Here is a 277,949-nt window from a genome sequence, read left to right as displayed (position 1 = left end):
AGTTATGTCCAAAACACTGCAATACACTGGTTCTAAAAGAGCATCTATAGTTCTCTTTGACAATGAAACCTTAAGAACATGTCCTTTGAATTTACTAATTGTTTTCATTACATTGACAACTTCTGGAACATCTGCATCAGGATGGTTCAATACGACAACTGGCTGATTCCTCCGAGGACATTTTACAAGTTGCTTAGAACTAAAAGGAAGTAGTTTTAAAGTTCTCACAGTTTCTTTTGATGCCCTTGGTCTGTGTGGGCCACCTGATTCAGTAATAACTTGAGTCCGATTCTTTTCCTTACATTTCCTGTGCAACATTATTTTTTTTCTAGGGGGCTCTTGAAAATCATCTTTCGTTTTTCGTTTGAAATTCTTTCTTTGTGAAACCACTGCTTCAGAACAAGCTTGTTTTAACCGAGTTTTGACTTTTGAAATTGTGTTTCTGGTGTTCCACGTGGACTTTTGACTGTCAAAACCATTCCCTTTGTTAGCACTTACACTTTGTCTACAATTAACTGAACATCTCTGCGACCGTGCCCCCGTAGGCTTAGTGGAATGTACAGGTTCTGCAGGAAGTACAGAATAAGTTGAATTAGAGCTTGCCAAAGAGGCATTTGCTGGCATCAATCTACCTGGTAAGAATAAGGCATCGCTAGAAGAAAGAAGAGTTTGTCTCTGTGCTAGTGCAGGATTTTTATGGGACTGCGTGCTCTCCAATTGTAGCGAGGGCACCGATTTGCTGGTTGACTGACTTATACCAGCCATTACATTAGAAGTTTTTATTTTCAGCAAAAGCTTTTGTTGCATGGCTCCAGTTGTTTTCTTTGGTTGACAGTTTTGATTATAAGCATTATCTTGAAAAACATCACATACTGCAGGATTGTTTGGTGTCATACATTTTAGAAAAACTGCTTGTCGTCCATCGGGCAATAGTGCATAGACTGGTTGTTCCTCTTGGTTCCCCTTTTTCACTGACTCAAAGGAACCAAACACAGCATCTTTATGTTCTGGTAACATTTTTACAGAAGAAAATCTTTTCATAGATGAATCAGGTGAATTTGTAATGACAAGAGGCTCTCTGAATGGCATACTATTTGATGAACCATTTACTACCCCATCAGGTGCACCGCTAACGCTACAGGAATTCCGAAGGTTTCTAAAACTATTATTTTTTGCATCCGTCTTTGAAGATGGTGTTATTTTACTATACTCTTTAGATGCAACTCTCTCCAAAACCTGAGAACTATCACCGGCGACATTTGCAACTGCTCCAAATTTCCCACTAAATGTCAGTATCATTCCAGGTCCTTTATTTAAAACGAAGGATGCAGGTATACCTTTATTTGTTTGAATATCAGATGAACTGGTTGACGGAAGAGCTTTTCCTGAAACAACTTGTAATCCTGGCTGGTTAGCAAGATGCAAAGGTACAAAATATCCTGTTGGAGGTGACTGAACCAAAAGCGTTTTCTTCTGTTCTGGAAGAATTGATGAAAAGCTGCTAGGATTTTGGGCTGTAGACCTCAATCTGTCTTTTATCAACTGTCTTGTTATGATTGCGTCTGTGTGATTTTTTAGCAACGCATCAACACCAACAATTCTAGATAAGTTATCTATTTCTTCTGTATTAATCACTGGTGTCCTCCCCTTACCTTCATTTCTTATGCTACTTCTCACGTTCAGCTCTCTTTCTGCATTAGCTGGAAGACTGGGTAAACTACATGCACTTACTGAGTCTTTTAAGTGTGTAAATGTTTTAGTACCCAGCTGATGACTTGACAATGACTGGTCACAATGAGGTTTAATGAACTTATTTAACTTATTGTGAGATTCTTGCTGAGTAGTTGTTTTTACTTTTAACACATCTTGTAATAACTGGTTTACTTCAGGGGACAAATAATTAGATGCCTGCTTACTTTGTAATGAGAAAACCGATGTGATCTTAGGCATGAGAGATGAATTAATACAGTCTGAAACATGTTCTGCCTTAGATCTCTCAGCTATGTTTTCTACCTCTGGATTTAAGTGAGTGTCCAAATACTGTTTGTCACCACTGTACTGTTTTTCCATAAAACACTGTCTACCATTAACGCATTCAGACTCATTTTTTGAAGGTAGAGAATTATTCTTAGTGTTTGCATATCCATAAATTCTATCAATATTTGACTGGGATGACACATTTTTTTCCCAATTTAAGCCCTTTACCAGCTGTGAAAATGAAGATACAGATTCACTTCTCAAGCTGTTTTGCAAAGCAAGTGTTTTGCCATATGCGACTTCTTGAGATTTTTCATCTGTTGACATCCAAATATTTGCAGGATTGTCTGATATGTTCATTTTAGAGTAATTATGAAAAGGCGGTAATCCTTGGTTAGAAGAATCAACTGACGAACAGTAAAGATGATTAGTTCCACTGTTACTGTGCATGCCACCATTCTGTATTTTAAACTCATTAGGGAAGGGCATTTTCATGGGGTCATAGTGAAGTGTATTTGTAATCGTGGGAGACAATACCTGAGGATGACTGTGAGCAATGCAATTCCCCCAGGATAGAACATTATTTCTAGTTCCAACTTTTGTCTTCAAGTCACAGGGAGGTGCAGCTGAACCCAGCTTCATTGGCAATTGAGCTGAACTTCTTCCCACTACTACTTCAGGAGGTACTACAATCTGAGAACTATTCCTACCATATGATAAAGAGTTATTTTGTTTTTCTGTTCTCTGTTTCCCTGAATGAGAGGCAGGAACTGAAAGTGGAAAGGAGGTTAATGTGTGAACAGAATTATTCTTTGGGGTTGGCTGATCAGTCACATATGATGTAGTACTTGAAGACAAGCCAAAAGCATCAGTAGTCTGTAGTAAAGAATCAGATGAGCCATCTTTAACCCCATCAGATTTTTGTGGCAATGAACACAGGTTCTGTTTGTTTGTTGGTAATAGTTTTATTACAATATGTTGTTTTCCATCCACCATCTTAAATCCCATGAACTTAGCACTGTAGTTTGCTGGAACGGATATTTTATTGTTTTTCACCATCAGCACCGTAGGTCCATGAACAGCGTTTTTCAATAATCCCAAACTAAAACTTGATCTGTCTTCTATTTTACTATATTGTGCAGTGGTAGGAGACAACGTTCCACTTTGGAAATTATGCTTTTCATTAAGTATAACATGATCCTTTTCTTCACTCACGTGCAGATCTTTTACATACTGGATTGCCTCTTCAGAGTTGGGTTGAATTTTGTTCATATTTCTAAGCACTTGCAGGTTTCTCTCCCCAGTATTGTCACGTCCATGGTTAATTTTCTTCCGTCTCCAGAGCGCCTTCTTTGATGCTCCTGTTTTGTACCGTTTCAAAACAAGTTTTAGCCCTGTTGGAGTTTTTACAATTCCCTTTTCACATTTATCCTTTTCCAGTTTATCTCTTGCATATAAGTGATCTCTATGCAAGGCTATGACATGTTTTAAAAGGCAATCCTTTCGTGATGCACTGTAGTTGCAATACTGACAACTGTAAGGAAATGAACCAGTATGAACAAGAAGATGCTTCTGGAACTCCCCTTTTGTACAACTTACATGATGGCATTTACCACATTTAAACTGAACTTCATTATGTCTATGAATGTGCTGAACAAATGTCCCCACATCTTGGGTAGAAAATCCACATGTTTCACATTGAAAGTGACCATTTACACAATGCTTTGATGTGAAGTGTTTTGTCAAATCCAACAAGGTATACATTTGCTCATCATTACAAATCTCACATTTTACTAAAGTGCTGCGATGGGTCCGTCGATGTTGTTTAAATGACTGAAAGTCACTAGCTGAAAAATTACACATTTCACAAGGATATGAAGGCAACTCTCCATGATGTAACAGTTGAAAGTGTTTCTGCAGATCATTTGGGCTATACTTAATGTTGTCTCTACATTTTGAACAGGTGAAATTCAGTATTTTTGCTGTAGTTTTCAACCCCTCTTCTTCAAATTGTACTTCTGGTTTCCTTTGCAAGTTGTTACCCTCTGAACAATTTAAGTTACTTCCATTTACTGTTTCTTGACTTAAAGACTTTCTTGCAGTTTGCTGTTTATGCTGAAACAGTTTTCTATATCGATCAACTTCATGTTTCAATACTACTTCATTTGGAATGTTCACTTTGGGTAAATCAATTTTCACATTTTTCAGTTTGTAAGAATAACTGACATCTAAAATTGCTGGTTCAGGCATTATGTTTAAAGTATCATTCACTAGTGCTTTTTCCACAGCATTTTTTCCAGAAAGTTCCTTTGCAGCATCATCTGTTAGCAGAGTTGTTTTTGTACCACAAAAAAAAAGGTCTTTTTCGGATGGCATTGTTTTAAAACATCCCTTTTTCTGTTTTAGGTAGGTTGAGAGATTATTCTTAATTTATGCAGCAGACAAGACTATTGTGCCGAAACCTCTTCAGATTTCTACGAATTTCCCCATTTTAAAAATTACCCTGAAATAAAAAAAAACAAAACAGCATAATGCATTAATCAGTTTTTAAAAAGCAATGACAACATGCTCTTCATCAAATTATTGAAAAAATACACACAGATCAACACATATTTATTTTTATTGCATTAAGTCTTAAAAGTTACCCATACCAGGCCAAAAGAAAACAAACAAACAAAAAACCTATAAAACAATTTTTTTCTGAAACTTCTCATTAGGTGTATAAGTATTTCAGTATATTAAAAGAAAATCACTACACTGAAAAAAAGGCAGCAAAATACTTTGGTAATTCGTAACTAGAAAAAAGGCAGAGAAAGGCAGCGCCTCAGACCAATTCATTCAGAAAGGCATGAGCTAGGCTACAATCTAGGTTGTCAAATATGTTTGTATATTCCTTGTAACAAAGCTTTTGTAAATAGAAGTGGACATTGTATAAGATTCAGAATGTCTCAGAATGCTGCTTAGATACATTCAGATTGTACACATTACTCAAGAAACGATTAACTCTGGATTCTATCCATAAACAAGAAACAAAAACCCCACAATATTTCTCCTATGAAATGGGTACCGATGATTTTATAAATACTAAAACTAGTTCAGTGAAATTTGACTCGAAGTGAAAATTATCAGCTTCTGTTATGTGTCCACCTCTCATAGTAGTTGCCAAGTATTATGCTTAGAAAGTGAGAACATTTGATCTTAGTGTGTACATGGATTTACGTATGACTATATAGATGGATTTGAAGGCATATATTTATGGCAAAACAAAACTACCCCTTACAAAGCCAGTCTCATAACCAAGCTTCCTCCTAATCCATTCCCCCTACACTCTTTGGAATCTTTTTCTCAGTACTCCTGAACTACTCATTTCAAGACACGGAAGGTCTTCACACAAGATCAGATGGGAAACTCTTCAACCTGTCACAACTTAAAGCAAAGACTAAAGTTCGAAAGCTGCTTGCTTATCAAGGAGCTTCTATTTGCTGATGATGCTGCTCCTGTAGTAGGTGTTTGTCGTGGGCTATAAGAAATCATGGATCACCTTCCAATAGCTTGCCAGGCATTTGCTCTATCAGCATAAAGAAAATAGTTGTGCTAGAACAGGGAGTTCCACAAGATCCAGTCACCCTTAATAAGAACCAGGTAGAAGTAGTCCAAAAGTTAAGTTACCTAGGTTCTACAATAACCACAAACCTCATTGAAGAACTTAATGTTCACATCAGAAATTCTGCTGAAGGTGGTGGCAGCCTAACTAAAAGAGCATAGAACAACTCAAAGCTTACCATGAAGACCAAAATGCTACTGTGCAAAGCTTGCGTACTCAGCACTCGTGTATGCTGGGGAAACATGGACAACTTATGCACATCAAGAGAAAAGGTCCAGCTTCCACCTGCACTGTTTACGCCGCATACTCAACATCAAATGTCAAGATAAATTTACCAACACAAAGGTTCTTCAAAGGGCAAAATTTATCAAGTGTGACAGCCTAACCCAGACAGAGATGACTGCACTGGCTAGGCCATCTGAGCAGATCAGAAGATGGATGTATACCCATGGACATGCTATAGGGGGAACTATCAGAGGGAACAAGGACAACAGGATATCCCAAGCTTCGCTACAAAAATACATGCAAGCAAGATATGAAGACATTTGGAATTGATCCTGACTAATGGGAAATGCTGACAACCAACTGGAACAAGTGGCAACAGTCTCCACCAGGGTATTAGAGTCCACAACAGGAATTCATTCCAAAGGCTTGAAGAAAGAAGAGTCCACAGGAAGTAAGCAGCTCACAAGGCATCCAATCATGACGCATACACTTTTAACCACTGCCACAGATCATGCAAATCTCAGCTTGAACTATTCAGTCGCATGACACATTGCAAGCCATCTACGCTACAGGCTGCAATATCCACCATCTCTTGCAGATGAGAGGATGCCAATCATTGGTGTCTCATAACCAAGGCTCCTCCTAAATAAAAAGTTCTTGACATTGGCTATGTCCATGAACATATTTCTCTGGATTAGCAAACTGTAAACTCAGATAGATATGACTAGCATAATGACCTGTTCTACAAAGGCTCTGCATAGGTGCTTCCACAACAAGCTTCAGTAAAAGTATTAAAACAGAAACAAGTTATGGAAGCTCAAGTCCATGCCAAAACATAAGACCTTCCACATGGCAGCATAGTATCTGTTGGGATGGCCTGTCACTGAACATCATTTTCTGTTCTTGAAAGCAAACTGGCAAAGCAAGCAAGTCTGCACCTAACTCTTCCATAACCTATGAAGCTCTTTCTTGCACAGACCTCCTTATGATTATTTCCCCACATTCTCACTTCCCTCCTACCTAGCAAAACTTGAGAGATCTGGAATGGAAGTATCACAAGATGCTGTAATCTGAGCTGCCATTCCCCCCGCCCCCCCAAGAACTACAAGAGCTTAAGTTACCAACTCTTATAACATCATTATTGGGGGCCTTCAAATATTTTGCCCACAGTCTGGAGAAAAAGGATCTTGTATTAAATGAAGAAGAAAGAAGCTAGAGGTTGCTAACTTTCAATATATTACAGGAAGAAAAAAATTTCTTAAAATATGCTTATACAAAAACGTTCTTAAGAACGTCTAAACAAGTGTTTGCAATGACAGACAGCAACACTTTCTAGTACTTTATACAGCAATAATTTGGACTGGATAATTAAAATTTAACTAACAGTAGCCCTAAGTTAATTAAACCACAGAGTTTAAAAATTAAGAAACAGGAATTTTACCCTTTGAAAACCAGTTAAACATGTCCTGTTTATTGACAAATGTTCAATGAGTCCATTCTGTATTACTCTACTTCATATGCTACTTTGTAACCTTTGAAAGACACACATGCACAAGTTGTTAACAAATATCGTTACATAAAATATATATTCTCTTGTCAATAGTAAAATCCACTGATCTAGAAAAGCAGTGACTCTAGTTTCTGTAGAAAGCATTAGTGACCAAAGCATGACAATTCTGCTGGACATCATCTTCAAAAGACATGCAGCCCATTACGATTAGAGGTCCCATCATGCAATATTTAATTTTGATGCTACCGGTTGGCTCCTCAGCTCGAGATAGAACATTGTACTGAATGGGAAAGTCTACAGTATCTACAGGCTGCATCTTCACTACACAAACTGCAAGTTAACATCTTACGCTAATATAGGAATTGTATATTAGCATTTTTTTCTTAAGAACATCTCTCACACGGTAAATCAACACCATTCTCTACTTACAAAATAAGTCTAATAAATGCATCCCTGTCTAAAAATAGGCAAATAAAACTTACGTATTAAAACAAGATTAGGTTTCATTCTTCAATGGCCTTCTCAACATCTTTCATGTGGAAGAAAAAAGGGTGCTTATACAACGCTTGGAATTGGCCACAGTGAGGACAAATACTGGACTGAAGGATCTGGAAATATAGATTAAAAAAAGATTTTAAACTGCTGTAAAACATAAGGAGATCTTAAAAAGTAAATGAACACATGTTCTTCGCAATCTGATGCTGTGTATGTTTTTTAATAAAATGGGGGAGGAAAAACTATTGTGGGATAAGGCAGCTGTCAAGAGCAAAATCAAATTGCTTCTCGGTCTCTTGAAGGCTCAGATTAAGTGAACTATTAAAAAAAAAATCAATTAGAACCTAATTGGGATTCGGCAAAACAAAAAATAGAAATGAAACACACAACGTGCACCCTCGCACACCAAAATGTACCTTATCTCAGTTCCTTCGGTATTTCTAACTGTGCTATCCACATGCCCCGCTGGCCAGAAGCAGCAGATACTGTTACACGGAGCAGCCTTGGGTCCCTTTCCCACCAGCTCCCAAACCTCAAGAATCAAAAGTCAAACTATGGGAAAAGCTATAAAACGATTCCCAAACTGAAAAGTGCTTTATTAAAAAACAAAAACAAGGGAAGGGGGGAGGGGGGGGCACTGAAGTAAAGACCTGCTCTTGCCCCCGGAGGGGACGGTATTTGGTCGCGGACCCCCGAGGGCCTCCGCCCGCTCCGGCAGCCCCTTCACGCCCCGCGCGGAGCACTCCTGCTGCCCCGGCCTCGCTCCCCGCGGGCCCGGCTCCCACCTACTCCGTGGACCCCGCGCCACGCGCCCCCACCGGCCGAGACAAGGGCAAAGCGGCGGGAAACCCGCCTCGGCCGCGCAGCCGCAGGCGCTTGGCCGGGAGCCGCCAGCCCGGCGCCGCGGGGGCTCCCCAGCGCGGGGCACCGCGGGGCGGCGGAGGGATACCGCGCCCCCCCACGGGCCGCGCCGCCAACTTTCCGCGGCGACAGGGGCCGGGACTACTTAACGCCCCAGCCCGACCCGAGCGCGGATCCTGCTCCCTGCGGGCGACCCCCTCCCACTCTCCTCCCCCCGCTTCGCGGCCCGGTGGGGCGCAGCCCAGCCGCCGCCCCTCTGCGCCGCCCAGCAGCCCTCCGCGGCGCCCCCCCACCTCGCCCGTCTCCGCAGCCCGGCGAGTCACTGTTGGCGGCCATCACAGTTTCCATCCGGGCACTGGGGCGGCCGAGCCCAGCGAGGGGTGGGGGCCGCGGCGGAGGGATACGCGCTTCACCTGAGGCGGAGGGACGGTGGCCGACGAGGCCCACGCGACGGAGCGACACCCCGGCCCCCCCCCCGGGGGCAGCAGGGGCCCGACCCGCGCCGCCCCCACCCCGGCCAGGACGCTCCTGGAGGGCGCCCCGGGCTCGGGCCGTCTTCAAATGTCTTCCAGAGTCGGGCACCACTCAACAGCGGCCATTTGCACCGCCCCTGATGAAGGGAAGTTGGGTTCCCCACAGCTCAGTGCTTCGCAGTCTGTGAAGGAGGTCTCTGCCCTGCCAGACGAACAGGAACAACTAACGTCCTCCCTCAGGCTGGCCCCTGCCCGCGTTGCTCGCAGGGCAGCACAAACCCAGCCGGGAGGCTCATCACACTATGCCTTGGGCCTCCGGGGCGGGTGGCACAGCTATGCCGGTCCCCCGAGATGCTTGGCGAGGGGCCACGCAGCATTAGGACTGTTGGGTCTGCGAACAGGGTTCATGGGATCAACGCGGAGACTTCAAATTGTTTTTCAGTCCCGGGACTTCCTTTCTGACCTTTTGTCCTCAGACTTATTGGCAACGCAAGAATTGCTCTGTTGTGTTTCTGTATCAAAAAAACAACAAAAACAAAACAGAGTGACAACTTAAGGGCTGGCATTTTTAGAGGGATGCCTCGAGTCTAAAAAGGTTGAGAGCTACCAGTTCAGGGACTAGGTGAAAAGGACCACCTTAGTACTTTGGAGAGACGTTAACAAGGTGTTAGTGGTAATAAATACCCTTCCCCTACTACAGGGATGATGAGTGCACTTGATTAGATCAAATAGGTGCTGAGTACAATGAAGAAACCCGTAGTAATCAAGGTTGAAAGGCAACATTGAAAAAAGAAATCTTTCCCACCCTGGCCGTGGTGTTGTTCCTCTAGTTTAACAAGCTTTCCCGTTTAAGAGGGATACAACTGTAGCCACCACTTCCATATGTCATTGTTTGTTAAGTATGTGTAAACATTAGTTGAAGTGTTAGCAGTTAGTAGCTTTTTGGGGGAGGGTTGTTTCTTCTTAACAATATGTAGAGCTGTTTGTTAAGTATGTGCAAATGCATTAGAAGGCATCAAGAGGGAGGTCCCTACTCAAACAATTTACAGTCTCATTCAGATTCATGCAATGCAGAAGGTTAGAGAGTAAAGCAACCAACAATCAGGTTACTGAGGAAATGAGCACAGGAAAGATTTGACATTACCATGAAGTATGCAATAGAGACAGATTTGAAGGAAGAGAAGGCAGGTGAAGAGGAGGCCTGTTCCAAGGATATGGGGTGATATGAGAGAAGTGCAGTAATCCTTTAGACTCCTTACTCTTGACAATCCTGTACTCCAATTGGACAATTCCCTGCTGATTTACAAGAACAATTAGCTGAAGTCTTCTCCAGACCCAATATCATGTTGCTTGGCAATGTTCGTAGTCTATCTATTTGGAGCTAAAGGGGTTATATAGTGTGCATGCATACATAAGGGCAGGGAACTGTTTAGAAATTCCCAAATTTAAAAATCTGCCCCATTCAAGTTATTAGACATTGTCCTTGCGACTCTTCCTGTAGAAGCCATTTTGAGTTTTTTTGCCAACTTAACACTTCCAAAGAGTGAATGTTCCTACAAATTCCACAAATTTGACATCTCATACATATGCCATATAAATCACATCAGGTAAAACCAGAAGCAGGTCCATTTATCACTGTAGTATTTTTTGTTATCTTGATCCCATACACTTTTACATATATGTCTTCACCAAGTGTGGATCTTCAAACAAAGAACCAGTCTTTCGTGATATGTTTGATATACTGGTTCCTTGCATTGCTTAAGGTCCCACTCTGAAGGATCTAGTTTCTCTTCCTGTATATTACACCCAGATGAAATAACTAAATGCAAAGCATAAAAGTTTCCTAATTATGCACTGATCAAATCATTAAAAACCCTATAGAATACTGTATCATTGTATATCAAAATATAAAAGGGTAAGTGGGTAAAACAATTGTCAACTTCTTTGTCAGATTAATTAAGACACCATGATAAACTAAATTATCCCCAAATAATTTTCATAGGTGGTAAGGAATGATTAATGTTTGAGTTGCACCTACAGTACTTGAGACCAGAAAACAAACTCCATGATACACTTTGATGAAAAGATTACCATGCAAGACATCAGTCCGGTTTACATTCACAGTGGTGTTGGACATTTTTCTTGGTACTTTGGGCCTGAATAGATAAGATGCATCAAATATGTTCCCAACAGATTCTACAAAATATTAATTTTAAAATGTAGATGTAAATATTGAGCATTTATAGTTCAAATCTAGAGTGAATAAGTATCTTATGAAAGGGAAGTAAGAAAGACTATGAATAAAAAGGCAAATTCTAGAAAAGAAAAAAAAAGCATGAACAGCTGCTATATAATCTATCCATTAGCCATATACAGTACAAAAGCAAGACAAAAACATATTGCACAAGAGTACACTGAAAACCATCTTAAGATTGGATTCAAGATTCATACAAGAACGTATATATAAAAAGAGGGATGACTTTTAGTCTTAATAATTTGATCATTTTTTCCCCCAAAATACCCATTAAAGAGGGTGATGTTGTTATTTTATCATTGTTCTTATCTAAATATATTATTAAAAAACCCTTATGGCACTTGAGTCATTATCCTAAAGTTCTCTCTCAGATTTTGCAGGTGACATCTACAGGGTCCACAGAGGTGCCAGGGACACCTCCTAGACTGTACAACAAAGGGTGCCAAAAAAGGCTATTTGAACCAAAATGAATACTTTAATCACTGTTTGTTGCTAAGAAGAGATGACCAATGAATGCAATCAGTCCAGTCATACAATGTTGATATCTGAAACTAAAACTTAAAGGGAATCAAGAAAATTCAGATGTTCCACTGAACCTTCTTAATGACCAATTGTCTTGGGTCAGGGTCACCACGGGTGGCTGAGATGCCCCTGGCAGCTCTGCAACTATGCCAGCTCTGCCCCAAGAGCACCCTCTTGTCTCACCTGCCATCATGGGTGACTGGTGCCACCTTAGTCAGCGACTGGGGGGGGAAAGGGGTGTCCACCGCAGCTGATCCTGCCAGCTAGGAAGGTGGGGGGGGCAGGGGGGATTCTACCACGGCCAATCTCGAGACAGCTGATCGCTGCAGCCATTTTCGGGAGCGCAACAGCACTCCACTTCCCAGCTGGTGCTTCCAAGGGAGACACCAGCGCTCCCACCTGCCCCTGCCTGCCTATCACCTAAACAGTGAGCACGGCCAATCAGGGGTTGCACCAGTGCTCTCAGGGGGTGCATGTGCCTGCCATGTCTTGTTGATAAAATAAAATCAGGAGGCTGCCCACAGGCCTGTGTGTGGCCCTAGTCTGCTAAACCTCACTAGAACTCACTGGTCCTTGAGCACTTCACCAGACCTCTCTCCAGTACTGCACCACACGGGACACCTCCAGCCTTATGGGCCAATTGCTTGGCTCCTAAACCTCCCTTATACCATACCTCATGCCTCCTCAGTGTTACACAGATGTTGCTCCCTCTGCTTGCTTGGCCCCCATCCTTTAATCTGGCTAGGTCTTCTAGCCCAAGCCCGCTGTGTCAGACCTGGCTCTGAGGCACTGGCTCCAATCAGTTTGTTCCAGTCACCAGGCCCCCATCTGACTGCACCTGTCTGGCACCAAGCCTTTGGACCCTGTGCAGCTGTGCCCTCTGACCTCTGTCTGCTGGGCCCTTGGCCTCTCAAGTAGTTGTGTCCCTCTGGCCTTGGAACTTCTATAGCTGCACCCCTCTGGCACTGGGCCCCGTTGTCACCGGTCCAGTTGCACCCCACTGGGCACTAATGCGGCCTCCATACTTCCATTTGCAGCTTCATCCCAAACCTCCAGTACAAACACCACCACAAACAGAAGCCCCTAGGCTGTAACCGTTCAATAACAATGAAGACCATGTTCTGCCCCTTTAGAAAGATAGCCTTCCACCCTTCAGACAGCATGTCTCCTAGCCCTGGGTACCTTGTGGATTCCTACAGCCTTACTGCTTTTGTAGGCAGCAAAGCAGGCAACCAAACATCTCCAGGTAGCTGACTTGGGCAGGGGCTCCTTCCTTTTGTAATCACCAGAGAGAGACAATAGCCTATAGTAGCCCCAGCCCTGAGCTTATATGTTCCCAGGGCCCTACCTCCTTCCAGTTAGCTGACTGCCTGCAGGTGCCAGCTAATTACCTTGTTAGCCTATTGCTCAGGCAACCTGCAGCTGTGGAGCTCTGCCTAGCCTTCAGGGCTCCCTAGCTAGGCTGCTTCTGCCCTTAAATGAGCATGTACATCTTACTGCCCTGTGACACCAACATCCCGAGTATTAGGGCTGAATGCACAGAGCTAAAATTCATACAGATTTCCAATTATGTCAAAGTAAACTTCAGGATATGATGGGTCAGATGTGGCAACAATGCCAGTGAATGTTACATTTGAAGCAGAACCACTTTATGTTCTTCTGTCCTAAGACTGAGAATACATACAATACATCTGAAGAATCAAAAGAGCTGGGCACCATACTGGGCACAGACACAAGTTCAGCTTCCCAATGTAACTCATGGTGCTTTACAGGAAGCACTATGTGTTATAGCAGGGGCGGGCAATTATTTCAGGTGGAGGGCTGCTTACTGAGTTTTGGCATGCCATTGAGGGCCACATGGCAGGCAGCCAGGGGCAGATAAATATTAATTTTCTAAATTTTTTAGGGGCCCCATGGGCCGGATAGAATGGCCTGGCGGGCTGCATCTGGCCCACAGGCCACATTTTGCCTGCCCCTGAGATACAGTGATCCCCCAGATCCAACAGACATTTGCTCTTGGGTCCCGAGGGTTGGGGGATCCAGCTGCAATTTGGAGCATCTATGAATCTGCAGCCACTCTCTCCTAACCTCACCCTTCTCCCCTCCCAGCTCTGGCATTGTCTTCAGAATGGGAGAGAGGAAGGGAAAGCAGGGACCTTGGTCTGGAGCACGGGAGGTTGGGTCAGGTGGACTGGAGCCATTTGGGTAAACCCCAGACAGAGCTCCCTCTGCTCCCTTCCCCCAATTCCATTCCGAAGACAGCACCAGGAGCAGGGCTGGGCTGTATCAGCCCAGCCCTGTTCCTGGTGTGTGCTGACAGAAGTTAATGAAGATGGTCCCTTTCTATAATGAGGGTTCAGATTGTCACAGGATCAGGCCCTTTAAAAACACTCTGCAGCTGTGCACTTCTGTCAGGACATGCCTGTAGAGCACTTTCAACAGGTCAACCGTGTTACAAACATGACTTCTGTCTCTGCCTGCTTTCCACATTGTTACTGGCCAATATTTCCTCTCTTCCAGTGTTATAGCATATTCTGTATTCTGGCTGGTTGTTGTCTTGATTTCCACAGGTGATATGGAACATATATAGCTTATACAGTATATTGGCATCTTTTCAATCCTTAACCAGTGACTTGTGGTTAACACTCCAACATTGGTTCTAGCCACTGGCAATTTTGCTTTCCTCTGATACATGTTTCTTTGGGCTGAGGTGGAGAGCAAAAGATTAAGTTGCCCATAGTGCACTACTGGCTCAGCACTGTTGTCCATGAACCAGTTCAGGTTAAGGACCATTGTTTTTTAGATAAAGGTACTACATACATTAAATATATCATACAGTGTTTTTGAAATACCAAACAATTGTACAAGCTCACATTACAAAGACAGCTAGCATCTAAAGTCTTTTATATTGTTATTTAGTAGGGCATCTCAGCACAAAATAGCTGAAGCAAATCTTTGTAACCACACATCAGGAAAGGTTTCCATAAGCAAAAACAATAATAATTTAAAAAAAACCCCAATTCTTCCCAGTTCAACAGAGAACTCAGAACCTGATTAGAAACCTTGCCATATTACAGAGTTAACCCTATGCTTATTGGGGGCTGGTTATTACTTGTCACAAGGATACCATTTCTAATTAAACATTTGGTGAATTGCGTGTGTGTGTTGTTTAAATTAACTATTTAACTAGTTAACCTTTTCTGCTGGAATATCCATTCAGTCTTCAAGTAGCTGAATTTTTCTTTTTTTTTAATTTGAAAGTCAGTTTTATGTTGATACACATGCAGGTTACCTCACTGATTTCAATGAATAAGTAGGCTCTTAATTTATTTTTAATTTTGAAATATTTTGGGTCATATTACCAAGTAATCCACTAGCCCATTCGCACATTTATATATTAGTCCCTATGTTCACATCATGCAAAATTAAGTCTAAAAGCAACAGTCAGCAATTGGCTTAATGATTGCCTCAGAAACACCCTGAAAGGAGAACATCTGATTATAAGGTCCATGTCACACAAATCACAATGGGAACTGTTAAACTCTACATTTTCATTTAGAAGCCACTTCTCCCTGTCAATGACCATGCCTACAAATTTTCCTGAAACATTTCCCAGGTTTGAGAAAGCTTCTTTTTGAGGAGGAAACCTTTAAAATATGCATTACTGTTGTTGACACATGCTCCGTACTTGAATTAGTAAGTGAAAGTGTCTGGCTCACAATTATATATTATAAACGTTATCAGTTTAATTTATGTTCAGCTGTGCTTTCACCCCACAGCTAAATATATTATTGATACTTTAAGCATGTTGTATTTCTTCATGACCATTGTTTGTAATATTGTATCTGGAATTAATTTATGGTGCCATGTTAACTGAGAATAAATCCAATGTCAGGACTTGAAATAGAGGGAGATTTTGATAGATTATTTAATGACCTGATCTTAGAAACATGCTTATATAGAAGGCAAAAAAATTACTCATGTGAGTAATACGAAGGTGTGTATTAGGAGCAGTGTGTATTAGTAGGATCAGGCCTCAATAAATGTATCTTTTAATCCATGTTTTAGGGATTTATTTGATAGCCAACATGGCTACTAAATACAAACCTGAAACATAAAAGATACCATATCTTAGCCAATTTTGGAATTATAAACTTCATTGCTAAACAAGAATAAAAATGTCTACACCTCCCTGCCTTTCTGCCGTCTACCACCACCAGGGAAAAATCTGCACATGAAGGAGCAATTTACACAAAGGAACCCAGAGGAACAGACATCCACCTTCAGCTTCCTCCCTGCAAAATGAACTTTATTTTCTACCTAAGGGGGCTTTTATCATCTTTACTTTTCCCTAATCCTGAAGAAGGATGTGTGTGCCCAAAAGCTTGCAAAGAAAGATAATTTGTTTGTGATTTCTTAGTTGATCTAATAAAAGGTATCATCTCTGAACCAAGAGTTTTAGAGTTCTGCATTGCTTTTAATCCACTGTTTTTCCTGCTTTTGGTTGTATCTCTAGTGTGTTGTTTAGTCGAACATAATTTTAAATTCAGCTGTCTACAAAAGTGACAATATTATGTTCACCGTCTTTAGTGCTGCAAATCATTGCCTATATTTATTCGTCACTGTATTTGAATTTGGTTTGCATGTGTCTAATACCAATGGATACCATGAAAACTGTAAAGAAAGCTAATATATCAGTCACTTCTGATATTACATTGACACTGTAGGACATGGGTGGGTAAAACCAGTCTGAGAATTCAATATTTTCAATGGCATCTTTGGATATCAGCATTAATAGTGGTATATTTAAAATATAACTAACCAGTGTGGTAGAATGCTATTGCCATCTAATTTTGGCATGCTACTCTTATAACTGCAGAGGCAAAGCGGAGGCATTTATCAAGAATAAATATAGAGGGAAAGCCAAGATGTTTATTTTTACATCAGTGTCAGTTGCTCACTGCGCCATTGTACATTCCAGTTGGCTCAAACACAGTGTACTCAGCCAATCAGAAAGCAGTTTCTTCATAAACAGGCAGTTTTCTTACTTTTATGAATAATCTGATTTCTTGACTGCACTATCTGTGTGCTTTTGTTCATCTTGGAGAATTTATTTAAATATTTCTGATAATCATAGAGTGGTTTATCCACAAATATACAGTTAAAGGTACATTGTACTTCATACCAAAACCAACTACTCCAGCAGGGTGGTGTTTATTTGTTTGTTTGAATTAATAGCCTTCATAGGGGTTGTCTGTAAACAAGGCAATTTTGAAATCAGCAGATAACTGCTCAGAAAACCCTGCTGAAAGGTTTTAGTAGAACGATCAAACCACATTTTATGATAAGGAAGAAGAAGAATTTAGCATCTAAGATACAAACAGGTACAAACGTCAAGAGGAGTAGGATGTGTGGATTTGCCTTGAACCCTGTATAAAATATTGTCTCTGTACAATACAATATGGCATAATATTACACTTTTTATACAAAATACATTTAAAAAGTGGAATCAGCCATTTAGCAGTCAGAATACTTAGCACAGATTCCACAAAAACAATCTCTAACGTTTTGGAACCACCTTTACACATTTATATATAGAACCTGTATATATAAGTATATAGCGGGCACATCTACACGAGACACTGACTCTGCAGTAGCCTGATACTACTAAACAGTAGGGTTGCATGGCAAAAAACATGCTGAGATGCTACTGCAAAGTAGTATTAGGCTCCTGTGAAGTAGTGTCACTTAAAAGACATTCACCAGCACTACTGCACAGTATCTCCAGTTACCACACATTTATTTAGTACCTGCTTATACAAGTACTAAATAAATTTGCAGTAGTGTCTCATGTGGACGCACCCAGCAATTCTATATTACATCAAGGTGTGGCTAAATATATAAATATGCATATACTCTCACTATATTTTAGATAAAAGCTGTTATTAAAACTTTCTATTAGCCATTTTATAGCATAATGAGTTGTGTCTGTGTGTGCGTGGACATTCAAATTTGTGCGTGTGTGTGTAAAGAATTTTCTGCCTGCCTCTTTTTGGTAATACTCAGTAATTCACAATACTTTGTATTGCCAAACAGCGCACAAGAATGTGTTTTAAAATTCAATTATTTTTTCAGCACGTTTTTATGCTGCTGAAACAGACAAATATATGAACTGTTACTAAAGGCGGAAGATTTATTCCAAATTGCATTCACTGTAAATAAGGGTTGATTTGTTCCATATAATTTGAAAGCATTTTTAATGTTATATTACAAGACCTAAAAATGTTTTCTTAACATATACACGCGTGCCTTTTCATAGGTCCTGTTGCAACTGAATATCCTACATAACTCTGATGCTCAGAATAACTCTTTGAAATAACATTTCTGACAATTGCATGCAAGAATTCTGCAATGGGAAGCAATGCTGCTTTCAGGGATGAAAAGTGCTTGGAATGTTGGGGAGTTTCCCTGAGACTGGTGGGAATGTCTCTCTGCCTTTGCATTTCAAAAATAAAAATGTTCAAGAAGGCTAAGAACAGACTAGAAAATCATAGATGTTGGTATGACATTTAAGATAAATTCAAAACATTTTTCATCACCTGTTTGGCACTACAGTATGTAATCCTCATGTTAAGTAACTACAGATAAAAAATTCACCCCATACGAGGTTGTAATTGTAATTTCAATATGGTCTGTTTTCATTAGTATTCCCTGAACCTATAGAGCCATACCCTTCCCATACTAACCTAATGAAAGATGATGTTGCTGAATGGAATGACTGAGCAACCAGTATACTCAGTATAAAACTGTTCAAAATGTATGTATATCTAGATCGGATGATGTCATAATTTAGATGTATTCTAGTTGCACTGGAAACATTAAAATTCATCAAATTATCTGGCATTTTAGGACAAATTGACACCATTGTTAGAGCCAAGCACCTTCCAGATACTACGCAGCATTTATAAAAGTCTGGTGTACATGTTTATTAATAATGTTTTTCATATGTTGTAAGAAGTATGAGGAAACAATAAAAGCAAAATACTCCATGGGATCAATAGTAGATATGTTCTATGCTTCTATGTATCAGATAGGGCTCTGTGCTTCAATCATGAAATACTGACTCTACTGAAATCAATATCAGAATTTATACCGAGTCAGTGGAGCCAACTGAAAAGTCTAATTTTAGGAAGTCCAGTGTATACACTCCATATATGTTTCACGTTTCATCTCAGGATAGTATTTTGTACGTTCAACAAAAGTGTGTTCATGAAGACTCTGTGAGTATGTAAGTAAAAAAAAAAACAAAACAAAAAAAAACAACTTATTTTTAAACCAACAACACAAGTAGTGGTCTTTCACATGAACAATTACTGCATACAGGACAAACCTTGGTGCCCACATCTTCTCACCCCCAACAGGTTTGTTCAAACACTATCAGTTAAATATTCTATAAATGGCCATAGTAACAAAAATCTTTAAAACCCAGATGGATGCACAGACAGTTCCAATTGATCTACTCTGCATGGAGATTCCTAGGCAATAGGAAGACCTACAAGCCATCCTCCCCGAGATGAGGATTTACCCTTAACAGACCAAATAAAAAGAAACCACACAGTATTGGGAAACATCTTCCTGATACAAAATTTCAAAATACATCCTGAGCATTAGGTTTTTTTCTCTTTTGCAAGGCTGGTAATAGTTCTCCCCTCTAGAACTAACAGGAGTAGAATTACATGCATACAAATAAGATATTTTAAAATCAGCAGGTTATTTTAAATTCTAACTGGTGGAATTATGAAACTTCATGTAGCTTTCATCAATAAGAATGTATAATTTGAGCTTGAGTAGCGTTTCTGGTTTTGCTAACAGTTGTATTCCAATGTTTACCTCTATAGAAACTCTCTGATAGGCCATCTTGAAAGATTTCTTTCAAGTTCTTTCACTACCACCTACTTTCATTAAATCACTACCCCCTGGGTGCATTTACAGGAGACACTTTACTGTGTGGTAGAGCAAATTACTACATAGTAAGTGGCATCATCTACACGTGCAGATGCTTACTGTGTGGTAATTTGCTCTACTCATGAGGTAATTTGCTACCTAGTGGTGGTGGAGGTTGCAAGGTAGGCTTGCCCTCCACACTGTTGAAGCTCAGGGTCCCACGCCAGGTTTGCACGTGAAGCATGGCAATCACCAGCGGCACAGCACAGCGAGTCAGGCACCCTCAGTCTGCGCAAAAAGCTCTTTGCAGCATGCCTGGGATACTCTCAGCAGGGGCATGTCTGAGACACAGAGCCGGGGGGGGGGACTGGCCCCAGGGTGCCTCTCTGGCGAGGACCCATGTGGGGAGGGCAGGAGCACCACCAGCTCCACATCCCAGGGCTGGGAGCCCTTTAACCCCCTTCTCCAGTTGTCATGGGCTTGGGGGCAGGACAGGAGACAGGCTGGCCTGCAGGACAAGAAGGAGAGGAGTGGCTCTGGAGCTGCAGCAGCAGGTGCTGCCAGGAGCCAGGCCTGTCCCTGGCTCCTGGCAACAGGGGGCAAAGGAGGCAAACTGCCCTCAGCCAGCACCCAGCAGCCCACCTACCCCTGTGGAGCTAGCAGTGACAGGAGGCTCAGCCAGCACCCACCTGTGCCAGGGGCTGCCCAGCTGACTTACTATGGTCTGTGGGCACCCATGCATACACAGCCCCCAATCTGAGGCCGGACAGCACACAGACCCCTGGTATTGAGCATCTGATCTCAGAAATATTGCAAACTCTCACAAACAACTTCTTTCTCCTGGCTCTATAGGACCTGCAGCTGCACGCGATGGAGAGCCACCAGTTGGCAGCCAAGATGCACCATCAGGGTCACTGCCAGCCTCTTCCAGTGTCTTGCATATGCACAACCTCCAGCAGCACAGCACTGAAGACCAGATTCCGCTGCTGGAGCAGCAGGTCATGGTGGCTGAGGAGCGACTGGTGGACTTGTGGGCCTGGCGCATGAAGGACATCATCTGCAAGCAGGAGAGGGACCGAGAGAGAGACTTGTCAGGGGCAGACCAGGAGTTCAGGGACAGGTTCCTGGCCCTGGAGGAGATGCACCTGGGGGCCCAGGAGTGGCATGTTGCCCTAGTGGCCAGGGCAGTGGAGACCACAGAGGAGGACTGCTGGGTCCTGAACACTGTCTTGACCCTGGTGGTCGCCTCTGTGCCACCCACTGCCCTGCCCTAGAGTGCCCTGCCCTGCCCTAGAGTACCAGTGCACCCCCTGACTTGCAGCACTCACCACTTAGGCGATGGGCACGTAGGAGCGCTGGTTCCCCCGCTTCAAGCGCCGTCCGATTGCTGCAGCCGCTCCCAGAAGTGGCTGCAGCAATCGGCCGCAGGGGGAACCATTCCCGTTGGCAGGACTGATCACAGGGGGGGCACATGCTGCCCCTGACTAAGGCAGCACCAGTCTCCCATGGCCACAGGTGCTGGCCCCAGCCTTCAGCTCTCCCTGACTGAAGAACTGGAAGGAGCTGGGCAAGGGTGATTTGCCCATTGCAGGACAATTTGTGCCTCAACAAAGTGCACATGCAGGGGTATGCACTGCAGCACAAAGTAGCAGCACAAATTTATACTGCTACTATTTGTATCACTGGAAGCGCACGCCTCTGCTCATCTGGGTGTGGCCTGAATGGCCAAGTCCTTATTTACAGCTGGGTCATTTGGGGGCACCTTTCAGCCCAAATCCAAACCAAGGCTCAACCTCATGCCTTAACAGCTGTAAGGAAGTGTTTTCACTACTCTACCACCACACCTCTACTAGAACATACTCCAACCATTTTTCCCCTCACACATTGTAGTATCTCTCCTGACTTTTTATCATCATATAACATTGACTCCCTCCTTGATTTGGAGTGACCACTCTCAAAGCTGAGTTTCGTTTCCATGCCTATTCACTGTATGGCATCTCTGCTGAGACTATTCATATCAACTGTGATGATGGTGATCTCTTTGATGAAGAGGACACTCATGCACAAGGAACTTAAGACCAGGATGCTGAAAAGTCAATTGTTTGCAATTTCCAGTTATTATCAAACTCGGTTAAATTTGAAGTAGGAACCTAGAGAGAGAAAACCTGTGTACCCCTTACCCATTCTCTAAGGAGCTGTACAGTCCCCCTATTAGTTATTTTAAAAAATATATTTGAGATAGCAGGTGCCAGGTTGCTTGTTAATTGTGCCCCCAGGCTTTAGACTTCACTGACTAATGACAGGAGATCAGTTACACTGTGTTGCTTTAATTTAACAACAGCCTAAATACAGACATTTTTGTTTTGCAAGCTCTTTAATCAATCAGATATGTGTTAGCTATTAGTTCAGTTCTGTGCCCCAGGAGGCTTCCTATGTAGTGCTCCAGACATGCGTATTCTTTTAGTTCCTGTTTACTAAATCTGAGTTGATGAATAGGACATTAACTTGTTTGTTGTTTTTTTAATGAAGTAAATTTGTGGGGGGGGAGAATAAACTTATAATTAAAACCAACTGGTACTACAAACTGCCTCATACTCCACATTACTGCAGATATTTTCAGTTAAAGACATGGGAGTGAGGGAAATCAGGGAAATTCCCTTTTAACCAAAAACTTTATAGCTGATGTTTCTTTCAAAGATGAAAGACTCAATCACGTAAAGGAGATCAGTAGAAAAAACTAAACTGTAAAAATCATAGACAGCACTCCTGGAGTTATTTCAAAGAGATTTTTACATAAGGACAAATAATTGCCAGATGACAGCCACCTTGTTAAGACTCTTCTGTGCATAGTCAGCCAGCCAATTTCTTTGAGAAAATAAATTAATGTAAACAACAAATAGTTCATATCAGGCTTCTCATACAACAGCATGTGTACTGGGAAGTTGCAGAGAAGTATATGATACCACAGAAATAAGTCAATGCTTCCTACATTTGGTGAGGCACTTCATTGTCATTAATAGGATAGTCCCTGTGTTTCTTAATTGCTTTTGCTTTCATTTACAGGTTAGTTTGCCATTTTACAACATGCCTGGTTGTGAAACACGTCTACCAGGTTCAAGCTAGGTTTAGCACATAATGATTAGGTCTGATTTTACAAAAATGAACCTGTTACACAGTTGTAGAAAGAGACAACAGTATGTAATAGGGCAAAAGATTAGGAGCAAGAAGAATCAGGGTTCTAATCCCAGCTGAGCCACTTATGGTATAACCTTGGGGAAGTTACTTGACCTTCCTGTTGTTACTTAGTAAACTCAGTTGGAAATTCAATACCAACCAAGCCTAAGAGAATATCATATGCTTCTGCTCAGCTTCTCAGAATTAATAAATTACAATGAAAATAGTGATTTATAAGATTTAATTGTGCTAGTGCAATGAAATGCACATAAATTAAATGTTATATATAAAAGAAATCCTATCTTTTCCTGGCAGGGCTTAAAATGAAGTTAATAGGTAGAATGTGTACTATACTTTGTAACCCAAAATAAATGAGATAAATCAAAAGATTTGGCTAAATTATGATAGAAAATAGTACCACCCAGGGGTAAATAAATTCAAGACACATTCCAACTATTCCTTTTACTCTCATGTTCTTATATTCTTCTAACAAGGGCATTTATCAGATTATCTGATTAGTTGATCAGATTTATATGGCCAGATTCTCAGCAGTTCCTAGTATGAGCTACTGATAGGGGCACAACAAAAAAGCTGATTATAGTGCCCTGATCCTGGAGTCCTATGGATCCCGTAGTCCTTTCCTGTGCAGACTGGAAAGGACCAGTTCCCCAGCTGAGGGGGTGAAGTAATGCTCTAGCTGAATCCATGCCCAGCCCCCAAGACATTGAAGCAGAAGCTGGTACCTACTGCAGCATATAACTCCCTCATATCAGGGACATCTCTAGCCAGGGTCTAGCTGCTTTCAAGCCCCTCTTCCTTGCCAGAATGCTCTTCTGAATTAGGGCCTAAAATGTCTTGAAGTGCTTTCTATATACATTCATTGTGCTCTTTATTATAACAAACAAGAGTGGAAAGTAAGGGTGGAAGGTACCAAGGCTTAATGATATTAGCAATAACTTTATATGATCCCAGTTAGTTTGTGAATCACTAAGGGGAATGCATCAGGAGACAGAATGAGTTTACACATTTATTGTTGTTATGGTTTGGCTGTAGACAGTTGATTCAAGGCTGGATAAAAGCATCAGCAACGTAACACTGATGTGGTTGTATTTTCACCAACCTAAAATGTACAAACCAATATTTTTCAAATGAGGTCTATCTAGATATATCTAATCATACTTTTAGAATATACAGGTTATGAAGAAGACATATGCCGTAGACTAAAATTTTGTTCATGTCTTTGTTTCTGTGTTGATCTTGATGGGGGACAGTATCTTTTTGGAGTGTTGTGCTTCAATACTGTGCTTTTCAGTAGGAAGTATACACCCTCATTTGTACAAAACGTCCCTCCTATGCCCTAAGAGTAGAAGTCCATGGTGGGTGAGAATGTTCCGAGGTACCAAGCAAATTTAGGTTCTGAGAAGTAAAAGAATCTTAGCAGCTAACCCTAAGGATGCTCCGAAGCTAATTTTGATTGCTTAGAACTTAAGCATTTTCCAACAAACCTATTTTTCAACCTTAGTGATAAGTGGGTAGGAAAAGCCTTGGTTTTCTTTCCTTGCTTCATTCCATGGGTTGGCCTCCCAAGATAACGTGGAGGGCATCAAAATTTACTGCTGTTGTTATACAGCTGAAAATACTACCATCCTAGGGTAGGAACTGTGTCTCAGAAGTTTGCACCAAGGCACATTATCCATAGGATAGCCCATAGCATGTTCCAAAGTTCAACCTGTACCTCGTTAGCCAGAAGAGGTGTGACAATCATTTATTACTGTGTCAAAGGTATGTATTTTACAGCCACACAGAGCTTGATGGCTGAATGGATCCCTAATAACTTTCACCTTTGAACACAGATCTAGGATTAAAATACAAGTAAAAAATAAGTCTTTTAGAAAGTTCTGAATAAATGAAAATAGGGAGTTATAGATGAAAATGCTTTGACTTAAATTATTGCACAATATGTGGTAAAAGTCACTTCTATTTCCTTGTGGAATATTGGCACTACATAAGGAGGTATAAAACTATGGCATACAAGTTCCAATAATGTATAACCTTGAGTAGTTACATAGATATATAAAGATTAAACAGACATTTTAAATCGTACAGAAAGCCAGAAGCAGAATTAAATATGGTTAACACCTAATGCTTTTGAATGTAGTCACTAAAAGCAAAGTGTCAGTACCTCTGATTCGAAGAACACCCCTTTTTTCTTCTACTTACAGTTGTCTCTGTATTCGGGGAAGTGAATCTTGGAAAGATCCTGGGCCACCTTGAAAATAATAGATGCCCCTGATTAAAACTGGGAGAATCTAAACCTTTGGATATACAGCAGAATAAATAAAACATATAAAGTGAATCTTGACCACACTGAATTTAATGACAAATAGACAGGATTTCACCATTTACGGGATTTAAAAGAATCTCAACATGTCATTTTGTAACATACTAAATATTTTCATAATTTTGTCACGTGCATTTACTGGTGCTAACCGGTTTGCCCATGTGCCATCCCCACAAAGGAAGAAAGGGACTGGAACTGGGTATAGGGAAAGGGAAAGACTGGGAGATGAGGAACCAGTAAGTCCAAAGGGAGATACCATGACTGGGTAAATGAGGAGACTGGAACTGAGATAAGAAGTTAGAGGAGTAAAAGCTGAGGCAGGATAGGAAAGGAGAGTAGGAATGAGACGGAAGCCAGGGATGCAAAAAAGACGGGACTGTGACAGAGACAAATTGTACAGGATGCAAAAAAATGCCAGGTTCTAGGAGAATTAGCAAAGGGTCATTATAGACCCACCAGAACACACTCCTCGCCAGGAACTAGGAAGAAAAATAAAATCTCATCATTCTTTTGTTGTGAGCAAACAAATTGGCAAAGTCTTTGTCTTATGCCCCCTAGCTGTCATCCAGAAAGAAGATAGCAATCTACTATTGCTCTTAATTACTCTGTTAGCTCAGGGAGCAGAGAGAGGACGGAGAATGGTTTCTCAAACAGCATTCTCGACCCATGAGTTGCGACACAGAAGTGGGTTACAAGAATATAGGAAAGGGTCATGAAACAAACTTGAAAAATGGATTCTCCTTTGAAGGAGAAAAACGTAGGAAGCTGTGGCTTTTCCCTTGCAGGCTGACAGAGTTCCAGCCTGCAAGGGGCTGCCTGGGGGGCCTCCATGCCCCACATACACCCCCTGCCCCATACACCCCCCACCTGCCCCACACACTGTGGGGCTGGGGCTTGGGGTCAGCAGATCGGAAGTGAGAGTCAGGACTGGCCACTGATGTTTACAAATGGATCCTGGTACAAAAAAAGTTGAGAATCACTGGTCTAAAGGTTCCAACCCTGCTAATGATCCATGTAGGTGAAAATACGATGCCACATGAAGGAATTTCTACGTTGCCCTTTTAAAACCAGAAAATTACACAACATACACACAAACACCTATACAAAAAGGACATTATCAAAAGGTTGCTAAGTATTCTGTTTTTCTGAAATGCCACATCACAGAAGTCTATGCAACCTTAATGTCAGCCCCATTGTGCATACAACTTAAGGTACAGTCTATAATTACCTGGTCATATATTGTTATTTTTACAGGACTCCTTGCCTCATTTCTTGCACAGGATAAACCTGCTATGGGAGGTGTGAGGTGAAGGAGGCAGTTGTCTATGTGACAGAAGTTGGAAGGTGTGAAAGAAATGAGGTGGGGAGTATAAAAAAGAGAAAAAAAGAGGTAGTTGAATTTTGTCCCTGCTTCTGCTGTAGCTTCTTTTAATTACAATCAAGTCATTTAAATCGCTGATTTGTCTGTCTTGTTTTCTGGCTCCCCAAATTGGTTTAAATACATAAATCTACATAGGTATATAAATGCTAAACAATCAAGTTCTAGGCGTCTCCAGCTGGGTACTCAAAATTAGTGGAGATTTTTAAATGTAATCTCTTTAGGTTTCAGTACCCCTACTGTAAAATACCAAAGAGGTGTGGGAATATTAAAGTGCTTGGGAAACTCAGACCAGCAGCAGAGAAAAGCTTAGGAAGAAATTAATAATTACATCATCAGAGCCAAGTTTTAATAGTGTTCAATATATAAAGCAGAAGGGTGCACACTGAACAATGAGAATAAACAGCTATTCAGTATTTCATTTAGGTTTGCATCATCTATCCTATCACTGAGTGACATAGTTATCCTGTGGAAAAACAGTGGAGATAATGCAATTAAATACTGTATCATAATGCCTAAACATAAGGGAGATCAATTTAAGATTATACTGGAAAGCTTAATTCTGCCTTTTCTTAATTTTTTAATGTTTGACTTCGTAACCTCAATAACTGTTTAATATAAATATACATGTATGTACGTACACAGTCCTTTTCCTGCAAATAGGGCCAAAATTTGCCCCAAAGATTTACCATGCTTCTGGTTCCTGTTTATACTCCACAACTGAAGGGCTGGAGCCTAAAGATTAGAGCTAAAGATTTCAGGGACAGGCTCTTACTCCTCCTCTGGAGGGAGGGGGCAGTAAATTTTAACTCAATAAGGAGTTCAGGGTCAGGGCTCTTCCTGGCTTTCTTCACTCCTCTTTTCAAACATGTCTTTGCTCTCTCCCATATGTCCTTTCTGCAAAATTCCCCTCCCACAGCCAACTTCTTTTGTCTTTTGTTTCATTATTTCCTATTTGTTTACGTATTTTGTTTTCTGGGATTTTTTTTTTTACCTCCTCTCTCTCTCTCTCTCTCTCTCTCCTCCTCCTTTTTTTTTTTGCTTTACTATAGTTCTTGAATTTTTGTGTTTTGTTTCTGTATTTTCTTCTACACTTTCTACAGTTCTCTTGCTCAGTTCAGCCACCTTCTTTCTTGACCTCTCTGTCCCACTTGCCTCATTCATTTTTCCCCATTTCTTGCTTTCTGTAGTACTATGCTTTTGATACTGAAGTAGGGAAAGAATGGTAACTGTGCTAAGCTGTGTCCAGACATAAAATGATGGTCCCTGCCCCAGAATTCTTACAAACTAAGTCTATACCAAGAGTAAGTAATGACAAAAATGAGAATACAATGAACAGTGACATTATTTCAAGCTACAGTCACAGAATGGCAGTTGCTGAGTGCTTGATAGGCACTATAAGGAGATTTGAAGAACAATGTGGTAGGCTTTGTGGATTTTTATGGGAAGTCCCATGCATGCACAATGGAGGAGCATGGGTGAGAGCATGAAGGTACTTAGAGGAAAATGTGATCAATGAACAATAAAGACTAGCAACATTACTAAAGCAAAAGCAGGAAATGATGGCTTGTTACTGTAGGGTGGGGATAAACCATGCAGAGCCATAAAAGGTAAGGCAAGCAGCTTATGCTTCACACTGTGTGAAAGGGGAGCCAGTGGAGGGATATAGCAGAACCAAAGCAAGAAAAATGAGCCAGGGAGATGACTTTTCTTCTGCTCTCTAATGCCAACTGCTTCCCACTATACTGTTTCTCCAGTACTGGAAGGACCACATTAGAAAAGCAAGCAGTAAGAGGCCCAACATATTTTCACAATAACAACATCAGGTGGCACAAAATAATCAAAAAGCTGACTTAACCAGCTAACCAGGAATTCCAATTTCATAAGAGGAATCCTTGGAGGTTCTGATTTGACACATTGGCAAGGTGGCATGATTGGGAAGGGGAATGATCTCCTGCTGCACTCTGAACCCAGCTGCTTGAACAGCCCTTTAGTCATCTCAGTGTTAGAGGCTGGACTGGTTTAATCTTGGCCTAAATGTTGCTTGACCAGACCTGGGAATCAGGCCCCTTATCTGATGTATGCTGGAGTCTGGTTCACCTGTCTCACCCAGGAAGCTCTGAACACTGATTTCAAAGTCTTTATCAAAAGCTAAAATTTTTAGGAGACATAAGCAAAGTGAGGGACTTGCAGGCACCAGATGGAAAAAAAGCTCAAGAGCAATGGAAATGGTTGCAGGACCAGCAGGAAGCATCAAACAAATTTAACTTCCTCTGTGGAAAATATATTTGCAGTGACTTATTCTAGCTTTGCAAAGAAGAGGCAAACTCAAATCCATTGCTGATGGGGAGTTCTCCCTTTTGCTTGCCAATGATGCTTCTAAGTACTCTAACAAAAAATACGAAAATCAGTGGTACTAAGCAGGACTACCACAATGGAGGATTTTGTAACCTATAAACTCTTTGAGGCTGGAAACATCATCTGGTCCTGTTCTCATGCAGTGGCTGTCACAGTGGAATCTAAGTTCATGGCTAGTGCTCGTAGATACTGCCATAATATAAATACAAGTAAAAGGTCGTGTGTAGACAAAATGAGAGGCATGTTCAAGGAGTTTTAGTTTGCTGCCCCTACAGCCGCAGAGCGAAGCACCAGGCTCCGTGCAGCTCAGGGTCTCTGCAGGAAGCCCTGTAGGCAGTCTGGCAGCAGCCTGGGAAAGCAGCTCTGCCCAAGAAAAGTGGCAAGCCCGATTCCACCTCCCTACCACCCCCAAGCCTGCCTGACTGCCTGAGCTGCACGGGGAGCCGGTGCTTTCCTCCATGGCTGCAGTGCCCCCTGGGACCACCCAAGCCAGGTGTCTGCAGGCGTGTGCTGCCAAGGGGGAGGGCACCACTGCCATAGACAGAAGCACCAGCCCTCCCCCTCTCCACCCTGCAGGCACTGCTCCACCCAGGGACTGCTCCACCCGCTGGCAGCTCACCCTCACCTCCCCACCAGAGAGGCAGGTAAGTCAGTGGGGTGTGTACACAACACAGGGGTTTAATGAGCCCTAAACTGAAGCGGTGTTTTTTAAAACCCACCGCTTCAATTTAGGGCCCCCGTTTTGTCTACACATGCCCAAAGATGCTAGTGGATCCATCTGAAAACTGAATTGAAATTAAGGGTGAAACTTTCAAAAGCCCTTTAAGTTACTTCAAAGTCTAAGTCCTATTTTCAAAAGTTATTATGGCACTTAGGATCCCAAGTCCTGAGGCCCAGATCCTAAGGTATTTAGGCACTGTAAGCAGTGGCTTCTGCCTGTAGAAGCTCACAGGTGGCCTTTGCTCCCTGAAGAGCTCCTCAGCTGCCCACACACACACACACACACACACACACACACACACACACACACACACACAATTGAAACAGTCTTTAAATAAACAAAATCCGGTCATCCTGTACCAGACACTGAGGGGTCCCCTGGGGCTCTGGCACTACCACAGCAGTTTGGACTCCATGCAGTAAGCAGTTCAGCCCACCCCTTTGTAGCAAAACCCACAGTTTTTCTTTTTTATTTATTTTTAAATGCATTCCCTCCCCTTCCCCAACCATTTCTGACTTTTTCTCTCCCTCTCTATTCCCTATAGATAAGTATAAGTAAGCTAAGATGTAGGATAAGCTTTAACATTTTATTTTAGGTAGTAAGTTTTATTTTTCTCTCCCCTCTTTACAAATAAGTTCCCTGCTATTTTGATATCGATACCCACTGTTTTATAAGTGATAATTATTGTTTGTACTGCTTTTCTATTGTGTGATTAATGGTTTAGGCCTATATATGTAAGTTAGCGTAAGTCATGTCAAGTTTCCATTTTGTATGTCAAACCTCCATCTTGTGTCCTCTGCCCAGGCATCCCCTATGTTGCAACTGCATGATTCATGTACCCCTCCCATGTAAATTGGTTCCCGGATGAATGAGAGTGATTGGGAATGATTGAAATACAATGGCAGCAGGCCTCTACTGAATGGCCTGTAATGACTGGGCCATCACCTCACATTGATTCATCCAGGAACCACGAACCTCACCCAGGAACAGAGACAAGACCCCAGCATTTGAAAGACAAAAGACCCTGCAGAACCAGCAACTCTACCATTGTACCCCACCATTACAGACACCCGAAACTGCACATCCCTGCATGGAGCACACATGCTCAGTACGCCACAGGGCTGACCCTTGCCTGGGCATGCCTCCTGTCACTAGGGTCACACAAGGTCTGCCCCTATAAAAAGGGGCAGTGAAGACAGACCCAGAGGGATGCCCTCTCCATCTGGATCAGCACCATGCCACACCACCTATCCACCCAGACGCCCTGCCGGCAACCCCCCTCTGGACAACACCTACTGGACCAGGACCCCTTTCCAGCATGGATACGTAGCTATCACCCTCCACCCCCTCTTCAACCAAGGACTTGGACTCTGCTTCTCTTCCCTACCTGGACTCCAGCCCTTTTGCTGAGTCTCCTTCTCCTGCTGCCAGTGTGTGTGTGTGTGTGTGTGTGTGTGTGTGTGTGTGTGTGTGTGTGTGTGTGTGTCTGTGCGTGAGAACCAATAATTTCATGGGGCTGTGTAGTGTGTTGTCTGTTTAATAAAACTGTTATTTGGACCCCTAAGTTGGGTTTTGCATTAGTATGGTTTGGCCCTGCTCCAATCTCTGCTCCTTGGTCCTCTAACTTCCGTCTCATTTCTCCCTCTCCTGCTTCTGGCTCACTGCCACCTCCAACACCTGTCCTGAGGTCCTCTTTGCATCCAAACCCCCTGTTTCTTTGCCACTTTCTTATCCCCACTGCCTTTTCCTTTTCCCCTGAGCAACCAGGTTTCTTCCTCAGTTTCTTTCCTGGCTGTCTCCCTCTTGCCACCACTTATCTGCTCCCTCCCAATATCTCAGCTGTCTGCCTCAGTTTCCAGCCCCAGCCTACTTTAAGTAAACTCAAGCCTCAATTCCTCAGCCAACTTCTCTTTAGTCCACCGGTTCTAATCCCAGTTCTGGCAACCTTCACTCCCTACACTTTAACTCTCTCTCTCACCCTAACCTTCCCCCAAGTATCCCAGGTACGCCAAGCACACACACACACACACTGTGCCATCCAAGTTAGGAACTTACCTGTGTGTATGTGTAGGTGGGTTGTGTGTGTGTGAACTGGTGAGTGTGTGTGTGTGTGTGTGTATATATGTCATTGTGTGCATGATATACAAATTAGTGATCTGTGTCTAACTTTTGGGGTGTATAGTGTACGTGACTGAATTGGTGATAGGTATGCATGTGCTTAGGCTGGTTTGGATGTGTATGTGCCTGAGCTGATAGATAGAGAGAGAGAGAAAGAGAGAGAGAGAGAGAGAGAGTGTGTGTGTGTGCATACCTAAGTGATTTGTGTGTTTGTATATGTGCAATTGTGTCACACCCTCCTAACAGCGCAATATTGAGATCCTGAGAGTTGGCCTGACCCCACAGGGCAACACCTTGTCTTGGGCTCACAACTGTCCTATCACCGTTCGCTGCCCTACTGCTCTTCTCTCTGAGGGTTTTCAGTTCCTAGTGAGCCACTCCCCTATCAGCAGCATCTACTCAACAGGGCTGGCTACCCCCTCTTACGAGGACAAGCCATCCTGTTCCAGGCACCTGACTCATATGATTTCAGTGTGAGAAAGTACCTAATGTCAAAGGACTAGGGCAGTGGTTCTCAACCTTTTTAGACTCAAAGCACCCCTCATTTTTTAACTCTCACTCATTTTTTGACTATAGAAAAAATAATAGAGCAATTTTTCTGTTGCAAAGAACTCAGGAATGTGTAGTGTCAAAATCATTCTGACCTACTATACCTCTTCTGCTTGACATCATTGGGTTTTATTTTGTGAATCATGTATATGGGTATTTGCACACCTTCCCTTTTAAATGTCTTTGTGACAAGGTATTTACCAGAATTAGCAGATTTGTTAGAATCTGACAGGGCTGCATCATGAGCACTTTTTCTGTGGCCTTGAACTTGCGACTTGTCAACTGTGCACCTTAATTTGGCAGGAACTTGCACCTGTCAAATGTTCCCCCTGCGGCAGATCACACAGACCGGGAGAGGGTGGGGGAGGTCCCCCCACAGCAGATCGTGCTGACCGGGAGTGGAGGGGGTCCCCCCCCACAGCAAATCATGCCGACCCAGAAGTGGTACTCCGGATGGACGCAGTCAGCCACAGGGGGACCATGGGGATCCCTTCTCCTGGTGCCGCCACTCCCTGGCCGGTACTTAAGGGGGTGCACATGCACCCCTGTACACATCGCCACTGTGCATCAGCACTGAGAAAATGGCAGTAGCGCACTTTTGAACTAAAACAAATCAAAGGTGTTTTAGTTCAAAAGCACACCGCTGCTATTTACTGTGCGCTGACATGCATTTCACAGTTTACAAATGTAGGTGATGCAGTGCCAGGTGCGTCAGCTTGCGTGCTCTGCAGAATCAATTAATTGAGTCTCAGACGTGCTGGATTTCTGGTGCGTCAGAATAGACAGAGGTACATGTATAAATGCCCCTTGATTCCAGGGAAAAAAAAGTTTCAGTAAAGCCCAGAGATGATGTATTTCTGATCAAGAGAAATGCAGTTGAATGTTTCAAATTCTTCTCTGAGAGACAGAGAACTTTGTACATATGCGAAAAAAATAAAATCAATGTAAAGGATTTTTTTCTAAGGATATGAGGTTACATTTTAGGATCCTTCTCTTCATAATTTCTTTCTGAACTAAAATCTCACCTCCTGACAGTGGCTAATTGCAAAACTAAAGAGTACAAAATGCACAATTTAAAACACACTTGAGTGAAAATACATGAATGTTTTAGCTTAACTAAATATTATCAGTCCTAAGGGCTCTCACCTTTGCAAAAAATTTTGAATATAATCTTAAATAAGGGACTGGTTTGCATTGCAGGGTACCAGACATCCTGAGCTAAATTAATCCCCATCACAAGTAAAGTAACAGATACATACAGTGAAGAATTTTTGGTTCAGTGACATTTGTACACTGAGGTGTTACATGAAGTAAAAAGCAATGGAAAAATCAGGACCAAGGGAATACCTTTTAAGACAATGGAGAATTACAAGTGATGAGCAGGGATCCTGGTTTTCTCCGATTAAAAATTGCAAATTCTCTGATTAAAAACCCCAAATCCATTATAAAAATTAAAGGCCCCCCACAGCACCCCCCGCAGCGCTGCTGGTGCCCGCGCTCCCCCCCCCCCCCCACAATCTCAACAGCTCTCCTGATGCCCCTCACAACAGCTCCCCAGATACGCAGGCACAGACATGCAGACACAGACACTGACACCCACCTCAGCAGGTAAGTGTGAGTGGGGGGAAGGGGCAGGGCAGGGTGGGGGAAAGGGAAGGTGCTGGGGGGGTAGATCAAGAACGGGGAGAGTGTGCCCCTGTGTCCAATCCCAGGAGCAGGGACAGGGGGTGAGGGCAGGGGTTCCACTCTGTGGGCCACACACATGCCGGCTGGCCTGCCAGGAGGTTCACACACGGAGGCCACCACTGCAACTCTGCCACTGCACCCTGCGCTACCATCCCAAGGCCACCTGCACGACTTTGTGGAAAAGTGGTGCAGGGCACAGCAGCAGCAGTGCAGTGGCAACCACCATGTGCGAGCCACATGCATGCAGCCCAGCCTGGGGGTGAAATGGAGGGCCTGCATGCAGTGGCATGCCCCGCAACTGGCTGCACGGCTCCGTGGCGGTGTGGGGTGGGGTGGCAGCTGCATGTAGGCTGGGGAGATTTGTGGGCAAGCTCTGCTACCACAGAGCCATGCCCTTCACCCCTGGAGCATAGAGGTATGTGGGGCTGTGGGGCAGGGCTGGGCTGCGGAAGATGGTTGGGGGCTGAGGAAGCAGGGTGTGCTGCCGACCCCAGATGGCATACTGCAGCTGGAAGCAGGGCCAGCGGGTGAGGGCAGGGGTGCCCCTCTGCGGGAGGACTTTGTGGACAAGCACTGTGGGGGCACAGTGTCATGGTGCCTGCCACGTGCAGGCCGTACACATGCCGCCCGGCCGTCTGCCCGGAGGAGGGGGAGGCTAGCATGCAGCTGGAGCACAGCTCCATGGCTGACTCTGCAGCCACAGCAAGGGATGGGGAGATGGGGCGGGGCGGGAGCTTGCACGTGGCAGCCGCTGCCACTTATCTGGAGGGCGGTGACGGCTGCTGCCTACAAAACCTCCCACTGCTGCCGTGGAGCCATGCTCGGAGCTGTGTGGCTGGCGGCAGCAGCACAGGGTGTTGGTGGGGTGGCTGCGTGCCACCTGGCCACCACCACGCTGCCACTGCCGCCCGGCAGCTGCAGAGTCAGCCATGGAGCTGTGCTGTGCTCCAGCCGCAAGCCCGCTTCCCTCTCCCCCTCCCCTGGGCAGGGGGCTGGGCAGCATGTGTGCGGCCCGCACATAGCAAAAACAACTGCGCCCCACAAAGGCCCCCCGCAGAGGGGCACCCCTGCCCTCACCCCCTGGCCCTCCTCCCAGCTGCGGTGTGCAGCACCCCCCACTCCCTCAGCCTCCAAACTCCTTCCCCAGCCCTGCCCCACAGCCCCACTTACCTCTATGCTCCAGGGACGAAGGGTGAGTTCTAGCCCGAGCCCAACCTTCAGAGGCTCAGGCCCCGACCTCCCCCTCCAGCCAGGGCTGGGGGTTTCCCGCCCTTTTTGTAACTGGCTTTTGCAGGCTTGAGCTGTGCCAGCCTGCAAGAGCTCTTTGCAAAAGTGGAAAATCCACAGATTTCTCTGCTAAAAAGGGAAATCCACGTTTTCTCCAATAAAAACAGAGAATCCGTGATTTTCTCCGTTTTTCTATGGGAAACGGAAAACCCAGATCCCTGGTGATGAGTTTGGTTTAGAGAGTCTTAAATAAATGACCGTCAGAATTAAGAAGGCCACACCTATAAATACAATGAAAAGTTTTGTTTTCTAGTATTGCATCCAGAAAGTTCTCTAGACCAGTGTTTCTCAAACTATCTGATGTGGTGGACCGGCAATTTTTTTTCCAATGGGCCAGGGACCGGTATCCAGTTCAGCCAGTGGCAGCAACTGTGTGTAACAGCGCTACACAACTGCGCGACCAGCTGTTTCTTTCTCTTTCCTCACCTCGCACGACGTGACTTCACCTGGAGTGTTGGAACGTACGAACTGTGGCACTATGACATTTCAATGTTATGCTTCTGGAAATATATTTCTCTCTTTCCTGGCAACTTGCTGCGGACCAGGGAATATATTTCTTTCTTTCCTGGCTACTCGCTGCAGACCAGAGACCGGTGGCTCACAGACCGGCACCGGTACGCGGACCACCACTTTGAGAAGCACTGCTCTAGGCTATACATACTGCTCAAGGAAGGACAACCTTGCTTAAGCACTGAACTAAGTTGCATTCTGACAGGTTTCCTTTGCGACTGTGGGATAGCCATTTAGTGTTCCTCTGTTCAGGAGTGTTGTGAGTTTAACATTTGGAGGTAATCAGACATAAAGATTACTGTGACCATATGAATCATCATGGAGCCTGGAATTATATTGAGAAGACAGCAGAAAGTTAAGTCTCAGAGTACAGGCCTGGACTGATGTAGAAGTGGGTCTCTGCGGTAGGAAACAAGTATACCTAACCACTGAATTCAAGTGTAAACAGCACAAAGGGCTGCTGCTTCTTCCGTCCTTGTCATAAACTAGATGCTTTTCCAGAATCATGCACAAGCGGTGACTCTTTCCATTGCTGCTGTGAGGTCCTCCTTGATACCGGTCTCACCAATTAGTTGGCACTTCACCATGACCTGCACTTCACCACATTCGCATATATTTGTGTCGTTAGAGTAGCCCCATTTGATCATGTTTGTTTTTGATCTACCAGTTTGCATGCGCAGGCAGTTCAGGCATCAACATGTTAGCTAATCTAGATCCACCCCTCTTAAAAGATCCTCCTGGGATTCCAGATCCATTTCAGAGCACCTGCCTGCATGTAATCTTTCTTGTCATAACCTCAGTTGTGCCCTCAGCCATTGTGTCCAATGGTGCAACATTGGTCACAAAACGCATTCATGGTTTAAACCATTTAGTTACTTCTTCATGACCACATAGTGAATGCCTGAGGTCTTCCATCTGCCATGATCTTTTTTTTTGGCTCACTACCTTTCTTCTAATTGCGCGGGCCGGGAGCGGTCTGAGGCTTTCGGAGGCGTGCAGCGGACTGTGGCCAGCAGCCCTGGCACATGGGTCGGGGAATTTGGCACGGCGGACTAGAATTAGGCACGGACGCGTAGAGGTTGATTAAAGATTATTTTACTTACACCGTAGATGGTCGCGGTGCAGGCAGGAAAACTTGCTTGCGTTGCAGTTACAGATAGAAAAGAAGAAGAGCGGACAAGAGTTCTAACCGCGAACTCTGGTCCAAAGCCGGCTGAGAGCTCTAGAACCGCGAGCCCGTCGAATCAACCGGACAAAATAAACCGAGAAGAGCTCTGGATACCACGATGAGAGTCCAAAAGGTGACTCTCCACAAAAGCGCGCAGGGAAGGGTACATTGAGGGATCAGGCGGCGATGGAGAGGGGCTAGAGGTTGATCAGGCCCCTATATTCTTCTTAAGGCACACGCTGGGTTCGTTAAGCTCCACAGCACGCTTAGAGTTCTTCACGAGATGTGAAGTCCTCCTTTTCCTCCTCCAACTTGGGCGGAAACCGCTCAAGCCTCTTATACGGCTAGCAAGCCAATCGCTAGCCGCCATGTGGGAATAATTTAGAAACAGCCAATAGTGGGACACAAATTTGCACGTGAATGGCGGGAACTCCTTTGCACCGGGGTTTTCTCTATGCAACTGAGAATTGCACCGTGCAAAGAAAGCTCCTCGTGGCGGGAAATAATTCTGCAGTGCCAAAGCACACACAAAATCATACCCTTTGGGTCATGACACTAATATCAGGTGGTGCAATGCCAGCCAGTAAGCACAGGCTATCCTTTGGTGTTGGCTTTAAGCATCCTTTTATTTCACGACACTGTGGTTTAATACTGGGTCTATTTTCTTGACACAAATTGATCATTCCTATACTAGGCATGCATACTCTGCAGTGGAGCAACACAAGGCATTGTAGTACTCAGTCTGAATAGCTGAGTGAGGCACTAGGCAGACCCACCATGGGGAAGTGAATGGGCAGGAATACTTCCCACAGACCATAGACCAGCCACAATGCAGGGCAAATGATCAGAGGAACTATGCAGTGAGAAGTGGCCAGCTCACTCTCCTTCCCTCCTCAGTCAATTCACCTTTGTCCTTCTATACCCACACTGAACACACCACCACATAGGGAGCCTCATAGAGTTAGAATCCACTCATGCACCACCCCATACCCTACATGACATCCCCAAAGATTGCCCACATCTTGCAAAGTGAAAAAAGCTAGAAAAAATCACAGTAATAATGAACATTCAGTGCACTTTCCATCCCTATGTTTCCAAGGACTTTGCAAGGAGTGTCCCTACGTTTCCCAATATTTTGCAGAGAGTGTTATTACAATTCCCAAGTATCACTACCCCCAACTGAAATATCAGTTGTTTAAATGCTGAGATACAGATATTAATCTTGTGCATTAAATAATCGAGTCGGAATGTTGTCCTGTGTGATTTTCCCAAAGTCTCTGAAAAGCCAGGAACAGAATCCAGGTCTTGTTAGTCCAGGTCCACAGGGTTATTCTGTGCTTAGTTTCTATTTTCAGTATTGTGCTCTTGAAGGAGTCCCCTGAAATGAGCTTCCTTCTATGGGAAGGGTAGTTTTACTGGAACAGAGGGCTACAGCAGGATCTATATTGATAGCTGCTTTTGCCTTATCAGCAGGAAGTTTGTAGTATTCAGCTGATTTAGCAGGAATGGCAAACTTCGTATCAGGAGCGAACCACATTTTGCTAATGAATGTTAACTGTTCAGCAAGAGCTGCCTAAAGTAATAGCTAAGGTGAGCGTACTGCCTATACACAGAAAAGGCCAGCTCGGTAAATCATGAGAAGAATCTGATGATTCTCTGAGACAGAACTATTAGCAGGTGCAAGGTTCACTTCTGAGGAAAAACGTGAGGATCTGGTATACAAACTCTACTTGATGGCAACTAGCACATAACAAAATTAATCCAGAAGATTACCACTATCCTTATCAGAAGCTGCATGAATAATGGAAGCAGATCTGACCTTGGGCACTGATGTAACAATGGAGGCCTTCTTTCCTATAGTAACAGGTTTTCTTATCTGAGGAGAGGGAGGGAGGTTTGTAGATCTAGCTTGTATTCTAACTTTAAGAAATACTATAGCAGGCAAGGAAATTAAGTCAAGCCTAAAGGAGACAAGACAATAACCACTACTAGAAGACAGTCATACAGATTAGTCATTCCCAACTCCTCTGAAGATTTCTGTCCATCCAAAACAAAGTCAATAGACTTGCTGGAAGTCTACGTGAAATGGGTATGTTTTGGTGGTTTGGAATCCTAAGAATCAGCAAGGGAAAATTAGCCTCCCTGTGGGGTTTTGCAGAGCTTTACCACAAGAGGCACACTTAATGGTCATCTGTTTTTCTGACATTATACTCTCTCACCCATGTTACGTAAATGTCTTTGATGTTCTTCACTCACAAAAGGAGCTGGTATGCTATTGTGACTTACCCTGATCTTGAGACAGAATCAGACAAGGGAATTTAGGAGTTGGAGGGTGGGACCTAAATTCCCGAGTGCCAAATAGTTGTCTTTCCTTCACGTGTTGATACTGCCCATCACCCTCATGACACCACAGATTACTCCAGCATTCCTTCCTGACAGGAAGTGCAGAAAGTGAATATTAAAAAGATTTGTGCCATGTTACCTGAAAAATTACAAGTCAGAATCCCATTAAATTAGAGAGTGTTAAACTGCACCAGGCATTTGGTCCAATAAAAGATATCACCCTAAGAAATCTTTATCTTTATTTTAAACAACAAAATTCAGAACAACCAAAAGGTGTGTTGTACAGCAGTGATGATAAAGCATCTCTCTCTGGGGTTACATACATGATAGCTGCTAGTAGCCTTCACTGTAGTGATCCTTCCTTAAGTGAGTAAAGGTTTGCTTGAGTTGCTGTTCAAGAATGCACATAGCAAAGCCATTGTATTGTAATGGAAATGTTAATCTTCTATGGCAGCACAGCAGGCCATTTAAACACCTTTGATCATAAGCAACTGGTACAGGCGCATGTGAGGTTGAGTATATGCCTCCCTGACAGGGTTGTTCCCACCGCTGATGCCACCGGCAGCATCTGTGGATGCTCACCAGCTCCGATGGCGGCATCTGCAGATGCTCACCAGCTCTGACAGTGCCTGCAGGTGCTTGCCAGCTCTGTCCCTGCTGCCAACACCACCAGCACCTTCTGTGGGTGCCTCCCAGACTCAGGAGTCACCAGTCTCCCATGCCTTTGATGTACATACTATAGTGATATGCTGGAGTTAGGCAATCAGTTAAAACTTCTGGATTTATAAAGCCACCTGTATAGCCATCTTCCATTCCAGCAAAATGAGGAAAGTTTAAACATCCCTTTGTTTAGCAATAGCTGAAATAATATGAAAAACCCCCAATGCCCAATAAAAGGTAGTGGCTAAGTCATGTAGGGGGATCATATTATTTTGAAAAAATCCAGGACAGAGTAAGGAAATCTGGGATGGGGGCCACCACAGGCGCATACACATACACCCCAAACTCTTCCAACCCTGCAGCTCCAAGGAGCCCTGATGGCAGAGCGAGGCAGAGAGGAACAGCATGGAGACCCATGGTCAGGCTCCATCACTGTGCACAGAGGCTGGACACAGCTGGGAGTGGCCTCCATGCGGCGCCCCCCAGGCTGTACCAGCCCACATTGCATGGTCACATGGAGCTTTTCCCCCCCGCTACCCGCATTGCCAGCATCTTCCCAGAGCTGCTACACACAACCCCAGGCCCCAGCAGCAGCTGCAGCACCAAAGCACAAGCCTGCCCCTGGCAGGTAGCCATCTCTGCTCACCCTGCATATGTGCCCAAGCACCAGCCCCAGCCTGCCCTGGACAATCTCTGTCCCAGGCAGGAAGAGCAGTGCTTAGCCCAGCCCAACCCAGCCCAGCCCAGCCCCTCAGCCTCCAGCTGCCATTCAGGAGGAGCCGGCTGGGCATACGCAGACGGGGTGGCACCACCAATCCAGAACTTTTGCTTCAATTTTAGCCAACTGGCTAGGATGCCAGGACAGCCTATGAAATCTGGGACTGTCCCAGCCAAACCAGAACAGAAAGTCTGGTCACCCTTGTGAAGTCCTATGTGTTTCCACTGTCTTTGATAGGGTGGCCATCATAGAGGACTGTCCGGTTGTCCTCTGTCCTCTGTTGATACAAAACCGGATGCCTTTATGTCCTCTATTCTTCTCTTGAAGAGAAAAATAGAGGACATAAATGTGTTGGATTTCATATCAATAGAGGACAGCATGGCAGAAAACCAGAATGTCCTGTATGATGGCCACCCTAGTCTTTTACGGTAGATGCAGAAGTGGGGAGAGATTGATTTGATTTCACCTGTGTGTGTGAAAGAGTGACTGGAGAACCACCAGAGAATCACACAGAGAAAACCAGTAAAGAAGACTCGGGGACAGCCAGGAGGGCACTTGCAGAGAGACCCTGAGGCAAAAACTAAGAGAAGCTTCTGGAAAGCACGTTAGCTAGAAAGATTTGAAACTGAGTAAAGAAAAGCAACTGTCCCCCAATGCTCGATTGCAACTATGTTCAGGGACACGTTATTTTGTAAACATTATTTGTAAACAATAAGTATTCATCAAAGAAATACTTGTTTCTATCATTTATTTCTTTTCTTAAGAAAAACAATTTGAAAGACTGTATAGGTCAGCCGCTCAGTCCAGAAGAGGCAACATTGGTCTCAGGGGCATAAAGTAGTTTCCCCAGGAAGAAAACTGTGTTCCTGCTGAATTGAGCCAGAATCAATAATACAGTTACTCCAGAAACCAAAAGTGTCCAAAAGGAATTAAAACAAAATCTAAAGCAGAGGCTTAATTTTAATAGAAGGAATTCAAAATAGCTTTCGGGTGTTTCTCAGAAAGTGCTGAGTGAGATCAATTTTTTGCTGAGGCAGCAACCACAGAGTGCCCGGTCTGATTGGGAAGCCAAGCTCCATCACCTGTTTGGACTAGTAAGGTAGGTACATGAGGTGGTCAGTAACCCGACTTCCATGGACCAGAAGCTTTTCCTAGAAAAACAGGAATCCAGAGAAGCACTAAGCCACCTTGGAACTTGAGAAGAGATGAGCAGCTCCAATATTAAAGAGCTTGGAAATAAGCTTCATGGATCTGAAATTAGACCAGCCAGAGGACATTGAGAGAAATCTTCATTTAGATGGGCTTTCTACCCTCTTTATACTCCAGAGGCCCAGCAGAGGGAGGTCAGATTGCCCCAAATAATACAATGGCCCCATGTCTTCAAAGGGGCAAATATCCTACAAGGCTTATTTTGCTCAGGTCAACTCCAGAACCCAAATAAATGGCTGGGAGGATAGATAAAAAGGAAAGTTATGCAGCCAACATGTATGGTCCATTACTGATGGTATGGCAGAATCAGTGGCATAACTAAGGCAGGGCAAACAGAGGAACTACCCAGGCACCAGCTTGAGGGCTGGGGCAAGAAAAAGCAGCTGCTATTGGCAGAAGTCACCAGTGCCCTTGTGCCCCTGGCACCCACCTGTGTCCCTATGCTATTGATCATCCCCATAAAAAAAGAATGAGTTACCCAGATCTGCAACAAGCCTGGTTTAAAGCCAAGCATCACTCTGAGCTGGCCAGGAAACAGCTAAAAGCTAGAATGAAAGGAGAAGAGAAAGAGACTCCATCTGAACTAGTGAAGGACCTGTGGAGATGCTTTCCTGGCACATCCAAGGCTGTATTTGGACTTGCAGCCTTTAACAACTGAAAGGAGTGTCAAACCCACTCTGAACAGAGGAAATAACTGGAACTTGCCATGAAACCCAAATCTTCTCTCACAGCCATGAGCTATAAGAGCCTACTAGTGAGGGAAATGAAAAGAAGTTCGCCAAGAGAAAAAAATTGTGGAAATAAATACTCTTTTCTGTAAAAAGCAACAAGAATGAACTTCTAATACAAAAGGATAAAGTGCAGCAGGCTTTCAATGTGCTTTAATACATGTCTGACCTTTTGAAATATGTGCAAGACCCTTGAGCCCTCTCCCTCAAAATGTGTGTGCCTTATCCCACAATTTAAGTTATCTGCTACCGGGGAAGTCTCGAGTGCTCTTTAATCACCTGTATGCCATTCTGTCCACATTTTCTTAAGTGTCATAACCTCCTTAATGTGGTTTTCTAACTGCATGTAAGTAGATATGCTGAATGGTCTTTATCAACTCTGAAGAGCTTGTTAAAGTAAGACTGCTACTATTTACTGTTATGAATTAGGATTCCCTTTTCCATTTTCTCTACAGAGTACTCAAATCTATATTTAATTTATGATTTATAAAAGGACTATTAAACTCATGATAAAAAAAACAGTAACAGCCAGATGTTTAATGCATGCATCTGTGTTAGAATTTACTTGATCCCCTGAAAACATGAAAGTTTTTAACTTGGAAGTGGAATCCTCCATTCAAAATAATCACTGAACAAGGTTTTCAACCATCAATCTTTGCCATTAAGCAGTATAGACTGCTTGTGTGCTCAGCATCTTTTGCAAACCTAATGAGAGGAAAATGGAAAGGAGACATAATAACTGCATTGTTACTTTGGAATTAGACAACAGAAGAACAAAGTGACTGATCTGAAAGAGCAATAGAGTACAGGAATAAATCAGGCCATTAGTGACTGTAGGCTGCAGCCTTGGAAAGACTCTCTGACCCAGGAAAGACTGCCACTATGTCTAAAGTCTGTTTGTAATAGGCATCACCCTTGTTGTCTTCCCCCTCTTCAGTCTCAGCTGGGAGCTGGCTGACCAGTCAGATGTAGGACTGCAGTGAGGATGACTTTCAATGGAATGTAGTTGACCAATCAACATAATTTTTTCCCCTATTATTACAATAGCATTTATAGTCCTCAAAAAATCAGAGCCTAATTGGGTTTGGATCTACTCACAGAGAAAGAGAGTTATTACTGCATTCACTATATGGAATGGAATGGAATGGAATGGAATGGAATGGAATGGAGGGATAGGGAGTTTAAAATAATTTGCCCAAGGTCATACAGAAAGTGTAGGGACCAAGCCAAGATCATATGTGTACCAGGCCAGTACCTTAAACAGGGGGCTGTCCTTCCTCTCCACTCCAAGTTGACCAGCCCTGAGAACACAGAGTTCTGGTATTAGGAAGCCAGAACATCTAAGGTCTCTTTCCTCCCTCCGTGTTACATACCTGTCTGTTGCTAAGACACTGTGGGACAGGACATCGCTATAAGATGTTTCAGGTATACATTTTAGTATGAGTTGAAGCTACATAAATATATCCAGCCAGAACATTACACATAAAAAGAAAAAGTTAGAGTTGTCCAGTCACCTACAGACACAATAGCTATGAAACTAAGTCATGCACCATTTGCAGGTGTGGGAGCTCTGAACTGAGGGGGAAAGAATAAGTTTCCCAGATCATACCTTAACTTGAGCATTTACATTGGTACTCAGTACATTAATACAGATTTTTTTAAACATTTCCCCAGTTTGGAGCATAGAACCAATTTCTAAGTTTACATTTTTGGGGGGGGGGGGGTTTAATAAACATGGAATGTTTGAAACCAGAGAGGAAGATGAAAATGCAGCTGAAGCCTTCTACTCTGAGTGAAGAAAAAAAAATCAGGAACTTGAAAAAGATACACTAGGCTAGGAATAGGAGGAGACTGTGCAGTCTTTGCTTTACACAGAAGTGCTGAAGGAGGAGTTCAGACTAGTTTTGAGATAAATCAAGGTCTGCAGTTTCCTTTTATTTTCATGTTGAACATGAAGCAAGTCACTTATTTTTCAACAAAAAAGTCACATTCTTCAGCCCAGACTATGACATTGGAAACAAAACAAATACGGTCCCACATCTTGGTACAGGGGCAAAGCTGCAGGAACTACAGAAGCAGGTGCAGGTACTCAACATCCCAAAGAGTAGTTCTGCGAGGGCTATTGATCTGTCCTGGCTCTGAGGGAGGGGCAGGCTACAGGGGAGTATGGCTGTTTAATCTGCAAGTACAGACAGTAAATGATAATATGCAAACCCACTGACCAGCCCATGCCCTTCACAGTGTGTTAGTGGAGCTGAGAAGGCTACTGCAGTAGCCACCGAAGAGTCATCTGAGGAAGGGTTTTTGTCTCTCCTCTGTGCACAGCCCACTTAATCAAGCTAAGCAGAGGGAGCACGGTTTGCCTAGAGTGTACAATGCAGCATACAATCGCAAAGACATTTCCATTCAAGTCTTTGCTTGCTGCTCCCTTTCACTGTAATATTTTAGCTCAGCACCAAATTTGTTTTAAGTGACAGAAGTGATTTTGTGAGCCAGACACACTGAGGTCTCCACAGACCAGATAAAAACCAAGGCAGTTAGCATGAGAGTTTTCCTACACATGCCAAATAACAGTGCCTCATCTCTGGTCCTGGTGGTCCCTCTAGAGGTGAGAAAATATTTCATTTTGCAAACCATTCAGTCCTAGGCTTCCCTGCTGATTAATACTATGTAAAGAGGATGGAGTTTGTATGTGGGCATGTGCCCAGCAGGACCTAGACTAAAACCACTGCCACAGGCCAGTGCACAGCCCTCGGGCAGTGATAGTTTACACAAGATTTCCAGCAGTCAGCCAGGAGTGTCTAGTATTCAGCACCAAACTTAGTTCTATAACTTAATCCCAACCCCTAAGCTCCTAGTGAGTGGGGTTTCTATTTTTAAGAATGCTAAGAATAAATGAAAAAGGTCTCTCTCCACATTGCCCTCATGTTTCACTTTCAAGTACTTAAACGAAAAACCAAATCCTTCACTGGAGCTTTATTAAATTAGACAGTATCAAGGCTTTCTTTTCTATTTTATCCTACCTAATTTACTATAACGTGCACTTCCACAGTGCCTAATTGCTAGTAACCCCAAAGCAATTACTAGGAACATGAGATTTCCAGTAAAATTCCTTTCCTTTGGCAATTGTACATACACCATTCTACAATCCTGACAGCTTTTTGCTTGATCTCATTCTTGCAGATTGGCAGCATTAATTGCCTGGTTTAATCAAAACCACAATACATTTACCTTCTCTGCAGGATTGTGCACAAGGGTGTGGAACCCAGGGAAGCCCAGACGCAGGATACACACTATGCTCAGGACCCAATCACAGAGTACTATGCCTCAAGATGGAGGACAGAAGTGGGGGATGCCTCCAGGGCGCACACACCACTGTCTTTCCAGGTTTCAGTATGCTGGGCAGATGAAGAAATTGCTGGGCAAGGCTTATTCCTCACAGCAGCTTCAAAAGCAGCACAGAGCCATTGTAGAACAGCCCTGTTTGTATTCTAGACTTTCGAGAGTACACCCTTCCAACCTATAGACTAGGATTCCACTTAGCTCAAGGAAAACATTTCACCTGTGCCATGGAGGCTCCTTCAGCGGGACCCCAGAGGAGACTTGAGAGTTATGCAAAGGTTTGGAGTAACACCAGCCTTTTCATTACAAGACATCTTTGATCAGTTAGCAGGAATAAGGGCTCAGGGCTATTGGGTTAAAATAATAAGAAAAGTTCTAATGTGCAACTCTCACCTAATCAGTCATCTGCCCCTCACCAGGAGGGAAGGATCAGTTTTTGTCCTGCCTTAAATACAGGCAGCACAACTGCAAAAAGCCTCCCTGGCTCTGCCTTACAGTCCCTCTTGAAATATCATCTTCCAGTGGAACAGCACAGTCCCCAACCAGCCGTGTCCTTTGACTCATGTCCCAGTTACACCGTCTCCATGTGTACTGTTCCCATTCCTAGGTTCAGGTAGGTGATGGGTTATGGTCAGACTGGTAATCACACATCCATATTCCAAATCTTTCCTTTACAAGTAATTATTAAAAGTTACTGGCCTGGCTGTTGGCCCCAATGTAGAGGGCAATGACCAGGGTAGAGCCATGTGTATGTTAGCAATTCCTGCTAGTTCATCTGTGTGACCCACATCTAGTCCAAGGCTTATGCAAGCTTCTCTGAAAGGAAGTTAAACACTTAAAACAAAAAAAAGGAAGCAATGACAAATTTGACTGGGTAAATAGAGTCATTCAACATTTTCATTTCTCACATTCTCACCAACCTATATTTTAACCTGGCTCAGATACCAGTTCCTCCTGTGATGTTAGGCAAATCTCCTCACCACCCTATAAAGGGCAATTAATAATCTGTCACCACATCCCAGGGGGAAAAAAAAAGAGATTTGTTGATATTTGTAAAGTAGTTGAACATGAAAAGTGTTCTAGATGGACTAGTTATTAATTGATATTAAAAGATTAATAATGGGTACCACTTTCAAGACTATCCATGTCAAACATGCCTTTAAGAACAAGCTGGGCAACTCATACAGAGTTCCCATGGTACAGTACAATGCTGTCAGCTTCCAAGTAATAAGATAAACTAAGTAGAAATCAAGGACATTTCAACATAGGCTGAAAAAAATGTCAAAAAGATAAATACTTCATGCACATGCTACAGAAATTCATAGAAAATAAAATGTTTGGCAGTGTAGTTCAGCGCAATATTCAGAATGTATTGCAAGACATTGTCATTTCAGGCATTTCAAAACTTCTGTGGCCTTCAGTGTAAACAAAACAATTGCAGGATTGCGCTTTTATTTAATACCAATTAACTGTAAAGCCTCACCTTTTTAAAACATATTCTATTTATCTGCTTACTATGAATTTCTCTGCATCTGGTTCTAATACTGAGAATTTGCTTCAGAGACTTTTCTACATAGACTTCTTTAATATATATATTTTGAATGTTACACACATGCAAAAAGTGGAGAAAGGGTTTATCAGCAATTTCTGCCAAGAATATCCCATGCCATCTTCTCAGTTCATGGAAAATGGTAATGGTTTGGTCATAAAATAATCGCATACATAACGTGAGACCATGAAATTTTTATTTAGACACAAATCATGATCTGCAATTCATGCTCAATGGGTCTTTCTTGGTAGGGGTGTGTCTCTAGCCACATAATGATGAAGTATATAATATTATCCTCTCTCTGCCTGGATACAGAGACCATTTCCAGCCATCCCTTTAAGTTTGGCTCCTATGAACACAACTGCTGTGTTGTAGGAGTCTTTGGGAAGGGTATGGTGTCTATGAAGATGGTCCTGTTTCCCTTACGAAGCTCCTAAGACCTGTATCGTCCCCTGATGAATCACCCAAGACTGCCAGGATGGACCAATCCACTCTATGGTCCTGTTCTGTGGAACAAGATTGCCCTCCCCACTCTATTTCCTTCCCAGCAAGACAGTTTGGGAAAAATTCAGCCAAGTGGAACAAGTGAGCTTCTGTATGTTCAGTATTACTTTTGTTCAGATTAGTAGAATGTGTTATTGTGTACTTTTACCAATAACCACAAATAATATAATTTTATTATGTGTATTTTATTGTTTTAGCAAAAGCTGCCCATAAACTACTACTAAATAAGAAACTTCCTTCTATTTAAAAATTCAATGTCAACCAGAGCACTGGTGAAATAGTGACATGATAACAATTAAGATAGTAAAGCAGAGGATAGGTATCAAGGTGCCAGACTGACACCCCTAGAAAACGACATGTAGTAGAAGTCACAGTAGTTCCCTTTAAATACCATTTAGTCATTGGCTTCCAATCAAATGGCCACCATACCCACTAGTGTCAAAGGGCAGTGAGTTTTAATTATAATGTAGATAGCTGCACTCTGGGATTTTAGATACTCTGGTAAGAGGACTGTTACAGTAAGCTGTTATTTTGGGATGTGCAAAATTTTGGCAGCTGTTTCATTTCAGAGGTGTTTTGGGCCATTTTGGTGCCCAAAACACTGAATCTGAATCAAAACAGAAGGCTCAGAAACAACTCCAAAATGAAACAAACCATCTGAAGCATTCTGAAAACGTTGCAGAAAATTTGGAGTTTCAGAGCCGGACTTGTAGGGAAACAGCTGTGCACCGCTGCCCTGCTGCGCTACTCAGCTCCGCAGGGAGCAGAGATCCACGCTGGGGGTCTTTTTGCCACGCACTGCCTGCCCTGCATTGTCCCGGCAACATGGGGCTGCGTGGGCAGACAGCAGTGCCGAGGAGACCCCTGGCATGGATCCCTGCTCCCTGCAGAGCCAGGTCACGCGGCAGGACAGTGCTGGTTCCTGCCGTGCGACCTGGCTCTGCAGGGAGCAGAGATCCAGGGCAGCGCAGGGTGGGCACTGGTGACAAGGAGACCCCCAGTGCAGATCTCTGCTCCCTGCAGAGCTGAGTCGCATGGCAAGGACCAGCAGGCTTGCTGGCCACTCTGTGCTGCTTCCCTGCCCCATGACCCGACGTGACAGGGATCAGAGATCCGCGCGGGGGGTCTCCTTGCCTGCACAGAGGACAGCAGCCCTCCCCCAGACAAGCCACCCACAGCCCTGTCCTGCTCCCCACTGGGGCGACCCTGCAGCCCCTGGCTCCAAGCCCCACCCAGCTGGATAGGGCTGTGTGAAGCTTGCAGTCCATTCAAAACAGATTTCGAGGAGATTCAGCAGAGCCAAATCTCCAAAACAGATTTGGCCAAAATGAAACAAAAAAGTGATCTAAAACACTGAAATAAGTCACTGTCCTCCGAAACGGCCAAATCCAAAACCAAATTGAAGCACAGTCATTTTGCACAGCCCTACTGCTCTGGTTTCTGATGCATTTGTTAGTGTAAATAATATTCTTCACTTAAAGTTGGATAGACTCTGTTATTGTCACTAAGGAACACTAAACTTTCTGACCTAATCAACATCAAAATGCTGATGAATTCAATGTTAGCCAAACTGTGAAGAACTAATTACTGACAAAAGGGCCCCTAACATTTATTTTGTTAATCATTTAAGACCTCCCAAGGAAAAAGGATGGTCACCACAGAGTTCCATTAATCCAGTTTCAAATGCTGGGTAGATGCCTGGCTTGGTTTGTTGATGAATTGTCCAAGAACCACGGACACAGTACTAAAAGATAAAGAAATGTTATTATTAAGGTACTGAACACAATTATACAAAAAATAGGAGGAGAAAAAAGACAGACAGTTGATGAGGGAGGGTGCTATTTTACCAATAAAAAGTAGACTCTGAAGGGAGAAATCCTCCTTGGGGCGATCACCTTCTCTGCCAGCCATGGCGCACTGAAGCTCACTCACGCTGTCAATGTCCCTTTCACCGTCACAGAACACGACAGACTAACCAATAAAAGACAAGGGCAACTCAAACAGTGGACTCTCAGACTTACAATTCTAGTCACACTCATAGATCATAGGAATCAGAGATGGGAGAACGAGAGAGAGCAAGAGCGCACCTCCTCACTCAAGCTCTCCTCCACCATCAAGTCTCTCGGGAGCTAGAGACCTTCAACGACGGACACCAAGCACACTCATGAATCTGCCCCACTGACAGAGAGGTGGTCAGCACCTTTTATCCTAACCAATCACCCCACTCGTTCCAACCAATCAGTATTTTCTCATGCTGTCAATCATCCCATCAATCATACACTTGATATATTTTCCATCCCTTCCTCCAATTACCTCCCAGCATACCTCAGCAATGTATCTGCCACTCACATGACACTTTCCCACCAATCATAATAGGAAAGTGTGCATGCTCCATGTTGAGTTACTAGGCAAGTTTCACCCAAGAGTCAAAAGTTCACCTTATTTTAGTAACATCAAAATAACTGCACATGCATGCCATATTAAGCCTAACCGTGAATGCATAAAATCTTCTTTAATAAAAAATAACAATAAGAACTGAAAACCAGGAGCCTACAAACTTGGCCGTTATAATAATTGAGATTAGGTTTATAGGTCTGGGTTACTGTAGCACTGAATTAAGCCATAATGATGGCATACTTATGACATGCTTAAAAGATATCACTGATATGTTAATGCAGATTTTGAATTCCTTGCTAGCTTCACCCAACAACATGGCCATCCTCCAGTACATTGGAAGCAGGTTGCACTTGAGCAGCTTTTTCAGGGTGGGGCCAGGAAAGAGATGAGTAATTATCACAGGAGCTTGCTTCTAACTAACCTTTCTAAACTACTTGAAAAATAATTCACATCTGGCATTCTGTTTCCCAAATTGATAGTCTCGCTCTATAACATGCTACCTGCATGTTGACCACCATAATATATTTTTGTTTTTAAGAAAATGTCCAACTCAGAATGTATTCTTTTGTTTCCCTCCCTCTTTATGGGGCTACAAACACTCACAATATTTGTCCAATTAATTTAGCTGCCAATGATGATGCCATTTAGTAAACTGGTATTTCTTCTCTTCTCCAATCAGTCTCAAGAAAACTTTGCTCACATACCAAGGGGTGAAAGAACCAATACCTGACATCACTCCGGAGGATAAATCTCTTGATGTCATTAACAGTTTTTGCTACCTGGGTTCTACAATCAGCAGGAATCTTGACCTTCAGGCTGAACTAACAGAATCAGAAAAGCAGCTAAGAATTTGGGGCTATTACAGAAACATGCATTGAATAACAGCAGACTATCAGCTAAGGTGAAGATATGAACCTATGAGGCTTGTGTGCTGTCATCCCTGCTTTATGGTTCAGAAATGTGGACTACATATGTTAGGCATTTCAAGAGATTGAACAGCTTCCACATGAGATGCCTGCATAAGATCCTGAAAATAAAGCAGGAAGACAAAATACCAAACACAGAGGTACTGGAGCGTGCAGAACCGACACATTTAGAAACCACTATCAAGAAGAAAAAGTTGCAGTGGATTGGCCATACCAGGAGAAAGGGAGAAGACCGTATCCCCAAGAATGTTTTGTATAGTGAGATTTGAGATGGCTCCAGAAAGTGGGGTTACCCTCTATGTTAGTACCACAATGTGTGCAAAAATGACATGAAGCCATTCAACATTAATGTAAAAAGCTAGAAGACATGCATAGAATCCTGTCCAATCTGGAGGGAACATTTTTGGCACTGGGTGCAGCTCAACATGAAGCAGCCTTTGATCCAAAGTATAGGAGCAAAGCAAGACAAAATGAAAGCAGCATCTGTAAATTTGGATTTCAATTAAGCCAACGTATGGGTCTGTGAAACGTCACAAGCTGTGTTGCTCTTGAATTTTGGAAAGGGGGGGGGGTGTCAGCCACAAACAGATTCATCAGGCATCTGAGTAGACCTCTTATATGTACAGCATGAACCAGAGGATTGCTGATTGCCTACTATTTCTTCTCTACCAATATAAAATTCAGTTCTAGGCACTAAGGGTGCAGACAAAAGTGCAGCTCCCATCTGTAACTCAGAACAATTTTTGCAAACCATTCTGAGCTACAACGTTACCCTGACCAAACAGAAGTTCACTGTTTGTTCCAGGAGGCAGAGGAATCTATCTATCTGCCTGCTGGCGCCTGCAGCCAGGTTCCCATAGCAACGGCCAGGCTCTCTGTCTGTGTTTTTGCTGTTTTCATAAAGGGGGGGGGGAAGGCACTGGAGGGAGCTCGTTCTTGGGGCTCCCCAGCTGGTGTTGAAGTGTGGGGTGGGTGATTTGGAGCCCCTCCACCTCAGGGAAGGGCTGCAGTACACCACCCCACCCCTCCAGGGCAGGGTTAAACCCACCTGAGATTGAACTCCCTCTGTTCCCTTCCCCACCCTCCCATTTTGAAAACAGGAGCAGGCTGGGAGCTGGGCAGACAAAAGTTACAAAAGACGCTACATTTTGAAACATCTTTATCTGATGCCTCATGCAATGTGGGATCAGATTTCCACCCAATCAGCTATTTTTTAAACTGTTTGCAGCCGTGCACTTGTGTTTGGTCACAGCTAAAAACTGCTTTCTGTGGCCAGATCAGGCAAAAATTATCACTTCTGTCTTCACCCTTCTATTTATTTTATGTTTAAATAAGTCAAAACTGAATACACTGGCTGGGGCACGGTAGAGTTATACATTTCCCAACCCTGTTTTGATCCACGGACCATCAGTTATCCATGAAGAATTAGCTGGTCATTGTCACTGGCTCTCCTTGTTTTCTACTGCTAACACACTTTCAAAGAATCTAAATATACAGATAATGTAGTTGCCCCCGGATAGATAGCTGGGCCCAAGTGAAGGAAGCAGAGTCACTGAAACAATCTTTCTACCATTAGAAGTTTAAGAACCCCATCCCAAGACACCTCAATCTATGCATCTCCATCCAGTTCTGCAACCTTCAGTTACTCCATTATTTGCTCACTTCTAAGTGTAGATTAGCAAGTGCCCAAATTTGCATATTTGGCTCTGTGATATGGATAAATGTGTGTTAGCATCTAAATGTAGGCCATCAAAATCATATTCTCTATCACCTACTTTGAACTTGCAGGCAAAATAGCAAAAGGATTCATTCACTAATTCTCTCCTGCTTTTTGTCAGAATTCAATCAGTCTGTATTACCATTCAAGAAGATTTAATTAACAAGCTAGTTCTATTTTTAATGCAATTACTTTCTGCCTTTTTCCCTTGACCGTGAACATTAAAATCACTATAGGTCCATTGTGTTAAATAAGGGCATTAAAAATCGCTCCAATTTAAACTGTTTGAGTCAAATCCTTCAAATCCTACACTGTATTCACATGAGTGTTCCTTTTAATATCAATGGAAGTATCTGGGTATGTAAAGTTTGCAGGATGGTTGGCACACTAATAGAACTGATCAATTACTGTCATTTAAAAATCTGGATCAAACTGGATTGTTTACAAAACTGAAAGGTGAAGCTGAGAAACATGCATGATAAAACTGTGCTAACTGTTAATTATGTTGACATAGTTAATACTAATATATATGTAGTATTTATATTTAAGTTCCTGTACAATTTATAATAGACTAAATGGGTACCTTCACAAAAGAGGAGCTCTTTGCATCCAGCCAACTGGGGCCAGCACTGAGCTGGTCCCAACAGCCTTACCTAGGGTCCTGGGGCTGCAGCAGCAGCAATCCTACCACACAGAGCCTGGCCTCTGGCTTCAGGCTGATGCCGCATGCACCACTGCTTTTTTTTTTTTTTCCATTTTTTTTTTTTTTACCCTAGGTCAAACCCTCTGCACTGCTCCCTTGCAGCATGGAGAACAACTAAACATGCAGCATGTGACACCACAGACACAGCTGCAGCCATATACCGCACAGCTGCACTTGTCTGGACGTGACCAAGAGGTCATCTAGTCCAGCCCCCTGGAAGATCCCGGAAAATAGGATAATCTCCGTCTAAACCACACAAGACAAGTGTTTGTCTAACCTCTTCTTGATACTGAAAACAACCTTCACACACAATTACTAGATATAATCATTCTACAGTCCAAAATATAATCCGCAGGGTCTAAAACCATACGCGTATCCAACTTCATTGTCCTCCAAATTCTTCCCCATTGATTCTTAGCCTGTCACCTTCAACTTCTAAAGAGAGCTTCATGAATAGATCTTTTTGTTGCCTTGATTATCTGTGTACCAGATGAGTGGATTTGGAACACCTGGACTCCCTGGAGCAATAGGCTTAAAACCCTATTTCTCTCTCCTTTCTATACACTGCTTTGTGCATGTCCTCAAACAACATCTGATGAAGTGAGCTTCAGTCCATGAAAGCCTGTGCTATATAGATCTTCTTCAGTTAGTCTATAAGATGCAAATCTAACCTGCCATCTACCTGACTTCAGACTAAGGGTATATAGAGACATTAGGGGAAATTCAATCAAGTTAAAAATAGCCACCTGATATTGCAGGGGGAGGATCAGGGGGCAGTCTGGGAGAGGCATGAGGGGCCAGGATGCTAAAAATAACCCAGTGCCAGGGAATGGGTAGGAAAAGCATAGCCCCAGGACTGGGGCCAGCAGCTGTTTTTTTTCCCAGCCCTGAGGCTGCACTGGGAACTGTTTAAAAGTTCAGTTAGATCAGTCATGCCTGACCTGACCTAAATTAGACTACCTTGGTGGTACAGTTAACTTAGACTGGGTTGGCCATTTTTAGACTGATTTAACCCTGAACTTCTGTACAGTTCACACTTAGATCCTTGGTTAGGTCAATCTAAGCATAAAGATCCGCACCTGGGTGAACCAAGTTAGATTGGGTGGCTATTTTTAACACAATCTAATTTCCTTTATTTCCTCTTAACCTCCCAGAACATCTGTACCTAGGCTAACATGGCTAACTGTCTCTTGCTCCAGGGTGGATTCTGCCTTTCAAAAGCTGTTAAAGGAAGGCCTGTGTGGCTTACTGTATGTGGATTTTTCATGTGGGATCTAAGGAAAACTAAGTCACAGGGCAATGTTAGAGATATGATGGTGCTTTTTGTTAGAGGACTTTACCTTTGTTTTCTGTCTCAACCTTCATGCAGTGCTTTATGTTTTACCCTGGAGATAGCAGCATTTAATAGCAATGCATTATTGTGGCTTGCAATCTTGTTGGATGAAAGCTTCTACAGAAATGTAAAACAAAAAATCTACATCGATTTGCATCCTTTGTATGGATAAAACACCTCTACCAGCACACAGGAGAGAACAGAGACCTAACAGAAGCCTATCCAAAGGACAGATAAATCTAGAGGTTCATGCTCTGCTGTGGAAGAGGGTGGCATTCTCACTGTGACATCACTTCTCCAGTAAATCTATGGATATTCTTCTATTAAGATAATGTTTCCTGAGATCTGGGAAAAGAGCAGGAATAGTTCGTGCAAATTTAGCAGCATGTAGATTTGCTAAATGTAGATTAGTGAGGATCTACTCTGACTGCTGTGTAAAGAGACTGCTCTCTTAGTCAGACTAAATTTTGACCTACATGAAACTAATTAGGAGATCTGTTCTGTGTAGTCAATTTGTTTTAGTATTTTCACATTTTTAAATATTATTTTTTGTAAGATGAGGATTGAATCCTAAAAGTTATTTTCTCCACAAGAGCAGCTACATTTTGAAACAGCTTTGTCCATTTCAAAAACAAAAAAAAAGTCCAGGAATGGTCTCTCATTGAATATCGATGACTCACTTTAATATTGTGCACTCTTAGTACAACTCACAGTACTAAAAGAATAATCAAACAGAAATATAATATTGAAATTTATAAGGTCCCTTTAAATTACCCGAATAAAAAAAATCCGAAAACATCCTGTCATGTATTTTTCTGTGTTTTACTACAATTGAAAAAAACAGCTGCCTCATAACTAAGTAAATAGCAGAGAAAATGTCTGTCTTCCCCCTGCCAAGTTCAAAGATCAATTTTGATTAAACAGTATTTATGGCTTTTCCATTAGTGCTCTACATTGAGGAACTCAAATTTTAGTACCAAAGTATGGATATTCATAAAAGTGCTTAACTTTAAGCATCCATCCAGGAAGAGCACACACCACACACCAACTGCTGAAGCTTCCTTAGCCTGACGAAGGGTTTTTGAACCCGAAAGCTTGCTTAATAACTATTCTCCAACCATTTGGGTTGGTCTAATAAAAGATATCAAATTCACCCAAGGAACCTTGTCTGCCTATGTCCTTAGACCAACATGGCTACAACCTAAACCTCTGTAACTTTAAGCAATAGTTTCTTTTTAGTCATCTGAATCATTTTAAGTTAGGACTAATTTTGCACTTAAAATAGTTGCACACTTTCAGTGACATCCAAACAGATACCCATATATGCACTGCAATAATTCAATGTGAATAGTGAGTCACTGAAGTCAGTGTGTAAGATTAAGTGTGAATACTGAGTACTGATTCATGTCTGTTAAAAACATACCTTGAACAAGGTGTGCTGTGACTTGGTAATTATGCACTGGATAATACAAGAGGATAATACCCATTAAGAAGCAATGGTGGAGTGTATTGGGACATATATTATGAGAGGTATACACGTGTTATCCAAAGGAGGACAGATTACTCTGGTCTTCCAATTCATTCATGTGCTTATCCGAGGGAAAAGTGTCCCAATGCATATTTACAGAGCCCTAGCTTTCATGAGAACCCCTTGTGCTCTGATCCTGCATCTTCAGAATTTGCCACAATAGCAAAACCTTGTTGTAGAACTGCCTGGAGTCTCTCTTTCCTAGCAAATATATTGTTTACTAAAAGGTCAATGGTTCCAAAAAAGGTCTTAAAAAATCAGTTAAAATATATTAATCACAATTCACTACCATTATGGGTATCCAAATTTCTTATATAACTTTGAAGTTATCGGCTCTAAAGTACATTTACAGTCTCCACATTTACAAATAAGGCCCAACCTGATTCCAATAGGATCAATCCCTCACTCATTTTTCTGAAAGTTTCCATTTCTTTTGATCGTTTTGCCAAGTTTCATCTCTGTTTTCCTTCCTTTTATACTTTTGTCATTGAAGCTTCATGAGCAGTTGCAATCATGTCTCTAGAATGATTAATTTCTTTTAATTAAATGTCCTTGGAGTACTGCCGCTACAAAGGTCATCATATAGTACAGATTTAACTTAAAAAGTCTTCATTTAAAGTATCATAATACAATCAGCAAGTGAAATAATGAAAGAAACCATTTGGTCAGGTCAGCCCCCCAAAAATGCAGAGAATGGGTTTCAGGTAGATTTTTTTTCACAATCCTCCATTATACCAAACTGAGTCAAGATTTATTACACATCTCAAAATCCAGTCAGCCAGTCATGCTTTTTAATGAGTGATCGGCGTTTTAATTAGATAGGAATAATAAATGGACATCAAAATGCCAGTAAAAACAATCAAGTTAAGAAAGAGACAGTCCTTACTACTTCATCCTTGAATTCAGTTCCTAACCTGAACTCTAGCTCATAGATTCATAGACATTAGGGCTGGAAGGGACCTTGGAAGATCATTGAATCCAGCCCCCTGGCCAAGGGGCAGGAAGCCAACTGGGGTCAAAGGATCCCAGCAAGATAAACGTCCAAATGTCTCTGAAAAAAGTCCAGAGTAGGTGCTTGCACCACCTCTGGCGGCAGTCTGTTCCAAGCCTTGAGGGCTCGGACAGTAAAGAAGTTCTTCCTTACATCCAGCCTGAAATAGTCTTGGAGGAGTTTGTGACTGTTTGATCTTGTCATCCCTTGGGGTGCTCTTGTGAACAGGCGTTCCCCCAGATCCTGATGTACACCCCTCATATACTTATAGGCAGCTACCAGGTCCCCCCTGAGCCTGTGCTTTTCCAGGCTGAAAAGTCCCATAGCTCTCAGTCTCTCATTGTAAGGCCTGTTCACCTGCCCTCTGATCATGGTGGCTGTCCTCTGGACTCTCTCAAGCTTCTACATGTCCTATTAAAATTGTGGAGCCCAGAATTGGATGCAGTACTCCAGCTGCGGCCTCACCAAGGCCAAGTACAGCAGGAGGATGATATCCTGGGATTTGCTTGAGAAGCATCTATGGATGCAAGCCAGAGTTTTGCTTGCTTTACCAGCTGCAACATCACATTGGTGGCTCATATTCATCCTGCAGTCAATCATGACCCCAAGTCCCTTTCGGTTATGGTGCTAGCAAGTGTAGCACTGCCGAGCCTATAAGCATGCTGCGGGTTTTTCTTCCCAAGGTGGAGTACCTTGCAGTTTTTGGTGTTGAACACCATCAGGTTTTTGTCCACCCATTTTCTGAGCCTGTCAAGGTTGGCCTGGAACACCATCATGTCCTCGGGCGTGCACGCTTTACCCAAAAGACTGGTGTCATCAGAGAACTTGGCCAGTCTGCTTCTGATACCAATGTCCACATCATTAATGAAGATGTTGAAAAATATAGGTACAAGGATGGAACCTTACGGGACCCCACTAGTCACAGCACACCACAATGATTGACTTCCATCAACTACCACTCTCTGGGTCCGACCTCAAAGCCACTTCCCCAGCCAGTAGACTGTGATGTAGCCGAGGCTGCAGTTGGCCAACTTTTCTATGAGATGATCACGGGATACCAGATTGAAGGCTTTTTTTAAAAAATCAAGATATATGATGTCAATCTCTTCTCCCTTGTCCAGGTGATGTGTCACCTGGTCGTAGAAGGAGATGAGATTGATCAGGCAAGACCTACCCACAACAAACCTATGCTGGCTATCCCTCAGGATGTTGCCATCAACCAGTTTGTTTAGAACGTAACCCCCACGTAAGATGCAGGATGCCTGTACATTGATCTTCAAGAACTGTTGTACTCTGTGATGGCTGAATCTTTTTTACTATTATTTTTAAAATTAAAGCCACAAACACTGTCTTTACAGTAGAAACAGGAGAATGTCACTGGTGTAGAACAATGGTGGGTCCCCAGAGACCCTGAAATACTTGCTGCATTTTGTAATAACTTTCAGAATATATGGTACATAAATTCCTGAAAAGAAAGTTGGGGGGGGGAAGGTAGTCAAAAAATAAAAATACCGGACAAAGAAAAACTTCAGCCAAATGAATAAAAGGGGTAAACCTAAAGAGGGACGTCTATGAACTTAAAAATGTGCCCATGTACTCTTCAGGAGCTTACTCCTAAAGATTGGCCATGTCATTCAGCATGCTTGAAACTGTGTTTAGAATACTGTATTTACTCAAATCCAAAACAAATATTTTTTTCCCCATTCAGCATGGGGGGAAAGCCTCTCATCTCAGATTTGAGTACAAGCAGAAGGCAGGCAGCTGCTTTGGCTCCATTTCTGGTCCCAATCTGGGATTGAAGCTGAACATACAGCCACTGCCCTCTTGTCTGCCACCTCTGTCCCCTCACCGCAACTTACACCCCAGCTCTGGCCTCATTCAAGCCCAGGGCATGAAACAGATGGTTGCTCCAGCCCTAGGCTAGACATGCAGCAGTAGTTGCAGAGGTGGCAGCTCCAGTCCTGGCTGCTGCATGTCTAGGCTGTTGCCAAAGCAACAATTTGCTCCATGCCCCAGGCAGGAGTAAGTGGTAAGTGCCAGTGAAGGGGCAGACAAGGAAGGGGGGGTGGGGAAACAGAAGCAGGGAAGCAGGTGCCAGAAGGCACAGGTATGGGGGGGAGTGCAGGCATGGGGAGCAGGCACTGGTGTGTGTAGGCACCGGGGCATGGCTGAGGGGAAAGAGGCATGGGTCAGGCCACTTGATTCCCCTACCAGTTCTCCCTGCTACCACTTGCCCTGCTGTATCAGTGAGGGGGGCAAATTTAAGACAACCCTCCAATTATTAGATTCTAGATATGGGAAAGTAAGAAAAAGTTATGTTTCCCATGTCTAGAATCTAATTATTCAGAAGTAGTTTTAAATTCAGAGTCATCTTGGATTTAGATACAGTATAATCCCATGAATTAAAGAGCCACTAGTCCTATAGAGGCTCCAAATGGGTTCTTTTGGATAATTCCACAGGAAGATCTAAAGAATTTAGGCCCAAAATTCAGATTAGGAAAATTCTAGAAGAGATCCTGCTGCCCAGAGCTCCCCAATGCACAGAGAGCATCTTTATCACCCAGTCTTCTCATCTGCCCCTTTGAGAGGCACAGTCTTGTAAAATGGATTCACAGTTCTTCACAGATCAGGGCCTACCTTCCAAAATATTTTTCTCTTAGTCCCACTCCTTTTGTATCTGTAGTTGGATCTATTCCCTATCCTCTTGCTGCAACTTCCCAATGTATCATATGCAAATAATTCTATATCTACCAGTTCTAGAGCAGTCACAGAGTCAAAGCATGTCCAGCCAGTATGTCAGCTTCACCCTGAGGTTCTTTCTTCAATGACCTCCAGGCTGTTGACATCTAACAAAAGGCCAAGACCCACCCACCCCCAGTGAGGTGGGTGAGATAAACTGGTTGCATGCCCTCTGTCCATGATGACCTTGGGATGATCTCCGGGACCTTTTGCTGCTCTGAAATCCCTCTTTTTGTATCCTTTTCTTCTTCTGGCAACTCTTCATTCCTGGGCATCATTGATTGGTCTGCCTGTGGTAGTCATACTGTTCACATTCTGTCCTGTCAACATATTCCTTTTTACAGGCGTATAGGTTGTAGCCATGTTGGTCGAAGGACATAGACAGACAAGGTCCCTTGGGTGAATCTGGTATCTTTTAAGCTTGCTTATTAATTATCTTCCAACTATCTGGGTTGGTCTAATAAAAGATATCAGATTCACCCAAGGAACCTTGTCAACATATTCCTTTGTTTCACAAACCCATCACACACACACACACATCATGATTTGGTTATTTACCATTTCTCCTAATTTGATCCATCTACTGAAACCAGAAATCCCAAGGGCTCTGGCAGTTAGTCACTGTGACCTGTCCAACATGGCAGTCTCTTATTTCTCTATGGAACACTGTGGCTGAGGTCTTCAATTTTCCAACCTGTATCAGACACAGTGGGCCTTAAAGGAAACTTTGTCACAAACAGGCTTTTAGAAATCAATTAACCCTTGTCATTCCCCTGGGCCGTTGTTCTAATGCATATCTACTGTACCTACCAGCCAATTCCCAAAAGCAAACCTCTAAATACCATTTTCTAGCCATCACCATGCAGAAGCAATAGCTAGAACTTTCTGTTTCCAGTTTCTTGATAGTTTAAAACCTTAGCTGCTACCATTAAATGTAATGTTAAATTTGCCTGATGTTAATTTGGAACATTTACTAAGTTCAGTTTGACTGTAGGGCCTGATTTACAAACAGTTATGGTTAGGGACCTATTTAATTCATGGTTTCACAGTTTTTGCAGAAACTGTGAAAACCAGCAGCATCTGCAATCACTGGGAAATATTCCATCAGCCGCAATTACCTGAGAAATCAACCCTTCCCCCCCCCAAGTGTGTTATTCATACAATACACTGTTTTAGAATCTCCCAATCCTTATCGTTACCATGATACTTAAACAAAGCAATCCCTGCAGCCACTGTCACAGTGAGATTTACTGAATGTCTGGGGTGACAGAAGGGCCTCTGTGCCAATCTGCAGCAAGGGGCGGGGCCACAGGAAATACCTGTAACATTAGCCCTTGATGAGGTGAGCAAGCGGTGAAACTGGCTTCATCTTGCTGCAAGTTAAGTGGATCCCTAATTACAGTTGCTGAGCCATAACAGACGTGTATATAGCCAGGCAAAGCCAGCTTAAGTAAACAGCACCATTTAAAAAAACAAGCAACATTAGACATGGGTTTTATAAAATGTGTTATTAAAAGAAAGCACAAGAAGCAACATCAATCAAACCACTATAGGCAAAGCCAAGACCAAATTAAATAGATCGTTCAATAGGTTTCAAGTAATTATTAATTAAGCTTATGTAGGTATTTGTCATATTGAATGAGATGGTTTGAATGTTTGTAATAGTTGCCCATTAGCCAGTTTCAGGAAGAAGACAAGATTTATCTCCTTATCTAGGCCATTGTTTTGGTCTACGTGCGGAAGATCCTGACTTTGCTCAAAGTCTTAACTGTTGAATTTTATCTTTAGAGGCCTTTAACAAAGAGAATCTAAAAATGACCCTTAAGCAAATATCCCAAATTCCGAAAGATCAAACCCTAGGGCCTTTGAAAAAATTGGAAAGAAAAGTTCACTTGCAGTGGTATGGAAGTTCCCCGAAGTAATTAAAATGATCAACAAAAGAAACTAATTACTAAGCAAAAGAATCTGTTAAGTAAGATCCGAGCCCAAAAATGGGGGTAGTGACAGGTTTGGGTAGGAGGGGCCCAGGATGGCAACTCACTCAATAAAAACTGTAACCTACTCTTCCAATTTGGAGGTAATCTCACTTGCAGAACAACGAAGGAAGAATCGCAAGTGTAGGCCGGATCAGACTGATCACCTGAACCACCCTCTCCATGAACACGAATCTCTTAGTTCACGCTGATGCTGCAGAGCGCCCGAAAGGGACTGAAGGAAGGGGACTTAGTCCTATCACTGCTGAGGCCAGCCTATTGAATCGTATTGCTGAAGCGAGCCCATTGAACTGTACTACTGAGGCCAACCTATTAAATTGTACTACTGAGGAATGAAACCATATTTAGGTGTTTGGCTTCTCGGAATTCTAGGATTGTAAGTATATTATGAAAATAATAGTATTGATTCAAATTTAACTTTTAGTTGTAATTGTAGTTGTTTTTGTAAAACTAATTCTTATTGCATTGTTTGGGAAGGAAGTGCATTCGGAGCATTGTTTCTGATATATGTAATTATTGTGTTCTTAATGTTTGTGGTATTTCTTAAAGCTAAGCAGTGTTATATGCGTAGCAAAGAATTTTAAAATAAAATTGTGTTGTATGAATTAAGAGTGTAATCATTGTGAAATCATGCAATCAACTAGATATTTCCCCGGCCAGTGCATCAAAACGAATCAGTAAATTGTGTGGGATTTTCTCTATTCCATAACCCACTAGAGACAGTATTGTAATCCAATATTCTTTAATTATAGCAGCATGCACATTAAATGAGAAAAAAAGTTCCTTTCTGCCTATATTCTCTCTGGCTTCAATTATTGGTGACTTTAGAGTTTGATTAACTGCATTGGGATAGAGCAGGTGTATTTCTTTAAAGTAATATTTTGCTGCTGTATGACTATCCTCTCCTTTTACTGTATCTTCCTTTTCTGTGACTCCCATATGTGGATGTTTTCCCTCTAATATCCATTAGAGGAAAACTACAGGACTTCATTAACAATCGCACAACCTGCCTCCACAGCAAGTTGTCTCTTAGTACCATGACACGTTCCAATGAAACTCTCAACATAGTAAAAAGTCAAACATATGCAAAAGTGTTTGTAGGAGGGTTTAATTTAACAGGCAACAAAAGTTTGTAATACAGTACTCTGAAGGAATGGGAGAACAACAATAGGAAACATATAGTCACACATCCTATGCAGCAAGGAAGATGAATTTGAATTATTTCCCCCCCCAATTATAATACAGGTTTCCCTCGATTTATGCGGGTTCAATTTATACAAATTCGCTCTTATGTGATGACCCTTTTGTACCCAATATTCGTTATATGCGGGGTTAATTCACATATATGCGATCAGCATAGGCCTGGAGAATGTCGCATAAATCGAATTCGCATAAAGCATTACCTACTTTATACAGTAATGTAAGAAATAGGAATAGGTTCCCCTGTGGGCTGCTCCCGGGGCCGGCTGGGATGAGTGCAGACAAGCGGAGCCCCAGGCAGTGCGGGGCGCGGCACTCACCCCAGCACTAGCTGCTGCAGCTCCGGGAGCTGCCGGCACCAGCTGAGGGCAGCCACTGGGCTGCACCGTGCCCCCAACCCCTCGGGGCTCTGACTGTCCCCACTTACCCCAGCTCCTGCGGCAGCTGTGCTGGGAGTGGCGGATGCCAGTTCCCTATAGCCGCTGGGCTGCACCGTGCCCTGGTGCAGGCAGCTGGTACCAGCAGCTCCCGGGGCCGCTGCAGCCAGGACTGGGGCGGAGACGGGCAGAGCCTGGAGTCCCAGCCTGCAGCGGCCACCGGCCCCAACCTGCTCTCGTCCAGCTACAGGCCGCTGCAACGCCAGCTGCAGGCAGCAGCATCCACTACTCCCAAGGCTGCAGCAGGGGCGAGCAGCTGCGTGCAGCCAGACAAGAGCAGTTTGGGACCAGCCACTAGCCTCAGCCTGCAGCGGCTGCCGGCCCCAGCTTGCTCTTGTCCGGCTGCAGCCCTGGGAGTGGTGGATGCCGCCTGCTTGCAGCCCCTGGGCTGCGCCATGCCCCAAACCTCCCAGGGCTCCGCTTCTCCTGGGACACCATGCCCGAACTCCCCAGCGCGGCGGGACCCAGCAGCTGCAAGCAGGCGGTGTCCGCTGCTCCCAGGGCTGCAGCAGGGGCAAGCAGTTGCCTGCAGCTGGACGTGAGCAGGCTGGGGCCGGTGGCCGCTGCAGGCTCAGGGGCTCCAGGTTCCTCCCGGCACTCTGCTTGTCTCCACCCCATCACTGACTGCAGCAGCCCCAGGAGCTACCGGTGCCAGCTGCCTGCACCAGGGCATGGTGCAGCTCACCGGCTACAGGGAACTGGCATTGGCCACTCCCAGGACAGCTGCAGCAGGAGCTAGGGTAAGTGGGGACAGGCACAGCCCCAGGGGGTTCAGGGCACGGTGCAGCCCAGTGGCTGCCAGCAGCTCTTGCTGGCATTTCCCAGGGTCAGGATGAGTGCCACACCCCGCAGCACCTGGGGCTCCGCTTGTCCGCATTCACCCCAGCCAGCCCCGGGACCAGCCGACAGGGGAACCTATCCCTATTTCTTACACTATAAAGTAGGTTCGCTTATGCAAATTCGACTTATGCGGCATTCTCCAGGAATGCATGTACTGCATAAATCGAGGGAAACCTGTATAGATCTAATTTAAAAAAAAATAGCCCTCCGAAGTCCCTTTTGTCCATGTACCTGGTTTTTATCTGCTAGTAGTTTCCCAAAATCAGAGATGCATCTGCCAAGCAAGGAATACAGTATCTATTATTTTTCTCACTCAACAGCTCAACCACTGAATGATCCACCTGGTGTTTATGAATCTCCAAGCTGAACATCGGTCACTTCCTCCCTGTGGTGCTAATTAGAGTAATTACTCCCAATATATAAGAGAGGCTGTCATACTTCCCTATTTGGGGTCATTACAGGATGTTTTTAGCATATGGGTGTTTATTAGCTTTCTCTGCTTCTAGTATGCACCACCACATTTCTTACAGGTTGTAAAAATGTTGTCTCAGAATATGCTATTAGCATCCTGTTTAGTGGACTTCTTCACAGTCTTATCTCCCCTTGTAGCACAAGGATTATTTCTTACTGCAGAAATTAGTTACTTGAAGCATCATATGTTCCTGCAGTATTTCCAGAGTAAGACTGATGCAAACAGTTCAAGCTTTGAAAATGTCAACTTTTGCCCACTAAGCAATGTATGAAACTTGATAAAAAGTCAGTAGAAAAATTAAAAAACACTCCTTTTTCAGTCCTATTTTGATTCATATTAACAATGTCCTTGATTATACACCTACGTTGAGATTACTCCTGAAACATTTTGGACAAAAAATGATGTTCTTCTGCAGAAACATAGAGGTAACATTAAGGACAACACCAGCTGGTAGTGGAAACTGTTTTAGAAATCCATCCTATAAACATACTTATGCATGCGAGTACATTTATTTTGGTGTTTAGTCTCACCAGTCTGTGGGACTACCCAACTGAACAATTAAAGTTACCAAAGCATCTATTTGCTAGATCAGGCCTTTAGTGTCATTTCTCTTTTTTAAATGTCTGAGCTTGCCTTGTGTAGAACTAAAGTACCCCTAAAACAATTATGACTACTGAACTTCTCCACTGCTTTTTACCATGTGTTATTCTCATTAATTAGTTGACATTTGCTCTACATTCTGAAGAACTAAAGCATAGCAAAATGCAAAGTTACTTTTTCTGGATGATTTCTGTAGCAGGTGGCAAGTAATCAGAACAAATCGCTGGCTGAAAAAAAAAAAAAAAAAAAAAATCCTTAGGAAAGGATATCCTGAGTATCAGACAGGTGTTTGCATGCCTGTGGAATCGGAAATACAAATGCTAGTACCCGGCACAGAACAATGTTATATATCTGACAGAAATCAAGTCACTCACTATGCAGGTATGTAAATGACTACTTAAAATTAGTTTATAAATTACTTACTAAGGAGTATACAAGAACTGATGAGCAAAGTAGGTTTAACAGCTAAATCTCCATTCCTTGGTCTTTTTCTTCCCCGCCCATCCTCCTTTCCACCCCTTATCCTAGTGATGGGGAGTTAACATGTGAAAATGTGATCTGGATTGGTACACAGTTGCCTCACAGTGGTGAGGCATCTCCAAAACAGCTAACCACAAGTGTTTAAAATCATGATTCGATAAAAATGTTACAAAAAAATCCTTGCCTTGAAAAGAAATACTCACATTTGGATTCTTTGCATTTGCCCTCTGGTTTCTAGATCATTTGGATGCAATCACTCTATGCTTTCAAGCTTTCCCTTGTTTTATTTTAAGTTGAGATTCTCAATCAAGCTCCAGCCTCCACCAGCTAATGCAATCGCATTAGAGTTGGCAATGGCAACCCTGCTTCTTCCAGAAGCAAAGGAATTGCTCATACTTTCCCCAACAAGAGATGAACATCAAGCGGGTGGATCAGTTAGGATTTGTAAGGGGGAAAGGAACCAGAAAGTAGCTTTCCTATGTAGTTTTCCCTCCTCTTCGAAGGGAGCTAACCAGCTCTGGTAAGATACCAGAGACTTCATCAGTCACATTAGCTGACTTCACCATCACTGTGAGCTTCAGAATATGCAGACACAGTAAAGCAATCAGCTGGGATGCCCATAGAATGAATGCCAAGACATAACTTCCCTATCGAACCTGAGTTTGTCTCAGTCTGGGTGGGCTCTTTCCCTTCTTTTCTGCTAAGTAGGAAGTATAATGAGCTTTTCAGCATAAAAGGGCAATTGAGCATTAGATCACTCTTATTACCACCATCAAGACTGTCCATGGATTCTGACCTTCTACTATAATATATATGACCAATTCATTTCAGAATGACCTCACTCTGCTGGAATGTAAGATCCAGTCCTGCAAAGAGACTAACATCTCCTATGAGAGAATAAGCACCCTCAAATCAAGTCATAGGAAGAGAGTGCTCAGTATTGGGCAAGAGCACCTCAACAGCTTAGCATCTAGACCAGGCCCTTGCATTCCTGGTCCTTCTGGGTCCAGATCTGTTCAATGCTAATCACGCTCAATTTGCACTGACATCTGTGAAAATTGACTCAGCACCTCAGACAATCCCTTCACTATTAACCACCATTAATAAGTTAAATTAAGCTGTATATTACTAACATCAATGCCTTCTTCACAACTGAAGATCCACTTCACTAGCCACTTGAATAAACACAGCTCCCTCCACCACTTCAGCACATATGTGCAGGGAGCCCAGCCTGCCTGCCCATGTTTCCCTGCAGCTCATCAGCTGCAGGATTTCCTCTGCCTCCTCCCCTCCATGACCTGCCTTGTGCCATCTCACCCCCTGGGGCAGATGTAGAAAGCAAGAGCCAGAGGGAAAGCCTTCTGCAGCCACAGTGATAGGGGCAGAGGTGGCTGGGTGGCACAAGAGCCACATAGGAAGGGCGCTGTTGCCCCCCCTGACAGCAAGTGCTCCTATGGAGTGCCTCCCCTGAAATTGGCTCCACCAGCAGCATGTTGGTGGCAGTAGTGTTGGCTGGCCTCTGGGGAACCCCCCCCCCCACTGCAGACTCAGGAAGCACCAGTAGTCCATGCTGGGTGGGAGTCCAGGGGGTGCTGATCAACCCCTTGCAAGCCACATGCTGCCTGTAGGCCACAAGTTGGACAGCTGTGGTCTAGAAGACTGCCTGTGGTCTGTTCCAGATTTACTTTGGCAAAACAGCCTTGCCTCCTTCCACATCTACAATGCCTCTACAATCTGCAACATGGTTTTCAGGACTACATATTCTCACCATAAACTGGTTTTGCATATAGACAATGTTTTACTAAAGTTATCTAGCACACAAATGTCTTAGAATTAAAGTAGAAAACAAAAGAACTTGGAAAAGCTTGTTTGAAAGCAAGTTTTAATCAGAAACACCAGAATTATTGCTTAATTTATATTTAAAGACCCCTAATATTGTGCAATACTCACAACAGAAATGACTAATCCATCCATCCACGGTTCCCCAAAATTAACAGCCTCAATTATTCAAACATCATGAATCTGGCCCTCAAAGAAAGAGTTGGGAGTTTTTCCAGGTGAAAAAGGCAGACTTTTTTTTTTTTTTTTTGCAATACTTGCAAAATAAAACTCCCATGTTTATATGAAAAGAGTAAAACCCCAAGTGCTCTCCCTGACTGGACCAGACTGGTGGAAAAAGAACATGCTACAGCAGCGTGGAAAATCCTGGCAGATCGCCATGAGGGCTGCATGCAAGCAAAAAACCTAGTTTGCAGGCAGTCAGAACGCCTCCACTGAGAACTCAGAAGGAAGCAAAGCACCAAGGGAATACAAGGCAGGCGCACCCATTCTGAGGCTTCTCTGCTCACTCGCATGGTCTTGGGTCTTGCAAACTCCTAGTTCAGACTTAGAGATGAATCAAGCTGGCTCCGCTGTCTGGGTGGAATGAAAGCAGCACGTTTGGTAACATCGTTTATTGGACCCGCTGCACCATACCCTGGTGGACTGAACCGACGCAAAGAGAAATTATGTCACCGCAGCAGTTCAGACCGCTTCCAACCTGCCCCGCGCTAGGACCCTCCCGCACCACGCACCAGTCGGGCACGTGCAAAGCCTCGAAGCGCGTGAGGACGCGAAGCCCCACCCCGGCAGGACCCGTCGCCGAAACCTTCAGTCCCCGCAACCGGCTCGGGTCGCGCCTTATTCCTCGGACGCTGCTCCTCGCTCCCACCGCCGGGGCGGGGCGGGGCGGGGCGGGGCGGACCGGACAACCCGCCCGCGCCCGCATCCGCATCCCCCACGAAGGACTTAGCGCACGCGACAGCCACTACACGTTCCACAGGCGCTAGCCCCACCCTCCGCCCAGACTGAACGCCAGCCAGCACAAGTCACGTGACAACACCCCCTCCCCAGCTTTATTCTGGCCGGCTACGGTAGCTCAGCGGGCTCAAAGTCCACTCGCATGTGGTGGCAGAACGGAGCCGCTGAGCTTCCATGAGTGCTGTGCAGCCATTGGCGCGCTCTGCCGAGGCCCCGTTGTAAGGCGCGCGTGGATTGGTAAAGTCCCAGCGGCATGTGCCTGCCGCCTGGCTTTGTACACAAGCCCGCCTGCCGCAGCCCTTTAACAATGGGCCGGGGCCGCGGCTCGGCCTGATGCCGAGCGGAGCCTGCGGGACGCCGCTCTCCTGCCCCCGCCCCTGCCCGCGATGCCCGCGGGGCTGTCCCCGGCCGCGCTGCCCCGGCGGCTGTGAGTCGCGCTGCCGCCGCCTGGGGTGAGTGGCGGGGGCTGCCACCGCCGCAGCCTTTGTTGTGGCCCGTCCAGGGCGGGGGCTGCCCGGGCCCCGCGGGTGCACGACTCCCGGGGCCGGGCTGCCCTGTGCGAGCGAGCTCGTGGCCGGCGGCGGCGGGGCGGGCAGGGCAGGATCCATCGGGTCCCGCGCCGGCTGCTTCTTCCTCCTCCTCCTCCTCGTCCTCTCGCGCAGGCTTCGGCAGCCGCCGCGCGCCCGGAGCCCGGCCTGTCCCATGGAGCTGGAGACGCAGTGGTGGAAAGAACAGCTGGCTGCCGACATCCACCAAGCGCTCCGCTACAAGGTAGCCCCCGGCCCCCAGCCGGCCGCGGCCGCCCTGCCAGGGCTCCGGCCACCTGATGCTCCGCGCAGGAAGGGCTGGTCCCGGGGCGGGTCGCTGCCGGGGCGGGGGGGGGTGTGCGGGGCGGCCCTGCTTTCCCGGCCGGCGGGGAGGGGTGCCCTGCATACAAGCTGCCTCCCTAGACAAACGGCTCACCCGTTTTGCGGAGGGAGAGTTGCAAACTTCTCCGAGCTCGGGGCCAGCGCTGACGGCAGGGGGGGTGCCCGGGGCTGCGGGAGGATCCCCCACCCCGGGGAAGTAACCACCTGCCGGCCAGGGGAAAACTCTCATCACAAAGGAGTAGTTGCTCGGAACATGACAGGGGAGCAGGCTGGCTCTTTGGAGACTGCTGAGGAGGGGCCAGTGGTGCCAGCCCTAGTAGCGAGTTCCCTGCCTTTCTGCAAACTCCCTGTGGAGGCAGGCTACGGCCAGGGAAAGTTGTTCTCGGTAAATTGAAAATGCGCTTGTGGCACTTCTTGGTTCCAAACCTGCTCTCCAGGGCAGAGCACTGTGCCAGCTTCAAGTCAGGGTAATTGAAGACTGCATGAAAAGCCTTGGCTGCAGCAGAGCAGCTGAGAGATGATGTGTAATGTCTGGACTATCAGAAGTTAATCCTGAGCACACGTTAGATGGACCAGGTTTTTCCCCATCTTGGCCCTTCGAAACCACAGGGGGCCATGTTGTACTAGATCCTCTTGTTTGAATGTGTTAAAAGTTCCCAGTTTAGGCTGTGTGAAAGGTGCCAAGATACTCAGAAGAAGTACATACACGTTGTAAAGGGGTTCACTGTCCCAAATAAAATGCTTAAGCAATCCTGTTAACATTGTTTTAGCTGTGAGCTGAATTATGCCACTATTTTAAAGGTACTGCTTTTTGATAATGATAAGACTCACTTTTATCCCCAGAGTTGTGAGTTTACAGTGACTTAACCTAGTAAAAATGTGGCTGTGTTGTCTTGTTTTTTTGTGATTGTGAAGGCCTGCTCATGAAAGCAATGCACATATCTGGGCTTATGTACAAGAACAGCAACTAATGTAATAAATTCTACTTACAAAGGGGAAAAGTTACTAAAATGTGGTTAAAAAAAATTAAACACCAAGTATTTTCAATTTGCAGTCACATTCTGAATTTCCATTTAAGTCATCTTAACTGTGTCACACAGCAAGCACCTTCTAAGAAGTTTTAACTATTGTCCTATAAAACCCTACCTGATCTGAACTGTGGAACCTGGTGCTTCCTCTCAGTTCATTCATGATGGGGTTGGGGGTCAGCTGTGGTGGTTTGGCTGTTTTTGTCTGGAAATTAGCTCTGCAGAGTAGAGAACCCACCCCTAGCAGTTAACGCCTCTGTCCTTGCAACCTTCTGCTCTTCAGAGTGAGTTTTCTATTCAGCTCATTTGTCTTTAAGTGTTGGGCCAAGTGAGAGAAATTAAGAGTGGGCCTACCACATGGCTATACTCCTCTTATAGGTGTTGTACAGAACACTGTACAAGTAGCTTCAAGGGAGAGAACAGTTCTGCTCTGAACAGAAACATTGGAACTGATGGGGATTCCTAAAATCTGCCTCCAATTCATTTATAAAAACAGGATTAATCTTTTCGTAATAACATTTTTCAAATTTATTTGCCATATTTATTTGCAAAATAATGGTATTGGTGGCTGTATTAAAACTACACACTGCTCTCCGTCTAGGAACTGAAGCTGCCCTCCTACAAAGGCCAATCTCCCCAGTTACATCTGAGAAGATATTTTGCAGACCTGATTGCCATTGTGAGCAATCGTTTCAGACTCTGTCCTGCAGCACGACATCTTGCTGTTTACCTATTGGACCTCTTTATGGATCGCTATGATATATCCATTCAACAGCTGCATGTCGTTGCTCTTTCCTGTTTACTTTTAGCAAGTGAGTATGCAACCAAATTTGATTGACTAAGCTAACAGGATCTGGTACCAAATAGAAGGATCATCTGGTATAGAGCAGATTTAGAAAGTAAATGTATGTAGAAGATAAAGGGCTATATTGACATTGCTGAATTTGTCTCAATAACTGGACCTTTCTTTAGCCCCTTGTTCCAACTGTTGTTGGACTTGAAAGAAGTAGACACAAAAGTCTATAATGACGGTTCAGATTTTATATATTAAAAAAAAAAAAATCAAGGATTCTTTAACTACAGTTAAATATAGAATTATAAGGACTTTCTTTTTAAAGGCCACCTGCATTTCCAGGTTGACAGATTAGATACTGGACAAAGTAAAAGAAGTGCCCATTTCCTCCCCTTTCTTCCTAATCTTTCACAAGCTGCCTAACAGCTTTCACAGACATTTGGTTTAATGGAAAGTAATGTATGTAAGTTCAGCTACAAAAGGTTAGGATGACATTTTGGGGTGAGCTCAAGTACAGTCAAGTTGTATGGATCAAACATCTTTTCATTAACAGTAGAATAAGTGGAATTCATTGTGGTGTAATATATCTTCTTAAGTTTACAACAGTTGTAGAAAAATGATTATGTAAATTAATGAGAGAATTCTCTGGAAGTTTCAGTACATAAACAAAATGTCTTCATTGGATGGGTACCTGCAATTGCTGAGGGGAAAATGGAGGACTCGGTCCACTTAACATTCAAAGACCCCTGAAAAACACTTAATTACTATTACAACATAACTTCAACCATTGAGTGAAAAACATAAGAATGATTCTGCAATAAAACTGAGGCAGCGGAGCAGATAGCCAAATGTAAAAGTGTGATGAGTCAAAATCTGGGATGGGATGGAGTTACTGATAACTTTTAAAAGGAGTGTTGGGGAAAATTATAACTGGTGCAACGTGCATTTCCAGATGCACGTTACTGAAATTCCCTTAAGTCAGTTACTACATTTAAAAACTAGAAGATTTTCAAAGAAAGACTTGCATTTAAAAAAAAAAAATCCAAAGACTGAAACTTGTTTTTGAATACTCAGAGAAAGTCTTAATAGTATGTCACTAATGACTGGCAGCTTTTAGAATTATTTATTTAACCACAAGACTACTCCTAAAGTATCCTTGATGCTGTGATCTAGTCTGGATGTATTCATTCTTTGCAGCAAACCCCTCATAAGGACCCGTGAGAGACAACAGGAAGCATGGCACCACATAATATCCTGCAGGATGTCTGACTATTATCTGCTAAAGCTTAACACTTTATAACAGGGCTCTTTTCTTTCACTTCAGGCCAAACTCCCCTTGAGCTTTGTTTATGTAAGGAATGGAGGTGTTTGACATGTTTATTCCTGTCATACTTCAGTTTAGACAGTAAGTGGTGTTTGCTTTATATTTCTAATCTTTTTTTTTCTCCTTTTCTCCATGTCCAAAGGTAAATTTGAAGAAAAGGAAGACAGCGTTCCTAAACTTGAACAGCTGAACAGCTTGGGCTGTATGACTAACATGAATCTAGTATTAACAAAACAGAACTTGCTACATATGGAACTATTGTTGCTAGAAACATTTCAGTGGAACTTGTGCCTCCCAACTGCTGCTCATTTCATCGACTATTACCTTTCTATTGCCGTTCATGAGACAGATCTCCATGATGGCTGGCCAATGGTTTGCTTAGAGAAGACCAAGTTATACATGGCAAAATATGCAGACTACTTTTTGGAAGTATCCTTACAAGGTGAGTCGCATGATGTGGTTAATGCCTCTCTAGTTTTTGGATAATATTTGTCTCTAACTTACCTAAATCTTTTGTCTCCTACCCGCCCCCCCCAGATCATGCATTCTTAAATTATGCCCCTTCTTTAGTTGCTACTGCATGTGTGGCTGCTTCAAGAATCATTTTGCGTCTCTCTCCAACATGGCCAACTCGACTGCATCGACTTACTGCATACTCCTGGGACTTCCTAGTGCCATGTATTGAACGACTATTAATGTAAGCTTTATACTGGCTTCTCATTTTTAAAAACTTCTTTCTCAACATACTGTGTATTTAAAGGATAGTTTTATTTAAAAATATGTATAGATTCCACCACTAGCCCAAAAAAACCCATTGGCTTACTAGCAGTTGTCGCATCAGTTCCAAAAGTACTTAGAATTAAGTGTAGCACCTCAACCAATGCAAAGCTCCTGATACAAAAAAGAAAAGAAAATCTAACTCGCCATGTTCCTAGCAAATAAAATATGTGGACAAAGGCCTCACTCTGGTATAAGCTTTGCATATCTATTGAAACTCTGAAAGTGGGCGTCTCAAAAAAAAAAAAAAAAAGCCCACACACCTAGAATTCAATACTTAACCAGTGAATAGGATAGGCAGCCTGAGAGTTCCCATTTACTCAGAAGGCCTACAATCTGAAAGTTTCTAATGGAGCATGCTACAGATAGTCAGACCCACCACTAAGAGGGAAACTTGCATTTAGCCACAAATTGAAAGATGTGGCAGGCTGTTGTCACTTACATATCAGGTTCCTGCACATGGGATTCAAAGGGATGATAGGATTGAATGCTGCTGTAAAAGTGCTACACAGTCATTTCCATTGGTCTAGATGGGTGGTTTTCAAACCATATAAACCTTTACCTGCAAGATACTGCTGCTCATACCCCCTATACCAGAGCAGTGTCAATATGTAGCTGTGCCATTACTTGCCACACATTGACCAAGTGGAAGCTCCGTAATTGTTGTTAAAGATGCAGGTATGTATTCCTTGGCAAAGTGCCGTATACAGGTACTCCTCACTTAACGACCTACCTGTTTAACGACCGCGCGGACTTACGACCAGCTCTCCGAGCAGTCGGTATTGTACGAAACGTATTGTGGAAACGGCAGCGCGGCGTCTCGAGCCAAGGCACGCAGTATCAAGGGGCGGCTCCTCGCTTATCGACCAATTCACTTAACAACCTAGTCACAGGAACGGAACTCGGTCGTTAAGTGAGGAGTGCCTGTACCTCAGTTTGAAGACCACTGCTCTAGATGGTCTAGGCTTACTGGCATCACTTACCCCGTACTGAGGTGTAATTCCACCCAGGCCCAAACTGGTTAGTGCTTAAGCACAGAAACGGCTAAATGTAGACTTGAAGAGAAACTGAGTGTTCTTCCATACAGATTAACACTCCACCCCATAATTGTCTCGTTTGGTGGTCTATTATAGTGTACACAATAAATAGGAAGGCATAAAAAATCAAATGTTGTGGCATTACAGGAGTGTTATTCAGGAAAAATAGTTAACACCTTTTTAGGAAAATCTGAGAGGAGCTGCTGCGAGTTCTTCCCTACAATGCATCCAAAGCAAATCAGCAACACCTCATGATTAGCTGTACACCATTTTCTCTGAATAATTAACTGCTAATCAGAATATCATTTATAGGAGCACAACAGCCACCCAAAATGTCAATCCTCTCTCACCTGTGCAGAAAAAAAAAATTAAACTCATGGCTAAAGTATACCTCAGTTAACGGTGTACAAGTCGTATGCTTCTGACTTCAGTAGAAGAACTGAAAAGAGGGAGTTGGCAAGGAGGTGTGAATCTAAAGGAATATGACATAGCCAGATGTACAGTTTAAGTGTTGACTTGCTGAGAGAGGGAGAAAATTTACCTTAGCCTATACTTCACAGAATGTCACTTGTATTGTTTAAAGTGCCTAAAGATCCTTAGGTAGACGATAATTATAAAAGCAAAGCTATTGTTTTCCAAAACTGTCAGACTTCTGCTTTGTGGTTTGTAGCTTGAAGAAAAGAAACTATTTCACTTTCTGCTTCTCAAACACTAGCATATTAGTAGACTACAGTAGTGAAAACTTCTGCCCTGATGTGTGTTAAATCCAAGAAAAAACGTTTCCTCCAATCTTAAATGCAAATACTAATCTTAATGTTGTAGATTAATTGTTTTGGTGTAAGGTTTCAAATTGGTTAGCTTTACAGTTTGTTAGAATGGTCCTAAAACTGTAAGTCAGGCTAAAACGTTGTTTTCTTTTTGTCTTCTAGTGCACATGATAATGATGTAAAAGAAGCAAACAAGCAAAAGGGACAACATGGCCAGTCTGCGCAACACAGTGTTTTTCAAACCCCAACTCCACAAGAGACTCATGTTCCACAGCAAATACCACAGTATCTCCAAACACATCAAACTCCATTGCAGTATCACCATCCAACATCACAACAGCAAACCTGTCAGCAAATTATGTCAGCTAGTCATACATCATCTTATCCACTGCAGACTTGTCCTGCTGCCTTGCAGTCCACTGTTCAGGCCCGAGGTCACATGCAGACTGGTACTGGTATGTCACTAGCTGTTCCAATAGAAGTAAAGCCATGTATAAGTGTATCCTACAACCGGAGTTACCAGATCAATGGACATTATCCTTGTATTACTCCCTGCTTTGAAAGGTGATGAGTACAAATTCAGTTATTCTCTTTTCTTTTTCTCCCTCTTACCCCTTTCCCCTGCCCCCTCCCTTACCCCCCCCATAAGGCCTCTAAGTCTGAGAGCAACAGCAATAATCTGAATAAAAGTAGTACTTTTTTTGTTTTTCTCCAGAAAGAAAGCAACTGGAATGGCAACCGAGCACTGAAATGCATTAGCTCAATTCAGACTGTGCAAAGAATAAGCATGTAGCATGCCTTCAAAAAGGAATGTATGTACATGGGAATATAAGCTAATATTTCTGGCCTTACACTGCACTCTGTGCTCCCCCCTACCACTCATCCACCCACATTTAAAAAATATAGCTGTGGATTGACCAGAGGCTCTCCTTTTAATGAGGGAGACATGCAGTGTTATTTTTGAAGAGGCCATATTGAATACTGCCATACAGTATTAAGATTTACTTTGAGTAAATTCAAACTTCGGAGTGTTGGATGCCAGGCTTCCCTGGAAATGAGGTCTACAGAGAGAGAAACTTCTCTTGACTAAATCAGTAATGCAACTTACTCTTTGTTCTTGTTTTTCATACAGTAAAGCGTACTCATTAGATGTATGCTTTACTGTATAAGGCACTCAAGTTAACTGACTTTTTTTAGTTAGCTTTTATACTTTGTGCCTCACAGGACAAATATTCTACTCTACCTTTTTTTTTTTTTTTTTCATCTCATGTTTGGAGTAACACTTTCACACTAACTCAGGGAATTATCTACTCATAGATTCTGTGCTGCTGTTGTCTACATTTTTAACTGGGTATAATTTAAGGTAACCTTTCCTTCAGGACATTTACAGATCATCATACCAAAGGCATATATGTGTTTAAAAAATGTAATTTCAGTCCAAACTACTTTCTGCCTCCCTAAAGTGTGCAAATAATTGCAGAAATGAGTAGTTCAGTTTAAACTTAAGATACTAATTCTGTAACAGAACTAATATGGTAGTTGTTGTGATTATATATAGTTTTATTAATATGACCAATATAAAAATATCCTTTCGTTCAACAGTCTATAAATCTCAGCTTATACAGGAAAAGGTGCAGATAAATACATACAAGAATCCAGTACTGCATGCCAAGCTCAGGGGAGAAGGGAGAATATTTTCTCAGGTATTACTGGGATAGCTCATTCTTCTGCAATACAGAAGATCTGAATTGAAGAGTAGTCTCTGTATTCCTCATGTTGAGTCAAACCCATATTGCAGAGCGAACTGCTATGTAACAGGGAGGGCACTTAATACATAGTTGTCTGAACTGCAGTATCTTTTATGGTATAGGTAGCCAGAGTAGGAAGTTTCATTTCTTCAGCAAGGGGATGAAGGTGATGGTGAGAGAGCTTTTCTCCATTAATATACTCTTCTTTCATAAAAGGTGGTAGCTGATTCTCACCACAATCTGATATGGGAAAAGGAATTGATTAATGGAGCCATACTGACTTAAATATTTTGGGTGTGTTCATGGATTTCCCCCCTTACTTGTAGCACTTAAAATTATGATTTACATGGCAGAAATGAGGCCAAGCATATATGATCTGTGGAACCCCAAGTATTCTGAATGGTTCTTGTGGGGGTGGGAGGTAGGGAGAGTTAAGGTATATGTGATATCAATATCAAGGGAAAGATATTTATCATGGGAGAGGGGGACTTTCCAGAATACTCAGTAGTTAAAGAGGATGGCTGCACTTGTTCTGATGCTCTACCAGGAGCTGAACCAGAAAGTGCTGCAAGAACTTATCCTTTATTTTTGAGGAGAAGGAATCCTCTGTATTTAAAGTTATTTTAACGCACACGTCATGCTTCAGGGTGGTTAGGCCTTTTTGTTTGTTTGATTGGTTTTTGTGGGACTGAGGGGATCAAAATGAGGAAGATTAAGCTCCTCTGCTTTATGCTAGAAAATACACATCCATGTAAGCACAGCCTATGGTCTGGTGGTTACCTCAAAATGTAACCCTTTCATTTCTTCTCCAAATTTGTCCCTACTTTTGAGGCTTAGGGAGTAGAAACTTCCAACCACCTGAAATGTTAGATTGAGATAAGGAATGTGTCCAAAAGAAACACTTCTGCATGTTCAGGTTTCACTTTATTCAGTGCTATATCCAAGTCTTCAATGTGCTAACTACCTCTAAAACTATGAATGTACAGTTTTGTAATGGACCATGACTTGAAATAACAGCAGATATCTGTAGCAAAGCCTGTAAAATCCTTGTATTGGCTAAATCATCATCATCTTTACATGTAATACAGTAATAGGTTGGGGTTTTTTTGGTGGGGGGGGAAGGGTAAGTATTAGCAAATCTATCCCATAGGTATTTAACACACAAAAGATAGCTAGTACTTTAACACTGGATTTATATGGGGGATTGTTCGGTTAGCTCTGCAAAGTCTACAGACAATTGGGTATTTTTATTTGACTGTATGTTAAGCCATTAGGCTTAGCTTTAAAAGCATCCACTACTTACTATTTGTTTGGTTACTTTTTATTTATTTAATCTAAATTTCTCTTGATGCTGCAGCTTCATGATATATGGAGAAAATAGTGTACACTGAACATTTTCAATATATTACTTAAAAAGGGCTTTACCAGTGTTCATTGAATAAATACACTACATGTTCTTACTGAGAGAACCAAATGTGTGTTTTATGGCAGCATTTAAAATGATGCACATAAATGCAAAATGTCCACAACAATGGAATCTGGATGAGTGCTATGCATTCAAGTTTTTTTTTAATAAATCTAGTTTTGAGTAAATTGTCTCAATTGTGTCTTGCTTTGCTTGTCCACTGACGCAGAATTGTAATTCCAGAATCCATCCAAAGGTCTCTAGCTTCTGAAACCTCTCTCTCCCCATGCTCTCTTCTGTGGTATCGCATTAGGCTCAGGAACACATTTACTTTACCACATTAACAAAGCAGGAAGGAAATTGTGCTGGAAGAGATTTTCAAAATTGCACCTGCAGCATATACTAGACTGTTGTATATTTCAGCAGTGTTGTACCTAGTGCAGAGCTGCATATGCGAGGGAGGCAAAAAGGCAGGAAGTAAAGATATGGATTATTAATAGGGTGACTAGACAGCCCTGGTTTGGCCAGGACACTCCTGGACTAAGTAGGCCAGTCGCAGGTGGTTGGTCATAGTCCTGGACTGGAGTTCAGTAGGGAGGCAGAATGGCATGGTACACCAGGCAGATGAACAGGTACATGCTGCTGCTGTGCAGGAGCAAGGAATGCAGGGACCGTAGATCTTGTGACCATACATCTGTCCACCTTGCTCCCATACAACAGCAGTAGTGTCTGCCTGTGGGGCACACCATATCACTCTGTCTCCCTGCTGGACTCTGTTCTGGGACTTTTGACCAACTGGCCAGGATGGGGCTACAGAATCCAGAACTGTCCTAGCCAACCTGGGACATAGTCACCCTAATTATTAAACCACTAGAAAATTGCCCATCAAGAATGATGGGGAGGGCAGGGGGGACAGAGGCCTGTGCCTGGGCCATTCCCTGCCTCCCTGCTCACTGCTTCAAGCTGGGGCCCCAGCTGCTCTCTGCCTCTCCCTGCTGCTTTGGGTTAGGGCCAGGGCCGCTCCCTTCCTCCCCATCACTTCAGGCCAAGGCCGTGGCCACTCCCTGCCTCCCCCTGCCACTTTGGGCCAGAGCCACTCCCTGCCTTCCCCCACCACTCCGGGCCAGAGCCTAGGCTGTTTCCCCCCCCCCCCCCCCTTCAGGCCAGGTCAGGCTGCTCCCCACCTCCCCCCACCACTTTGGGCCAGGGCTGGGGCTGTTGCCCCCCTTCCCCCTGCTGCAGTTGGTCACAGCCACTGGTAACCTCCCTTCCCTTCCCTTCCCTTCCCTTCCCACTCCCCTCTCCTGTTCCCTGCTGGCTGTTGCAAGGGGGGGAACTGGACCCTGCCTTCAAGAAGCAGACCTAGGGGGCGAGGCCAGTGCCACTGGCCTTGCCCCCCGGCTCCATCTCCATTACGGCAGCACTCTTGTCCCCACTGTCCCCCTCTGCCTCTAAGGAGCAGGGGAGGGGGGCAAAGCCAGCTCCACTGGCCTCACCCCCCTCCCCTCTGGCCCCCTCAGTACCCACTCTAATGGTGATGCTCTGCCATCTGTCTGTGTACAGCATTCTGATTGGCTGCTGAGACAGCTAGTCAGAGTATGAATAAAGCATTATGGACAGACAGACTAAGGCTTTTATAATATCGGCATTTATAAAATAATATATTAGCAATCCCTTTTTTTTTCTTTTTTTGAACAAGAGCTGGAAGCAACCCATTTAACCTCAAAATGATTGGGAGAATAAGTGCTAACTTTCTGTCAATGAAACACCACGAAAACCTCAATTAGGACCACTAGATGTATTTATTATAGCTAGGAGTGTGAGCCTATTTTGGGGCAGGCACTATAAAGATACAGAATGCATGCAGACTGCAGTATCTTCATGTTAGCATTTTTTTTTTTTTTATAATTCAAACTAACATCAATAAATAATTCATATTTTTACATGCCTGTAGGTATATAGACCTTTAAAGTGAGGTCCCCATGCTTATTCAGAACTTAAAATGTTAAGTAGCTCTTACAAAATCTCAGTTTCACCTCAGGTAAGACCGTACAACATGCCATATTATTTCATAATGCTTCAAACTCAAACTCATCATTTACTCACATAAGTATTCTGAGTTCAAAAAAAGTTCATCCAATTAAAGTTATACTACATACAAGATGTTTTCCATGATAAAGACTTTAATTGCTTAGTCTAAGTAAGTTGGAAACCAATTTCTAATAAACTATCAGAACTGGAAAAAATTTTGGCAGCTGAATTTTGATCCCTGAACCATTTTGTTCTTCAGGTGTGTTAATTTGAAAGGCTCTGCTTCCAGATCCAATAAAAGAAAAATGTGTTGACAGAGTTGTTATTTGCAAGACACCTCTTGGCCTCCAGCCACACCCCTACTGCCAGCTGGATCATGACCTTGTAGTAGAAAAAGCACACCAGGCAGAGGCCAGGGTCTCAGCACCCTAGTGAGAGGGCCACCACCGTGGAGATACCCGCCCCAAGGTTTGGAGCTGGGGGAACAGGGCCCATTTAGGAATATAGAGTGAGACAGAGCTGAGGACCACCCAGGTCCCCAACTCTTCTAGGGACTCAAGAGGGATGTACTCGCCCTCCATCATGAGCCCACTCTCCACTGCCTTTTGTGCAGCAGCTACCGAGGCAAGGAAAAAAAAACAAACCCTTGCCATGAAAGCGGGAGGCTGCCACGATCTTGGGAGCCCCTACCACTCAAACTAGGGCCTGCACCCACATCTCAAAGTGCAGGTTCTCCTGTTCAGCTAGTTTGTATTTTACCCCATGCCTCTGGAGTGCTGAAAAGGGGGCCCTGCCATCCAAGCTGGAAGGGCCAGTGGTGGAGGGTCTGGGCCCCACAGCTGCGGGTTGACTGCAGCTGCCTGCGTGTAGCTGCGGTTCCCCTGCTGGGCGGCCACCTTGGTGGGGCCAGGACTAGGGCCAGAGACAGGCTGAGTGGGTGTGCTGGCTGGTATAGCTCACCTGGTCTGCTCAGGTGCTGGTAGTTTAGGTGTGGGGGTGGGGCCCTTGCCCTTCCCATCCCCAGCTATGGAAGAAGCTGAAGAGGAGACCTTCCCACTGCCCTTGCCCTGGGTCCCTGATGGGGCGGGGGGCAGCTTAGGAGCTCCTCCAGAAAGGCCATGGCCAGGGGAGACCACTGGCCCTTCCAACTCCCTGTTAGAGTCCTGCTTACCCCTGCGGTGGGGGATACAGGCTTGTCTATCCCCAGAGGGGGTTGACTGAACTCTGCCTCCAGAGTGAAGGTTGCAGGGACATGTGCCTCCCCTTGGGGGCCTGGCTGGAATGTGCCCTAGCTGGAACTTCCTACAGCCTGGCTGGAATGGGGTTGTAGGAAGTTCTGTGGGGGTGTCTGCCTCCCCAGAAGGCTCCTGCTCTGCCATTACTTGATGTAAGGGAAAGGGAAACAAAAAAGAAGAAACAAAAATCACAGCAGGTCTAGTGAATCCAATAGGGGCAGGCTTGGGCTGTGTGGGAGGGGAGTGGGGCAGGGAAAGAAGGAAGGGGGCTGAAGCTCACTGAGCTACAGCCCCACAGGAAATCAGGTGGGCTATGCCTGGGGAAGGTAGGGTAGGGAGATGCACACACAAGGGCTGGGGAGACTCAAGTTGGCTTACTCAGCCACACAACAAACACCAGGGCATGGGGAGTGGATCACAGGACTTTCCACGCAAGGGCAAAACACACAGGAGAGGCTGCTGAGGTAGATGTAAGAGATGGCTGGAGTGATGGAGGGGCTTCGTCTGTTGAAGCTCAGTCCAAGAGCCCCTCAGGCCTCCAACCAGGCACTTAGCAGTAGGTAGGAAAACAAGGCACAGGATCAGACACGGTGAGGCAGCTGTGAGGGACTGCAGGAGCAAACAGTAGATTAGAGAAGTATTCCAGTGCAGGTGCGGTGCAGAGTGGTGCAAGGCAGTGCAGCAGGGTATCCCTCCTTCTCTCCTGAAGTGGAGGCAGTAGCAGTACAAGCAGCAGCAGCAGCAGTGGTAGCAGTCACTCAAGGCATGTTTTAGGTAAAGGTGAAAGTGTAGCTGAAGGCGGGGGGAGTGGCCTGCTGAGGCAGCTGGGGCAGGCAAGGCGCCCTTAGGCACCAGCAGTGATAGTGGGGGAGGGGCCCATAGGCAATGCAGTCCCTTCCCAGGCTGTCCTCCGGCCATGGCTTGGCAGTGGGCTGGGCAGCAGGCCAGAACAGGAGTGCAGAAGCTGGGGTGCAATGCTGGGCTGCGGCACAGTGCAGTGGGGATGTGGTAGGCTCCACCCTGAGGGGGGAGCAGTGGCATATGGAAGAGAAGCCCCCCCTGTGGAGGTGAGGTGGCAACAGCAGCAGCAGCCTGAGGCAGGAAGGGGTATGGCCAACTTCCCCCAGAAGCTCCCAAAAGCAAGCTATTAGCAGCAGCAGCAGCCACCACAGCCAGAGGCAGGAAGGTCCATGGCCAACTTCCCCCAGAAGCTCCTGAGAACAAGCTAGCAGCAGCAGCTTGGGACAGGAAGGGGCATGGCCAACTTCCTCCCAGAAGCTCCTAAGAGCAAGTAGCCCTGAGCTGCTTGCCAGGGCAGCTTTTTATACTGCTGGGGCCAGCACTGGCTGCAGATCTGGAAGGAGCTAGGTAGGGTTATTTTGCTCAAAGTGGCACAACTTGCCCCACACCAAAGTGTATGTCCGAGCACGTGTGCTGAGGCAAAAATCCCTGGCTCAAATTTGTGCTATTCCTATTTGAGTTGCTTCCAGTACACCTGCCTGCATGTGTGGATGTGCCCCCTGAGGGTATCAGGAGGAGAATCATGGTGGCCTTTTTGCAGTTTCTCTATGCTGTATTCCAGTGTACAAAATCTTAGGTGCATAAGTGCATTTACATACCTAAGTGCAATTTACTCCATACTGTTGTAGTCCCTGAAAATCCATTAATGTATCTATTTGGAACAACCACCATTTTACCCTTGAGATTGAGTCACAAAAACAAAATAGAGAAAGAGGACCCACCCATCTTTTGTTTTAATAGTTTTTCAAGGGACTGGAGAAGAGTAGAATAAGATCAGTTCTCTAAGCGCTTAGTGGGATTTTTTTAATCTTTGTTTTTCTGCATACTGCCACATGCCAGCAAAATATTCTCCAAGGATATATTTTATAGTGAAAACAGTTGTTTCATTGGGCATTAAATCTTACACACACACACACACATGCGCGCGTGCACTATACATATTGCACAAATCATCTCCACATCATTGAATATGTGCTAGAATTTATCCTGCTAAAAATTTTGTTGATATGGAATCAAATTTACTGATACAAAATTCATTATTATGCTTCCTACCCTATCTACTTCATTACATAAACTCCAGCTCTTTACTAACCTCTTCAAATGTCCTAAGGAAACTATTAGACCAACACAGATAAACTGACAATGCCAGGCAGCTAGATAATGGAGTTATCTGAAAACAGTGCTATTGTATTACATGTGTATAGAAAAATGAAGCAGTGTATGAACTCTAGTTCTGCCATAAAAATCACTATAGAAATGCCTTGAAAGTCAAAATTATTATTGTATTACCATTATCATGGTATTGTTAGTTTTGAAGGAAGCTATATAATGGCTATGATACGAAAATAGAGTTACATAAATGTCTTCGCTGAACACAAATATAAAATGAAAATGCCACATGACAGAGGGATAATTAAAAGACTAGACAAATAATGCAAGCAGCTGCATTCCTACCTTTGCAAACATACCTATTGCGTATGAGTTCACCTACTGCTTGGAATGACCAAATCTTTGGGATGTAATTCTCAACTGATGTTGAGGATTGGGTACTGCATCATGGTCCAAGGTGCACTGTTTGCTTTCCTCAAGCCTTATAGGCTATTAGATAAAGGTTTCAACCTCAGACTTCAGTGTACTTTAACTCAGAAATTTCAGTACTTATAAAAATGATTATGTGGAGTTTCATGTTAATTGTCTCCAATTACATACAGATTAATTTTGCTCTGTTTGTAAATGTAAAGATTGTTTCTTATTGTTTGCCAGTGCTGGAAACTTAGCTTGGAAGCTAAAAGTTAGACTGAGAGAAAACAAAGATTTTGCAAATGGAATTTATGTAATTCCATGGATGATGAATAAAACAATCCAGCTCTCTTTTTCAATGATACATTGTTTCTTCTAGATATAGATATGACTGTTAATATACACTGGTTACAAATCTTTTGAGTAAACCACTGCCTTATCTGACAAAAAAACAAAAACTTCAGCTAGCTGCATGCTGTTTTACTTCCATGTTGTCCCATATGGAATCAGCAGTAGCACTTTTTAACACGTTAATTTATACTTTTAAATTTGATGTAAAATAATATTAATAAAATCACAAATTATTTTTACTGATTTAACATTATTAAAATGATAATAAACCATTCATATGGTATTTTACAGCTTTGTTTTATTGTTTTTCCTGTAATTAAACTGTATTATTTACAATTACATGTTGTAAATTTAAACTCAGTTTTAAAAAATAAACAATGTAAATATTCTGCTACAGGGAAGTAAAGATACTCAATAATCCAACATTCCACAAAAACTTCACAACTGAAAAATAAAGAAATATAAACCAAAGCTAGCCAATGCACATTTCAAAAGTTAATAAGGAAAGAAAGGATTAGTTCCTCATTTTAGTAATTTCAGGGAAGAAAGAGTATACTTAAGTATTTTAAGATTGCAGATTTGAATTTTCCTATATAGCTTTAACCAAAGTACACCAGTGTGTCTATCAGTCAAATATTAATATACATTCCACAATATTCTGAGGCATATTTTTTAAGTTAAGGGTGTTATTTATATGCTACTCTTGGAACATTTGAAAATCACTGGGCTGAAGCAGGAGGACATCAGAATACCTTTAAAAAACAGCCCGTTAAGATCTTTTCTTAAAAAAGATTCCCTTCTACTCCTCAACAAATAATTTTAACAACTTCTCAGAGCTCTAAATAAGATAAATTCTAAATTCATAGTAGCTGTAGGGTTAATTTACAATATACTTAATGGATAATGAATTAGAATATTTATTTTTACAGTATCTCTATTATAACAAGACTGTAATAATGTACATTAAAGTCATAAATAGGACTAGTTTACCCCTGGAAAGGTAGAAAGATCTGTCACAGATTCTGTAAACACTGAGGGTGCATATAGATGTTAGGAGGAGGTGAAATCATGTTAAAATAGCCACCTGCTCTAACTTAGTTCGCCTGGATGCAGACCTTACACTTAAGATATCTAGTTAAGTGGATCTAAGTGCAAACTGTTCAGAAGTTCCAGGAAGGTTAGATCAGTCTAAAAACAGCTGATCTGATCTAAGTTAACCCTACCTCCGAGGTAATCTAAGTGAGATTCGGTTGGCCATTTTTAAACTGATCTAACTGTCCCAAATTTATGTACAGTTCCCAGCACAGCCCCAGGCCTGGGAAAGCCCAGCCACTGGAGTCAGCCCCAGGACTGTGCTTTTCGTACTCCCCTGGGCACTAGGATATTTTTATCCCCCACCCCCTCACCCCCACCTCGAGGTGGACAACCTCTCCCCCCACAGAGCAGCCAGCCCCACCCCCACAGCTCCCCCCGCCATCCTGCAAGTTGCTCCTAGTGCCAGTTTTATCATCATTCGCCAATGCCATTCAGGGAGGATCAGGGGGCTAAGTTCACAGTGCAGGGGGTGGGGGGGTTGCTCATTTGCGGGTGGGGAGTCAGGGAACTAAAAATAACCCCTGGTCCAGGGAGTAGGGTAGAGAGTCCCTGACCCTACCAAACCTCCACATGGATGCCACCTGCTCCCCCAATCTCCTGATCCCCCCATGGGCACCATCTGACCCCCCAATTCCCCTGCTGACGCTGGCCCTCTGGTCCCCCCCAGACCCTGCTAACCTCCCAATTGCTTCCACAGACACTGCCTGCCTCCCGATCCTCCTAATCCCTTCCATGCATTCTGCTTGCCCCCTCACCACACCAGCTTCTACAGATAGCTTGGACCCGATTCACCCAGCCCCCCTACTAGTCCCACCATCCCAACTTAGCTTAGATCAGGTGGCCATTTTTAACTCAATCTAACTTCCCTCTAACCTCCCCAAATATCTGTATCCAGCCTAAGCTTTATTGCCCAGCCTGCATTCATAAATGATCATTTTTCCCAGGAGAGCCAACACATGGTTGCTTAGATTTAAACACATTTACTAGTGACAGACCAAAGAAACTAAGTAGATCCACACAGATAAAATGGTGTTTGGATATGGGTGAATGTATACAGCAAGAGAAAACTCTGTGTTGGGGATTTCTGAAGAATGAATGCCAGTTTGATGCACAGCTTCATTTATTGCTTGCAAATTTATATAAGGCATCTGGATAGGGTACCCTGTGACCTGGAAAAATATAATATTATAGTTATAGCTACAATTTGAAATGTTTATTCTATAAATAAAACTACATCTTTATCCACAGTACCTTTGCGGTTAATTTGTGTTTACATATAAAAGTAAAAGCTCCGAATCAATTTGAAGCATCTGAGTCAATTCAGAAAAGTTTCGGAAAAGATTTGGACAAGTCAGAAATTCAGCCATAGACTAAACAGGTAGCTGACAGCTGCATCCAGGTGGTAAGTTTGTTGGGGTTGGGGGAAGGAAGGGGGCATGGGGGAGGAAGGGATTGGGGCTGGGGCTGGAACAAGCTGCCCAGCTGGGACAGAGATCGTGTTACTTGGGGAGGGGGGTGAAGGGGTGCGATGCAAGTGTGGCAGTGCTCAGAGCAGGGGCTCAGCCCTACTGCCATTTGCCCAGCTGGTGCAGGTGGGGAGGGCGGGATGCGGATGTGGCAGAAGGGGGCAAGCGGCTTCAGGTCATAGCCCCCACTCCCAGCACTGATGTGGGTGTGGCAGCACTGGGAGTGGGGGCTATGCCCTGCTGCCACCCAGAGCAAGCCATGCCTGTGAGCCACGCCACTGGGCAAGCGGCAGCAGGGCATAGCCCCCGTGGCTCCCCCCACTGGGGCAAAAGCAGGCACAGCTGGAGGAGCTGTGGGAGAAGCCCCCATGGCTTCCCTGCCCTGCCCAGGCCCATCCCCTGCCCAGCCCAGCCACTGGCACTTTAAAAAAAAAAAAAGAAAAAAGCCCCGCATTCACCAGCTGTAGCAGGGACTGTGTGGACTCTGAGGTCTCCTGGAAACCCCCCTATACAATCCCCACTCCCCAATTGCCCCTCTGGCCCAGTCCTGCCCCCGATGGCTGCCTTGCCCAGCCCCAGCCTCCCAGAAATTAAAAAAAAAAAATGAAAAAGCCCTGCCCTCACCAGCTCTGACAGAGGTGATCGGGGCCTCTGCATGTTCATGGCAGAGCCCCGCCATGCAGTGTGAGGGAGTTGGGGGCAGTGGGGACGGACCTCCCGGCACCCGCACAGCAGCTGCTTCATGGCATGGGTGCAGCATGGCTCGGCAGGGTGTCATGCACTGTCTGGGAGCTGGGGTGGTTCCACCTGTCAGCTGGAGCCTGGCAGCACTCAGCCCCAGTGGCCTCAGCTCCCAGGCAGCATGCAGTGCCCTGCTGAGGTGCACTACACCTGAGCCATGAGGCAGCTACTATGCAGGTGTCAGGCTGGGAGGGGCAATCCCTGCTGCCCCCCACTGCCTTGTGCTGTGGGGAGGGAAGGGGTCTTCCATGAGTGCCCAGAGGCCCTGATCCCCGCTGCCAGAGCCAGTGAGCACGGGGCTTTTCTTTTTCTTTTTTTTTTTAATTGCCGGGAGGATGGGGCCAGAAAGGGCAGCCATGGGGGCTTCTTCCATGGCTCCCTCCACCCAGGAAGAGGGAGGCACAGCCGGAGGAGCTGCCCAGCTGTGCCTGCCTCTCCCTGGCTGATCTAAATCTCTCCAAATCAGCGCTGAATTTTCCAAAGCTGATTTGGCAGAATCGACTCAAGACAGGAATCCAAATTGGCCAAATCTGAATCAAATACTTCCCTATTTGCACAGGCCTACTGTTTGGGCACAAAAGTGGCTTAAAAACACTTTAGTCTCCCCCCCTCCAATTGTATACTATGCTTTTTAGAGCTGTAGCACAGATTCTCACTCAGGGAGAGCGAAAATATATCATCTGGATTATGAAAATATTTAAAAAAATATTTTTTTAAAGAGTCTTAATTTAATGTTTTTTAAATATAGTGTGTGTGTATATATATATAGCTTGCTGTGCCCCCCCAGCCTCTGGAGACATACAGCATTCATGCCTCCATGGCTATAGTTGTATAAGTGTCTGGGAATTGAACCCAGGTGTCCTATGTGGTAGACAAGGATTCTACCACTGAACCACAGGGGACTCCTAATATTTAACATATTGAAGATTTTAAGTGAAAAGTTTATATGTTTCAGGTTTTCTTTGGATTTCACTAAGCTAGAAAAAGGGGAAAACAAGACTTCATACAAGTTAAACAGGTACAGATGACCAGAGATCCAGATTTTCCTTTGCCATGCAAAAAAACCAGGAAAACTCACCAGGGGAGACCAGTGGGAATTGGGTGAGGCTCTGTTCCCCCAGGCACCACCTGGGGTTACTAGGAATAACGGCCACAAATTGTTAGAGAGAAGATTCAGGCTGGATATCAGGCTGCGGCACAGTGCAGTGGGGATGTGGTAGGCTCCACCCTGAGGGGGGGGCAGTGGCATATGGAAGAGAAACCCCCACTGTGGAGGTGAGGTGGCAACAGCAGCAGCAGCCTGAGGAAGGAAGGGGTATGGCCAACTTTACAGTTAGGGCTGCCAGGCTCTGGAATGGACTCCCAAGGGAGGTAGTGCTCTCTCCTACCTTGGGTGTCTTCAAGAGGAAGCTGGACAGACATTTGGCTAGGGTGTTATGACCCTGGCACTCGTTCCTGCCCAGGGCAGGGGGTCGGACCTGATGATCTGTTTAGGTCCCTTCCAACCCTAAGCACTATGAAACTAAGCACTACGAAAACATGGATTTTCTCCTTTAAGAGAGAAAAATGCAGATTTTCTCCTGTAAAATAACAGGTTTTCTACTTTAAAAGAGAAAAGCAGGGCTGCAAGAGGCTACTTGGGGCTGGGAGGAGCAGAACACAATGGGGGCACCATGTGCTTGTACATGGGCACACATGCATGTCAGCCAGGCAGGCTGGTGGAAAGCAGCCCCTACAGCTCCCTCCAGGTAACTATGGGGATTGAGAGGGCACAGGTGATGAATTACGAGTCGAGGGGGCACAGGCCACCCCCAGATTTCTGTGCCCACAGCGGGGCACAGGGCATGAGGCTGTTTCCAGGCTGGACCAGCTCCAGGCAGGAGCTGCCTCCATAGCACAGTGGGTGAGATCTGGCATAGGAGGGAGCACTGTATTGCCAGGGCCATCCAGGTGAGGTTCCCCCTGCCCACCCAACAGCAGTGGGGGCCACAACTCTGCACCACTGCCGCCATGCCTCACCTTGGTGGCCAAGGCAGTGCGGCAGTCTCTCCTGCATTCAGTCCCACTCACTGGGCTGTGAAGGTGGCTCCTGACCAGAACTGTTCTGGGCCAGCTGGTCTGGCACCCCCCCGACACACACACATTGCCTGTTCCCTCCCCATCCCCTCACATGTGACCTGTGCCTACACTCCCTTCCCTACATACCCACCCTCTTCCTCATACTTTGGCTGGGGGAGGTAGCAGGATGGAAGTGAGGGGCACCAACAGAGTCAGGGGGCTGTAGGTTGGGAGTGAAGGGCACTGGCAGGACCAGGGAGCTGTGGGTCAGGGGTGAGGGGCACCAGCAGGTCTGTGGGGTTGGGGAGATGTGGGTTGGGCGTGAAGGGAACTGGCAGGGCCAGGGGAGTGTGGGCCAAGAGTGAGGGACACCAGGAGGGTTGGGGGGGCTATGGTTTGGGAGTGAAGGGCAATGGAATGGGCAGGGGCAGGGCATGAGCATATAAGGGCTGCTCAGTGCCATAAAGCAGTGAGAGAGACAACCTCAGCCAGACCCATGTCGTGGTGAGCAAAGGGGGTAGGGGGAGTTCCAATTTTCCATGATAAAAAAAACAAAATCAAATGCCAAAATATTTAGAATTTATTTTATTATAATGATTGAGGTAATGGTAAGCTTTCAAATGCTTTAAAATTGTAAATATATCCAAAAACCATTGTGTTCAAGTGATACTTATAAATATAGTGACATTTCATTTTAATCGCATAAAAATGTGGAATTTGGGTTTTTAAATCAGAGAATTTGTGATATTTATCAGAGAATTTTTAAACAAATAAAACCAGGATCCCTGCAGATGACAGATTTTGTCAATATTTTTCATCTCTGTAACCATTTTTATAGCTCCATAAATGTAACTATAATGTCAGTAGCAATTACTGGGCTGGATGGATATTTCTTGAAAGGTATCAAAATATCTGCTCCTGGAGGGACTGGAGCTGAAAGGCAAAGCACCCTGCTTTCTCTTCAGACCATGGTCTATAGAAGCAAAAGGCCCCCTGCACTTTCTCCAGACCAAGGTGACCTTGGTCCTAGGGAACTTGGGGACTGGGAGGAGTCAAATGTTAGGGAAGTGTACAGATGTTCATTTTTCTGGGATAAACTCTCCCTGAAGTGACCTCTGCCAGTTTGGAGATGGTTCTCTCCCAGAATCACTATTTTTATTCTGAAAAAAACTGTGAATGTCTGTACACTCATGCTTTCTACCAGGAGAGCTGTGATTCTCCCAGTAGAAACATAATACCTGCATGTGGCTTTTGTGTTATTTCAAAGTAAATATTTCAAACCTGCATTTAGAATATTTGTATTCCCTATATTTAAAAAAGGTATATTAGCTACATCTGTTTGGTATGACTTTATTTTATTCAACCCAGGAAATATTTAGGACCTGATTCTATTCTACCTCTTAGGTATCTAAGTGGCACTTAAGCATTTAATTTGGTCAAGACAATAACTGTTAGTTTTGTAACATGCCTTCATCTTAACCATAAGTCTAAGTCAGAAAAAGCACTGTGAATGAAAGGAACCCAGCCACCTTTTACGCTCATGATTTTTCAGGGACATAAGCACACTGGAATAGGATCACATTTAAACAGTGAAACAGGATGTGGTCTTTCATATTTTTTTGAACTGTGACATCTCAAAAATAACACTTCAGAATTTAAGGTGCTCAGTCTGCAGTTAAGTGCTAAATTTTGACCACTAGTCTCTTTATCAGATTAGGCTTCAATCTCTTTATCAGCCCAAATTCATCTTCCTAAAGCATGATACACTTGTAAAACTAGTTTGAAGTCAGACACAAGGTAGAGCAGGGTGGTCCCGTGGAGACTAACTGGTTCACAGAGGTATAAGCATTTACTTGACAAAGTAGGTTGCTACCTATGAAAGCTCAGCCCCGCTAAACTAGCTGGTCTCTAAGCCATTCTGCCCTAACTTCTGCCTGTCATGTAGCTAGAAATAAAGCAGTAATGTTCGGAAGAGGAATATCAGGAGATAATTTTCAAATGTGAGATCAATTAGAAGCTGCATTCTGACAAACATAGTTTTCCGCATGTTATGTCAAAATAATAATTAGGGACAAATGTAACCTTACAACTCTTGTTTGGAGTATATAAAGTTAAGGTTTTGTTTTCTTATATAGCTGGTCATTATTATATCCTTGTTTATAATTAGGTTGCAAAGGTTAAAATAAAACTATTAAAAGATGTTTGATAATTTTATAGGCATCTGTAATTATTTCCATAGCTATTTATATATACATTACCTTCCTAATATATACACAATTTCTAATACTAAGTAACACTTTTTACTTTTATAGCCATAATTTAACATCTTTTAATATTGTTAGTAATTTCAATAACATAATATAAATACTAACCCAATAACGTTCCAGTAAACTTTCCAATTCATTTTCTTCTTTGTCTGTAACAGTGGTCCTATGTCTAAGTTCTAACTTTGGAAGAATTTGCCTTAGGAGAGCAGTGCATTGCCGATGCCACCTAGTTGGTTGTTGAAATCGCCACTCCATTATTTTATTTTTTAAGGTCTTTTCAATCCTGAGATAAAGGTTACAAGGTGTTTCAGTAGTTAAATTTAACAAAATGCCAGGGACCCATTAAGCTGAGTTTTTGGTTGTAGCTATGTTGGTCTAAGGACATAGACAGGCAGGGTTCTTTGAGTAGATGTGATATCTTTTATTAGACCAACTGAGTAGTTGGAAAAAAGTTCTTAGCAAGCTTTCAGGTGCAGTCACCCTTCTTCAAGCATAGGAAGTCTCTGCTGTTCTGAGACTCCAAGAAATTAAAGAAGCTAAAAGTGTGACAGGATGTCAGTGAGCATGCTAATTAGTGCACTCCAACCAGCCTCCACATTTTGTGTATCAGTATCTTTGTGCTTCAAAATAGCAGCAGGGACACTAACTAAAGCTTGTCCAACAAGCGTTAGTTAAACCACCCCTACCACCATTTAGATATGCAGGGACATGGGTACAAGATGCACTGTGGGCGCTTTAATTAGAGCGGCACCTCCCCCTGCCCCCCAGAGCACCTGTAAAAACACCTCCAGTGTCTGTCTAGTTTAGCTAAAAAAGAAAAGGCTGGTATTTGGAGAATTGAGATTTGAGGGAATTCTGCTAGCAGGTAATTCTGAGAAGATAAATTGGGTTAGGAAAGCAAAGGACCATAGAACAGATTTCCTGAAGTGCTGACCAGACTCAGATCCGAATAAGTACATGTGCTTTTAATATTTAAAAAAGTCCATACCTGTTCTGGAGTTCTTCCACCATGCTTTTGCTAGTAGGGGTGTAAAGTATTTCTTTTGGCTGAAATGGTATAAGAAATATTTTAGGTACCAAATATATATCTCAGATATAGTCAGAAATTTAGCCTAATGGAGTATAACCATGGATTTGGCCTAAATGGAGTATAACCATAGTGCAAGCTGTTCAAAGAGAATCAGCAATTTTGAGCCTAGGAGGATCACCCCACTGGCCAAGAGGCTTCTATATTTTCCCTACTGCTGACGGAGTGTATGGTTGGAAGGAATGATCATGGCAAAAACTTCCATATAGTGCACCAAACCTTCATTGTAATTAGTGTCCTTTGGAGCTGTTAAGGGTGCATAAATCAGAGTAATTATGAGGTTCTTCTAATGTATGCCTGAAGAATAAGTGAGTCCTGTACATAACAGCCATATGATCAGAGCAGGGACAAGATAAGCTTTCTGTCACCTTGGCATGTAAACACAGTCCTCCCATAATCCTTTATTTACATGGCATGAGCATCAGCAGTAGACATAAATATGACCCATTTGCTTGTACTGCTTTAGTGGAAACAAGCAAGTGCCTCTCACAGCCTACCTTATTTGCTTTTGTTACCAAAAGGTGACAAGATTAATCTCAAACCTCCTCCTTAGATCTATCTACTAAGGCACATCCCAAATCTTTTTACTAGAAAGTCATTCCCAAAGTACATACATTCAGATGAAGTAACTAGTCACCTGCTCCTGGATCAACACAGTCCACATTACCTTTTCTCAGCAGGATCAACTGCTGTTTACAGTGCTGTGTTATTCAGGCAAATTGTCAATTTGTTAGGGTAAGTTATTAGTAATTGTGGTCTTTTGAAACAAACATAACAAGTGATAATTACTGCTGTGATTTATATTAACTGAGATTAGAATTTGAAGAAGTTACCTGCACAGTTTGTGTTATTTTGTGTTGATAATTGTATGGCAGCAACTGTTTCCAAAACCCTTCCTTTGAAATGTCAAAGTTTACATCCATTGGTGAACTGTTTCTCTGCGTGTTGAACCAGACCTATCAAAACATCAATGTAAAATCTGATTAACAATCTAAAATGTGGCTTTCAATTAAAAAATGTAAAATGAAATATATTATAAAATAGTATCTTTAATTTTAGATGCATCTACACAAGGGCCAGATTGTATAAAGGCACTGATATTGGAAACACCTAAAGAAATCAAATGGAAAATGTATATACAGAAGACTTGCAAGAAATGGGCCAATTATGATTATCAATTACAAAATATGAAAGTAAATGATGTATTAGTAAACTCAATGGGATAAATTAATCTAGTCTGACCCCACTATGTGTTGTATTGGATTTCATAAATAGAAACTTCTGTTATAAAACAGAAATCTAGTTCATGTATAGATAGGTTTAAAAAGAATATAGTCAGAGCTTTTTTATACATTAATTTCAAATGTCAGTCTATGGAATGTTTCCCCCCCTAAATCTATTATATTGAAATGGTTTTCAGATAAACACACACATCAAATTTCACCAGTACCTAATGTTATGTAGCTCCTTAGTAGGAAAGAACTGATGAATTACTTCTGTATATTTGTTAGGAGTTCATTCAAAGATAAAATATAGAATAGACATTACTGTATTAGAATTAACTCTTATACACATGTAAATACTAAGGGTGGGCAAAATGGGCCCTATTCGATTCAGATTTGGCCCAAACTGGAGACAATGATTCGATTAGTTCATTCGGATCGCTGTCCCCAATTCAATTTGGCCAAATCTGAATCTGAAGATTCGATGCTGATTCGGAGAACCAGTGATTCAGACATAGACACAGCTTTAAATGTTTTCTCTACATACCTTGAGGTACCAGGCGTGGCTCATGAATGCTGTGATTCTGGGGTGGATGGAGCATCTCACAGGAGCGTGGGGGGAGCCCCACGTGCTCGGCAGTGAACCCAGAAGTGGACTGGAAGTATTTCTGGTCCATTTCTGGGTCTGCCAGGGAGTGCGCAGGGCCCCCCCCTCCCCCCACCCTGTGCACCCCTGCAGCTCGGTTATTGGCTGCGGGGGGACCCCAGGTACCCCCACAGACCCAGGAGGCACCAGGCACTGAGCCGAAGGAACACCGGGGGGGGGGGCCATGCTTTCCCCAGTGGACCAGAAGTGCTTCCACTTCTGGGTCTGCTGCCGAGCGTGCTGGGGAGCCCCCCGCAATTCTGTGGGACACTCCATGTGCCCAGGCATTGCAGCATTCACGAGTCATCTCTACCTAGAAGTATGTAGAAAAAACATTTAAAGCCGTGTCCATGTCCAAATTGCTGAATCTTTCCAAATCTCTCTGAATTGATTCGGAGGGTTCTGATTTGATTCAGAAAGATTAAAGGGTCCTCTGATTCAATTTGGATTTGGAGATTCAGCCACCAAATTGAGCCAAATCTCTGCCAAATCAAATCAGGAACCGAAGCTTTGCACAACCCTAATAAATACACATGTACATATACACACACACAATATCTGAATGATTACCCAACAAAAATACAGTAGTAATTAATCAATTATTTCAAATTAACAGATAGATTGTACAGTATAGATCATTTTATGTTAACTCCACCCAATTTGCTGCTAAAACTGTTTTCTTAACTACCAATTAATATTTCTCTTTAAGACATTAGGAACTCCTTGTGGAAAAATGTTTTTGTTTCTCACTGAAGTCAAGATTCAAAACAATACAGAATGAAACATATACTTGAAGGGTTCTGGTGTATAGACTTGAGATGCTTCGAATACTTAAAATGAAATAAAATTAATGTTAAAGCACCTTCACTCAATCAACATGTATTTAGAGGTCACTTTATTATTATAATAAGAGACTTGCTTTAACACTGTAAGATATATCAATAAAACATTGTCCAACTGATCGCTGTCTCTGTCTCTGTCTCTCTTTCTTTATAGTGGTCTTTTGTTTTACTTGTGGAGGAACATGGATTTGCGGGTATTTTAGAGAATGACTTTGGGATTTTTTTTATCAGGGATTTTTCAGTTTTCCAATAGGGAACACCAGAATTCCTGCTAGGGAGGCCAGTGGCAGGACCGGCCTGCTCAGAGCTGGCACCTTGGACCCAGCTGGCTGTGGCTGACCTCCTGGACAAATGGAGCCAGGAGGACATGCTTTGACAGTTCAAAGCAGGCCACCACACACAGAACCTCTTCAGGTGAACCACCTCACCTGCTGCCCAGATGGCCAGGTAGGAGGCACAAATAGCAGTAGTGCCACACAAAGGCCAAACCTGCAACTGCAGTCCACTGGCAGCTGGCCCAGAGGGGCAGATGCTTCTACTGGTTCTGCAGTCCCCATCCAAGTCTGGCAGGTGCAAAGCAGGTCACAGCCAGGCAGCAGCCCCCACTGCCAGACTGCTGCATTGGGTAGAGGGTGCAGGGAACTCTCAGGGCTGCTTCAGCAGTCCAGCTGACACAAGGGGTAGTGTCCCCAGGTACCAATTGGCTGGGCCTCAGAAGCTCCTGAGAGCTAGTAGCCCTGAGCTACTTGCCAGGGTGGCTTTTTATACTGCTGAGGCCAGGACAGGTCAGCTTTTTATACTGCTGGGGACAGCACAGGTGCTGGCCCTGGGCTCTGCTGCCCCTGGCTGAAGATCCAGGAGGAGCCAGGCAGGATTATTTTGCCCCAAGTGGCATAATTTGCTCCACAACAAAGTGCATGTCCAAGCACGTGCGCTGAAGCAAAAAGCCTCGGCTCAAATTTGCACCACTTCTATTTGAGCTGCTTCAAGTGCATGTGCTTGCATGTGTGGACGTGCCCTATGAGTTTATGCCCATTGGTCCTCATCCTCCCTTGAGATGCCTTCTTGAAGAATTGCTCTCCAAGTTCTTGGTGCTCACCCCTGGTGTACTTATAGGCGGCTATCAAGTTGCCGCTCAGCTTTCTCTTACTCAAACTAAACAGACCCAGTTCCCAGAGTCTCTCCTCATAGAGCCCATCTTCCATACCCTTGACCATAGTGTGGCCCTTCTTTGCACCCTCTTGAGCTTATCCACATCCTTCTTGAAGTGCAGTGCCCATAACTGGACACAGTACTCCAGCTGAGGTCTCACCAATGCCAAATAGAGAGGGAGGAGCACCTCCTTGGATCTATTGGCCACACATTGGCTGATGCATGACAGAGTTCTGTTTACCCTTCTGGCAACCTCATCACACTGTTGACTCATATTCATCTTCCAGTCAATCATGACCTCAGGTCTTGTTCAGATGCTGTTCCAACCAATGGACTACCACCCGTCATATAGTTATGGTGAGGGTTCTTTCTATCCAGATGAAGGACTTTGCACTTCTCATTGTTAAACCTCATTGATTTCATTCCACCCATGAATCCAGTCTGTCAAGGTCATCCTGAATCTTTGCCTTGTCCTCTGGTATGCCTGGGTTTCCCCATAGCTTGGTATCATCTGTGGACTTAATCATTGAGCTTGCCACCCCCACATCCAAGTTATTAATAAATATATTAAAGAGCACAGGTCCAAGCACCAATCCCTGGGGGATACCACTGGAGATGGGCCTCCAGGATGAGGCCATCCCATCGATTACAATTCTCTGGGAGTGGCCTCTAAACCAGTTGTCCACCCACCTCACTGTAGACTGGTCCAGCCCAGTACCCTCCAGTTTGATTGAGAGAATCTCATTGGAAATGGAGTCATAGTCTTTACTGAAATCTAAGTAAATGATGTCAATCTCATGTCACTCATCCAGATGGCCAGTTACTTGGTTGTGGAAGGACACTAGGTTAGCCAGTCATGATCTACCCTCAAAAAAGGCATGTTGGTTGCTTTGCAACACCCCATACAGTTGCCAGCTTGTGATTGATGGCCTCCTTAACACATTTTTCAAATATTTTACCCAGGACTGAAGTCAGGCTGACAGGTCTGTAGTTTGCTGGGTCATCCCTCTTCCCTGTCTTAAAGGTGGGCACCACATTGGCCCTCTTCCTGTTGTCGGGGAGCACTTCTGAATTCAACAATTCTTCAAACAGCTTGGCCAGTGGTGCTGCTATCAGTTCAGCCAGTTCTTTCAGGACTCTCGGGTGCAGGTCATCTGGCCCAGCAGACTTGAAAGCATACAGGTGTTGTAGGAGATCCCTCACCTGTTCAGGACTGATTTCATGTAATCTGCTGTCTTCTCCTCATTCCCCGGGCCTGTGGTCAGGCAAACAGCTCCTGTTTGTTTTCAGGAATACTGACGCGAAGTATGTATTTAGGAGTTCTGCCTTTTCCTGGGAGTCAACTGTGGGCTGCCCCTGAGCATTCAGTAGGGGGCCAACAGTGGACCCCAATTTTTTCTTGCTTCCTATGCATCTGTAAAATGACTTTTTGTTGTCTTTTATGCTGGTTGCCAGCTTGATTTCCATGCCTGCCTTAGCTGTCCTTGTCTTGTTTCTGCAGTCCCTGGTGATATAGACATATTCCTCTCTGGTAGCTGATCCATTACTTATATGCTTCTTCTTTCTTTTTCAATAGCACCCTAATAACCTTGTTGAGCCAAGTGGGTCTCTTGGTTCTTTTCCTGCTTTTCATCCATGTGGGGATGGCCTGTTTTTCAGCTGTGAGAACTGCCTCCTTAAGGAAGCACCACTGTTCTTGGACTCCCAAATCCTTCAGCTGCTGGTCGCAGAGGTCCTCTTCTACTAGCCTCTTGAGCCTGCCAAAATCTGCCTTCCTGAAATCTAGAACTTCTGTTCTGCTGACTGGTTTCCCAGTCTTACGGTGGATGGCGAATCTTATCAGGTTGTGATCACTGTGGCCCAGAGTACCACCATTTCTCAGGTTGCCTATGATGTCCTTCCCCTCGGTCAGCACCAAATCCAGAGTGGCCTTCCACAACCTGCGTCAGAAACAAACCGTCTATTGTTGCCAAAAAATTGGCTGACCTGCTGAAAGTGGCCAAGTGGTCCTCCCAACAGATGTCAGGGTAGCTGAAGTCATCCATGACAATCATGTTTCTAGTGCAAACTGCCTCACTCAGCTTGGTGCACTTAATGCCAGAGAATGCCTGATTGCACTCCTCCTCCTGGGAGAAAGACCTGTAGTAGACACCCACGATGAGGTCTCCTTCTCCTGGTTCCCCCTTGTATCCTGACCCAAAGGGTCTCAAGGGACCCTTTCTTGCTGTCAAATGTGACCTTCAGGGACGGGTACTGCTCTTTCCCACCAAGATCTGGTCCTAACTGAAGAAAAACTTCCATTGGGAACTTTGAAAACTTTTAACTCTTGAGGCTGATAACAAATCTTGCAAGATCTCACGATGCGCAAGATTACAGCACTCCGCTTGCAGGGACCAGCTACCAGCCTGTCCCACTGGAGAAGGGGGCCAGTAAGTACCCCCCCCCCTTCCCCAAACTCTTGCACTAACTCGCACACACCAGGCCCAGAGCGCACCTGTTTGCATGGCTCTGGTCACACAGTTCCCTGGGGGCTGGGCTAAGTAGGAGCCAGGGGGACAAGCATAACCCTCCTCAGCTCTGCTCAGCTTCCCCCTCTAGCTAGAACCCACCCATCATGGACCCCACTTACCTCCCAGCTCCACACTGTGGGTCAAGTTGGCATCCACTGGAGGGGTCCACCGGAGGTCTTCACTCTTAGAGGTGCAACAGGCTCCCACCAAAAACTGGTCCCATTTCTCTCTCTCTCATATGAATATCTTTAATTTTTTATTCTTTGTCAATTCTTTGTCAAGTTTATGCTATTCTACTTGATCCCTTGAAACAGGTCTGTTCAACTTTTGAATCACCAGGAGCTGTACACAGGCCTCTTGGGCCACACAGACTCTCCAGGACCCCTGCCACAGCTCACTATGACCACACAGGCTGTACAAACTTCTCTAGTCTCCCTACCACTTGGGTCATGACATCTCATGCCATGGGTGAGACAGTAAGCAGAAGCTGGAGGAGTGGAAGGGAACCCAGAGACCCCAGTAAGCACCCAAAGGAGTAGTGGCAGAAGCAGCAGCCAGGTTGGAAGCTGTGGACTACAAGTTAACCTTTCAACTCACAGGCCATGAGTTGGACAGTTCTGTCTTAAAATACTGCTTCACACTTTGCCTATACATAATTTGAAACCATTCTTGGCTTTTTTTTTTCAAACATACTTACATTTTCCCAATCAAATAAGCAGTCAACGCTCTGTAAGGGACAAAATGCATCAAATGGTTTGTAACACTGTCCATTCAGGGGATTCCAAAGGAAATATTCTCCATTTTCCAGGGTCAAGACATATGCCACTTTTCCCTGGATCAACAAAGAGCAAATATCATCAAATAGACAAAACACCAAGGAAGAAAGTAAGATAAGCTAATGTTCCATTTTTTTACTCATTTGCAATGCAACTATGAAGTTTTGTTAAAGATGCCCCTTCTTTGTAGTAAAAAGAACTAATTTTACAATTAGTTCCTTTTTCTTATGTGAAAGTTACAGGAGTGCAATTTTCTATTTACTGATAGAACAGGTGCAGCATAGGTAAGGGCTGCCTCATGAATATTCCTTTACCTTGTAAAAAGAAGGCATATTTTGAATATAACTTATTCACAAGGATATTAATTTTCATTTCAAATATGAATAAAGTGACTGAATTAGATTGAAATAATGAACCTGCTGAATTTAAACTGGAGTTGAGTAGAGAAACCACAAGGGATACAGAAAATAAAAAATGCAAGAGAAGAAAATGGGGTTTTTACTTACCTTACCTTCATCAAATAAAAATATGGGGAAATACAGTAGAACTAAAAGGCAATACATTTAAAATTGGTGGTATAAACACTTTTACTAACATCTTTAACCTGAGGGACTCACTGAAGGAAAGTGGTTAGTAGGACTTTCAAAAGATTAAAGAATTAAGGAAGAAATATCCCTCGAGGCATATTATTCACTATGTCCATAATGAGACTTCTCGTTACCTTCCTTTTATCAACTGGTACTAGCCTCTCTAGAAGACAGGATGCTGGACTAAATGCCTTAGACAAAATAGTCTGATATGACAAATGTGTATTTTAGTCGAACACATTATATAGTTTATGTTGTTGCAAGGGATGAAATCAACAAATATGTAAGCCCTTCTTAAACAGTGCACTTACTTCTAACAAAGATGTTCCCAACAGAACCCATGCTTTTTTGTCAAAATATAGGAAGTAGTTACACAGAAGTACTGCAAGTTCTTCTTTATTTCCAGCAGCTAAACTGATGCAGTGCTAAAAGGAAATGGTAAAAAAATGTGTTTATCAGAAATCCTATGTTGTCAACTCCTTATAGTTAGAGAGTATAGTGTAGAAACTAAGAGGACTGCTGTATTGCTGGGGAAATAGGAACTCACAGTTAGGCACAGGTCCCTCTGTAAAATAAAGCATCTTTTCTCCAAGGATACCTGGGAATCTGCACATTTTGGAGATGATACTCCTGCTGCCTCTAAACTTAAGATCACTTTATTACAAAACCTGAATGATTCAAATTAAGTTTCCTAGCACAGGAACTCATTTTCCTAGAGATGGGCTTGACTAAGGACCTGTGTGGTCTGTATCTGGCAAGCATTCAAGATATATCTATTTGCTCTGTAAGTCAAAATCTTTTTCCAGCAAAATTTTTAATACAGTTAAAAATGATTACTTCAACCACCTATTAACTCATCTGCATCTATTTATTATACAATTATTACCTCAGAGGTCACCCAAATATCAACATCATCATTTCCATCAACAGTATCTGATATACAAGGAATTAAAGATACAAATCGAGAAATAAGGTCCTGTAAATAAAATGACAGCATATGTAAATATCAGATCATGTATTTTATAAATAGCATTTGAGTGAATATCAGTTTTATTTCTTTAAATATGTAAAACTACAGTTAATGTAACTTTTTATCATATTTATTAAATTGGTGCTTCTTGACAGCATGAGCTTCGATACCAGAAAAAATGTCAATTATAGTAATTCTGGATTGAATGTCATTAATTAATTTCAGCAATTCAGAAAGTTCTTATAGTATGATAAAAAGTAAAAACTCCTACTTACAAAAGTTGCATTAGGATCATCAGGATATATATCCAGTAGTAGTTGTGGTGGATTTAATGACTTTATATATTTTGTTACTAAAACATTTCTTCCTTCGCTGTCAAAAACAGAAGTTATTATTCTTCTCTTTGGAAATTTTGCCTTGCAACTTTTTTTAAAAATATATGCTCTTTGCAGAAGTGTTTCATCTTCATGATCTAAAAACTAGAATCATAGTTACAGTTACAGTCATACTATTTCTAATTTCAAGGCAGAATATAGAGGAAAACAATCAATAATAAGCAAAAGACAATTTGCTTTAAGAAATAAATTTACCCTGTTTACAGTTCTTAATTTGGATATGCATATTCATTAGCTAAGTATAACTTCCAACCTTATCAGATTCTGAATCTTTTTCAACAGATGATAACTGAGGTTCAATTGTAGCAAAGATGGTTAAAAAGGTGTATTCTTTTAAGTTCTGTCCACAACTCTCTTCTTTAGGAGATACATATGTCTTACTCCAAGTGTATCCAAGCAAAACTGGTGGCATATTTACTGGAAACGTCCCACAGATCTGTGAACATAACTAGGTTATTATATTAGGGAAAGCATAAGTACATCACATTAAATAACATGAGACACATTATTTTAAAATATAAAACCTCAAATGATCCAAATTCTATCAAATGCACTGAAAGGAGATTATAATTTTTATGTCTTCCTTTCAGGGATTCCACTCAAGAGCTTTTGGATAAGAACATCACTCCTTAAGTTTTAAACAGAAGAAACATCTGGGAGTTTATCTAGGAAGACATATGATGTGGCAAATTAAAAAATGCAAATGTCTTTACGTGGGGAGACAGTTTTATACCATAAATATAGACTTCAGTCCCAGAAAATGTATATGAGGAAAACACAAGATGATCACATTTACATTAATAGGGACAATGCTTAAAATCAAAGGGCTCCTATACACATTCAGGGAGGCTGCTCCGAAGCTCTGTAATTAGTGTGTCAGAGCAGACTCCAGACATGTGTATCAGCATCCCCACACTGAAAAATGGAAGCAGGGTGCTTTAACTAAAGCTCTTTCAATGAGTTTTAGTTCAAAGCACCACACCAGCCTTTTTTCAGCATGGGAATGCTGATATGCATGACGCTCCAGGTGCTTTTAATTAGCGTGGCTCTCTGAGCTGCATTAAAGTGCTCCCTCGCCTCCCAGAGTACATCTATAAATGCCCTAAGGGGTGTCTACATGCACATTAATGCACTTCAGTTAATGTGCATTCAATCTAGTACCTCCATTGTGAAGTCCTAGGAAAATGTGCATTAGCCTGTGCTAATGCGCATTAACTAAATAGTACAGTTTTTAAGTGACACTTACTGTGCATTAGCCTATTTTAACACACACTAACTAAAAAGCATGGAGCACTTACACATATGTGGGGAGCCTGCTCCAATATGCTGGAAATCCAGCACATCAGAGCAGACTCTATTAATTGAGTCTACCAAAGCATGTAAACTGATGCGCCATGGCAGCCTCATGTGTCACATACAACAGTAGCACAGTGTACCTCCATGCTGAGAAAATGACAGCGGTGCGCTTTGAGCTAAGACACATTCGATGCGCTTTAGTTCAAAGTGCAATGCCGTCATACTTTCAGCATAGAGGCGCAGTGTGCTGCTGGTACATGTGATGTGCAGGCACTTTTAATTAGCACAGCTTGCCAATTAAAAGTGCCCAGCACTGCATTGGAAGCATGTGTAAAAATGCCCACCGTTTTTTTAGTGATACTTTAATACTTATTAAAATAGGTTACTGTTCATTAAAGCGCACATGTAGCTTCACCCTAAGGAGCTAACAAAATACAGAAGTAGGTAAAGAAACAGAAGTTGTGCAGTAAATTTGGAATTGTTTTATTTAAACTAACAAGGAGTAGTTCAACACATGTTATCAATTAGATGTGATTTCTACATATTTAGTCTACAAATATACTGCTTGTTGGATGTGGAACCTGTTTCCACAAGTAAAGGACTTCAGTGATGGTCAAAGAAAGGAGGCCAGAGTCAGCAAAACGGTGAAAATATCTAAGAGCCATGTAATTTCTGTATAAGTATGTGGTTATGAAACTATAAACTACAGCAATTGGCTCCCAGCATCTGTATCTTCAGTGGCTTAGGGGTAAGTAACTCAAGTGTTTTGTGCAGGCCAGGATCAGATTGTTCCTCTGCCTGATTACAGTTTCTCTTTTCTTGATCACTAGCTTGGCATTTTCCCATAGTTCTTCCACGCTACAGTGAAGGTCATTTTTCTCCTCCTTCCCCCTATCTCAAAAGCAAAGTCTGGAGCTTGAATATAATAAAATTATTAGTCTGGCTGAGCTGTCCATTTTTCTTGGAATTGTGTATGACCATGGGCAACTGGTGCCAGTCAGCAACCAGGGGAGGGGGATCCCCCAGTGGCCGATCTCACTGACTGGGGAGGGGCCCCGTGGCCAATCGCCCTCACCAAAAAGTGGCCACGCTACTTCCAGAAGTGGCCACTTTTGCTGGTGGCCCTGCTCCCCGGCCAGCACTCGCAGGGGGGCACCGGCGCTCCCACCTGCCCACCAGCCAAACAGGCAGCGGCCTGACAGGGGGTACACCGGCGCTCTGACAGGGTGCATGTGCACCCCATGCACCCCCTACATGTTGCTACTGTGTGTAACTGATAAACCCCTCAATGAAGCTCCTGTCAGCCATCTACTTCCATTCACATCAGGGAAAAACTAGTAGAATTTTATATGTAAGTAGAATCTTTATATCAGCTTACTTAACTTTGCAGGGAAAATGATCAATGCTTAAGAACAAATGATGAAACATACAGGAGTTACCATAACAATAAGAATCATTCATAATCCTACATGAAGACCATATTACTGACAGTGTTAAAATGTTTATAAAAAGCCTTGTTTTTATTTACATCAAATACTATTAGGTGGTTCAGTTAATACCACAAAAAATTTTTAAATGTTATATTACAATGTTACCTTTGATTGTTCCAGAAGAGCAGAGAAAGGAAAACTAACTGATCCTAGCCAATTTTTTCTTATGTAAAAGTGACTACTGCAACCCTTATGACAGGTATCCTGTTGAAACAGATAGTTTAGGCTGGCTTTCATTCTTTAAATATTATGCATCTACATATATTTTGGCTGAAACAGATTACTCAAGCCTTTGAAAGTTTACTGCAACATATCTTATTTTAAGTTGTTGATGTTTTAACAAAAATTAAATCAATGGCAAGATTTTTTTCCTGTTAAAAAGACTCAACAAGGGTAGCAGCTACATGAGACACTTTACTCTTCAGTAGAGCTAATTACTGTGCAGTAAATGTCCACATCTACAAGTGCAGACACTTACTGCACAGTAATTGGCTCTAATTGAAAGTAAATGTGCTACCTGTAAATGCAAATAGCAAATTTACTCGAAATTACTTACTGCGCAGTAGCATACATGTAGATGTCTGACTGGGAGTAAATGTGCTCCTAGTCAGCTGGGCAGCAGGGCGTGGGAAACTGCTCCTTGCCCTGAGGAGCTGCCTGCTGCTGGGGCAGGCTCCACTACCAGAGCCTGGGTGGGGGCAATGTTCCCCTGTCATGGCAGCAGGGAGCTCCAAGCCCCTGTTCTGTAATTGCAGGGCCAACACTAGATTCTTCATATGGATTTATTGATTTATCACATTTACTGATTTATCAAATAGAAGGATCTCCCAGCACCAGCCCTGTGCCAGCTCTCTTCTCTCCCAGACCTGTCACTGGGAGAGAAGGATCTCTCACCCTGGGTCCTGTGACTGCAGGGCTGGTGCTGGTATGGAAGTATCTCCCAGTCCAGATCCTGCAATCATAGAGTGGGGGCTGGGAGCTGCCTGCTGCTGGGGCAGGGGGACATTGTCCCTGCCCAGGTTCCAGTGGCAGAGCCCACCCTGGCAGCAGGCAGCTTCTAGGGTCAGGGAGCAAAGTCCCAGCCCCTGTCAGGAGACAGCTGTCTTCTGAGCTAGTACCCAGGGGGAGCCTAGAGCAGGGTCCTATTGCAGGGTCCTATTTCAGAGCTACAGGGGGTGAGAGCAGTCTGCTACTATATGAGTGGTGCTGCCAGTATGACCTGTGCCACAGTACATGGGAACTCCAAGCCCCGGTGTGTTGGCTTTTCAGACTGGACAATTTTACCCTCAGCGTGTCCCACTCATGAAGTCTGACCCTCTCGCTGCCTGCCATGCCTTGATCTTGAAAACTGTTGGGAGGGTTCCTGGTCATTAATTATAGTGTGTACTGCTCACACACAAAGGTGATATACGGGGCTCCACCTCCCTTCACATGCCTTCTACATGCCAATTGAAGATTATGCTGGTGTTTAATCTCCTTCTCACAGTGTAGTGTGCCCACGAGGCTGGCTCACTGGATGCAATCAATGTAAGCTTGGGAAAAATGATGTCAGCTCAGACTAGGGTTTAAGCCACCTGGGCTCCCACCTGATCGTTGGCTCATAAACAACTACCAAATAGGGAAACTCAAAAGAAAGGTCCATCCTTCATTATTCTTCAGGAAAATCAAATCACTCAATTCACTTTTTAGGCCATCACATAATAATTCTCAGTGAGCTCAAACAAAGGAGTTCCCAAGGCATGGGTTCCTAAATGAATCAGTCCATCCAATTAATTTGGCTGGTCAATCCACCAGCAATAATTAACTCAATCAAAGAGGCATCCATAATTGACTGTTCATTAAAGAAATCAATTAGCCCAATTAATTTTATCAGAAATGAATAAATTATGCCAGATTTTATCAAAATATATTAATTAGTCCAATTAATTTCATTGACTAATCAAGCACCCTTAATTCACTCCAGGGTTAGGTACACTTTGGGACCATCACTGCTCGCCAGCTCCATCAGCTCCTAATCAAAAATGCTGAATCTTCTCTCACTGCATCTGACTCAGTGAGAGGGTCCCAAGACTTCCTCTCCCTGCTGCCTCTCCCAGGGGCCTGGGTACCTGGTGCCGAATGTTCCTCTGAACTCCCTAGCTAAGGAAGTTCTCCCCTCATGATCTTGTTGGCATCTGACTTGCTCTCACTGTGGCACAGCTCCACACTATGCCTCCATCCCGCTCCCTTGCCACCTTCCGCCTGCAGCAGATGTCCGTTTATGCTGCCAGCCCTTGGGCAACCTCCAATGCAAAGCAAGCAGGAGCTCACAAAGTGGGGCTCTCGCGTCCTGTCAGTCAGCCACTGCTACCATCCCTGCAGCAGTGCATGAGAACTCTCCAGCCCCTTCCAGGCTTCCCTGCTTTACCCAGGTGCTGCGAGGGGAATTTCCAGAGGCCCTTATTCCTGGGTTCACCTTTGGTGAGTATCCCCTGCTTCCACATGCTAGGAGCAGCAAATGTAAACTGTTCTCGGATTATTTGCATGTGTAGATGTGCCCAAGGTGTTCAATGAACCTATGAATTGCTCATATAAAATAGAATGTGATAACTCAATAAATCCATATGTTCACAAAATTAAACACTTTCATAATAAAATCCAGAAGATTTTTTTAAATTTACCCATTATTTATGAATCTAGATGTCTCCTGAGTTCAACCCCCAGCTACAACCAGTTTATGCTCAGCTGTGCCACAGCTGAGGAGAGGAATTATGGCCTTTGCACACTTTTCTTCTCCCTCAATGCCACGACCAAATTGGCATACCCCATAACACAGAGAAGCCAAAGATAACAGCATTTCCCTGGGGACTTCTATACCAAATGAGGGTCTGACAAAGTGCTGTGTACATTGCTTCATTCTAGTCTTCCCAACCTTCCCCATTCTACACACCCCTGACATTTTACCACCTGAGGATTTCCTTTTTATCATTTTCAGTTTGAATAGATCTGAGTATAGAAATATGGAAAATTATGAAGGTCTTGATGGGAGTTTCAGTTTAGTGTACAGAAAGAAAAGATCAGAACTTAAAACATTTAAAAATGAAGACGTGGTAAGATCTATGATACTCTTCTCTGCTTGTTCCTATACCCTTATGCCTCTTTCTCTCAGCATTTAACACCCTCCAGTATTTCATTCATAACGTAAAAATATTAAATAGGCAAGTAGATGACTTAGCTAATTTTTTATTTTAAAAAATCCTCAGAGTATTAAGTTTTACAAATCCATAGCTCAATGAGACCCCAATCTGCAAATAAATCCTCTAGTGGAAATGTTGGTACTGCATGTGGATGCAGTGACTATACTGGTATAACTATTTACAGGAATCGGTCTTAAATTATATTGTGAATGAAGTAACAAGCTGACAGCTGGTAATGTGATAATTTTGTTCATGTTATAATTATACATGGCTCATCATCAGAAGTTTTCTTATTAGCAGTTTGATTCAGGATGATAAAAGTATCTATAATGTTTCATAGGTTCATAGATGTAAGGCTGGAAGGGACCCTGGAAGATCATGGGATCCAGCCCCCTGCACCAAGCAGGAAAGATAACTGGGGGTCAGGTGACCCCAACAAGGTGACTGTCTAGTCTCCTCTTAAAGATTTCCAGGGTAGGTGATTGCACCACCTCTGGAGGGAGCTTATTCCACAGTCTGGACACCCTGATTGTGAAAAAGTTTTTCCTAATGTTGAGCCTGAATCAGTCTTCCAGCAGTTTGTAGCCATTACTCCTAGTTTTCCTGGTGCCACCAGTGCCCTGATGAACAGTTGCTCACTGAGACCTTGATGTAATCCCCTAGTGTAGCAGTAAGCTGCTACCAGGTCCCCTCTCAGCCTTCTTTTCTTCAGTCTGAAGAGTCCCAGATCCCTCCGCTTTTCCTCGTATGGCTTGCTGTGTAAGACTGATCATACAGGTGACTTCTTTGGACTCTCTCAAGCTTATCCATGTCCTTGTTCAAGTGTGGTGCCCAAAACTGGATGCAGTACTCCAGCTGCATTCTCACCAGCGCTGAGTAAGAATCACCTCCTTGGTTTTGCTGGAGATGCATCGATTGATGTATGCCAGAGTATTATTTGCCCTACTAGCTACAGCATTGCACTGCCGGCTCATTTTTATACTGTGGTCTGTTATTACCCCCAGGTCCCTTTCATTCATGGTGCTAGTCAGTTTGGTGCTGCCAAGTCAGTAGGTGTATTGGGGGTGCTAGTCCTGAGGTGGTGCATTTTACATTTCTTGACATTGAACTTCATCAGGTTTCAATCTGCCCAACTTGCTAGCCTGTCTAGGTCTGCCTGTATCTGTAGCCTATCTTCAAGTGTGACCATGCTTCCCCATAACTTGGTGTCATCCACAAAATTGGCCAGTGAGCTCTTCACCTCCACATCCAAATTGTTAATAAAGATGTTGAAAAGTACTGGACAAAGCACTGACCCCACCAGGACACCACTGCCCACTTCTTGCCAGAATGGCACAGATCCATTCACTACGACTGTCTGGGTCCTATCCTGCAGCCAGTTTCTCACCCACCTGACTGTCTCAAAGTTAAGCCTGCAATCCTCCAATTTTCTTTCAAGGACATTGTGGGATACTAGATCAAAGGCCTTTTGGAAGTCATGGTATACAATGTCAACCTACTCTCTCATGTCCAGGTGGCGAGTTACCTGGCCATAGAAGGAGATGAAGTTTGTAAGGCAAGACCTGCCTGCAAGAAATGTGTGCTGGCTGTCATTCAGAATCTTACTTTCTGCAGGCTTATCGCAGACAGACTCCTTGATGAACTTTTCTAGGATCTTCCCTAGGATGGAAGTTAGGCTGATTGGCCTAACTGACAATGGTTGGAATAATGCACTGGGTCAATACTCAGGAAATGGCTTAAAGAATTTTACTGTGGTGATGATGATGAAGATGCTGACGACAATGATGATAAACTATTGGTAACTGCATTAAAGCCAGATTCAGCTTCTTATCAATATTTGTTTATATCTGTTGTCTATACACAAGACAACTGTTGAAATCACAAGGCTTTATTCCTATCCTATACTGTATTGCTGAGAAACACACACAAATGTTATTATCCTCAAGGACAAAAGTAACAGAAAAGTTATGCAGAAGCAGGACATTCTATAGAATATCTCTATATGAAATAAACTGTAAAATATAATAATGTTTAAGGTACATCTATTCTGTTAGAATAAAAACTAAAGCAGACATCTCATTACAAATTTTGGTATATGGCAACACAATGTATAACAATAAATCCATAATGAAACACTGAATATGTCACAATGAAAAAAATAATTTTGTAACTTAGGAAAACTGTAAAAGCTTCAGCAAAGAATGAAAATAATCATTCAAACTCAGAAAATCTGCCTTTCAGTCTGAGACTTAGGAAGCTAATCATTAAAGAGAGAATAAAAATATGACTAGATGACAGCGAAAAAAAGTCTACATGAAAAAAGATATCACATATTATGATACTAATGGACTTCTTAACCTAGAGGACACTGGCATAACAAAAGCTAATATGTAAATTTAGACAAATTTAAAGTGGAAATAAGATAGAACTTTTTAATATTTTAACAAGTTTTTCATCCACAATTATCTTCAACTAAGCAAAATATTTCACAGAATTACCTGCTTTCCATGAAAAAAAATGAATTTAATTTGAAAAACTGAACAATCAAAACCAGAAAAATAACACCTGTGAACAGAAACCTGATAATTTAGAAACGCTGTCACAGTGTCTTATAAATGCTATACATCAGGCTTGTCCACCATATGGCCCACGGGCTGCCGTGCGGCCCGCCAAGCCATTTTCTGAGGCCTGAGGTGCTGCGACAGGAAATGAAAGTAAACACTGTTTACTTTCATTCCCACCCCTTGTCCCTCCCCTAGCACTTCAGCAGCTTTCTAATGTGGGGGGTGGTCCTTTGGCCAGCCCACTGGGTGATAAAAAGTTAATGAGCTGGCCCCACATTCAAAAAGGTTGGAAATCCCTGCTATACATCAATTGCTTCCTGGTACCGTTCTCTTAGTTGGGGCAGGTTTTTCATGAGGCTGTATACCCAGGGCCTTAGATGACAGACTGGAGAAGCTCAGCGATAGGGTCTACAGAGTATTCTGGGGAATGTAATCTGGCCAGGTTGCCCAGAGAGGACAATTTCAAAACCTTGTGGCCAGATCACAGGACCCAATGCACCAGATCAGGGCCTGATCTGGCACATGGGTTCAGGACACAACCTAGCATATGTAGAGTTGGGTCTGGGGAGAGATCCTGATCTGGCACACTTGGGGCTGGGGCCATATGATGGATCATTCCCATGTAACAATCCTGCATTGAATAGGGCCCATGGACTAAAACACACGCGCCAGATCCAACCTGTAGACTGACCCTACACCACATCTGGTCTGCATCCCAGAAAGGTTGGACACCACTGTACAAATAGCATGAGAAACTACAGAAGTAGTTCTGAATCAAAATTTTCACAGGTTGGTAAAAAATATACATTTTGATTTGCATCAAATGCCAGTTTTTTGCAGAAAATCAAACTGTTTTCTCACAGCTCAAATCTAAACTGTCATAATGGCCACAATATTTCTGAATGGAATTTCTAAAATTCTAAGATGAAAGCTAAGTTTATTCAAAATTGGAAAAGCAATATTATAGAAATAGTTTATTCCAAATAAGAAAGACAAAAATTAAATGTGTTCATGTTTATAGTGATTTACACAGCATACAATAACTTGAGAAACAAAAGTCCGTTACTGTGTTTATGCTACTTACCTCATGTTTTTCCAAAATAACTTCATCAAAAATGTTGACACATATATTGTCTTTAATTTTAGACAGTCCTGAAAAACTGTAATCATGCCCTGGAGATCTGTAATTACAGACAGAATTTATTTTACTCACCTCTTTTCTTACAGATATTTTTATAATTAAAAATAATATAATTACTCTTTAATGTTCTTACAATATTAAAGAATCATGAACAATTTTAAAGAAATCAAACTACATCAGTATGCTAAAACAAAAGGTGAATATCATTCCAGTTTAACTCTACTGACTCTCGGGGATAAATTTAGCAAAAGCTATTTTATTTCATTATTATTTCAGTAGTCAAATAAATTAGGACAGAAACCCAGTTGCTGAGAACCAACATAGTTCCACTGATTTCTGTCCCTAATTTCCTAAACATTGTTAACCTCTCCATTCTTTCATATATTTCACAGCATCCAACAGTGAAAAACAGTTGGAAAATGTTTCAAGCCACATTTTTACCTCCCTAATTTTGGCTCCTAACTTCATGTCTACTCTAGATTATTCCAATTTGTAAAAATCATTATTGGCTAGTTATAGTCACAGAGAATAACCAGAATGGAGTGCATTGCATCCTCATCCCCTTCACCAGGCTACCTTCCTCGCTACAACACACCCCCTAAAAAGGGGAAAAGAGGCAAAAAATTGAGAGCTATTGTTCCAACTCATTTCAAATAGAATAAATGACAAGTGGACAGCAATAACTTTCCTTTATTTTCAAAACATGGCCTATGACAGGGTTGTCCTATTTCTTGACAAAGAGAAAACAAAGGTGCAGACAGAAATGCAGCTCCCAGCTGTAACTGAGAATGTTTTGCAGGAAGCTTTTTGAATTACAAGTTTGCTATTGGTTCCAGGGGGGAGGGGAATCTAGCTGCTGACTTCATACTTTTATTATAGAGCTCAACAACTATTTTGCTGTATTTTTTCATGTTGTAAAAGGGGAAAAACTTACATAAAATCCATTTGAAGTTCTTCATTCCAACATGGATGAGAACCATCGGCAGTGCTAGTCTGATAAACTGCATGCTGGAAAGAAACTTCTACAAAAGGATGGACAGTCATCTAAAACACAAAACATACCCTTTATTATATTTTAGTTCTATTTTATGTATTATTTCCAAACCATCTTCCAGCCTGTCCTGAAACTACTGCTATGTAGCAGATAGTAGTATAACGATACTGAAACTGAGGTGTGCTTATCTGCAATGCAAATCACAAGTTGGAAGATTTCTCAATAAAGCCAACTCCAAAGCCATGTTAGGCATAAATGTTAATCTCACTCGATTCATTCCCAACTTATTTTCTCTGTATATTGTTAAATGACAAATGATGTATCTCATCAAACACTGCTTGATTTGAAATGGTAGATTGTTTAGTACATATAATGATATTTATGCACTCATGAATTATAATCCATAAATCCAGAATTTGTTAGCTAGGAGTCCAACTCCTACAATTTATTTAAACTTCGAAAAAGGAGTTATTAGGGTTATGAAAGGCAGTCTCTCAGAAAAAGTAAATGTTCATCATCTTCTGTTTCCCAGAATTACTTTTAATTCTAGGGAAGAGAGAAAGAAATTGTAGTTATCCCATTTTTTCCCTAGAAGCCTCAATGAAAGAGATATAGGAGTTTAACAAGTTCTGCCTGGACACAGGGGAGCAGTTATCATAGGATGGCTCTCTTTCTCCTCTACTTCCTATGCAGGCTTTCTTAGCAACCAAGTAAAAGGAAAAGGACAAAAATTAACAAATAAAACACTATAATTCCATTTTTCTTCGCTCCATTTCAACACAGATTATCTGGTAACATGTATCTGGTATTTATGGGTGTCCATACATGTGTTCTGGAGTGAGGGGTCCTTTAATTAGAGCGGTTCTCAGAGCTGCTCTAATTTAAGCACCCACAGCATCACATATATTCAGTGTGCCTTGCTTCAAAATGGTGGCAGGTACACTTTAACTAAAGCTCATTCAACAAACTTTAGTTAAAGCACCCCAAATGCCATTTTGAAATCTGGGAGCACCAAATACACATCATGTAGAGACTGCCGGAGCACACTAATTAGCATGCTCCAGCAGACTCAATTAATCAAGTCTACTCCAAAATGTGCTAATTAGCATGCGTCGGAGCAGAGGTCTATCATATGTACAGGTGCTCTATGTTCCCCAAGAGTCGGTATGCCACCTAGCTGCAGCCAGAGCACAAGGCATTCCAATCATTCCTCCTCCTCCCAATACAATGCTTCTTAGCTGTACTGTACTAAAAGGAGCATAATTATCTATTGCTTCTTTGTGTTCACTTGGGGTTCACCCCATTTATGAAAAATTTCCAGGATGAGACTTGCAGATGGTTTCTGGTCCCTTTACAAAGGGCTCCAAAGGATCTGTTATGGCTGTGGACCCCTTTGAAATAACATGCTGTTTTAGGTTGGAAACCATGGATATACACCATCATAAAATAAATATTTTTAGGAATGCCAATAAAATACAATTTAACTACAAATAAAACACTGAAATCCCCCAAACAACACACATTTTGAATGAGCCTATGACAAAACAAAAGGTTGAAGATCTTTTTAACAACATATTCTTACATGTCTCAAGATTTTTTTCTAAATCAATGTATTTTTGTGGGATTCTTTAATAGCTACACAGTAGCCTATAAGGACTAAGAAGAAACAGTTATAGCAAAAAGAGCAAAACTCTTCCATCCTGCAATATTGTTTAAAAAATAATGTGAATACTTGTAGTGCCTTTTTAAAAACAGAATTCTAGGTTCTATTTTTTTAATTGAGTAATTAATTTACCTCACTTAGAGGGTCAGTTATATATGCTGATTTGCCTAATAGTAGATGTCTTCTATTCATTGCATGAGCTGGTGAGTAAACACCTGTTGGTCTTTAGATATAAAACAGGAGTCAATACAGATTTCAGCAAGATTTTCTGATTAATCTAATTGTGCAATTTTGCATAAATTGTGCTATTGTGCTACTTAATCTACATACTTGTGCTATTTCACTATTTACAGGTAACATAGATATTTATTATTCACAAATGTTATGCATGTATAAAGATCATCTAAAAAACCAGCAATACAAACTAAAACATATATCTCTAAATAAAGGAATGTTTGCTACTGCCTATTGATCCTGTATATCCTGGAAGCAATATCACAGGAGTGTGATATTGTGTGCATACAGGAGGCACACAAAGGACCTAATAACTCTAGCCCGACCATCAAAGGGAAAACACTCATTGCTGAAATAAGGCATAAGCTGTATGGCAGTATGGCTTTTGCTAGACCTGACCTAAAAATTGAACAAGTGCATACCAGCACAAGCAAGAATAACATTGAAACCATCACACTTAGCCTCAAGAACATCACATTAACATTTGTAGACAAACCATGATCTATTACTGTGACAGTGTTATTGCACATGCTCAGTTAAGTAAAGACCTGGAAGGTTCTAGCCCAGCTAACCTTTTGAACTGGAAGACATATTGACGCAATTTCTCCATTGTGAGCATGCACAATTGGCTGTTTATTACATAATAGATTTGGCAGGGGACAGGCAGGAGCGTTGGTGCCTCCCCTGCAAGCACCAGCCAATCGCTGTGATCACTGCAGCCACTTCTGAGAGTGGTTGCGGCCACTTCTGGGAGCGGCTGCAGCAATTGGCCGGCACTTGCTCCCAGAAACAGCTGCAACCACCCCCAGAAAATGCTAAAGCGATTGCAGCGATTGGCCACAGCAATTGGCTGTTGCAGGATTGCCCACTGGGGACCCCCCCAGTCCACAGAATCATCTGCAGCAGACCACCCCCCCCAGTCAGCAGGATTGGTCAGGGGGGGTGCATGTGCCCCCCGCCCCCGACTAAGGCAGCACCAGTCGCCCACATCAGTAGCTGACCACTATTTGTCAGTATTACAGCCATTAGGAGCATAAAGTATTGCCCACGCCTAGAAAAGGAATTGAGCCTACAAGGGTGAAGGAAATTTCTGGTACTATTCTGTAATTGACATTGTTCACTGTTGTTTGTTTGTTGGTATAGTTGTTATAATACTATAGTCTTCTGGTTTTAAATTTAAATCGAGTCTGTAGTGTTTTCTGAGCCCTTTGTAGTGCCAGGTTACAGCCAGGCTACAGGTTTAGACCTAGTGAGAGCAAGCCCCCACCCCTTTCATTTACTGTGCAGTTGTGTTATTTAGATTAATTAGCTCATTTGCTTATCCACCTTTACAGTCACGGTAAATATATTCATAGATTTCATAGACATTAGGGATGGAAGGGACCTTGGAAGATCATCAAGTCCAGCCCCCTGCCCGAAGGGCAGGAAGTCAGCTGGGGTCATAGGATCCCAGCAAGATAAGCATCCAATTTACTCTTGAAGGTGTTCAATGTAGGTGCTTGAACCACCTCCGATGGCAGGCTGTTCCAGACCTTGGGGTCTCAGACAGTAAAGAAATTCTTTCTTATGTCCAACCTGAAATGGTCTTGCAATGAACAAACGTTCCCCCAGATACTTGTGGTTACCCCTGATAAACTTTTAGGTGGCAATGAGATCACCCCTGAGCCTGCACTTTTCCAGGCTAAAGAGCCCCATAGCTCTCAGCCTGTTGTCATAAGGTCTGTTTTCCTGACCTCTGATCATGCACGTGGCTCTTCTCTGGACTCTCTCAAGCTTCTCCACATCCTTTTTGAATTGTGGAGACCAAAACTGCATCAGAGAGACCAACTGGAGGCTTCGGCAGTGGTGTCTCGAGGCAGGCTTCGGCTTCCTGGACAACGACCCGCACATTACAATGAGGGACATGCTCAGTTGGGGTGGGCTTTACCTGTCCCACAAAGGTAAGCGTGTATTTTCTTCTAGGTTGGTGGATCTCCTCCGGCGGGCTTTAAACTAGGCTCATCGGGGGGAGGGGAAGATGAGGGTGGGGGAAGCTGTGGACCACCAAACCATGTGGCACCCACAAGGACAGCCCAGCCTGAAGAAAGAGAACACTGGGAACCTGCAAGCCATGGGGCGGCCAGCACTACAGCACAGGTAAGCAACGAGAAGGTAAGAAATAAGAGGCCCCTTGGGACTCGTAGCTTCATAGATTCATAGATGTTAGGGTCGGAAGGGACCTCAATAGATCATCGAGTCCGACCCCCTGCATAAGCAGGAAAGAGTGCTGGGTCTAGATGACCCCAGCTAGATGCTCATCTAACTTCCTCTTGAAGACCCCCAGGGTAGGGGAGAGCACCACCTCCCTTGGGAGCCCGTTCCAGACCCTGGCCACTCGAACTGTGAAGAAGTTCTTCCTAATGTCCAATCTAAATCTGCTCTCTGCTAGCTTGTGGCCATTATTTCTTGTAACCCCCGGGGGCGCCTTGGTGAATAAATACTCACCAATACCCAATACTCACCAATACCCATTGGTATTGGAGCGGGGGGGCAGCAAAGGCACCAGTCACAGGGCTCAAGTGCCTATATACTAATGCTAGGAGCATGGGGAACAAGCAGGATGAACTAGCGCTCCTGCTTGCACAAAACACCTATGACTTAGTAGGGCTAACGGAAACCTGGTGGGATTCATCCCACAACTAAGTGGTACATATTGAGGGTTATAGATTGTACAGAAAGAACAGGGTAGGGAAAAAAGGGGGAGGGGTTGCTCTCTATGTCAATGAGCAATATACATCAACCCTCATCAAGACGGAATCAAAGGCTGAGGAAGTAGAAGGATTGTGGGTTAGGCTACATGGGGGGCAAGGAGAAAGGGATTTGGTGGTAGGGGTCTGCTACAGACCCCCACACCAAGGGGAAGAAATAGATTCGGGGCTGCTGAGGCAGCTCTCGGAGACCATAAAAGCTAAAGAGGCGGTAGTTATGGGGGACCTAAACTACCCAGACATCGGCTGGGAGACGCAGACAGCAAAGTCCCACCGTTCACGCAGGTTTCTAACCTGTGTACAGGACCTCCACCTGACACAGGAGGTACATGGTCCCACTAGGGGGAATGCCATACTGGATCTGGTATTGGCAACGGGGGATGACATGGTAGGGGACCTACAGATCAGTAGCCATCTCGGGGACAGTGATCACCTTATAATAGAATTCACCATAAGACGTCGAGTGGGTAAGGTAACTAGTAGGGTGAAAGTGCTAGACTTTAGGAAAGCTGATTTCAATGAACTCAGGCAATTAGTCAAGGACGCACTGCAGAGTAGGAGTTTTGAAGTGATGGGAGCCCAAGAAGGGTGGCTGTGCCTTAAGGAAACGATCCTTCGGGCACGATGCAAGACGATCCCGATGCGAGGAAAAAGAGGGAAAGGGGCCAGGAGGCTTCCTTGGCTGACCAGAGAAATCCAGGGCAGCTTAAGGGCCAGAAGGGGAGCACATAAAAAGTGGAAACAGGGAGGGATCACCAAAGGCGAATATACCTCCTCTGCTCGCGCTTGTAGGGAGGCAGTTAGATGGGTCAAAGCTACCATGGAGCTGAGGATGGCATCCCAAGTAAAGGACAACAAGAAATTGTTGTTTAGATATATAGGGAGTAAAAGGAAGGCCCAGGGAGGAATAGGACCCCTGCTAAATGGGCAGAAACAATTGGTGACGGACAGGGGGGACAAGGCTGAACTCCTCAACGAGTTCTTTGCCTCAGTGTTCCTAAGCGAGGGGCATGACAAGTCTCTCACTGGGGTTGTAGAGAGGCAGCAGCAAGGCGACAGACTACCATGCGTAGACCCTGAGATGGTGCAGAGTCATTTGGAAGAACTGGATGCCTTTAAGTCGGCGGGCCCGGATGAGCTCCATCCGAGGGTGCTGAAGGCACTGGCCGACATCATTGCAGAACCACTGGCAGGAATATTTGAATGCTCATGGTGCACGGGCAAAGTCCCGGAGGACTGGAAAAGGGCCAATGTGGTCCCCATTTTCAAGAAGGGGGGGAAGGAGGACCCGGGCAACTATAGGCCAGTCAGTCTCAACTCCACCCTTGGCAAAATCTTTGAAAAAATTATCAAAGCTCACATTTGCGAGAGCCCGGCAGGACAAATTATGCTGAGGAGAAACCAGCACGGGTTCGTAGCAGGCAGATCATGCCTGACTAATCTAGTCTCTTTTTATGACCAGGTTACGAAACGCCTGGACACAGGAGGAGGGGTGGATGTCGTATACTTAGACTTCAGGAAGGCCTTCGATACGGTATCCCACCCCATACTGGTGAACAAGTTAAGAGGCTCTGACTTGGATGACTACACAGTCCGGTGGGTGGCGAATTGGCTAGAGGGTCGCACCCAGAGAGCCGTGGTGGATGGGTTGGTTTTGACCTGGAAGGGTGTGGGCAGTGGGGTCCCGCAGGACTCGGTCCTTGGACCGATACTCTTCAATGTCTTCATCAGCGACTTGGACGAGGGAGTGAAATGTACTCTGTCCAAGTTTGCAGATGACACAAAGCTATGGGGAGAAGTGGACACACCAGAGGGCAGGGAACAGCTGCAAGCAGACCTGGACAGGTTGGACAAGTGGGCAGAAAACAACAGAATGCAATTCAACAAGGAGAAATGCAAAGTGCTGCACCTAGGGAGGAAAAATGTCCAGCACACCTACAGCCTAGGGAATGATCTGCTGGGTGGCACGGAAGTGGAAAGGGATCTTGGAGTCCTAGTGGACTCCAAGATGAACATGAGTCGGCAGTGTGACGAAGCCATCAGAAAAGCCAATGGCACTTTATCGTGCATCAGCAGATGCATGACGAATAGATCCAAGGAGGTGATACTTCCCCTCTATCGGGCGCTGGTCAGACCGCAGTTGGAGTACTGCGTGCAATTCTGGGCACCACAATTCAAGAGAGATGCGGATAACCTGGAGAGGGTCCAGAGAAGGGCCACGCGTATGGTTAAGGGCCTGCAGACCAAGCCCTACGAGGAGAGACTAGAGAAACTGGACCTTTTCAGCCTCCGCAAGAGAAGGTTGAGAGGCGACCTTGTGGCTGCCTATAAGTTCATCACGGGGGCACAGAAGGGAATTGGTGAGGATTTATTCACCAAGGCGCCCCCGGGGGTTACAAGAAATAATGGCCACAAGCTAGCAGAGAGCAGATTTAGATTGGACATTAGGAAGAACTTCTTCACAGTTCGAGTGGCCAAGGTCTGAAATGGGCTCCCAAGGGAGGTGGTGCTCTCCCATACCCTGGGGGTCTTCAAGAGGAGGTTAGATAAGCATCTAGCTGGGGTCTTCTAGACCCAGCACTCTTTCCTGCCTATGCAGGGGGTCGGACTCGATGATCTATTGAGGTCCCTTCCGACCCTAACATCTATGAATCTATGAAAACTGACACCACCCTAAATTATACATGCAGAATTATAACAGACCACCTAAAACCCACCCATTCCCTGCCTATGCACTATCTGACATAGCACCCACATACAGCAGGAGGAAAGTAGCAAGTGACATTGACCTATATGTACAAGAGTCAGATGACTACCACCCACTATATTGCCATCAAACAGCGCACCATCATCTCTCATTGAGATGCAGCTTTTTGTCCTCTACTATACCATTGACCACATCACTGAAATCAGCAAGAACTACCCTCTGGCAAAAATAATGGGAGAAACTACATGACAAAGCTGTTGAATGGAGCCGGTGAGGAATTACCCTGTGAGGAGTTACCATTTGGCCCAATTACAAATGGCACACATGGTAGAGCCTGAATAGATTGAAAGTGGGTCTCAGGAGATGCAACTTTCTCATGAAATCATGAGGCCTCTATACAACTGACCAATGTGTCTGTCATGGATCATCTCTTGAGATGCTCTGTAGCACCATAATGCACCCACAAGATTTGGAAACACCAGAAGCAGAGGGCTGTGCAGAATATTGGGAGCAGACCATATAGGAAGCTTGAACTGGAGACATGATGACAACAATAAAGATTGATCCTGTAGCCACACTACTTGACAAAATCAAACTCCTGCCAAAATTAGTATGTTTCGCACTGATCCACAGAGGCCTAGGTGGACCTAAGACTATGATGATCCATTTCTAGTAACTTGAATAAACAAGTCCTTTGATAATATGTTAATCATGCATTTTTTGGCAAATAAGCTTACTCTAGAAATCCCTATGTCTCTTCCTACACATCACTGGGCATCTTCTGAACCTACAATTCTGGTATGCAGGTGAGGCTCTCTGGCCAGGGAGTCTCCACACTTTAATACCTAGATAAACTTCTCTTTCATAAACTGTTTTAAAGGGAATCAAGACATTGCTTATTCTTTTCATCCTGTAGTTTTGTTTTAGTTTCACCATCATTTCAAAAATATACTATCTTTCTACTCTTTGGAATACAATGTAAAACAATATAAATGAGATAGTGAACAACTCATCTCTAAGATAATTACTGTTATTGAATATGATTTGCATCCTATGAAGGTGAAGTTGTGTAGCTTATCCACTAGTGGGAATAATATCCAATTGCTTTAAAGTTATAAAATGTTGTTTTGCAATGTAAATTGTTTTAAAACATTTGGAAAGATGCCAGTGAGATGCACACTAACTCAAGGCATTTTCTTTTTCTTTCTCCCACAATAATCTGAAATGCTGAACATGAATTTGATTGAATTTGGCCATTTGCACTAGATAAAGGAACAAAACCTTCTTATATGACTAGGCACTGAATTAATCTTTCATTATGCAGTTAAACTACAAATAAACACACACTGTTGCTTCTGTAGACTGAAAACATAGCACACATCAGATGCTTTTTGCATTCCTCCATTCCCCTTCACAAATTCCTTGTTTCCTCCCTCCCCTTTCTCTATATATCAGAGCCTCCATGCAATCCATCTTTAAACCCTCCTTAATGCCATGGGATCAGTGTCTCCTCCCCACCCCCAAATTTTCCACACTACTCCTTAATTCAGTAGCATTTAAATTTGAGCTTGCTGTGTTAAAATATATTTATTAAGATTAATATTCATGGCAATAAAAAGAAAATTATGTCTGTGTACTGTAAATTTGGATAGCAACTACTTCCGTTTACTACATTATAAAACTTAAGTGAGGACTTAACTGTAGTTCTGAATTGCTAATACTCTCTCTTCTTTATTGCAAGTTTCACTGCTATCCAATCCTGTTAAATATATTTCTAAAAACTTAAATGTAAAGTTTAAATCAGCACTAAAAAGAAATACTTAGATGGACAAGACAACTCAGGATTTACTAGTTAGAAATACTGCAAAGTTATGAGAAAATATTTTTTCAAATGACTTACAAACAAGTTCCCCAGCTTATTCATGAGGACATAAGGGGAGAATTAGTCAAAGCCTTTCTTGAAATATAGATATATGGCATCATCTCCCTTGTCTAGGCAATGCGTCACCTGGTCATAGAAGGAGACGAGGTTAGTCAGGCAAGACCTTCCAGCAATAAAGCCATGTTGGCTAGCATTCAGAAGGTTGCCTTCCAGTAGCCTGTTGCTGATGGATCCCTTGATGATTTTCTCAAGAATCTTTCCATGGATGGATGTCAGACTGATTGGCCTGTAATTCCCTGGATCTTCCTTCCTTCTTTTCTCAAAGATTGGGAGCACATTGGCTCTTTACCAGTCTTCCGGTACCTCTTCTGAGTGCCACAAGTTCTCAAATATCTTTGTCATAGGGCATGCTATGATGTCCATCAGCTCCTTCAAGACCCTCGGGTGCATTCTGTCTGGGCCCACAGAGGTTTTCCCTCACTTGATCTACATCAATTGTGAGCCCATCTCCCACCCCCTGGATGTTTTACATCCTGTCCAACAGGGTGACCCAAGGCTAGAGACAAGCAGGGGAAGAAGCAAGGGGCTGGAGACAACAGGGGGATGTCTCCAGGGGCTGTCTCCAGCCTCCTGCTCATTCTCTGGTACTGCCAATGAGTGTGGGGGGCTGGGAGAGCCAGCATGGAGCTAGGGGATCAAACGGGGGGTGGGGAGAAGGAACAGGGAGTGGGGGGAGAGTTGGGGATGGTCCCCTCCCCCTCCTCCAGCCCCCCAATCCCCTGCTTATCTGGCAAAAGCCAGGTCCAGGTCCCTGCAGCTTGCATCTAGCATGCTTCTGGACCAGGGAAAGGGCGAATCACAGGTCTGGAACTCTGCCAGAGCATCTCTGGAGGACTGAGCCTCTGGTTGCCTCAACCTGACCCATTTTTTTCCCCTGGGTTCCTGTTTGACCCCTGGATATCAAACTTGCAGCACAGGGAACATTTTTTCATTCCTGCATGTGCGATTTTCTCCATCTCAAAGGGGTTTGAGATGGGGCAGGAGGCACGTGCGTGCTTATCTGGACACGCCCCTTGGTTACTGAATTCAGTTTGAAGGGAAGTGTACTGCTTCATAATGTAGAGCTATACCTCCACCCCTCTTTCCAACGTGGAAAGCAGGACTTTGCACTTGTCTTTGTTCAATCTCATCTGATTGACTGCAAATCATTTTTTCCAGTTTATCCAGGTCATTTTGGATCCTAGGCCTCCAGACTGTCTGCAACTCCACCCAATTTGGTGTTGCCTGCAGATTTGCTAAGCATGCACTCAATCCCATTGTCCAAATCATTAATAAAGATATTAAACAATACCTGACCGAGGTCAGACCCCTGGGGAATCCCACTTGATACCTCTTCCCAACTAGACATTGAGCCATCAATGGCTACTTGCTGAGTACCAGTTATGTATCCACTTTACAGTACTTCTGTCTAGCCTGTCTTTCCTTAGCTTATTAATGACAATGTCATGGGAAAAAGTGTCAAAATCCTTGTTAAATCAAGGTATATGATGTCCACCATTTTCCCTTCATCTACAGAGTCTTTCAACTTCTCATATAAGGAAATCAGTTTGTCAGGCATGACTTGGATCTTGGTGGAACCATGCTGGCTGTTCCTGAGCACCTTGTTCTCCTCTGAGTACTTCAAAATATATTCCCTGAGAACTTGCTCCATTAACTTTCCAAGTATAGAGGTCAGGCTGACTGGTCTGTGATTCCTTGGATCTTCTTTCTTCCCTTCATAAAACATGGGCGCTATATTTTCACCTGGGACTTCACCCATCCTCCAAAATTTATCAAAGAGCAGAGCCAATGGCTCTGAAATTAGCTCAGTCAATTCCTTCAGTACCCAAGTATGCATCCCATCTGGCTGTGCTAACTTGAAAGTATCTAGCTTCACTAAGTAATCCCTAATCTGTTCTTCTACTACTCTAGGCTGTTTGTCTCCTTCCTTCTCTTTGCTACCAACTAGAGTTGTCATCTAGTAACTGCCATTATTTCTGAAGACCGAAGTAAAAAAGACATTAATATTATAGCCTTCTTTGCATCATCCATAATTGGATTGCCTCCCACAGTCTAAGGAACCTATGATTTCTCTGGTCTTCCTCTTGTTTTTGACATACCTGTAGAATCCCTTTTTATTGTGTTTTATGTTCTTATTCTGCTACTCTCCTTCCTGCCTCCCCTTAAGATCCTGAACTATCATTTCATGGTCACTGTCATACAAGTTACCTTCCACCTTCACATTTGCAACCAATTCTTCCTTGGTTTGTGAGCAGTAAGAAGAGCTTCGCCTTAGTTGGCCTCTCCATCATCTTTGTCAAAAAGTTATCCCCTGTACACTTCAATTATTTGCTGGACTGTTTGTGCACTTTTTTCCCCCTCCCAGCAGAATTCCCCATTAAGAATCAAGTCCTAGAATTAGGAAGCTTTTGTAAGTTGGCTAAAGAAGGCCTTGTCCACCTCCTTCTCCTGATTTGGTGGCCTGTAGAAGACACCCACCATGACATCCCTCCTGCTGTTCTCCCCTCTGACGTTTACCTGGAGGCTTTCAACACGCCTACCCTTCACTTCATACAGCACCACAGAATATGTGTACAAAATGCATATGGGTACAATCCTGGACTCTCATGAATAATGTAACTAAGTTACCTTAGTCTTTACCATTCCTGATTTCTGTTGTAGGTCTCTGTAACAGGGGGACCTCTCAGAGCCAACTTCCCAGTGGCCTGCCCACCTGTTTCTGGGCTAACCACCTGCCTTCTCACCTGCCACGCCTTGTTATTAATAGTTTAATTGATCTTAATAAGCGGAAGGCTGCCCATTTCTTGCCCCGGTGCCACAGGGCACTATCTGCGGCTCCGTTCCTCCCCTACACCACAGCCCAAGCCTCACAGATGGCATCCAGATGTTCTCATAATCACCGGCCCCACGCTGGGCCCCATAATCTTAGTGTTGAACCCCTCTATGATCCCTCCATTCTGGTGGCCTAATCCGCCTTCATCCTGGGCAGCATAGCTCCCTGAACTGCTTCCCCTTCCGGGTGTGCTCCCTCGGGGACCTTTAGCTCTACTGGCCCTGGCCCACCTCCAGGACAGTCAGAACCCCAGGCGTGCAGCTCTTGGGCATTCCTCGCAGTGGGCCCCTGGCCCTTTGACCCTTCCAGTCCTGGTCCCAGCATTGACCAGTCAGGCAAAGTCCAGACAGCCATGAGTCTATGGCCTCACTCTCGTTTTCTGGGGGTCCACCCCCCAGACCCTACAAAGGGGTAACCCACCCAGTTGTGGGGGCTAGGGGTTAAGGTGCCCTGACCCCCCTTTCACTGGGATGGTAACTGGCCTGGTATTTCCTGGGGGTTCCCATGCCCCTGGGAGCCCCACCAGGCCACCCATTCCCGGCAGGGTGCAGTTTTAGGTCATGCTCAGGACAGGAACCTCCTGACCATCCCCTACAGCTCCTCCCTTGCCTCCAGATGATACCAGCAGCCCTCCAGCCAGGCGATGTTGTTGCCTGGCCTCCAGCAGCAAAACTGCCCTGTTTATATGAGCAGCCCCAGATTCAAAATGGCTGCCCTCATCAGACACCTGGCAGCTGCCAGCTCCAGGCCCTTAAAGTGGCAGGCACCCGCAATGACCTGCCACAGTCTCTTACCTAGTAACTGCTGGATTTCTTGAAGGAATGTTGTAAGCACTCAATATTCTAACAAGAAGCTTAACATCTCCATCTGAGACAACCTGTGCAGGAACTTTTCTTCTCTCTTTTCTCTGTGGTTTTAAATGTCTTCTACGTTCACCTAGCTTAAAAACTGCATTCTTCAATTGGCTAGATAAGTTTGAATATGTTTAATCAGCTTTATATATGCATATTTTTCTATATTGTATGTTCGTTAAGAAAAATGGAAAATTTATTAAATGAAAATTTCCCTTCTGTGACTGACTCTTCCATAGAAGAATCCACTGAATCTGTTACAATTGACATTAACCTGAAACTCTACTTTATTTGGAAAGCATTTAGAAATGACAATGAAGTACACAATATAAAATCCTTCCTAGATACATTAATAAGAAAACAGAAATACAATTGTTACCCTTTCCTAAAATTAGTTACATTGATCCATTTTGTAATAACGTTTTAGCACCTTCGTGCCAAAGGATGTTGCTATAAATGGAAAGGTGCTTAAGTTTGCAGTGATTGAAGTATTGGTCAATGAAGAAGTGACAGCTTTGATGATTTCCTCTCTTTGACCAGGATGCCATTGTGGAATGTGTTGAATATATTCTGATCCCATAATTTAATCTAACTAATTAACTGGTCTTGGAAGCTCCCAAATTTATATTCTTAAAGTGTATGACACTGAATTATGTGAAATGTAGTGGGACAGGGCAATGCCATAGCAACAAAGTTTGGCACCCAGGGCAAAGCCCACAACAGCAACCCACCCTCATACCCTGCACACAGATCTGAGGGGCACCCCCCAACACTTGTCCAGTGCATGCAGCAGTAGAAGCCACCCTCCCCCCACCCCGCCAAATGAGCCACTTGCAACTCCATCCTGCGCCCCACCCCAGCTGGGCAGCACCTGTTGTCACCCCTTTGCTTCAGTACCTGGGCAGTCACCTCCCTTACTACAGCACTGGGGCAGAGTAGAGGAGGAAAGGTTGAGCAGCTAGCTCCAATTAACCATTCTTAGACTCTGTTAGGATAGGGAGTAATGCAGGGCCTGTATAAACCGAACCCAGATGATTTCAGAGGGAAGAGACAGTATGTAGCACTCAAGAGGATTATACTGTTGATGACATTCAAAGCAGAGAGGGACATAGTTGTTGTTAGGGGCAGGAAGAGACCTTACAGATCATCAGGTCCAGCCCCTGAAGCAGAGACAGGGAAGAGAAGAAACACACCCCGTGACCCTGAAATTAATAAGAGTTTCATGCTCTGCCGACTGAGCTAGTCAGGCCCTAGGAAAGATTACAACATTAGGAAAAATGTAATTATTTGAGAAAAGAGTTGGGCACAGGCATTCCTATGGGAGATATTAGACTTCCTGGTGAGATAAGGGAACTTATAGGGACATGGGTCTAAATACTGGCAATATCCCCTCACCATGTACCACCCTCACTAACTAAAATTAGAGTTAAATCATAATTTCTTACTCCCAAGTTACCTATCACATATTGATTATATATATAAACTAAACCATTTAAAAGTTTCTAATAGAGAGTGGACACTAAAGCACCCCATCTCAGACTAACAGGCTTGTTGAACAAGACAAAGCATGAGTATTGCTAGGATGTGTGTCCATTCTTCCATCCATGTGGTGCATGTGTACCTAGCACAGAAAGCATATAAAAGCATTCACTCAAAGAAAATTTTTAAAAATTACTTTGCTCATTGTTGACCCTAGATCTGCTCTTTTTTCACTATGACCGTCAAAGAACCTAGTATAGAAGTAGGGATAGAGCCAGAGCTTTCAGTGAAATCTAAATTTCCTCTGAAATTGCAAGAAAATATGCAATTGGAAATATCCTAAACTAAAGAAAGTCCTGAAAGGTTATTTTTACTTTCACATCTCCTAGATAATTATATTTCATAAAAATAAATACCCATATTACTAATTCATAAGGACAAATCTTTCAATTATGCTATACATGACTTTAAGGATGTAATCTAAAAACTAAACTGAAAATAGTACTTCCCAAATGGGACATTTGATGATAACCTGCCTATCCCTGTGAAAAAGCAAGATTAGCAGGTTTGCAAAATATTAAAGGGAGAACACTTTCAAAATAAAACCATGGATATATTTAAAAAATAGCAAATCTGTTCTCTTTCTGACACATTAGAAGTCCAGAATTTCACACCATAAGAATTCACTTTATTATTGATTTTACTGATTTGATTCCTATGCTGCCCTTCCCAGAAAAGACTCATGGCAGTCTACTATAAAAGACAAAATATTATAAAAACAGATATTATTAAAATGTTAAAATAAGAAGGTAAAAGAAGATGAACTCTCCCCTAAACTCAGAAATTCAAAAACAATTCACACCCTTTCACTTCCCTGCCTCTGATCAAGAAGAGCATCTACCCATACCCAACCTAGTCTAACCAAATCCTAATCCATATTTAATAATTCTATTAAAGAAAGCAACAAATTCCAACACCACCCCACCTCCCAGCCAGTCTTTCCTCTCATCCCTACTCACTCCTACTCCCTGCCTCAGATCCAAGAGATTATTCCTCCTTTATTGTTCCTTCCAAGTCATACATCCCTCTCCTCAAAACCCACTCATCCTCCCCTTCCCCCATGGGAACACCTTGTTCAATTTAAAAAACAAACAAACCCTAACATGTTCCATAGACTTTCAAGACTAGCCACACCTATTAAAGTGAGGAAGAGTCTTATAACTAAATCTTTATATACCATTCTAAAAATGAAAAGTATTATAAAACATATGAATTAAAAGTTTACATTAATAAAGCAATATACTTAGCAACGCAAATTCAGACTCTTCTGACTTAAATATTAAGTACTTACCTCATAGATATAATTTCTTCATAATCCCTCACAATATCTGATAAATTACACCTGTGCTTAATTTTGACAAGTTGCTTTATAGTTTGTTTTCTCATCTGCAAAAATAATACTTGCATTTTTTAATAAAAGATAGTATCTCAAAAATGAAAGACATGGTCTTTCCATTATAGTCCTCTATGCTATAGAGCCTGAGATCTGACTAGGGTATGATTTCTGCTAGCTAGTTTGCACAAGGCTGCTTATGCTGCACTTATCACAGCTGGAATGAAATAGGGAACAAAGTTATAGCTATTCTTTTTTTGTGCAAAGAGTAAGTAAGGCAGGTTAAGGAGGCCACATTAGAGCAGAAGTGTCAAATGTATGGCCCATGGGCTTTATCTGGCCCAGTGTGCTCTTAGAGAGCCACATATCTTGAGGCGGGGGGGGAGGAAGTGAGGCAGAGACAATTCTGTGGGGCACATTACCTCTTCTTAATCTCAGTTTGGGTGGTTTGGTTAGATATTTGAAGTCCCGTGGGAACAAAAAGCACAAATTCTTCACCCATATCTCCTTAAGCAAGGATGCTGACAAACTGCCATTATAAGTGGCTGAGAAGAATAAAATTAAAGTTCACCTTGTGACATTTTTTCTGTTTCCAAAATGTATAAATTCTCAACACTACTGGACTCCCATATGGTAGCAACTATAATATCTATTAAAATGCCAATCTTTTAAATTTTAAAGTATGTAGGGTAGTATTGCTTCAACAGCTGCTGAGAGACTTGACTGATCAGCACCATATAGGACTGACTCCGTAGTCTGGATCTTATACAGTGTCATTCTGTTGCTATTGCAAACAGTACAATACAGATAATGGAACATGGTGTCTCTCTCCTCTATGTCACTGGTTGATTTCCTGTTAGTAGGGAACAACAGTCAGCATCCATCTGATATTCAGTGTCCTCTATGAAATTAATGGATGATCCAGTTGAGGACACATATCTATCTCAACAAAACTACCATCACAATTGACTCCCTGACTAGAAGCCTCAAAAAGAAACTTACCATCAAGAAGATGCTAAAACTAAACTTCACTTTTTCTCCAGAAAAGCTTTGAGGCTTTGATGGTAAGGAATGAAATCTATACTGACGCTTCATGTATTCTGTTGTTCACTTTCTAATACTGAATGTTAAGCACTTTCAGAAGCATTAAACTTACATTATACATGAAAAGAAAAAGCTTGTCATTTCTCATGGTCAACAGGATAATGTCAGTGTTTGTCATACCTTCCTCATAAAGTTGGCAGAACTAATTCTCTGTGCACTAATAGGATCCTCATCTGTCACTGAAACTTCTGTCTTCTGTTGGCTTTCATATCCCTGAATATAGAATTAGGTATTTTTTTCATAGTCGTACACTGACAATGTTTTTAAGATAAAGTTAGAAGAAATGTTTAAATAAAGAATATGATGTTCCACTTTTTCAAAATGATGATGAAATTACAAAACGTTTCAGAATATAACATTTTACTGGATTACTACAGACTGTATCCTCATCCATTTAACAAAGTCAAATATTTAAAAAAAATTTTTAAGTATATCAAAGAGAAAAATTAAGACTCATAGTGCAAGCAATTCACTATGACAAGAACAGAAAGACATCTGTTTGGGCAAGAGTCAAAGATTTGGAGACAAAGCAAACTTGTTTCAAAAAGAAGAAGTTACAGGGGAAATGATATAACAGGACAGTCTTCAGCAGCTGTGGTAGCAGCCCAACAGACATGGTGCCCAGGGCTACTGCTCCAATCACTCCCCAACTCTCACCCCCAGTTATGCTACTAGTAAAAGTTGTTTACACTATGAGTCATGAAACTGGGTTATGGCACTAAGAAAAACTGCTAATTGAGTGGAAAACAAAGGAAGAGAAATAGGAAGAGAGAAGATACTTGAAGTGACAACTATAACATTATATTAAAAAACAAAGAAAAATCTAGATACCTGATAGAGGAAGTCTACAGACTCTTAAAAAATAAGATATATTTAGCTTTTTTTTAAAGCAATAGCACCATGATCAACTCACAGAAGAGTCTGAGAGGTAAAAAAAAGAAATTCTTTGTATGTGTGAAAAAAATGAGCCAAAATATTTTGCAACCAGGAAAGCTGGAATCCAAGGTGGCTAGTCAAACAGATGAAGGAAGATAAAAGCAAGAAGTTATCAGTAAAACTCAAGTTGACAGTGTAGGGGCCTACACAAGCCCATGTTGTAGAGTTTGAGTGATGACAAAATAATGGAAAATAAGACAAATGAGAAGGACAAGTGACAACGGAAGACAAAACAGTTGGGGGGGGGGGTTAAGAATTTTCCTTTGTTTCTGTAGATGAAGCCACAAATTTGCTTTAGGAAAATGTGTTAAAAGAAAGTGAATGTGAAAAGCTAATTAAAGGTTTCAAAAGACATGGACAGCTGGATATTATCAATGATGCAATTTTTTTTTTTATTACAGTTTCCATCCTGTGGTCATTGTCTTTAACACATATCCCATTCCCTCTATAATATGCCTACTTACATGTTTTCTAGAAAACAACAAGAGAAGGCTGCTAAACCAGGCAGTATTTTGCACCTAGGCCAGTAAATCCTTCTTTGGACCTGGCCGTTTCTTCCCTCCCCTCTTTTTGTTATTGAATATAAAAACGAGTTCTATATTGCACTGGCAATTCAAAGGAGAACCTAGAACTTATAGATTTCATAGACTTTCATAGACATTAGGGCTGGAAGGGACCTCAGAAGATCATTGAGTCCAGCCCCCTACCCCAGGGGCAGGAAGTCAGCAGGGATCATAGGATCTCAGCAAGATAAACATCCAGATGTCTCTTGAAGGAGTTCAAAGTAGGTGCTTGAACTACCTCCAGCAGCAATCTATTCCAAACCTTTGGGGCTCAGACAGTAAAGAATTTCTTCCTTATGTCCAGCCTGAAACAGTCATGGAGGAGTTTGTGACCGTTCGACCTTGTCATCCTTTGGGGCGCTCTGGTGAACAGATGTTCCCCCAGATCCTGGTGAGCACCCCAGATAAACTTATAGGTGGCCACCAGATCACCCCGAGCTTGCACTTTTCCAGGCTGAAGAGTCCTATGGCTCTCAGCCTCTCGTCGTAAGGTCTGTTTTCCTGACCGCTGATCATGCACGTGGCTCTCCTCTGCACCCTCTCAAGCTTCTCCACATCCGTTTTGAATTGTGGAGCCCAAAACTGGACACAGTACTCCAGCTGCAGCCTCATCAAGGCTGAGTACAACGGGAGAATGACATCCTAGGATTTGCTTAAGAAGCATCTGTGGATGCAAGCCAGCATTTTTCTTACTTTACTAGCAGCAGTATCACATTGAAGGCTCATGTTCATCTTATGGTCAATCATGACCCCCAAGTCCCTTTCATCCATAGTGCTAGCCAGCATCGCACTGTCGAGCCTATAAGGATGCTGCAGGTTTTTCTTCCCAAGGTGGAGAACCTTGCATTTTTTGGTGTTAAACACCATCAGGTTCTTGTCCGCCCATTTCCTGAGCCTGTCAAGGTCAGTCTGGATTGCCCTCCTGTTCTCAGGTGTGGATGCTTTACCCCAGAGTTTGGTGTCATTGGCAAACTTGGCCAGTCCGCTTCTGATACCAATGTCCACATCATTAATGAATATGTTAAATAGTATAGGCCCAAGCACCTTGGGGGACCCCACTGGTCACAGGGCACCACGATGATTGACTTCCATCAACCACCACCCTCTGGGTCCTACCACAGAGCCAATTCCCCAGCCAGTGGATCGTGGTGAGGCCAAGGCTGCAGTTAGCCTGTTTTGCTAAAAGGTGATCATAGGATACCAGATCGAAGGCTTTTTTAAAGTCAAGATATATAACATCATTCTCTTCTCCCTTGTCCAGGTGACAGGTCACCTGGTCATAGAAGGAAATAAGATTGGTCAAGCAAGACCTATCCGCAACAAACGCGTGCTGGCTATCCATCAGGACGTTGCCATTGGCCAGTCTGTTAAAAATGGCCTGTTTGATAATCTTTTCTAAGACCTTCCCTGGGATAGAGGTCAGGCTGATGGGCCTATGGTTTGCTGGATCCACTTTCCTTCCTTTTTTGAAGATAAGCACCACATTGGCCTTCTTCCAATCTTTGGGCACTTCACCAGAGCACCAGGAGTTCTCAAAGATCTGGGCCAGGAGCTGAGCTATGATGCTAGCCAGCTCCTTGAGTACCCTGGGGTGTAAACTGTCAGACAGAGCTGGCTAACTTGAAGGTGTCCAGCCTCTCAAGGTGTTCCTTCATGTGGTCAGCATCAATGGGGGGGGTAAGGAATCTCTCTCACCTGGGCCTCCCTGTTCCGTAATGGGCAGGGGCATCCCATGGGACTGATGAAAGACCAACGCAAAGTACCCATTTAGCAGGCTGGCTTTTTCCTGGCCATCAGTTGTCAGTTGTCCCATTTGGTTTAGCAGGGGTCCAATGTTGCCCTTGCTTTTCCTCCGGCTCCCCACATATGTAAAAAAGTAGTTTTTATTGTTCTTGATACTTGTAACTAGTTGGAGTTCAGTTGCAGTCTTGGCTTTCCTGGTTCGCTCCCTGCAGGTCTGGACCAGTGCAGAATATTCCTCCCTGGAGGTGGATCCAGCCCTCCATCCTTTGTAGGTCTTTCTTCTTAGATGCAGGAGGCCCACTAGTTCCCTGGCGAGCCAAGGGGGCTGCTGTGCTCTTTTGCTGCCTTTCCTCTGAGATGAAATAGACTTTGCTTGCACATCCAAGATCACTCCTTTGAGGAGCAACCACTCGTCCTGAGCTCCCCTCCCCTTTGGGATGTGGCCCTTTAGGGCCTCCCTGACAAGCTTCCTGAGCTTGTCAAAGTCAGCTTTCCTAAAGTCAAGGACTTCTGTATCTCTGACTGTCTTGCCAGCTTAACAGCAGATGGTGAAGGTGATCAGCTCACGGTGACTATCACCCAGCTTCCCTTCAATCATTAGGTTGCTGATTAGGTCATCCCCCATTGCCGGAACCAAGTCAAGCAGCGCTTTACTTCTTGTCAGCCCATCGACTTCTTGCATCAGATAGAGCTCATCCACACATGAGAGAAAGCTTTGCGACCGCTCAGATTTGGCCGAGTGCTCTTCCCACGAGATGTCTGGGTAGTTGATGTCTCTCATGACAACCATGCACCAGGAGTGTGCAGCCTCAGGCAATCCCCTGGTGAACTCCTGGTCAAGCTCTTGATCCTTATTTACTACCAGAACTCATTTAATATCAGAAAGAGGGAAGGAAAGGAAGGGCCAGATCCTTTATGGGTTCTTTACTAAATGAGTACTTAGGGGCTTACGTGCATAATTTCAATATTAAAAAAAAATCCTGTTTGGAGGTGGCCTAACCTTGCATGTACTCCTTTTTTTAGAACTGAAAGTTTTCTGGCCCCATGTAGTTCTGCCTGCTGCACATGCATAGATATACCCTAGTGTGAGCCACAAGGCACCTAGATGATACCTAAGTCCCATTTGCATCCAGAAATTAGATGAGGAGCTGCCTACGTCACCTGAGGTACATGACCCAGCAGGCACATTCAGAACATATCTAACATAGCTACAGCACTGAGTTCAGCAAAAGCACAACACCTACTTTAATTTTGAACAAGGTATCTCAGATATCAGAAGACATATAAATGTGTTACTGTGGAGCTCAATCTGAGTTAATATATTTTGCCTCTCATCAAAGCAAAGCACCTGGCAAACACTGCTATAAAGTTTCAGGTATCCAATTTAGGTAATTCAATGCTAATGTGTGTATCTGTACATAGCATTGCATTTTGGTATATAGGCATACCCTTTGTCCTGATGCACTTATGCACCCTGATTAGCTCTTTACTCCACAAGTAGCAGCCCTGATTTCAGTAGAACTATTTGAGTAGTAACATTCAAAAAGCCAAAGGTGGAAATGATCCAAGTTATGCAGTTTTCTGTAAGAGACATAGTTTAGATTAGTAGCTAACAGAACATGCATTCGCCCTTTAGTGGGGAGCGCGAAAATCTTAGACCAGCTCTGTCATTTTTAAATGTGTGTCTATGTGTGCCAAACTTCTGTTCTGTTATGGGTATAGCCCTATTCTGTGTCCCAAACTTCAGTTCTGTTACAGGTATTGGACTGGTTTCCAATCACTTATACCAATAAAAGCATAAAGTCTGTACCTGGCCTAAAATATTATTTATTATGAGTAAGGATATCAATCTGGAGATTGTCACATGATATATTACACGTCTCCACATGATTAATTCCACATGACATATAATAACAAGAACATTGGATTCAGATATTGTGAAAAAATAAGGAAAAATTAATATCCATACTGTTTATCACATAACTTGAAACAAAAATAATAGCAGAAATATTCATTACCTGGAAGACTGTATCTGGTATTTCTCTATCAAACAGAGGTATCTGCCAACAATAGCAGGAATCTAGTTGCCCTGAGTTCCTAAGCTGCAACAGCTGGAAACGTTTACAATTTTTAATCTCTTTTTCAGTAACAAAGTTAAATTCTTTTTGCAGCTGTTCAAGACGAAAATATTTTGGAAGAGTTTCTTCCTTGGATCTAGTATACTGTGAGAAAATGTAAAAGCAAGACTGGATTATTTTCAATTTGTTTGAAAGTTTTTTCTTAAGTTTTTGTGTTAGTTTATTAATGAAACTGCACTGGCTTGATACAAAAGCCAAAAGGTATTATGTACATTTCCTCAAAATTTGAACAAATCACCTGTAAAACCAGAGATACGTAGTTAACCATATGAGTCTGAAGTCAGGCAGAAGGCAAGGTAGATTTGCACATTATAGACTAAGTACAGACACTATAGCAAGTATAACAGAAGAACAGCTTGGCTGAGCAGGGAACTCTTCAGTAAGCTTATACACAATAAGTAAGCTTAAAAGAAATAGAAACTTGGACAAACAACTAGGGAGGAGTCCAAGTGCATTGCTTGGGCATGTAAGGATGAAACCAGGAAGGCCAAAGCACACCTGGAGTTACAGCTAGCAAGGCATGTGAAAGGTGACAAGAAGGGTTTTTACAAGTATGTCAGCAACAAGAGGAGGATCAGGGGAAGTGTGAGTTCTTTACTAAATGAGGAAAGCAACCTAGTGAGAGAGGATGCAAAAAAGGCTGAAGTACTCAATGCCTTTTTGACCTCAGTCTTCACAGGCAAGGTCAGCTCCCAAACTAGTGCATCCGGCAGCACAGTTTGGGGAGGAGGTGAGCAGCCAACAGTGGCAAGAAAAACAGGTTAGGGACTATTTAGAAAACCTGGATGTGTACAAGTCCATCGGGACAGACAGGATGCTGAGGGAGTTGTCTGATGTGATTGCAGTGCCACTGGCCACCATCTTTGAAAACCCATGATTGTTGGGAGAGGTCTCAGGGGACTGGAAACGGGAAAATATAGTGCCCATCTTTGAGAAAGGGAAGAAGAAGGATCCAAAGAGCTACAGAGTGGCCAGCCTCATATCAGTCCCTACAAAATCATGAAGCAGGTCCTCAAAGAATCCAGTTCTAAGCACTTGGAGGAGAAGGTGATTAAGAAGTCAGCGTGGATTCACCAAGAGCAAGTTATGTCTGACCAAGGTGATTGCCTTCTATGTTGAGATGACCGTCTCTGTGGATGTGGGAAGAGCAGTGGATGTGATACCTTAACTTTAACAAGACTTTTGATATGGTCTCCCTCAACAATCTTGCAAGTAAGCTAAGGAAGTACGGGTTAGATGAATACCCTGTAAGGTGGATAGAAAACTGGCTGGATCATTGGGCTCAGAGGGTAGTAGTCAATGGCTTGATGTCTAGTTGGCAGATGGTATCAAGTGGAGTGCCCCAACGGTCAGTCCAGGTCGTTTTTGTTCAATATCTTCATCAATGACCTGGATGATGGGATAGAGTGCAACCTCAGGAAATTTGCAGATGACACCAAGCTGGGGGGAGTAGATATGGAGTAGGGTAGGGCCTTGAGAGAGACCTTGACTAATTGGAGGATTGAACCAAAAGAAATTGCATGAGTTTCAATAAGGACAAGTGCAAAGTCCTGCACTTAGAATGGAACAATCCCATGCACCAATACAGGCTGGGGACCAACTGGCTAAGCAGATGCTCTGCAGAAAAAGACCTGGGTGTTACAGTGGACAATAAGCTAAATATGAGCCAAGAGTGTGCCCTTGTTGTGAAAAAGGCTAACGGCATACTGGGCTGCATCTGTAGCATTGCCAGCAGATTGAGGGAAGTGATTATTCCCTTCTATTCAGCACTGGTGAGACTGCATCTGGAGTACTGTGCCTAGTTTTGGACCCCTCACTATAGAAAGGATGTGGACAAATTGGAGAAAGTCTAGCAGAGAGCAACAAAAATGGTGAGGGGGCTGGGACACATGACTTATGAGGAGAGGCTAAGGGAACTGGGTTTACTGGGCATTTATACAAATGCTCCAGGAGTGGGGGAAGGGGGCATTTTAATTAGAGCGGCTTCAAGAGCCACTTTAATTAAAGTGCCTGGAGCGTCACGTGCATCAGTGTCCCTGCACTGAAAATGGCAGCAGGGGTGCTTCAATGAGCTTTAGTTAAACCACCCCTGCTGCCATTTTTCAGCACAGGAACACTGATACACATGATGCTGAAGTCTGGCAGAGTATAATTACAGTACATCAGTCTCAAGTTGTAGCAAGGGAAGTTTAGGTTAGATATTAGGAAAACTTTCTCACTAGAAAATTTTATGATATATATTCATACCCACATTTCTGCTGTAGGAATTGTTTTTTAAGATTAAGGAAACACTTGGGTTCTTGGGGTAATTCATGTTTACTTCTTGTTGTTTTCTTTTAAAATGCACTTAGTATATGGTTTGAGAAACTTAAATGAAATGCTTTTCTGAAAATACTTTCATCAAGTTGTGCTGTTCCTTTCACCTGCAAAATGATATTAATTTCACTGGAGTTATATGGGTACAATAGAACCCAGATATTTTGCCGAGTTACATTCAAAATCTTCCCTCTGCCATCCTCTCCATGAAAAGAAGGGCTTGTGAAATGTCTGGGGGTAAATAAAACCCACAGCAAATAGCTGCATGGGATGGAAGAGGGGTTCTAAATGTTTGCTGTAGCTTTTCATTACAAAAGACACCAGTTCTCTGATAGCAGGACTGCTAATGAACTCCAGCTGATTGGATAAATATTGCCCTTTGAAATAAAAACTGTGGTAAATAGCTGAACAGCTTCTTCAATCAGCAACCTGCTGTGAATTAAGCAGATCTGAATCACACAGGTGTAGATGATCTGGATTCTACTGAATAAGAATAGAATTTAACCAATTGTTTTTTTAATTAAAAAAAAAATATCCAATGACTTTATTCCAAAGTCTGTGGTGCAATGTTTTTAATTTAGAAAGATAATCAAGGGGCTGTGAAATATCTGAGTCAAGCTGTCTCTGTTTTTGGAATTCCAGGTTCATGTTGCAAACTGAAAGAATGAACTCATTTTGTGTACATTTTAATATATTTTTATTCAAAAGAATAAGAAAGGAGATATAAAATTAAACAGATAACTAGAGCTAGACTTTATAATTGCACTATTATGATTAATAATGAAGCAGTGCAAATATCAAATCTACAGTAGTAAAAAGTGAGATTTGATTCAACAGATCAGTGGTTTAAGAATAATGTTTTACATCACCTCATCAGATTAGTACAACTGATAACCACATCATAATGGTTAAAAGAAATAATTATTTTTGTTAATCCTGCATCATGAGGCTGAAAATGTCTCATTTAAATGATGGCCTTAACCAATATTGCAGACACAACAGTACCTTCTACCTAGCTAGTGAAAGATGTGAACAGCTCCTCAACAATGTATTTTCCGTTCTGAGGGAATGTACTGATTAGATGATAGACTTGGAAGTCTTGGGCTTGGGCTTCCTTTTAGGGAACTAGGATGATACATTTCTCCAGAAACATACCACATGTTAGGATAACAAGTATAACTGGCCTTCAAGGTAACTGTAGTTCTTCAAGATTAATAGTCTTTATAATAAAGTTAGCCTTCTTCACTGTAGATGCACATACATTACATGTATGAGAGACTAGATACATGCAAGGACATAAAGGCTGCAGTAACTGTCATGGGCGACTGGTGCTTCTTGAGTCGGGGGGGCACTTGCCCCCCCCCAGTGGCTAGACCCAGGGTGGGTCCCCCTGTGGCTGATCCCAGGTGACTTCTGGGTGAGCCCCCACTCCCCGGCCGGTGCTCTCAGGGGTGGCACCAGCGCTCTTGCCTGCCCCCTGCCCGGGAATGCTGGCTGATGGGGTGCACCAGCATTCTCAGGGGGTGAACATGCACCCCCTACGCATTGCCACTGATAACTGTGACCCAGCCTCCATTCCCTTGCTATTCAGAAGCTTATGCTGCTAAGAACTCTAAAAATGAAGGTTGGCAGGAAGGTAATGAGATCCATGAGGATATTGCAAAGAACCAGTTAATGCAAAGTAAGTAAATCATTTTTTTTTCATGATAAATCTACGTGGATCCCACAAAAGGTGATTGACAAGCAATTTTCTCTTGAAACTCTGGGGATGGAGCCTTGGCTGTATCAAACCAAGATCATATTACTACTATATATATGGTCATAGGCAACTGGTAGGGAGGGGTACAGGGGGCACATGCCCCCCCGACAGGGGCGTCCTCGCCACCGCCACCACCTGCAGATGCTCGCCAGCTCCGCCCCTGCTGCCACCAACGGCATCTGGGGGTGCTTGCCAGATCTATCCCCACCGCCAACTCCACCGGTGGTACCTGTGAGTGCCCCCCAGACTCAGGAGGCACCAGTCGCCCATGTATATGGTGGCTACCCCAAGTACCATCTGAAATGCATAATGTTTAACAAAGATTAGTGAATTATTCCATATGGCCCTCTTGCAGAGCTCAGAGATCAGCCTGCTTCAAAATGTGCCAGAAACATCATCTGTGTCTCAGTGGAACTTGCCTTACCAGCCAAAGGAAAATGCTTGCCAATCAACCAGTCAGCTTATAGCATGAGAAACATATTGTTTGATCCACTGCAAAAACAGACTCAGTTAACCTTTCACAGCATTAAGCACAGGGAGAAAAAAAAAAGAGATGGGAAGACACCCTGAAAGGTTTAGTTGAAGGGGTTAGACTCTGAAGGTATCCAGGAGTATGAAGCTTCTTTTCTGTCAGAAAATAATGTGAGTTCAGGAAAATGACAAGAAAGGTAAGGAGTGATTCTGAGGAACTTCTGAGATTACCTTGGCTATAAATTGGTGAAGCAATTTCATCTTACCCTGCCTCTATAAACAGATGTGTATGGTAATCCCCTAGTATATCAGCATGGAGATTTGCCATGCCTGTGATGGCAGCTAAAAAGACTATCTTGTTGGAAAGGAGATTTCATGAGCTGCCAAAGAATGACATTCTTCTTTCGTATGGCTGGCTTTGAGTATCGATTATAAGTCCAGTTCAAGGTTAGTTAAGCAGTCTAATGCTCTTGAGGAAAGAGAATGCATCTCTGCAGTGTCACCATCAAATTTGTATAGAGGCCAGAGTGTTGTTATGTGGTCCATTGATTAATCAGGGTTGCCACAATTACATTCTGCAGAACTCCTAATACACCATCTGTGCATCAAGGAGAACACAGCAGCCATGCTCAGTTTGGATCCCACTTAGAACCTTCCATGTTTTTCAAAGAAGATCAAAACCAGGAGGTTTTATTGTTGGGGTCAGAAATGAGATGTTTATTTCAAATCATGGTTTCATTCCAAGCTTTCCTCCAAGCTGCTGCATTATTGTGTACTGCAAGAACTTGTACACATATCCACAAAGGTTTCTGGGAGACCAAGTGGTGAGCTGGGAGGTTTAAATCTTTAAATCTCTATAGATGGGGAGGTCTAGGTTGTCATTCATGCAAACAACCACTCTGTACGTAGCTAGGTTACAGGAAATATCTGGAAGGGCAATATTGGCCAGCACCAGTAACCACTGAATGGCACAAGAACAAGGCCATGTAGAGTAGGGGAGCTCAAATGAACCAAAGGTGCTGCATGTGCCATGCCAGAGGGTGAGAAGTAAAGCCTGAAGACCCAAGGGGCTCACTCAAAGGAGCAGGGCAGTAGAGAGTGGCCCAGTGATGGGCGTTATGCAAGACCCCCTGTGAGAGAGGGGTGGAGTGCAAGAGGCCCCTGTGAGAGGGGGGTAGAATGAGTGTGTTTGTAAGATTGGAATGAGTAAGTCCCAGTCTGAAACTGGGGAGCAATACCAATCCGGGCCACAATGTAGGAAAGGTTTGGAGCTGTGGATAGTGCCCCCAGGCATCAGGGTAGTGAATGGGTAGCCTCCCACTTAATATACTATGGAACCATTCAAGTCATGGCAGGCAAGAGAGGGCAGACTGCCCTAGACAGGTGGACGGGCTAATACATGATCTAGCCCTGGGAAGGCCCCCCTGTCACAATAACCAAGAGTATAAGATGTGAGAAGGTGAACTGTGACTGAACAATATGGTGATGGCAATGTTGCTGTGATGTATAAGCCAGTCTCAGGAGCAATATTATAGTCCAAAAACTTCAGAATCAGGGCTTTTACCAGGTACTTCATGTTAGTTTTTGCTGCCCACATGGCAAAGCCTTTCTGAAGAGTAGGGCTTTCTAGGTAGAATGTCTACTGCACTGTACAAGATTCTCTTGAGCCTGTTGAGAGCAAATCTCTGTTATTGCTGGTCATCTAACCAGCAAACCCATCAAGTGCAATGATTAGTGCCTAGTGTAGTATCTGAACCCTAGTTCTCATAGAGAAGGAAGGAGGGAAGTTGATTGAATACCTGCAGCAAATTAGATAAAATTGCCTTGGCCCATAGGAATCTATTATAATATGCCAGCTGGCAGAACACGGGAAACTTCATCGTTTTCATGAACTATTGTACAACTCAGTTACCCTGTTTAAATGTGTGTTGCTTCTTTCTTGACTCCACAGGTTAACCCCTTTGTAAAGACACCAATGGGAAACAGCAGTCAAAGAGCTACTATATGTATTTGGGTACAATACAATCATGTCCAACTTAGGTGAGTGGTTTATCAAGATCCACAGATATATGAACAAGTCTACCTGGTTTAACAGGGAACCTCTACCCTGTTATTAGGAGGGCTTGATTAAGGTAAGGAGCCACGGGTTAGACAGCTAATGAGGTAATTAGCTACACCCAGCCTCTAGGAGAGGACAGAAAGGCCAATCACATGACCAGAGGGAGGCTGGGTTGGAGAAGATAGACCCAGTCCCTAAGCAGGCTGGGGGAGCAGCAGGGGAAGAAGTTCGGCCTTGCCAGCCAAAGGAGGCAAAGCTCAAGGGAGGTGATGGACCAGGCTGCCCAAGGAAAAAGGACTCCAAACTGTAGTGGAGAGGGAAGGAAGCATCACTAGACAGCAAAAGTTGTGTTTAAGCCTGTGTGGCAGTGTTAATATTGTGTGGGATCAACCCCATCAATACCTATTGTTGGCTTAGAAATGTTATTTAAAGGTCTGGTTTTAGGGAATTGGCTTATAGGCATGGATATATGTATTATAATGGTTCAAGATTAGTGACTAATTGAATTTCTAAAGAGCCTGGGTTTCACACACAGAGTTCCATATAGCCCTGGAAGCAGATGGGCTGTCTAGCATAATAAGGCCAACAGATAGACACAGCCTGAGAAGTGATGGGGGCATGCCATGACACGAGATCATAGCCTTCAAAGCAGACAGGTTGTTTAACACAACAAGGACACACAGCCTGGGAACTGAGGAAGAACATTCCATACTGTCCCATAACACAAAACAAGTGACACCAGCTACAAGGCCTCAGAGCAAGGGGGACCTTGAGTCCCAGTTTTGGGGGAACAGACCAAATTATGAGAAGACCCAGGAGGCTACATGGATGTGTAACCACAGAGAGACAGTCAACCAGAGATAGCCATGAATGAAGAGTCATCGGGAGTCATCAAGGGGGATGGAGAATACAAAAGCAGAGACTTGAGATTAACAAAAAGTCCCACCCATCCCTCCTTCTCTTCCTCCCTGTTCCTCCCCATCTTGCTCCCTGAGAGGAGTCCCCATCCCCATCCCCCAGGAAGGGTCCCCAAGACCACCAAGGACCAAAGGCATACCAGCAGCCTGTCCCATGCACCACATTGGAGGGGGGGGGTGGCTTCGGCATCCCACCTCCAGACTGTTGACACCTAAGAGAAAGAGCCTCAGAGTGGAGCCTGCATCCTGACCAGATGTACTTTGACTCTGACAGCCCTAGGATTGATAGATATAGAATTGTTTGATTGTTTGTATTGTTGCTTTTTTGTTATCACTCTGTAACAATAAATTCGCCTATTATCAACTGGCAGGTGTTGTGGTCGATCTGAGGGTTGTGCTCACCCAGAACAAAGGTATAGGGGCCAGGTCCAAATCCAGTGCCAACGCTATCTGAGAGGAAGAACCTTTGGGCCAAATAAGGGCAAGCAGTCTGGTAGGGGGACCAATAGGAGTAGCCTGAGACAACTGTTGGGGACTAGAGCTGCAACATGGAGATGGAGCAACTAATGGGGCTGTTGGACAAACAGCAGGCTACCACCAATGAACAATATAAGTGGCAGTATGAGCAGGCTCAGAAGAGAGAGACCAGGATGGAGGAGATAATGCATAGGCAGTTGCAGCAGACTGAAACCTTACAGACTCTAGTAGTTGTAACTGCCTTCTTGTTTTCTAATATACTCACCCAAGGTACAGAGAGCCTCAGGTTGGGGACTGCCATGTATGTTCCAGAGCACATGACCAAAGATGAGCCTAAGGCATTTATAGAAGCCTTTGAGAGGGCAGCCCTTCCTGCTCAAGGGGATAAATAAATATGTGCATTGAGGCTGGAGATGTTACTGGTACAGGAAGCTCAAGAAGCCTATTGGGCATTGCCTTGAGCAGAGATGAGAGAGTACAAGAATGATAAAGGAAGCCATTCTGAGATGCTTAGAGGTTTCTGAAGGGACCCACAGGCAGGGGTTTGGAGCCAAGAAAGGACCAGGGATCTTTACGCCTCTCAGGTTGGACCAGTACCTAGACAAGGCAGCCAAGTGGCTCCTTCCTGCAGAAAAATCACCTGACGAGATTCTGGGACAAACTGTCTTGGAATAGTTGACATGAGATCTGGAACAGTAAATCAGGGATTGGGTGAGGCACCATCATCTCCAAACCCTCAACAAAGCAGTGAGACTGGCTGAGGTTTTTTGTGGCAGCCAAAAAACAGGCCTAGCATGAGCAAAAGCATGGAACAAAGGAAGCCAGGGGAAGGCCGAGGCTCAGCAAGAGAGCAAAGAGGCCCCAAGAGAAAAGTCAACTGTGCCTGGCAACAGTGGATAGGCTTGTTTCCAGTGCAGGCATTAAGCTACCATTGGGGTGGCAAGCCAAGATTTATCACGGAGAGTCCAGTGGTGACTTCAAGCAGTAAAATAGAGAACTCCAGGGTGCAAGATATGGAGTACAGCTGTGAGGCTATAATGTGTAAAGCAGTGGGTAGAACACACATTCCACAGTTGATAGGGAATGTGGAAGTAAAAGAGAAAGCAGTGACAGCTCTGGTAGACTCAGACTGCAAGCAGACATTCATTAGACAAGGACTGGTGCCTGAAACAAGAGGAAAGAAAGTCAAACCTCATATCCTGGTTTTCCAACACAGGGAGGCAAATAAATATACCAGCATTCCTGTACAACTGATGGTAGCATGGCATATACATACTCTGCAAGTGTGTATGGCCTCTAGACAGCTTTATCCAGTGTTGTTGGAGTGTGTAGAAGAGTATGGGGAGTGGGAGGAGGAAAACCTACGCTCGCTCCTTTCCCCTTAGTATCTAGAAGTCAAGCAGCCCCAATAGTAAAGGGGCAAGACACAGGAGTGGTTGAAACAGGGCAACTGCAGAGCCTGCTCAGAGGCAGCAAACAGAAGAAGGCGCTAGACAGGTCTGGGAGTGTGGAAAGGACTAAACCCTTACCTGCAGAGCAGTCTCAAGTGGAGGGGAGAAGTATCCCAGCAGGGAAAGCCTGTGTTGCAGAGAGCCCCAGGAGAACACAGAGATGGTCTGGTCCCCTTAAGGTTCCCACTGGGAAACAAAACGCATGGGAAGGGAAAGCCCTATTTGGAAACGCTAAGACGGGGCTGGAACAGCCCAGATTGTTTATAACCTCAGGGGAGGAGTCACTTAATGTTAATTCAGCCCAGGTGTCACCCCTCAATACAGGACAGATGAGCTACAGCAGGGGACTAGAAACCATCATTGATAGGCTGAGAATGCAAGGCGGAGAGCCCAAAAGGACATAACCAGTAGTGAGAGGGAAAACCCTGCACCAGAGAGCAACGGAGTCCAGGGGTGAGGAATACCCCTGACCATATTTTTGCATTCTTGTTTCTAATGGACTGCAGAGGCTTCCTGGGAGTCATCCAGGAAGCTACTGAGAGCCGCTCCTAGCTGTGACACTTGAACAGCAGAGCCTGTACTTAAATCTGGAGGACTGTGACAGGAGTGGTGGGGTTGAAGTAGCCCCCTGTAAGGACTGTGAGGTTCCTTTACATGCCATAACTGATTATTTTGGATTACTGGACACAGCCCTGCCGGTGGAGCCGGTTCTTTCCTTCTCAGGGAGAGAATTCTCCAATTATTACCATCAAGTCATGGCAGATGAGTGCCCCAAGAAGGTAGCATACCTCTTTAGGGGTGCACAGTACTGGTTGAGCCATATACAAAGGGACTCACCTACAGGGTGCAGTTGGCCCTGGGGTTCCCCAAATTATTGACAAAGATGCTATGGGAGAATGGGGCTGAAGCTCAGCATGAATGAGGGTTAGTGGGGCAGCAGGCTGCAGCTGCTTATGGGGAAGAGACCCAAAAAGAGAAGGAATCTACTAGGGCTGTGCAAAGCTTCAGTAGCCGATTCAATTAGGAGGAGATTCAGCCTGATTCGGCAGTCGAATCTCCGAATACAAATTGAATTGGGAGACCAATGAAAAGGTCCAAATTGAATCGGAAGCCTCCGAATTGATTTGGAAAAGATTCATGCCACTTCGGAGATTCAGCCATAGACTAAACAGACAGCAGTCCTCACCACACTGGACACAGCTGCCTCCAACTGGTAAGTCTGTTGTGGTGGGTGGAGTGGGGAGGGAAGGGGTGTTGGGGAGGCAGATCAATGCCCCCACAGCAAGAGAGAAATTGAGACTGGGGCTGGGACAAGCTGCCCAGCTGGGGGGGGGGAGGGGGCAGTGCAGGACTTGGGGAGGGGGCAGGGTGGCATGGGATGCAGGCACAGCAACGCTGGGCGCGGGGTCTATGCTCTGCTGCCACCTGCCCCCTTCCACCTGGAGTGAGCCATGCCTGCATCACCCCCCCCCCACCCTAGCTGGGCAAGCAGCAGCAGGGTATAGCCCGCCACTTGCCCACCTGGGGTGGGGGGGCGGGGGATGCAGGCACAGAAGTGCTGGGAGCGGGGGCTATGCCCTGCTGACACTTGCCCAGCCGGGGTGGGGGGACACAGGATATGGGCATGGCAGCACAGGGAGTGGGGCTATGCCCTGCTGTCGCTTGCCCTCTTCTGCTCGGAACGAGCCATGCCCACATCCCGCACCCCCCACCCCCCCCCCGGCTGGGCAAGTGGCAGCAGGACATAGCTCCCACTCCCAGTGCTGCCACACCAGCATCCCATGCCTCCCCCCCCACAGCACTGGACGTGTTCAGCATCACCTGCTGGCTTGATGAATGACATGAAGGGGGTCATTGAGCCTGGCTGTCCTGTATAGTGTCACACTCTTGTACACTGGTCCAAAAGCTGGAGAGCAAATCTTACATTTTGTGACTTGTTACCCTTGTGGAAAACAAGAGTCATACAGAGCCCCTCTTTGGAATGTGGTAGTCTTTCAAAGTAGCATAACTCCAATAGTCATCCTGCCTCCCCACTTCTGACTAACACAGCTAATTACATCTCCAGGCAAAAGGCTGCTTACAGACATAAAAAAAAACCCCACAAAAACAAAAGAATACCACATTTTACTAGAAGAAGCAGAGTTTTAGTTCAACCTGGCTCCGCAACATCTGTATAATCAGGCACTTCAGTGGGCCTTTTTGGCACTTTTATCTAAAGCAGATTCAATCAGCTATTAAATAAGTGCCAAAAAAGCTTCACTAAAAGCACCCAATCTATACAGACATTGGCAAGCCAGGTCCAACTAACGCACTGATTCTTCTGGGCATGCACTGGGCTCAGTGCAGAAGTGCACAGAGTTTAAATGTGGCCTGTGGCAGTGAAGCATGATTTAAGTGCCGTTTAAAAAAAAAAATTAACATCTATAAGCAGCCAAAATTACCTTTTCCTTAAATTCCTAAGATACAAAGAATAGATGATGAAAGGGAAAGGGATCCCCATCATTGAATTTTGCCTCATCCACATATTTTCTCACGTCTAAATAATGACTGCAACGACAGAGACTTGAACAGAAAAATAAATATAGTTTATGGTACAAGATGACTGCACTATATCAATCAAGCAGTAATTCAAAATGTGATCTGACACCAAAAGGAAGAATGACCAGAATGGTTCCTAAACAAGAGATATAAATTAGTGAAAGGAAAAAGACGATAAGAAGGGGAGGTTAAAAGAAGGGACAGAGAAGGATTGTCTCTGACTCAGATAATATTAAAAATTAAAATAGAAATTAAAATTAGAATTAGGAGTCTACAATTCTATCTTGGGACTTAATGTACTACATAAACTCAAGATTTTCTCTTGTGTATTTTGACATCTTCAAAAACTTTGATCAAAATTAATCTCATAATTCAGTCCTATGTTATTCATAATCCTGGAACCAAAGATTTCCTGGGAAAATGTATTAGTATTCAGTATTTAGAATTCCTCTAACACAGTTAAGATGATACACAACTATTCTAGATCAACTTGCTAATACTAAAACCTGCTAAATGTTACCAAAATGAAGTCCATCAAATCTGAATATTCAGGATCATTGGGATCAATCTTGACTTTCTTGGCCCATTCAGTAAGTTTCTGTGTGTCAGTGAACCACAAAATTCCAGTAGCTATTTCTTCATCTATATTTCTCGGTATTCTACAACAAAACCATTCAGCATTAATTGGTGAATTTTAATTTTATTTCTTTTCTGACAATCTTCTAGATATCTACGTTTTATTATTACCTGTAAGAAACAGAGTTTAGTGGCTGAAGTATAGATGCTAAGGGAATATTTCCTTCATCAACTGTCCAGGATAAGGAATACATTAGTTTTCCAGACATCACAGGATACAGTTCTTCATTTTCATCGAGAATAAATGGTACATCTGTAAATTTAAAATTTTTGAAAGGAAATACAAATCCAAGACCTGTTACATTTAAAAAAGTTTATTAGATCAACATTTCCCAAATTTTGGAAAGCTGTGACCTTCAGCAAAATGGATTCCCCCACACACAACATGCAACCCTGTCATGCACTGTTAAAGGCTTGCCCATCTTAATTAAAATGTATTTTACATTCCCCAGGATGGTGCTTTACATTCCCAAGTCAAGATTGCATTTGCTTAAGTGATTTCCCAAATGAGGAAGATGCTTTCATGAATTGAGGGCTAGAGGAGGAAAGCACTCATCACCCATATTTTCTGGGAGTATACACAGTCCTTAAGCAGATCTAGCAAAAAAGTTCCTGACAGTGCCAACAGAGGTACAGCAATCTGTTCCTCACTCCAGCAGATCAGAGACTGAAGGGAGATTCTTTGGGGAGGGGGGCAACCCTATTCCCAATCCTTTAGCTATATTGCTTAAGTGTTCCTTGATTTCACATTCAAATTCTGCATCAGAAGACACTTTTTTCTTCTTCTTTAAGAAAAGAATAACTGGACACAAAAACATGAACACTCTTTTTTAGGAAATCCCAGAGGAATTGAAAGCCTTCTGAAAAGATTTAGTAACTAAGAAGTACATGGATACTTTATGAGCCAGAAAAAAGGGCACAAAGGGTTATTAAAATCCTTGCTTTGTAAAAATCTTAAAGCACCTCTTCCATCAACATCCAAGGATAGTCAAAAACAATCTCTTCCCACCAGGTGAGGTATAAGTGCTGATTCATCTTTCACTGCTGTTGCTTCAGAGAGAGCCTTGGCCTTCACAGATCTTCTACCCCCATTTAGAGAATCTGAGCAGACTGGTTTTGTCTTTCACAACTCCTGAAAATAGCTTCAGATACTGTTTCACTGCTCTGAAATAAGCTTCTTTTATAGGAATATAGGACTGGAAGAAATCTCAAGAACTTCAAACCCGTACAAAACCCAACAAATAACTTTAATAAAATGTCCATTTTCAGACCAGTTCAGTCTTTGCTCCTAGCATGCCTATTAAACTGTTCCAAAACCACACTCCTTGGATAATAAAAAACCTTCTAACATCCAGGCTTAGTTTACTAAAAGTGAGTTCACACCCATTTGTTCTTGTGTCAATAGCATCCTTTAACTTAAACAGACATGATGGTCATCCTATGTTTGTCCTGGATGAGACAAGACTCAAACAGGAACAGCAGAAGAGAAGGGCAATAAAATCCTAGATAGTTAAATATCATCTTGATTCTCAAAAAAAGAAAGAACCAACAAGTGTTGGTGCTTCCTGAGCAGTTTATCAACTCTTATTGAAGCATTATTCAAAGAGTAAGTCTACCCTCAATTCAAAGTCAGGACCACAGTTTGTGTAAAATTATCCAAACCAGGTTTAAAGCAGCTAGCTTGGATACAGATAACCAGTGCAACACAAGGTTTAACTTAGGCTGTAAAACACACCTAGGATCCTAGGTAAACTCTTGTAAAGCTATCCTACATTGAGCTCAATGCTGTCATGGCTAGACAGCTATCATTATCCTAGGGTAGCTAGGTTAGAGCTAATGCAGCTATCTCTATGCAAGATCCAAATTACACTTTTGGATTACAGTGTAGACATGCTCAAATAATTTTAAATTTTATTTCCCTACATAAGAAAGCATGATATTACCAGAAGATCACTAAACCAACTTCAAATCATGTTACCATAAGTAACTTACTGCTTCCCACTTCTCCATTTACAGATTCAACTTGTTGATCACAGCTAAACTCCGCCTGTTCCAATACATCTTTTCTTTGAAGTACAATATTGTCAGGAATAGGTAAGTATATTTTAGCCAAAAACGTTTTTCTTTTAGCAGATTCATAAATCTAAAAATAAAACAGACTGCTTCAATTTAAAAAGTTGTGTTAGTAAAGGAAAAGACCAAGCAAATAGATTCTGGAAGAAGTTCAAGGAAGAAACTGATACTTCAAGAAGGTACAATAAATAAAAAGCAAGAGATTAACATTACACAGAGAGATAATGCAAACAGATCCAGTTTTTCATTACATAGTATCTAAATTCAGCACAGCCTTTGTCATAGATATTCTTGTAAACCTTTCTGAGGTAATGAATTACTATTATCCCTCCTATAAAAACAAAAGCCCCCTTTACATGTGAAGGTAAAGGCACAATGGGATCTAATGCAAGATCTGTACAAATCATTCCCATGCCACATATGCTGACAAAATTCCCAGCCGCAGGGGAGACACTGCTACAGGTGAAAATTAAAGTTTGATAGCAACCAGCTATAAAGTTTGTACATATTTTTGAGGTCTAACTTTATAGCTTGTTGGAGCTTTTTATGGTATGATAGCTTCTCTGAATGTGTAGCTAGTTTTAAGGTAATTGCACAATTAACCAGCTAATTGTGCAATAACTGTAACATGTAGAAGGGGCCTAAGAAACAGTGGGTAGACCTATACAGCATAATGCAGTGATGCAGAGATACCTGATCTAGTTCTGAAGAATCTAGCTTGGGTACCAGAACCAATATAACTGTGATTTGTCTAGCCTAATTGATTTTGCAAAAAAAATTAACTGAGCGCAGATCTCTATTGGGTTTAATTAAGCTTGCTAAAAAGCAGATTAGCTTAGACAGAGATTTGTGTTAATGTGACTATTTTGCTTCTGACACCTGAGCTACCCCAACCTGGCACTGCTTTGTGCTCTGCAGGAATACCCAGAGTGACTAATGTCCAGACCACAAAGGTATTTTAATGCCCAACTCCCATGGATACACAATAACTTTGTGCATGCAGGTCTAAATATCTTATGCCCATGGCAAACAAATAATATATGGTACTAGAGGGAATTAAACCTGGATTTTCCCAATACCAGACCTGTCACCCTACCCAATGGGCCAATATTTATTTCAAATTGTAAACTGCTTGCACATATGTACATGCACAGATTGCATGTACATAATTACAGGCATACTTTAGATAACCACTTCTGAAAATCTGTTGAGGTATTTTTGTATGCTATTTATACAAAGCTCAACTAAAACTTAAAAGAATATAATAAGTGTCTGATCATTAAAGCCATCAATTCATAAAGTTTAGGATCCTTTACTTTATCTAAATTCTTCTACCTACACTTAATTCCTCTACTCTGGCACACTGGCTATACAATTTAACCTGGCTCCCCAGCACACATCCACAGCCTTGATTTGACCATATCAACAGATGGAAAATCCAACACTTCCTTTTGTAATGTTCCAACAATTAATCATGCTCCCTGCTAAAAACTGTGCCTAATTCATAATTTGATTTTGACTGGCTTTAACGTCCAACCATTGTTTACTGGTAAGATTTCACTGTGCCATGATTAGAGCCTTTAGTGACAGTATCTTCTCTTCTGATGGTACTTCAGTACTCTTAATTCCTCTGCCTAAAGAAAAGGGAAAGAACCAGGAAGACAACTAAGGGAGAAAGCAGAACTTAAACTGACAAATACCACACAAAACAGGAGAGAGGCAAAGGCTGCCAACTGCAACCAAAAGAAACAACAATGAAATGTGGTCCTCTGTTTTTCCTTTTTAATTTTTTAAAGATAGCTGTAGTAACAGGAAGAAGAGTCATTATGATGATAATGATAAGAAGAAGAAAGAAGTGCTTCTTTCTTTCAAGAAAGGCTTTGAATGGATTTGTAGGACACAAGCACAAACTGATAAAAGCATTCTGTCCCTAGCCAAGGCAGCTGAGAGAAACTGAGAAGGAGGATGTATTCACTGTCCTTTTCTTCTATTGGCAAGAGGCACAAGGAAGGATGCACTCTATAGTTATTGCTTGAGGCACATGGTTTTCACAGTTGGACTGTACATGCTGACAATAATCACTCAAAAATCACTCATAAAAACATTTTATATGAACGGTCTCAAGCCACAAAGAAATACACAATCTGTACAAATGCCCTGTCTTTATCAATATTTGCTATTCTGTCAATCTTTGCTTTTAAAAGTTATGGACAACAAGGTTATTTCAAGTCTACTTTCAAATCATTAATAAATACTAAATAACACTTGGCCTAGTACTGATTTAACTAAAAACAGCCCCAGTTGATGCTAATTCTCCAGTTACAGTTCTCCACTGATAATTACTTTTTGAGGTCTGTCATTAAGGGCCATTCTATATATTCAGATAAAGGCACAATAAGATCTAGTGCACAATCTACACAATCATGCCTCCTACGATGCCACACGTGCATGACAGGAGGTGCAATTGTGGGATTGTGCATTAGATCCTATTGCACCATATCACTGCTTCAAGGGGATAAAGCGTTTTTCCTGCTGCCCTCTCCGTGAGCCCCACTGAGAGCCCCACAGCTGAGGTGGCTTGGCAGGGGGGAAGGGGGCAGCATGCTCCCCACTGCAAGCACCACAGTTGACAACACTACCACCACTGCAAGACTTATCAGCTGCAGGCTGGCAACAGATGGTGCACCCCTGTGGCTGGGAGCCCCTTAGTTGATGGGGCTCCCAGCCACAGAAGAGTACTTGGCCCCACGTTCAATTAATGCTAATGGAGAATTAGAAAAACCTACAAAGTTATTCCATTTTTTGTGGAATTGTTTTGTAGCTTACTGCTTGTTTTATCATCCAGTCATTAATTGGCTGAATGTGTAGCTGGGTTACAACTTAAGGCATGATTACCTGTTTAATCATGCCTTAAATGTAATGTGTAGAAGGTGCCAGAGTTAGCTTTTAATCTTTTTAATGCAGAACATAGGGCAAGATGGCCCCTTAAACTAACTGATTCAGAGAGGCATGAGCTGTCATAAGCAAAAACCTACTTTGTCAAATGCTAGCAGGTGAGATAATTTTCTGAACCAGGGAGTATCTTAGGCCTCCTCTATACATTATAGGTAACATGCAATTACCTGGTTACTTGCGCAATTACCTTAAGACAAGCTACTCGTGCCAAGTACCCATCATGGTATAAAAAGCACCAACCAGCTATAAAGTTAGACCCCCAAAAATGTGTACTAACCTTAAAGCTGATGGCCATCAAGTTTTCATTTGCACATGTAGCAGGGTCTCCTCCATATAGCACCATGCCCAGTGTGAAACCACTGAGCCTTGGGCTCCTACACATGGGAACTTGTTTCTTGCCAGTGCAGAGGGAGCCCAGGATCCCAGCAATAAGGCGGGCTGGGATCTAATGAGTAATCCCATACAATAGTGTCTCCTGCCAAGCACATGTAGCCTGGCAAGAGGCATGACTTGTGTGAATAATACATTAGATCCCATCACACCTTTACCTGCACATGTAGAGGAGGCCTAAAATACCACCAAAAGTTTAATAATATAGCCAGGCACCCAGGGCACCTGCATTACATGAGGCACCGGTGACTTCCAGCTGCCACCATGCCAGTGGCACAAGTGCATGGCTGCAGTAGCAACAGTTATTTTCCAACTTCGCTAACCCACCATCTCCTTACCTATTCCACCCAAATTATGCTAGTGCATGATACCCTGCCCTACCTTCTGCCTGACTTCGGGCTAACAAGGCAGACCACTGTCTCAATCTTAATGCATGACCACGCAAAACATCAGCAGTTGAATGCTGCATAGCATTAAAGCCTCTCAGAGTCTAAAGTATTACATAATAACTCATTAATAAATTAAATCTATTTTTGACAAGCTTATGTTGACTGGTATCTAGTATATTTCTAGCTTGGTAATGATTGAATTCCACAACAGTTTTTCATTTATTTTGCCCAGGACTTATGGCAGGCTAACTGACCTATAATTACCCTCTAACACAAGTCTTTTTATGGACTTTAAAGGGAGTTATAGAAAGCCTCAAGTGTGGTATAGAAGTAAAGCACACAAGTAAATTAAATAACTATACCTCCAATCGAAGAGATTCAGGCCAATTTAATAACTGAATATTAAAAGTTTGCTGAAAAATCACTTTAAAATCCAGCTGGAGGTGAGCCACGGAAGTACAAGAGACTTGCTTTTCATTGTAAAATATTTTAATAAAGTATTGTTTCTTCTGTACTTTTGTTCTTCTCTTCTGTTCATGCCTAAAAATTAATGAATATGGATTTAATTAACTCTAAATAATCAAACCAAACCATAATCTAATGTCAATAGTTACCACAGTAACAATATTGATTATAGCAGTTAATGCCAAGGGAATATAAATCATATATTTTTTGCCAAAGGTTAATTTTCACTACATAATAAAGAGATTATTTAGGCCCCATTCCCACATCTGCTAAACTGTACACACAGTGAGTAGTTATAATGACTTCATAGTCCATAAAGTAAAATATATGCATTCTTCTTTGCAGGATGGTGCCCTTAAACTTTATTTAATAAGAGATTTATAGGGTTCTGATTTTTAAACCAATCCCTTTTTTCACAGTTTTAACATAAATGAACTATTTTTGAAGCTTTTTACTATCAAATGATGTACTAATACTAACACATTAAATTTAAATAATACTTACCCACTCATTATTCTATACAAGTAGAGAAGTAAATCTTTTGCAAAGACTGATGCTTTATTATTTTAAAGTGCTTACAACTTACATGGGACACTTAAACATCGGTGTTACTTCTGCAGCCAGAGTGAGATGTGGTATGAAAATAGATTCCTTTATCTCTTGAAGTTCAGCTGAACTTTCAAATGAAATAGTTGAATCCAAAAGACCCTAGAAGTCAATAAGAGTATGTTCAGCTGAAATGTTAATTTCCTGCATTCAGTATTGTCACAACCCAATTATAATAGTGCCCATGTCACAAGCAAGTGAAACCATTCAAAGCAGTTTTATTTTTCACTAGGTTAACCAAGGGTTAACAAGATGATAATAACAGCCTTCTTTGTTGAGTATGCCAAAAAGAAATTTATTGCTGCGCCACTAACAGAGATAAAACTTTTGCCTTCTTTGCTTTTACATAAATCATTATAACTGGTCAGAGTAATACAGGGAGTAGCCCTAAAATAACACCCTAGCGAAACCGCTATATAATTGGCGATTCTAATTAAATTTATGATGTGGCGAAAAGCAATTGGCTATTACACAAATAAAACCCGTTTTCACTTCCATGAAGTCGGAGAGAGTGACTCCGTATACACCTGGAGACCTCTGACATACGTGTCAGAGTAAACTGGCAATTTGATCGCTTGCCAGTTCGCCCCCTGTCTAGACCCAATCTCAGACGTAATCAACGACCGCCGGCCCGACCTTCTACCCAACCACTTTTGCAAACTGACCTACTTTGCAGACCGACCTCATGAACTCTAAGCTGTAACTAACCAAGTATCTCTGACCTCCGTCTTTTACCACCTTGACGGCGTGAGTAAATAATCTTGCTTTACAACCGATAAGCGTCTGCCTAATTAATTCCACTCCAAGAGTCACAAGTACCTGCCTGACAGCCTTCTAAGGTCCTGACCCCTTTGCTGCAGTGCACGGCAGCGACAAGTATCTAAACTAAATTATTCCCTGAGGCCCTTTTGAAAATTCCGCCCTAAATTTGCACTATACAACATTCCTTCAATTTCCACAATATGAAAATAACTGTTGTAACATGAAAGCAAGGAAAAGTATACTACTTTTATAAAAGTCAGGGGCAACATTTCTAAGAAACCCAATATGAAAAAATGATCAGACATATACCATAACTAATATTTTATTACCTTCTGTTTTCTCCAAATTTCTGAAAAATGCTCCTGGTGACCATTATCTTCTCTCACTAGCACTGTCTCTCTTTTAAGATCTTGTGCTAATTCTACTTTATAGTCATCAACTTCCTTTTTCTTAATAAGCCCTCTGAAATATGAATTAAAAAAAAAACATTTAAACATTGCAAACAGAAAAAATGTATTAAATGCTAGAATTTTACCAGGTAAAACAGGAATTTTAAAATGCAATCTCCCGATAAATCTGAATTTGAAGCTCATGGGCAGATACCAACAATATCAAACTTTTTAGAGTTAACTGCTTGACCACTAATTTAATTGCAGGGGGATTAGAACAAATTTTAAAAAATCCTGAACCTCTCCAAGATACGGAGGCTCAAAAAAACTGAATTTCTTAAAATTAATTTTCATTATATCAAAATGAACTTCACACTTAGCAAGAATGTATAAGAACAGATAGAGAAAAATCAATCACAAAACCTCAGGGGTAGCTTACCTAACCTAAAACAAAAAAGATGAGAGAGCTGGAAAAAAATGGATCTGTAGTATACTAGTATCAGCAAAATTCCTGTTTTAGAAAATTATATTGCAAATTTATAATCCCAAATTTTCCTTCTTGGCTGAAAGAAAGTACTTCTCTTGCATCCAAAGCTGGCTAACAGGACATCACTCAAGAAACAAACAGGCAGTCTCACCTATTTGTATAGCTCGTTGTACCCAAATGTTCCTAAAATTACAAACTGGGTCTTAATTGCTAATTTAAACTTTTGTTTCCTTTTAATTTGCAGTAATTTTAAATACTAATAAGTACGTTTTTTTAAAAGAGTTAGTTCTGCAATTCAGACAGGGTGTCAGGGCACCATGGGGTGTTGCCAGATCCTTTAAAGTATAGTTGGAGGTATGAGGAGATAAGGGTAGGGTGGTCACTGACTCATCCCCAGAATACAGGACATCCTTTTGGTGAGAGGCAGGCCCCCTCTCAGCCAATCAGTGGTGAGGGGTGGGGTCACTGCTTCCTCAGGCAATCAGTGGGGGGGGGGACATGGCCCCTTGGCCAATCAGCAGGAAGGGGAGAGGGCCACTACAAGAAGGCCACCTCCTTCCCTGTGAACCCTGCCTCTCCTCATTGTCCGCCATTCTAGCTCTAAGCATAGCCATTAGAATTATGAGAACAAGTGATTGACACACATTTCCAGTAAATGAACTAAAAAGAGGATGTTTAGCTGTCTGGTCCTCATTGAGAAATGAATAGGGGACAAAGTTTAAAAACAGGATGGTCCAGTATAAAACAGGACCAATGGCCACCCTAGATAAGGGAGGTTTGAGGAGATAAGCACTAGGGCTGTACAAAACAGCACCATTTCACTTCGACTTCTGTTTTGACGTTTCAATGGAACAGTGTTTCATTTTGAGTTTAGTTTCATTCTGAAAGCACTGTTCCATTTCATTTTGTTGAAACAGTTTCGCTGTTTCAATGCTGTTTCGAGTTTTACCCACACCCCCAGAGGAGTCTGGCAGAGCCCTCCCAGGGGCACGGGTGGGAGGCTGCCGCTGCCACCTGGGACCAGCGCTGGGAGCTGAGCCCGGTAGAGGGAGGCAGAGTGCAGCGCCAGTGGTGCGCGCTGCCCCCCTCCACTGGGCAGCAAGCCACTGGGCGCTGAGCCCAGTGGAGAGGGGTGGCATGTAGTCAGTGCTGGCAGTGCATGCCGCCTCCCTCCACCAGGCAAGCTGCTAGTTGCTGACCCCGATGGAGGGGGGTGGTGTGCAGCCCTGAGCCCAGTGAAGGGAGGTGGAGTGCAGCCCCAGTGCTGCAAGCTCCCTCCCTCCACCAGGCAGCATGCCACTGGGTGCTGAGCCTGGTGAAGAGGGGTGGCACGCAGTGCTGGCAGTGCACGCTGCCTCCCTCCACCAGGCTCAGCTCCCAGTGGCTCCAGCCCTGTCCAACTGCCCGCCTCCTGCCACCGGGCTGGGCTCCATGGGGCTGGTGGAGCCGATTGGAGTGCAGCCCAGCATTGGGAGGCAGGCAGAACTGACACTGCATTCCCATCAGCTCTGCCAGCCCCACAGAGTGCAGCCTGGTAGCAGGAGGTGAGGAGAGCCAGGGCTGTGCTCCCCGCTTGGCTGAGCCACATGGGGCTCTAGAGCCGCTTGGACCGCAGCCCTGGCTCCACCCCTGCCTCCTACCACCTGGCTGCTGCTTCTATACTCAAAACTTCTGAAACATTTTGACTGCCCTCATTACATTTTGAGGCTGTTTTGAAGCCCTTTGTTTTGTTTTCATTTCACTATGCATAGTAAAACTAGCAAGTATGGCAAAATACCAGCTTGGCTTAATAGGGAACTCTTCAATGAGATAAAACACAAAAAGGAAGCTTAGAAGAATGGAAACTTGGACAAACAATTAGGGAGGAGCATAGATGTGTTGTTCAAGCATCCAGGGATGGAATCAGAAAGGCCAAATGCAATTGGAGTTGTAGCTCACAAAAGACATGAAGGGTTTCTACAAGTATGTCAGCAACAAATAGAAAAACACGGGAAGTCTGGGTCCCTTGCTGAATGGGGGAGGCAACCTAATGAAAGATGATGTGGAAAAGGTTGAAGTATTCAATGCCTTTTTTACCTCCATCTTCACAGGCAAGGTCAGCTCCCAGACTACTGCACCTGGCAGCACAGTTTGGGGAGAAGGTGAGCAGCCAACAGGGGCAAAAGAACAGGTTAAGGACTGTGAAAGGAGAGGCAAAAGACTCGCCAGCTCACCCCAGACTCCCTCCTGATGCACCCCGATACTCACCACAGGGGGGAAGAAGAGCAGCAGCTGAGGAGAGACGCCAAGGCAGGCTTGGCAGTTCTGGAGCTGCCTGAGCCTGTGAATCAGAAGGCATCAGGGGCATGGCCTCGGAGAGGCACGGGCTGCTCAAAAAGCAGCTGGAAACACAGCTGGCCCAGCACCAGAAGGAGCGGGGTGGAATGCCGCCAGGGAGCACGAGCCCTAGGTGCAGGGGAAGGAGGCTGAGTGTCTGCTGGAGGACGTCGGCAGGCGAGACAAGGAGCCCAAGCCCTAGGAACAGGGGGACACCGGGGAGCTCTGCCAGAAGGAAGCAGCCCCCCGGGATGCCCAGGAGGAGAGCCAAGGCCCTGACAGGGAGCCCAGGTACTGCAACAGGGTGTGGCAACAAGGGGCCACCAACACCCTTAGGCAATCCAACATGGAGGGAGGCGTGAGAGACCATGTAGCCCTGCGTGGGAGAGACGGGCAACACCAGCTGGTGGGACCCAAGCAGCATAGCTGCAGGTCAAGTGGGGTGAAAGGGGGAAGGGACATGGACCCAAGAGGGCCAGCAGAGGCCCGGCACAGGGCGGCCTACCCTTCCAAATGCCTGCTAGGCAGAGAGGGACAGCAGAGTCCTTGGCAAGACTGATGGTGTCTGGGAGACAAGATCCCAGGAGCCTGTCAGTGGACGCTGACCTCTTACATTCAGTTTTACTTCTAAGTTGCAGTTAACTCCGGACCAGGGAGTGTTTAGTTGCCTAGGCCTCAGTCCAAATATGAAGGATGGCCTTGGGAGGAGTGATGGCCAAGACAACCTGACCCTTGGAGGCAGGCAGCGTGGATGAGACAGGATCATCCCAGTGTAAGACCTGCAGAGAGCAGAGTCTGCCCCTGGCCATTGATGTGGTGAGGGTGGGTTAAAAGGGAGGTTGGAGCCTCATGAAGAAACACAGGGTTGAGATCTCCTACGGCCACCTACAGGGAACTGCCTCACAAGAAAAGAATACCAAATATCAAAAACATGGCAGGCGAGCAGGAGCAGCACCCAAACCATCTGAGTGGTGCCAAATCCGGATCTCACCCTGACGTTGCTGGGGAGCAAGGCATCAATCAAGAAGGGACTAAAGCCCTAGAACACCTACCAGTGGCAGGGACTATTTTGCAAAGTTGGATGTGTACAAGTCTGAAGGCCAGATGAATGCACCCAAAGGTACTGAGGGAATTGGTTGATGTGACTACAGAGCCCCTGGCCAATATCTTTGAAAACTCATGGCAATCAGGAGAGGTTCCAGATGATTGCAAAAGGGCAAATATAGTGCCCATCTTTAAGAAAGCAAAGAAAAAAGATCCAAGAAACTACAGACCAGTCATCCTCACCTCAGTCCCTAGAAAAATCATGGAGCAGGTCCTTAAGGAATCCATTTCTAAGCACTTGGAGGAGAAGAAGGTAATTAGGAACAGTCAGCATGGATTAACTAAGGGCAAGTCATGCTTAACCAACCTAATTGCCTTCTATAATGAGATGACTGGTCTGTGGATGCAGGAAGAGCAGTGGATGTGATATACCTTAACATTAGCAAGGCTTTTGATATGGTCTTCCACAACATTCTCACAAGCAAGCTAAGGAAGTATGGGTTGGAGGATTCAACTGTAAGGTGTATGGAAAACTCGCTGGATCATCACGCTCAAAGGGTAATAATCAATGACTCAATGTCTAGTTGTGAGCCAGTATCAAATGGAGTGTCCCAAGGGTCAATCCTGGGGCTGTTTTTGTTCAATATCTTTGTCAATGACTTGGAAGATGAGCCAGCAAGTTTATGGAGGACATCAAGCTGAGAGGGAGTAGTAGATATGCTGGAGAGTAGGGCTAGGATTCAGATTACCCAGAGATGAATTAATGCACAGGCCAGCAGGGCCCAGGCTCAGGGGCCCCTGAATCCCTAGGTTTCCTTGGAAAACAGCAGGTTTTCCCTTGCAGGTGGGCAGCCCACAAGGGGTCCTGCTTGGGGCTTCCAGGAGATGCAGGGATGGAGCCAGTCTCTTCCCAGTGGGGAGGCTGGGCTGGGCTGGGCTGGGCTGGGCTGGGCTAGGAATGCCGCACCTCTGTGAGCGGGAGTGGTATGGGCAGGTGGCAGCGACAGCACTGGAAGGGGTGGCTACAGCAAATTTTGGAGTGGCTATAGTCTCCCCTCCCCCTCACACCACTCCTGTGCATGGCCACACATTGCCAGGAACAAAGCTGGATAAGCAGCTCCCTTTAGTTAAGTCTCTGGAGGGGAAGGGACATGGGGAAGGCAGATTGAGGCCCCCACAGTGAGGGAGGGAGTGGGGCAGCGGCTGGGGCTGGGGGCACTGTCTAGCCAGGGTGGTGCATGGGACCCAAGGCCGGGGCAGGGAGTGGGATGGACATACAGGCAGCTCATCCAGGAGGCATGTGGGGGAAAGAAGAGCCCTGAGCCCATAGTGGGCAGCCTATGTCTGCCCTCGCTCTGCTGGGCTTTACTCCAGCCATGGAAGGAGGAGAGAGGATGGAGAGCAGGGAGGAGAACCAGGCACCCCCAGCCTGGCTGTGTCCACCTAGCCTCACCCATGGGGCACAGAGACCTGACCTGCCCTTGACAGCTACAGCACCAGGAGGGGAAGGGGCCTCTCCCCCTGCTGGAATCAAGCTGCATGGAGGGGACGGGGCCTCCAATTCTGTGTTTGCCCAGGGCCTCATTAAATCTTAATCCTCCTCTGAGAGCAACCTAGACAAATTGGAGGATTGGACCAAAACAAATAGCATAAGTTCAATAAAGACAAGTGCAAAGTCCTGCACTTAGGACATAACTATCCCATGCACTGATACAAACAGGCGGCTGACTGGCTCAGCAGCAGCACTGTGGAAAATGACCTGGGGGTTAAAATGAACAATAAATTGAATATAAGCCAACAGTGTGCCCTTGACCTGGAAGATGAGGAGGAGCATTGCCAGTAGATCAAGGGAAGTGATTATTTCCCTCTATTTGGCACTGGTGAGGCCACATCTGGAGTACTGTGTCTAGGTTTGGACACCCCGCCCCCCGCACTACAGAAAGGATGTGGGCAAACTGGAGACAGTCCAGCAGAGGGCAACAAAAATGGTTAGAGGGTTGGGGAACATGATTTATGAGGAGAGGCAGGGGGAACTGGGATTATTTAGCGTGAAGAGAAGACTGAGAGATTTAATAACAGCCTTCAACTACCTGAAGGCTGGTTCCAAAGAGGATGGAACTAGACTGGTCTCAGTGGTGGCAGATAACAGAACAAGGAGCAGTGGTCTCAAGTTGCAACAAGGAAAGTTTAGGTTAGATATTAGGAAAAGCTCTCTCATAAAGAGGGTAGTAAAGCACTGGAACAGGTTGTCAAATCTCCATCCTTGGAAGATTTTATGATCTGAGTAGACAAAGCCCTGGCTTTGTCTCCAACAAACAAAGTTGGAAATGGTTGGAAATGGTCCTGCTAGTTGGAGATGGTCTAGTTGGAGATGGTCCTGCTTTGAGCAGGGGGTTAGACTAGATGACCTCCTGAGGTCCCTTCCAATCCTAATTTTCTATGATTCTATTATCCCTATTTTACTTTCTGTAAATTTTAATTTGATATTTCAATAAAATTATTCTAAGTGTTACAAGACCTTTAAAAAGGCTCTGGAAAAAATGTATTCACTTACTTTTGAAACTGTAACTTTACAGATGTACTTGTATATTCTTGGTGTCTACGCAAAGATTTTATTTGTTTCCAAACTTTTAATATGCTATGCATTAGAGAGAGATCTTTTTGCTTTTCTATGTCATACAGGCTCTTGGTATCTCTGCAATAAACGTATATGTAAGAATTCAGCAAATTCAGTTCTCCAATTACTAATAAAAAAGTAACAATAGTAAAATTTTTACTTGTCTGTAACCTGACAGCCAAATTTAGTTTTAAGTAGCACTTTCAAACACAAGCACTTTTAAAAAAAATAACTTGTCACTCCTTTTTTGCAATTATACTGATAGATATTTTCACTTACAACACAAATAAATGTGGATTTGTTCCTTTGCTCATTTCAAGTAGAATAGGGAGAATGATATGCAAGAAAAGAAGGCAAGATGCCTGAGATACAAAGAAATTCACTGCACAAATCTAAGAGTTCAATCTGTCATGGTCACCTTTATGACAAATTATGTCTTATTTCCTACATTTGTTCTTTGAAATTCTATATTAGTAGCCAACCACCACTGCAAAGATGATTGAAGAAAGGTGCCCTGAGATACTGGTTTACAGATATCCAGATAGAATGCTCTGCCTTTCTCTGCTTTATGATCTGAATGTGAGATGGGAGATTGAAATTATAAAGTTATTTTATCATTTTATTTTTTCTTGTGTAATGGTACCTGTATACATACTTGCTTCTGTTATTTAGAGATTATGACAAAGCAAAATCACAGAACTAAATGATCCATGAATTTTGGAGATAATCTGATACAGATCTACATTTCCTTTTGTTTATCATTCAAGATTTAATGGGTACCCAAACTGTAGATTAACCAAAATGACTAACAAAGGAAATGTAATTCATTTTTATTAGAAAAACACAAAGCTTGACAATGGACTGACCACAAAAGCAGCACCATGAAGGCATTTTTTAAAAGTTCTTGTTAATCAGTTATAAAAGGATGCATCTTTCTGGTACACACAACAAGGGTACAAGATGCATTGTCTAGGCCAGTGGTCTCCAACCTTTTGAAGTAGGAGATCACTTTTTGAATTAATATGCAACCCAAGATCTACTGCAGTCTACCCTCCACCTCCCACCCCTGCCCAGCAAGTCAGTCAGGGGTGGCACATTGAGGCAGAGGGAGAAAAAATTATTGGGGGCAAGCCGCCCCAGCTCATAAGTCTGTGGGGGAAGAGGCAGGGAGAGGGGAAAGGACTGTGGGATGGGGTGGGGTGGGGTGGGGTGGGGTGGGGGAGCTGGGCAGATCAAGGCCCCAATGGGGAGGGAGGGAGCAGAGCACAGACAGGAGCAGAAGCAGGGGCTGGGGGGAGAGGGCCCCCCACTGGGCCAGGTGGTGGGACAAGCAGAGGCCTGGGGGGCATGTGTGCCATGCCCCGCCCTACTTGTCCCACCCCGCCTGGCCCAGCCAGGCCCCCAACCCCACTCCCTCACCCACTGCTGGGACCCCAATCTGCCCCTCTCCCCACAGTGGTGAGGGAGGGAGTGGGGCTGGAGCAGGCCCTGCACAGATAGAACACAGGATGAAGCCACGACTGGCTCATCGGGGGGGGGGGCAGGGACGGGGAGGCAAGTAGCTCAGGATGGCAAGGGGGTGTGCGCCCCTGAATCTGCGTGGGGCAAGGTAGGATGATGCTGGTGCTGCGCTGGGCTCATCCGAGGAGGGGTGTTGTGGCTGGGTGGCAGCGGTGCTGGGAATGGGTCGCTGCAGCCATGCAAATATTTGCCCTAGTCCCCCCAACATCCCTCCCAGCACCACTGTCACCCACTCCAAGCACAGCATAGCCCAGCCCCCACTGGAAAGAGCCTGGAACAGCTTCTCAGCCCCAGCCCACAGTGGCAGCCCCCCCCCCACACACACAGATCCCAGGCACATGGCCCCCATATCCACAGGGAAAGAAGGGGCTGGGGATGGGAGGCTGTACCAGGGTCTTCCTGGCAGGGGTTGGGCCGTGTTGTGCTGCACGTGGAGTGGCCAGTGGCAGCACTGGAAGGGTGGGTTGTAGGGCTTTGCCAAACTTTCAGGTGGCTGCACCCCACCACCCCACTCACAGCATTGCTGCTGCCCACCCTGAGTGCAGCCTGGCCCAGTCCCTGCCGGGAAGAGCCCAGTGCTGGCCTGGCCCCAGCCTGCTGCAGCAGCCTGCCCCAGATCCGGGGGCACACACCCTCCATGCCCTCCTGGGGTACGTGGCCCCCCTCACCATGCCCCCGGATGAGCCATTTGTGGCTTTGTCCCATGCCCTGGATGTGCAGGGCCTGCCCCTGCCCCAACCCCAGCCCCAGCCCCACTCCCTCCCTCACCAAGGGGGCCTCAATCTGGTCCCTGCCCTTCACTCCCCACAAACAGACCTGCTGGGCTGTAGGAGGAGAGGTGCACATGCGCGCATGAACTTAGCCCCCCCCAGCCTCCAATTCACTCTCTGAGCCTCCACGATCGACCAATCACAATCGATTGGTTGGGGAACACTGGTCTAGGCCTAAACCTTGGCCTGGTGGACTTGGGACCTGTGACTAATTTTTACAGTCTATACGTTCTATTTTTTTATGGTTATAGATTTGGTTACTCTATGATTACTAGAAGTTATTTCCAGTCAAGGAGTGAAAATACTAAGATAACGTGGACAATAAACTTTTAAAAAGCCCTATTTATGCATACATAAAAGGAAAATGTAGGAATCATTCACTGTGAAGCAGTGGCGACGCATAGGGGATGCACCCACTCAGAGCGCCAATGCACCCCCTGACCGGCCACGCTCACCACTTAGGCAATGGGCAGGGGGAGCAGATGGAAACACCAGTTTCCCCCCTGCAAGTGCCAGCTGATCGCTGTGATTGCTGCAGCTGCTTCTGGGAGTGGCTGCAGCGATAGGCCGGCGATTGCTCCCAGAAGCAGTCACAGCCAGTCCTGGAAGCGGCTGAAGTGATCAGCCACAGTGATCAGCCACTGTGAGATCGTCCGGGGGATTCCCCCCAGTCCTCAGGATCGCCCCAGGATCGGCCACAGGGGGGACCCCCCCCGGCCGGCAGGACTGGTCGCAGGAGGGGCACATGGCCCCCTGACTAAGGTGGCACCAGTCGCGCATGCTGTGAAGTTTTATTTTCAACTGTGTTTGTGGGTATTGAGTTTCAAGCAGAAAACAGATTTTTGATGTGGAAAATAAAGCAAGCCCCTGAAAAACAGAATAGGATGAGGCAGCGACTACTGGAGAACACAATGAACAGAGATTGAGATTAGGGATAAAATAGGACCACCAAACCTGAATGCAAAAGATAGACATGCAGACCTTCTACTGGACAAAAAACCCTTATCATGCTGCATTCCTATGGTTGAGCGTGCCCATCTGGCCTCAAACATCCGGTCCCGTGTGGCTCTGGCTCGGATGTTTGATGATGTCCACCTTATCGTCCCTGGTGGTCCGTCAAGTAGATATTCACTTTTGGTGTGGTCTTCCCCAATCCCGCCTGCCACGACTTTGAATGTTATTTCAGTGGAGGGTCCAACCACTGGGAGTCTCTCGATGGTGGGACGTCTATCTGGTGGTCTTCTGCGAGGCTCCACCTCCCCTCAACCTCGCCCTTATACCCAACCTCGACGGGTCACAGCTGTCCTACTGGTCAGGTTCCCAATCATTGAGCCCCTGCTTACTTTCGCCAGGGCAGTCCTCCCTGCCAACCGTAAGCAACCTGCGGTATCCTGCCCAGGCCACGAGGTTGCCAACCTTCCCCTAAGGCTGACAACTCACCTTGAGGCTTAAGTAACACTCAGGCTCCTCGAGCTTTGACCCTCAGGCCCTCCAAAAATGGGAAACACAAAATACAAAAGAAAATCACCGATGCCCTCCGATGGGCTCAACTGCCCCTTTGCCAGGCTCCCTCTGCCTAAGCACTACCAACCCGTCCTTGACACTATGGGTCTATGTTAAGCCCTATAAGTGGCCAGGGTAGCCTACGGACTCCACTACAATTCTTCTCCCTCGCTGCCCAGCCTTTTGTTTCTTCCGGACCACCGATGGTCCTCCGGTGAGCACCTGTCCCTACATCGCCCACTGGATCAGTGCTATGCAACCCAGGGCCATGATTCGCAGCCCCTCACACTGCCCTTGTCTCCCGTCTCCCACCTGGTGTGCCTCTTTGGCTCTCCCGGTGCCCTCAACGGTCCCACCTGGTCTGGTGCTGGGAACTGCTTTGGCCTCTCCAGCCCCTCTGCCGTAGCCACTGGCGATGGGGTCTTTCTGCACCCCTCTGCCCTTTTGCCCGGGTTCCCAATCATTAGGAGCTGCCTCCGGCTCACAGCTCCTTTCACTGCAGCCAGCAGCTTCTGGCTTGCAGTGGGCGCTGATGTGTCCTTCCCCACCGGGGACAGCAGCTTCCAACTCCTGTTGCTCCCTCAAGAGCTGCGGAGTCCCACCTCCTGCTGGTGCTCCTGCCAACGTCCATCTGCTCCCCTCCTCATTGCCAGTGGCTTTATTTCTGCCAGCTGGCAATTGCAGCTAACGTCACCGGCCGGCCGCAACTGTATAAAGGCACGGCTGACGAGCCACGCAGGTTCCTCCTTGGGTTCCTGCTTTGTCGCGGGTCTTGCTGCAGGTAAGTATCTTCCTTTACCATTTCTCTTTTTTTTTTCCCTTCCCTTCTGAGGGTTCCTGACCCCAGGGCTCCCCCCTGGTATTTTGGGGTCCTCCATCTGTTTTTCCCTATTACATTGAGATTAAAGCATACTTTGTTTTGTAAAAGCTGTTTTGCATTATTGCATTCATAGCACTGGCTGCATCTACATGAAACGCCTATATTTATATGTGGCTTACTCTAATAAACATTTTCTGATTAGTTTATTTAAATTTGTTTGTTTCACTGAGATTTTGGGAACCAGACTGAACCAGTTTTTCTATTAAAAGATTTCAGTGGTCAGCCTAAAATACTGCATGTCACTTTTGTGTATTGAGAGAAGGATTTTCTGTCTACCAGCTCTGTGGTGGCTCTTAAAGAGACATCCCTGATCAATACCAGGGAGAAGAGGTAATCCAACAACAATGAAGAACAACAACTTTTGAATAGAGATGTCATGAGTTGAGGTCTCAGGCCTGGTTTTAGGGCCAGGATCAATGATACCCTCAGAGGACATTCTTGTTGGTCCTGTGAAGGCATATCTTGTAACTAATAATTGGTCCACGATTGGCAGTGGTGACTTTATTAGTGCCAGCATACCACAATTCATTCCCATAGCAGAGGGTCTAAGTACCCTGTGTTTGAAAGGGTAATAATCTCATTTCACAAAATGGGTAAAGCCTCTGGTTTTGGAAATATGTCCGGTCTCTTCCTGGCTTTTATTGCAGTCTCAATCCATGCTAGTAGCATCAGTGCTAGAGTCAGTTTTCAGTCCAAAAGTACCACTGGAGAATCAATTATTGTTTCTGATGTCAGCATAACAGCGGTGGGTGCCCAAGGCCCTAGTGTTGATAAGTGTCAAAGTGGCCATTTTCTTGCTTTTGGATATAGGTTTGATATCTGTTCAGAGGTGCACTCACAGAAGATGATTCTCTTAGGTCTTCACAGATGGCGGTCTCCTCCAAGTGTGAAGTGAAGTACATCAATTATTCAAACGCAGTTTCAGATGTCCATCTCTAGACTTGCAAGTCATCTAACAGAAGGACATAATCACCAAACACTTACTGTGAACATGGGCTCTCCCCCATGAAGAAAACATATCAAATATGCTCATCAACTAGGGGCTGGACAAAATTCAAGCCCCGAAGTGCTTTGAGCATGGAGACATTCGTAACAGACATTCATTGACAGAGATATGTAATTAAAGAATTAGAAAAGTTAAGGAGGATAAATATAGAAGATATTCACAAAACTAATTTATAAGATGATTCTGAAGCACAGAGAAAAACAGTGGATTAGACAACAGCAGACTTCTGTTTTGCTCCCATGGGTGGTAAAAGGGAATTGAGAGAGGTATGCACCCACTACACATTTTATGTTCTCACATAGGAATGTGAAGCAGCAGAAAATGTGCTGTGGAACATGGGAATATTGAGTAAAACTCATGAACTATAGGATGAATTAGTTCACATGAATCACAATGAACTCTATTTTATTAACTCCAATCACAGTTAACTATATTTTATATCAGTAGCCTTTTATCCCCCAATATTTTACAACAAAATCCAGAAACTTAATATACAGTTGTCATACAGAAATTAATAATATTTGTATTTCTGAGATGAAAGGATGCAGGGGTACAATAGTTATGCATTTATAAAAAGGGTGCTTATTAGTAGACTGGCTAGTAGATTCATAAATTGTCTGAAAAGAAAAATCAAATCTACAATATACTATTGTCAAATCTAATGAGTTGGATCATCTCATAATCATACTACCTTATTTGCCATTTGTAGTCATCTAAAGTTTTTCTGCTCAGTTGGCTTGCTTCCAAATTACTTTCTGCTATTTTTGTAGCATTTTTTAGTGCTTTAAGCTGAAAAAAAATTCTATGAATTATTCCAACTTTTCAGCAAACCCAATACTGTGTTAAAGTAAAAAAGAACTAATGATGAAAAGGCAATTTTAACTTTACTTTTTCTGATTTTTTGTAAATTCAGATCCTTTTAAACACTTTGATTTTCATTACTACAAAAAACTATATAATCAATTATCTGAGAAACCAAAGTATCATATTCAGGTCCATCACATATGTATGTGTTTTTAAAGAATGCATTATATAAAAGATTAATAGGCATGGGGATACTAAATCCCACTCTCATCATTGTATGATTAACAACTCCTAGTGGAAGCTTGAATTTCTAGCACTATGAAGGTTTTCTAGGTTGGCATGGCATACGGTGGCATGATTTTAGTATGGTCTACAGTTAAATAAAAATAGCTACAAAGAACCAGATTGGGATCCTTCTTGCCCACATTTATGAGCAATATAATTTTACCAAAATCAATGTTGGAAGCTTTGTAATCTGGCCCTAAATCAGATGCATATTTGACACTGCTTAGCTAGAGGACGTTAATTATAGAGACCTGGCTCCCTAATACATATTAGAAGATGGAACTTTTACAACCAAAATAAGAGGCATATTTTCATCATATTGAGAAATGGAAATTTATAGACAAAGTTTTTATTAGAGGTAGTTAAATATTAACTGTATCAGTAAATCTTTGTAAGCTCCCCAGCACATTTGACCTTATATGAGCTTTCAGCATAAAGAGCAATGTTAGCTTTTTTAAATTATGAAATGGTCTATATCAGATAAGACAGTATGTTAAGTACATACCAGCTGCTTACAGACATAATCCCCCCCCCACCAAAAAAAAAAACCCAGCACTTTACTTTAAACTTGGTGCTCCCCCACACCAAGCCCAGTGCATATCCAGAAGAGGCATTGCTTTAGATCGACCCAGCTTGCCCAATGTCTGTACAGAACGGGAGCTGATTGAATCAGCCTTAGATAAAAGTGCCAAAAAGCCCCTCTGAAGCATCCAATCTATACAGATATTGAAGAGCCAAATCAAGCTAATGTACTGCTTCTTCTGGTAAAGTGTGGCTTTGTGGGGTTATTTTAACATCTGTCAGCAGACATCCTAAGAGAGAGGCAGTTATCCATGTTAGTCTGAAGTCAGGCAAAAGGCAGGATAGAGATGTGTCTTATAGACAAACTCAATTAGACATACATAAGCTTTCATGAGTAGCAGTTCATTTCATCAGATCCTGAATGACTGAAGTGCATCACTCCAAGCCCGTATCTATCCCAACTATTCTTCTATACCTCCACAGATATGCAACCTTTGGCCCGTCTCTGTCACCACTCTGCTTGCTTCTGACACATTTCTTAATTCTTTTCTCCTCCCTACTGCAAGCAAAAAAATTGAGAGAAAAGAAGTGTCTCCCTGCTTTCAATCACCAGCACCACAGTGGAACCCAATTTCTGGGCAAAGCAGCTGCAAAAAAAGACTTCCCTGCAACTCCTGAGTTGGAACATATTGGGTGTGTCTGCACATGCGCAGTAGTGCTTTACTGTGAATTAAAGCATCCCATAAAAAACTGTAACATTACACTAATGCACACTAAAACAGTCTACTGAACATTAAGCATCACTAAAAAAAAGCATGCAAATGTACTACTGAGCATTAATGCTGCCTAATGCACATTTAGTACAGGCGACCCTCACCATTCACAGGGAATACGTTCCCGTGATCCCCACAAATGGCAAAATCCGCAAATAGGGTGCTGTGTTCATGAACACAATGCCCCCGGTGGCTGGGTGGGTGGGGAATGGCTCCTGCGGAAGTGGGAGCCCGGTGGCAGCAAGCGCGGAGCTCCCGAAGAGCTCCAGTAAGTGTTTAAAAAGTGTCTTTAAAATGCAGGTTCGGCATTCACAAATATTTGAAACCATGAATGCTGAACCCGCGAATACCAAGGGTTTCCTGTACCTCACAATCAAGGGCACTTTTAAACGCGCTCTGAGAGTTGGGGGCAGTGCGTTAATTAGAGCAGCTCGAAGAGCCGCTCTAATTAAAGTGCCACAGCATTTTGTGTATCAGCATCCTCACGCTTCAAAATGGCAAAGGCACTTGAACTAAAGCTTGTCAAACCTTAGTCCAAGCACCCCCACTGCCATTTTGAAGTGCAGGGATGCTGACGCAGGACACTGCTAGAGTGCAGTAATTACCATGCTCCAGCATGCTCAATTTATCTAACTGATAAAGTTGTTTTTGATATCCAGATTTAGTTATGATGTGGCGATTAATAAAGTCTGCTCCGACACACTGTAATTACAGTACATTGGAGCAGCCTCCGTGCTCATGTATAGGCACCCAAAGGTACTAAATTTAATGAGCATTAGAAAAGGCATATTAAATGCATGTGTAGAAGCACCCATTCAGAGCAGACACAATTTTCAGATAATTTAGCCTCTAACAAACCCCAACTGAGCCTGTGCAGATTCCTTTTCAGAGACATACAGATTTGTTTACTTTTAGGTGGATTTTTAAAGGGACTGGGGTAACATACCTGCTACCACCACCACCTCCAAAGCTTGGAGGCAATGAAATGCTTTTTCATTGAAATGTTTGTAAGAATATTTTAGCATTAGATAAAAATATTTTTAACAAATCCCATTCTCTTAAATAGATTGTCTGTTTTTGCTTATATTTTCCAGAAAAACTCAGCTTGAGGCAAAGAGCCAGCATTGAAAATTTCTGCTCAAATATTCACATTTGGCAAAGTTATAAGGAACTGAAAGCAGAATACTATTCTTCTCTTTCATACTTCATTCCCCCCTCTACACATCATTGATTGCTTTATTGTTGATGCTTGCTAGGTCCTCATCCTGGATGTGCAGGTATGCTGCACATGTGAGGAGGTGGGCAGCAGTCTGTGGTCTATCACCACACTCACATAATGGGCTGTCAGAATAGCAGAATAGTATGATGGATAGTGTTGGAAAAATTTAACTATGGACTTCACTGACAGCTCCACCTACAGTTCACAAATACAATAAATGCATATACTTTCTCCTTCACCTTTATTAGGTTTGAAATTTTCGACATTAAATAAAGTAAAACATTTTCTTACTTTTTCAGCTAGCAAGAGAGTTATGTTCTGCTGTTGTCTGTTCTTGAAACTTTCATAAAGTTGGAGTAATCTAGCAGCTAACACATGCTCTCGATCAAAAAGAGGATGGTGGGTGAAAAATAAACTTGATATATTGAGATCTAATTGATAACGCTGTTTTTGATATCCAGATTTATTTATGATGCAGCTTTCCCGTTCAGGTTGCATTGCCTATTTTTTAAACAATAGTAGGCCTTTATGTTATGTAGCTTATGTATTTTATGCAAATACATTTTGCAATGCAGCATTACTTAACAGTAACTGTATTTACCAGACCTTTTTTTTCAAATCCAAACCTTCAAACTCAAAATACAGAGTGATTTTCACTAGTTGCACCTCCCCAAGGAGAAGTTCTTAACCTTAAACAGCAGCTTGGATAATTTCTAATTATGAAGCCAGGCTCTGGAAAAAACAACAACATAGCTTCGCTCTCACAGAGGACAATTAACAAGAAATAAGCTTATAATTTATCAACTTAATAGAGTTTTCATTAATATAATGCTATGAGTCAAAACTCAAAGAACTTTAATAAAACTGGGTGTCACCACCCCCATTTTTAAAGATAGATAAAATGAGGCATGGAAGTTTAATAATGTGTCCAGGATCCCCTGGTTAGTCAACTGTACAGCCAAGAACAGAACACAGTCCCTTATCCTGTATATACAATATTAAGCTAAAACCAACTACCCTGAAGTTAGGTACCCATATGCTACTAACTGTCATAGCTGGGCTAAATACAGCCATAGCTGGGCTGATTTAACAACTGTGCAGATATCTGTAAGCTAGTGCCTCAACCTTCCCTTTTTGGCTGAAGAGGCAAGGAGTTCCACAATGGTATTTATGTGACAAATCTGCAGTATTCTGGAGCAAAATACATAGAAGTTAGAGTGCAAAATACAGATCTTCTTTAACAAGCAGCATAGGGAAGCAGATGAGTGTCTGGGGCACAGGGACAGTAGCAACTGCCAGTTGCTGCTGCAGTCGTGATTGTGCAGCTGCTGACAGCAGCCTTTTTTTGCCCCTCTAAGTCAACACCCAAGGCAGTTGTCCTGTTCACTCTGCCCTAGCTATGCCACTGCCTTTAACTCAACTGGTAAAACTACAAGGCAGCACCACCTCAGCAAATAGTTCCATCAGTGGATTGAAATAAGAGCCAAAGTACTCTATAGTAAGTGAGAATAGGTCTAAATTGTGTCCTCAGCGCTAGAAGGTGATGCAGAGCTCTTATATTAGCATTTGTAAGAATCCTAAAATGTTATTAAATACTAGGGCTGTGTGAAGCTTCAGTCCCTTATTCAATCTGGTGGAGATTCAGCCTGATTCCCAAATCTGAATTGAATCAGGAGACCCTTTAATCTCTCCGAATCGCATCAGAACCCTCCAAATCAATTTGGAGAGTTTCGGAAAGATTTGGTGATTCAGACATAGACACAGCTTTAAATGTTTTTTCTACATACCTCTAGGTATCAGGTGACTCGTGACTGCTGTGATGCTGGGGCACATGGAGTGTCCCACAGAAGCACAGGGGGCTCCCCAGTGCACTTAGCAGCAGACCCAGAAGCACTTCTGATCCACTTCTGGGTCTGCCAGAGAGCATGCTGGGGGGTCCTCCCAAGCCTCCCTGGCCTAGCAATTGGTGCCTCCTGGGTTTCGGGGGGGCACCCGGGGTCCCCCCATGGCCGATCATCGAGCTGGAGGGGCAGGGGGGCCACCAGCACACTCCTTGGCAGACCTGAAAGTGGACCGGAAGTACTTCCAGTCCACTTCTGGGTTTGCTGCCAAGCACACAGCCCCCGCCCCCCCCCCCCCCCCACACACACACACACTGCTGTGGGACACTCCATCTGCCTCAGCATCACAGCATTCATGAGCTGCACCTGGTACCTCAAAGTATGTATAAAAAATATTTAAAGCTGTGTCTACATCTGAATCACTGAGTCTCTGAATCAGCATTGAACCTTCAGATTCAGATTAGGCCGAATCGAATCGGGAAGTGATCCGAATCAACTAATCGAATCACTGTCCCCAATTTGGGCCAAATCCAAATTGAATAGGGCCTATTTCACACACCCCCTACTAAATACTTGTATATAAAGTCTGTTGATTCTTTGTGACAAGATCTAGGTGTGACCCTATGGTCAGAGAGAATGAAAGGTAAGACATAAGATCTTGAAGGAACTTCTAGAAAACAATCAGGTTTAGGGAGATAGTATAACCTGAAGCTTGTTACTGTAAAGCTAACTCATAGGAAAGAGTCAATTTCACCAACACTGTACTTTAGCTTTATCAGTAGCTGGTTGCAACCACTACAGGCTTAAAGAAATCAAAAGTATAATTTAAATAGCATGCTAGGATGAAATTAATCCTAAAAGAATTGTTTTTATATGCTTAAGGAAAAGTGAAAAGATCTTAATTTCAATTATATACTGTACATCCTTACCATGCAGAAAGTTCTTTTTTTTCCCAGTGAGAGATGAATAATTTATCAGTAATACCAAATGATGACATCTAAACCAAATGGTCTCCATACTTTTATGTTCCCAACTTTTAGATTCATGCTCCAAAACAGGTACCAGTTGTATAATTAGGGGTGGACAAGAGGGACACTTGCCTTGAGCATAAATTTAGAGGAGGTGTCAGAATGGGAGCCTGTGCTGCATGGATTGCTGAAGACCTAAGCTCCTGCTGTGTCAGAGGCTTCAGCCAGGGTGCAGTGACCCCATGCCTAATAACAGGAACCATAAGCTCCTGCTGCATTGTTTGATGCACTCAGGACACAGTGACCTCCACCACAGCACTGGGACCCAGGGCCTCTGAGTCTCCTCAGAGGTGAGGTAAAACTTGCTCAGAATCATCCTCCCTCCATACAATATCCCCCCTCTACTCTGCCCAGGGCACCAAAATAATTAGTTATACCACCGACAAGCACCATCCTTTTAATAATATCTAATGAAATATTCTGCCCTACAAATATCAGCTGGTGATTTTTGTAGCATTACATATTTAAAAGATTCTTGAATAACAATAGTGGCAAAAAAAAATTGCTAACCTTTTTGTATAAGGTCTTTAATTCTGAGCCATACTTAACTGGCAATTTTTTTCTGACATTTGGTGATTGTTTGATTGGAGAAGGTAATGAAATTATTTGTCCACTTTCATCAAACCAGCCTCTTCTCTTGTTTGAAATATTTTAGAAAAACAATATGAAACATTATAGTCTAAATTATTACATTAACTTTTTTTTAAATTTTCATAGAGCACTATTAGCTACTAATAGAACTATACATTTACCCCTTCTTCTTTAAGAAGGCGATTTTCCATTTTGTTATAACTTCTCTTACAAATTTCTGGTTTTCTTGGAATATAAAATCCTTCATCTTCTAAGACACGTGGCATAATTTCTTTTGGTAGTTTACAACTATGAAGCACTGAGAACAATTAAAATATTAAACAAAATAAAAAGGATATTTAATAACATAGACAAATAGACATATATATCTAAAAACTAAATGTAACCCAAGATATTATTTTTACTATTACTGTGAAGTTATTGCACACAGTAAGTAATAGAACTCAAGCAATTTCTAGTACAGTTCAAACAGTCTTGACAAACTCAGACTGTTCCCAATAGAGATAAGTCCTCACTTGAATTGTCTCTTACTCTTCTTACGTAAATGTGGGTGTAATAGGTTGGGTTAAAGCTTATTGAAATTTGCAGCTCTAGGGTACAGACAAAAATGCAGCTCCCGGCTGTAACTCGGAACGATTTTTGCAAAGCGTTCTGAGTTACAACATTATCCCAGACCAAACAGAAGTTCACTGTTGGTTCCAGGGGGGCGGGGATCTAGCTGTGGCTGGGAGCCTGCAGCCAAGTTCCCATAGCAAAGGCCAGTGCTCTCTGCCACTGCTGGCTGTTTTCAGAATGGGAGGGAAGAAAGGCAGTGGAGGGAGCTCATTCTTGGGGCTCCCCAACTGGTGCTGAAGGGTGGGTGAATTGGAGCCCCGCACCTCGGGGAGAGTGGGGAGGCTGCAGTACAGCAGTCCCACCCTCCAGGGGTGGCTGAAAAAAACCCAGACTGAGCTCCCTCTGCTCCCTTTCCCCCCTCCCATTCTGAAAGCAGCAACAGGCTGGAACTCAGTGGACATTAATTACAAAAGATGCTACATTTTGTAACATCTTTATCTGACAACTCATGCAATGAGAGATCAGATTTTCACCCAATTGGCCATTTTTAAAGCTATTTGCAGCTATGCACTTGTGTTTGGTCACAGCTATAGACTTTCTGTGGCCAGATCAGGCAAAAATTCACACTTTTGTTTGCACCTTTAATGATTACCTGTCATATAAAATACCTATAAGAAACAGTTGAGCATGTTTCCAAAACAAAGGCAAATTTAAAAGGTTACGTCTGAGCTGTAACCAACATAATGGTTTAACTGGGTCACAGTCACCTACAGCATACTCTCAACCTATAGCATACTCCCAACACAAACCTACACTACCTATAGTATACTCCCAACACAAACTTAATTTAAAACAGTATTTGCTTTAGAATACTTAAATTATCATGTTTTCTCAAATAAAACCTGTGCCATTTTTTACCAAAACAGGCTGGTGAAACTTGGGGTGCACATTATATGTGATAAAACCAGATCCCTATGGTCCAGAAGTTTGGTGGCAGGAGAGCTGTGGCAGCATTGTAATACATGTGTATGTATTTACAGCATCTGTAAATACAAACATATGCAGCGTTCAGATTAATAATAATCTTGGAACAGAATTTTTAGACACATCTGCCTTTAAAGAACCTGTTTTATATTTCTTTTGTTGGTGAGCTCAAGACATGGGTGACTGGTGCCACCTTAGTCAGGAGGGGTACGTAACCCCCCAGCAACCAGTCAGCCACTGTGGGGGGGTCCCCCCGCAGCCAATCTCGCTGGAGGGGGGGTTCCCCTGTGACTGATCGTGCCAACCAGGAAGTGCCCGCGGTGCTCTGGGAAGTGGCCGCAGCGCTTCATCCAGTGCTCCTGCTCCCCGGTTGGCACTCGCAGGGGTGACGCTGGTGCTCCTGCCTGCCCCCAATGCCCGTCACCTAAGCAGGGTGCGCAACCTGTCAGGCAGTGCACCCGTGCTCTCAGGGGGTGCACGTGCACCCTCATACACACCCTACGCCTTGCCACTGGCTCAAGAGCAACCGGTTTTCTAAATTATCCCCAGCTTCCTCCTACCCCATGTTGTCAACTTCCCTTGGGCAATTTCCCTCAAACTGTGAAAGCGTTCCCGAGCTAGAATTACAATAATTTTAAAATTATATTTAAGGCAGATAAAACAGTATATGGTTCAGAACAGATGGTTAAAATGTTACATACTATAGATCAGAACAGTTAATACAGATAGATGGGAAGAGTTAACTATGAATTAGATGTTTTCCCAGCGTGACAATTTACAACAACAAAAATTATACCTGGGTGTAATGTAATTTTTGGTTTGTGCAAAATTTAGTTTATTTTACAACCTAAAAGTACCAGACTAGAAATACTTGTCAGAACTGCTTATATTTTATTTGCATGCTGGATGCAACATAAATCTGAAAAGTTTATCTTTATTTAACTTTTCTAACAATGGCACATACAACAGTGCTTGCACATACAACTAATAGCAATACACATTAGGGCTGTGCAAAGCTTTGGGTGGTGATTCGATTTGGAGTCCAGCCCAATTTAGTGGCCAAATCTCTGAATCTGAATCAAATCAGAGAACCAATTTAAAGGTTTGAATCGATTCAAAGCTCTCTGAATCTTCGGAAAAGATTCAGAGAGCTTTGATAATTTGGGCAGTCCCCAGTGGCTGCAGCACGCAGCTGCAGCTGACTCCGAGCTGACTCCGAGCGGGCTGGGGAGGGAAGGCTGGGGGAGGGACCATGGGGGGGACCCCTGCCAGCCCCCCTGACTCTCCCACATGGCTGCCCCCCCTCACCCCAGCTACCAGTACTTTAAAAAAAAGCCCCAGTGTTCACCAGGTGCTGCCAGGCGGGGGGTGATCTCCGCTGCCCCCCACTGCTCCACGCTGCATGGGGGGCTCTGCATGAGCCCCCCAAGCCTCCCCTTGCTCCCCTGACCACCCCCACAAGTGCCACACCAGAGCCAGCTCTGGCCCTTTAAGAAAAAAAAAGCTTAGAAAAGCCCTGGGACTCACCACTCCTGCAGCAGCCTTGGGGCTTCAGGGGCTTGTACTTAGCTCCCCATGTGGCATGAGGCAGTGGGGGGCAGCAGGGATTGCCCCCCACTGGCAGGAGCGGTGAGTCCAGGGTTTTTTCAGGTTTTTTTCTTAAAGGGCTGGAGCTGACCCAGGCGGGGTACCCATGGGGGGCCTCGGGGAGCAAGTCAGGGGTTCATGCAGAGCCCCCTACACAGTGTGGGGCAGCAGGGATCACCCCCTATCCGGCAGCACCGGGGCTTTTTTTTTTAACATGTGTCGGGAGCTGGGGCAGCCATTGCCAGGCTGGGAGAGGGGCAGGGGATGGGCCTGGCTGATTCAGAGATTCAGCTGCTGCTCTGAATCAGATTCAGCCAAATCGAATTGGGACAGCGATTCGAATCACCAAATTGAATCACTGCCCCCCAAATCAACCAAATCTGAATCCAAAGCAAATACTAGCCGCTTCACACAGGCCTAATACACATGCTATTTTTCTAAAATTTAATCATTTTCCAGTTTTTATTTCAGCTGCATAATACCTGGAGAACTGCTTGGCACAAAAAGATATTCCCATTGCTTTTTAATCTGTAATTTTTTGCATTCAAACTCAGCAGGTTTTACTTCAAGCAACTCTGGCAATAAACTTTCTTCTTTTTTGTCAAGCAGAGGACAGCTTTGATCATTCAAGTCTGCAAGGTTTTGATGATTCTCTTTTGACTTCTGCAGTTTAAGAAGAAAGTTTATTTTATGCACAAAAATATTGAGAGAGAAATACCCACATTCACATATAAAAATCACTAGATAAATAAATCTATCATTGCCAAAATAAAAACAGATCTATTATCCTAATCATCATGCTTCATGTCATGCCACATATTCCTAAATTCCTAAATACAACTATATCTATTTATTTGAAAGAACTGAGCAAGGATCACGCTTTTCTTTTAAACAATGGTTGAAAGAGGAGCTAGTTGTGTGCAGAGGAGGATCCAGAGGGAGAATGGTAGCACAGTCACTCCCTCTTTTCAGACCACACCCAAGAAACAGCAGGCTGAGACTTTTTAAAGCTCCCAAAGTAGGTAAGAATTCCTACTTACAACATGTTCCCTCCCATTCCCTGCTTTACTACCCACCACTACCATTATCCTCAGTTGACCTGGGGTGGGAGGAGCTCCAGAGCCATTTCTTCCCCTCTTCAGCTGGGCTGTGCAGGGAGTGGGGCTCATCTGGGAACAGCAGCGGGTAGGTTCTGCCTCCCTGACTGGTCCCTCAACTGTTCCCTGCTAGCCTGGGAGCAGGCTCCATTAGAATTCTTTTACAACCCAAAATGACAGTAAGGTAGGATTACTTATTTTAGTCAAGAAATGATTAATGGTGACTTCTTAAGATAAGTGTATATTGTATAGAGCTCAGGTATTGACACCCATGCAGCTCAGATCTCCTGTTCTTACTATAAAATTATTATGCAAGAGATAGGCACCACCACCACCAGTCATTTAAGTACCAACCTTCTCAGTGCTTTGGCTCCTGATTGGAAGAATGAACCTGATGTGCAGGCTCGAGTCAAGTGCCTAAGTTCTACAGTGGTACAGGAATTCATACATACACACATCCCTGCATCTAGTTAGTTCTATTAGCTAGTTCTATGTAACTCCATGCTCAGCCCCTAGACATTCTGAATATCTCCTTGAAGGTACCTAATTCTCCCAATTCACTATATAAAGATCACATACATTTGGTTCATCCTCCCAGGGCAAGACACCTGTTATTTAGATGAACTGAAGCCTATATGAAGGTACCTTTGGGATATCTGATGTGAATCTGGCCAAAGAATGTTATCTTGAGAAGCTTTTAACCAAATTTTTAAAAACAAAAATGTGATCAACAATATATTTTTGGAGGATTAGGGGAAAATGGACTCATGAACTAAGAGAAGATACAATAAAGCTTCTGGAAGGAAATGTTATATTTTATTTTACAGGTATCAATTATATGTAACAAAAATCTAAATTATGAAATTAACTTAAAAAAAAAATTAACTCTTCTGTGTACAATGACTTGCAATATCAGCACAGCAAAAGAAAAAATAACTGAAAGCTAGCTCACTGAAGAACATGTTGAGGATTGTAATCACTAATAGATGGTTAAAAGAAGGTAGAATTAAATGAATTAAAACAAAAGGAGGGGAAAATTATAAACTGAGATGTTCAAAGAACTAGTGAACTTCCATGGGAGAAAAAAAAAGGAAAATACTAAACCTGGTTAATGTTTTCATCCAGAATGGTTAATTCTGAGTTTTCTTCACCAGTTGTCATAAAAAATGTAAAACCCTCATCTGATATAATTTCTTTCTAAGGAAAACAAGTATGAACACAAGTCTTTAGCAACCATTATTGTTCCGTAAGTAGGTAGTATTTTTTTCAGCTTTAGTAGCCTAAAACTATCTTAATTTTCAGTAACATGCAATAGATAGGGACAGAACTAGTATCTTTAATTGACTGTTGGTCATATGCCAATGCTATTCTCCAGCTCTGTAATAGATTAAAATGTTATTTTAGATGGTTACCACAGGCAATATTGGCAAAACTAGAGTCCTACAACAATCTGTTATAGAGGTGCATTGATACATCAGTCCAATATCAGATTGGCACCAATACAAGGAAAATTGACTGTATCGAAAATCAGCCTGATATGGCCGATAATTTTGCCGACAAATGGCCTGTGCATGAGTGCAGCCGCAGCGCAGCACATAGGCAGCAAGGAGCAAAGCCAGGCAGCTTGGAGAGCTGCATGAAGCTGGTAAGTCTGATGTGGTGGAAGAGGATTCATAGATTCATAGATGTTCGGGCCAGAAGGGACCTCAATAGATCATCGAGTCCGACCCCCTGCATAGGCAGGAAAGAGTGCTGGGTTTAGATGACCCCAGCTAGATGCCTATCTAACCTCCTCTTCAAGACCCCCAAGGTAGGGGAGAGCACCACCTCCCTTGGGAGCCCATTCCAGACTTTGGCCACTCTAACTGTGAAGAAGTTCTTTCTAACGTCTAGTCTAAATCTGCCCTCTGCTAGCTTATGGCCATTATTTCTTGTAACCCCCAGGGGCGCCTTGGTGAGTAAAACCTCACCAATTCCCTTCTGTGCCCCCATGATGAACTTATAGGCAGCCACAAGGTCACCTCTCAACCTTCTCTTGCGGAGGCTGAAAAGGTCCAGGTGCCCTAGTCTCTCCTCATAGGGCTTGGCCTGCAAGCCCTTAGCCATATGAGTGGCCCTTCTCTGGACCCTCTCCAGGTTATCCACATCCCTCTTGAAGTGCAGCACCCAAAATTGCACACAGTATTCCAACTGCGGTCTGACCAGTGCCCGATAGAGGGGAATTATCACCTCCTTGGTTCTGTTTGTCATGCATCTGCTGATGCATGATAAAGTGCCATTAGCTTTTCTGATGACTTCGTCACACTGACGACTCATGTTCATCTTGGAGTCCACTAGGACTCCAAGATCCCTTTCCGCTTCCGTGCCACCAAGCAGGTCATTTCCTAGGCAGTAGGTATGCTGGACATTTTTCCTCCCTAGGTGCAGCACTCTGCATTTCTCCTTGTTGAATTGCATTCTGTTGTTTTCTGCCCATATGTCCAACCTGTCCAGGTCTGCTTGTAGTTGTTCCCTGCCCTCTGGTGTGTCCACTTCTCCCCATAGTTTTGTGTCATCCACAAACTTGGACAGAGTACACTTCACTCCCTCGTCCAAGTCGCTGATGAAGACATTGAGGAGTATCGGTCCAAGGACCAAGCCCTGCAGGACCCCGCTGCCCACACCCTTCCGGGTCGATACCAACCCATCCACTACGACTCTCTGGGTACGACCCTCTAGCCAATTCGCCACCCACTGGACTATGTAGTCATCCAAGTCACAGCCTCTTAACTTGTTCACCAGTATGGGGTGGGATACCGTATCGAAGGCCTTCCTGAAGTCTAAGTAAACGACGTCAACCCCTACTTCTGCATCCAGGTGTTTTGTAACCTGGTCATAAAAAGAGACTAGATTAGTCAGGCATGATCTAGCCTGCTACGAACCCGTGCTGGTTTCCCCACAGTGTAATTTTTCCTGCCAGGCTCTCGCAAATGTGAGCCTTGATAATTTTTTCAAAGACTTTGCCAAGGATGGAGGTGAGCCTGACTGGCCTATAGTTGCCTGGGTCCTCCTTCCTTCCCTTCTTGAAAATGGGGACCACATTGACCCTTTTCCAGTCCTCCAGGACCTGGCCCATACACCATGAGTGTTCAAATATTCCCGCCAGTGGCTGTGCAATGACATCAGCCAGTGCCTTCAGTACCCTCGGATGGAGCTCATCCGGGCCTGCCGACTTAAATGCATCCAGTTCCTCCAAGTGCCTCTGCACCATCTCAGGGCCTACGCTTGGTAGTCCGGCACCCTGCTGCTGCCTCTCTACAATCCCAGTGAGAGACTTGTCTTGCCCCTTGCTTAGGAACACTGAGGCAAAGAACTCATTGAGGAGTTCAGCCTTGTCCCCCCTGTCTGTCACCAATTGCTTATGCCCATTTAGTAGAGGTCCCATTCCACCCTGGGCTTTCCTTTTACTCCCTATATATCTAAAAAAACAATTTTTTGTTATCCTTAACTTGGGATGCCATCCTCAGCTCCATGGTAGCTTTGGCCTGTCTAACTGCCTCCCTACAAGCGCGAGCAGAGGAGGTATACTCCTCTTTAGTAATCTCTCCCCGTTTCCACTTTTTATATGCCCCCCTTTTTGCCCGCAGCTGCTCTGGATTTCTCTGGTCAGCCAAGCAAGCCTCTTGGCCCCTTTCCCCCTTTCCCCCCGCATCGGGATCATCTCCCTCTGTGCCCAAAGGATCATTTCCTTAAGGCACAGCCACCATTCCTGTGCTCCCATCTCTTCAAAACTCTTACTCTGCAGTGTGTCCTTAACTAAACACCTGAGTTCCTTGAAATCAGCTTTCCTAAAGTCTAGCACTTTCACCCTACTAGTTATCTTACCCACTCGACATCTTATGATTAATTCTATTATTTGGTGATGTAGGAGGGGGGAGGAAAGGGGCTTGCGGGGGCAGATCAAGGCCCCCACAGTGAGGGAGAAGTGGGGTTGGGGCTGGGGCAGGGGCTGAGGCAAGCACTGCCCAACCAGGGCAGGGTGGGCATGGGACAGAGCTGCAGCTTGTCCAGAGGATGCAGGGAGGGGGGAGTGGCTCCCACCACTGTGCACCACTCGTCCCGAAGCCACTGATCTGGTAGCTCATCCAGCACTCCCCTTCCCCACCACCCACCTGGGTGGAGTAGTAAAGCAGCCAGAGGCCAGTATGTGTGCAAGAAAGCCAGTCAGTTAAAATGTAAATTGAGGTGGTCAGAAAGTGAGAGCTAGGTGGGGATTGGGGGTAGGGGGATGAATGTAGCTGTAGTCAATGGACTGGAGGTGAGGGGGGCGAAAGGAATGAAAACATGACCTGCCTGACATCTGAAAATATAGTAACCCTATACCATGACAGTGCTTGAGCATGCCCTCCTGGAGAAAGACTCAGAGCACCTTCACTGGTACATTTCCAAGTTTAGGGCACACAAAAGGGAGCAAGGAGACTGGGAAAGGATGCTTACTGGCCCTCCTGCCTGGCCATGCTGCCACCCCAATACCCTAAGTGTTCTTAGATGCACCTAATTCCACACAGAATGAACTTCAATGCAAATAAATGTACGGTGTTACACTTAGGGAAGAATTACCAGATGCAAAGATTCAAAACAGAAGCTAACTAGCTGGGTATTAGCATTGTAGAGCAGGATCTGGGAGTTTTATTGAATCATAGACTCAATAGCAATACAATGTGATGTATTGACAAGAAAACCAAATGCATTTTTGGGCTACATTAATGGAAGTGCTAGGTGCAGTATATAGGAGGTGACAGTGCTCCTCTTCTCGTTGTTGATTAGGCCTCATTTAGACTAGTAGTGTGCATAGATCTGGGCTCCCCATTTTCAGAAGAATGTAGAGAAACTGTATAGGGCCCAGAGACAGGTTGAAGAGAAAGCTTTCCAAAGAGATGTTGAGAAAAGTAGATATATTTAGTTTGGTAAAAAGGAGATTAGAAGGGGAGTACATGGTAACAGTTTTCAAATATTTGAAAATAAAGAAAGAAGGAGAACAACTGTTAGACCTTGCCACAAAGGGCAGGACATAAAACAATGTCCTTAAATTGCAGCAAAGCAGATTTAGACTAAATACGAGAAAAAGCTTCCTAACTCTTAGAACAAGGCAGTGGACCCAGACTGCCCAGGGAAGTTGTGCGATCTCCTTCACTGGAAGTTTTCAGGAGGTGACTGGTAGGACGGTGTGAAATTTCGTCGGGTGTTTCCTTTCAAAGCTGTTTCAATGCGTTTTGAGCTTGAAACAGTGAAATAGAAACAAAACAAAAGCCTTTGAAACAGTTTTGAAACAAAACAAGGGCACTCAAAATGTTTCAAAAGTTTCAACACATTTCAAGTTTCGAAGCCGGGTTTACTTGGTTTCAGCACCAGTCCCAGCTGGCAGCAGCAGCCTCCTGTCATCCGGAACAGATCCACAGTCTGCGCCCCCTGGGAGGATTCTGGCACAGCCCCCAGCCCTCCCAGTGGTGCAGGCCCCTGGATCTGTGCCCTTTGGATTTGCTTGCTGGATGCCAGCACTGGTCTCAGCTGGCAGAAGCAGCTTCCCATCATCCGGCATGCATATCAGGGGCCTGCCCACACTCCCAGCAGGGCTGCGGGGCTATGCCAGACTCCTCCCAGGGTGCAGGCCTCCGATCTGCCTGCCAGATGACAGGAGGCTGTAGCTGCTGCCTAGGACTGGTGCTGGGCTCAGCCCGCACCCAGTGCCGGGAAGATTGGTGCTGCTGCTGGGTCCAGGTGGCAGAACCAGCCTCCTGTCATCCAGCAGGCAGATCAGGGCCCCTTATCCCCAGGAACAGTCTGGCACAGCCCCGCAGCCCTCCCAGTGGTGCAGGCCCCCGGATCTGCCAGCCAGATGACAGGAGGCTGCTGCTGCCGGCAAGTGACAGGAGCTTTGCTTGTCAAAACCTTGAGGTGCAGTTTCCTAGAAACCTCTGCATCTATCTCCTTGAAACTTGGCAGGCTTCATGCCCTAAGAAGGGGCTACTATCCCTACAAGTTTCATCTGAATCAGGAAAGAAATGACAAAGTTTTAGGCATTTTCATGATTCCCCATTATAGCCTATGGACAAAACATCAAAACAGCGTCAAAACAGTAAAACAGTTTTGATGAAACAAAGCAGAACAGTGCTTCAAAACTAAATGAAACTCAAAATGAAACACTTGTCCATCGAAATGTCAAAACGGAAGTCAAAGCAGAATGGTGCTGTTCCACACAGCCCCTAGTAACTGGGTCAATGTGGGTCAGGGATATTTTAGGAGTAGCAGTCCTGCATTCAAAAAGGGGGTTGGACCATATGACACTCAAAGTCCATTCAACCCTATCAATCTAGCTCAAGTCCTTGGAATTTTCCCCCCCAACCCAGCCTGTCTCTCACCCACTGACGCCTCAATTTACATCTTCGCTGACTGCCTATCTTGCATACATACCAGCCTAGCCTCTGGCTTCTTTACTTTTCATTCTATCCAGGAAGAGCACACACCAACTGCAGACATTTCCTCAGCCTGACGAAGGGTTTTTAAACCTGAAATCTTGCTTTAAAATTTTTTTTTTAGAGCCTGGCAGCGCTCAGCCCTAGGGGCCCCAGTTCCCAGGCAGCATGCAGCACTCTACCGACCAACACTACAGGGCAACTGCTGTGCAGGTGCAAGTGGGGGGGGGGGGGAAGTTCCCTGCTGTCCCCTGTGCTGTGCGGGGGGCCTCTACCACAAGCCCTTAGAGGCCCCCCAATCGCTGCTGCCAGAGCAGTGTGTGTGGGCTTTTTTTTTTCTTTTAAAGCTCTGCAGTCATCGGCTGCAGGAGCAGTAACTGGGGCCTTGGGATGCTCATGGCAGAGCCCCGCCCCATGCAGCAGGGGGCAGTGGGGATCACCTCCTCCTTTGTCTGGCACCCACATGGCAGCTGTCACATTGTACAAGTGCATCACAACTCGGCAGGGTGCCACATGCTGCCTCAGAGATGAGGCGGCTCCACCAGTCAGCCAGAGCCCAGCAGCACTCAGCCTCAGCAGCCCCAGCTTCCAGACAACAAGTGGTGGCCTGTCACACTGCACTGTACCCGCACCATGTGGCAACTGCTGCATGGGTGTTTAGTGGGGGGGGGGTGATCCCTGCTGCCCCCCACTGCCCCACACTGTGCAGGGGGGAATCACCCAGAGGCCCCAGTTGCTACTCCTGCAGCCAGTAAATGCAGGGGGGGGGGGGGGGGGGGTTGTTGGGGTTTTTTTAAGTGCCGGGACTAGACTAGGCTGGGGCCAGGCAGGGGATGGGGCTGGGCAGGGCAGCCATGGGGGCTTCTCCCATGACTCCCCCCACCCAGGGAGAGGCAGGCCCAGCCGGAGGAGCCACCTAGCTGTGCCTGCCTCTCCCTGGCCAATCCAAATCACCGAACCTCTCTGAATCAGTGCCAAATCTTCTGCAGCTGATTTTGCCGAATCGATTCAGGACAGGTATCCAAATCTCCTAATTGAATCAATGTCCTCCGAATCGGCCAAATCTGAATCGAATACTTTCCTATTTTCACTGCCTAATAGAGAAAGGTAGTTAGCTATGTTAGCCTGAAGTCAGATAGAAAGCAGGGAATAGATGCACCTTACAGACCAACTCACGGGTGTAAAGCGAATTGTCTGTAGGCTGCATCTGGCATGTGGAACCATGTGATCTGTCTTGTGGGTCATTGGACTGACCCCACACTCTGAGCCTGGCCCTGTGCACCACATATTGTGCCCAGGTTGGACACCACACCATACACCCTGCATGTAGCATAGGGGGTGGGTCCAAGTTGCACATGCTGGCTCCAGGACTGGTTGGAATTGAGCTATGCCAGAACCACTGTGAAGAGCCAGTCCAATGGGGTTCCGCATAAAGTGCATGCCCCATGCCGGCCTCATGCCATGTGCAATGCACGTGGCCAGTTCAGCCCTGCAGGCCACATGCAGCATGTGTTGGTCCCACGGCTTGTTGCATACATGGCACATGGGGCTGGCACAGGGAATGGGCCGCCTGTGATGCGTGGCATGGATCTAGCAGTGCACGTGACACAGGTGGTCTGGGGCACAGGTTGCAGGCTGTGCCCTGGACCAACTCCCTGTGCTGCCTGCAGCACTAGGTCAATCCTATGCACTGAGCTCTACATGCCTCATGCTGGCCCCAAGTGCTGTGTGCACAGCAAGCCCCAGGGCTGGCATGTGCTGTGTGAGGCATCTGGGCTGGACCCAGTGCACCAGGTGCCACACAGGAGATTGGTCCTGGTCCAGCTTGTAGAATAACCTAGTGACCCTCACCTGGCCCACAGAGCAGGATAAGTTGGCACCTCTGGACATACTGAATCAGGTCATATATCTGCAGTTCTAGTCTATTTCACCCTGGGTTGCCATTTGTTCAATGCAAACGGATTCCACCTCTACCTAGTGGTAAGAATTGGTAGTAATGCTTACTGTGGGCAGTTACCTTAGCTAACGTCAGCTTCAGACACGAATGAGCAAAATGAAGTTATACACCACTTTCTAAGTCAAACTTTGACTCTATTGAAATTATAAGAATTTTGCCACTGATTTCAAGGAGCCAGGATTTCAACTATTATGTATAACATTTTGCTCTGCAGAATTAAGCCTTGTAAGTAACAAAAACAGTGATAAATTGAAAATGTAACATTTGTGTCGCATAGTAAAATTACAAAAGGCAAATAATGCAAAAGTTAACAATTTAACTTATTTGATATATCCATTGTAGTCAATTTAAGTATTATGTACATATTTAACTAAAAAAATGCTGTTTTTTCACTAGCCAGCAATGGCTTAAGCAAGGAATTAATACAAAAGGAATATTGTACATGTGAATGAGATTCTATCACACATTAAACAGTGATGCTTTCTTCAGACTGAAATGACTATAACATTATTGTTTACCATATCTGTAAAATATATCTTTACCTGAATTCTTGCACCAAAGTTTTGTATGCTACTTTAGTATCTGAGAAGCTTTTATCAGTCTATGTTTCTTTTTGCACAATCTAAACAGAGACATTCAATTATACTTATTTTCTAAATAAAATAATAACATTAGAAGAATGAGGAAAATCAAGAATTGAATTAACTTACAGCTTTTACATATCTTGTACCCAATTTCTTCTTTTCAAGGAACTCTACCCTGTGTGGTATACTAGTGGAGTCTTCTAAACTGACTAAATTTTCAGCCTTTCACAACACAAATGGAAATATATTAGGTTTCATATACAATTTAAACAATAAATTACAAGTTTGATCCAAATAATTTATTACCTTGACGGCTTTCAGTTTCTTTCTTACTCTCTCTCGCAATGTTTCAGTTATACTCTTCTGATTTTCTACATTAGCCACATCTAATGCAAAAACAGCAAATTTTTAACATTCAAAAGCATGTTTTTCATATCTGATAGTAGAAGTGCACCAATACATTGGCCCAATATTGGATCGGCACCAATATAAAGAAAATTGTCTGTATTGGAAATCAGCCCGATGCAGCCAATGATTTGTCTGATAAATGCCTGTCCGTGCATGCAGCTGCAGCGCAGCACGTAGGCAGTGAGAAGCAGAGCCAGCAGTATGGAGAGCTGCATGCAGCTGGTTAGTCTGTGTGGTGGGAAGGGGACAGGGGACAGACGTGTGGGGGCAGATCAAGGCCCCTGTGGTGAGGGAGGGTGTGGGGTTGCCAGGGTTGTCCAGCTGGGGCCGGTGTGGGCACAAGATGGAGGTGCAGCTTGGTGGGGGGTGTGCGAGAATGGAGGGGAGGGAAGGAGAGGGCAGCTCCCGCCACCGTGCGCAGCTCATCCAGGAGGGCACGGGGGAGGAGGAGCATATGCCCCCAGATCTGTGTGGGGCAGGCTGGGTTCAGGCTCCTCCCAGCCAGGCAGATCCATGGGCACATGCCCCTCCGCATGCCCTCTTGGACAAGCAACATGCAGTGGCGGGAGCCGCCCCCACTTCCCTTCCCACGCATCCCTGACAAGCTGCACCTCTATCCCACACCTTCCCCAGCCCTGGCCCCAGCCCACAGCTGCAGCCCGCCCCACGCCATGCAGATCCACAGGACAACCCCCATCCCCCCCAACTCCACTGCTTGCGGCTCTGCCCCATGTCCTTCCCCACCCCAGCTGGTCAGCAGCTGCCTCTGTCCCAGCCTCAGCCCCATTCCCTCACTGCAGGGGCCTTGATCTGCACCGCCCTGCCCCCCACCCCAACTCCTTCCCTCCCTTTCCACCATACCAGACTTAACCAGCTGGACACAGCTCTTCAAGCTGAAGAGCTGTGTATCAGGCCAATATGCCTCCTTAAAAATCAGCTATCATATTAGCCCCAAAAGTCTCTATCGGTGCAACCCTATCTGATCAGTTTTTCTCTTAAGTTTTATTCTGCAGTACACTGTCCATTTACTGTCAAACAGAATGAGCTTTTCATGAGAAGAGTGATGACCAAGTGGTTTTATAATAAAATATTAGTAATTTACTACAATTCATAGTTTTAATCCTGTGCATCTGAAACGCGCACACACTCAAAATCAGATTTTTAAACCAACTTCTAACATTACACACAATAGAAGCTAGCACAACCTTAAGTCAGTGCTTGTTATCAAGATCATACATATTCTATACAAATGCTAGTGTGGGGCATAAGAAATAAGAATGTATGTCCTCTAACTCAGAATCATAGAATCATAGAATCATAGAAAATTAGGGTTGGAAGGGACCTCAGGAGGTCATCAATATTCATATTTGAAAATTTGATCCTGAACTTTAACTATATCATGTAATACATTATCACATGGTTTGTTCAAATCTCTATTATTTGAAACAAGTCTGGATGAGAGCACTCAAATAAATTAAACTCAAATAAATTAAACTCAATAGCTGTTTTCCAGCCTGGATGCTCCCTAGACTTAGCACATGGACTGTCAATGACAGCTATGAAACATGCGATGACTTCTCCAGCTGGCTTCCAGGAAAATAAACTTGCTTAGCTGGACATATATATTTCTTTGTCATCACAATTTCTACTCCCTCATCTTCAAATAAACAACTAGTGTGAGAATAAGACAGCTTGACAACTAGATGTCTGGTGGCAGAATTAGATTAAGAGGCAGCAACAAAGAAAAACTTGACCTACATTTATTAAAATAAATATGTAAAACATTTTCTCGTGTGGCCAAATTGTAATCTAAAGTTACTGTGAATCAGAAGCATTTATGTCACTAATATTAATGTTTTCACTAAAGGGTGAAAACAAGTATTTTAATTGAACTACCTTCCTGTAGATTCTGACATACAAGTTCTTCTCTTTGTGATCTATGAACATGTTCATCCCTTTCAGCAAACTGTGCAAAACAAGTAAACAAAGGAAAGGTCTAAATCATTTTAAAATAAACTGCCAAAATCAGGTGTAATTATTTTCTAAAACTACATTTTACAGCAACTACTTGACCCACTATTTGCCACATATTTCATAGTATTTCCTCCTAGCAAATGTGTAATGGATTAGGTATTCATTTTTCCATAAACAATATTCCATAACCAATATTGATAAAGGATACAATAAAATAAAAAACAGGGTAAAGCAGTGTCCTAGGACAGAAAAACAAACAAACAGGGAGGAAAAAATAAGGAAAATCTGCCTACCTTCAACAGGAGACGCGACGCAACAGGAATCAAAGGAAAAGCCCACACGGCTCATTAGCCGTACCTTTATTCAGCTGGGGCCAGCCAGTGACGTCATGAGGAAGCCCCATACAGTGGAGATAAAGGAAGCCAACGAACGAGGGAGAGGGGGAGAGAGGAAGGACCTGGAGAGTACGGGGACGCCAGGTCTCTTCCAGGATTATCTCCAGGAGAAAGAAACAGCGAATGAGGAGCCAAAGGAGGCTCCTGACGCCAGCCGCATCTTCAAAGGTCGGGAGCAGAATAATAACGCCGGAGGCGAGAGGGAAGCGACTCTGCCTACTGACAGAAGCTCCAAGGGAAGGGGGAACAGCAGATGCTGCACAGAAGTTACCTCCACAGGTGGGAGTAGCGCGGGGCGGAGGGAAGAAGAAGAGCCTTGCTCGGGGAGCGAGCCATGACAAAGGCGGCCAGAGAGACAGCACAGCACGAAAGGGACCATCTCAGGTGAGAGGGAGATCCCACCGCCTACAGGACAGTAAAGTGAGCTCCAGACAAGAACACCACAGGGGCTGAGGAACAAGGTAGCCCAGACTATAGAGCTAAAAGAAGGAGTAGAAAAGAGAAAGAAAACCTGAGTAGGGATTTGCTCCCAGCCAAGTTGCAGGGAGCTTGGAACCCAGGGTCTCTGAGGTAAGTGACCTGGGGAAGGGGTTGTTTTTTTGTTCTCTGAAAGGTTGAAAGGCTCTGTTGAAAGGTTTTTTTCTTTTGAGTTTCCCTGAGTGAAGGGGTTGAGAGGTGGAAAAGGGATCGAGGAGGAGGAGAAGCAGTGAGGAATTTATGAGACGGCTCACCGGGCTGAGGTCTGGGCAGATCTTCTCCTAGGATAGTATAGGCCCGGGAGTCAGGCCAACTACCACAACTAAAAGTTGGAGTAAGCCCATCGGCCGCGGAAGCCGGGATCCTAACAGGGGCGTCCAATCACGAGGCTCTACGGAAATAGAGGAAGAGGTACAGGGCTGCAAAAATTGGACCAACTCATTGAGGTGGTATGAGGACAGGGTGTAAGGGTGGCGGAGCCCCGCTAGTGATCATCGGGACCCTGTGCCATGGAGGACCCGGGATAGCCACTTCCCCACCACTAGGGAACATTTAAGTCGTGGCAGGAGAGATAGGGGAAAGCTACACGCGGAGGCAACACCTGCACGGCGTTTGTCGGGGAGGGTACAGGTAGAACACCACTCTGTGCATGAGCCAAAGTAGCACGGGACGGGCTACTCGAGACCCAGCGGTCACAGGCAGAAATCATGCCCTTACTACACTGCTTGAAATGTATCTAATGAGAAAAAGAATTCAGTATTTACTAAAGCTCAACCTTAAATGTATTTTTTTTTTAGTTCTATTAGTTTCTAACTATCTTAAATATAAGTAAAAGTATGTTTTGGTGAGTTAATCTTTTATTTTAATGTAGTGTTTAAAAAGTTAAAAAAAAACATATTAAAACTGACATCAGTATGTATAGAAGGTCACTGATTAGAAACAGAGGACTTTACAAATATTTAGGTCCAGCAAGCAATTTTACATAAAGTTCTTATGGCCGATTTTACTCTCATGAAAGGCAAAAGCATTTATTAATTTCACAGGGAACTGATTAAATACTTGAGATGGGACTCATTTCAGATCAGGTGTTAAGTAATAACACATAAATGTTCCTATACTGTATCTTTCTCTTGCAATTTCAACTGGTAACAGTGTGACTGTAATAATGGAAGAGAGCACTGCACTGGGCTCTACTCAATACTAAGCTACTGCACCTAAGAAACTGACCAATTGTCTCAAGCCCCAAATAAGTGCTCAGAAGATCCACTGTTTCCAATGTCTTCTCAATGGTACGCACATTGAACAAAATCTGAACACAGATTTAACTTTTATAGTATGCATACCAGCTATCTTTGGTTGTATAGATTAAAATACCACAAAAAAAAATCTTGCTTTGAGAGACTTGGGGAACTCAATCTATTTAGCTAATTAAAAAGATTAAATAGATATTATTACCCTGTGTACTTTGCAAGAACACACTAGATACTAAAGGGCTCTTCACTCCAGCAGACAAAATAGAAATAAAAACAAGTGGCTAGAAGCTGAAGCCAGACAAATTCAAATTAAAAATAAGGTGAGTATGATTACCTATTGGTACATACTGTATGCATACTGATAGAGAAGTGGTGGATTCTCCATTTCTTTGAGTTTTCAAGCAACTACCAGGTGTATTTCTCAAAAATATATTTTGGTCAAACTAAAGTTATACCGTTTACTATACAGGGTAATAAATTGAAATTAAAAAGCCTGTAACATATAGAAGTCAGATATGTTTCCCTTAGTCTAATGGTCTCCTCTAGTTTTATATTCTAAGGCATGTCCAAAAATGCAGGCATGTGCGCTTGCAGCAGCTCAAATAGAAGTGGTGAAATTTGAGCCAGGGCTTTTTGCCTCAGTGCATGTGCCCGGACTTGCACTTTGGTGTGGTGCAAGTTGTGCTACTTGGGGCAAAATAACCCAGCCTGGCTCCTCCCAGATGTATAGCCAGGGGGAGCCAGAGCTTGGGGCCAGCACTTATAAAAAGTTGCCCTGTTCTGGCCCCATCAGTACAAAAAGCTGCCCTGGCAAGTAGCTCGGGCTGCTCACTCTCAGGAGCTTCTGGGGCCCAGCCAATTGGTACCTGGGACACTACCCCTTGTGCCAGCTGGACTACTGAAGCAGCCCTGAGAGTTCCCTGCACCCTCTACCCACTGCAGCAGTCTGGCAGTGGGGACTTCTGCCTGGCTGTGACCTGCTGCACACCTGCCACACCCAGATGAGGACTGCATAGCCAGTAGAGGCATCTGCCCCTCTGGGTCAGCTGCCAGTGGGCTGTGGCTGCAGAGTTGGCCTTTGTGCAGCACTACTGCCATATGTGCCCTTGCCTGGCCATCTAGGCAGCTATTGCCCAGATGTTCCCAGTGTGGTGGCCCACTTTGAACTGTTAAAGCATGTCCTCCTGGCCCCAACTGGCCAGGAGGTCAGCCACCTCCAGCTGGGTCCAAGGTGCCAGCTCTGAGCAGGCTCCTCTGCCTGGGTCCTGCCACCTCCCTAGCAGGAATTCTGGTGTTCCCCATCTGAAAACTGAAAAATCCCTGATAAAAAAATCCCATAGTCACTATGTAAAATACCCTGAAATCCATGTTCCTCCACAATTAAAACAAAAGACCACTATATACAGAGAGAGAGAAACAGACAGAGAGACAGTGATCAGTTGGGCAATGTTTTATTGATATATTTACAGTGTTAAAGTAATTTCGAAGCCTACCAGTGTCTCTTATCATCCTAATAAAATTAATTCTAAATACTTATGTTTTGCTGTTTGCTTTTGGGGGCGTTTTTCACCATAGAACAGTTAGAGCTCCCCCTGATCTCTTCACTAACCAGGACATGGGGACAACTGTCCCTGCAGCCACAGCTCCTGCCACAAGGTTTCATCCTGTCTGGCAGCTGGGCACGCAGGGTGTGTGCTGGGAGAATGTGGTGTTTGCAGAAGGGGGGTGGGAAGAGGTTGTGGAAGTGGATGTGGAGGGGTGTGGGGGGAAGTGGAATGTGTAGGTAGGTATGGGTGGATCATGGGCGGGTAGTGGGGGAAAGCTGCTCAGGAGGGGTAGGTCCCCTGCCCCCTGTAGGGTGCAGCCCCCCCAGCTCACAGAATGCCCCCCCCACAAGGCTACAGCCCCCCCACAATAGAGGCCACATGGCCCCTGCAGAGCCTACCCTCCCCCTGCAGGGCCCACGTGCCCCACCCCCGCTTGCTCTCCCAGCCCTCTGGATTGCTGCCCCTCCCACCCCCATCCCCCGCCAGCTCCTGCAGCCCCTTCCAATGGCTTCCTCACCTGGCTCCACCCCCCACTTACACCCCCAGATGCCCCAATGGCTGCCCCACCTGGCCCCAACCCCCACCAGCTTCCACAACCCCCTGATGGCTGTTCTGCCTGGCCCCACCTTCCACTTGCACCCCCAGACCCACCCCCCGATGGCTGCCCCACCCGGCTCCATCCCCTGCCTACTCCTCCAAACCCCATGATGGCTGCCCAGCCCCCACTTACACCCCCAAACCCCCGATGGCTGCCCCAGCCTCCCAGCACTCTAAAACAAAAAAGCCCTGCACTCTCCAGAAGTAGCAGTGGCTGTCAGGGTCACTGGGGCCTCCTGGCAGAGCCCCCCTGCACAGCACAGGGCAGCAGGGACCAGCCCCGGCCACCTGGCACCCACACTGCCACTGCCCCATTGTGCAGGTGCGGTTGGAGTTGGCAGGGCACTGCATGGCTCTGCACACTGTGAGGCAGCTGGGGCCACTGCAGCTATCACCTAGGGCCTGGCACTGCTCAGCCTGAGTGGCCCCAGCTGCCTGACAGTACACAGAGCTGCGTGATGTCCTGCTGACCTTGGCCACACCCATGAGATGGGGCAGTGGCAGTGCAGGAGCCTGGCTCCAGCTCCGTGAGGCTGGCAAGCTGCCAACCCAGCAAGGGCAGGCAGTGGGCTTCAGCATCAGGGCGAGGGCCAGCCACAGAGACACTCTGGATGGCCATCAGAGCATCGCTGTGGAGGACTCAAGCCTCCGGTTGCCTCAGGGATGCTGGGGTTGGGCAGGGCAGAGATCAGGGGAGACTCAGGGGGTAGGCAGGGGATTGGGCCAGGTGTTTTTTTTCTCCTCAAGGTATTTTTTGACCGGGGTCTAATTTTGCCCCCACACTGAAAATCTGCAGCATGGGGAACATTTTTTTGTTCCCTCGTGTGCCTCTTCAAGTGTCTCAAAGGGCTTTGAGATGCTGCAAGAGGCTCGTGCACACTCGTCTGGATGTCCCCTAAGAGTCTATGAAGCAGAGCAGCAGTCAATTTAATATAACTAAATTAATAACTCACCCTTCCAGCCAAATAGATATTAAAATCAAAGGGATGCTGTCCAAAAATGTAAGCTAAAATTTTTTTTAAGATTATACATTTTAAGTAATTCCAATGAAATGTACAGGTTTTTTGAAAGAAAGTTTTGTAATTCAAGTCTAGTGGTACCAAGAAGATGATGAGTCTAAAACTGTATGTTACTGGTAACAAGTTTAGATTTTTAGTACAGGTTCCCTCGCTTTATGCTATACGTGTATTCCTAGAAAACGGTGCGTCCTCTGGGAATGAAGACGGGGACATGAGGGACCCTCTCCATGGCGGAACTCGCAACAGGGACAACCTAACCCCACAATGCAAGCCCTGAAGACCAAGCAAACTTGCCCACTACAGAGGCACAAGGAACAGATGAGCCATGCTAGGACAGAACGGAACGCCCGCGTAGTTCACTAGCCAACTTTATTTCTGGATGAAAGCAGCGCCGGTGGATGATGTCATCGCCGAATGCCGCCCGGCCAAAATAAAAGCTGACAGCAAAGGAGAAATGGAGGAGGCACAGCCAGAGGCAAGCAGCAAAGGTGCCCCCCAAGCCAGGTGCAGACTGCACCAGCTAGCACCCAGGTGCACGAGGACAGGCCCCTTTTGAGGGGTTTGCAACTCATTGAAAAGACAAAGACGGCATCGAGGGACTTCCAGAGCCACAGATACTGGGCTCATGACTGGGGATGGGCCAAGGCCCTGTGCCCCCTTTTTTTTTTTTGTTATTAATCCTTTTTTCTTTGTTGGTAGCCCCAAGGAACCCCAACAAAGGTCAGGGCCCTGGGCAGTGCTCACAGATTAAGAACGATCAAGGCATGTGCTGCAAGCTGCAGTGCCATTAAGAAAGGCACTAAAGAATATTAAGGACAGCCTAGCACCCCGAAGAGGCCCATAGCTGGGTAAAGACACCAAAGGCCCTGCAGGCAAGGAAAAGTATGAGAATCAATACCAGAGGGTGCACCAGCTGGTCATCAAGCAATTGTCCTGTAGGCTGGCACATGGCTGGGGTGTAGGGAAGGTGGAGCCCCAAAAACGCCCACTAGGGAGTGTGACTGCCCCACAGGGAACCACAGGAGGAAGCCCTGCCACTGAAAGAAAGATCAAAGTTGTGGCAGGAGAGTTTTGGGGTTTCCCTCGGGGAGAATGCAATTCCCCGCTGAGATCACAGGACCAAACATCATGTGCAATCCCAGGCACACGCTCCAAGGTGGCTAGGAAGTGCCTTCTCAAGACCAGAGGAGTACACAGCGCATAACTCGAATTTGCATAAAGGGAACCCACTTTACAATGTAACAAATATAGATATGTTTCAAGACCTTGACTGTACTGACCCCCAGACCCATTTCTACCACTTTTACAAGATAATTTTGGTGCTCAACAACAGCAGACAGTACACACAAGCACAAGGTAGTGGTGAATGTTACCATAATGGGGATGGCAACTACAGAAACATGTGTCACAGACAACGAGCAAGGAGCACAGATCCACACAGGAGACTATATTTTGGTGCGCATCACTCCCATAGTGCACCACACAAAGCAGCTGACTGCAGGCTTCCACCACACCGATCACATAAGAGTGAATTTACCTCACATATGACAAATTTTTGGTATAAAAAGGGTAATTTCATAAGAGTGAATTTGCACATATAGAACCTGCATAAAGCGAGGGAAATCCGTACTTTCATTTTTAATATCACATAATATAATTAAGATAACCAAAAATTCTCTTTGAGAATAGCTTAAGCAAACTCTAAAGAGAAAACATTTATAACAGAGTGCTTTGGAATACTTGGACACATAGATTTGTTAGAAAGTAGTAAATATTACCATAGAGGCAAATTAACTGCTTGAAAATGATGTTTTCAGTCAATTTAAGCTTAGTTACGTTTCTGGTAAGGAGGTGATCTGGGGAAAGTAAAGCAAGATAATACTGCCAGAATAAGATATGCTGTTCTTATTAGATAAAAGTATTACTGAAAGATAGTTATAACACTATGCAATAGATGGTTGGCACAACTGTAGTACAAATCTAAAAGACTTCCTAACATTATATATTAGAATTACTGCATCAAAATACTTGAAGTTTAGAACATAATGTATTTTCAAACTTCTGTCCTAATAAAGTATTAGTATGGTACAGAATATTTTAAAAATAGAATTAATAAAGCACCTTTTTCATAGCACTTTTCCTTCTCATAGATATCTTCTTCAGAATTCTCTTTAGTTGTGTCCTTCTGAATAATTAAAAAGTGTCATTTTAAGTAAGTGTATATCCTCACAATACTGTATAGAATACTTATCTTTTGAATAAAATCTCATAATAAAAAAACTAATCAATTCACCAAATGGCTTTTCACATTGCCAGGGCACAAAAACCTCTAAATCAACCACTGCTGTTTTTTTTGTTTTGTTTTGTTTTGTTTTGGGTTTGTTTTGGGGGGGGGGAGGGGGTTGTGGTAGAAAACCAGATTAGCTTGTTTTTACTTAGCTGACACTGACAGTTAATTCCTTTCTTGCTAATACTGATGTTTCTAATTTAATATGGCAGCCTCTGGGTGTTAACTTTGACATATTGCTGCTGCATGCAGACTGTCAATTACACATATGCACTTTCCTCCCTTGGTTTCTATTACCTGAGAAAAAGTGTTACTGAAGTTTTTATAACCTGCACTAGCATGCTGAGAGACTGGAAAACAGCAATTTATTTGCCCTTTTTTTGGCCTCTTGTATACCAGCCCAAACATTTCACCCTTATTCTTTTATGGGACCTAAGGATTATTTGACACAAAATCTTTTTAATTTCCTGAAATCTGTAGTAGTTTTTCTTTCCAATTCTTATCTTCATTACTTCAAAAATGTTTGAATTGATCACATTCAACAAACTGGTACCTGGTTAGGAGCCATTATAAAATATGTCCTTCTCCTCTCCCCTGCATTTCTGCCTTTCAGCAAGAAGTTATTTTAACCTTCTGCCATATAAAGAAGATGGATCACAGACTGCTATAATTATCATAATTTATCATTAAAAGTTTTTTCTGAAAGTCTGGTCCAAAGTGAAACCTAGACCAACACTTGATACCTAATTGTAGAAAACCCAAATTCAACTCCTCCTCACAAGCAAAACACTGGGAGAGGTGCAAAAAACCCAAGATCACTCCTGAAAAACGGAAATGCTTTAGTTTACATGACTCCACAGCAATCCTTCTAACCAATTAAATGTGCAATGCCCACAAATATAGGTGCACATGTCTACTCATATAGCTAAATACGTTGTAAGAAAGGCATTTTACCAAATGCATCCAACCACCAGTTCAATATATTTTGAACTGAAGTATTGTTACGTCTCAGCTCTGTGTTCTTGGGCAACCCTGGCACAGGATGCAGTCTGTCTGACTCACAAAGGACTCACCCCCCCCTCCCTCCCTCCCTCCCCTCCTCTACCTAAACGAAACTGATTAAGATGCAGTGAGAGACGCACCTAAGACCCTCAAGATAAGGGTGACAAGAGTAAACCAACTGCCCTAGGTCTCATTTACATCCGAGATGGAACCAGATGACCATTCATTTACATGAGAGATGGAGAACAGAAAGCCTGAAGCAGAAACTGCAGTGAATTCTGGGACCAGAGAAGCAGGGGAGCACTGCATGATGGGGAATCTGTGCTCCAAATGTTAATCAACCCATGTTCACACACACCCAGCTCAGCATTTATCAGACCAGTTCTAATCTGGATTTACTAAGGACACACACCTCTAAGTTTAATAGGCATCTCGGGCCGTACATTCCCTGGTCCCACTATAAGAGGCCTATTTAAACTTGATTGACTAAAACTCGGTTGTCGGGTTAGGGAATGCTGAGGCAAGAGACCGAGTCAGAGCGGGTATGGGCAACATTTGAACAATGGTTAAGGGTTCATCACAACGTCCAGCCCGTTGGAACCCTAATCACAGGTGTTGTCATACCTTTCCCGAGACAACCAGTGGGAGTCCTCTCCACAAAAGGTTATGAGCACCCCAATAATTGCTTTAAGTCTGTTAAAAGACTATAGTAAAATCTGGAAAAGTCATGCTAAGCTGAGGCTTGTGCACAACAAGTAAAAGTCCAAAATCCTGATGCTGCAAGCTATCTATTGTTCCTGAAGAAACCATGAGATATCCCATCAATATATCTGCCATCCATAGGAATTTCGAGCTGGCTCCCAAGTATTTGGTTACTCCCTAATCTTAAGTGTTTCCTGATTATCAATCAGTTTCCTGAAATATTCCAAACCAGATAACCCCTTGTCAATAGAAAAGACAATGATTTACACAGTTAAGGATGCTTTGAAGCAGCTGAACTGAGGGTATAAAAATCTGTAAAAAATGTGTGTGCTTCAAGAAGAAGAAGAAGGAGGAAAGAAGGAGAAGAAGAAAACTCCTGTGCTGACACCATCCCCTGTTGTTCTTGGGACGCTGGAAGAACAGATCATCTCCCTTCAAGGACTGTGTCTGTCAGCTCTGCAGCCTGAGTACCATGGACTGGTGAGATCTCAGCGCTCTCTCTCTCTTTTCTTTCTAGGCATAAACTTCTGAACCTGAACTGTATCAGTTAAGCTTGAGCTAAGTTTCCCCAAATACTTAGTGAAACCAGGGTAGTACTGTAATTGTTTGTGTTTGTTTTTCTTTTGCATATCTATTACTACTAGTACCGTTATATATTTCATATGCTTAGCAATAAATAACTTTTATAGTCAAACTGGTAGTAACTGGGTATATTTTTCCTTCTCTGCTTCTCTTTCCTTCTGTGCTCTGCAGCAACACTTCTTTTACCTAAGCTAAAGATCCTTGTGAAGCCCAAAAATATTGTGGGGTCTGCTCATCAAGAGGCCAAAGATTGGGACGTGCTGAGTTTGAAACACATAAGGGGATCAGCTTGTACAGGCTGATTGACCCAGTTTGACTCAGACGTGCCCTTATGAACTGAATGCTGGCCCATGAGGGTGTCAGCTGGACACCCAGCCAGATTCAGAGGGATTCTGTTCTCCTGTGTGCTTGTGTCTGACTGCATTTTATTGTTGCTCTTATGAATTGATTCTTGGCATATGAGGGTGTCAGCCTGTCCATGCTGATCAGCCCGGCCAGGTCAGGCATGTCACGTTAGTGTGTGTGTGATTGTGTGTATGACTGATTTAGTGACTGGAGGAACCCAGTCCCATTGAGATTGAGTCCTGCAAGATAGCTCCATTGGGGGTGAGGGCTTGCAGAAGGGAGAGATACAGCTCCGTATAGTAACACAAGCAGCACATTGACAGAATCACCAAGACCCTAGAAACTATCCCTAATAAATGAGCACACCCCAAAGTAATGGGCAAATTTGGTGACAGTATGTGGGTGTAAGCAGTTCAGAAAGTCTCCCTTTTCTTTTCATATCTTTACTGAACATGATATTCTATAGTGTAATGAACTACATTGTGCTAATGCTGCTTTCTATGCAAGTTCCATGGATAAACTACCTCTTGCTGAGACACAATGGAATAAATTGTCCTGATTTTCTCAGAATGTTTTGCATAAACATGATTACGTAAAGTATGCAGGTAAATATGCAAAATGTGGTGTATGAACACGTTTTACTTGTTACTGATTAAGAGGATACCTCTGCCCTGTTACAAATCAAATTTCTGTATTGCACAGAAATGTATACTGCAAATTAATTTCCCTGCATGAACATGGTATGCCTTTACTTAGCACGGACCTTCCTAGTTTGGAAATGTTGCAATCATTCCACCTTGAATGACAATTACTTTTAATGGCCTCAAGATACTATTGAATGTACCAATAATGTCCTTGTTGGCAGTCAAAATCCTAATTCCGAATTCTAAACTTTGGCTGTTTAATAATTTCCCACTCCTAGTGCTGCTAGCTAGCACTACAATATTTTAAACATTCTGCATACACAATGTGCAGAAAAAAGAAAGGAAAAAGAAAGAAAAATGTAGAGAATCTGTGGGTTTCTATATAGGTTTTCTATTGTCTATGATTAACATCACTTTGCAGCTTAAAAAGTAAAAGTTAGTCATCTCCATCTTATCTGGAAAGAAATATAAAATTAATTTTAAAGTAACTTCCCTGAGTTCCTTCTTCTGATGACAGGTCTCGTTTCTGGTCAGGATTCATTTATTCTGAAGTGTTACAAATAACTAGAAAGAGACCATGATATGTCATGTCAGAGAATGTTTGACACCAATACTATCATCTAGCAGATAACTACTAGTTACACCTCTCAAAATTAAACTATTCAACCTTTGTGCAGTTTATTTGAAGGAAAGCAACACTTAACCTGATTGAAAAAAAAAACAAGTTTACACTTCAAAAATGTCAACCAGTGGAAAAAGATTTTTCATAATTGTTTTTCCTCTGAACAAGCATTTCTATCTCTGCAACTTTTAAGAGTTTAGAACATCTCCTCTCACATTCTCCAGCTGCTTAAAAGGATGTGCACTGAGAAAAGTGACTACCTGAATTATTTTGACTCTTTCTGAAAGATAGCTGTGGCTGTACCTCGGGATTAGAAATTATCACTGTTTCCTAGTGCCAGACACATTTGAAGACTCGTAAAATTCCAGCTCTGATTTAGAAGCAGACAAACATCTTAGGATATAAAGTGCTTCTACTTTGATAGTTTGTATTTGTGACATGGGAAAGGTCTCCGTATTTATGCATGAATGGATACAACTTGAATTCAACTGGCCAGATACAACTATCCAGTCAACTGAAGAAAGAAAACACACCCCTCTATCCCAACGAGAAGGGATGCACGCGGCAGTCCTCCGTCTGCGCTTGCCCTTACACCTCCAAGGCGTACAAACCAAGCTGCCCGGGGTCTGAAACCAGGGCTTGGGCTCCGCCCGCAAAGCACAAGGGCCCGCCCTGCGCTGATCTTCTCCACAGGTTGGGGCAGCGGTCGCCCACTAGTCACAGACAGCTCCGCAGCTGATTCTGCAGGAGCCAGAGAAGCCAGTCTCGGGCGAGCCCGGGTCAACGCGGAGCCAGGCTGGTAACGACGGACACGCCTGAAACGCGCCCAGACACGGGACGTTATGAACACTCCTCCCCCACCCCCAACCGCCACCCTCGCGCCCCCACCGGGCAGGGAAGGGACACAAGCAAACCCCACCCCCAACAGAGCAGGCGCTCTGCGACCTCCGCACTCACTGGCCAGCTGGGCCCTACGCGTAGTCTTGCGTCACGCGCCGCGAGCGCTTGAGCATGCGCGCTGGGCGCTCCCGGGTCGCGCCTGCGCCTTGCGCTGGGTAGGAGCAGGCGTATTGGAGGTGCCGTTCGGGAAGGTTCGGCGTCGGCGTCTGCCTTGCAACCGCTTTCCTTCGCCCGGAGAAGCCGCTCAGGGTACGGGCCTCCCCCTCCCGGCCCGGAGCCCCGCCCGTCGCCTCGGCCTGTCCCCGCGGGACCTGCCTCCGGCCTCTCGGGCTGCCGGGGCCGGGCACGGGGTGTCGCGCCTGCCCGTGCGCCGGGGCGCGGCCTTCCCTCCCCTGGCGGGGGCTGCTCTCGCCTCCGCCGGAGGCCGGGCCCTGCCCCAGGCCGCGGGAAGATCTCGGCGGATCTTCCTCGTCCCCGCCTGGAGGCCGGGGGGCGCGGGCGAGGCTGCTTCTCTCCCCGTGTTCCAGTGCAGCGGAGGGACAATGGGGACGGCCCGTCCCAGGCTGCGCTGCGCTGCGCTGCTCGCGCGTGGGGCCAGCCCCGCGCCCGTGAGAAGGGAGCGCGAGCTGGGCAGGGTGTTAACCGCGCGGTTCTCTCTCCTTTGCTGCAGTGCCCACTTTCACCGTTGCCTCCTGCTCTTGCTGCTCCCGCTTTCAGCATGGTAAAGAAGAACACTATCCCTGACGGGTAAGTATCCCTCAAGCTGAGACAGGCAGGAGCGGGCACAGCCCCGCCAGCAGGGAGGGGGCGCAGGCTGCCCCTCACTCTTTCGCTACAGCCTCTTCTGTGCCAGCCCCACCCTGGTAAGGTAGGTATTGGCACCAAGGCAGGAAGGACACAGCCCGTCATCCCCCAGGTGAGTATTATATCCCCAACTTGTCAATGAATACTTCTTCATCGAACCGCACCCAGCTCCTTCCTATACTGCAAACTTCTACTGGTCTTGAGGGATGGGACATTTGTCCACCTCTTCCCCCTTCTCACACACTTATCCTACCCTGAGAGCTTGGGAGAAGGTGAAGGCAGCTGTTTGCATGTGGGGAATGCAACAGATCTCTTTTTCTTTACAGGTGCAAGTGGTAAAGTGCAGAAGCACATATTTTATCCCATGTGTATCACTCAAGGGAACTTAAACATTTATGGGCAGTAAGTGCTTAGAGGCAGAGTTCTGCCTTTGTCCTGTTGACCTGGTTGTACTACTAGTGGGACCCGTGGGGTATACTTCAAACTTAAATAAGAGGGTGAAGTTGCTTGCTTGTTTATTTTTTAATAAAGTATAGCCCTTGTGTTTCTGATGATCTGCCAGCACAAACTACCTGGTTGGTTACATGCTCACTTAAGAACTAGTAGTTGTGAAGTTGCCACTAAAATCTATGCCATTTACCTGAAGATCTCCAATTGTTTTACGGAGGTGGTACTATACTTATACTAAAGTACTGGTTAAGTAAGATCATGGAGCAAATGAAAAACAAGATTAGAAGTGGAACTTGGGAATCTTGATCCCTGATTGCTGCTAAAAAGATACTGTATTATGAAACTAGTCAAGGGGAAATAAATAAACTTGGAAATTTATTTTTAATGGCCTCAAAGAATTTTTATTGAGTTCTGTCATAGCTTGCTGTGGTTGGGGAATTAAAATATTACTTTACCATAGTAGCTATTTAAGGAGCTGTAACTTGCTTGTTTTCTCTATCGAACACTTTGATTTATGTTGATTAAAACTCCTGTCTTATTTTTATTTAAAGCATTTTAGGTTTGTCTAACAGGAATGCAGAAAAGTTGAAAAATAAGCGTTTTTTTTCACTTAAATTCGTTTATTTAAAACAGAATATGTTTCAACTCCAAGTTTTATTAGCTTTTAATCTCTTTTCACCATGTGGACTCCATTTATTTAATTGTCTGACAGGTACGTGTAACAGGGTATAAGTTGACTTAAAATTACATGTGTTTTTTGGAAGGTGACCCAAAAGTTAAAGAAAAAGGTGGGTGGGGAGGGTGGTAGCTTTTGATCTGCCAACACCACAATTCAGGTACCTTATTTTTTCAGTACTTTTAGCAGAATCATTAACTTGTAAAGCAGTATATAAGGAATGTAGCTCCGTGAACATTTAAGACTTTAGCAGTGGAGCTGGAGAAACCAGATGAGAGAGGGAGTTCTATATAATTACTTCAAAACAGCAGTGCTCAAACTTTTGTCCCTGTGGGTCAGATTGGGCCCCTTACAGCTTTTGCTGACCCCTACACACTGGGGTCAGACTGTGCTGCAATCGGGGCCTCGCATACCTGCTGCAGCTTGCAGAGCCATGTTTTCTGGCCTGTGAGGCTCCTCAGAGGTCTAGAAATTTGGCAGCAGGGGAGCAGTGTCATGCTCCTCTGCCATCAAATAGTCAGACCTGTGGGGAGTCCTGTGGGCCAGATAAGTCCGGTCCCTGGTGCTGTGTTAACCTACAGGGCAGGGGTTGAGCCACCCGTGTTTTAAAATATATCTTTATATCCTCATATCTTCAGTGTTGTGCACATTGACACTGAGACTGTATCGGCTAGTACAAATTTTTGGGCTTACATTTTTGGTATGAGATTGCTTGCATGAAAATGAAGTGTTTAATTAAATTGCAGCCAGTCTTCTGGGCAGGTATCTCAACAACTTTCAGCATTCACTTTCTTCTGGTAGGTTGTGATCACTGGGTTTGAAATAAGGGAGATTTTAAGCAGATCACAAATTATCTAATTCTACAACAGAGTGATCCATTTTAAGTTTACTTTTAAAAGTTAGAAGAAGTTATAGATAATACAACTGACCTGAACGTGTGTCAGATTTGGTTTGCTCCCATCCGTTGTTGTATGTTCTTTATAAATGGGAAGAGGAGCAGGTTTATAAAAGGAACAGTGAAACTTTAGGGTTTACCTGCATGTGGAAGTTCTACTGGTGTAATTATACAGGCATAATTAACGCAGTTGGTCCCCATATTCCTTGTATGTACTCTAGTTATATACCATCATAAATATATTTGTACCATATAACAGATTTCTCTTTTTGGGACTAAGCTATAATGGTACAAGGTAATGTATGCAAGTATAACTACATCCATGACAGTCTAACTTTTTGGATTGATGAACTTGGTAGTATTCTTTTAAGCAAATACAGCATTTGAGCACCTTGAATTTTATATCATTTGGTGGAGAATTGGTTTTAAACAACCACGTTACATAGTGTTTTCAATCAGTGTTTTGCAATAGCAGAATAAACCAGTAGAGGGGGTTCAAGGTATCTGACAAACTACAACTGGAGCTGCTGTAATGCTAACCATTACATAATTTTGCTTGTGTTGTGCAACGGTATCCACAATTGAAACTGGTGAACAGCATCTCAAGTGAAGTCTAACTCTCAGAAATTTCTGTAGAAATAACGATTTCTTACTCGGCTGACTTGATTCCCCTGTTTATTGTGGGTTATTGATATTACCTAAAATGACAAAAATGTATTTTTTACTATTTTTCATGTGTATGTACTTATAAATTCACCAAGGAGGGAATGAATTAAGTTGCTCATACCTGCATATTGAGCAGAATTGTTTATACAATTCTAAATGGTTATGCATGTGAAAGTTTAATAAAGGAAATTGGACTGCATGTCACCCATAATCTTAAGTTCATGAGGCTGCACACATTTAAGTGATTATATAATTGGACCTGTGAAACACTTGCTTGCAAAGCTAAATGAAAAGGAAAGGTTACAGTTTGGATTCAGATCTTTTTTTTACAAGGGAAAAGATACCAATTTTTTTTTTGCAAGTAAGCTGAGAATATGTATTTGAGATGAATGAGGCAAATTCCTGACCTTGTAAAACCTCTTAAGGCCTCATCTTAGAGCAGTCACATTCTAAAAAATACAAAGGAAAATGGAAGACAGTTAATTATATGAACGTGGGGGAATTGATGTCCTATTTCTGTACAGTGCTTAGGCCTAGATCATACACTACAGTACACAAGTATGAAGCCACATATTACTTACCTTATGGAGAATAAACAGAGGGAATTCCTCTCCAGTGTTGTTGAGCTGCAGTAACCTTTCCAGCTCCTGTATGCCTACTGTACAGGGGTTGGAGAGAAGAGCAGGTGGCAAGATTCCATCTAGCTGCAGGTCCCTAAGTAACTATACCCTTTTTTCATACCCTCTTTTACATGTATTGGTATATTTGCCCCCCCCCTTTCTGTTTCTAAGCAATGAGTTAGTTATTTGATACAACTTTTTAATGTACTATCATTCCCTATCCCCCCCCCCACCCCATTAGTGGTGCAGAGTCTTATCTTTTATTATTATTTAAGCATAGAACTTTAGTAACTACTCTTTAATTATGGATATTTATAAAGGAACTTATTAGTTGTCTTTTGTAGATTTGGGAATTAAGTTTACCTGTAAACAAGTATTCCATTACAATTATTTCACTTTTCCCATTGTGACTTTTGAGAAATAGACTAGTGGTCTTCACTAGTTTTCCACTCTTGGTTTAAATACCTTTCCTAACAAATTAATGCTACCATTTACATTTCTTGGATGATTCTGATGAGCCTTGTCACTGCACTTCTTCAGGAAAAAAAATCTTGGTCCCTTAAAAATACACAAGATTGATGGTAGTAGAAATTGAAGAGTTCCATTTATGTGTAGAACAGTAGAGGAAATACCATCACTTTGCTGCTGCTGTGTTCTGTTTAATTTTGGTTGTGTACCACTTATGTGCAAGACGCATGCTGAGGCTCTATGATCGTTCAGACTTCGGCACCTCTGTCCAAACTATTGATGTCGTCATCAGTTCCCTGGGATTTTGTGGGACAATGGTACACTTCACAAAAGCCAGCAAATATCAGTTGTGACTAGTTGCAAACAATTTTGGATATGTCTCGTGACCATTGTTTTTTCCATGCATTATTAATGGTACTGAGAGCTGTCAAGTACAAGGCAAGACGGTATATCCTTTCAGAGCTGCTTCTGATGCTGAGAAATCCAGTTATATAATTATTTTGCCAAACACCTACTTATTCTGATAACCTTGGTAAAGGTGGGCAAGCTAGATCTTTTGCTTGAATTGTTTAAGTTGAATAACTATCTTGCAAAGCTGCCATAGGAGAAATGTATGTATGTTAATGTTGACTGCATGAAATATACAAAATTGTAAATAATAATCTACAGCAGTTAAAACCTGAAAGTGAAAACCTGGAACTGATTAAACAGTAGGATTTCGTACGTCAACCACTGAATTTCACTGGATAACAATTCTTCCTAATACTTGGTGAGCTGTCACATGAGTTAAGATTGATCATTTATAGAAGCGAAAGTATCTGCTGCCATTTATTGTGGTACGAAGATTTACGGTTTAGTGTTATTATATGCAGTTCTGTTTAACCTATATTTTATGGCGACTCCGTATGGATGGCATTTACTGTATTTTCTCTCATACTGTACTTTTTCTAGAATAAGTGCGCCTTGTTTTTGAAAGCGGAGGAAATCTATCCAAAATTACTGGATTCCTAAAATCCAAAATTTTGGAAATCTATCCAAAATTTACTATTGGATTTGGCGGGGGGAGAGGCAGGGAAATGATCTAGCCTTGTAATAACTGAGTAGCAGCAGCTAGGAAGCTGAACCCACTCCACTTTTCTGCTCCCTGTGGATTGCATGCAGAGCAATGTTCACTTTGTCCTGCCAAAGCTTAAATGGCAGAAACTGCTGTTATTGTATTTCCTCACTTACAACATGCACCCTGATTTCCAAGGTTTTGGAAATGGGACATGTTATATGTGAGAAACTAGGGTAGTTAGTAGTTATAAGGCTACTCAGATTTTGTTAATATGATATGGGTAAGTTAAACCTGCTAGTCAAATTTGACATCTACTTATTAAGGCTTGTCTATGGCACTCTTCAAGCACTTTTTTTTTAACATACTTGTTCAGATGAATTCTTTGTCAGCTGTCTGTGCTTAACTGCTAATGTTTCAGGGTCAGTTATAAACTTTTCATGAACACCTTACTGATTTAGGGTAAGTTCACCTTCAGTTATCTTCTAAAATGTCTTCCTCAGAAACATACATCCCTGCCTTGCTGCACTATGCCTTCCTGTTGCCTTGGGTTCTCCTAGTACTTCAAGCTGTGCTGTTCTGCACTGCAGTGCCGCACTGCTTAGGGTGAGGGGAGGGAAGTCAGGGAGACAGAGCCCCGAACCAGAGCAATGGGGCAAGCAGAGGCCGGGAGCCTAATTTAGCCCCTTGTAAACTGCCAATTAGATAGCCCTGAGCTAGAGTATTGTAATGAAAATATAATTACAATTCTGTAACTAATTTTTTTGCCAACTACTGTTTTCAGGACTAAATAATTTCATGAAAAACAGCCTTAGTTTTTTCTTCTTGTTCTCATGCCAAAAGCAACTCACTTTTTCCTTAGAAAAGCGGGTAACATGTTATTGATGTTTTAAAGTGGTTGAATGAATTTAGGGAGAGAGTGCTTCCATACTATGGGGAGGAGGAGGGGTTGGGTTGTAGGGGAATCAAAGATTTAGACGTTTTATTTACAGAACGTAAAATCTTGATACATATATAGTTATATGAAATATTCACACATTTGAAAAATTAGAAAAATAAAGATCTAATTGAAAATGTATTGTGTTTGTGTGCTTGCTGTATGTCACCATTTATTTAACTGTCTTCTTGGCTGCTTTCCTGTTAAAACAATAAACTTAACTTATGGCTTTGGAGACTCTGGAATCAAGGAAATTTAAATCTGTGGCAAGACCCTGAAGATATCAAAGTTACATGGCCATTCTGATGTAAAAGTGGGCCTTGGCTACCAGTTCTGTCAACCCTTTCAAAATGCCAGATGTGGGTGGCATGCATTTTCTTCCTTAGCGTTGAAAAATCTAATTTGCTTTGAGGCTGTGTAGTAATATATTTCAGACTTGGATTTTCTGCTATTTGCTGGTTAGATCCACCTCCATTAACACTCCTTCCTGAATATAATTTACTCATCTGGGTTTTTCTCCTACATCCTGAGCATTTCTTAGGAGGGGTTCAAATATTGCTATGATATATTGGCCAATTTTTGTTTCATTTTTTCATCTGCTTCTGTATGACTTCAGTCAGTTCCATGGATTCAACTGTCACTTCTATACTGTTGATTCGTAGATCTAGTTCTGCCCCCCCAACCTTTCACTATTACTGTATTCAAGTATTGCTGCCTTTTTCTGGTAACTTTTTGGATTGTTGTCAGTTATTTAAAGATTCACCTGTAACAATTATTTTCTTCTTTAAAAAAATCTAAGCCTTTTAACCTTAATGCTGTCTTCACTTTCTGACTTACTTGTATCTTAGTTTAAATGTCCTCTTGCATAATTTCCTCTTTATTCCGTATCAGTATCTTTGGACTTCCACAGTTTGCATCTTGCCTTTCTCTACATCTATCCAAAATTACTATTAAAATAACTTTCTTGTTCCTTCACTGGTTCTTTCTTACATTCTAGAACATATACAAGATTATTCTCTTCAAAAATCTACATTGCCCTGTTTTTTGTTTCAGCCTAACCCTCTCTTCTATAGTACTCCCTGTTTTTCCTTTGCTTCTATATCATTTTGCTAGACACTGTATTATTAAAGGTAGTATACAGTTTGTGCTCCGTATTTCTTTTAATGTATAGTGCCTCACATTGTATTAAAGTTGTTTTTCTCTTATTTTCTACTGTAAAAGTATTGGGAATATTAAGATCTTTAATAGTTTTGCTTACTGTTTTCTTGGAAAATTTTGAGAAACTTGTTCTTTTCAAGTAAAGGTTTAGAAATTTTACAGAGTGAGTTTTTGCCAAATTTTCCTTTTCTGTGTTTGAATTATATTGGTGCTCAAAAGAAGACAAGGTTTAAAAATTTGGTTAAAATCACTTCTTACCTCTCTTAGTAAGCCTAGGCTCTGATATCAATCTTAGTATTTCCCTGTACTTTCAGGCAGAAGACGGATTATGCAAGATATTAATTTCTAATGCAAATTAAACCTCCAGACCTTTTCTACATTAGAAACTGAGTTGTGTGGTGATTGGGTGGGGGAAGGAGATATCTGAATTTTGTGTTGTCTTCTCAGCTTGCATTTAATGCCAAAAATGCCTCGGACTAGGCATCAATCTCACTTGTTTGAAAGAATTGGTATCTACTAGTGCTATGTTTAAGAAACGTTTAAAAGGAAGGAATTCTGTTGTTTTATCCCATGTATTTGATAGTGTTTTCTAAATTGAGCTCGGGGAGAGAGTTGTTTGGATTTGGTTTTGGTTTTTTGGTCCCTGTGTAGTCATAGTTAATTTAATCCTGTTTGGATTTGTTTGAACAGTGAAAGCAGAAACTGCTTGCTTTCTTTTTTAAATAAAATGTGTGATTTCTAAAGCTGTAAAAGTTGCCAGGTGTTAACTGTAACTAATTGTAAATTAGCAAGACGGCGTGGTACCAGTCATCTATTTAAGATTAGCAGCAACTTTTTGAATATAGTAAATTGTCAGTAGGAATTAAAATAAGTAAATGTGGAAGCCAGCCTAATATTTGCAAGGGCAGATTTGTGTCAGTCTCAAAGAACTTAATCTTTACATTTCCCTATGTTTCTTTTCCTTCATTTGTTATTTCTTATTTGTTTTAAAGCAGGGGTATCACTTATCTGGCCCTCATGTCCCATGAGTGGCATGGGGCAGCCAGTCAAACCAGTTTGGAACCTGCAGCATCTGCCCCATTTTTACTGCTCAGAAGTTTTCAGTTAACAATGCCACAAGGGTCGTGGTGTTGGAAAACTGACAGAACTTGTTTTATTTAAATTAAGGTATCTTTATCATTTTGATAATAAACCATGTATAATTATTTGAGCCAAACATCAACATCTAGAGTAGTGTTCTAAAGTGATAGTATAAAAATACCAGTTTAAAAATGTTTTACATTACAGTCCAAGTGTAGTCCATCTGGCTAACCTAAATAAATGTTCTGATCCAGTTCTACTTGTTTTGGTTTTTGGTTTTTTTTTTATGTTTTATGTTAATCCCCGTTAAAACTGGCTTGATCCTGTTCTTGAGAATTACGATGAAAAAAATTGGAACTAACAAGACCTACATATCATTCAAATAATTGTTTGTTTATTCCTTTCTCCTGCATCTGAAATGATAGCTTGTGGCTAGGGACAGAAATTACACACAAACTGGTATAAGTGATCAGAAATCATTTCAGATCTGTAACACAACAGAAGTTCAATGCACATAAACTGCTTTCAAAATGGCCAAAACAGGTTTAAAATAAACCTGGATGACTGTAGTATCAGACTTCACTGATTTTAGGTTAAATTGGTCTATTGAACTTCTGTTCCAGATCTATTCCAGGTCTAAGTTAACTTGGGAGTCCCCCAGCATCCCAGGATGCTTTGTATCTCCTCTGCAACCCCACCCTTGCAGGGTAGGCAACCTAGTCTTGGCCCAAGCTGTCTCTTACAACTGAGCATGGAGGTGTGGTCTAGCACCTCCCAGCTTTTGGCTTTGGATCATTGCAGGCATGTGGCTGCATTTCCGGAATCAAGAGAGAGCTTTATCAGTTCAATCTATGCATCTTAGATTAACCTGTAAAGATTGAATTGATTCAGGCTTGGACTTTCTGACTGTCTGTACTTAGCCTGTGAGCTTACCTCTAACTTGTAATATAAGCTGATGCTAGAAAATATGGTGTTTTGTAAAGTGCCAATGTATTTATGGTAATAGGCAATAAAACAAAATGGCCTTAATTGAAAGATGCCCCATTCTGCACTCACTTTTTGATCCATTGGCATATAACTTGGGAATGGTGGGAAAATATTTTTAAATAGAACAAATCTATTTCCATGACCTTACTTACCAATTCTTCTGTTCAAAGTGATTTAAAGCATTCAAGAGGGAAGATTCATTTAAACTATAATTCAAAAGAACAATAAGTAAACAGTTGCCAAAATATGAGGATTTAATAAAGAATTTCAAATATCCTAATAGTTAAGTTACTGACTGAAACCGTACAAGAGGCCAAGTAGTTGTTGCGTACCAGACTATGCCTTGTAATATGTTGGAAATAAGTTGCGCTCATGTGGTTAAGTAATTAAAAGCGCTTGATTTTTACCTTGTCCTGGCCTTGGATCAGGTTACTATGCCACTAATTTATTATGTTTATCCTAAATAATTTTTCATACTTCTTTCAGTGTGAAGAAATCTGACATCTATGAGATTTTTTTTTTCCAGCAAAGATTTCAGTATTTAAATCAGAAAGCTATGTTTGTAGTTAGAGCTTTCCCAAACTGTGATATATTAAATGTGCATGAACTTTGTGTTTGTTTTGTTTAACTCTTTAGTATTGTGAATATTGTACCCCAAATCTGTATCTAGCTAAGAAGTTTTTATTTTAATCTAGACTTGCTGAAGCATCCCTGACTTTTGAATTTAATCTAACATTAGGTGCTTTTGAGAATTGTATTTTGTTGAGTGAGAAATAAATTGCAAAGGGATGTGAAGGGTAACAAGAAGGGTTTCTACAAATATGTCGGTAGCGAGAAGAGGATCAGGGAGTGTGGGTCCGTTACTGAATGGGGGAGGCAACCATGTGACAGAGGATGCTGAAAAGGCTAAAGTGCTCAATGCCTTTTTTGCCTCAGTCTTCACAGGCAAGGTCAGCTCCCAGACTAATGCATGAGGCAGCACATTTTGGCAGGGAGGTGAGCAGCCCACAGTGGTGAAAGAACTGGTTAGGGACTAGAAAAGCTGGACATGTACAAGTTCATGGGGCTGGATAGAATGCACCAGAGGGTGCTGAGGGAGTTGGCTGGTGTGATTTGCAGAGTTGCTGGTCATCATTTTTGAAAACTCATGGTGATCAGGAGAGGTCCTGGATGATTGGAGAAGGGCAAACATAGTGCCTATTTTAAAGAAAGGGGGAAAAAGGAAGATCCAGAGAACTACAGACCAGTTAACCTCACCTCAGTCCCTGGAAAAATGAAGCAGGTCCTCAAGGAATCCGTTTCTAAGCCCTTGGAGGAGAAAGTGATTAAGAAGTCAGCATGGATTCACCAAGATCAAGTTATGTCTGACCAAGGTGATTGCTTTCTATGTTGAGATGACCAGCTCTATGAATGTGGGAAAAGCAATGGATGTAATACCTTGACTTTAGCAAGACTTTTAATACAGTCTCCCACAACATTCTCGCAAGCAAGCTAAAGAAGTATGAGTTAGATGAATGGACTGTAAGGTGGATAGAAAACTGGCTGGAGCATTGGGCTTAGAGTAGTAATCAGTGGCTCAATGTCTAGCAGACAGCTGGTGTCAAGTGGAATGCCTTGGGGGGTCAGTCCCGGGGCTGGTTTTATTCAATATTTTCATCGCTGACCTGGAAGATGGCATAGAGTGCACCCTCAGCAAGTTTGCAGATAACACCAAGCTGGGGGGGAGTAGTAGATATGCTGGAGGGTAGGGCTAGGATTCAGATTGACTTTGACAATCTTCAATTGGAGAGTTGGACCGAAAGGAATCTCATGAGGTTCAACAAGGACAAGTGCAAAGGCCTGCACTTAGGACGGAAGTACCCCATGCACCAATACAGGCTGGGGGTTGACTGGCTGAGCAGCAGCTCTGCAGAAAAAGGACCTGGGGTTTACAGTGGACAGTGAGCTGAATATGAGCCAGCCTTGTTCCCTTGTTACCAAGAAAACTAATGGCATACTGGGCTGCATTGGTAGGTGTGTTAGCAGTAGGACTAGATCTCCTGAGGCCCCTTTCAACCCGAACTTTCTATGATTCTAACAATCTTGCTAAACTTTCAATCAAGGGAGTGTCTAGAAATCTTTATCTAAAAACAGATTATTGGCTTTCTCTTGATTATCATCGTTTTCCACAGTTTAGAAAATTTTAAAAGCAAAGCATGAGACTCGGTTGCTTAAGTGATTGGACAGGAAGATGGAAATAAAAGCTGTTTTGAAAATGGTATTTTCTTGCTTTCCTACCCTTAATAGTCTATATGGTTTTATACAAGAGTTTGGAGAATTAAATATTGTTTATATATGATTTAAGGCCCTGTAAGTGTGTAGTATGCTAAAAGGATTGCTTTCCAAGAACTTGGGCTACAAAACAACTTTAATTGAAATACACTTTTGACAGAAGTTACCACTGTGTGTCTGATCCGGCATTAAATTATGCCGCCTGCACTGTCAGCTGCTAATGCTAATTTGTAGGATAAAAGTTATCCAGTTTTTGTTCCCTGTTTCATGTAGATGACCTCAGAAGGGCTGATATTCAGTTGCCCCAGGTATTACTTTGTGTTTTTAAAAAAAAAAAAAAAAAAAATGTGGGCAGAAGTAGCAGTAAATAAAACATTTCAGCAACAGGTTGTTTGTTTGTTTTTTTAATATATGACCAAAACCTTATTACTTGTTTTGTTTTATTTAGCTTACTACTGAGATACTTAAGTGTAAATAATTTATCCTTTTTAATCAGACTGTACTTCCTATCTGAAGCATTCAAAAGTTTGCCTTCTCTAAATCTAAATCTGCTGTTTTCAATAAATCTTCTACCATAGTTGACTGACTGGCTCAGTATAATGGGAAACTGAGGGTTATATTTCATAGTGATGTACCGTGGACATGCAGTAAAATTTTTTTGTATGAAAATAATTGTTGTACTTTGTGTACTTAGTCTAATTGAAAATTGTTGTGTATCCAGCAGCTCTTCCCTAGCTGTACATAGCTGCTCTCCAATTTCCCAGGTAATTAAGAATAAATGGAAGAGCTTACGGTTGCACACTGCTTAGTTCTCTTGCTTTTAACATGAAACTCCATTCCCCCACCCCTTTTTTTTTTTTAATATAGGGCTTCTGCCTGCCTCTGCTCATTCAATAAGCAAAGTTCTTCATAAACTAAATAAAATTTAAGTTAGGGATGAAACTCCAGTTATTACTTGTAGTGAAATCAAAGCATTGGGGTTTTTTTAATGTAGAAAGAAGCTGTCTAAATCTTTTAGTTCTCCAGTGTTTTGCTATTCCTGTTCCTCTGAAATAATCATTCTTTTTCAACATTGAAAAATCCTTATTTAGCAACCTTTTATTGTATTTTATAACATTTCACTTTGATTCACATTCTCAACCCCGCACATACACGCACTACTTTTTTTTTTTTTAAACTTTATTATAAAAATAAAAACAAACGGTAGAGGTACAAACATATAGACTGTTAGGGACTGGGAGGGACCTTGCAGATCATTGGGTCCAGCCCCTGTGCTCAAGGCAGGAAGACACCTGAGATCAAGAGACCCCAGCGAGGTGACTGTCCAGTCTCCTCTTCAAAACTTCCAGGATAGGTGCCTGCACCACCTTTGGAGGGAGTTTGTTCCACAGTCTGGACACCCTGTCTGAAGGAGTGTTTCCTGGTATTAAGCCTGAAGCGGCCTTCCAGGAGTTTTTATCCATTGGTCCTGCTCTTCCCCAGGAGTGCCCTAGTGAACAGTTGTTCACTGAGCTCCTGATGCCCTCCTCAGGCTTTTCCGGGGCTGAGCATAAAAAAACTCATCGGTGACGAGAAATGCTGTATTACCAGAGATTGAAATCCCCCTCCCCTCCATGCCCATTGTGCAGTTACAGATATAGGACCAGCTGTCCATCTTCCATCATGCAGAGTGACCCCTCAATGGCTCAGCATGACAAACTGTTCCACATTTTGTTGCAAAGTGAAGTGTCCAAATTCAGATGTGGCATACCTGGACCAAGAAGTGGAAGACCTAGAGGGCATCATCAAAGCCACCTCCTGTGAACTGGTTTCTGAGGATTTTCAGTCTTGTCATCTTGGCCTGGTCCAGCAGGAAATTGGTCAGGCAGATCATGCTTCACTTAACTGTTTGGTGTGGGATAGAGAAGATGTACATGGTCTCAGAGAAGTCCAAGTTCAGCATGCCAAAGAGGTTGCCAAGAGCAGCTGTAGCTGTAGCCAGGGGCAGTCCAGGTAGGCGTGGAAGCTGCTTTCTGTCTACTAAGCTGCTGTTAGGGGTTGGGGTTGTTGTACATGGTGGTCAACAAGTGCATCCACAGTGAAGGTAGTCTTCACTTCAGCCAAAAGCTGCACAGCAAACAGTGGGCCCAGCTGTTCAGCCAGGGCTTTGGTTGAGAACCCAGTGGGGTGAGCTGAGTTGAGATGGGTTACCTTGATGGTGTGCAACTGGACCACAAGCAGAGGTGAGGGTCAGTACCCTTGGCTGCAAGGCTAAGTTATAGACCAGGGGCTTCTACAGCAGCTTTGGAAACTGTAAGTGCCTGCTCTGTGGTCTTAGTTGGACCATAAGCCTGCCAGGCCCAGGTGAGGCTGTGGTAGAAGTGTGGCAGGGTGTCCCAGTTGAGGTGATCAGGATCCAACAGAAAAGGGTCTGATGCAGGAAAGCAAAAGCCAGCTGTTGACAGAGAAAGGGTCCACCAGCAAAGAGCAGGTGTTGAACGGCTTCATGTGGAAGACAACCCACCTACTTTCCAGGTTTTGGCCCTGACACCCTTAATTGGTGGGCAAGTAGGGGAGAGCCTGCTGTAGCCAGAGTTGCCTGTTTCAACCTGCTGGAGCCTTTTAAGGAGGTTTATTCATATGTCCAGGATGGTGCACCTGTTCCAAAGAGTAGCAGTTGCCAGATCGTTGATGATGAGGGCCCAGCCATGTAGTAAAAGCTAGGTAGGTGCCAGTGCCACTGCTGTAGTCAACCACCTCACCGAGGCCTTCCCAGTTCTTGGCTAGCCAAATGAAGATGGCAGCCAAATGAAGATTTCCAGGACTTTGAAACCATTGTGACACCAGGGCATGTCTGGAGGCTGAGCATTGACCCAAGGGTCTAGGAGGAACATGTCACTTAGCCCAGTTGGTATAGGCTGAGGAGGTGTGCTTGTAGGCCTGTTGATGGTCATCCAGGGACTGGACCTGCTAAATGCTGTCATCTTATTTGGGGGTCCAGTGACTGGGGCTGTGGTCAGTAGGGGGATCAGGCCTGTCAGATGCAGTCACAGCTCAGAACAGCATCTCAATGGTTAGGGCACAGCATTCTGGAGAAAGAGCAGCCCTACCAGATGCCCCTGTATTCTGGGAACAGAGCACATGCTCTCTGTTCTTCACGAGGCTAAAGGTGTCCTGGTACAGGAGCTGGATCACTGAGATGAAGACAGTTGTAAAACCAAAGGTGAACCCAATCAAATGCTTTTGCTTGATCCAGAGAAACAAGGCTAATGTTTGAGCTGAAGGGTTCTGCAGCTGCCAGAAGTCACACAATAGAAACAGGTTTTCTTGGATAGTTCTGCAGGTACACAGTAGCTCTGTTCAGGGCCTGTTCGTGGCCATGACCTTTTCAGCTGGTTGGCCAGGGTTCTGTGATTGGTACACAGGAGCAATACTAGTCACTAGCTCTTAATGTTTCTGAGATCCCCTTGGGCAGCAGTGTGAGGACTGCTCGCCAACAGCTCACAAAAAGGATCCAAACTTTGAGGCCCTCCTACAAGATGTCCAGGAGGTCCAAGCCAAGAGGGGGCCAAAAGGTCTTGCAGAATTCATTGGGTAATCTTGCAATGCCTGACTCCTCCATGGTGAGGCCATCAATGGCAGTGGTCAGTTCTGCCAAGGATACCTCCTGTTTGAGCTTGTTAGTTTCAGACATGGAGAGTTGGAAGAGGACCTTATGTAGGTCTTGGTTGGCCTCTAGGCAGGCATGCTCAGTTGTTAGCAGCTCCCTGTTTACTAAACTAGCATCATGCCCTCAGATCTTGACTGGGTCCATGTGCACTTGGCATAAAGGTTATAAAATGGCCAATGAACTTTGTTCTGACCATTTTTTCTCTAGGTTGAAAAAGAACATGATCAAGGCATCAGCTTCTGTGAGTTCTTAGAAGGGGGCTTGAGTTCTTGTACCCCAACCTGCAGCCTCTGTTGTCTTCTCAAGTATTTTTCCAGGAGCTTAAGGCTCTCATACAGCCCATGGTCATTACCAGCATCCCTCAAGGTAGCTTCAAGCACCACAATGTCTTCCTCAAGGCCTTGCATACTGAGGTGCAGTCTTGGGTTGTCTGCTATGTATATTGCTGGCAGAAAATCTTAATTTTTGCTTGCCCCATTTCCCATCACTGCTTCCAGGGGGGAAAGTCACTTCTCGAAACTGCCCAGGTCTGCGAATCAGTTGTGGAAGTAGGTATCCTGCAGGAAACTAGCACTGAGCACAAGTAGGGTGGTTGCCTGTGAGCCAAGTCAGGAAAGTCCATTTCATACCAGACCGGGCTATGATCTAAGAGTTCTGATGGAAAGATATAGCTTCAGCAAAGCAGATACAGGTGGTGTTTGATGGGGAGCTGATCCAGGTGAGCCATGGAGAGACCACTTGTACTTCCCCACACCTGGGTATATTGCCTCATGCTAGGATGGAGGTTCCATCATGTGTCAGGCTTGCTGCCGCTATAGAGTGAAAGGTAGATGGGGCTCTGGTCCATTCCTGGAGGGTGCAGTTAAAATCATTCCCCAAACGGAGTTGGTCATTGCCTTCAGGACATGTCTGCAAGAGCTCAGCCAACATCCTGGGAAAAAACACCCTCTCCCACCTTTCATTGGGTGCATAGGTGTTAATTAGGATGAGGAAGCACTGCTTCAAAGTGGATCAAAGTACTAGCAGGTGACCAGGGACAACGTCCTGAGCCACCACTGAAACCAATCTCAGTTTTTGCAAGAAGAAGATGGCAATGCCCACGGCAGAGCTTGTCCCATGGTTGAAGAGAGCTCTTTCTTCCTCTCCAGGCAGTGCTCCAGTCTGCCTCTCAGTCTTATCTGTGTGCGTCTCTTGCAACACAGTGAAATGTAACCATTTCTTGTTCAGGAACTTGGAGCTACTTACTTTCCAGAGTTCTTGTATTCATTCCCCCCGTCCCCTCCCACCTTCCAAAACAATTTAAGCTTATCAGATGCTACTCATAACTTTACTACTCATAACTTTAACACATTACCTAAAATGCACACTTATTGGAACTAGAAGGTACAATCTTATGCCGGTGATGGAAATTTATACAGCTCTGATTTTGTTAATCTATAAGGTGCACCTCTTCCCTTCCTTTGGGCTAACATGGCTAACCAACTGTCTTCTGTTTTTTGTGACAATGGTAGTAATATTTAAACATGTAGTTGAAATGCAGTTTCCATCTTAATCACCTACCTTAGTTGCCTGCAGCTTTCTGAAACTGATTTATTTTGGGTTGTATTTTTAATTGATCTTTAGACATGCATGTATTGGAAAGTTTCAGCAAAATTTAATTCTGATTTATTTTACTTCTGTGTGTGGGTGTGTGTGTGAACTTCTTCGTTCTCTGAGCAGAATTTTGCGTATGTATGATTAAACAGTGACTGAATCAGTTTTTGCCAAGATTGCTATTTTGTATTGTTGATGAGATATAAGGAACAAACTAAGTTGAAAGGTTATTGGTTTAGCAGCTTTGAAGTTGTGATCATGGAAAGCATATTCACACATGAACAGCTGGGGGGGGGTGTATTTTTAGGGTTTTTTGTGCTAGATCTGTTGCTTAGAGGCAAATAAGTTGCATATAAACAAACTTAATTTGTTTTTGTTTTTTTATTCCATTGAAGGTCATTGAAAGCTGAAAGTGTTGTGAAACCCTTCAGTGTGACTAGTCTTTTAAAATTTTTAATGGTATTTGGAAAAAATGTGCTATTTAGCCATGGCCTTTTGCAGAATACAGCAGTTAAAATATCATAGATTCTTCTACTTTCTGTTCCCATCTGTGCCACTGGCAAAAAATTAAAACATCCTGTTACAAATAACCATTTATGTTGTGGGGTTGAGGTTGCAATTGTGTGGAAAAGTTGTTGAGAAGTTAGAGAATGTCCAGCGAAAGACAAAAAAAGACTTGGAAGGCAAGCCATAGGGGTTGAAAAAAAATTAAGTAAGTTTAAGAGATTATATGGGGACCTGATAGCAGTCTTCAAATATCTGCAAGTCTGCCATAGCACACCTTTTTCTCCCTCACTGCAGAGAGCAGGATGTAGTACTTGTTTGGAATTACAGTAAATTGGGCATCAGGAAAACTTCTTTGCTGTTAAAACAGTGAGGCAGTGGAGTAATCTGCTTGGGAAAGTTATGGAGTCTCCTTCATTCGAGGCTTTCAAGAAGAGGTTGGATAAGCATTGGTCAGGTATGATTTAGGAGTAGCAGTGCCTAGAGTGTGCTGTGAGGAGCAACAGTTGGAAGCCCAAGAGATTTCCATATACACATTTTTCAGAGACCATGAGGAAGCTCTGCAGCCTAGAGCATGTGGAAGTCAGTGAGGACCATGCTGAGCAGCAGGAGAATGAAGCAGAGCTTCACAACTGATGGGGAAATGAAAGAAGATTTAAAAGATCTGATACGTTGTGAAGGGGATAGAATAACAGGGGAGGTCTGACTCTAGTTAAGATGTGTGATGCATGGAGTTGTTTGCAGCTCCTAGGTTGCAGTGCAGAATCAAGGGTGTTGGTTATCCCATGTTTCTGGACCTTGCTGGTTCTACATGGGGCTAGGAAGAATTTTATTCTCTTTCCTGTTCTTAAGGGTGTCAGGTTTCAGGGGAGTTTTTGTTCTGTTTTGTTTTCCTTAGAAGCATTATGTGTTAGCTGCAGCCAAAGCTGATTTTGACTGGGGTGTGCCAGTGCACATAACCTGATCAGCAGGAGCAAAGATTTAGGGCTTAGGTTTGTTCTCTAGGCTTCTAATCATGGTCATGATTAGTTTACTAGGGCAGTATTTTTCAACCTGTAGGTCATGGCCCACAACTGGATTGCAAGAATATATATGATAGGGTCATGAACAAACTTTAAAAATGGATTCTCCTTTAAAGGAGAAAAACATGGGAAACTGTGACTTCCCTTGCAGGCTGGCAGAGTTCCTGCCTGCAGGGAGCTGCTTGGAGCCCCCCATGACCCAGCCCCCATCCCACACACTGGGTAGCTGGGGCCTGTGAATAGAAGGCAGCAGGTCAGGATTGAGGGGCACTGAGGTCAGGACTGGCCATCAATGTTTATGAATGGGTCCTGCTACAAAAATGGTTGAGAACTACTGTACTAGGGTGCCTGTAGACATGGGGACACTGCTCCAACATGCTGTAGCTACAGAGAGTCAGAACAGACTCAATCAAGTCTTCTCGAGTATGCTAATTGGCATGCTGCAGCAGCTGGCGTGTCTCATGTACTCAGTGTCCCTGCACCTCAAAATGGCAGCGGGAACACTTTAAAGATTGTTGAACGAGCTTTGGTTAAAGTGCCCTCACTGCCATTTTGAAGCATGGGGTGCTGAATACATGAGACCTGGCAAGCGCTTCAGTCAGAGCAACTCTTGAAGCCGCTCTAATTAACCCCCCGTTTCGGAGCACATGTAAAGATGCTCCAAGATTTGATTTCTTTCCAGCACAATCCACCAACAGTTATCCTCTACTTTAGCTACTCCATCTGAACAGTTCATCTTTACAAAGACTGCGAATCATTTTAAACTTTTCCCCTCTGGGTCACGTAGTCGCTTTAAAGATGGATTATAGAAGAAAAATAATGGACTTGCCTAGTTGATACAACAGAGCATGGTTTCAAATCATGGCCTAGTCAACTATACCACAGTGCCATCTAGAGAGATTGGTGACATGTTTGTTTGTTTTTTAATATAGCGCCTTTGAGAAAGAGGTGGGGATTATAAAACCTGTTTTATGTATGTGGAAGCCAGTGGGTTTTTGCTGGTTGAACAGTAGGCTGCTGTCAGCTGCAGTCTCCCAGTCTTTCTTACTTCAGTTCTAGAGGAACTTTGCATACAGCTAAATAAGTGCAAGTGACTTCATTCTCCATATTGTTCTCTCAAGGGTCAGAATAAGTTTAACCCACTAAATCCCAGATCTCTGTATTTAATTATACCAAGCAATTCCTGTCTCTGCTGCATAATTCTAGTAAGTCATGTAACCTGTCATGAATATCCCTATTACCAAATCCCTTAAAGTGTCTCTTTGCTCAAGAGGTTCAGAATTTGAGTTTACTGTATAGCTTCATAAGACTTACTTACATGTGTGGCCTATATCTTAACAACTCATTCTGAATATGCATGTACAAAGGACATGTAAAAATGGTTTTCAAAGGCTTGCAACTCGGTCAAATTGAAATATTTTCACCAAAATATTGAAAAACACTGCTCCAACTTTAGGATTTCTCCACCAGACTTTATCCTTTCCCTTTTGGCCTATCAGTAATAGTGCTGTCTAAAAACATGAGGTATTGGCTTTAAAGCTATGTACAATTTTTTTAATGTAACCTTCGTATTTTTAAGCTATTAAGGCAGGGAAAAAGACTACTTCAAATGTCATTTTTTTTTACCGTTACATGCAGTTTGAAATTTGAAAACATTTTTTCCCCTTCTAAACGTAATAAAAAATGTGTTCATTTCTTGTGTTGTGTTTTAAGGAGGATGAAGATCAGTTTTATAAGGAAGCTCTGGTTGCAGGATTAAATATGGAGAGCTAACTCCTCTATATGCATTTTCTGTAGTTATGCTGTTATGAAACATCTTTTATCTGAGAAGTGTTCATTCTGCATTTTGACTCTCCTAAATAATACTCCTGATTTTCTTTCAGCATCTCTTGAGCGCCTCGTTTCCTGTTCCCCTCTCCCAGTAAAAGGTTAATAATTAACATTATTAAAATGTGTAATATTGAAACAAAACAAGAAATGTTTCCACAGTGATGGTAGAAAACTTTTTTTCCCACTTATTTAAAGAGAAATAATTTAAGAGTGCTTAAAAGGACATGTTTTTAAGGTGCTCAGCTCTGATTTTGCACTTTAATGAAGGGGCTAGGTTTTCAAACAATAGATGTTGAACGCTTAAGAAAACTGGAATAATTTGTTTAGGTGCTCAGTTGAAAGCCACTGAATACTGATTTTTTTTTTTTTTTTTTTAAATCTGAACATGAATGTGTTGATGGAGCATGGAAAACTAGAAACCATTTGTATCTTTCATCTTGTGATCTAGGAGTAATAGAAATTGATGTTTATAAGACATTTCATGTATCTTGATATTTATATCCTGGCCAGAGAGGTTAGTACTATTTCGTACTTCAGTTGAGGAAAGATTATTTTGCAGAAGAAGAAGCTTTATGCCAAAATAGTGGGGGTTTTTATGTGGGAATGCAAATCTTTTGTATCAAGTAAGTGTAGTTTCAAAGCATTAAACTATTCAGGAAACTATGCTGTTGGTTTTTTTTTTTTTGACAGATGGCGGAGTTTGACACCAGTTGGACAGCCCATACCAGGAACTAGATTTATTGCATTCAAAGTGCCTTTAAAAGGGGTATGTCTAAAAATGCTATTTCAATAAATCTGTACCAGTAGCAGTAGAAGGAATGATGGAAAATAACATTGTCATGCAAACTGCAGACTAGACCTGAAATAAAAATCAGTTAAATTCTTTTGCATTAAAATTATTTATTATATTGTCCTTTACATAATTCCTTTTTTACAAAATTAATATTGATATTTCAATACACTTATTATCTTATAAATCATATCCATCTCTCTAGCCAATTGGCACTGTTCATTTTAAATATTAATTCATTGATTACAGTGTTTCTGAAATATATCAGTTAAGTCTCAAGCCAGTTTCATCTTTGTTCTTTCCTGAAACTGCTGTAAAAAGATTCCTAAGTCTGGTGGTTTTTATAATTAAATAACTTTTCTACTTGACAGAAAAGCCCAACATTAATTTAGCATGAATTACAGATTAAGGCCACTTTTGAAAAGGTGCATACAGATGTGTGTCTGTCTCACCTGTTACTGATTTCATAGGTCTGGAAAAAAGTATTCTATTTAAAAAAACGTTTGCCTAACTGGCCTCTAATCAGGTTTGATGCCTTCATTGGATTCTAACTAGTATACATTTCCATTTTAATCTCTTAAATGCGCCAAGCCAAATTCTCTTTTTTTTTGAGCTTGTGCCTTTAAAAACTTGAGGGTAGAGGCAGTCATTGATCTAGATTTGATAACCTTGTAGATATATTAAAGAATTTGCATATTTGACTACATTTTTTAACATTCACTTATAGCCTGATAAAACAGTGCTTCAGTTATGCAGGGGAAGAAAGCTTATGTTTTTGGGGGGGAGGGGGGTTGGTGGGGGGAGGTTAACTGTCCTTATCATATATGAGCTCAGCAGCTCTATAAAACTAGATACCTTTCTTCCATTGTTTGTCCACACATATTCCACTCTAGTTATGCATGTGCTCCATGTGCAGAAAACTGACTTCTTTTTGAATTGCAGTGTGCAGTGGGGGCCATGCTTGCACCTCATATGAACTCACAACTGCTGTAGCAGAAAGTCTAAGGAACCTCAGCTAGCATTTGATTCCTTCTTTCTGTAGGCGATATGAACTGGGTAGCAAATATTTAGTTTGATTCTCTTTATTATTGGTCTTTTCCTGTTATCAGCTGCAGCCTTTCATAGCAGTGGCAGACACTGCAGTACCAGATAAACTTATTCAAAAGCTTTCCATGCTGAAATTCATAGTGTTGGATGGGTGTGATCTCTAAGGGTATGATCTCTGTTTCTCTGCTTTTACTTGATATAGCATTAATCCTTTCACATAGTCCCAGTATCCTAATTGGGATTGCATAATCTATGGTGGGAGAAGGTCTGTGCCTTTGCTGTGTCTTCCACAGAGCACAGTGGCATGTCCGTACCCATCTATCCTCATTTTCCAACATGGGAAACTCATCTTGGCCATTTCAAAACTCTGGGCTTCAAAAGATCTGTGTAAGAAGCTATGCCACAAGTATACTGGAACCCAGGTCTATATGATTGCTTACAAGGTTTTCCTACCCCCTCTCTGAGGTTTCACCATTCAAATTTGGACAGACAATGCTACTGTGGTATACTGTGTCAACAGGTATGTGTGGATAAATGATCTTTCTCATTTTGTCAAGTGGCAGCACATCTTTGGAATTACTATGCTCCATCACATTCCTTTGGAAGGGATCCACCTATTCATTCTACAAAAAAAAATCAAGCAAGACCTACCTTGGAATTTTCAGAGAATCAAAATTGTCAACAACATATTTGTCCTTGACACATTCCTTTACTGGGTTTGCCTGGCATTTTGGAGGCTTTTGCTACCCATATCAGAAATAGATATTTCATGTTTCATTCTAGAAGTGAATGTGAATCTGGTTTTCCTGCTCAACAATTTTCTCCTACTTCCATGGACTTCAGAATTCTTCTGTGATTTCCCCTTGATACCTGGGTTTCTCAAAAACAAATAAACAAGAATACAGAATATTGTTGGTCTAGTAAAAGATATCACCTCTGTCCATGAGCCCCGATTGCAAAAATACAGAATACAGATATGGCTCTCTTGCCTGATTCATCTGTTAATCTATCTGCTTTGACACCTTGCCTTTCTTCCAGGTCCAGGGCCAGATCTGATCTTGAATCTAATGTCACTACATGTAACAGCCTGAACGCTGGTTGGATAATTTAGTTATCCAAGAAATTAAGGAGCTGCTCATCTGAGATCCAAGCTAATTTTGAAGATCATTTGATAATGATCTTCATTAGGCATTCAAAGCTAAACAAAATATCTTTATAGTCCAGGTGTCTCAGCAGCTGCTTTCACCAGTTCCAGCTTCATTTTCAACTCTTCTTATAGTATTTAACCAGAAGTAATCTGCATCTTTCAGGTGCATATAATAGTGAAGTCCTCCGACCACACATTCGGTTTAGGATTTCACCATATTTTCATCTTAATTGTATGTAGATTTTGGAGTTCTTGCCTGAGAAGAAGCTTCCCCTTTCCCAGGATATCACCCTAGCTCTTAGTGAATAAATAGAATCTGCCTTTGCACTCTTGCCAACCTGTCATCTTTCAATGAAAACTCTTTCTATGGATTATTTTTGCCAGGAGAAGGGGAGAAATCCAAGTTTTCATGACCAGACCTCCATACTCAGTATTTAAATAAGATCCATTTTTGTGATTTGCCACAAGATACTCTCAGATATCTTTATCTCAGCCACCCTATCCAGCTGCTAGCTCCCTACAGCTAAAAGCCATTCTTCTCTTTTCCCAAACTGTTCACAGAAAGGGTTATCATTCACAGAAAGAGAATGTTCTATCCAGCCCACCGGTAGTCCTGTGGACTATCCAGAGTACAGCAGTGCAGAATTTGGGTTCTCTGGACACCAGTGGACATGACTGTCAGCTGTTGCTCCCTGACTCCTCACTGGTACCCAAATGCAGCTTTGTGCAACCACGCACCCCCATCTCCGTGCTGCTGCCCAACTAGAAATCTGCACTGTTGGGCAGCAGGTGGAACATGGGACATGTGATTTGCCCAGAGCCACATTCAGGCAGCAGCGTGGAATTCTGGCCAGTTGGCAGTGCGAGGGGCATGGGTCAGCACAGTGTCGAGAACCAGCACCAGCTGCCGCAAACCCCTGGGTGCTTGCCGATGCATGCCCCCTGCTCCACACTGTCCAAATGCTTGCTGTTCCACATGGCTGTGTGCAGCCACATGGCCCTAGACCCATGCTGCCTACTTTATGCTGTATTCATGTTTTCTTCTCCATTATTCCTTTACTCAGATTTCGTAATCAGAGGCCAACTTTCGTAGTACTCTTGCAGTCACTCTTTTAAAGGACTCTTTTGGGAGTCCTTTTCCCATCTCCAGACTTGAACTAAGGGCTTATCCCCTGGGTGGAATCTATGTGGACAATTGCACTTGAGAAAGAAAGAAGTTACCTACACCATGGTAGCTGTGTTTCTCCTTTCAACTAATCCCATGTCCTACCCGTTTGCTATTCTTAGTGGCAAAGGAACTGAGTGACAGTTGAGTCACCGCTCCTTTTACCCTTGTTTGTAGGCATTGCAAAGACATTCAGGGCACAGGAAGAGCCACAATGGATGTTGATATTCAGAAAAAACCTGGTCTTGTATACATGGAGTATATGCACAAGTAGAGAGGAACTCCTGTGAAGAACTGCAGCTACTGTTGAGAGAGTAATATTTTTTTCCTATGGTTCTTGACAAGAAAATCAGCTACTCTTTACTTGCTAGCCTGGAGCTTAGTTGCTGTATGATTATTTATATAATTGCTCCTACTACTATATGATCAATTTTAAATGTAGTATCTCATAACTTGAGCGATGGAGGTGAAGAAAAGGAATAGACAGGGATAAAAGTGTCTGCCCAAACTATGCAGGGAGAGATGTGAACAAGGAAGGGGAGAAAAACTGCAATTATGTAGGATCGACTGATAAATTGGGATTTTTGCAAGGCAAGTGGATAACATTTTAGTTGTATCCGATTTACTACTATCAATGTTAATTTATACTGCTATTTTCAAAATTGTTCTTTTTTGTATGTATCACTTTGCAGTATTTTTTATTGAAAATAGTGATTAACAGTGAGATTTATAATTGTTGTGCATAAAGGTTAAGCTGCTCCTGCATTGTTTTTCTGACTTACCAGTGGAGTCGTAATATTATACAATAAAATTGTGGGTTTATGTCTTTTCATCAAATTTATCTTGGTGTGTTTATTGAATTCAGATAATATATTGATATAGTTTTTATATACTTAAATGTTTTGAATGCTTGTTCCTTTTGGTTCTTGATTTATAACATAAGGTTTAGACATTTTTATTCTTATCAAAGTTGTGATGCAAAATCTTAATTATACTTCTTCATTGTAGGCAATTAACCAGAGACTTACACCAACCCAGAAATTTACGCCAAAAGATCTTATTGCTGGAATGAAAGCCCTAAATGTGGAACTTGGATTAATTATCGACTTAACGTATACCACACGATACTATGAAGTTAAGGTAATATTGTAATAATAAGAGAATAATATGCTAGGTTAAATCTTCTGCCTTTATTTCATAATGTTTAGTAGCATTCTAGAACTGGAATAAACAATTGAACATTGAGTCTTCAACAAAAACTAAAAGTATTGTATTATGTTGTATTTTTACCCCCAGCTAGTTTTCACTTGTGGCTTCGTGCAAGAGTGTTTGTTTGATCTTACCTAATATAGTTATATTAATATTTATATAACTATAGCTCCCAGAATCACTACTCAAAACTACTGTGTAGCTACATTGTACAAACACCACAAAAATACATCCCCTGTACTAAAGACAGATTCTTATTTTGATAGATGCTAGATATTTTAAAGTGGAATGTTTCTTTCACTCTTCTCTTGTTTGAGTGTATTTCACAAGGTATACGTACTTTGATAAATATTTTCTAAAAAACTCGCTTGTTGCCCTGTGGGGTCAGGCCAACTCTCAGGATCTCAGTATTGTGTGGTTAGACAGGGGAGGGTATGATACAATTGCACATATACAAACACACAAATCGATTAGGTGCATACACACACACACTACCAGCTCGGGCACATACACATCCAAACCAGCCTAGGCACATGCATACCTATCACCAGTTCAAGCACATACACTATACACCCCAAAAGTTAGACACAGATCACTAAGTCTTATATCAGGCACACAATGACATATGTATATATACACACACACTCACACTCACTCACCAGTTCACACACATATAACCCACCCACACATACACACAGGTAAGTTCCTAACTTGGATGGTACATTGTGTGTGTGTGTGTGTGTGTGCTTGGGGTACCTGGGATACTTGAGGGAAGGTTCAGGTGAGAGAGAGAGAGTTAAAGTGTAGGGAGTGAAAGTTGCCAGAACTGGGATTAGAACCGGTGGACTACAGAGAAGCTGGCTGAGGAACTGAGGCTTGGGTTTACTTAAGGTAGACTGGGGCTGGAAACTGAGGCAGACAGCTGAGATATTTGGGGGGGGCAGATAAGTGGTGGCAAGGAAGAGACCGCCAGGAAAGAAACTGAGGCAGAAACGTGGTTGCTCGGGGGAAAAGGAAGAGACAGTGGGAATAAGACAGTAGCAAAGAAACGGGGTTTGCAGGCAGAGAGGAGCTCAGGACAGGTGTTGGAGGTGGCAGTGAGCCAGAAGCGAGAGAGGGAGAACTGAGACATAAGTTAGAGGGCCAAGGAGCAAAGATTGGAGGAGGGCCAAGCCATACTAAAGTAAAACCCAACTTAGGGGTCCAAATAACAGTTTTATTAAACAGACACACTACACAGCCCCATGAAGTTATTGATACACACGTGTACTCACAATGACAGAAGGAGAAAGAGACTCAGTGGAAGGGTTGGAGTTCAGGTAGGGAAGAGAAGCAGAGTCCAAGTCCTTGGTTGAAGAGGGGGTGATAGCTACGTATCCATGCTGGAAACGGCTCCTTGTCCAGTAGGTGTTGTCTAGAGGGGGGTCGCCGGCAGGGCCTCTGGGTGGATAGGTGGTGTGGCATGGTGCTGGTCCAGATGGAGAAGGCGTCTCCCTGGGTCTGTCTTCACTGCCCCTTTTTATAGGGGCAGACCTTGCGTGACCCTAGTGACAGGAGGCATGCCCAGGCAAGGGTCAGCCCCCTGGTGTACTGAGCATGTGTGCTCCATGCAGGGATGTGCAGTTTCAGGTGTCTGTAATGGTGGGGTACAATGGTAAAGTTGCTGGTTCTGCAGGGTCTTTTGTCTTTCAAATGCTGGGGTCTTGTCTCTGTTCCTGGGTGAGGTTTGTAGTTCCTGGATGAATCAATGCGAGGTGATGGCCTGGTCATTACAGGCCATTCAGTCGAGGCCTGCTGCAATTGTATTTCAGTCATTCCCAATCACTCTCATTCATCTGGGAACCAATTTACATGGGAGGGGTACGTGAATCATACAGTTGCAACACGGGGATGCCCGGGCAAAGGACACAAGATGAAGGCTTGACATACAAAGTGGAAACTTGACATGACTTACGCTAACTTATATATAGGCCTAAAACAGTAATCACACTATATAAAAGCAGTACAAACATAATAATTATCACTTATAAAACAGTGGGTGTCGATATCAAAATAGCTTATTTGTAAAGAGGGGAGAGAAAAATAAAACTTACTACCTAAAATAAAATGTTAAAGCTTATCCTACATCTTAGCTTACTTATACTTATCTATAGAGAATAGAGAGGGAGAGAAAAAGTCAGAAATGGTTGGGGAAGGGGAGGGAATACATTTTAAAATAAAGAAAAAAAGAAAAACTGGGGGTTTTGCTACAGGCTTTGAAATTTGTTACCTGTTAATTTTGAATGTCCTCTTAATGTATTTTTGACGTAGAGTAGCTAGGAACATTGTTACCAAAGGTTAATTCTGAAAGGTCTGTATTCTAAAAAAATATATATATGGGCAACAGGCCTGAAGTGTGATAGTATTTGTGAAAACTACTAGTCCGTTAGTCCAAACTTTACTGCTTAGTCCAACCAATGTGCCTTTACTCTAACCAGGAGGTACTAACAAAGTAGCTTGTTTCCTAATGCAAACCTTGATCATTTTTGCTTTTGCCAGTCTAGGTAATCTTACGAGGGGTGGCCTAACTGTAGCTCACAAGTTGCATGTGGTCCCTTGGGCAGTTTAAATTATGTCCTGAAGAAAGAAAAGTAATTGGAGAGAAAATAATGTTCTTATTTAGCTGTTGATTTTTTTTTTTAAGTTCTTGATTATTATTTATTCTAAGAAGTTACTTAACAGCAATTTTTTATTTGAGCTGGGGTGCTGTGTACATAACATTGAGGTATGTATGTCTCAGGTTGTGTCCTGTAACTCTCAGTTGTGCTAATATTATGGGTTATGGCTAGAAGAGTTTGGAAAGTTGGCTACCCTTGCCTTTATAATTATGAAATGATGGTTTTCAGTTGCTATAGGTATGTGTTTGAACCATCAGGATTTCTAAATATATAAGTCTCTCTCTCTCTCTTATGGTGGTGATTTAATGATTGTTGTAATTTTTTTCTCTCTGTTGGTAGGATTTACCTAAAAGTGTGCAGTATAAGAAACTTTATACTGTTGGACTTGAAGTCCCCGATAATGCTACTATTCTGCAATTCAAAAAATGGGTCAGAAAGTTTCTATGGGAAAATGCAGGAAATGGTAATTAACATTTTTAATGTTATAAAGACCAAAATATTGTTTTAGTATCAACTATATGATTTATTAATCACAACAGATACTCAGTTCTGTAAATCAGATTTCATATATTTTTCTCATAGTATGGTCCAGTTTTTTACCTTGTATTTTAGGAACTACCTTCCATCCCCTTTGTAATTATGGTATCCCTTTATCAATTACAGCATTGTTTACATGAACTACCTTCCTAGAAGTGGTATATTTTCATATGTATTTAATGTGATGTAACAGTTGCAAACAAGATGATCTAGGACCATGTGACCAGCTGAAGGTTCACAGACCCACTGATGGTCCATAAACTACAGTTTGGGAGCTACTAGAATTGTTCTGCATATGCTGTGCAAGACTTTCTTGTAGTTTGAAAAATCACGTACTACTTTTCTTTACTTTGCCATTCATTGTTATTAGTAAGGATGAGATTTTGTCATTCATTGTCATTAGGGCTGTGCAAGATTTTGCCGGCCATTTCATTTTGACAATTTTGATCGATTTCGAGGTCGAAACAGCAAAATCGGTACCAAAAAAAGGCTGTTGAAATAGGCTTGAAACAAAACGAGGCTGGTCAAAATGTTTAGACCATAGGCTGGGGATGGGAAGTCAGTGCAGCTGGGCTGACTTCCCATCCCCAGCGCAAGATCCGGCAGGGGGCGGCAAGGCAGTGCAGCTGGGCTGCTTCCCAGTCCCCCCACGCTAAATCATGCTGGGGGCTGCTTCCCCCACCCGGCGCAATCTAGCATGGGGGACCGGGAAGCAGCCCAGATGGGCTGATTTCCCATTGCTGGCAAAACTCAAAACAGCGTCAAAACAGCCTTCTGTTTGAACGGAACGGCTGTTTCGACTCTAAATTAAATTCAGTGCGAAACACTGTTCCATCAAAACTCAAGGCAAAACGGAACAGTGCTGTGTCGCACAGCTCTGCTCATCACCTTATTGCAGAAGGAAACTGGGCTGGCTAAACATCATATCTTGTTGAATCCATGCTGGTTGTTCCTTTTTACCATGTTATTCCCTGGGTGCTTAGAAATAGATTCCTAGAGGTTATGCTTCACTCTTATTCCCAGTATCTAAGTCAGGATGACTGGTCTAATTCTCTGAGTCCTCCTTGCCCATTTTTTTTTTAAAGGTGGACACAGTATTTGTCCTTTTTTTAGTCTTCCGGTATTTTACCAGAACTATCAAAGATAATAACAATGATTCTATAATTATTTCCATCAATTCCTAGAATATAGGATAAAGCCATCTGACCCTGTTAATTTGAAAATATCCAGTTTATTAAAGTTCTTTCCCTATTCTAGGCTGATTATTAGCTTCCTATCCTTCTTGCTGTTTGTCATCTGAGAGCTGACCATTTAAGACTGAAGTAAAAAGCCATTAAATACTTCAGCCTTCTGTACATTGTCCATTATTAGGCTCTTCTCCATTCAGTGAGAAACGTACACTTTTTCCTTGATCTTCCTCTTCTAACATACTTATAGAATGTTTTTATTGCATTTTATGACCTTTGCTAGCTGCATGCCTCTTCCATTCATCCTTGGTAATATAGCCAAGTTTCTACTTTTTATGAGATCCTTTTTAAGCTTCAAGTCCTTAAAGAGTTCAGTAGTAAGCCAAACCAGGCACTTACTGCCCTTCAAATCCTTCTTTCTTGTTGAGATAATATGTTTTTGTGCCTTGAACATCATCTCTCTTTAAGGAGCAACAAATTTTCCCATCCTCCTTTTTCCCATCTATGCACCCTTAAATTTTCAACCCTATCCATAAGCAGCAAATTGAGCTTTCCCCTTCACTTTGGTTTCTCTGCCATTTCTATTAAAATTTCCCTTATACACCATATTCCTAAATATTGCTCAGCAATCGGCATACTGCTGTGTTAGTTGCCCAGCAGATATCACATAATTAAACTCTTCTGTAATCACCAGGTCTTGTGATTCACTTAAAAAAACCCAAAAGCCTCATCCACTGCCTTCATCTGGTTTGATAATCTGTAGTAAATGCCCACCATGACATCCCTTCTACATTAATTCCATACAGAGTCCCAGAGTCACTTTTGATCTGTTCACATTCCCCTGGCAGTGTCAGTACCTACATGGATCAGCTGCATGGGCTAGTAGTAAGAAGACTGGATGCATCTTCTGCCACCTTTTCTATAATAACTTTGAATTAAGCTCCTGGTGGGCAACAGACCTCCTGAGAAAATAAGAGTCATCCAGCTGCTGACTGGACCATCCCCCGGGGAGTAGTGTCAACTTTGTTTTCTTTTTGAGGGCAGTGGCCTTGATGCTTCCAGCCTTTGGGCTTTGCCTCTTCTGTCAGTGAAGTAGATTCCTTCTGTCCCATGTCAGGGCTGTTCTTCACCTTTACTGTTGGGGGTTTCAGAAGTAGAGCACTGTCTTCTAAGAGGTGACCAGCTGCCAGCTTCCCACCTGGCTGTCTTTCGGCAGGGACATGTTACCCACAAGACCAGACCAGAACCTGGATAGAACCATTAGAGGTCAGAGGCCATACCTGGACACAGCATGTGGAGGAAGAGCTGGCAGTGGATGTGGTTTTAGTGACATGATATTTCCAGCCTACAGTGCTTAAAATCTTCTAGTATTGCATTTCATTACCATTAGATAGTCAGGCTGACTCTGTTTTTGCTTTTGTAAGGACTTTGTAGACTGTAAGTGAACTCTTTGTGGTTGGCTGTAATTTTAGTGATTGTTTTAAATTTTGCCCTCAAAGTAGGTCATGTCTTGTTCTAATTACCTTACTCAATTTCTTGTGCTGTCTTGTGGATTGAAACTATATTAGTTGTGCAGCCTTTCTTAATGCCACATTCTCTATCTTTTCCTATACTGTGCTGAGCTAATCTAGAGCCTCTTGGGTTGGGAAGCGTTGTATTAACTGCTGCTGTACCTCAGCAGGAAGCACAAATTCTAGACATACACCCTTATGCTCCTCTCATGCAGGCTTTCTATTAATAATTTTGTAAAACTTGTTAACTAAAGCTGTTTTACTGGAAAAACATATGGATGCTTTCAATTTTGTATTAACTTTTAAATAATTTAATTTTTCACACATTTACCTTTTTAAACAGATAAACTCATTGGAGTTCATTGTACTAATGGAATTAATAGAACTGGATACCTCATATGTAGGTAAGTATTCCACAAAAACTCAAGTAAATGTTTTCATTAGACTAGTATGTTTCCATCAATCATAACCAAACTTTTATGGAGGAATAATCAACCATTTTTTCCTCAGATACCTTATTGATGTTGAAGGTTGGGATCCAGAGACGGCAATTCAAGGTATTTTATATATCTTCATTAAACTTAAGGCTTTGTGTCTATAGCTGTTCTGTGGTAGGCCCTTTATAGTTCTCTCTTATATAGGTTTCCACAAAAAAATACATCTTGTTGCAGCTTCTGTTGTAGGTAGTATTTGAGTATCATCAGGCTTTCACCATGTTGAGAGGTTTCCCTCCTTCAACACCTAATTTATTTTCGTGGTTTTCTAATATTTGAGCAGCCACATAACTACTGTAATTACAGTTGTAATATAGTTTGCTCCAAAAATGTCAGTTTGCTATAGAATTGAGTGTTCACCACCCTAAGGTATAGAAAGTAACTACATTTGTGGCAGCTGGATTCTAAGCAGATTTAACTACACACACTTATTTTTTCAATATTTCCTATAGCTTTTGGTGAAGCTCGAGGCCATCGTATGGATGGTCTTGTATATCTTGCAGATCTCAGAACTCAACCTATGAGAAGGTAAGCAGAGGCTTTTAATTTTGTATTTGAAAATATTACTTGCATTTGCACTGTTAAGTTTCAGCTTTAAATGCTGTATTTTATCCTAGTAAGCCAAAACTAATCTTTTTTTTAGTAGATAGACAGTGTGCGAGTATCTCTTAAGACTTTTGATATTAATTGCATGAAGTGCAGCTTACTTAAGTTTATCTTCTAAGTGTGTAGATGCGAAGGATTGTTAATTAATTTTTTACTTTTTAGGCTTTCAGTTTCATTGAATGTTTCTTGTTCTTGTGCTACCATGGTAAACATTTCTATACCACTAATTATGTTGTATATTCTAGAGTAAGGTGGTTAAGGGACAGCTTTCAATTCTTTTATCCCAATTGCCAAATGATCACATTGCTGTTGTTGAATCCCTGCCCACCCCCCCACCCCACCCCCGTTGTTTTCTTTTTTTCTTTTTGGTCAGTCTCCTAAGGCAGGGGTTGGCAACATACAGTCTATGGACCAGATCTGGCCTGCAAAGCCAGAGTGTTTTGCCTCCACCTGCACCTGTGCTAGGGCTAGGCAGTGAGGAGCTGCACTAGGACCGGACAACTGGATGCTATGCCCACATCGCTGCTGCTACTGTTTTCTCCCTCTCCTCCTTGCTTTTGCCTGCAGTGTATGCACAGCTTCTGGCCAGTGGAGAGCCAAGTAGGTCTGAGCAACTTCCAACTGTGCCTGTACTGCAGTTAAGGGAGGTGAGGGGAAGGGGTAGGGTAGGCAGGAAGAGAAGGACAAGTGGCAGCAATGTGGACACAGCTTCCAGCTGCTTGGTCTCAACATGGCTTCCAACCAGCTCAAAGCTGCCCCTCTGCCCCAGCCAGGGAACACAGGTAGTGAGGAGAAGTAGTAGCAGAACCTGTCCACAGTGTGGATGCAGACATCCCCTCGTGCTGCTCTGGACATGCTGCCAAAGCCACCTGGCCTGTGCCAGACTGGAGCTAGGTTATTTCAGCCCATTGGTTAGAACAGTTTCCGGGAAAAGGGAAAGGGGAAAATAAACTAATATTCACCAGATGGCATACAGTGTGACTATTAAGCCAACATTCCCTGAATTCTTTGTTTTTTGCAGCTGGATAAATTCTTATGTACAGTAAAAGCTTTGTTATCTGGCACCCATGGAGAATGGGGGGTGCTGGATAACAAAATATGCCAGGTAATTGGGAGGCCCGAACAGGCGTCTTTGCCTGTTTGGGCCACCGCGTCCAAGGCGTTGCCGCCCCTCCAGCAGCATCACCGACCCTCCCGCTGGCCTTGTGCAGGGCCCTGCACAGCCTTCTATGCCCTGGGCCATGGGGGCTCAGCAGCTCAGGCTGCTTTGCCCTGGGTCATGGGGGCTCAGCAAAACCAGAAGTGCCACGGTGGGCACTTCCGGTTTCACTTTACCTTACAAGCATGCATGCCAGTTAATAAAACCAGCTTGTAAGTTGCCGGTTAACTGAGGTTTTTATTGTATATTATTTATCTCAGTCCTATTTTCATAAAGAAAATATGTAATCAAATGTTTTTATTTTTCCTAGTAACCTTGGAATGGATGTATGGGATTCTGATGATGATATTATGCCCCCACCAATTGTGATGGAAGGACCTGTAGATAGGTTTCCAAATGAAGATTTCCATGGGTAACTAACAAATGTGCCATTTTTTAAACTAAGTGTACCATGAAAGATAATTAACTCGGGACTAGTAAACTGGTAAATAGAGAGATACCAATTAGGCTTAACTAAATTGAGACTTGTTTTAAAATACTGAAAGTATCCTACATCTTGCCAGTAAGGCTGCAATCATAAAAGAACTCTTCATTCAAAATATATTTATAAAAATTTTAAATTGTGGCAAGAAGGTGAAGGCCCAAGTGCAAGGGGGCTGGATGCAATAATCTGTAAATTCCCTTCCCGCCCCTAATAACTATGAAACTATGAAAGGCATGCTTTGACAGAATATCTACCTTTAAAGGGGAATAAGAACTTGGGTTCACTGGGAAAATTTTTATGGTACAAACCTTATCTTTTTTTGTGTTGGTTTTTTTTTGTTTGTTTTGGGGGGGGTTAGGTTTTTTTTGAAGGGATTTTTTAATTCTGCTTTTCCATAACATTTCAGTACAGTGGTGAATTTTATTTTAATTTTTTTCCTTGGAGGCCAGTTTATGTTTACCTCTCTCTCTAAGGCTAGGAAATTGTGGTGGAATGTTTGTTGTAATTTTTCTTGTCATCTTGTTGTTTCTCTAATTAATCTAATCAGAAAGTTAAGGTAAAAAAATCTTGTGGGGGGTTTTGTTTTTTTGGAGGAGTTATTTAGAGTATTTATACTCATATTATAAAGATGCTGTTTAACACATCAGTTCTTTTTGCAGACCTGGGAAAAGATTACGAATTTATGATGACCACTCTCATGATGATTTGCAAGGGCAGTTGCAGTTGAGAGATTTTGATTTCATTAACAAAGGACCTGGACAAAGACGAAGACCATTTCCTGATCACCAGTCTCAGGATGATTTACGAGCCCCGATGCAAATGAGAAATTGGGACTACAACAGGGGACCTGGGCAAAGGATAAGACCTTTTCCTGACCACCAATTTTATGATGATTATCCGGAAGAAATGCAGCTGAAGGATTTAGATTTCTGTAACAAGGGACCTGGACAACGACTGAGACCTTTTCATGGCCACCAGTCTTATGATGACCTGCAGGCAGACAGGCAGTCAAGAGACTTTGAATTTAATAGGGGCCATGGACAAAGGCAAAGAACCTTTCCTGACCACGCCTCTCACAGTGACTTACAAGGAGACATGCAGCCAAAAGACTTTGATTTTGTCAACAGGGGTCGTGGCCAGAGGCAAAGGCCTTTCCATGACCATCAGTCACATGATGAGTTTCAACCACAGATGCAACTGAAAGATTTAGATTTCATCAACAAGGGGCCTGGTCAGAGATTGAGACCTTTTCGTGAGTACGAATCACGTGATGATTTACAACCACAGATGCAGCTGGGAGACTTTGAATTTGTTAACAGGGTTCATGGGCAAAGACTGAGACCTTTTCATGATCACCAGCCTTGCAGTGACTTGCAGAAGGAAATGCAGTTAAAAGATTATGATAATAAAGGGCCTGGACAAAGATACCGACCATTTCATGATCATCAGCCATATGATGATCTACAAGAGCAGCAGCAGTTGAACAATTTTGATTACACTAATAAGGGACATGGACAAAGGTTACATCCTTTTCATGACCGTCCATCCCATAATGACTTGCCACATGAATGGTGTTCAGACAGGTGAGGTATTCTTTTGCTGTTACAGCAGGAAGCTAAGCTGTGGTAGTACACCCCTCACTAAGAGCCAAATAGCAAGCACTAATCCTTGTCAAATTGAATGAAATTAAGGATGATAAGCTATTGGCTAGCATTTTACCCTTTAACCTATTGAAAGGTTTGTAAGACCAAGATCTAGAAGTTGGGATATTGTGACCTCTACAACTCACATTTTCAGGCATTTTGTGCTATCCTGAGTTGGAAGGCAGAATAACTTCGAATTAAAGTTTATGCATTTTCACTAACTGTTCATAGACCCAAATACTTCATTTTATAATGAAGAGGTTTGCATTTCAAAATCAGGCCTCAGGATTATTAAATACAATATTTACTCAAATCTAAAATGACTGAAATTAGATTCTATACATGGACTATTTATAATTTTATTATAATTTTTCATGTATAGAAACTAATTATTGGAGTGCTGAGTCTTTTTAATTCATCCCCCCCTCACTGCTACAAGGAGGTAAGTGATGTGGGGAGGTCAAGCAGCTTGCCTCCAGCTTGTGCCTGCCCCCCCTGAGCCTCAGACCCCCTGCTTCTGCCTCTGCTCTTCCCCCTCCCCCTAACCTCTCTACTCCCCCTTTTACCCTTCCCCCATCAGCTTCTCTGCTCCCTGTTTTCCACCCCCACTCCTTAGCCTTGCTCCACACCAGCAGGATCCATCTCTGTTGTAGCCTGGTTTACTGAGCAAGGCCCCAGCCCAGCCCCCTTAGCAGCCATGCAGGCCGTGTGCTGTTGCTGCAGGGCTGGGCTGGGTCATGTTTAGTGCCCCAGGCCGCCATGGAGAAAGGGTAATGGGGAGGAAGAAAAGGAGGTGGGCAGGTGGGGAATCAGAGGTGAGGGGGGGGGCGGGAGGGAGATGGGGTGCAGAGGTGGCGATTGGGAGGGATGGGGCACAGGCAGCATCTGTGGCCATGGCCCCCAGTAGGGGCTGGAACCTGAGCTACAGCAGCTGACTGTCTCCCCACCATGCTTGTATGTGATTCTAAGATGAGGAGTTTTTCTGCATGATAAATAGGCGGGAAACCTTGTCTTAAAATTGAGTAAATACAGAAACACACAGTCGACAACACACCCCAAAAAGTGTTGGATTTCATTTGCCTATTGTATTAGTCAGAGGTGTCAAACTCACCAGAGTTCCTGGGATGGATCCCAGCCATTGACGTCCCCAACAAGGCTCTGTAGCTAGAAATTTGGCAGACAGGCTGAATTTCCAGCCCCTTAGGAGTCCTGTGGGCCAGATCTTTCATCCCCCTAGCATAGGTAATAGTTTGCTAGAGATCCTTCCTATAAAATATTTCAGTATTCTCCATAACAGATATTCACCTTATTAATAAATGGATTCAATAGTAAAACTTGCAATATTTGCAAAATATACTTTACAAATTAATTCATTTTCACATATGTTAGGGTACTATAATCTTTATATTTCCTAATTCATGCCTTTTAAGATCATAGGAATATAGGGCTGAGAAGGACTTCATGAGGTCATCCAGTCCAGGCCCCTGCTCAAGGCAGGATCTTCCTTGACTGAACCCAGTCAAGTGTCTGTCTGAACTACATTTGAAAATTTCTAGGAATGGAGATTCCATGACTTCTCTCAGTAGCCTGTTCCAAGGCTTGGCCACCCTCACAGTCAGAGTTCCTCCTGACCTCCAACCTAAATTTCCCCTGCTGCAGCTTGAGTCCAGGCTAGTTACTTCTAGTCCTGTCCTGTCCCCTATGACTTCTGAGAAAAGCCCATCTCTTATCTTTTCTGTAATTGCCCTTTAGATATTTGAAGACTGTTATCAAATTCCCCCTCAGTCTTAACTTCTCCAGACTAAATAACCCTAGTTCTTTGAGATTTTTCCTTATAAACACTGCTTCTGAGGCCTCTAATCCTTTTTGTTGCTCTCCTTCCAATCTGTCCACATGTTTTTCTTGAAGTGTGGAGCCCAAAACTGGACATAGTACCCCACATAAAGCTCATCAGTGCTGAACAGAGTAGAAGAATCATTTCCCTTGATTTGCAAGTGACACTTTTGTTAACATCCAGGATACTGTTTGGTTTTTGAAACAAGAGAACACTGTCTTGTATTCAGCTTATGGTCTGCTGTAACCCACAGGTCTTTCTCTGCAGTACTGCAGCCTAGCCACTCACTCCCCAGTGTGCATTTGTGAATGCACTTATTCTGTCCCTAGTGGAGGACTTTGCATTTGTCTGTGTTGAATCTCATCTGTTCTAATTCTTCCAGGTCATTCTGGATCATAGGCCTCCAGAATGCCTACAACTCTACCCAACTTGGTGTTGTCTGCAAATTTGCTAAGCATGCACTCAGTCCCATCATCTAAATCATTATTGAAAATACTAAACAATACTGGACACAAGATAGACCCCTGGAGAATCCCACTTGATACCTTAACTAGACAGTAAGTCATTGGTGACCTGTTCAACAAGTATAACGATCCAACCAGTTATGTACCTTAGAGTACTTTGGTCTAGTCTGTATTTCCTTAGTTTGTGAATGAGAATGTTTAAAAAGCTTTGCTAAATATCACATCTACCGCTCCACCCCCATCTATAGTCTGTCACCTTATATAAGTAAATCAGGTTGGTCAGCATGACTTGTTGTTAAAGGTGGCTGCATGTTTGCAGTTTCTGGTCACCTTGTTCTTTTCCTGGTGTTTTGCATTAGATTTCTGAGGACCTGCTACATGATCTTTCCAAGTGTAGAAGTCAGGCTGACTTGTCTTTATTTCCCTGGATCCTCCTTCCCTTTCTTAACATTGGGAACTACAGTTGCCCTTTTCCAACCACCTGGGACCTCATCCAACCTCCACCAGTTCTCAAAGAGGATAGCCAATGGCTGTAAAATTACCCCAGCCAGGTCCTTCAGTCCCCTTAGGTGCATCCCATCCAGCCCTGCTGACTTTAAGGCATCTAACTTCTCTAAGTTATCTATAACCTGTTCTTCTGCCACTGTAGACTGTTTGTCTTTTTTCCTCTCTCTGCTTCCGACTGCACTCATCATATAGTTGCTGCCCTTATTTGGGAAGATTGAAATAAAAAAGGCATTAATATTTCAGGTTTCTAGGCATTGTCCATTTTCTTCTGTTTACACACCTCCAGAACAATTCAGATATTACATTGTTATTCATAGGGTTTAAAATTTAGACATTGTTAGTGAATATAATTATACATACTTGAACAGCTAAGAGAATTCCTCCCATACTAACTAGTTTGGGTTACATATGTGTTAAATGTATATAAACTTTTACCAGCTAATGAAATTGTTATATCTTGTAAATACATAGTCTTTTTCTCCTTTAGCCTGTAATTCTTTTATGTGTGTTTTCCCAGAAATCAAGCTTTTTCATCCTATGAAAATGTACAAGAACCTCATTTTTCTTCTTCTCCTGCACGTCACAGAGATTATGGATCTGATAATGATGATTTCAGTAGATGTTACAGGTAAATTTTATTGTTCATGTATTTCATATCAATCTGCAGGCTTCTTAACCCATTATCCCCCTGCCATGAAGATCATGAAATATAAATGATCTATATCATGTAAAACTTGCTGTTAATGTTTTTAGTTGACTGCAGTTTATGATAGAAAGGTATTTTGAATCTCATGCATGCATATAATTATATCTGATAATGGAAAAGGTTTTCATAATGCAGTATATTCACTGCCAGAATTTTAGATATCTGAGCTAATTAAATATCCTGACCCTTAGCCCACAAACAATTATGGCACTTACTGCTGATTCTGTTATTGGGTATCATAGGGAAATTGTTGTTCCTAATATTTCTGATTAAAAACATAAATTCATGTAAATTGTCTTATGCTAGATGTCTGAATTTTTTATTTTTTTTTATGATGGGCATCGAATTTAAAGGCCAAAAAAAATCTTAATTGTTCCATAAAGAAAGTTATGTTTATTTAATTATGCTGATTCTTGGTATGGACCAATATTCTTATTAGAAATTGTTTAACATTTCTTGCACCATAAATTCATTTTTAAGCAAAATAAAACGGTTGGAAATGTATGATTTTCAGTTCTACGGTAGTGTTGCCCAGAGATCAAAATACTAAGGGTGTAACCCTACTATTAGAAAAGTCAACAGAAGCTTTTTAACTTTTTTATGGGAGTTGGATCAGGCCTTCTGAAAACTTTAGAAAATCGTTAGAGACCTCTATTTGTGATCTGGAAGCATTATATCCAGACCAAAAATCAGCTGTTAAAAGAATGCCAGCTTCACAACATTTACAGAACTGTTGTCCTAAGAGTCACAGATATTTAAGTCTGGTTTCATTGTCCCTCCATAATTTTTGTTCAGACCTAATCTAATTAACACCTGCTTCTGATAGTGACTCACCAGTGAAATTATTTTCATATACACTTAGAGCAGGGGTTGGCAGCATTTTTGGACAGAGTGCCAGAAACACCTGCATCCTTGACTTTTTAAGATGTTGGTGTGTCAGGGGCAGATCTTTATAGTGGCAGTGCAGCCCCAGCCCCTTCCCTGCCATCTGCCCTGAGGCGTGTGCACCAAGCAAAATGCCTTCGAGTGCCACGTTCTGGCACCTGTGCCGGGGGTTGCCTACCCATGATTTAGTGGATTAGAATGCAAGTTCTCAAAGTACACAGGAGAAACTACTGAAAAAAATTATAAAGAATGATGAAATGGTATTCCAAAAGGTTAGGTTTATACATTAGTGTTTCCCAGGGGTGGACAAAATATGGCACCCACCGATTCATAGATGTTAGGGCCGGAAGGGACCTCAATAGATCATCGAGTCCGACCCCCTGCGTAGGCAGGAAAGAGTGCTGGGTTTAGATGACCCCAGCTAGATGGTTATCTAACCTCTTCTTGAAGACCCCCAGGGTAGGGGAGAGCACCACCTCCCTTGGGAGCCTGTTCCAGACCTTGGCCACTCGAACTGTGAAGAAGCTCTTCCTAATGTCCAGTCTAAATCTGCTCTCTGCTAGCTTGTGGCCATTGTTTCTTGTAACCCCCGGGGGCGCCTTGGTGAATAAATCCTCACCAATTCCCTTCTGTGCCCCCGTGATGAACTTATAGGCAGCCACAAGGTCGCCTCTCAACATTCTCCTGCGGAGGCTGAAAAGGTCCAGTTTCTCTAGCCTCTTCTCGTAGGGCTTGGTCTGCAGGCCTTTAACCATACAAGTGGCCCTTCTCTGGACCCTCTCCAGGTTATCTGCATCCCTCTTGAAGTGCGGCGCCCAGAATTGCACGCAGTACTCCAACTGTGGTCTGACCAGCGCCCGATAGAGGGGAAGTATCACCTCCTTGGATCTATTCGTCATGCATCTGCTGATGCACGATAAAGTGCCATTGGCTTTTCTGATGGCTTCGTCACACTGCCGGCTCATGTTCATCTTGGAGTCCACTAGGACTCCAAGATCCCTTTCCACCTCTGTGCCACCCAGCAGGTCATTCCCTAGGCTGTAGGTGTGCTGGACATTTTTCCTCCCTAGGTGCAGCACTTTGCATTTCTCCTTGTTGAACTGCATTCTTTTGTTTTCTGCCCATTTGTCCAACCTGTCCAGGTCTGCTTGCAGCTGTTCCCTGCCCTCTGGCGTGTCCACTTCTCCCCATAGCTTTGTGTCATCTGCAAACTTGGACAGAGTACATTTCACTCCCTCGTCCAAGTCGCTGATGAAGACATTAATGAGTATTGGTCCAAGGACCGAGCCCTGTGGGACCCCACTGCCCGCACCCTTCCAGGTTGAAACCGACCCATCCACCATGACTCTCTGGGTGCGACCCTCTAGCCAATTCGCCACCCACCGGACTGTGTAGTCATCCAAGTCGCAGCCTCTTAACTTGTTCACCCGTATGGGGTGGGATACCGTATCGAAGGCCTTCCTGAAGTCTAAGTATACATCCACCCCTCCTCCTGTGTCCAGGCGTTTTGTAACCTGGTCATAAAAAGAGACTAGATTGGTCAGGCACAATCTGCCTGCCATGAACCTGTGCTGGTTTCCTCTCAGCATAATTTGTCCTGCTGGGCTCTCGCATATGTGAGCCTTGATAATTTTTTCAAAGACTTTGCCAAGGATGGAGGTGAGACTGACTGGCCTATAGTTGCCTGGGTCCTCCTTCCTCCCCTTCTTGAAAATGGGGACCACATTGGCCCTTTTCCAGTCCTCCGGGACTTGGCCCGTGTGCCACGAGCGTTCAAATATTCCCGCCAGTGGCTCTGCAATGATGTCGGCCAGTGCCTTCAGCACCCTCGGATGGAGCTCATCCAGGCCTGCCGACTTAAAGGCATCCAGTTCTTCCGAGTGACTCTGCACCATCTCAGGGTCTACACATGTTAGTCTGGAGCCTTGCTGCTGCCTCTCTACAACCCCAGTGAGAGACTTGTCACGCCCCTCGCTTAGGATTGTACCCTGCCCGGCCACACTTCACTCCCATCCTGGTATGTGTAAGGGCTGTGGGCAAGCCATCGCACAGCGTCTGGGCAGGGCTGCTGCTCCCACTGCTACAGTTGGGGGACCTGCTTGGTTTCCCCAGTGTCCAGCAGCTGCTTCTCATGTCCCTGCTGCAGTGCTCACCCTGGGCACCAGGTGGGGAAGGGGTGGGTGCTGGGGAAGCTGTGGCAGGGGCAGGGAGCATTGGGCTGAAAGGAGCATGGAGCTCAGGTGGGCAGGGTGTTGGGTGTAAGGGAGGATGAAAGGCTGTGGGGACCCCACCCACACACTCCCCTACCATGGTGCACAGCCCCTGCTGTTGGCAGCAGCAGCAGGCAGGAGCACTCATGGCCTGCGCTGGTGCTGCTACTTGGCAGGGTGTGGCTCCAGCCAGAGCTGCACGTGGCAGCAAGTAGTGCAGCCTGCCTGGCCTTCTTCACTTGCACGGGGCTCCACATGGCGCTTATGCAGCTCCTGGCAGTCATGCATGCCACCAGGGGAAACCCTGCATGGTGGAGCCAGCTGCCTTCCCTGCTGCCATGAAAGCAGAGGGCGGGGTTCCCCACCAGTTGGCCGCAGTCCTGGCAGCTGCACACGGTGGGGAAGGGAGCCACCTCCATCACGCAGGGCTTCCCCTGGTGGTGCGCAAGTGCTGAGAGCTGCATTTGCAGCACAGAAAGCCCCATGTGACAGAGGTGAGCCAGGCATGCTGTGTTCCTTGCCACCATGTGCAGCTTTGGCTGAAGCTGTGAGCTGCCAGGCAGCAGCACCTGCATGGGCCACTAGCACACTGAGGGCTCACCACCTGCTGTTGCTCCTGGTGGCGGGGGCTGTGCGCCATGGGGGGAGTATGTGCAAGGGTTCCCCACAGCCCCCCACCCTCCCTCACACCCCCCCCCACCAAATATACACACCTACCCCCAACTATGCCCCGCACAAAATACAAGAGTAAGGCTTTATTTTTGATGTATTATGCAGTCACCTCTGTACACACCACACAAACACAAATTGTGACAAAAATATTTTTTGTAATTAAGTTAAAATACGTTATAAGAGGTGATTGGCTTTTAGTATATGATTTGTTGGGGGGGGGGGGGCAGGTTCCGTGCCAGATGGCAACCCCCTTCCTCCAAAATGAGTACTTCCGGGGGCAACGGGGACTTCTGGTAGCAAAGGTCAGGGGTTAGGGGTTGAGACTTCCAGTCCCAAGATGGTGACCAGGAGGCAGGGCACCTGCCAAGCAGCAGGGCAACCGTTTGACAGCTCACGAAAACTCAGTAAGTGGCCCCCCAGGTGAAATAATTGCCTGCCCCTGGTGTTCCCTGTCCTGGGGTCTAATGCAGATGGTGCTGGCTGTTTTTCAGTGTTTTGAACTGCTACACTGTGTTTTGCCTTGTTACAAGCATCAAGAAATTCTATCCCTTCAAGAAGGAACAGGCAGCCCTGTTGGGAGAGGCCAGCTGCAGGGCACTTGGATAGAGAGGTAGCGAGCGTCCTGCTAAGATCTTTCAAAAGCTCCCTGAAGAGTAAACAGGGAGAAAGAAACAAACTATGGATTCAGCTGCTTGCTACAAGTGGCCAGGTTACTGTGCTGGGAGCCAGAGCCAAAGCCAAAGGTCTTCAAATGCCTGAGAGCAGGAAGGTTTTCCTGCAATTGTCTATACAATTTCCTATACAATTGTCTTGTTTATTTGTTGGCTTGTTTGTGGCTTAGGGAGTGAGTTATTGAGAGGACTGGCTGAGGGGCTCCTCAGAGAGCAAAAGCCCATCTGCATAGGCCAGCAAGCTAGATAACCCATTTACACTGTTACTTTTTTGTGTCATGGAGATGTATAACCATGAATAGTAGAGGTAGAGACTGAATTGATCTTTAATTCGGCAACCTGTTGTGAACCACCCAGACGTGAATGATCCAGGTTTTACTGTACATGCATATAGAGAGAGAGATTATGTATATGCATGTACAGTAAAACCTGGATCATTCACGTCTGGGTGGTTCACAACAGGTTGCCGAATTAAAGACAAGCCTTTCAAATAAATGCTGTGACAAACAGCTGGAGCACCTCAGCAGCCTTGTACGACTGTTTACTGCTGTATATATCCCCAGGTGGTTCGTAAACCCTCACTTTTTGTAGAGGATTAAGAAATTTAACCTTGCAAAGCATCTGGGTTGCTAGATGCTAATATTTGTCTTGTTGAAATGCTGATATCCACTTAGGTTATGGGTGCACAAATAATTCACCACAGCATAAATAAGCGCAGGGTTATACAGCATGGCATCTACTCTGTGGTAATTGCCTGTGTGCTTGACTTTAACCTGTGGTAAATGAACAGTAAAATGTGGCAGCATACCCCTCACTATGGAGTACCACGCAGTCCTATTGATTTTGTTGTTGACACTTTGTGTTTCATTGCAGTAATAGGCCTACCTGTCCTGAAGACAGTAGGAGAATACATCCTTCAGAAGAATTTAACAGAGGGGGGAAAAATCGATTTGCACCATATTCGTCACGCACAATGAATCCTTCCTCATCCATACACCAGAAAGATACTTCAACAGACTACGAAAGAAAACCTTTTCATGGTGAAACTACCAGAGAAATGGAGCAAGGCAAAAGATTACCTGTTGTAACAGTTGATTACAATTATGGTTTGCCATTAGATTATGGACCTGAAGAGGAGGAAGGAATGCATTATGATTTACCTTCAAGAGATCGCTACAACTGGAACTGAATAAGAAGACAATATTTGTTCTGCATAAACTCATATGTACCCACTTCCCTTTTTGTGGACCAATTTTTTTTTCTTTTACAAATTAGAAAAATACAAATTTCCATGTTAAAGAAAACTTGTCTTTATTATAAGACTAGTTTCTGCTGATGTGTTTTGAGTCTTTATATTTACAAAATAGTGTGTATTTGTTAAAGTATATTTGGAGACCAGTTCCTCTATACACAAAAAAACAGTCCTTGCTTTTAGTGAAATTGGAACCTCATCACCTAAAACAGACACCTCTGACTGAATAGTAGTGGTTGTATCTTTTGTTTTAACTTTCTTAAAATGTACATAATTTCAAGATGCAAAACTTGTAATAAAAGCTAAAAAAACTGCACCATCAGCTAAAATAGAAGTTGAGGTTATAGGAAAAAAAACCATGAAAATAAATAAAACAGAAAGCAATTTCAACTTGATTCAATTTTTGGTGCTAGAAGCTTGAAGTTAATGCTAACTGCTAACAGAAAATGAGTATCAGCATTGTGAAACCTTTCACCAACCAAGTAAATTAATTTTAACACTAGAGGATTTTTTTTTTTGGTAATTCTTATTAGTTTAAGCAGAAGTTTTGTAATGTATGAACATTCAATAGCCTGCACCCTATTCATGGTTTTGAGCTCTATTTCAGCAAAATTTAAAGCACCATGGGATTTCCCACTCCCCCTCTTCATTTCTTCTGCCAGACTTCTTCAGCACAGCACTTCTAATTTGAGATTTCTGTACCTCCATCTGAGTCAACTGCCTTAGGATCACTGTTCTTAACAGAAAACTTTTAAGTGCAAGAACTTTCTCTCCGACATATAAGAAATTTGAATTGGATTTACAGTAATCCATATCTTTTGACTTTGCTCTTAGGGCAGTCTTAGAATTAACTGGCTTGGGAATCTGATTTATTTTTTGTATGCCCTGCAAATTAGGCAGGATACATTTTACCATTGTCTTTTGAGTAATAATCCATGTACACATCCTCACTGTGGGTGTACATCTGCCTTTGAGCACTTACAGTCTTGTCTTAACAGTAGCCCTATGCCAGGGAAATAAAAGGTAATGCATATTACCTATTCATTAATTCCTCTCAACCACCCTGGCTAGGGACAGAACACTATTCTTTGCTCATGCTTATAGCCTACATGCTTGCTGTAAATGCCTTCATTCAAAATGATGCTTCTCTTTATTGATATTGTTCTCAATATTTTCTTTCTTTGAAAAAGAAGATCCTTTCGTAGCAGTTTTCCCATTTGTTACTGTCTGGTACCCTTAGCATCCCTCTGCCCAAAATTTAACTTTTTTCTTTGCCACATATACCTCCATTTTGGGGGCTTCATTCTTGCAGGCTCTTCCTGAATTCTTTCCCCCTTTGAATAGAGAGGTTAAGAGTTTTATTAGTTTTGGAGTGTGCTTGTTAGGGTTTCTCTCTGCTTTCTGAGTCTGAAACTAAGCCTACTTTGCCAAAGCACTATGCCCACATCCAGTAAACACACCAGATGTCTGAACTACTTTAGAGAATTTCATACTCCTAGGAAATGTTTGATATGTAGATTTCTTGTTGTTCTAGAACATAAAAAGCCTGCAAAACACATATCTGGATTTATTTCATGGATAAATCCATGGCATCTACCTCCAACCCAAGGATGAGACGCTTAGATGGGCTCCCTGGGCATGTCTAGACAAGCACAGACATTTGTTTCCCCAGGGGCAAGTAGTGGCAGCACACACCTTGTGACACTGCTGCTTGTCCCAAGGGGATGCCCATGCCATGCACACTCTGACGCATGACATGTTACTGAGTGGGGTAGGAGAGGCTGGGGCCAGCAATTATGCTGGCCCCAGCAGCCTTACCTAGGGGCCTCCTGGGGCTGTAGTCACGGTAGGAAGCCTGGCTGATAGCCAGAGCATGGCCCTGGCTGGCCAGGCTCTGGTTTTGGGCAGTGCACACTGCTGCCATGTGTACCAACCCATTTTTTTCCGGCATAGTTTTTTTTGAGGTAGCAGCAAGGTAGTGCAGGGAATACCTGCATGTACTGTGTGTGGTGCCACAGATGGGTCTGCAGCACCACATACCATATGTCTGCGTTCATCTGGACACAGCCCCTATGTCCCTCAGCAGTGCTTATTAGGGGTGTGTGAAACGGGCCCTATTCGATTTGGATATGGCCTAAATCAGGGACAGTGATTCGATTTGTTGATGCAAATCACTGTCCCCGATTTAATTTAGCAGAATCTGAAGATTTGATGCTGATTTGGCCATAGATGCAGCTTTAAATGTTTTTTCTACATATCTCGAGGTACTATGTGCAGCTTATGAATGCTGCAATGCTGGGGCAGATGGAGTGTCCCACAGGAGCATGCGGGGGGGTGGGGGGAGCACAAGCTGAGTGACGAACCCAGAAGTGGACCGGAAGTACTTCCGGTCCACTTCCAGGTCCGCTGGGGAGCGCACTGGGGGGCCCCCCAGTGCCCCCTCAGTTCAGCAATCAGCCACAGGGGGACCCCACATACCTCCCCCAGATCTAGGAGGTACAAGTTGCCATTCTGGGGAGGGAGCCCTGTGCACACTCCAGCAGACCTGGAAGTGGACCAGAAATGATTCTAGTCCACTTCCGGGTCTGCTGCCGAGTGCACTTGAGGAGCCCCCCGTGATTCTGTGGGACGCTCCATCCTCCCCAGCATTGCAGTATTCACAAGGTGCCTGGTACCTAAAGGTATAAAAACATTTAAAGCTGTGTCTGTGCCTGAATTGCTGAATCTTTACAAATCGATTTGGAGAGATTAAGGGGTCTCCTGATCTGATTCGGATTCAGAGATTTGGCCACCGAATCTAGCCGAATCTCCACCAAATCGAATTAGCGACTGAAGCTTCTCACAGCCCTATGACTTATCGAACCCTTAATTTCCTCAGCTTTGAAAAGTTTTGCAATGGAGTGTGACTCTGACTGGCAACTAAGGGAGATCTGCAGACTAGGCCCTCTTGGGGAATTATGCTTCACCATTTAAGTGTCAGACTTCACAACTCTTAAGGAAACTGTTGAAGCTCAAAAAGGCTTTGACATGGTCTTCCAGCACCATTGATGGCCCAGTATTTTAAAAAATTTAAGGTCAGATGGCCTAGGTACCCCTCCAAATCTCTTCAGGCATGTAGTCTGGTGGTTCTGACTTTCACTCTTATGTCCAAATTGAATATGAAGGGAATTTCCACTCTTACTCCACACCACCATCATATTCTATGTCATCTGCCACATCCAGCAGTACAAAGAGAGTGAATTTGTATTGCTTGCAGCAATAATACTCTTAATCTTGGCCAATCCTAATGCAGCTTTCTTCTGGGGCCTAGTATTAGAAGCAGTTCTCTGCTAGTTATTATGGCATCACCAGTAGAGGTTGGCTCATTATTTTTCCTCTGGCTTATAGTCCAAGCATAATTTGTCACTGTTTATAGCTCTTCTTAAAAACTTGCAAGTTTCTCAAAGGGGCTATTGTGGCCTTCCCAAGTAGGGTATGAAGGGGTAGTTATGGTTTTCCTAGTTACCAACCTGTGGCCATGGGGTTCCTATGCAGTAGGGCAGTGCAAAAATTAACTGGCTGTTTCGACTCATTTCGAGCTCAAAACAGTGAAATTTGAATCGAAACGAAAGGCTTTGAAACAGCCTCGAAACAAAATGAAGCTAGTCGAAATGTTTTGAAATGTTTCAAGTTTCGAAGTAGTCAGGTGGTGGAGGACAGGAGAACCAGGGCTGCACTCCCAGCAGCTCCGCAGCCCCATGTGGCTCAGCTAGGAGCGTAGCCCTGGCTCTCCCCCACCTCCTGCGGCCAGGCTGTAGGAAGCTGATCACAGAACAGGGGAAGGGAACTGAGCCCAAGCTCAGTTCCCCTCCCCAGCACTGCAGTTCGGCTGGGGAAGGCAACTCAGCCCAGCTGAGCTGAGTTCCCCTCCCAAGCACTAGATCTTACTGCTGGGGAGGGGAACTCATCTCACCTAGGCTGAGTTCCTTTCCTCAACTCAATTAGTGCTGGAGAGGCAAACTGAGTGATTGGGTTCAGTTCCCTTCCCCTGTTCCCTGGTCCCAGGCAGCAGCACCTGGCTTCCCTCCCTTGTCTGACAGGCAGATTGGGGGCCCGCAGCCCTGGGAGGAATGACACAGCCCTCCAGGGGTTGCAAGCCCCCAATCTACCTGCTGGATGAGAGAGACTGTTTCAAGCTTCCCCATTATAGCGTATGGGCAAAATGTTGAAATACCGTAACTGTTTCAATTAAACAGAACAGTAATGAAATTCGAAACAAAACGCTGTTCCATCGAAAGTCAAGGCAAAACGGAACAGTGCTGTTTTGCAGAGCCCTACTATTCACCCCTTCCGTTGTGGCCATGTCCAGCCTAACCCTGAATTTGAGGCTAGGTCTGTGTATGTGGTGTTCGGTCATTGCTGACCCGGAAGGAACTAGAAGACATTCTGTCCAATTCCCAGATATTAAGAGGATTGTGTGGATCCAGGTTGAAGGCTGAGTGATCTGCAGAAGATCCAACCAATTTTCATCTCTCTCTTTTCCCCTCTCCTCCCTCCCCCCCAGCACATAAGACCACTTTTATCTCTCTATTTCACTAGAGCAAGGGTGTCAAGCTCACCCTAGGCCAGAACCAAACCACAAAGGCTCCTCTTGGGCTGAAGCAGTGGGGAGCCAGGGGGCTGCCACCAATAGCCATGTCCATCAAGGTCAAGGGACCTCAAATTCTGTGGTAGACTACGATGCCCAACTTCTGGTAGCCTGCCCAACTACTGCACTAGATGACTTCAGGGGAGTCAAGGACCTAATGTGACATGTGGCTCAGGTCCTCCAAACATCGGAGGGGTTAGATGACATCATGTAACATTCTGGCCCAAAAAATGTGCTTTACCCTGTAGCCATAACAGTTGTTGATATTCCTTGTTGTATGGCTCAGGCTTTCCTAATGAGGTCCAAAATGCTGTGGTGAACTTTCTATTCAAAGATTTGGAACTCTTTTAACATGCAAACTATTAAAGTGCTTCATCCTTTAAGGACTTTGAGGCTACCCTGCTAGCTCCAGGAAATTGAGGTACCATCCATGTTCTGATCCCCTCCTCTATTAATATACTATTTCTTGGATCTGCCCAAAAACACATTAATGCTGTAAAGTGGAAACATTCCTCCACTTTATGGTACTGTATTGTCTACCCCAAAGTATGCATCAGGCAACAAAGTATTACTTTCATGTGAATAAGTCTTCCACCAGGGCAGGAGAGCTGCCCTGCTCTCTCCTTTTGACAAATACCTGGCCCATTTCTATTTTCCAGTCGGACCCAAATTACCTCAGGGTTCTTGATGCAACCCTGGCTTTCTACCATTCAGTTCTATTCAGAATCTGTTCCAGATTCCTTAACTATTTCCCTTTTTCAGGTTTTTTCCTATGAGATTTTGCTCCAGCAGGAAATGCTCTTCCTGTTACTTCTGAGTAGGGCAGCAGAAAAAGCTCTGTTGCATCTCAGGAAGTGAGCTCCATACCCTTTGCTTCCTGAATTCAAAGAGTAAGGAAGACTGGATTGGTTCCCTTGGAGCTTAAGAAGGCTCGGTTTATTTTTATTTCCAAGTTCAAAATGGTCAGGTTAGCAGCCATTTATACTGGCCTTGCAGGAAGAAGACTAATTTGCTGCTCTCAGCTGACAAAATGCCTGTTTCCATATCCCCATCAGCTGCTTGCCTCCTGACGGTGGGCCAATATCATTACCACTGCTAGTTTTGCATATTTGCCGTTCTGGTGTTCCTGAGTGTCTTCATCAATGTTCTGTGGTAATTGTCCACACATCTTGGAGGGCAAGAGGTCACTGTTCAAGCATGTAAGACTGGAAAGGGCCTCCTGGGCCAACTGAGTCTAGTTTCCCTGGATTTTCAGATAAGTGTTAACCCCAATTAGAGTGGCTGGTACACTTCTAACAAACTGTCAAAAATCCTGCAGTTCCAGGATAGTTAGTGAGCACACACACAACGTGAACCTTTTTGCCTTGCACAAACTCAATCTGCAGGTGCTACTTTAGACTCTATGACAGACAGGGGCATACTTCTGTGCGGGCCGGGAGCGGGCCGAGGCCCTCGGGGGTTTTTTCGCACGGCAGGCTGTGGCCAGCAGCCCTGACACGCCGGGTCGGGGAAGACAGGCGGCACGCTAGAATTAGGCACAGACGCTTAGTGGTTGATTTAAGATTATTTTACTTACACCAATGATGGTCGCGGTGCAGGCAGGAAAACTTGCTTGAGTTGCGGTTACAAAACAAAACAAAACTCGAACCTGCAGAACATGAGGGTACGTCGCAATGGGGTTTCGGCGACAGGAAGATGAACAAAAACCTCGAGAGTACATCGCAATGGGGTTTCAGCGACGGGAAGTAAAAAAACTGCAGGACTCGAACCCAGGTAGAGCTCTGGATTCACTCACGCGAAGTTTGCTAGGCTCCGTGGAACTTGCGTGCAGGGAAGGATACGTCGAGGGATCAGGCGGCGACGGGGAGAGGCGAGAGGCTGATCAGACCTCTATAGCCTTCTTGAGATACACACTGGGTCTGATAGGCTCCGCAGCGCTTAGAGATCTTCACGAGACGTGAAGTTCTCCTCCTCCTGATAGTCGTGGAGTCCTCCAACTTGGGCGGAAACCACTCAAGCCTCTTATACGGCTAGCAAGCCAATCGCTAGCCACCACGTGGGAATAATTTAGAACTGGCCAATAGTGGGGCACAAATCTGAATACGAATGGTGGAAACTCCTTGCAATGTGCATTTCTCTGTTGCAACGAAGAAATGCACCCTGCAAAGAAAGCTACGAGTGGCAGGAAATAATCCAGCAGTGCCGAAGCACACACAAACAAAAATCACACCCTTGGGTTGTGACATCCCCCCTTGCTGAAGGCACAGCTGAATTATGCTGCACGCTCATCACTCAGGTTATCAAGAGCTCTTACCACAGGTTGTTGAACTAAACGGGTAAACATAAAATTAGCTAACATAAGAAGTTTGTCCTCTAAGGATCGAATCAAATAATAACCAGCACAAATACATATACACATGATCAGATTCATAACGAAGAACTGCACGATCAGGGCTTCAGTGGGCGTCATGGCGAAGTCGTGCGTCTGGCCCTCACTTCTTCCGATGATGTTATCCTTCTTGGGGCTTCTCTCCACCACGCACTCTGAATTCCGGATCTGTAAACAGAAACTCTCAAAAAATAAGTTAACGTATCTCAAAATACTTACAAAATTTCCACAGAACTACACTATCATTTCTAAAACATATAATACAGGTGTTTGCTACTTTAAACTACCCTCTCTTGTACACTCAACTAGATGAAATCGTCAAGAAGCCGTCGTCTAAGTCTTCTAGGTAACGGAAACCTAACTCATAGGCCAGTTGCCATTGGCCTGCGTCCCCTAAAATCCGAAGTTGTCACTTATTGAGTCCGGAACGCTGTAGGAGAAATCCAAACATGTATCGCTCCTCTGGTGTTCTCTGTGGCAATGATGGAAGGTCGGATTCATGGTGTCTTGTGCCTTGAATCTCGGTCAGGTGTCAACGTTCCCGATCACCGGATAATCTTGGCTCCATCAGGATACGCAGTCGTGACAACTGACGGAGGTTACTCACAGGCTGGTTAACCATTGGGTTAAGCAGAATCCAGAGGACGATGATGTTCTTTCGCCCATAAACCTCAAGACAACTATCTGTGCTGTGAACGGTCACTAGAACGGTTCCAGGGTCTCGTAGATGACGGTGAGGCCATGGTCTTATTCGCTGGAGTGATGTCAGTCCCAGCGCACATGTTCTGGGGTTCCAGGCACAGTATGAGACTCCGATGATTGCTAGCATAAGATGTTCTGCGCCGGTATGTTCTGGCCATCTGTCATGCCATGCGTGGGCTTTCTGACCGATCAGTCCTGCAACAAGCGCTGGCAGTGGAATAGGCCAGTGGATGTTAACCGCTACCATGTCGATGTCAGTGACATGTCCTCTACTCCACGAAGCTTGTCTGACCAAGAAGCTTGCTTCTTCCTGGTTCAGCAGGTCGGATCCAAGTTCTACGACCAAATGTCCCAACCATACAGCTAGAGTTTCTTCAGGTTGGATTCTTGATTCTCTGCACAAATCCTGTAGTTCAGTTCTGGTGCGAGCATAGTAGGAAGTAGCAACTCGGTTAGTTGTTGTTACAGGCTGGACTACTGCTGCGGGAGTCATTGCTGCTGTTATTGCTTCAGGCAGGAGGGGCAGATGCACTCCTCCACTCGATTCTCCCTTCCATCAGCAAGAAGTTGTGGTCGCTGGAAGCAACGCTGCGTTGGTGGGCGGGGTCGCCGGAAACAACGCTGCGTCAGTGGGCAGAGTCGCTGACCAACCTCTCGCGGGTTCGTCCGAAGCTCCACCCTTCTCTTCTGGTTCTTCCACGTGGTCTCCCTCTCGCTCGGCGCCATCTTGTCATGGCGTCTCAGGATTCTCTTTCGCAGCCGCTTCTTTGACCAGTTGAACGGCCATACGCAGCTGGGCTTTCAAACTTAAATTCTTTTGCATTAGATCGGATACAGTACGAAAAGTTGCAGTTAACACTCCCCCCTTGTCGTGTTGTGGGGCCACCCTCTCATCCGCGGCGCGTTCCTCCGTCTCCAGATCTTCACGGAGCTCGGATGGAAGCTCGCGACCCCTTAATCTAGACGCCAGCATAAAGGGGACGAACCGGTCGATCGGCACCGGTTCTTCACTCTCCCGAGCACATCTTAGGCAATGGGCACACTCCCGGGTGAGGGTTGGGTTTACTTCGCCCGCCGGGTTGATTCTGGTGAGGGACACAGTGTCAAGGGGCCTGAACAGGACCCGCTCATCACCCATTATACACCCGAATGCCACGGGGTGAAAATACACTTCCCTCTCTCTTGGGGCTCCGTCTTCGGAAGCTCCCTCTTCTCCCTTCAGCAAAAGGCGTCCGCTGATAAATCTCTCACCCATTCCGCCCGCCTGGTGGTAAGCGATATGCGCTTCCAGTTCCATAAAGTTTTCTACTTGGCGTTTTCCACTGCACCAAGGGCAGTTCTTAACTAATTCTAGCTCCAGCGTGCCTTCCTCTGATCCCATCCTTGTCGCCATGTGCGGGCCGGGAGCGGTCCAAGGCCCTCGGGGGGGTTTTCGCGCAGCGGGCTGTGGCCAGCAGCCCGGACACGCCGGGTCGGGGAAGACAGGCGGCACGCTAGAATTAGGCACGGACGCTTAGTGGTTGATTTAAGATTATTTTACTTACACCAACAATGGTCGCGGTGCAGGCAGGAAAACTTGCTTGAGTTGCGGTTACAAAACAAAACAAAACTCGAACCTGCAGAACATGAGGGTACAACGCAATGGGGTTTCAGCGACAGGAAGATGAACAAAAACCTCGAGAGTACGTCGCAATGGGGTTTCAGCGACGGGAAGAAAAAAAACTGGAGGACTCGAACCCGGGTAGAGCTCTGGATTCACTCACACGAAGTTTGCTAGGCACCGTGGAACTTGCACACAGGGAAGGGTACGTCGAGGGATCAGGCGGCGACGGGGAGAGGTGAGAGGCTGATCAGACCTCTATAGCTTTCTTGAGATACACGCTGGGTCCGATAGGCTCCTCAGCACTTAAAGATCTTCACGAGACGTGAAGTTCTCCTGATAGTCGTGGAGTCCTCCAACTTGGGCAGAAACCACTCAAGCCTCTTATACGGCTAGCAAGCCAATCGCTAGCCGCCACGTGGGAATAATTTAGAACTGGCCAATAGTGGGGCACAAATCTGAATACGAATGGCGGGAACTCCTTGCAACGTGCGTTTCTCTGTTGCAACGAAGAAATGCACCCTGCAAAGAAAGCTACGAGTGGCAGGAAATAATCCAGCAGTGCCAAAGCACACAAACAAAAATCACACCCTTGGGTTGTAACAACTTCCTTGAAGGTTTGTCTTCCATCTCTACAAGAACTAATCTTGCTGGTAAAGGATTACCTAACAAGCCGTAAAACTTACCTCTTGATTCTTGATCACATGGCTCAATCACATGATTTTGTGACCTTTCATGCCAGACTTATTTCAGCTACATGCTCCCCTGGCTGCAAACTGAATTTCCAAAGGAAGCATACGCTAAAAATTATTATGACAATCCCAAGAATCTATTCTCCAGACACTTTACAGACTAGAGTTATGCACAAATAGACCACATCCAGACAAGCATGGCTGTGCGGCATGTGATGCCACAGACCCACCTGCAGTGCCACACATTTAGGTGTTTCCCATGCTTGTGAGGGAGGCATGGTGACCCCAGGAGATCCCAGGGTCAGAACAACCCATGCAGAAAAAAAGTAGGGCAGCGCATGTGGAAGCAGTGCATGCCACCCAAAACCATAGCCTAGCCAGCCAAAGCCACACTCCAGCTGCCAACCAGGCTCCACATTACAGGAGCACCGCAGCTGCAGTATCCCTGGCCTCCAGGACTTCAGGTAAAATTGCTGGAGCCAGCCTCCCCTACCCCATCTGAGGTAACCTGCTGCACACCAGAGGGTGCATGGCAGGGGCATTCCCTGGAGACAACTAGCAGTGTGCAAGGTGTCCTTGCTCATCTGCACATGGCCATAGACATTTGATACTTGTGTCATCATAAGTGCTAGCCTTTCTCAGAGCAGAAGTGCTAGCCTTTCTCAGACCTCTGCCCAGGCTCTTCCTGCCCAATTCCTTCCTCATCTTGCAGTTGGAAATCCTCCAATATGCCTTTCAGGCCACATGTCTTCCCATCAGTACTCTGTAAGGTGAGAGCATTGACCCCTGCTTGGTGAAGATAACATTACACCACTCTTATGGATCTCCTGACATCAGTGATGGACCCCAGGGTTCTGTCAGATCAGTAAGGTGGAACTCCTGTCTGCGTTCAGTCCCAACAATATTCACAACCTCCCTGTGCAATATTGCTACAACTTGTGCATTTGCAAGCAGCTGCTTAAAGCTTGATACATACCTTTACCAAGCAGTGCAGAATTGCAGAAGCTTCCTGGGCAAGTGCTGGGTTGGTGAGACAGTGTTTTCAGCTACTGTTCACTTGGGATACTGCAATAAACATCTTTAGCTATGTGGGTTGTACTTTGGAATACCTCACAGTGATGACAAGGTTCTTTGGGTCGATGTGATTGATATCTTTTATTAGACCAACTAAGTAGTTGGGAAAACTGTTCTTTGCAAGCTTTCCAGCACAAATGCCTTTCTTTAGGGATAGGAAAAGTCTTCACAGTGATGATGCACATATGGCTTACTGAGAGACAAATTACTTCCAAGTAACTGGAGTCCTTTGAGATGTATTGCCCATATGCACATCCACATCCCAGCCTCCTTTCTTTCTTCGAGCTGCACACAATACATGACACTATAGCTCAATGGTGGAAAGTGAGGAAGTGCACATCACTTTTTATACTTATGGCATAAGACAGGAGGAGGAGCATAACTACAGATAATTCAAAGATAAGTTTCCAATGAAATGCTTGAGGTATATCAATACCCACAGTGAGGATGTGCATAGGACAGTACATATCAACTCCAGTTACTAGTGCTGGTATTTACATTCCACTAGTCTCTTTTCAGCTATATGGCAAAGTGATCTAGCTCTTATCACCACTAAACTACCTCTGCCAATGACCTGATCCTCTAAGGCAGTATAAGACTCAAGGTACTCCTCAAAAAATGCCAAATCTTAGCTTTCACTCAATTTTTGACTAAGGAACAATAACAGAGCAATTCTTCCATTGCAAAGAACTCAGAAAGACCACCAGTCAGAATATTTTTGACACTTTGGATTCCTATTTGAAATCTCTGGTTTTATCTTATGAATTGTATAGGTCAGAGGGTCTCAAGGTGAACCAATACAACTAGGCTTCTTGTTCAACTCAAGATGCCCCTCAGAAAATGCCAGCTCTTAGTTTTCATGTTTTTTGACTACAGAAAATAATAGAGCAGATCTTCTGTTGCAAAGAATTCAGAAAGACCGCAACAGACCAGAATGTTTTAACAACATTAATTCTTATTTGAAATCTGGGTTTCTCTTGTGAATCATGTTTGCACACCGAACAGTGCTAACATTTGGTGACACCCCCTAACACTCTTGAAAGGATCTCAAAGCACCCCAACCCAGAGTGCTGGGCACTATGGTTGAGAATCACTGGTGTAGGTGTTTTCACACCTCCTAACAGTGCTAATATTGCACCTAACCCTCTATCACTCTCAAAAGGATTTTATGGTACCCCTGGATGCCACACCCTGGATGAGAGTCACTGTTCTAGAGTACGTTGTGTGCATTATGTACATTGAAGTCAGTACAATCTACCCCTAGTTCTAATATACTTTCTATATTTAAGTATTTAAATTAGTTTCTACATAGTCTAGATATTCAAAACAGACACTACCCTCCATGGTTGGTGTTCTGTAACAGAGCTTATGAGAATCAGCCTCTGTTTTCAAGACTAATCAGATCTGTTTCAAAGCATCAGTCTTGGAGCACAGTATCCCAGTAAAAGCACAGTACAGGCTCTGTTGTTTCCAGTAGCAGTCTTTTCAAGAGACTTGATGGCTTCTCTAAATCATTGCAAACCTGCTTATCTTCTAGTCTCATCTGTTTCAGTGAGGCTTGTTGTTGATATTTCTCTTGCTGAGACTTATCTTTGCATTTGTCTTTTGGTTTGGCTTATTGTGCAAAACTGAGTTATCATGTCCTTTTATGTCAATCATTCAATTTTATTTTCTATTTAATCTATGCTTATGAGTATAATGCAGCTTTATCTATGAGTTCTATACTTATCAGGATAGGATTTGGATGGTGACGTATTAAGAAAGCAATTCTTTCCTATACTTTTTTGCTCTTCTAAGACTCAATCTAAGAATTAATATTAAAATGCTTTTAGGTGGGAATGAGGGCAAGCTACATGTTTATAATTTTGGTGTCTTCACAGAATTTGCCAGTTGTGTCTTAACAGAAAGTAGAGCTAATACTAGAAATAGAAATACTTTTATTTTGTCTTTTGCAATTTTTAGTTACCCGCTATAAGAAAGAGAAATGGAGAAAGTTTTAGGAAAAGGAAGGAGGAAATTCTTGGAAGGTTTGAAATGAGATTATAGCTTGACTAAGGTAATATAGTCCATCCTAAAATAATAATTAGAATGTTCCAGGGACTAATACTTTTCTCTCAATAACTTGCGAAGAGCCAAATGGTTATGACCTTGTTTCAATGTGACAAAACATACTTTGGTTTTGTACTTACGTTTTATCACGTTCTTCAGGCAAAATTAACAAAATGTTTTCCACACACTGGCTTTGAAGTGACTAATACACCTAAAGGGATTAAGTTTTTTTTTTTAAGAATATAGTTTAAGGTTTCTTCCTTGTTCACAATGAATTTATGCTGAAAGAAACCCATATAATGTGCTAAAAAGTGACTGATTTTTGTCCCAAAATGTTTCTGACGCTGAGTCATCACTTCAGTATTCCAATAATTCAGTTAGATGGTGGGAAATGAAATAATTTAATAAAACACTTCTAGTCTTCAGACTGTATACTGCATTTTGATTCAACTGTCAAAATATATGTCAGGTTTTCTCCTATCTCCTCTGTAACTTTTGAAAAATTCTGTTGCATTGTTCTGTCCTTTTCCATGCATAGGTTTTCAACACTTTCTAGAACATGTGTAATTTTGTGGTATGGCAAATACAATTGGATTTCCATTGAGTTGAATCAGCAACCTCTCAGTAAGAAGTGGTAATCCAAAAACCTGGAGGCGGCCATGTGCAAGATGTTATATCAAATCTACTAATGAAAAAAACTATGTATACCAGGTTTATTACAGGTTTATTACTTCAAACTTCTCTTGTTTTACTTTGTCATTCACAATGAGCTTGAGTATTTTGGCCAATAGCTGAAGCTGAGAAAAGATCAGTGTTATGAACTGTTCCAAAGCAACAAATATTTGAAAAAGGGACATAATGGGGTGAAACATTACTCCATTTAGGTCAATGAGAATTTTGCTGTTGACTTCAAAGAAGCCAGGATATCTCCCTGGATCCATAACTATGACCTAGATTTTCCAAACTGACTGTGCTATGCTAGGCATAAGAGGAGACTGGAAATGTGGCATTTGGGTGTCTTTGCAAGCCTTGACCTTCAAATGGGCTGCTCTACTGCACATCTGAACAGCCAAATATTTCTCTACAGTTGCGTTGGCTGTCCTGGCCATATTCCCCATGTAAGGAGCTGGAGCCATAGATGCCGAGTACATGGGGGCCTGAGGGCCCTGGCCCACCTTGGGAAGAGTGCTATCAGGACCCAGACCTTAGGAAAATTATGTAATGTCCCTTTTAGCTGTCTCCAGTAAATGGAGGCACCTGAAACCACTCATTACTTTTGAAAATAAAAGCTTTGTGTTTGGGTTTTTTTTATTTGAGCTTGGAAAGAGAGGCTCTTGGCTGAAGCACCTACTCTGATAGCTAATGCATGGACAGCCTGGTACCAGGCAACATGACATAAACCCACAGGATTCTTCTTCCCCTGAGCTTGAAGAGAGAATCAACATGGCACAAAGAGACAATCATGGGAGGATGCAATTTTGTACTGGTTCAAATAGTAGTACTTCTGCTTTCTTCTAGGTTGCAAGACTAAATAAGGAGGAAACTAATGTCAACAGCAGATTAAAAAAAAGGAGGGGGAGAAGAAGTATATGTGAATGTGCATGAAAAGACCCTATGGCCTGGCAGTCAGCGTCCCCTGGCTGCTAGAGCTGCTCGAGCTGCTCCAGGCACTCCTGCTCCAGGGCCTCCATGCAGGCCCAGTGGTTCCACTGAGCCTGGTCTCACACCTCCACCCAAGCGATGTCCTCTGCTCACCAGGCGTGTTCCCATGCCTCCTGCACCTGCTCCCACACCTCCTGTGCCTGCTCCTGTGCCTCCCACTCCTCCACCACTGCCACCAGCTGCTGGAGCAGCAGCATCCGGTTGCTGGTGCAGCACTGGGTAGTGGCAACCCTGAGGCAGCAATCCCAATGAGGCAGGTGGGCTCTCCCCCACGTCCAGATAGCTGGCACTTTTGTGAGAGTTTGCAACATTTCAGAGATGAGATGCTCTGCACCAGGGGCTGTGTGCTTCCTGACTTCAGTGGGGGGTCAGCCATGCACAGATGCCCAGGGACCCTGGTAAGTCAGTCCGGCAGGCCTGGGTCCTGGCAGCCGCTAGCTGAGACCCCCATTCCCCATCGTTCCCCTGTGGCCAGTGACCTGCTGGGTGCTGGCCGCAGGCAGCCTGCCTCCCCTGCTCCCTTCCCAGGGTGGGCCAAACCAAGCTGTTGGCAGCACTTGCTGCCACAGCTCCAGACCCTGCCCCCACCTCTCTTCCTGCAGGCCAACTGCTCTACTGTGCTGCTACCCAGCCAATGGTGCTTGGACTCAGGGCACACGGGGCTCCTGGACAACTGGGGTGAGGAGCTGGCCATACCCCTTCTCACAGGGGCCTCTCCAGGGAGGCACCCCAGGTCTGCTGCTGCTACCACACCCTGAGTGTGCCCCTGCTGCATGTGTCCCAGGTGGTGTGCAATGAGTTATTTGTGCAGGCTGAGGGGTGCCCAACCCACTATGCATGGCTGCTGCTTATCCTCCTGGTATCCTGGGCACACCTGTGCACCTGGTTCAGGACCCTGAGCTACAACAGCATTGGGGGGAAAGCACAGGCTACCCCACAACCTCTACCACCACCTGGGGGTTACCTGTTGCAGTGCTACATGTCCCTTTCCCCGCTGCTGAGGACATCACCACCAGCATTGATGCCTACATTGGCATGTGAGGCCCACAGGCTGCTCAATAAAGTTCCAAACTGTGTCCTACCTGCCTGTGTGCTATAGTGGGAGGGAACTTGGGGCCAGGGGACTGCAGGCAGGCCAGGCAGGGATTGGGGGCAGAGGCCAGGGCCAGGGCTGGAGGTGGAGACTGGGAGGGCCATCCCCCAGTGCAGGACATGTGTCTAGGTGAGGCTGGTGGTTCAGCACAGGCCTCCCTAATGGCAACAGCATACAGTTGTGCCCAGTGTCCCCAACCTGTGGTCTGCGGTGGACCGGTGCCCGGCCAGGGGCTTCCCCAAGAGGAACTAGTGCTGCTGGCAGCCAGTGGTGGCATGGCCAACTGCTCCTCCTGCTGGGGTCTGGGGCTGTGTCGAGGGCAAGGCAGCTGCTAGGCAGGGCTCCCCAAACTGCCAGTGGATGCACCAGCTGGGGAGGTGGGTGGGACAGGACACTGAAGGCCTGAGGTCCCCTTCCTCTGGTGATGTGTCAGGGCACAGCAGGGGCTTGGGCAGGTCACCCCTGCTGGTGGCATTTGTAGGGATGCAGCCTGGCTCCCAGGGCACCAAAATGCAGGTTATCTGTCTCATAAAGGGCATGAACTTTTGGGCATGACTGGACCAACAACTGAAGTCAGACACAGCCATCCACTGTGCCTGCAAGACCTTGACCTTTACGCAGCACTACCGTGCCAACTGAGAGTGTCCTCATTCCTTCATCCCACCTGACAGGACCTCATAAATGCGGGTGTTCAAGCACCCGCCCCATGCAAACTGCACATCGGCACTGCCCTAGAGTGCCATGAGGTTGCACACCTCCTCCTGAGTCCAGTTGGGGGCCCTGAAGGCTAGCATAGGTGTGTGCACACACAGGTAGGGCCAGGGCTCGATGGGGAGAAGGATAATGTGATCGTCCTGCACCAGCTCTCTGGGCCCTGTGCAGCTGTCCATATGTGACTGGCCCTGGACAGCAGCTAGCAGCAAGCAGTGCCCAGCACAGGGGCACAGCCAGGAACTAGGAGCCATGTGGCAGAGGCACTTCACCACAGGACCTGCAAGCATAGGAAACAGCTGGGGGTGAGCAGCAGCAGGGAACAAGTGCTGGCCCTGCTGGCAGAGACAGCCAGGCAGCAGCACCAGGGGGGATCTCAGGGCTGGGCAAGGGGTGCAGCAAGCTGCAGTTCTTTGCAACGCTTACCTGCGGCCAAGCAGAAGCTCTAGCTAGGGGACAGGACAGGCAGAGACAGCCTGTGGCCTGTCCAGGAGGCACACAGGGCCTACTGGGCTCCTGCACAGATTGCCAGTCTTTCCAGGCTCCTGGTATGTGTGCCACAGGGCACAAAATAGTTGCTGGCTTTTATAGCCTGCAGCTAGGGGCTGCCAGAGAGCAGCCCTGTCCTGGGGGAGAAGTGGCAGCCAGCCAGGAGCCCTGGGGATAGTCTCAGGCCAGCTCTCTAGTGGCTGGGCATACCTGGCACTAACGTTAGTGCTGGGCCACATCTACATGTGCGTTAATGTGCTTTAACTAATCACACCTAAATTTGATACCAGCATTTGCAGGTAGCAAATTTAGGCATGATTAGCCTCACTTTGCTATTTCTAATGTACATTAAGACTGCACACGTGTACTACAGTCCCAGCCATCCATGGCCATGCACACCAAAAGAGTATAGTCCTCTAGCATTCTTAAAAAATGTATTAACCTTTGAGGGGGAAAAAAAATATTAACCTCCACTATAGACTTTCATTCCAGAACTGCAACATATTTTGTAAATCATTACATATACATGTTTTCCCCAAAAAACATATTTGCAACCAATTTTTAGTATGGAGATATAACTGGCTAGCTGGTAGTGATTTGGCCCAGGGGTTTTGAAAGGGTAAAGAATAACTGGGGGGCTTGGGATTCCCTTTCCTCACCAATCAGGCCCCAGAGACTCACCTTCCATGTCCCCTGATTGGCACCTCGGGTCACCTGAAGGGGGATAAAAGGGGCAGCGCAGCTGAATCAGAGAGACCCACAAGGGATGATGAGGAAGGAGTTTCAAAGAGCTGGCAAAAGCAGGGCCAGCAGGGCAGGAGCAGTTGCTCCAGAAGAGCCTAAAGGAGCAGGACCCGCAGGCAGTGGTTGAACTCTCAGCAGCGCACCTGGTAGGAGAGGCTCCCTGCTGGGCTCCAGGATCCCCAGCAAGAGGCTGCAGCTAGCAGAAGAAGTTCCCCACCTGGCTCCAGCAGAAAGGTGTGCAGTGACCCCAGAGGCTTCCAGCTCTGCTTCCAGTTTCTCCAGCAAGAGGCAGAGCAGCTCAATGTGAGGTAGGGGCTTCCAGACGGTCAAAAGCCCTAGCAGCCTGGGGCAGGCCCAGCAGTAGTGGCTGCGTGGTAGAGTTTCTGCCTACCCTGTGAGAGATCTGAATTCAAGTCCCAGCAGGGTCAAGTAGGGCTGAGTGAAGTGACAGGGAAGAAATTCTTGTTGGAGTGGAGGGGGTCATTGTGTTTTTCCGCAGCTTCTCAGTTGTATAGAGGAGTATTTGGGAATTAGAGACGCACAGGCACCAAAGTTACAGATGCTCATTATGGCTAGACATTCTATACCCAACATAAGATCAATTTCAGGCTATCTGTAGTGCTACAAAAATAGCAGATCCACCACAAAAACATTTCTCTTTCAAAGAGGAACTTGTGTGTAGTGCAGAGTTAAGCAAAAAATTCCCAATTTCAGGATCCAGTATAACTGAAGTGCATTTTTATTCAGTGTGAATTTGCTATCAAAAAAGGGAATTCTGCATATGATTTCCCAGTAGTTTGCTTGTTACATTAAAACCACAAATATGCACAATACCAGTAGCACACTTTGAACACTATATCACACTACATTGTAATGTAGTTAATGCTTCCTAAAGTCTGTCTGTATCTGAAGACTGCAGATTGCAGGATAATATATTGGGGAAGAGAATAATTTACTGTCTGCATACATTTCCTTATAGTATTATATTTAAGTAATCACAGCAATTAAAATGTACCATTTCTGCATGATACTGTGGCAGGCACGATGCCACAAAGGAGAGCTTACCCAGAGCTGGTGAGGAGCAGGGCTAGCAGGATGCTGCACTGAGCCAGGAGCGTGGCAGAAGTGAAGTCATGGCAGAAAAAAACACCACGCCAAAGGAAAAGAAAAAAAAAAATCCAGGAGGAGCCAGGACCAGCGCCTGCACTGGCATGGGCATGCTTTATGGTGGCATGCCGGTGCTGATTCACCAGCCAGACCTATGAAGTCAGGATAAAAAGCCTGGCAGAGAGACAGGGGGGACTGGAAGTGGGTTCCCCAGTGGACTCAGAGTGGCCTGGAGTGGAGCAGTGCCCCACTGAGGGAAAGTGGTGGCTGCCCCAGGAGGAGGCATTTGAAGATAAGCTGAGCCCAAGTGGGCTGAACAACTTACCTGAAAAAACACTGTGGACTCCAGACATCTCCAGACTGGATTGAACCAAGCAGGAACCTGAGGAGGAAAGGAGAGATGGACATCTAAACCATAGCAAGTACAGACCAGAGAGAGAGAGAGAGAGGGATGCTGGGGAGTAAGGTAACAACGTCCAAATCCAACCAGTATAAGTCAGAAACCCAAGATTTCAGAAACTATACCAGACCAGACCTAGAAAACGGGAAAATAACATCGTTGGTTGGCATTAGGTGGAGTGTAGGGGAGGCAGAACCCCAACGGGAAGACGGACAGGAAGATTGAAGGAAGGTACCAGGAGGGGCAGGACATACCATCTTCCTCCCAATTAAACAAATTTATTCCAGCAAGATGTGACAAACGAGAACCCCTGAGGATCTTCTGGAATCTAACATAGTAACAAGCTGTCCTCTCCCCAAGCGATGGTGAAGCTGGAAAAATTCATACAACAAAGGCACACTAGTGAGTGGCATGGGATATTACAATTACATAAGATCATTTTTTTGAAGAATAAATTATGCCTGTTTTATTGCTGTGAACTAGATTTGTAAGTATTTTGTCAACTCACATTAAATTTTCTTTTTCTCATCAGGAAAACAAAGCATAACATATCAGTTGGAAATAATGAGGTTTACAATAAAGTTGCAATAAGCAAGTTAACACTACTAAGTGTATCTACATGTGAAATTAATGTGATGCAATAAACTCCAGAGCAGTTTAAGCTGGAGTGAACTGCTCCTGGGCACAGTGTCTACACGTGCACCCGGGACAGCAGCAATTTGAGCCAGGGTGGAGCAAGCCCCCAGCTGGCTGGGCTGACCAGGTGCAAGGTACACCCATCGTCAGCATCTACACATGCATTTCAGTGTAGTTAGTTACTCTACCACAAGATAGTACTGTCCCTGATAGTACTATCTTATGAAGGAGTTAGTTACCTTACTGCACTGTAATACTGGCGCGTGTTTAGACTGTGATACTTGACTGTTAAGCTAATTAGTCAACTCCACAGTAAAGCGCATGTGTAGATGCACCCACTGAAACCTATTATAAACAAGCAAGAATATTTGTTTTTAAGCAGATTGATAGAGCAATCCACCAATGAAAATTAAACTGTCACAAAAACCAATACACTAAAAAGTTAAACCAGAAAGGTATTCCAATGAAAACTCAGCTTCACACTTCAAGGGAACTCTTAAGGAAGCAAGACCATCAGCGACTTGCTCCCTCTGCTACAAATGCAAAATATGCATTTTAACCTACTTTGTGTAGATTAAAACACACCTATCAGCATTTCCTGGAAAAAAAACTACAAACACTAAACTACCACTTAATGCTCCTTTGATCAGAAAATGAGAGAATACAAACCACACATAGCATCTATTAGTAACATCACTTAAGCATCTTATGGCTGGTGATGAGGGTAGAAGAGAAACTATGATCTGAATGCACTTTTTGTAACATTAGTTCCCCAAAGAGGGCAGACAATGGAAATAGGGAAAGAAGGAGGACAAAAGAAACTTTGCACAGTGAATTCTATATTTGATTTGTGCTTTTTAAAATCATGGATGTGAAACAGGAATAATGCTCTATTCTAGTAATCTGTGGCAATGTCTACACAAACAGCTGACTGTGCAGTTGTTACTATACAGTCATTTAGTACTTGCTTAACTAAGTACCCAATGACTGCGCAGTAACCAGTGCTACTGCTCAGTCCTGTCGCCGCACCATTATTTTTAGACACTACTGCACAGTAGCAATGAGCTACTGTGAGTAGCATCGCCATCATGGTTCGTGCCTGGCAACACTACAGCACTGTAGCAATGCGCTACAGTGAGGTAACTCATTGCTAATGTGCCATAGTGTCTTGTGTAGACACGCCCTGTAACACATAAAGAAATGCTTGTTTAGTCCTTGTTGCTAAGATGAATTCTGATTTTCGAAAGTAATGCTTAGAAATTTTTTTGTTAATAGCCTTGAAGAGGAATAGTAACAAATATTTATAATTAAAAATAATAGTTTTAACAAGCTACTGTACTGGAGCAATTTCTTTGTTCCCACAATATGCTTTAAAATGTAATTTCAAGCTTAGTGGTCAGAACAGAAGCTTGTGATTAATGTTACAGATTAGCCTTCTCTTCTCTTTATAAAACAATAGCTTTTAGAAAGAGTTGGGCTAGATGTGAAACCTCTAGCTCTGTCTATTCAGCATTACAGGGTGTTTCCTCATCCTTATCTCCCTGATGACAGAGGGACTTTTCTATTTATGCTATGTATATTCAATTTGTGTACACTGGAACTACATACATCAAAATCTTGTTACAACACAAATTAAAGTCCCTCTTGCACTGGCTTATAAAAAGAGAAAAAGACTGTTAGGAGAAAAAATAAATAAATACAAACTTACAGAGGCATAAGCTTAAATAGTCAAAAGACTTAACCCAATAAAATTGTTTCACTACACATATAATTTCTGTTCCAGTTATCTTCACATTGTCATTTTTTCACAGTGTCATCTAATGACACCTCAACACTTAAAGCAAGTTAGACCTCATTATCTTCTGCCTGTGGCAGAAGCTTATTTTTGTCTCTGGCACAGTTCTCTTAAACAGTCAGAAATGTGAAAGGACCTCTTCAATCTTCTCTCTGCATATATGATATTAAACAAATTAATTTGCTTGCACAGTTTTCTCATCTCACACATGCTATGCACCCCAACTTTTAAATCTGTAGAGCCTCCATGACCTGGTGGTTATCCATGTGAGCTGATGCTGTCAGGCTTCTAACAGATTACATTTCTTAAACTATGCTTGTCTAATATATACATAATTAAGTATCCTTGTTAACATGCCAGTAGAATAGCTACCAATGGTATCATTCAGAAAAAGAAGTGTAAAGAGGATGGATTAACATTTCCAAGGCAATGGGAAACTCTTTGGAGAAAGGGACTTCTGTATTAAAGGCAATGAACTCCATCATTTCCAAAGAAGCATGGAACTTGCACTGAACAATAGGCAAGGTATTTATTTAAGTTAGGAGCATGGGGAAAAACTTGGTAGGAGCTGAGGAGTACCCAAGTCATTAAAAGACATATGGTACAATTGTGAGTAACAGAAAAGCTGCTTTTTTATCTAGCAAAGACAGAGCAAGACAGAAATTAGAACTGAGATGAAAAGTAAGGTTATGGTCACAGAGATAAAATCAGGAAAAATAACAGACTGAAGTTAAATAAAATAATCTGATGGCCAAAACCAGAAAAAATGTTTAAACAATGCAAGAAATTTAAAAGCAAGAGTGTAAAATCATGGATATGATTCTGCTAGCAGAGTATCTAGCAATGAATTAAGGCTTTGAAATAGCGGGCATTAATTGAAAGAGTGGAAATTGTAATGCAATACCAAGCAGGACTGATTCTGTAACAGAGATGGGAAAATAAAATAATTTTAAATAGAATCAATACTTTAATGACACAACATTTCTCAGTGAAGAAATCATATAGTAAAATACTTCTACCAGTATATTTATACCCTAATCCCCCTGCTTAGGAAAAGGATGTTGAAAGCAAAGTGCTGAAGAAAATCAAAGGGAACTAAATCTCATGAAATTATTATCACCAGTATCTTCACTGACATTTGGTAGCTTATGCACAGTGATGATAAGTTCACTGATTCTCATCACAGTGTTATAGGGTGTCAAAAAATTCAAATTAATGAAGCAACCAGTCCAGAACTTTTTTTTATGAACACTTTCAGTCCATCTATTGATTTGTGTTGCACCTCCCCATTTTAGAATCATGGAGGTAGCATTTTGATTTTTGTAGTTGTTGTTTGCTTTGCAAGTCTTCTGTAGCACAAGGATACTCATCTTCTGTTCATATATTAGTATTCTCAGGTGTTTTCTATTAGCAGATCAGAAAAATTCTATATTGATACTGGACAAAGCAACTCTAGAACTGGCCAAGGCAACTCTAGAACTCAGGCTAGTGTCAGGGATTAAGGACAATAAAATGTCCTTCTTTAGGTACGCTGGGAGCAAAAAGAGGGTGCGAGGTAGCATAGGACCCATACAGGATGGGCAGAGGGGCTTAGTGACAGATAGCAGGGACAAGGCAGAGCTTTTCAATGAGTTTTTTGCCTCCGTCTTCTTAAATGGGAATCTAGATGAACCCTCAACATGCATCATGGACACCAACAAAGGGAACATCACCCGACCAACAGTTAGTGCTGACACGGTAAAAAGACACTTGGAGGAACTGGCCATAGGGCCGGAGGGACTCCACCCCTGGGTAATGAAAGAATTAGCGGGGGTCATAGGTGATCCACTGGCAAGGATATATGAGCGCTCATGGTGCTCGGGTCAGGTTCCAGAGGATTGGAAGAGGGCTAACGTCATCCCAATATTTAAGAAGGGGAGGAAGGAGGACCTGGTGAACTATAGACCAGTCAGCCTTACCTCTACCCCTGGGAAAATCCTAGAAAAAATTATTAAGGAGCACATCTGTGGGAGCCTGCTGGCTAATGTGATGTGGAGGGGTAACCAACATGGGTTTTTAGCAGGCAGGTCCTGCCTGACTAACCTAGTTTCCTTTTGACAAGGCCACCAATTGTTTAGATGCAGGAGTTGAGGTGGATGTTATCTATCTGGACTTCAAGAAGGCCTTTGACAAGGTATCCTATACCATCCTTATAAATAAACTGAGGAGATTAGCCTTGGATGATTACACGTTAGATTGGGTAGCAAATTGGCTCAAAGGTTGCACTCAGAGGGTGGTAGTGGATGCGTTGGTGTCAACCTGCAAAGATGTGGGCAGTGGAGTTCCTCCGGGCTCAGTTCTGGGGCCAGTGCTGTTCAACATCTTCATCAGTGATCTGGTTGAGGGGGTGAGAAGCACCCTGTCCAAATGTGCGGATGGCACAAAATGATGGGGTGCAGCTAACACCCTGGAGAGGAGGAACCAGATCCAGGCTAACCTAGACAGGTTGGGGAAGTGGGCAGAGAGCAACAGGATGCAATACAATAAGGACAAGTGTAAGGTGCTGCGTCTAGGGAGGAAGAACTGCCATCATACCTACAGGCTGGAGGGCGACCTTCTCAGCTCCACTGAGGCAGAAAAAGATCTTGGAGTCACTTGACTCCAGGATGAACATGAGTTGCCAATGTGATGAAGCAGTTGGCAGAGCCAATCGCACCTTGTGCATCTGTAGGTGCTTCACAAACAGGTCCAGGGAAGTGATTCTCCCACTCTATGCAGCACTGGTCAGACTGCAGCTGGAGTACTATGTCCAGTTCTGGATGCCACAGTTCAAGCAGGATGCGGCCAACCTGGAGAGGGTCCAAAGAAGGGCCACTCACCTGATTAGAGGCCTGCAGGGAAGGCCCTACGAGGAAAGGCTAAGAGACCTTAACCTCTCCAGCTTCTCCAAGTGAAGGCTGAGAGGAGACCTTATGGCCACGTACAAATTCATAAGGGGAGAGCAACATGAAGTAGGCGACTATCTGTTCACCAGGGCACCCCCTGGAATGACAAGGAACAATGGCCATAAGCTACTAGAGAGAAGGTTTAGGCTGGACATTAGGAGAAAGTTCTTCACGCTCAAGGTTGCCAGAGTCTGGAATGGTCTCCCAAGGGAGGTGGCGCTCACCCCATCCTTGGGGGTCTTCAAGAGGAGACTGGACAGGCACCGGGCTGGGATTACATGATCCCAGGATTGGTGAATCTTTTCTTGCCTGCCAGGGGCAGGGGAGCAGACTAGATGGCCCACTGAGGTCCCTTCTGACTCTATGAATCTATGATCTGTCAGACACATGGGTACATATACATTTTTCTCATTTGATAGTGACCATTCTTCTTGACATCAGTGTTTGAGTTACTTTTCAGACCATAAGATTATTTGTCAGTGTTCAGGTGCTATGCTGATGGCATTGGTCCTACCAATGCACCGACAGGGAGGGCCCCATGAAAACTGCCATCTTCCAAACTGTCTTAACTTTGGGAAACTATGTTAACCTAGCCAACTATGACAAGTTCATCAGCCATCTTAAACTGGCAGCACAAACCAGCACTCTCCATTGCTACAAGAAAGCATATGCTCCCTGCTGGTCATCAGACAGAAAAGCTTCCTAAAGGAGTACAAGACAACAGATAAGCCTGCTGTTACAACTGCACTCCTGCAATCAGCAGATAAGAGTGAAAGGCAAAGCTATCCAGAGCCTGGATTTCACTGATTCAAACAGGAAGTCTGGAGGCTTCTCTGTAATCTAGGCAAGGCTAACCCTTCCCAAAGCAAAGTGCTATATGGTATAGCTGACTCCACTGCCACTCAGAGACTCCTGAATTCTAAGGCCCAAACAAGATTTTCATTACAAAAAAAGAGGAGGGAAAAAAAAAAGAAAAAAATCATCATTGCCTATTATTCCCATACTTCTCAGCAATATCAAATCCGTCAAAACCATTCACTAAAGAAGAAGGGAAGGAGGCCTCAGCACTCAACAAAATAGTCAAGGCTGCAGGCCCAAGCAGAATGTTCTGAAAAAGTTTGAAAAATTTAGGTCAGAATGGCTCTGGCAGGCTGCCATGCTTCCTCACTAATGTGCATGCCTCAGGCCAAACAGAAAAAATAAGGTGACACTGTAATCAGATATGCATATTAATACCCCACCATCCAAACTGATTACCAATAGAAACTCAAAATTGCTGTAGCTTTTGTGAACCTATTCAAGGCACTAGGTAAGATTTGGTACGAAGATCTGTTTCTGAAAGTGTCTCCTTAAGTCTAGGACCATTCTCGTTAGCAGCCAAAGTTCTCAAAACCTCAGGACTGTTACCACAAGACAAATGATGCAGGTTGTTGGAAAACAGAAGGGTCAAGAATCAAGACCCAATCATGGGCCCTACAGATGAAGCACCTGATTTCTCACAGTAAACAAATGGAAAATGAAGAATAGACTGGTATCTGACAGAAGACATTCAAATCATGGAACATCTAGTGAACTCTTACCCTGTAAGAGGCTTCTCCAGAGGAAAAGTCATTATTCATGCTGTCAGTGGAAGACTTGGATATCAGCCTTTAGCAACCTTATTGTTGCTTCTCAAATTGCCATATGAAAGAATAAGAATAAAGTTACCTGCTACATATTAACTGATAAAATGTCAGTAAACATGGTTTAGTGAACACTTCAGTCAACATTTTAATTGCTTCTTAACACTTTTAATTGCTTTCTGCAACGTGTAAGAACTTATAGTCAAGATTATTCTTGACTTAATGATAAGCAACGTGCAAAGTCAGTTCCAGAAGTAACTATAGATGAGTCACTAAATGTTACAATATACTAAATTCTATATCCTGAAGGGAAGGTCTTTAATACAAACTAATGCTTTGACACTGAACTTTTTAAAAAGTGAAATTAGTGTAAAAGTCCCTCCAGTCAAAAGTAAAGCAATTAAAGTCTCTCTCAGCATGGAGATTGCTGTATCTTATCTGAAAGACTGAAGATAAGCCCTAAAAATGTAAGCAGAAAATCAAGGAGGGAAAGTATGGTTAAATAGTATGAAAGAAAACATGAACGTCGCATGCCTCCCAAGGCGGGGGGGCACAGCGACTGCCTGCAGGCAATAGCGGTGGGGGTGTGGCAGCAGTGAGTGGGGAGCTTCCACAGGCTGCTGTGGTGGTGTCTGTGGCGGGCCAAGCTGGGAGCTCCTGCAGTCAGCTGTGGGGGTCGGAGTGGCGAGCGCTGACTGGTGACTGCCTGCAGACGCTGCCAGTGATGTCGGTGGTTAGGGGGGTGGGGGGACTAGCGAGCGGTGACCACCTGCCGGCGCTGCCGGCAGGCGGCCAATCTCAGGGGGTGCACGTGCAGCCACATGCACCCTCTACACGTCGCCACTGAAAGAAAAGTTACACAAGCTAAACGCGTATCCTTCTGGCAAAAAAAGAAAGAAATCCAGCCTTAATGAAACTAATGAAAAGGAGCCTAAACCAGGAAAAAGAAGTAGGTAAAATATAAAAATTAGGAGTAGTAATTAGGAACTGAAGACCCAATACTTGAAGGCATAAAAATAAACAAGACTTTTTAAATATTTCTGAAACAGAGAGCTGAGATTCACTGGGTCTGTTGGACTATTACAAAACAGGAAACAATTAAGGAGGAACAGGTCATTGCAGAAAAGCTGAAGTATTTATTTGTATCAGTGTACACAACAGATACTAATAACAGACCAAGTTTGATAGTTGATAACATTAAAGTATTATCACAGATGAGATATTAACAGAGGAAGTGCTGGAAAGATTGAGATAATAAAGAGCAACAAATCACCAGGACTTCAGTATTCAGACAAGAATTCTGGTGGAATTGAGAGAATGCAACTCAGCCACTAAAATACTAGATGCTCTATCAATAAAAACAAGTTATATAACAGGAACCTGGAGGCAGCAGATATTCTGTCTGAGAGTTCCTCAGAGGTAAACCTTTCCTTCTTTGACCAGCATTACTGGTTAAAGCAATACTTAAAAATACAGGTTCTCAAGATTATGATACAGCCAGACCTAACTAGCACAAATTCTGTTAAGGACAACTGATTCCTCTGATATTTCTACTGCAGCGGGACTAAAAGCCCTGCCTCTTCTTGCTGGGTATGGTAGAATATTAATAAAAATACATTTTCTAGTGGTAGGAGTTTACAACGCAAGTATAAAGTAAAGGGCAGGGACAGCAGACAAGTGAGGAAGTGTTAGCCAATATTGAGCTGATTCAGATCTGAGCATTAAGTAGGTGTTACTGCTTGTCAGCTGCCTACTACTTGAGGTGTAGATGAGCATCCAGCTAAAAACAGATTTAAAGGCTTGACCATGGATGTGTGGGCTTTGCTAGGTTTTTTTCTGTGTAAGACAAAAAAGGGAAGAATTTGCAAAGAAGGCCAAGCAAATGGACGCGAAAGGTTCATCCAAGGGAGATGGGCTCTTTTGGCAAAGTCTCTCAGAAGAGGTCACTGCAGAAATGAAGTAATGCCCTGCGTGAGAAACTGGGAAAGCAGAAAGCAACCTTTGTTTTTTTGCAATGCTCAAAGAGCAACAGATGGCCCGGGGTTAGCCGGAGGAGGGCGGGGATTGGTGGAGGAGGCTGCTGGGCGGGGTCTCGCGGCCTTTAAAGCTGTTTGAAAGCTGCCAGAGCGGCAGTGTTGTGTCGGGTTGGCATGGGAAGGCAGGAGCCCACCTCCCTTTTGGTTAATAAACGCGCGAGGCGGTCTCGGAGCCTGCTGTGCCCTG

The 277,949-nt window shown here is 43.7% G+C and overlaps 4 protein-coding genes across 12 annotated transcripts in view; 2 read left to right on the top strand and 2 right to left on the bottom strand.

Annotated features, from left to right (window-relative positions):
- The window catches only part of ZNF518A (zinc finger protein 518A), a 10,289-nt gene extending 1,179 nt beyond the window's left edge, over positions 1-9,110 (bottom strand). The window contains exons 1-3 of one of the 4 annotated variants that reach the window (XM_014607849.3): positions 8,966-9,110; positions 7,799-7,924; positions 1-4,480 (exon numbers count right to left, since the gene is read on the bottom strand). The exon at positions 1-4,480 is cut by the window's left edge and continues 1,179 nt beyond it. In XM_014607849.3, coding sequence (XP_014463335.1) covers positions 1-4,353 — 4,353 coding nt within the window. In that variant the 5' untranslated portion in view covers positions 4,354-4,480; positions 7,799-7,924; positions 8,966-9,110. The other 3 variants (XM_059729986.1, XM_014607850.3, XM_019484218.2) reach the window with 3 other exon arrangements.
- A 60,113-nt stretch (positions 9,111-69,223) lies between these two features.
- CCNJ (cyclin J) lies at positions 69,224-79,300 on the top strand. Of its 4 annotated transcripts, none has more exons than XM_059729985.1 (7): positions 69,224-69,816; positions 70,027-70,135; positions 71,863-72,073; positions 73,521-73,820; positions 73,949-74,075; positions 76,122-76,523; positions 76,675-79,300. In XM_059729985.1, the coding sequence occupies exons 1-7, from the start codon at positions 69,698-69,700 to the stop codon at positions 76,706-76,708; spliced, it is 1,302 nt and encodes a 433-aa protein (XP_059585968.1). In that variant the 5' UTR covers positions 69,224-69,697; the 3' UTR covers positions 76,709-79,300. The 4 variants fall into 4 exon arrangements, with proteins under 4 accessions (XP_059585968.1, XP_059585967.1, XP_006274354.2 ...); XM_059729984.1 differs by having other exon boundaries at positions 73,916-74,075; XM_006274292.4 differs by having other exon boundaries at positions 76,122-79,300.
- Positions 79,301-87,015: 7,715 nt separating this feature from the next.
- On the bottom strand, positions 87,016-199,844 carry CC2D2B (coiled-coil and C2 domain containing 2B). Its single transcript, XM_059730334.1, has 34 exons — positions 198,947-199,844; positions 191,460-191,529; positions 189,462-189,541; positions 189,282-189,377; positions 181,267-181,359; positions 179,548-179,728; positions 176,101-176,237; positions 175,859-175,984; positions 172,771-172,980; positions 169,568-169,665; positions 163,134-163,274; positions 156,673-156,805; positions 155,562-155,683; positions 154,873-155,050; positions 150,696-150,846; positions 148,815-148,956; positions 148,588-148,726; positions 135,960-136,163; positions 130,820-130,912; positions 129,554-129,648; positions 126,667-126,837; positions 115,542-115,632; positions 113,687-113,796; positions 112,696-112,792; positions 105,977-106,075; positions 103,339-103,521; positions 102,966-103,169; positions 102,607-102,696; positions 102,032-102,145; positions 101,055-101,189; positions 94,818-94,940; positions 93,886-93,944; positions 93,003-93,180; positions 87,016-87,534 (listed from the first exon to the last, which is right to left on the bottom strand). The coding sequence occupies exons 1-34, from the start codon at positions 198,971-198,973 to the stop codon at positions 87,349-87,351; spliced, it is 4,356 nt and encodes a 1,451-aa protein (XP_059586317.1). The 5' UTR covers positions 198,974-199,844; the 3' UTR covers positions 87,016-87,348.
- Positions 199,845-204,045: 4,201 nt separating this feature from the next.
- On the top strand, positions 204,046-249,800 carry LOC102575030 (uncharacterized). 3 transcript variants are annotated; one of them, XM_006274288.4, is made up of 12 exons: positions 204,046-204,158; positions 204,580-204,656; positions 225,264-225,339; positions 229,731-229,862; positions 232,928-233,051; positions 236,167-236,227; positions 236,334-236,380; positions 236,770-236,845; positions 238,393-238,494; positions 239,226-240,149; positions 243,532-243,642; positions 249,032-249,800. In XM_006274288.4, exons 2-12 carry the CDS (start codon positions 204,628-204,630, stop codon positions 249,345-249,347), a joined length of 1,998 nt encoding a protein of 665 aa, XP_006274350.2. In that variant the 5' UTR covers positions 204,046-204,158; positions 204,580-204,627; the 3' UTR covers positions 249,348-249,800. The 3 variants fall into 3 exon arrangements, with proteins under 3 accessions (XP_006274350.2, XP_014463309.2, XP_019339766.2); XM_014607823.3 differs by lacking the exon at positions 204,046-204,158 and adding an exon at positions 224,627-224,671; XM_019484221.2 differs by lacking the exons at positions 204,046-204,158; positions 204,580-204,656 and having other exon boundaries at positions 224,678-225,339.
- The last annotated feature ends 28,149 nt before the right edge of the window (positions 249,801-277,949 follow it).

This window comes from Alligator mississippiensis, chromosome 6 (assembly GCF_030867095.1).
Source record: "Alligator mississippiensis isolate rAllMis1 chromosome 6, rAllMis1, whole genome shotgun sequence".
NCBI classification, from domain to species: Eukaryota; Metazoa; Chordata; order Crocodylia; family Alligatoridae; genus Alligator; species Alligator mississippiensis.
Note: the sequence above shows the minus strand (reverse complement) of the source record. Positions and strands in the feature narration are given on the sequence as shown.

What these genes read in the sequence shown, in the direction of transcription:
- CCNJ (XM_059729984.1), top strand. Translation starts at nt 69,698, where the DNA reads ATGCCGAGCGGAGCCTGCGGGACGCCGCTCTCCTGCCCCCGCCCCTGC. An exon ending in TCGCGCTGCCGCCGCCTGGG is followed by an intron (nt 69,817 to 70,026) that starts GTGAGTGGCGGG and finishes CCTCTCGCGCAG; the next exon opens with GCTTCGGCAGCCGCCGCGCG. An exon ending in ACCAAGCGCTCCGCTACAAG is followed by an intron (nt 70,136 to 71,862) that starts GTAGCCCCCGGC and finishes CTCTCCGTCTAG; the next exon opens with GAACTGAAGCTGCCCTCCTA.
- CC2D2B (XM_059730334.1), bottom strand. Translation starts at nt 198,973, where the DNA reads ATGAGAAGGAAAAGTGCTATGAAAAAG. An exon ending in TGTGCCAAGCAGTTCTCCAG is followed by an intron (nt 176,238 to 179,547) that starts GTATTATGCAGC and finishes AATTGTTCTCAG; the next exon opens with TGCTTCATAGTTGTAAACTA. An exon ending in TAACTGACCCTCTAAGTGAG is followed by an intron (nt 113,797 to 115,541) that starts GTAAATTAATTA and finishes TTTGTGTTTTAG; the next exon opens with ATGACTGTCCATCCTTTTGT.
- LOC102575030 (XM_019484221.2), top strand. Translation starts at nt 225,169, where the DNA reads ATGTGGGAATGCAAATCTTTTGTATCAAGTAAGTGTAGTTTCAAAGCA. An exon ending in CCAAATGAAGATTTCCATGG is followed by an intron (nt 238,495 to 239,225) that starts GTAACTAACAAA and finishes TTCTTTTTGCAG; the next exon opens with ACCTGGGAAAAGATTACGAA. An exon ending in CATGAATGGTGTTCAGACAG is followed by an intron (nt 240,150 to 243,531) that starts GTGAGGTATTCT and finishes GTGTTTTCCCAG; the next exon opens with AAATCAAGCTTTTTCATCCT.